The sequence below is a fragment of the Scardinius erythrophthalmus genome (assembly GCF_964197995.2).
Source record: "Scardinius erythrophthalmus genome assembly, chromosome: 23".
Classification (NCBI taxonomy): domain Eukaryota; kingdom Metazoa; phylum Chordata; class Actinopteri; order Cypriniformes; family Leuciscidae; genus Scardinius; species Scardinius erythrophthalmus.
In genome coordinates, this window is record NC_138243.1 from 27400244 (window position 1) to 27688601 (window position 288358).

General features: G+C 37.9%; 16 protein-coding genes across 25 annotated transcripts in view; 7 read left to right on the forward strand and 9 right to left on the reverse strand.

Moving 5' to 3' along the window:
- Window positions 1-8657: 8657 nt before the first annotated feature.
- On the reverse strand, window positions 8658-11551 carry purbb (purine-rich element binding protein Bb). The gene has a single exon (XM_081354925.1). It carries the CDS (start codon window positions 11032-11034, stop codon window positions 10141-10143), a length of 894 nt encoding a protein of 297 aa, XP_081211051.1. The 5' UTR covers window positions 11035-11551; the 3' UTR covers window positions 8658-10140.
- Window positions 11552-17008: 5457 nt separating this feature from the next.
- On the forward strand, window positions 17009-20534 carry h2az2b (H2A.Z variant histone 2b). The gene is made up of 5 exons (XM_081354935.1): window positions 17009-17479; window positions 18175-18252; window positions 18343-18456; window positions 18601-18730; window positions 18836-20534. The coding sequence occupies exons 1-5, from the start codon at window positions 17477-17479 to the stop codon at window positions 18895-18897; spliced, it is 387 nt and encodes a 128-aa protein (XP_081211061.1). The 5' UTR covers window positions 17009-17476; the 3' UTR covers window positions 18898-20534.
- Window positions 20535-20682: 148 nt separating this feature from the next.
- On the reverse strand, window positions 20683-24076 carry ved (ventrally expressed dharma/bozozok antagonist). Its single transcript, XM_081354926.1, has 3 exons — window positions 23398-24076; window positions 22430-22689; window positions 20683-21249 (listed from the first exon to the last, which is right to left on the reverse strand). Exons 1-3 carry the CDS (start codon window positions 23672-23674, stop codon window positions 20902-20904), a joined length of 885 nt encoding a protein of 294 aa, XP_081211052.1. The 5' UTR covers window positions 23675-24076; the 3' UTR covers window positions 20683-20901.
- A 9781-nt stretch (window positions 24077-33857) lies between these two features.
- polm (polymerase (DNA directed), mu) lies at window positions 33858-47275 on the reverse strand. The gene is made up of 11 exons (XM_081354916.1): window positions 46517-47275; window positions 45965-46142; window positions 45769-45867; window positions 45519-45689; window positions 45219-45290; window positions 44954-45074; window positions 36699-36831; window positions 36428-36530; window positions 36088-36318; window positions 35424-35507; window positions 33858-34236 (listed from the first exon to the last, which is right to left on the reverse strand). Exons 1-11 carry the CDS (start codon window positions 46687-46689, stop codon window positions 34150-34152), a joined length of 1452 nt encoding a protein of 483 aa, XP_081211042.1. The 5' UTR covers window positions 46690-47275; the 3' UTR covers window positions 33858-34149.
- A 505-nt stretch (window positions 47276-47780) lies between these two features.
- On the forward strand, window positions 47781-67416 carry gnsb (glucosamine (N-acetyl)-6-sulfatase (Sanfilippo disease IIID), b). Of its 2 annotated transcripts, XR_014029309.1 has the most exons (14): window positions 47781-48272; window positions 49560-49619; window positions 49696-49899; window positions 54095-54160; window positions 54440-54538; window positions 56939-57106; window positions 58191-58273; window positions 58360-58478; window positions 58559-58662; window positions 58754-58855; window positions 60840-60950; window positions 61046-61153; window positions 66458-66786; window positions 66890-67415. XR_014029309.1 is itself a non-coding variant. In XM_081354915.1 (13 exons), the coding sequence occupies exons 1-13, from the start codon at window positions 48117-48119 to the stop codon at window positions 66605-66607; spliced, it is 1530 nt and encodes a 509-aa protein (XP_081211041.1). In that variant the 5' UTR covers window positions 47781-48116; the 3' UTR covers window positions 66608-67416. The 2 variants fall into 2 exon arrangements, 1 of the variants encoding a protein (XP_081211041.1); XM_081354915.1 differs by having other exon boundaries at window positions 66458-67416.
- A 614-nt stretch (window positions 67417-68030) lies between these two features.
- mrps24 (mitochondrial ribosomal protein S24) lies at window positions 68031-70847 on the reverse strand. Its single transcript, XM_081354933.1, has 5 exons — window positions 70547-70847; window positions 70155-70273; window positions 69855-69923; window positions 68718-68829; window positions 68031-68562 (listed from the first exon to the last, which is right to left on the reverse strand). Exons 2-5 carry the CDS (start codon window positions 70203-70205, stop codon window positions 68279-68281), a joined length of 516 nt encoding a protein of 171 aa, XP_081211059.1. The 5' UTR covers window positions 70206-70273; window positions 70547-70847; the 3' UTR covers window positions 68031-68278.
- On the forward strand, window positions 70702-77562 carry nudcd3 (NudC domain containing 3; the record flags this gene model as incomplete). Its single annotated transcript, XM_081354921.1, has 6 exons — window positions 70702-70899; window positions 71565-71818; window positions 74027-74159; window positions 74316-74459; window positions 75083-75271; window positions 76950-77562. The coding sequence occupies 6 exons, from the start codon at window positions 70702-70704 to the stop codon at window positions 77058-77060; spliced, it is 1029 nt and encodes a 342-aa protein (XP_081211047.1). The 3' UTR covers window positions 77061-77562.
- Window positions 77563-79086: 1524 nt separating this feature from the next.
- Window positions 79087-151602, forward strand: camk2b2 (calcium/calmodulin-dependent protein kinase (CaM kinase) II beta 2). Of its 6 annotated transcripts, XM_081354911.1 has the most exons (25): window positions 79087-79368; window positions 84744-84838; window positions 95040-95099; window positions 95872-95926; window positions 97028-97093; window positions 109313-109385; window positions 112365-112467; window positions 113537-113620; window positions 114735-114829; window positions 114908-115030; window positions 115237-115320; window positions 116260-116302; window positions 121291-121371; window positions 126604-126638; window positions 131663-131695; window positions 132714-132782; window positions 135257-135301; window positions 137141-137189; window positions 138615-138695; window positions 141689-141808; window positions 142825-142965; window positions 145930-146005; window positions 146321-146415; window positions 146510-146744; window positions 148788-150871. In XM_081354911.1, exons 1-24 carry the CDS (start codon window positions 79307-79309, stop codon window positions 146740-146742), a joined length of 2001 nt encoding a protein of 666 aa, XP_081211037.1. In that variant the 5' UTR covers window positions 79087-79306; the 3' UTR covers window positions 146743-146744; window positions 148788-150871. The 6 variants fall into 6 exon arrangements, with proteins under 6 accessions (XP_081211037.1, XP_081211038.1, XP_081211033.1 ...); XM_081354907.1 differs by lacking the exons at window positions 109313-109385; window positions 131663-131695 and adding an exon at window positions 99776-99848 and having other exon boundaries at window positions 79127-79368; window positions 126601-126638; XM_081354908.1 differs by lacking the exons at window positions 109313-109385; window positions 131663-131695 and adding an exon at window positions 99776-99848 and having other exon boundaries at window positions 79127-79368.
- Window positions 151603-155132: 3530 nt separating this feature from the next.
- On the forward strand, window positions 155133-181116 carry ogdhb (oxoglutarate dehydrogenase b). The gene is made up of 23 exons (XM_081354881.1): window positions 155133-155299; window positions 156192-156581; window positions 159846-160034; window positions 162249-162351; window positions 169796-169911; window positions 170060-170214; window positions 170537-170683; window positions 170777-170867; window positions 173435-173614; window positions 173976-174104; window positions 174881-175060; window positions 175152-175304; window positions 175972-176074; window positions 177285-177413; window positions 177726-177876; window positions 177958-178085; window positions 178205-178383; window positions 178471-178542; window positions 178635-178760; window positions 179137-179209; window positions 179294-179457; window positions 179548-179702; window positions 180223-181116. Exons 2-23 carry the CDS (start codon window positions 156357-156359, stop codon window positions 180341-180343), a joined length of 3069 nt encoding a protein of 1022 aa, XP_081211007.1. The 5' UTR covers window positions 155133-155299; window positions 156192-156356; the 3' UTR covers window positions 180344-181116.
- Window positions 181117-182106: 990 nt separating this feature from the next.
- pargl (poly (ADP-ribose) glycohydrolase, like) lies at window positions 182107-192622 on the reverse strand. The gene is made up of 16 exons (XM_081354901.1): window positions 192314-192622; window positions 190720-191235; window positions 190530-190616; window positions 190279-190383; window positions 190131-190202; window positions 189956-190042; window positions 189324-189484; window positions 189130-189239; window positions 188516-188588; window positions 188372-188447; window positions 188149-188296; window positions 186841-186919; window positions 186647-186755; window positions 186464-186554; window positions 186223-186351; window positions 182107-182552 (listed from the first exon to the last, which is right to left on the reverse strand). Exons 1-16 carry the CDS (start codon window positions 192479-192481, stop codon window positions 182434-182436), a joined length of 2130 nt encoding a protein of 709 aa, XP_081211027.1. The 5' UTR covers window positions 192482-192622; the 3' UTR covers window positions 182107-182433.
- A 9249-nt stretch (window positions 192623-201871) lies between these two features.
- Window positions 201872-254339, forward strand: LOC308683959 (peptidyl-prolyl cis-trans isomerase-like). 3 transcript variants are annotated; one of them, XM_081354882.1, is made up of 21 exons: window positions 201872-202557; window positions 230193-230298; window positions 233911-234025; window positions 236225-236418; window positions 237003-237186; window positions 237783-238004; window positions 238229-238420; window positions 239048-239146; window positions 239378-239543; window positions 240402-240543; window positions 240832-241042; window positions 241155-241260; window positions 241742-241899; window positions 241979-242046; window positions 242609-242677; window positions 243151-243395; window positions 243555-243724; window positions 253022-253052; window positions 253596-253684; window positions 253759-253931; window positions 254021-254339. In XM_081354882.1, the coding sequence occupies exons 2-21, from the start codon at window positions 230249-230251 to the stop codon at window positions 254151-254153; spliced, it is 2817 nt and encodes a 938-aa protein (XP_081211008.1). In that variant the 5' UTR covers window positions 201872-202557; window positions 230193-230248; the 3' UTR covers window positions 254154-254339. The 3 variants fall into 3 exon arrangements, with proteins under 3 accessions (XP_081211008.1, XP_081211009.1, XP_081211010.1); XM_081354883.1 differs by lacking the exons at window positions 253022-253052; window positions 253596-253684; window positions 253759-253931; window positions 254021-254339 and adding exons at window positions 246993-247217; window positions 248822-249525 and having other exon boundaries at window positions 201889-202557; XM_081354884.1 differs by lacking the exons at window positions 201872-202557; window positions 230193-230298; window positions 233911-234025; ... (12 more) ...; window positions 243151-243395; window positions 243555-243724 and adding an exon at window positions 251114-251783.
- A 59-nt stretch (window positions 254340-254398) lies between these two features.
- LOC308683984 (RING finger protein 122) lies at window positions 254399-261715 on the reverse strand. Its single transcript, XM_081354934.1, has 6 exons — window positions 261413-261715; window positions 260012-260162; window positions 257464-257509; window positions 255716-255757; window positions 255546-255628; window positions 254399-255454 (listed from the first exon to the last, which is right to left on the reverse strand). Exons 2-6 carry the CDS (start codon window positions 260119-260121, stop codon window positions 255337-255339), a joined length of 399 nt encoding a protein of 132 aa, XP_081211060.1. The 5' UTR covers window positions 260122-260162; window positions 261413-261715; the 3' UTR covers window positions 254399-255336.
- Window positions 257328-288358, forward strand: part of clip1b (CAP-GLY domain containing linker protein 1b) — a 76720-nt gene continuing 45689 nt past the window's right edge. The window contains exon 1 of the mRNA XM_081354886.1: window positions 257328-257419. The gene's annotated coding sequence lies outside the window, so the exon portion shown is untranslated. The remainder of the gene's footprint in view (window positions 257420-288358) is intronic.
- dusp26 (dual specificity phosphatase 26) lies at window positions 267385-269294 on the reverse strand (the record flags this gene model as incomplete). Its single annotated transcript, XM_081354932.1, has 3 exons — window positions 267385-267587; window positions 268804-269015; window positions 269116-269294. 3 exons carry the CDS (start codon window positions 269292-269294, stop codon window positions 267385-267387), a joined length of 594 nt encoding a protein of 197 aa, XP_081211058.1.
- On the reverse strand, window positions 279277-285445 carry LOC308683969 (piggyBac transposable element-derived protein 4-like). 2 transcript variants are annotated; one of them, XM_081354913.1, is made up of 3 exons: window positions 285206-285445; window positions 280209-281685; window positions 279277-279925 (listed from the first exon to the last, which is right to left on the reverse strand). In XM_081354913.1, exons 2-3 carry the CDS (start codon window positions 281637-281639, stop codon window positions 279473-279475), a joined length of 1884 nt encoding a protein of 627 aa, XP_081211039.1. In that variant the 5' UTR covers window positions 281640-281685; window positions 285206-285445; the 3' UTR covers window positions 279277-279472. The 2 variants fall into 2 exon arrangements, with proteins under 2 accessions (XP_081211039.1, XP_081211040.1); XM_081354914.1 differs by lacking the exon at window positions 285206-285445 and having other exon boundaries at window positions 280209-281912.
- Window positions 286278-288358, reverse strand: part of LOC308683962 (uncharacterized protein) — a 7678-nt gene continuing 5597 nt past the window's right edge. The window contains exons 2-3 of the mRNA XM_081354890.1: window positions 287739-288358; window positions 286278-286981 (exon numbers count right to left, since the gene is read on the reverse strand). The exon at window positions 287739-288358 is cut by the window's right edge and continues 1373 nt beyond it. Coding sequence (XP_081211016.1) covers window positions 286463-286981; window positions 287739-288358 — 1139 coding nt within the window. The 3' untranslated portion in view covers window positions 286278-286462. The remainder of the gene's footprint in view (window positions 286982-287738) is intronic.

Here is a 288358-nt window from a genome sequence, read left to right on the forward strand (position 1 = left end):
ATCAAATTTAAACAAGCAATGCTTCAACAATATTTTGATTTGACACGTGTAAAATCCCATAAAACTTAGATGTTATTATTGTTGCTGCTACTACTGCCACTATTATTATTATGATTGTTTCAAATGGTCTTGATATCTATTTATCACTCTCTTTTTTCTTCCTCTCCACATCACCAGAAAAATGTAATCAATATTAATGTTCACTATTATACCACTCTAGATTAGCCTATTTCTTAAACTTATTACTGTACTACAATACTATATCTATACATCTTGCTGTTTTTTCTCTTTTTTTCTCTCCCTTTTTTGGTACTTTTGTATGTCATTGGTCATATTCTCAAGTCTTAATACAACTAAAACAATACATACATACAGTCATTAGCACTTTGTTATAAATTTACGTTGGACGAAAAATCCTGAATAGACCGTTTGTTTATTATTAGTAGTAATACTAGTAGCATAAATTTCCATAGATGCCACTCAAGCAAAAATAAATTGGCCTAAATTAAAAAAAATTACACAGAAAAGGCGTACATTAATACATTATTGTTATGGCACAGAAAAGATAAGACGAACCTCAACTAGAGAAACCGGTTGTGAATAGGCGTTTTGTTTCAGCATCATTAACTCACTGAATTTTTTAACATTTTTAAAATGCTCAATTTTATCCAAAGTACCCACATATGTTTACAACTAAAGGCACCAATTTAAACCTCTGCAAGAATATCTCAGCCCGCATGAGTTGATGTCAAATACATGGTGTGCCTTTGTTACAATCTACACAATGCCGGGGTTAAAACAATATGCTTAAAAAACTGGTTTATTGGAACAAACCAAATGTCTCTCTTTCTGTAACTGACCACAGCTCAAATCCACTTTCAGGGAGTGTCTGTGTGCGTGTAAATTAGTCTATTAACAAACGGTATTTATACTTATATATAATGAACACTCGACTCCAGTGTACCTGTGTAACAACAAAACAACTGTCAGTGTGTGTGTGAGCTTATGTCAGTGTGTGAATATTCTCAATCAGAGCCACAACGGTGACAGATTATTGTTGAGTGGGGGACCCAGAGACGGCATAGGGCACATTTTACCCACAATTCCTTTGAGTTACCAAATGGCTCCATTCAGACAACACAAAAGTTTCTCCGAATCCTCACCGCTGGCTTTCAACATTTTCTTCACAACTGACCTGCCTTTCTTTTAAATCTCCTTTTTTTTTAAGCATACAAAGGTGGAATTGGTGGTGTTGTAAACATACATGGTCTCTCCTCGACATTATTTGCATGACAAAAATACATTTTACAATTAATCTAAAAAGTAACCAAGTATAATTCACACGATAAAGATATCCAACACACTAATTTCTTTGTGGAGATGTGCTAAACACTAATATTCTATCCAAGAGACTAACAATAAAATCATGTTGTTGGACCAAAATCATGGACCATCATTAAAGTATCTTGGAATACCATGTAAAGTTGAACACGATGTTACATGACTATGATATTGCCATCGCTGTATACCATGGTACAGGCACTGCTGTTTGTAAAGGAAGCCCTGCCACTAGATGGCATCTTGCTGGGTTCTTTACAGCAGAGGTTTGTCCCAGTTGGTTGCACTCGTCCCTGAAACAAATACATGATTGTTGAGAAAATTAAAGTCATGTTTGACAGATTCCATTCCAGATTTCATGCGTATTTCCAGGAAATACATTAAATGGATAGTTCACCCCAAAATGAAAATTCTTTCATCATTTACTCACCCTTTAGTTGTTCCAAACCTGTATGAATTTCTTTTTGTAACCGAGCAGATCCCAGTGACTAGGGGGGAAATATATGGAAGTCAATGGGGGACGATATCTGCTTGGTTACAAACATTCTTCCAAATATCTTCCTTTGTGTTCAGCAGAACAAAGAAATGTATACAGGTTTGGAACAATATGAGGGTGAGTAAATGATGACCGAATTATCGTTTTTGGGGGAACTATCCCTTTAAATAAGAAGTTAATCTGCAAAAAATGTCAAATGTTCAGATGGATTTTAAAATAAATAAATAAATAAAACACCTAAATAATTCCAGAGTACCAAAAAAACATCCCTGGATGATTCAATTATTCTAAAGATCTATTCAAATTCTGTACACTCTCAGCAAATAAAGTACATAATTGTACCTTTTGGCTTGTCACTGGGGCTGTACCCTCAAGGGTACAACATTGTACCTTAACCTTTAAAAGAAACGGTGCATATATGTAGGCCTACCTTTTAATGCTTTTTGACCCTCAAAAAGGTACATATATGTACCTTGAGGTCCAATAATAAGCCCTATGGGGTACGTTAGTGTAGATTGTACCTTGGGGGACAGAAATGGACTCCTACTGTACCCCTATTTCTGACAGTGTAGAGTGATTAGTCAGTTGGTGTTTACGGCTCAGGTGATTGGATCAAAAGGTCCTGCGGTTCCATGAGAAAAGATTTAAATCAGGTGTTTATCCCAAATCTAGAGAATCCCTCTCACACACACCGCTCTCCAGTAAACCTGTGAGCATTACTGCATCTCTCCATTACAGTCCCACTGCAGCAACCCGATTCCCTGTTCACACACAGGCTGCATTGAATTGCACAAGCCGAACCCATGTGTAAAGGACAGTGTCATAAAAGATGTTGCAGATCATTCTGATCGCATCAACACTGCACATAATCTGGCAAATTCATGTTAGCTAACGCATCAACTAATGTCGTAGCCTAAATTGTTATGCAATATAAAATATATTATTTGGTAAAACTTTATGATTGTGTAAAAAAAAAATCTATATTAAAATGCTAAGAATGTAAATGCTTTAAGTTTTTGATTCAAATTGAATGGCGTGTACAATTATTCACTTCACACACTTTAATCCAAGGGAATGTGATGATATATTTTTGTTGCCGATTGCATAAAAACACATAAAAAATACAAAAAATTAAGAACAGGAGAAAATAAATGCTATTCATTATTCAACTGATTTCCAAGGGATTGAAAACATAATCTGTCTCCCCGGCCGTTTGCTCGCTCACATGCGCGTGCAGCAGAATGTATGTCTCACATTCCGGGCACATGGCAACACCAGCTAAATATAGCCTGCCAGTGCCAGCCCATGCAGAGCAGAGCACGCTGGGATCAGGGTTTGTTCCTGCGAACGCAGAATCCCCATCACGTAACGCCCCCTCCCTCCCCCTCCTCCTCTTTACGCGTTGTGTCCTCTCGTGCGCTTGCGTCTCACCGGGGAACTCGAGCTGGTTGCCAAAGGCTGCAGTTCGTTTACGGAGTCAAGCGGTGTGTGTGTGTGTGTGTGTGTGTGTGTGTGTGTGTGTGTGTGTTGCTCTCTGAGGACTTCACCTCAAACTGATGTCGAAAGCATTGTGCACACGCACACAAAAAAATCTGCCTACTATTTGTTGTTTCAGGGGAGACTGCAAACAACTGGACAAACCTCCCAGCGAACAAAAATGTGTTCTAAGAACGTTTTGCTAACGTTCCCATTAAGTTATTTAGACGCATGCTCTCTAAACGTTTAAAACATTTTTTTTTTTTTGGTTATGCGAACGTTAAAGGGACAGTTCACCCAAAAATGTATTTCTTTCTTCTGCTTAAAGAAGATATTTTGAAGAATATGGGTAACCAAACAGGTCATGGACCCAATTATGGAAGCTTGTTTCCGGCGCAGAATAAAAAAACCTGATTTTTGATTCTTTTTTTCTTAGAATTGTGAGATAGAAACTCGTAACTGTGAGTTCTAAAGTCAGAATTGCGTGATATAAAGTCGCAATTGTGAGAAAAAAGGTATTTTTTTCCCAGAATTGTACTTTATAACTCTTTTTTAATGCAATGAGTAGCAATTACCTTTTTTATTTTTTATGTGGCGGAAACAAGCCTCCATGCCCCATTGACTTCCATAGTATGGAAAAAAAGAATACTATGGAAGTCAATGGGGTCCATCAACTGTTGGGTTACCAACGTTGATGGTAACCCAAAATATCAAAATATCTTCTTCTGTGTTCAACAGAAGAAATTTTTACAGGTTTGGAACAACTTGAGGGTGAGTAAATGATGACAGAATTTTTATTTTTGGGTGAACTGTCCCTTTAAGGGAACATTCCATTTTGCAAACATTATGGGATTGTTATTTTTGAATGTTCTCTGAACATTCTGAAACACTTTAAAAATGTTAGCTGAACATCCAACATCCCATTAATGAAGTTTTTTTTTTTTTTTTTTTTTTTTGGTGCTGTTTTGAGAACATCATCAAAAACCAGATAATTTATAAAAAAAAAACGTTCTATTAACGTCACTGGAAGAATGTTTCTTCATAACTTTGAGAGAACCTTACCAGAACGTTAGCCAATGTACAGAGAACGTTCCCTGTTGTTGAGCACGTTCACAAATATTACACATTTTGTAACATAATTTTAATAACAACTCTGACATGGATGGATCCATGGTTGCAATCCCTTGAATTTTTTTTCTGCAAAATGTTTTTTGCAATCAGCTGCTCAAAAACATCTCATCATTCCCACTTGAATAAAAGTCTTCTAAATGAATACATGTCAATGCCATTACATTTGAATGAAAAACCTATAAAGCATTATTAATCTTGAAAAAGATTATAAACCACCATAAAGTTCAACCATGGTCTCATTATGCATTACTTGACATGAATTAACAATGAGCAATATATTTTTGTAAGTGAAACATAATTCTTCATTGTTTGTTCATGTTCATTCACAACGCATGAACTATTCCAACTTTTGATTTTAATCAAGTATAAATAATTGTATAAAAGAACATTAAGATTAATAAATGCTGTGGAAGTTCATAATGAAACCTTATTGTAAAGTGTTGCCCATATTTGCATAACATTCAATCAAACTGAATTTTCATGGTTTCAAGCTATGCAAATGTTTTGCCGTTTTGCTGTTATGACGTCACATGACTCCACCCACCATGACCTAAATCAGAATAAGGACAGACCGTGTCCCATCTAATGCTGAGAGACAGCGACGACTCTGTGACCAATGAATGTTCGTGTGATCACAGCGGGAGCTCACTGCATTCCCAATAATCCCGGCCTGATTCGGCAGAGACCTCAGCGTGGCATCGCTCTCTAATTCCTTACACTCTCAGAAATAAAGGTACAAATGCTATCACCCTTTCAAAAGGAAGAGGGCATATTAGTACCTCTACAGTAGAGCCTTTTAAAAGGGCCCGCCCCAGTGACAGATGCACCATTATTTTGGAGAGGTGCTGCGGGGTCACTTTCAAAGGGTGAGCCGGGACACGGAGGATGACTGTCATCAAACAGGCCGCAGGGCATCTGTGTGCTGTAATGCTACACTTTACAACACTGCCATTTTTACACTATGCAAGTCATGCATTAAAGTCAAAATTAAACAATTTATAACCTGTTTTACTTACACTACCCTTCAAAAGTCCTCTGAAAGTGCCAGTGATGACTTGAATTATCATTTACATTTCAAATAAATGCTGTTGTTTGAACTTTCTATTGATCAGAGAATCTTGAAATAATGTATCATGGATTCAACAACAAATATGAATATGAAATATGAATTTCAACATTGATAATAATCAGAAATGTTTCTTGAGCTGCAAATCATCATATTAGAATGATTTCTGAATGATCATGTGACACTGAAGACTGGAGTAATGATGCTGAAAATTCAGATTAGGTCACAGGAATAAATTACAGTTTAAAACATATTAAGATAAAAAAAATAATTTTACTGTATTTTTGGTCAAATAAATACTTGGTGAGCATCAGAGACTTCTTTCATGCAAAAACATTAAAACATCTTACGGACCCCAAACATTTGAACGGTAGTGTGTTGTGTGACATATTATGAATAAAAGAAGATATTCGACTAAATGGCTTTTTGGGCGCCATGTGGAAGATGAAGACCAAGTTTACCCTCAAAAACAAGAATGTATCCCACAAATAATGTTTTTTTTTTTAAAGAAAATCTATTATTTGCTTTTGTGCAGCAATTAATAACACAATAAATGGAATTAAATTGCAATAAATGACTGCATTAAACAATGACTAAACTGCTATTTACTATAAATATTAATCTCAAGTCTGTGCTGACATCAATCAAGTAAAGTCATTTTAGAATAAGATGCACTAATGAATTGTTTACAAGCACAAACTTATACTTAGAAAAGATAAATGCACAATTCTAACTTTAAAATAGTGTTTTCAACCTATTTTACTCCCATACTGCCATGTTATTTCAGAGTTAAACTGACTGACTGGATCATTAAAAAGAAGTGGGACTTACATTCCAGAATGGAGATAGTTAGAGGGAGCAGCTGAAAAATAATAGGGATTCGTGACATCATCCAATAAAAACAGTCATTTCAGAACTGTGGGACTCTGAAACAAAAGTCATTACATTTTGATTAAAGATATTAGACAAATGGTTTTATCATTTACTTTAAGGAGGTAAATAGGTACAGTTTATTTTTTATATTGAACTAAAACTATCAAAACATGTTTGTTAATTGAAATAAAATATAAATATTAACACTTTTAACAAAAATTAGAAACCTTGTTAGCTAGGCAATAAACTAAGGTAAGTTGAACTAAAACCAAACTAAATAAACCTAAATAGTAATATTTATAAAAACAACAACAAATGTACAAAAAATTAAACTAAAATGAACACAAACTGAAAATATTAAAATGAAAGCTAATTCAAAATATTAATAAAAACTATAATAGGCTACTGTATAAATGTACATCAACACAACGACACCAGGCCAGTATTATGCTTTCCATCATTTATAATTTCCTTTATTCTGTTACAAACATACATAGCATTTTCTAAATATAGACTTGTAAATCTCAAGAAAAAAAAAAAAAAAAAAGTTCAGCCATGGGAAAAACGTAAGGCTGCCGGTTCTTGAGAGGCAGTCTAGCGCGGGACGGGGCTTGATGGGATGGGTGGAGATACTTTGAGTATCTGAGACCTGAGCTCTTGACAGTGTCCTGCAGTAGCTGTGAACTCGCTCTGTAACTTCAGGATCAAGTAACAGACAGAAAATATATATACTGAGAACGCCAAGAACCTGAGTTTAAAGGGCATTCCGACGTTAAAATCTCTGCTGAAAACACGAGATATACTGGAAAAATAGCTACCTTTCAGTAAAGATTGTATGAATTGCTGCTCTTGTGCGTACGGTGTCCAAAAAAAACAAAAAACCAGTGGTTGACACATGGATGCTGTTAAGAGCTCGGGTGAGTCGCCTGAAATAACACATTCTTTCAGAAGTTTTCCAATCTTTTCGTACAGTGGAACAGAGGTATTGTTGTTCATTTGAAAAGTATGCGGACGCCCCACAGAACTTTGCACAAATCCCAACCTCAGGAAACAGGAAGACAAATCGGCCAATCGCGAGTCGGCTAAGAGCCTGACAGGAAATGAACTCATAATCTCATCCCTATGGATGAGTATTGCTTCCTGTCCCCATTCTTTTTTTTTATTTCTTTTTTTATTTTAAGTGACATTAAGGTGGAAACTAAACACAAATCTGTACAGTACGTATCCCAAGTACACATTTGAAATAAACGCAGCCAAGTTCAGTCGAAAGAAAGTCCATTTCTGGTGTTTTGCAAGAGATGTGTGCCCAATTCCAGATGTTAAACGGACAGGTCATTAAAGAAAAGAAAGTGCTGCGATACTCCACTTTGACATTTAGCAGCCTAGAGGGATTTAATGCATGTATGCATCTTAAAGTGAAGGAAAAAATGGCTTTTGGTTGGTCATTTTTTAAACAACATATTAGTCAGCCATCTTGGTTCTTCAACATGACACATTCACTTCGCTAATAGTACAGATGGGTCATACAATCAAAATGAATGCACACGTGATCCACAGATGGAGCTGATTTAGAAACGCCAGCAAGAACATGGCAAATCTCCTTTCCGACAGCGAGTTTGTAAAATGAGTCCCGAATGGTGCCTCAGCAGCTGAGGAGGGGCGAGGGGAGGGGGACGCAAGAATGTCCTGCCAACAGCTGCTGTGTCACGCTTTCTATTGCCGTTCGGGCTCGGCTGCCAAATTGGGGCCTGTTTCAGAAGGGTAGTCGCAGAAAACACTAGTATGCTGAACGGCACAACATCACTCCCTCTACTACCCGGCTGCGGCTCCCCATCACATGCGCAGTCTGCTGATGTAATAACGTTTGCAGCGGCTCAACAATCGGGCCCTTGTGCGTCGACGCACTACAGAGCAAACGGCACAGCTGAATCCACGGCCAGCGGAGCAGGAATGCTCACCCTCTCCACGCTTCCCGCATTAAAATAGCCGGCCTGCCCAGTCAGCTCACCGCTGAGGAGAAACAGCTGCTGCAGTCGTGAACGCGCATCCCATAACAATCACGCAGCCTATAGATTAAAGTGTGGGAGAATATTTCATATTTCATAACAAACTATCGATTGCAATTCGTCTTGAAAGGATCACAGCAGTACACATGACTTCAACAGCTGCCATTAACACAAAACAGTATGGAAGGGTAAAGGAGGCTTTACACACCAGCACAGAAACACTGTTGCACCCAAGAAGGGATTTCTTTTTTCTTTTCTTTTTTTTCCCACTGTGGATACAAGCATATCGCAGTTTATGTTTTTGCTAAAGTGCACGGATGAAATATTCTCAACATTAACTATCTTTCTCCATCATAACCCCACTGGTCTACTTGGTTACTCTTATAATATTTTTGGTGAAAGGCTAAAGAAAAAATATTGCATTAATATAGCTGCAGTTACTACGCAAGAGAAAGCAATAAATTAAATGAAAAGGCAAAATGCGGGACGGGCATGCACAGAAATGGACGCACGCTGCCACCGGAAGGACGTTTGATATTAATCATGCGTGCTGTAAACTCAAAAGGGGTGTGTGATGTTTCGCAAGGATAATCTCATATATGATGCTATACTCTTCTACAAAACAAATCCAATATTTCAATCCCAGCTTAAGTTTTCTTTTTTACAAAATTAGCTTCTTGAGCCTTAATTCGGTAGTTTATATATATATTTTGTTTTACTGTGTATTCAAAAATATGCTGGTTTGTTTACTTATTCTCATAAAGATCAATCTTACATAAAAAAAAAAAAAATGACAACGCAAAAGGGGACGGGGGTGAAATACACTCGTCCGTGTTGCTCTGTCCTTTAAGCAATCTATCCTTAAATATTCAGAGGGGACTTGGACCCAAGTTAGAAAAAGACAAAGCTCTGCTATGTTGACCCCAAAACCAAAATCTCCCACCGGTCCATATAATGTTATCTTATAACACCGGTTGGATGATGTGCATAAAGCATCAATTTTCATTACTAACGCCTGGTTTACAGATTACGACTTCTGATTTAAAAAGTCTCTGGCTGTGAACAGCTGAGACATGTCAACACAAAATCAGGGGTCAAAACGTTCCCCTCCAAATCTGAATTTAAAACTTTTCATCACTCAAATTGGCCAGACCATAAAAGTCACGTTGATGCAAGAACGAAAACCGTAAAACAATAACTTAGGGAACTTCTGTCTATAAAAGAAAGAAATAAAATAATCTGAGAACACAACTTCTGATGCAACGTTTTGATAACAGTTGTGAAAGTCCCATGCTGCCTGGAAACACACCATGAAATACCAGTGTCACTATATATATATATATATATATATATATATATATATATATATATATATATATATATATCCTACACTCAATTTCTCCCCTCTAAAAACATGTATGAACCCTTCCAGCCTGGTATTATCCTATTCAGGATGCTTTTGAAATTCAGCAGCCTTGGCGTTAATGTAACAAAAGTTTAATTGTTAGCTAAGACAATTAAACTTGCTGGTTTAACCGGACAGGGCAGCATCGGGAATAAGTCATACCCAACGAGACATCCTTCGCCCCATGGCTTCGATATACAGACAACCCCCCCTCCCCAAACCCTCACCACATAGAAACTTCACAGATCTAGTTTTCTGTCCCATGAATATTTTAGTAGGCTATTTGAGTTCAGTTCATGCACTTCTTGTTTCACACACGTGTGGTCATCTCCTGGCGAAGCTATGCAAGTCAGTCGTCGTCCACGTCCTCGCCCTCGGACTCCTCTCTCCTCTCGTACATCTTATCCCGGTGTCTCTCCTGGATCTCCTTCATCTCCTCGGCGTAGCGGCAGAAAGCTCCTCCGAACTTCCCCCAGGCCTTGAAGGGGATGGTGATGGAGTTCCTGTAACTGGGCTTGACCTCGCTGACCCGCAGGAACACGCCGTACTTGTTGGAACCCACGTCGAAAAAGAACCTCTTGGAGTCCACCATGATGGAGGTGCCCTCGGGAAGCTCGCCGTAGCCCCCCGCGGCCCCGTGCCCCCCGCTCAGCTCCTCGTCCTCCCCGCCGTAGTCGTCGATGAGCTTGGCCAGGGCGTCTCGGAACTCGATTAAGCCTTGCGCCGGGAGCGCGATGGTCTGGCCGGTCTGCACGCTTCCTCCGGGACCGCCTCCTCCACCGACGCCGAAGCCCGGACCTCGGTTAACGGTCTGGCGGATGCGCAGGAACCTCCCGCGCTGGTTCTCCTTCAAGTCGAGGTAGTATTTACGGTTCTCGCGCACCAAGAACTCGCTCTTGAGCGCACGCCGCGGGCCGCCGTCCTCACCACTGGACGATTGCGCGATCTGCTCCGGGCTGCTTGGCCCCAGCTGGGCGTAGTGCTCGATGAAATCCCCGAGGTAGTCGCGGAACTCGGCCGCCACGGACATGGAGAGAGTCAGGCGGCTCTTGGAGCCACCAGCGCCCACCTCCGCTATCTTGATGAAGCGTCCCTTCGCGTTCTGCTTGACGTCCAGGTAGAAGCGCTTGTTCTGGATGTCCAGGCGCTTGGACGCCAGCTCCTGCGTCTCCTGCTCCCGCTGGAAGTGCTGAGGGCCGCCGCTACTGCCACCGCGCTCGCTCCCACTGTCTCCATCCGCCATCTTCAGCACCTCCAGCCAACTTCTCTCTCAGAGAAACGCTCCTCTCTGCGCTACTCACGCACGCACGCTCCACAGCATTGGCCTCACATCTGCCAATAACAGGCGGCGCGCGCCCGCGGGGTCACTCATAGGTCCGCGCGCTTGTCATTCGCAGGACGAGGGAGGTGCGCGCGCGCTCCATTGGTCAGAGACATTTCCTCCTCGTGTGCAGGCATTTCCTGTCCTTCTGGAGCTCAGCTGAAGCTTTGAAAGAGAACTAAGAAATGCATCATTATGTTTTTTAAATCATTATATTGGGATCAAATTGTTCGATTGCTTTGTTTTGCCGATGCATATGCAATGCAGTGAAAGTATCAGAGAAGAAAATAAATGCAAATGTGACGTGCCGTTGACGTGCTTAAAAATATTAAATCAATATAAAAATTGAACAAAACATTCAACAAGATGCATTGGAGTTTTGTGCAGAAAACTGTTGTATTATTGACTATTGTACAGAAAAATATATAAATATGGACGTGACAGATGCATTACTCATATTTCATCTGTATTAATATTCATATATACAAAACGTATAATCTGTCTTGATAAACGTAGCAATTTTATAAAGTGCAGCACGCAGCCTATCCATATGCACTCATTTTTCTGCGTTTTCCCTTTTAAGATCTGACCCAGGATCAGCCGTTTTTCCACCCTTGGATTATGAGCTATTTACGAAATGACGTAAAGGCTGACTGTAGATCCGCTGCTGGACTTCCGCCATCACGTGCGCGATGACGTAAACCGTGACGTCGGGGTTTAATTCCCGAGGTCAGTGTGTTGCGCGCATGAAGCAGGGGATTATTATTATTATTTTTTTTATGTTTTATTTGTGTAGGGTCAGATACAATAGACATAGATAAAACTGTGACGCCAGCCATCCAATGCGTGTCTCAGTGTGCCTGTAGCTAAAGCTAATTTGCAACACTTTTCCCTAGAAGGGCTTTTAAAAATTACACTTACAACAGCAAACAAATCCAAAGAGAAAAATGGAAAGAAAAAAGAACAAAAGGGGGAAAAAAGAAAACTAAACATGAGTACAAGTTTGTTGCTGAAGACGTTTTTAAATATTAAAACTTGCAGCATCCACTTCAATTTATTTATTTATTTATTTTTATTTATTTATTTGCACAAATTAAAAGTAAATACAACACCAAGGACATACTGATGCATATACAGTGCCGGACAATGCAAAAAGCCAGTCTGGCTTATCTAAAGCCTCCACCAAAGAAAGATGAAAAATAACCAAAGAATGCAAACACAATACAACTCATACAAACATTAATAAAAAAAATTATAAAAAATGTCATGATAATGCTGGTGATAAAACAACAAGCACTTCTCAGTAAAATGAAAATACAATGAAAATAATATAGAATCAACCAAATGCACAAACTAGTTCATCAGCAGACCTCTTAAAACTCTTTTAAAACTCTCTATTGAGGTGCATTGTCTCGCCACATGAGAAAATCTATTCCATATCTGTGTACCTTTAAATCTTATTGAAAATTGCCCTTTACATGTGGTAAAGTTTGGAGGATGGAGATCCATTACCTGCCTGGTATTATGGGCATGAGCAGCTGAGTTAGCTTTAAAGTATAACATGAACTGACCAGGAATCTTTCCTTCCGATGAAAATAATTTGTACATGAAAACACATATTTGGAAGGTGTTAATGTCAAAAATTGAAAAAATCTGCAGTTTCTTAAATAACATAGCTGAAGATGTGTGGGAACCTGAACGAGCCGCTATCCTGACAAACCGTTTCTGGAGAATTAAAATTTTATGTAGCTTTGTAGGAAATGTGCTCCCCCACACCGTGTTAGAATAAGACAAAAACGGATAAATTAAACTGTAATATAGGGTACGGAGACATTTTGGAGTAACAAGATGGCTAATCCTCCTTATTATGCCAATTGACTTGTTAATTTTGCCACAAACATATAGTCTATGTGTCCTCTCCAACTCAAACCTTCATCAATAATAACTCCTAAAAATGTTGTTGTTGTTAACTGAAGCATCTCAGCAGGCCCAATTCTAATTTGCGCTAGTTCTTTGTTGTATGTTTTTTTTTGCCACTGAAAATAACAAAATTACATTTCTTAATATTTAAAGATAATTTATTTAACGTGAACCAAGCAGTGTAAGCAACTAAGCCAACATTTGCATTGCTCATTAACGTACTAAAATGTGAATGTGAAAGAACAAGGGTTGTATCATCCGCAAACATGATGGGGGAAAGCACATCCGAAACACTAAACATATCATTTATATAAATGAGGAACAACAGTGGTCCAAGAATAGACCCCCGTGGGACCCCACATTTTAGTTTAGCTTTATTGGAAAAATAACCATTAAAAGAAACAAACTGTGCTCTATTTAAAACATAACTTGACCATTTATAGGTGATATCTTGGAAACCATATATAATTTAGCAAGGAGGATATTGTGATTTATTGTAAATGCTTTTGAAAAATCCAAAAATATACTGCAGGTAAACTCATTATTTTCAAGTGCAGAAACCTTATCAATAATATGAAGTAGAGCCATATAAGTTGAATGATTTTTTCGAAAGCCATACTGGTGGTTATAAAGAACCATATAGGAATCTAAATGAGAAATTATCCTTTTATGTATGATTTTTCCTAATATTTTAGAGAAACATGGCAAAATAGAAATGGGTCTATAATTAGTAAAACAAGAAGGATCACCAGCTTTAAACAAGGGAAGGACTTTGGCAACTTTGAAGTCATCTGGCATGCACAACTCCTGTTTCTAGAGACAAAGACATAATATGAGAAAGTGGTTGTAGAATGGATTGCTTCACCTGTTTAACAAGGTATGCTGAAATATTGTCATGGCCCGCTGCGGTTGGTTTTAACTCATCAATGATGTCACTTCATTGCCATCAATAGGCTTGAATGAAGACATAACAGGAAATGTCCGATGGATAAAATCCAAAGGATTTCCATCACTATCTGGAATTAACTTGGCTAATTTCAGACCTATACTGACAAAAAAAATTATTAAAATGTTCAGCTATTTCCTTTGGATCACTTAAACAGTCGTCACCATTCTGAAAAACAGAGGGTAAATCATTGGTAACCTTTCCTTTTTGAAGCAATTGATTCACTACTTTCCATGTAGATTTAACATTATTTGAACACTTGCAAATGCATTACTAAAATACTTTTTTTTCGCATACCTAATTCAGCTTGTATATTTATTTCTTGCTGATTTATAAACAGCATAATTAAGTGGAGTACGATTTGAAACATACTTTTTGTACAATTTATTCTTTTTCTTTAACGGTTTCCTTAGTTCAACTGTAAACCAAAGTCTATTTAGAGCTGCGTTCTGTTTTTTGGACATCTTACCCATCAGGAAACATTCATTGAAATTAATGGATATAATACTCATAAACTTTTGATAATTTGCGTTTCTCTCCTCATATAGGTCATCCCATGAAGTATTGTCAAGCCTGTCCTTGAACTTACAAATGTTTACATAGCTCATATTTCTTATAAACAATACTTGGTTTGTATTCTTGTATCCATTTGCTTTAGTCACAGATAACTGAAATATAGGGAGATGGTCAGACAAATCAGAATACAGAATCCCAGATTTCATTTCTTTACCTAAAGAGTTACATAAAATGTTATCTATCAAAGTTGCAGATTTTTCTTTGACTCGGGTAGCTTTATGGATGAGTGGAAAAAAATAACTAGAATAAAGAACATTTAGAAAATGTATAAAAAATGCATTTTAAATAATAAATAATAAATCATTCTTAAATAATCCTCTAATTATTCCATTTATTACTCTGCCGCTCATCCATGCACACTCAGTGTTTTGAATCGCCTTTAGAGATTTTAATAACAACATCAAACTTCATGCCATATCTGAAGTAAAATAACTTTTATGTTTCACATGCAGAGTCTGTCCATTTGCCATATTTCACACACTCTGCAAGTTTAAAAAAATAAAAGAATACTAAGAACAGATACGAAGGAAGCATAACCCATACAATGTGAACAATTTTTTTTTTTTTACATTCTTTACTTATTTTTTACATATATTTGGGGAAACATCTAAATGAAAATTCATATTCACAATGTGTGTGTGTTGGGGGGGGGGGGGGGTATGTAAAAACACACTTTACATATAGTGGAGAAAGACAAAATAAGCAAAGCTTAAAATCTTGTATTTACAAAAGATCTGACAATGATGGTATCTTATTCTATCTAAAATATTTAAGGCTCTGTTGTAAAGACATGTAAATCCATAGGACATGTGTGATAATATCATCGAGTTTAAAAACAAAAGGGCATGATCATGTTAAACAGTTTCTTATTATTTTGAAGCTAAAGATTTGCCTTAATCGTTTTGATTTTAAAATTCAAATGAGAATCTAAAATCATGCCAAGGTATTTTTTCTCTAATACCTTCAATACCTCATCTTTAATTCTAATGTTTAAGGATTCGGTTATATAGCTAATTTTTTTATTGAAAAACATATAGATTTTGTTTTTTTATTTAAGATTAAACAAGAGGCATCAAGCCAAGCTGACACTTTTTCTAGGTTTCTTGTTCATTTCTCATCAGCATGGATTTAAGCACAGTTTTTCACAATTATTTCATATGGAATAACAAAGACATTATTTAAAAACAAATCCATATTCTAAACCTGATTCAATGAAAATGGATTATTTTAGTAAGACAATTGGTCAATTCCAATGGATATTTGTTATCATATACTGAATTTCTACAAAAAAATTCACTTAGTTAAACTATAGAGTTTGCTTTTGTTCTATCTTGACGTGATTCCTGAAAGTGTGATGTTACTCTTAAAGAACTCTAATTCAGTGGAAATCAACATGGCACATCTCTGGGTAACATTTTCATTGATAATGTTGGTGTTATAATAATAATAAAAATAGCAATAATGAGGAGAAATGCTCTTTGTTCTGTGTCTTTTCCTGCAGCGAGATTCTTTTGGTCTTCTTTATTCTGTAGGAATTTTGCGCACATTATTATGCGCACATTATTACTCTTGTATCGCTTTTAAAAGGCATTCAGGGCTAAACAATATGTAACTGGTTGAATAAGACGAATGTTTTGTTTGTACATGATTGCAAATTGTTTTCATTATTGCTCTTTCCAACATTGTTCTTATGTGCTTTAGTGATGCCAATAAGTCACAGTGAAACTGAGAATTAATCATATTAACATAATTATAGTATAAAACAAATACTGAATGTTATAGTAATCAAGCTGAGCAAAACATATTTCATTAGTCTCAAAAGTTATTTTGATTAATTCTTAGATAATCCATAAATTATTCCATTTATTACATGCTGCTCATCCATGCACACTCAGTGTTTTGAATCACCTAAAGGGCCTGCATAAAAAAAAAAAAAAAAAAAATATATATATATATATATATATATATATATATATATATATATATATATATATATATATATATATATATGTGTGTGTGTGTGTGTGTGTAAAAAAATTATATGTTGGATATAAACACTTAGAAACACGCTTCTATGGGCATTTAACAGCTGGCCAATATTAACATAGACAAAATTCCCACAACTGCACGTAAAAACACTAATCATCCTGTGAACGATGGAAAGAAGAACTGAAAGAGGAAGACTGGGATAAAGAGGAAGAGCCATTAAATAATAAGAAAATACAAAGGACTAACAAACTGTGTTCCTTACTTGCTCCGTTTTCTAGTATTGCAAAGAGGGAAAATTAAAAACCTGTTTGTTTTATTAAGTTGCCTTATAAGCTACACCTCCTGTAGTCTATTAGTAGCTAAAACATCGTCAAAGTCAACAAAATGAAAGAAACTCACGAGGGCACTTTTACCATTTTAGCCTTAGGGGTGTTGAGAAGGAGGAGCTGATATGAAAAGAGCTCCTCCTATTAGCTTTATGCTGTGCTAATTGCTGCAAGAGATATAGTAAGAGACAACACATTTTTAATAAAGTAAAATACAACACATCCTCAATATTTATTTGTTTTGCATTGTAGCTTTTGAAAACACCATAGGCTACACTAGATATCAGACATGTTATTAGTCTATATTTTATTGGGATCGAAACATTACCAACACTTCAAAATAATAGTTTAATCGATTTTAATGTAATGTAAGATGACGGCGGCACGCATGCGCACAACACGTGCTGGTGGTCGGTGAAAAAAAAAAGAGAACTAAAAAACACCCACATAGTGAAACGCTCTGTGATTGGACGAAATCACCATTTCAAACCAAGACGGAGCTCGCTGATTGGTTATAACGCTGGACCGTAGCGCGCTATCGCTGAAGTGGGCATCATTGTGTTTTCCCTCCGTTTCAAGCGAAAAGAGAAGAAGCTCGTCTGACGATATGGTAAGATAAGTTTTTAATGATCTAAATTCTCAAATAAATCTAAGCTCGGACCGATGTGTTCTGTATAAACCGTAATTGTGCAGTGCTTTAATTCTGTGCACGTGATGGCTTTTAATAAGCTCGTAGTGTTTGTGGGTTTCTGTGTTTTGGTAAGAGAGCGCCGACACGGGGAATAAAGTGAATTTGGTGTATTGTTCTTAAAAAGAAATAAAAAGCCGGAAAATGTGTGTGTAAGTGTAATATTTGGAATGCAGGACAAAGTTTCCTGGCTTTTAACTAAATTTAGCGCATAAACGCATTAAGACTCTGTCTGGTGGAATATATCTATATTTTTAAGATAGTAGAGTAGAGATAAACGTAGTGTTTATTAATAAAAGTCAAACCTTAAAGGCATTTTCTTATGTTGTTTGCTGTAGCTTGGTCAGATAAACTTAAAAAAGCTCAAGCTATTTTTAAGAACTCCGAGCAAAAACGATTAAGTTACTAATATTTTTTTGTTTAACGTATTTTATCACTTCACTCTTGAAAATGGTCTAACCATACACATTGCCAACGTAACTCACAAAATGATCCGATTCACCAGATGTTGCTTTGTTCTGAAGAAAACATGCCCCATTTACATTGAGCACAATGTAATTTCAATGAGCCTTGGTGGGACATGTGAGTAATAAGTCCCTCTTCTTGTGCTTCCGCAGGCAGGAGGAAAGGCTGGAAAGGACAGCGGGAAAGCCAAGGCGAAAGCAATCTCCAGATCACAGAGAGCTGGTCTGCAGGTATGGATTCCTTCACCGGAGAGAAAAATATGGATTGATGTTAAATTTAACCGTATGATGTTGACCGTTTCTTTGGTTTATGCGATTCAGTTCCCTGTAGGTCGTATCCACAGGCACCTGAAGACCCGAACTACCAGCCATGGTCGTGTTGGAGCCACAGCAGCCGTGTACAGCGCAGCCATCTTGGAGTACCTGACTGCTGAGGTAATGGATTTATTTTGGCACCGTTTGTTAAACAAGCCTGTTGGATGTCATAGTGGCAGGTCGTTGGCTGGCTTCTGCTATACATGAGTCGTCTCTAGTGCATCTGTAAAGCAAATGCAAACCCAGTGAATGTCATATTGGCAGGTGTTGGAGTTGGCTGGAAATGCCTCCAAGGATCTGAAGGTGAAGCGTATCACCCCAAGGCATTTACAGCTGGCCATTCGTGGTGATGAGGAGTTGGACTCGCTTATCAAAGCTACCATTGCTGGCGGAGGTGAGTTTTGTTAGCGTAGCGTGATTTTTCTCAGATGTGTCAAACAAAAATGAATACTGACGGTGATATCATTTTAATTCCATTTGTTTCCGTCTTTCCCTACAGGTGTGATTCCACACATCCACAAGTCTCTGATCGGAAAGAAGGGCCAGCAGAAAACTGTATAAGATGGATTGATGTTCGACTCTGTCTTTGTATAGCAACAGCAATCAGCGTTGAGAAAGCAGTTGTTTTTGTTGTTTCCTCATTTGTTTGGTTATGTTTGGTAAGTGTAGTTTAACATAACAGAGGTTAGAGTTTGACGTACTGTATCCATGATTATAATGGGGGGGTTGTTGTTACGTGTTCTGGGGAGAAAAGGAAAACTATTCCTGCCTTTTGTTTAGTTGGGTTAAGAGATGAGGTGTGGGTTTCATTTTTGGCTTTTTAAAGTCTGTTTTATACAATAAAATACTTTTTTTTTTTTTCTAAATGTTTTGCTTTTCTGTGATTTTCATTTAATGCATAATCCTTTTATTAGCTTGATGCTGTGATAATTGCTGCAAGAGATATAGTGATTGATTGAATCCGGATACCAAGGCTGCAAATAATCCTTTTATTTTAAAATATGCGCACATTCACTCTATATGTCTAAAACAGTGTTTCTTGTCTCCTTGCATTCAGTTATTAATTACATGATTCATGGAAAATGATAGTAGTTTCAACTTTCCATCACATATTGTTGGTTGTTTCATTTCGTTTCTACAGTAGAACAGTTGTCAAATGTTAAATATTTAGCTTCCCATGCACTCTTTCACCATTAAAACTAAAGTGTTGCGTTGACTCTACTTCTGTAAACGGTAAGCCCTGTCTTCTTTGCTTTGATTGGCCATCTCAATCATTGTGACATTGACGACTCCTGTTGGACCACTGAGGCAGACCAGCCTAAACATGTAGGCTGATAATAGTCATTCTTGGATCTGACATACGGGATGATGTGAATAAATGTGTAGAAACATTTTTCCAGCTATATTCCCATTGTATGTATCTTTTGAAACAAAAAGTACATGGAAATTACCTCACGGTGGGCTGTCAATTTTACTCTTAAAAACATTTAAATGGGATCAGGTAAAAGTATTAAAGTCCCCCCTATTTTTATAGTTTAACATTTGACTATAGTTGATAATCAACTAAATGTTTCTTTAACTAATTGTTATTTAACAAAAGATTGTAGCCATATATGTTCGACAGTAACATGTAACTTTAAAATGTGCAGTAGGATAGAGAAAAAACATTGTTTCATTAGAGGAACTATTTGTCATAATGACACGACAATATTCATTATTTGTATTTTGATGGTGTAATTATATAATAATTGTAAGGAGTAAGTAAGATTAAATGTTTAGGTTCAATTCAGTATAAATGATATCTACACTTGTGTTCAAAAGTTTGAGGAATGTTTAAAAGGAGTCCTCTCGTCCCACCAAGGCTGCATTTATTAGATATAAAAAACACAGTAAACTTTTGAAGTATCAGAATTCAAAACTATATTTTTCTCTTTGAAAACATTTAAAATGTAATTTATCCCTGTGATCAAAGCTGAATTTTCAGCATCATTACTCCAGTCTTCAGTGTCACATGATCCTTCAGAAATCATTCTAATATGATGATTTGCTTCTCAAGAAACATTTCTGATTATTATCAATGTTAAAAAAAGATCTGCTGCTTAATATTTTTGTGGAAATATTTTTCTTCACGATTCTTTGATGAACAAAGTTCAAAAGAACAGCATTTAGTTGCAATAAAAAAAATCTTTTGTCAGATTATAAATGTCTTTGATGTCACTTTTGAATCAATTTATTGCATCCACGCTAAATAAAAGTATTAATTTCTTTAAAATAAAAATAAAAAGTTAATATAGTGTGTAGTAATTAAGAACTTTAAGTTACACCCTTAGAAAGAAAACAAGCGGTGTAGTCAAATAGAAAAAGATTTATTTATACACTCCTCTTGTACACATAGACATTTTTCAAGATTTACAAACATATTTAAATAATTCTTCAAAACAAAAAAAACTTTAAAAAATCACATTTGTTATTGCACTTCACCCTGTATTCACAAATGCAAAGATGTAAACAAAGCCTTGACTAACAGTGACAGGCAGAAATGGCGGGTTAGCTGGCGGCCTCTCCTCACTGTGTGCTGTAGTAGTGAGAGTGGTACGGCGGGTAGGGGGTCATCATGGAGGGGTTGCTGGGATGGACGGGAAGGCTCTGAATTTGGCTGTACTGGTACAGGGCGTCCACAGGCAGGCTCGGCAGGCCCCCGGAGGTGGCAGGCCCGTAGTGGAACCCGGAGCCGTACGGTGTCGCGCTCTCCTGGACCCCCGCGTAGAAGCTGGGATACGGAGCGGCTCGGTAACCGTGCAGATCGGAGTAATGCATCATATGCGAGGCGACCTTAGCCTGACAGGCGTGCGCGAGGCTGTCCTGGACGGTCCGCTTCAGCTTCATGCGTCGGTTCTGGAACCAGTTTCTGATCTGATGGAGAGAAGCATAACGTAAGGTCATATTTTGCACATCAACAAGTTGAAGCACTTAAAGCACATTATTGAAATTCTATTTTTGTAGCACCTAATGAGGTCCAATTAGTTAATGTTTGCGAACAAAGATAGTTAATAAACATAAACATACAGCTGTTCATTGTTAGTTCAGATTAGCTCTGGTCCTAAAAGGGTTCTTTTTTTAATGTTAGTTAATACAAATACAATTCTATGTTGTTTGTTCGTGTTAGGGCACGTTTACACGACAACGATGTAGGCTAGGCTACTAAAAATGGAAATGTTTTTCCTTTGCTTTTTTTCAGATGACAACGTTTTCGAAACGATCCCGTTCACATGGATCCGCAAAAACGACTAGAGTCGCTGATTGGTCGCTGACTGAAAATTATGCATTATGTGCCTATAGACTGTAATACGCATGCGCATGACCTCACCATTTTCACAAATTCGCGTTTTTGTAGTTTACATAGAGACAATAACGGTATAATTTTTGAAAACTTGCACTTTGAATCCCATTTTCAAACGTTTGCGTTTTCAGGCCCTCAAAACGTTGTCATGTAAATGAACAGCCAAATCCCATAAAAAGTTTTCAGTTTTTAGTTGAAAATGGTTGACGTGTAAACGGCCCTTAAGTTCACAGTGTATGAACTAATGTTAACACATACAACTTTTGATTTTAATAATATATTAGTGAATGTTTAAATTAACATTAACAAAGGGGCTGTTTACACGACAGCGTTTTGAACTAAAAACTGAAACTTTTTATGCGTTTTGGCCGTTCATTTATACGATAACGATGTTTTGGGAGCCTGAAAACAAAAACGGGATTCAAAGAGATTCCAATATCGGTCCTGTGTAAACTACAAAAACATGAATTTGTGGCTTTTCTTTACAGTGACAGCGCCATCTACTGGCCTGGCATGCATAATACAGCGTTTTTAGTCGTTTTTGCAAATCTGTTTTTACAATGTTGTCATCTGTACGGAAAAATTTTCAAAAAGGCAAAAGTTTTTTACTACACCGTTGTTGTGTTAACATGCCCTGAGATTAATAAATGCTTAAGAAGTATTTTTCATTGTTAGTCACTAATGTAGTTAACTAATGTTAACAAATGTAACCTTATTGTAAAGTGTTCCCAAAAAAAGAAATCAACCTCATACCTGTTTATCAGACAGATTCAGTCTTTTGCAGAGCTCAGCTTTGTCCTGGGCTCCCAGATAAGCGTTTCTCTTGAAGGCTTTCTCCAGGCTGTTGATCTGCTCGGCGGTGAACGCTGTTCGGGGTCTGCGGCCAGTAGAGGGAGATGCAGACGGGGCCGGCTCTTTAAGAGAGGCCCCAGGTGAGAGAGAGCGGCCCCCCTCGCTCTCGTACCCGGACGTCTCCTCCTCCTCCGTGCTGCTGCTGAAACCGGCCTCTGACGCTATAGGGGAGAACAAACACAGATTCATATACACATCAAGTCTCAAAAAACAACTTTGCAAGAGGGAAAGAAAAATGATACATTTGCATTTAAATTGAAAATGCTCAAATGAAAAACAAATAGAAGAAAATAGGAAAAAAATCACAAAATTAGTATGTAAACTTTTGATTTGCTGTAAGCAAATATTTTTTTTTAAAATAAGATACTAACAAAATGACTTGAAAAAGTATTTTAATAGTACTTTTAACCATTGTTACCACGTTAAAGAATATTTCGACTGCTAATTCAATACAAAAAATATAACAATAGTGTTTTAGAATTTTACATTAAATGATTATTTAAAATGTAAAATAATTTTAATATAGTTTAAAATGTCTTTTATTCCTGTGTTGGCAAAGCTTACTTTTTACTTTTACTTTAAACTATTGTTTACATGATTCAGAAAACATGGAGAATCAGGAGAGATGTATGGAGAATCGTTACATCAAATAATTAAATCAAAAACAAGTTCATTAAATTAAATATAAAATAAAATGTTAGTATTTTAGATCTGAACTGTTTAGAACTGTTTTTCTATTTTTAAAAAAAAAAGCTTTATAATTTAAATTGTATATACGATTTTACTGTTAATTCTATGAAAGACAATATAAAATAACAATATTGAATCATGAAAAAGTATACTCTTGGATTATTAGAAAAGCTATTTACCGTGAGTGTGTTGCTGGATGATATTGTTGTCACTTGACTCGGTCTCTTGCGTAGATGTACACTGCAAACTGTTTCCCGGCTGTGCTGGCTCCATACGTTTCTCCTGAGCCTCCGTGTTTTCCGGTCTCCTTCTGCCGTAGAAGCCGGGAAGGCTCTCGGATGCCGTGCCGGAGGTGCTCGGGCCGTCCCAAGAGTTTGAGGGATGTGTGGATGATGCCGAGCCGCGTAAGGCCTGGCTGCTCTGAGAAAGCCACTCAATGGAAAAATGCCCCTTCATCTCCGAGAACGGCTCCAAATCCAGCAAAGAAAAGACAAATATCCGGTTTCAGACAAGGTAATGCAGTTGTTCTTCTTTAGGGTGAGTTTCCAGAAGTCCTGTGACTGAGCGAGTCAGATCTGTGTTTGTGTTCTGATAAGCGTGGCTTTGGGTTCACTGATCAACACCTCCAGCACGAGGCTCAAGTATTTATAGGGCTAATCCCAGCTCATTTACAATTCAGTTGGCCTGGATCAAAGGAAACATCCTCCCCTGTCCTGATCTCCACCCCTTCAGTTTTCACAAGTGTGGTAATGAAGACGTCTCAATCGGCCTTGAGTGAACCCATTAACTCCTGGCACCAGTAAGTCTGGAGATGTAATCCCCTCCCTAAAACCATCTCTGATCCCGTCTCCTCGCTGAGGTGTGTGTGTGTGTGTGTGGGGGATTTCATATATGTACACGCTAGAAGGAGTCTGATGGAGGAAGTTCAAGGTTAAAAACAGAGGCTGAGTCATGGAAGTCATAACCAACAGCGATATTTGGGAATCTTAAAAGTTCAATAGTTTTAGTTCTTCATGAGAAACCAATGAAAAGATCTTCAAACTGATTGAAAAATCATCAGCGTATAATGTCCACAAATTTACATCCACATAAAAAACATAAAACTAACTTTCTTTCTTTCTTTTTTTCTTTCTTTCTTTCTTTCTTTCTTTCTTTCTTTCTTTCTTTCTTTCTTTCTTTCTTTCTTTCTTTCTTTCTTTCTTTCTTTCTTTCTTTCTTTCTTTCTTTCTTTCTTTCAGAAATGATCAACAAATTGGAGAGAAAAAAACAACATCCAAAAAAACCATCCAGTTTGTTTGTTTGTTCATTTATGTATTTATTTAAGTTCTTATGTGTCATTTTTTTTTTTTACTTTGTTTAAGTTCTAAATCAGGTATTTCTTCGGTTATGTGTTATTTATTTATTTAATTTGTAAATCAGTTTTTTTTTTTTGGGGGGGGGGGTTATGTGTAATTTATGTATTTATTTATTTCAGTTCTAAATCGTTTACTTATTTATTTGAGTTAAATCAGGTATGTTTTAGGTTATGTGTCATTTATTTAATTTCTAAACCAGTTTTTTTTCTTCAGTTATGTGTTATGTATTTATTTATTTAATTTCTAAACCAGTTTTTTTTTCTTCAGTTATGTGTTATGTATTTATTTATTTAATTTCTAAATCAGTTTTTTTTTCTTCAGTTATGTGTTATGTATTTATTTATTTAATTTCTAAACCAGTTTTTTTTTCTTCAGTTATGTGTTATGTATTTATTTATTTAATTTCTAAATCAGTTTTTTTTTCTTCAGTTATGTGTTATGTATTTATTTATTTAATTTCTAAATCAGTTTTTTTTTCTTCAGTTATGTGTTATGTATTTATTTATTTTATTTCTAAATCTTTTTTTTTCTTCAGTTATGTGTTATGTATTTATTTAATTTCTAAATCAGTTTTTTTTCCGGTTTCAATTTATGTATGTATTTATTTATTTCAGTTCTAAATCGTTTACTTATTTATTTGAGTTAAATCAGGTATGTTTTAGGTTATGTGTCATTTATTTATTTAATTTCTAAACCAGTTTTTTTTTCTTCAGTTATGTGTTATGTATTTATTTATTTAATTTCTAAATCAGTTTTTTTTTCTTCAGTTATGTGTTATGTATTTATTTATTTAATTTCTAAATCATTTTTTTTCCCTTCAGTTATGTGTTATGTATTTATTTAATTTCTAAATCAGTTTTTTTTCCGGTTTCAATTTATGTATGTATTTATTTATTTCAGTTCTAAATCATTTACTTATTTATTTGAGTTAAATCAGGTATGTTTTAGGTTTTGTGTCATTCATTTGTGTCAAGTTCTAAATCATATTTTTAGTTTTGTCATGTATTTATTCTAAATGTATGTATGTATTTATTTATTTAAGTTCTAAATTAGGCTTTTTCGGGTTGTGTCATTTATGTATTTATTTATTTAAGTTCTTAATCGTGTATTTTTTAGGTTATGTGTCATTTATTTGTTTGTTTGTCTATCTATTTATATATTTAAGTTCTAAATCAGGCATTTTCTTTAGGTAATGTGTAATTTATTAGTTTGTTTACAGTTCCAGCACAACAAAGTGAAGCTGAAACATTTCATAGTAAGAACATTTTTTTTTTAATATATTTATTTATTTTTACTGCTTAAAAAATAAGCACAAATGTTAGTTTTTTTGTTGTTGTTTGTTTTTGTCTATAGAATAAAAATGATTGTGTCAAACCAGCTTGTTTGTTTATTTATTCATTGTTTGTTTGTCAGTTTCTCCGATAGAACAATAGGACAAAACTTTAGTGTAAATGTGTCTGTCTCTGTCACAAACACAAGCGTCTCTCTCACACACACTTAATGTCTGCAAACGTGTGTAATTCAGCTCTTGTTTACCCCTCTTCAGCAGGTATTGGTATCAAAGCATGCGGCTCTTTTGAAGTGGCAGGTAGAGGTTAATGGGCTGTTTTAGAAACACTACACGAGTTTGGAGACAGTAGTCTGCGGAGAACAACTACTGATGGAGATAACTGCCGGCTCTTGGATCTATTCACCCACCCAAACGGGATCATTACGCATAGTTGATCTGGTTTATCAGCTGCTTGCTTGAGATTAAGTTGATCAGTCCCACTATTGAAGAATACGTGATCTCAAATCCCGCCAGACACTTTTGATTATCAGACGAGCAAATAAAACACACACAGATTGGCCCATTATTGTTTCTAAAGGATCTGAAGGGTTTGATCCCTTTTGGGCTCAATGAAGGAAAGAAAACAGAAAGACGGCGCCGAGGGTGGAGATTTTATGCATACAAAGGTTCACTAGAAGATTTATTACCTGCTAGCTAGATGCTGGCAAACCTTTCTTTGTAATCTTTATTTATTTATTTGTTTATTTATTTATAAATTCTAAATCAGGTATTTTTTTTAAGTTATTTGACACACTGAAAAAAATGATTCGTTGAATTTAATCAATTTTTTTTTATCGTAAGTGGTTGCACACAATTGATTTTACCTACATTTAAACAAATGCATTACGTTTAACTTAATTTTAGTTCAACTTAATGCATTTGTTTAAATGTAGCTAAAATCAATTGTGTGCAACCACTTACGATAACATTTTTTTTGATTAAATTCAACAAATCATTTTTTTTTCAGTGCATGTACAGTGTTGCAGTCTTGGTATTTATTTATTTTTCTAAATCAGGTATTTTTTAAGTTATTTCTTATTTGTCATAGTGTGGCTGTCTTGGTATATTTATGAATTTAATCATTTTTCTAAACCAGGTTTTTTTCATATAGTGTGGCTTCTTGGTATTTATTATTTATTTATGTATCTTCTAAATCAGGTATTTTTTAAAGTTATTTGTCATATAGTGTGGCTGTCTTGGTATTTTATTTATTATTTGTTTTTCTATATGAGGTATTTTTAAGTTATTTACTTATTTGACATATAGGCTGTCTTGGTATTATTTAATAATTTTTTTAGATTTTTTTTTTAGGTTATTTGTCATATAGTGTGGCTGTCTTGATATTTATTTTTCTAAAAAAAAATTTTTTTTTTTTATTTGTCATAGAAAAATATCTGATTTAGAAAATAAATAGCAAATACCAAGACAGCCACAGTCTAAGTATTTGCTATTTTTATGACTTAGTGTGGTTGTCTTTGTATGCATGTATTTATTTGTTTTCTAAATCAGCTCGTTTTAGGTTATGTGTAATATAGTGTGGCTGTCGGTATTTGTTTGTTTGTTTGTTATTCATTTTTGTTAGGCCTACAGATTTATTTATTTTAAAACTGATGAAATTGTTTAATTTTTGTTTTGTTTCTGGGTTATTAAAATATCATAACGTCTCTAAATGATGCTCATTATCAAATATCACATAAAAAAAAACAGTCAATATTATGTATAGTTGTAAAACCATAAAGAGAGTTATATTTTGCATTAAATCTTTAAATATGTTTCTAGGTGTTCTGGAAAAGGCATTTTTCAGTTGTTTGGAAATATTTAAATTACGATTACAAATTATGAATGGAAGCAGCTCCTTTACAATGATGTCAAACAAAATCAGAGAAGTGACAATGTTCATTCATCATCTCAACTCATCAAATAATGAGAATAACATGATTCAGACTGCTGAATGTGTCAATATTGTTCCCTCTTCAGCCCATTTAAAGGTTCAAAGGGCAGATGATTTGTTTACACTCTCTCATCATATCTTCATTTCTATCTGCCTCTCTCTTTCAACAAACACCCGATCTCATTCCTCTCTTATCTGTCACTGATCTCTCTGTAATTGTATTGCAAGTTTCTATATTCCGCTAGGATCAGTGTTAGGGGACGGTCCCGTCTCGTTTCCGCCGTCCCCGGGCCCTGATACGTGATAAACCCGGGGCTGACTTTGATGTGTGTGAGCAGAGAGGAATCAGACTCAGACAGGAGCCTGTTTTTATGGATGACAGACGGGAGGGGTTGGAGACGGCAGGGCCACCTCTCATCTCACTAACACTATCATTAAAGCAGAGATTACAGTGTGTGTGTGTGAGAGAGAGGGACTCTTCTGTTATAATGTGTCTGAGCTGATATATCAATGTTTATAGTAAAATCATCAATATAGGGTGATTGGGACACTTATTGCCATTGATATGAAAGGGAAAACCTGAATTCACCTACTTGTGCTTTATAGAAAGCAGAATCCAAAACACTGATTTGAAGATCCTATAATTTAACAGCAGCTGAAGAACCATTTAGCCAAAGAAAAGTTCTTTATAACCTTCCAAGAAGATTTTCTTTTACGAGAATACAAGTTGCATGACTGAGTTCTAAACCAGGTCATTTTTTAGGTTATGTGTCATGCATTTATTTATATATTTAAGCTTTAAATCAGTCACACTGAAAAAAAAATGATTCGTTGAATTTAATCAATTTTTTTATCGTAAGTGGTTGCATTCAATTTTTTATTACCCTTAAACAAATGCATTAAGTTGAACTTAATAAATTTTAGTTCAACTTAATGCATTTGTTTAAATGTAGGTCAAATTAATTGAATGCAACCACTTATGATACATTTTTTTATTAAATTCAACAAATCATTTTTTTTTCAGTGTATTTTTTTTGTCATTTATTTATTAAAGTTCCAAAGTTTTTTTAAGTGCCATTTTTTATTTTATTATTCTATGTGGTATTCTTTAGGTTATGTGTCATTTAAGTTAAATCAGGTTGTTTTTTTTAGGTCATGTGTCATTTATTTATTTACTAAATCTGGTATTCTTTATGTTTTGTGTCAGCGTGGCTGTTTTTCACATTTATTAATATAGAAAGTTATCTGAATGATTTCAGCATTCTCTCCTCTCTTAATAAAATGTTTCTTTGACAAATAATTATTCAGTTTTATTGACTTTTATTTTAATTTCTTGAACTCACTGGTATCAGTCTAGGCTCATGTTGGATACTGACAGCATTTTTTATTGATGGATAACACCCATAACACTGTTCTGTCCTCATATTGATTTGTGCTGATGAGTCTTCAGTTAAGTGTGTGTCCACAGACGGCAGTCTCTCAGAGTAATGGCCCCCGGCAGTGAGGGCCTTTGATTGTCCTCATTGAGGCTCTTTCATCTCTAATAGGGCTGTTTGCTGCTCTGTTATTGCTCAGGTATTGTCCCTCTCCAGCGCTGCAGGGCCCGAGGGCCAAACAACCAGCTGTGCAAAATCAACACCGGCACCACGAGCGGCACACCACTACACAATCATCAGGACATGCTTTTACCCTTATGCTGAGCATCCATTGACAGATATGTGCACATTTAAATATCATTATAGAAACATTATTGCCTACAACATGCTGATATTGAAATCAAAACAATAACATTTATATTTAAAGCTTTCAATAAAATAAATACATTTATGTAAACATACAGTCCTTTCATTTTAATGTTATATACATATCAATATAAAATAAAATACATCAGTGTTATTTTAGTATCATTGAGATCGATATTGTTTTTATTTGTTTGAATTAATTTTTATTTTTATATTTTCTGTTTTCATTTTGATTTTAAAGTTTGATTAGTTTTGTCATTTTTATTAGCTTCTTAATGTCTAAATATATGTATTTTTAAATAACTTTTCATTTCAGTTTTAGTTATTTTAGTACATTAAGTTGTGAGAAATGAGAAAGAGGGCAAAATAAAATAAGTTTAAGTTTTTAATTTTCATTTCAGTTAACAATTTTTGTATGGTGGTAGTTTTAGCCATCAATGTATATATATATATATATATAAACGCTGACAGTATCCAACATTAGCCTAATTAGACTGATACCAATAAAATTATATAAATAAATACAGTTTAAATAAATCACAGACATTGTAAAAATAAATAAATAAATGCATGACACACACATAACCTAAAAATACCTGATATATACCCTATATATATATATTAGTGCTGTCAAATTGCTTAATTGCATCTAACAGAAAAGTTTGTGTATGTAATATTTATATATATATATATATATATATGTGTGTGTGTGTGAGTGTGTATATATATATATATTATTAATGTATATGTATATTAATTGTATCTAACATAAAAGTTTGTGTATATATATATACACACACACACACACACACACACATATATATATATATGTGTGTGTGTGTGTGTATAGCAAAAGCAAATATTAAAATGTGTTAATACCCAAATGGCCTGCCCATTATATATATTATATAAGGATATGATAGTTAGTAAATATCATGCTAAAAACTGAATTTTACTGGAATCTTAATACACAGCAAATTTGTTCTCTCTCCCTTATGTTGAGAATATTTGTTAATTGCTCTTCTTTTAGTGTGCCGATATCAGCTGGGTTTATTTAATTAAAAAATGTTACATTTCTGTGATATTGTATGTTACGTATCAATTATCACTTTAGAACTTCAAACTGTGATTGTACAACGTTTAACGACTTTAACGCGGCCTCATGATAGTGTGTTCTGGTCTCGTTTGTTATGCAGGGAATGTCCATGAAAGTCACTAATCCGGTTAATCCCATCCACCCTGATTGCAACACATCCAGTAATCCCTCATTGACTCCAATCAGAGGAATGGACCCGAGGAACCGGCCCGGTTGGAAAAGCAGGTCTGTGATCAGGAGAGAGAGACCAGAGGTGTCCCGGACGCTCCGGCGGCCCATTCAGAGCACTTTTGTTTCACACCTGGAACCGGGGAGGGGAAGTGTGAAGGAGGCATTAAGCCCTATTGAGCATAACTGCCGAAACCCACCCACCCCGTCTCTTACGACACACACCACTGAAGAGCCGGGGCCAGATCACCATGTTTGTGAATGCTTTCACATCATGGACACTTGACTGAAAGGAGCGTCCTCGCCGAGAAAGACAAGGGAGGAGGGAACGCTACATTTGGGCCTTTCCTTTTCCTGTTAAGAGTGTAATGTAAAGGCTGATGTGAGGTGTGAACCTAGACGTGCCCTTTGAAGTTAAAATGACATTTAGAGGTCAATTATGTTGTTAGCAGAAGGTGTCTGCCGGTTTCAAACCGCCATAAAATACAACTTAAAGGTAGATAAAATGAGACACACCGGTTTATGTCCTGTCAAACCTGAAGACACGCCACTTAAAGAGCAATGCAAACCAACAGCCATCAGAAATAAAACAATATAGTGTTTCACACTGTCCATTAGTGTATTATACACACTTTTGTGACATGATGGGACATCAAAACAAAATGTCATAAAAAAAGACTAGGCAAAGAATATGAGATGAAACTCAAAACATGAGTTTTCAAGGAACAAGGAGATTTCTCGCCCCTTACAAAAACACAGTGATGATATCAAATAGTAAAACAACTGACTTATTATAATTTTCATACATTATATTTATTTACACTGTGCTCTGGGGTTTTTAGAAACTGTACTGGAGCATTGCCATACTATCTTGTCTAAAAGGGACAGTTCACCAAAAAATTTAAATACTGTCATCATTTACTCATCCTCAAGTTGTTCCAAACCTGTATGAGTTTCTTTCCTCAGTTGAACACAAAAGAAGATATTTTGAAGAATGTCGATAACTAGTTGACGGTAGCCATTGACTTCCATTGTAAAAAGGGAAAATAGTCAATTAACTGTTTGGTTATTCGTCAAAATATCTTCTTTTGTGTTCAACAGAAGAAAGAAACTCATACAGGTTTGGAACAACTTGAGTGTGAGGAAATGATGACAGAATTTTCATTTTTACGTGAACCGTCCCTTTAAGAAAAAGTTAAATACTTTGAGTGAGAAATTGTATTGGGAAAGAGAAAAATACAGGTAAGAGACGTCAACATTAATAATTTATCTCAGAGAAAACAGTTTCCACACCAGTTGCATTACAATTATTATTATAAACATATTTGGTTTGACTTGTGGCTATTTTGTGTTTTCAAATAAGCAGATTATTAATTTGAATATACTGTAAGCACAGCAGCTTTTTTCTTATTTACACTGTAAAAAAACTGTTTTTTTTTCTAGTTTTACGGAATTTTACGGTTTTATTTTACAGATTTTTCATGTATTTTTGAAATGTGGTAAAAAAAAAAAACTCGGCAAATTACAGAAATAGACTGCAAATGTACATTTCTTGTGTAAAATTACATGAAAAACATGTAAATGTCATGGAAATTTCTGTTTTTTTTTTCTTTTTTTTTCTGGCACCCCAGCTGCCGGAATATTACCGTTTTTTTACGGGGATTTTACTGTGTCTCCATAATATTTATTTGCACTCTAGACAAATGTATCATGGATTAATTCTCTCAAGCACATTTGATTATTTTGTAAAGCCTAAATAAATGCTGCTGCATTAACACTGAAAGAAAGGTGAATTTATCCTTGAAAGATCCCCCGCAGAGACAGAGACGTCTGTTTATATACTGGAGGAGACGCCAGACTAAACACGTCTCATTTCACCTGACGCTAGCTGGTAAAACGGCAACATTTCCTCTTCCAAATAAATTGGATGATCAGTATTAAAATACTGTTGGGGACAGAAAGATTTTTTCATGTTTTCGAAAGAAGTCTCTTATCCTCACCAAGGCTTCATTTATTCGATCAAAAATACAGTAAAAAGAATAATATTGTGAAATATTATTACAATTTAAAATAACTGTTTTATATTAGAATATATTTTAAAATGTAATTTATTCCTGTGATTTAAAGCTGAATTTTCAGCATCATTACTCCAGTCTTCAGAGTCACATGATCCTTAAGAAATCTTTATTTTGATCAATATAATGCATCCTTGCTGAATTATTAAAAAATCTTACTGACCCCAAACCTTTTAAACAGTACTGTATATTAAATGAAAAACTGAAATATATTCACTATCTACTAAGCATTGACAGAAGGAAGAGGTTAATTGAAAAAATAGACTTTTTAAAAATAGGTTTAACAGCTGTTTTTACTGTTTGTCAACAGATAATTATGAAAACATTTAAAAACTACTGAACTCAGCCTTCATGAAGGTCAACAAGATTCACAAAAGATCTGGTGAGTTTTAAAGTTGACATCATTTCACGTAAATTTTGTCATAAAAAGAAATGTTAGCATGTTTCTTTTTAATAAATATCCTTATGTTAAGTAGGTTGCAATGCCAGAAAAACAAAATGGCTGCTGAATTTAATGTGTGTTTAATTTTTTAGTTATGTAGTCTGTTTTCCCCCAGTATTCGAGAAAATGTTTTAAAATATATAATGCGCATGTTAAGAAGTTTGGCGGTTGGGAAAAGCGGGTCAAAATGAACCAGGTGCATAAAAAGGAGGTTAGAATAATGTCAGGCATCATCTAACCACAAACACATCTGCATATATGATGTGTACATGCATCAAATATTCTCACTGACAAGCTGAGAGCCTCCCTTGCCCATGCATCTCCGTAAATGTCATTTATAGGTTTAGTATATGCAACTTTATCAAAATTAAAGTATATTTAAATTGTAGACAATCACACCAGCAGCTAAGACGATAAAATCAAGTCAAAACCAATGTGCCAGTGAAGATGTTACATTAAAGCCACCAATGGTCATTTATCCAAAGACAACGTCAAATTAATGCAGCGCTAACATGGAAATAATGTATACTGACACATTTTCATTAAAATATTTAATTAAAAAGTATAAAATAAGAACAACATCTTATAAACATTCAAGTGTCTGATAAAAGAGAATTATTATTTCTCATTACTGTACCTTATTTACGGAGAACCACGTTAAAACCTTAAACTATAGTGCAAAACTAGGATGATTGCAAAACATTTGCACATCTTATAAACGTTTACATGTGAAACGTGATCTGATCATAACTGGCAGGTAAAATCTAAAGTATATCCGGCTCTGTGATGAAGCACTGGCACATTAGTAGAGATAAGCGGAGATAGACTGGATTCAGGCGTTGCGCTCGGATGGAGGAATAAACTCCAGACCCAGAAAGGCAAAAATCTCCTCTTCCGTCTTTGCTCTGAGGTATTGATTCTGTACAATTTTACAGAGAGATGTAAATGTAGCTTTCTTTAAGCAAAGTGTTGAGCATTTTTACAGTTAAACATTTAATGTTGACTTATAAAACCTATATATTGTACAATATATTAGCCAAAAAGTATTTTAAGTCAAATTACACAGAATATGTTAAAGTGCCCTTATATGCTCTTTTAAAGACTCCTAATTTTGTTTTGGAGTCTCCCGCAGTAAGTTTACATGCATCCAAGGGAAAAAAAGAAACACTTGAATTTTCTCATAATATACATAGCAGTATCAGCACATTTCTCACACGGTTCAATAAAGGATTCAGTCTCTCTAAACCCCGCCTTTCTGAGAGCCTGCTCTGCTCTGATTGGTGTTGCTAGGTGGTTGCTATGTTGTTGCTAGGGTATTTAGGGTGGTTGCTAGGGTGTTCAGGGCGATTGCTAAAGTATTCTGGGTGGTTGCTATGGTGTTGCTAGGGTATTATGGGTGGTTGCTAAGGCGTTGCAAGGCGTTTGCAAGGGCGTTCCGGGTGATTGCTATGTTGTTGCTAGGCGGTTGCTATGGTATTCTGGGTGGTTGCTAGGGTGTTGCTAAGCGGTTGCTAGGATATTCTGGGTGGTTGCTATGGTGTTGCTAGGGTGTTCTGTGTGGTTGCTATGGCCCAGTCTGTTGTGATTGGTCTACTCTGCTCTGATTGGTCAGATGACTTAGTCTGTTGTGATTGGTCTACTCTGCTCTGATTGGTCAGATGGTTCAGTTTGTTTTGATTGGTCGAAAGCTTACAGTGCGTGTCGTAAGCAAGTCCATTACCATATCTGTATTCAGCTCCTGATTTCGCAGCGCAGAAAACAGCGTCTCCTCTACATGACGACAACACAAACCAAACTCTTCCAGTCTCAGCTACAACTACAGTGTTTGAGAGTCAAAGCAGGCGTTGTTCGCGAGCAGCCAGTTGAGACCATAGGCTGGCATTATGCAAATCTGTTACAAACCTACGTAGGGTCATGCAAGAAGTAAGACTGGAATCACTGACGACATGTTTCAGGCAGTTCAGAATTGGTTCTTTTAGGAGTCAATAACCCTATTTTACATTTACTACCAGCTATATCACACACTACATAAAAGGTAATATCTTGAAAAGCATAATAGGGGCACTTTAACATACTATAACTATTGATGTACTTTTAGTGGCTCACCTGTTTGCTGTCGTACAGTGCGTGACTGCTCAAAGACATGTGCTTCTCTTGCCCAGCCCAGCGTCTCAACTCCCTCTCAAACAGCTGCAGAACAAACAGCCCATCATGACCTCAAAACACTGCGAGTGTGACGACGCCGTCAAACATTCACATTAATCAGCCTGATGATACATTTTGTTACAAAGTAAAATGAACTTTAACTGAAATAAAGTAAAATAAAATGTACAAAACTTAAACTTATTTATTTATTTAAACTTACTTATGTATAAAATCTATACTATATAGACATATTTTATGACAAAAACCAATAAAAATGTTGAAATATATATATATATATATATATATATATATATATATATATATATATATATATATATATGTGTATGTATGTATATATATATATGTATTGTATGTATGTATGTATGTATGTATGTATATATATATATATATATATATACATACATATGAAAATTAAAAATATATGAAAATTACTAAATGTATTTAAAAATTAAAGTATTTAGTGTTTAAAAGTACTACTAAAAGTGTTTGTTTTCAAACTACTCAACCAATAAAACTAACTGTAGGCAAACAAAACATAATAGAAATAAATAATAGTGAAATTCTCAAAACGATTTAATCCTTTGGAAGTGAGGAAGCAACACACCTTAGACCCGGTCCATCCGAGAGTAGCGAAGGCAAACTGGCTGTAGGGACTGACCACCAGATCTACCCGTACAGCTCTCCAGCCGGACACACTGGCTCTTTCACTTCCTGTCTGAAGCTTAAATATGGAAAAGCATCTCTCAAAGCGATCCATGTTATTAGGAGCTCTAGCTGGGCCGTCCATCTTTTCCAGATAAGAGTTTCTGGTCGTCTTCTGATACAGCAGTAAACCCTGAGGAAAAATACATGTTACTCTGTAAAGATATTACATGATTTACAACACCAAACAGACACAAGGAATGGATTTGATCGTCCAATTATTCAAAGAACATCACAAGTACCTGCTCCTCCAGCCAGTTTGTGATTTTAGGCATCAGTCCTTCCTCTTTCCCTTCTTCTGGATGCGTTATGAGAAAGTCCACATCATGACCGACTTCTTTCCCCCTGAAATATATATAGTGAATCTCAACTGCTTGATTGTTTATATTGTCACAAAATGTCAAATATATTAAATCACACCGCTCTATTTATATAGTAAATCAAACTTTACCTGCATACATACAGTATACTCAGGTAAATGCTCAAAAATGCTTTGAAGATTCAGTATCTGACCTCCTGAACCCTCCCATGAGCCTGATCTGCGCTCCGGGCAGCACAGCGCGCACAGCTTTCTCTACGATATCACTGATGACATCAGCCTCCGCCTTAGTGACGGGTTTCTGGAGGTCGTCGTAATACTGGACACCTGAAAGTGATGAGGTCAGAGGTCATTTCAAATTCTAGATCGTCCATTTCAGGGTTTTTTTAAGAACCACATAATAACTCATTAACCAGTGCTAAATCTTCTTCTAATTTATTTGTAGACTTATAGATGCAAATTGTTTCAATATTTGTATATTTATTAATAAAAAAATATATATACTTAACATGGACACACACTTAAATATAAATATAGGTATATTTATTAGGTATATACACTCATAAATATATATACATACAGTACACTCACCGGCCACTTTATTAGGTACACCTGTTCAACTGCTTATTAAAGGGATAGTTCACTTTGAAATAAAATTTTGGTATGTTTTAGCTTACCTCAAGGGCATCCAAGATGTAGGCGTCTTTGTTTCCGCAGTAGTTTCATTTTTGATATTTTTAGGTCAAACCGTTCTTGTCTGTCAGTCTTATAATGCAGGTCTATGGTCACCACCTCAAAGAGCATGCACAGAGAAGTCCAAATTAAACAATTCCCCATCGTAAGTACACATTCTCTGTGCATGCTCTTTGAGACAGTGACCATAGACCTACATTATAAGACTGACAGACAAGAACGGTTTGACCTAAAAATATCAAAAATGAAACTACTGCGGAAACAAAGACACCTACATCTTGGATGCCCTTGAGGTAAGCTAAAACATACCAAAATTAATTTCAAAGTGAACTATCCCTTTAACACAAATATCTAATCAGCCAATCACATGGTCAAGACGTTCTGCTGAAGTTCAAGCTGAGCATCAGAATGGAGAAGAAAGGTGATTTAAGAGACTTTGAACGTGTCATTGTTGTTGGTGTCAGACGGACTGCTCTGGGCATTTCAGAAACTGCTGATCCACTGGGTTCTCTTACGAGAGTCCTCTCGTACTGCGTTTTATTAAAACGCTACGGGAAAAGTCTCTTTTCACGAAACACTGAAGCAAAAAATTATCCTTTAATTTTCATATATGTAAAACGCGTTGCGGCAGCAGCAGACAGCTATGGCGAGACGGCTTGCTCGCTCATTGGCTGCTCTGCGGCAACTGCTTAAGCCTATCGAGCGAGGCCTGGGATGACATCAGGCCAATGAGGGCGCTTCGCGCCCTCCTCGCCACTTCCCGCCGAAACGGGCGTGGCTTACCTCTATAAAAGGAGCTCGAGAAGGCTGACTCACTTGATTTTAATCTCTTCAGCGAAGCGCACGCATCGCTGGATCACGGAAGCAGCGTCGTTGAAGCAAGCACATCAGCGGGACGAGCCCTCGAAGCCGCTGGCCAACGCCGCCTTCTACAGCCGTACCTGCTGCGCTTTCCGACGCCTATATCCTTTTCATATTATTGCTTTTCTGTGTGTGTGTGTGTGTGTTCTTCGCAACACTCACCCCTAAGAGAGCTGCGTCTTTTTCAAGATGCCTTCCTGCGGCTCGTGCCGAGCCCCACTCACCGAGGGAGACAAGCACGTCATCTGTGTTTCCTGCCTGGGTGAGGACCATGCAGCGCTCGCGCTCGCTGACGGCGGATGCCCTCACTGCGAGCTTTTGCCGATGGTGACTCTGAGGACTCGCCTGGCATCCTTTTCCAAGCCTGCATTCACCGCCGCGATGCCGCGCCGTAAAAAGCGCCGCTCGCAGCGGGTCCCGGAACCCGCTCCAGCCCGACCAAGCTCGCCGGTTCGCCCGCCAGCTTCACCGGCCTCTCTCGAATCACTTCCTGATGCTCAGCGCCCGCAGTCTGCCGCCGCTTCATCAGAGGAAGTCGGTTCAGAGGCCGCGTCGGGGGAGAAGGATTCCTGCTCTCTGCTAGCTTCAGGCAGCGAGGATTGGGCGAGCTTTGAGGATCTCGCGCCTCCTGCCCGCAAGCCCTCAACGAGAGCCAACATTGAGACGGAGCTCATGCGGGTACTCGCACTGGCCGCGGCGAGCCTCGGCCTCGAGTGGTCTGCACCGGAGCCCCCCTCTCGAACCCGGCTGGATGGTAGTTTCCTCCCTGGTGAGCGCACTTCTCCAGAATCTAAGCCCGCTCCTTTTCTTCCTGAGTTACACGAAGAAGTTGCGAAGGCTTGGAACGCGCCCTACTCTGCGCGGACGCGCTCATCTGTGTCACCCGCATTTTCCTCTCTGGATAATGCCAGTGACCGAGGCTACCTCTCTCTTCCGCCGGTGGAACAGGCGATAGCGACCCACCTTTGCCCGCCCTCTGCTGGACGGCGGACTAAACCGGTGTTGCCTTCCAGAGCCTGCCGCATGACGTCGACGCTGCTCGCGCGAATCTTCTCCGCCGCTGGGCAGGCCGCGTCATCGCTACACACCATGGCTACGCTGCAGATTTACCAGGGTGATCTCCTCCGTAAGCTGGACGAGATGGGACCTGGGACGCTATCTGCATCGCGGATTTAAGGAGCGCTTCAGATCTCACGCTCCGAGCTACTAAAGCCGCCGCACAAGCCATGGGACGGTGTATGGCTTCCGCCACTGTCGCTGAGAGGCACTTATGGCTGACGCTCACGGAGATGGCCGATTCCGAGCGCACTGCGTTTCTCGATGCCCCGCTGTCTTCCACCGGCCTTTTTGGTTCTTCTCTCTCCGAGCTCGTGGAGAGATTTACCGAGGCCCAGAAAGCGTCTCAAGCCTTCAAGCACTTCCTACCGAAGCGCTCCGGTTCTGCAGCGGTTCGTGACAAACGGACCCCGCGGAGCTCTCAGCCTCAGCCCCCGCCTTCGGCCGCCTCTTCGCAGCAGCCACAACAGCGCAGCTCGAGGCCCCGCTCTCGGTCCAGCGCCCGGCGCCCCTCTTCGCGCGGGCCGCGATCGAGGGTTGTGGTAAAACCGGAAGTGCCGAAGAAGTCCTAGCAAGCCTGGGAAAGCGCAGGTGTGTGAGTCCCGTTGCGGCCGGCCTCCCACCCAAGCGCCCCGCTGTTTCAGTCCCAAGGTTTGCGACTGTTCCAGTGTTTTCTGCAGAGAGCAAGCCTGCACTGCCGCCCGCTTGCCTGCACACAAAAGCCGTTCTCACGGCTACCCAGATAAATCTCGAAAAGAGTGTATTTTCTGGTGTCCCGGCCACGGCCGATGGTGCTATAAATGTAGTCTCGATGCCCACTCCTCAGTGCCCATCACTACACATAAGCACAGCCCTACACGTAGGGCCCGCGCACATAAAATCGACTCAGGTCGGTTGCGCTTCCAGCATAGTGAGAGTGCCCACTTCCCAGTGCCCACGAACACTATGTCTAACACATCACAGGCTCTCTGTAAAAACGAGAACTGTGAGCGCGCGCTCTGCTCAGGCAGACGCCGCGCCCAAAGCAGTAAATGTGCCCGCTCCCAGCCCACATCTACTCGCTCACATGGGTCCTATGAGACTTTCTCAGTCCTCCCTCACTCAGCTAAGCACTGTAGTAAGGTCGAGGACGAGCGTCTCGCCCGCTGTATTAAGCGCGCGCCCCGCCTCAAATGCCACAGGCATAACGCCTATGTTTGTATCCCCCGAAGCACCTCTGTCGCACGGCGATCAGAGTGCGCTCCGTATCCAGCCCCTAGCCAGCCATGCAGAAGCATGGGCAGCGCTCCCAGGGGTTTCGGACTGGGTGCTAGGCATTATAAAGAGAGGCTTCTCGCTACAGTTTTGTCGACGCCCTCCCCGCTTCATAGCGCGCGTCGAAACTACGGTCTCGTTGGAAGTAGCTCACCTACTTCGAGCCGAAATATCAAAACTGATAAGCAAAGGGGCGATAGAGCGCGTTCCCCCAGCTCTAAGCGAAGGGGGGCTATACAGCAGATACTTTCTAGTCCCCAAAAAGGACGGCGGTATCAGACCCATACTGGATCTAAGACGGTTGAACAGAGTATTGGTGAAACGCAGTTTCAAAATGCTCACAACCAGCAAAATTCTCGCGCATGTTCGCCGAGAAGACTGGTTCATGTCAATAGATCTGAAGGACGCGTATTTTCAAATACAAATAGCGTCACACCACAGGCGATACTTGAGATTCGCCTTCGAGGGTCAGACATACCAGTATACAGTCCTGCCATTCGGCTTGTCCCTAGCACCCCGTACATTTACGAAATGCATGGACGCAGCGCTCGCTCCTCTCAGACTCAGAGGCATGCGAGTGCTGAACTATTTGGACGACTGGTTGATCCTAGCTCAATCACGATCACAGCTCGTGGAGCACAGAACCATTTTACTCGATCACCTCGAGAATCTTGGTATCACAGTCAACTGGACAAAGAGTTCATTGAACCCCAGTCAAACGATTTTGTTTCTGGGCGTCGTTCTGGACTCACAGTCTATGACAGCGCGGCTGTCACCACAGCGCGTGTTGATCATTCAGCGCGCGGCGAGGTCTTTCCGCCGCGGCGCTGTCACCCCGCTCAGGAAGTTTCAAAAGATGCTGGGTCTCATGGCTTCAGCATCGTCAGTTCTCCGGCTGGGCTTGCTCCGCATGCGCCCGCTGCAGTTCTGGTTGAAAACGCGGGTACCGCGCAGAGCGTGGGCGACCGGTCGATTACGCCTCAAGGTCGATCAGAGCTGTGTTTCAGCCCTGGCGCCTTGGACGGCGGACGACTGGTACCAATCAGGTGTAAGCCTGGGGACTTCCTCGAGAGTGAGGATGGTGTCGACAGACGCATCCACCTCGGGATGGGGAGCTCTGCTCGAGGGCAGACCGTTCTTCGGCCTGTGGTCGGAACGAGAAAAGCTCCTACACATAAACTGCCTAGAAATGCTGGCAGTGCACAACGCGATGACACGTTTTTGTCCCCGCATCAAGGACGAACACGTCATAGTCCGTTCGGACAACATGGCTGTGGTGTCCTACATAAATCGCCAGGGCGGTCTGAAATCCATATCCCTGTACAGGCTGGCGAAACGCCTCCTACTATGGGCTCAGCACAACTTACGCTCGCTGAGAGCAGTGCATGTACCTGGGCTTCAGAATGTGGGCCCAGACAGACTGTCCAGGAACAATGTTCCCCCGGGCGAATGGTCTCTACACCCACAAACAGTCCGGCTGTTGTGGGAGAGATTCGGCAGAGCGGAGGTGGACCTTTTCGCGTCCCGCGAAAACGCGCACTGCCCCGCGTTCTTTTCAAAGACCGACAGCGCGCTGTCCCGGAGGTGGCCGCGCTGCCCGTTATACGCTTTTCCCCCCGTCTCCCTCCTGCCACAGGTGCTGGAACGGGTCAGGGAAACGAAATGCCCAGTCCTGCTTGTAGCTCCGTTCTGGGAGAACCAAACATGGTTCCCAGTTCTGATGCAGTTGGCAGATATCGCTCCATGGCCGCTGCCGTTGAGGAGAGATCTCCTCTCGCAGGCCGGGGGCTCGATTTGGCACCCACACCCGGAACTGTGGTCCCTTCATGTGTGGGTGCTCAACGGATACCCGTTGGTCTCACAGAGGGAGTCGTGAATACCATCACTCAGGCTAGAGCACCGTCGACACGGCGGCTTTATGCTTCGAAGTGGTCGGTTTTCTCCGGCTGGTGTGCAGCTCGGAGCATTTCACCCCTCGAATGTGAGGTAACGGAGGTTCTCTCCTTCCTACAAGAGCTGTTGGATAAGGGCAGATCCCCTTCCACGCTCAAAGTGTATGTGGCGGCTATTTCAGCGTTCTTTGGTTCAACGCTGGGTCAGTCGCTGGGAAGGAATGATTTAGTCATCCGCTTCCTCAGGGGAGCTAGGAGACTGAATCCACCCAGACCTCCTTCAGTTCCTTTGTGGGACCTTTCTACGGTCCTAGCGGCCATGAAAGGTGCCCCTTTCGAGCCTATCCAGTCTATTAGCCTCAAACATTTGTCTTTCAAAACAGTGTTTTTGATGGCTCTCGCTTCAGTGAAGCGCATAGGCGACCTGCACGCGCTCTCTGTGAGCCCGGCGTGCTTGGAGTTTGGTCCTAATGACTCTAAAGTCATACTCAAACCTAAGCATGGCTATGTGCCGAAATCCCTCAACACGCCTTTTCGGGCTCAGGTTATATCCCTGGCTGCCCTGCCGGCATCGAGTGAGGAAGGGGACTCGAGTTTTCTTTGCCCTGTTAGGGCTTTAAGAGCTTATATGTCCCGCTCTGCTGTCTTCAGACAGACAGAGCAGCTCTTTGTCTCGTTCAGCGGACGTTCCAAAGGAATGGCTGTTTCGAAACAAAGTCTATCCAGATGGATAGTTGACGCCATAGCGCTGGCTTATACTGCCAAGGGCATTCCATGCCCTTTGGGAGTCAGAGCGCACTCTACGAGAAGCGTTGCTTCTTCGTGGGCTTGGTCCAGCGGGATTTCCCTACAGGATATATGTACGGCGGCAGGTTGGGCCTCGCCGTCTACATTTATCAGGTTTTATAACCTAGAGGTTCCCGCCTTGCAGGCTAAGCTTTTGTCGGTGTAATCCGTTCAGCCGTCTAGTCAGACCGCTGAAACTCATGCGCTATGCGCTACCGACTATCTTGGGCAGAACTGTGTAAGACCTACATTTTCCACATTAGTTCAGGTTCCCTACCCTGTCTATGTGATGATTATACTTGCGTCTGTGGACATGTTTTTCTACGACGCTAAAATTTAGGGATTTAAGGCTCTCACCCTTATTCCCTGACTCTGTGTGAGTCAATCTGGTGATTATGCACTGTATGCCTGAAAAAGCTTCCGGTGATCAGTGTTTTTATCCCAGCACGCACGGCGTTTTGCAAGGGGTTCCCGTAGCGTTTTGATAAAACGCAGTACGAGAGGACTCTCGTAAGAGAACGTACTCGGTTACTAACGTAACCTCGGTTCTCTCTAGAAGAGGGAACGAGTACTGCGAAGCGCCCTCATTGGCCTGATGTCATCCCAGGCCTCGCTCGATAGGCTTAAGCAGTTGCCGCAGAGCAGCCAATGAGCGAGCAAGCCGTCTCGCCATAGCTGTCTGCTGCTGCCGCAACGCGTTTTACATATATGAAAATTAAAGGATAATTTTTTGCTTCAGTGTTTCGTGAAAAGAGACTTTTCCCGTAGCGTTTTGATAAAACGCAGTACTCGTTCCCTCTTCTAGAGAGAACCGAGGTTACGTTAGTAACCGAGTACGATTTTCACACACAACCATCTCTAGAGTTTATAGAGTATGGACCGAAAAACAGAAAATATCCAGTGAATGGCAGTTCTGTTGATGATCAGAAAATGCCTTGTTGATGCCAGAGGTCAGAGGAGAACGGCCAGACTGGTTCAGCTGATAGAAAGACACCAGTGACTCAAATAAGCTCTCGTTACAACCGAGGTGCAGAAGAGCATCTCTGAACACACAACACGTCAAACCTTGAAGCAGAAGAGCTCCAGCAGCAGAAGACACACACCGGTGTCGCTCCTGTCAGATAAGAACTGAAGACTGAAGCTACAATTCACACAGACTCACCAAAACTGGACAATAGAAGATTAGAAAACGTTGCCTGGTCTGATGAGTCTGGATTTCTGGTGGGATGTTCAGATGTTCGGGTCAGAGTTTAAACAACATGAAAGCATGGATCATCCTGTCTTGTATCAGTGGTTCAGGCTGCTGCTGCTGTAATGGATATTTTCTTGGCAAACTTTGGACCTCTTAGTACCAATTGAGCATCATTAAACTCCACAGCCGACCTGAGTGTTGTTGCTGACCATGTCCATCCCTTTATGCCCACAGTGTATCAACTTCCAGCAGGATAACACTCCATGTCACAAAGCTCAAATCATCTCAAACTGGTTTCTTGAACATGACAATGAGTTCATAGTCCAGTCACCAGATCTCAATCCAATAGAGCACCTTTGGGATGTGCTGGAACGGGAGATTCGCATCATGGATCTGCAGCAACTGTGTGATGCTCTCATGTCAATATGGACCAAAATTAGGAAAGTTTCCAGCACCTTGTTGAATTTTTTGCAGTGAAAAATTAAGGAAACTCTGATGGCACTAGGAAGGTGTACCTAATAAAGTGGCCAGTGAGTGTATATAAGATCAATCAAATGTTTTTCAAAACAAACACACACACACACACACACACACACACACACACACACACACATATATATATATATATATATATACACTATATAGGTTGTTTGATAAAAATATTTCTATATTTATGAATATAATTACAAAAATGTAGCACATTGAAATGCAGTACCCGCTTGCTGTGCACGGTTCAACTGTTGTCCTGTGCGAACCAAATCATCAGGAGATCGCAATCCCTCTCTAAACCAGCGATCTGCCGTCCGCACACCCACCCCAAAAATACCAGTTAGTGCCTGCAGAAAAGGTTGCGACTTCATAATTCACAAACTAAAGGTACGAAAAAATCAGGCATTTCATTTATAATGGCAGATGCCAATATTCAGAACAGTTTGAGTAGTATTAAAGTATGCTATTTTTTAACATAAACCCATCATTACCTTCATGGCCTGAAATTGATCTGATTGTCTTGTTGACTCCACTTCTCTTGATGATCCATCTTCTAAAATCTCCTAAATGGTGAAATAAGTTTCTTAACAGATATATCTAGACAATATGGATTTTTGAGAGGAGTTCTTTAGCAGACACTTTTATCCAAAGCGACAAAGGCAATGGTTCTTCTTCAGCAGAACAAAGAATTTTATACGCTTTTGGAACAACTTGAGGGCGAGTAAATAATGACAGAATTTTCATTTTTGGGTGAACTTTCCCTTCAGGCTACAAGAAAGCATAATTGTCACCTTAATAACCCTCTGTGAATGGTCACCCAGGCAGGGCAAAGACCTCAGATCCTCCATGTTCTTCACTCGATAGGGAAGTGCCTTTAGGACTGAAGCTGCCCGTCTAAAAGCGACGCTCCGTCCTTCATTGTCATTATATTCGGCATTTTGAGACAAGATTTCAAGAGCATCCTACAGGACAGAGTGTCAAATAACTACTCATCTTTGGCAGTGAATAAACAGAAAGCAGTTGAGACATCAAATAACTCACTGTTAGAAATGAATTGTGGTGTTTCAAAGGTGTCCGTCTTTGACAGGCATAACTTTTCATCATCACTGCAGTCGGGTCTATGTTGGGTTGTGGGTTAACCTGCAAAACATTTACATTTACATACTTAGTTAATTTGCTCTTTTTAAAGTAATGTGTCCATAAAAGCAGATCCAGCAAGTGATATCTGCCCTTGTACCTGTAATGTGTGTCTGTCCTGAACAGTAACGGGATGTCCTGCCTCCATGCTCTCCGTAAACCACTTGATATCTAACAAATGGACAGAACTGGAAGTGTCTGGTCCAGTTTGGTTGTCCAGCCAGGCCTGCAGTTCATCTCCACTGTTGTTTTCTGACACAATATGTGTGATGGAGGAACTGTAGAAGAAAACAAACTGGGCTAGTCCAAAAGTTATCTATCATGGCAGGGGTTTCAATCTTTAAGATGCCACGGACCCCCAAATATGATCATCCTCGTGTGAAGGACCCATCCTAAAATTTAAAAGCCATCTATCATTTATAAACACCCAATTTATACACTGAAAAATGTATATTCCATACCTAAAATTAGTTAAATTAAGTTACATTACTTATATATTTCTACTCACTATAGTAATGCACAACAGTGTGTATTATTTAATCCAATTTTATCTGTATAACAGATTAATAACCTGTGTTTTATGGAACAAAAAAAAAAAAAGAACTGTGGCAATACCATGATAAATTGACGACGGTTCGTAGTGTAAACATACCTGTAAGTTTCTTTAATAAGAAATCCTTTGCTCCGTCCTAGTCGTGTAAGAAATGCTCTTCTAGATGTTCCCATCTTTCTCTCCAAGATGAATATAGAAACATGGGGAAATTTACAGATGTCATTCTGTTGGCTAACAGTTAGAGATACTTTCCTGCGTTTTAATGGGATCATAGTCTAGACTAGAGTAAACACTTTGGATCCCCTTCTGCCAATTTTAACCACCTCATCTACCACCACAGATCAGGTTTAATCCAACCCTCTGCATTTTCACAAGATTGAGGGAAAAGATGTCACGTGTGAGTCACAGAAGGATTTTCTTTTAATTTTCATGATTAAGTGCGCGCATTAGTGACCCGAAATTTGTCTTTAATTGGTCTCGGTGGACAAAAATAATAAGTATTGTGTTTTGACCCTTCACACTTACTACGTTTAAATGAAACTGCTATAAAGAAAGTACGTTTCTCTTTATACATTTTCAGGTGAATAGTGTCATAACCGCAGCGAAAGGATGTGGTGTTATCACGTGGTTTCTGTTACTTTTTTCAGCGTCGGTGAGGATGGACCAATCACAGCCATTTGTGATTACTAGAAACGGATCGCTGCACCGGATTTCTAATTATGTAGCAACGTATCACGCATTTTAAATAACAAATGTAAACGACAATGGGGTTGTTCAGAAACGTCTAAAAAAAATAAAGTCCAGAATTCAGTTCAGGTTTTCGGGACATAGGCGACACCTCTCGGAATCTCGTATCTCATGTAAGTTACACAGGGGGTATATTTTGAGTGATGCACATGTTGGTGCACTCATAAACAGTTCCGACTGGGTGCAGGCATAATTACCACATTAACTTAACTACGAATTAAAATAAAACATAAATAAAACAATGAATCTGAAATGCCTAGAAAGTTTTCCTTGATCCTCAAATGCTTGTACAATACCAAGTCATTCTCGATTCTAAAACAATAACAAACAATCACGTGAAAGGGAGGGGGTGTGACCTTGAAATAAAACTTGCATGGTCATGTTTGTTAAAATTTTATTTAGTTGATTTGAGAGGAATATGTATTTATGGTTTAGTCCTATTTCTCTTTATCGACGATGATGATCATATTAGATTCTTATAACATACGTGAATTGAAATAATATAAATATTTAATATTTTTTCATATAAAATGTCAAATAAATCATTAATAAACTTACGTGTCATATTTAAATAAATAAAAAAAATCTAATAGAAGATTGTGTCAGAGCATTATTAACATAAAAAAAACGATGCAAACTAAGTTACTCAGAACATCATTTAACAGGCACAAACTTTGCGTCAGTGGAAGAAAAACTCCAAAACAGCGAATCATTTTCTGTTTATATTACTTAATTGAACTGTGACTGTATCAGCTGTTATATCAGGCTGAAGTCATATGACACATGAGCCTCTCTCACTTCCTCAAACTTTCTCAGCTCATCCCACCACCGAGGTCCGCGAGTGCTGCAGTTCGCCACGCGAAACCCTCTTGTGCTCGTCAAACTCCGTGTCTCCGGGCAGACACACACACAGATCGGGGGTTTGGGCTGATTTTGACCTCATTTCGGCCTCATGGCGAGCTCGCGCACGTCCAGCGCGCGCGTCGTGTCCACCTGTGTCCTCCTCGTCACTCTTCTCACCTGCACGCTCAGGTGTTCAGAATGCGTCAAACTGAACAACATCGTTCTCATTCTCACCGACGACCAGGATGTGGAAATGGGGGGAATGGTAAGTGTACAAAAGTACACTACAAATGTTTTTTTTATTGGTCGTGCACCTTTGAACAGAAGTACTGTTCTGATAACTTAATAAAATAGTAATACCATGGTACTTTGATATTTAACATGGCACTGAAATTCATACACTATGTTAACATAGTATTTCAGTGAACTTCCAAAAATACAGTCCATATGACTTTTTTTAAAATGTTTTTTTTAAGTATCTTCTGCTCATCAAGCCTGCATTTATTTGATCAAAAATACAGAAAAAAAAAACAGAATTATTGTGAAATATTATTACAATTGAAAATAATGGTTTTCTATTTGAATGTACTTTTAAAATATAATTTATTTCTGTGATGCAAAGCTGAATTTTCAGCATCATTACTCATCATTACAGTCTTCAGTCACATGATCCTTCAGAAATCATTATAATGTGATGATTTATTATCAATGTTGGAAACCGTTATGCTGTGTAATATTTTTTTTTATAACCTGTGATACTTTTTTCAGGATATGTTGATGAATAAAACGTAACAAAAAGATTTAAAATGGTAATACAGTATACATACTATTGTTCAAAAGTTTAGGGTCAGAAATTGTTCTATTTCTTTTTTCTTTTCTTTTTTTTTTAAAGAAATTAATACTTTTATTCAGCAAGGATGTGTTCAATTGATCAAAAGTGATGGTAAAGATTTATATTGTTATAAAATATTTTTATTTTGAATAAATGCTGTTCTTTAAAACTTTTTATTCATCAATGAATCCTAAAAAAAGTATCACAGGTTCCAAAAAAATATTAAGCGGCAAAACTGTTTCCAACATTGATAATAAATCATCATATTAGAATGATTTCTGATGGATCATGTGACACTGAAGACTGGAGTAATGATGCTGAAAATTCAGATTTTGTCACAAGAATACATTTTAAATCCTAAAATACATCATTTTAAATATTTATTTTAAAACGTATTCAAATAGAAAGTAGTTATTTTAAATTTTGAAATAATATCCAAACTTTTGACCACCAGTGTGATATACAACACAACAGATTTCTGTTATGTTTTTGATATATATCTACATATGAGCTACTAGACTAAACCAGTCTCATGCTGGGTAGACAGGGAGAGCATGTTAAAGTCATATTGAACCTGCAGTTGTTTCCTATCAAGTTCAGAAGCGAGTCCTTAGGCGAAAATAAGTGTGTGAAATAATACATCCTGTTGACATCTTAGGTGTTAGATGATTCATTGTATTAATGCTATAATAGTCACATTGAGTCTTTCTGTTTCCACAGACGCCCATGAAGAAGACCAAAGTACTGATCGGTGATGCTGGTGTGACTTTCTCCAATGCAGTGAGTGCTCATCCATAAAGACCTTTTCATAGAGCTGACCAAATATCACAAGTTTCCCCTTTCCTGTTGTGTTTAGTTCACTGCCACCCCTCTGTGCTGTCCCAGCCGTAGCAGCATCCTCAGCGGCAAATATCCACACAATCATTTGGTCCGAAATAACTCCATCTCTGGCAACTGCAGCAGCGTTACGTGGCAGAAAGAGGTTGAGCCCTTAGCCTTTCCGGTTTACCTCAATAAGATGCACTACCAGACCTTCTACGGGGGGAAATACCTGAATCAGGTCAGCCTTTAACCCGTCTGGTACTCTGTGAAATCTCACTGGCCTATTTGCAGAGTGTTCGTTCTTTAAAATTGTCAACAATGTTATCATAAGATCTTCACAAATCCTTCAAATATTTGAAATGTTCTTAACCAACATCACTCTTAAAGGGATAGTTCACCCAAAAATCACAATTCTGTCATCATTTCCTCACCCTCATGTTGGTTCAAACACTGTATGAGTTTCTTTCTTCTGCTGAACACAGAACAAGATATTTTGAAGAATGTCGGGTAACCAAATGGTTGACGGTTGCTATTGACTTTCATAGTAGGAAAAACAACAACTATGTCCATCAACCGTTTGGTTACCAACATTCTTCAAAATATCTTGTTCTGTGTTCAGCAGAAGAAAGAAACTCATACGGGTTTGAAATAACTTGAGGGCGAGTAAATGATGACAGAATTTTCATTTTTGGGTGAACAATCCCTTTAAGAGTTTCATAAGTCATTTTTCTCTTCAGCTACTTTCCAGTCCTGGGGCCTCATTTATAACCGTTGCGTACGCACAAAACAGGCCCTGAAAGAGGCGTACGCCACTTCCGACGCATAAGTTGTGATTTATAAAAACAAACTTGACGGGAAAATTTGCGCACCTGCATGCAAACTCTGACCCATGCGTACGAACGTTTTGGAGATGGAGCAGTTTGGCGACACCGATGGTGAGCTGTAGTTAAGTGTCTTTTTGGTCACTTTTAGACAGAAAATCTAAAGAAAATTAAACATATACAGAAAGATAATACAAATATACTTTTACTCACTAAGCCTATCACTTGAAGCAAATATCCATCCCATCTTAAATGTCCGCGCCAGTGAGCGCGTTGGCCGTTTAGTGAAACTGACGCAAATACCAGTTTAAATAAATACAATAATGATTTAAACTATGTTTTACTTCTGATATAAACATTTAGATTAAATATGCCTTTTAAATTAATGGAGTTAAACACTTAAACATGAAATCATTACTGAGAAGTTACAACATTTTTTATATTCAAATTCAATCAATAGAAATATTTGTTGTGGATGCAATGTTTTTGAACACTTTTCCTGTGGCGTGCTGTGTTTAAATGTTTTAACCACAGAGATAACTGCTTATCATGATAATACCAGATTGTCTGAGAAAATAGTTTCGTGTAAATAATGCCCAAGGTCTATCTGTTTCCATTAAAAATACAATTCAGCCAGTGGGAAAGAGTGAGAAAAACTTTCTCTGAAATGTATTTTATACACTATTTGATTTATGTATTCAAAAACAAGGCAACGATAGGCAACTACATGATTTTTATTAATGTAATGTGTCTTGTAGGCTACCGTTAAACGTTATCACGTGGATGAATAATCACATGCAAATGATATGCAGATGAGGATCTGCATAGTAAAACTAGGCGTTGTAAGCTCCATATTAGTGTTGTCACGATACCAAAATTATTGTTTCGATACCGATACCAAGTCAAGTATTGCGATTTCGATACTTTTTCGATACTTTTCCTGAAAAGGGAGAAACACTCTCAAATAAAGCTGTGCTTTATTTTACAACCGGGACAAGATTCTAATTATATAACACACTAATAAATTAACATATGAACAGCTGATATATTAAACATTTGAACAAAATATGAAATATCAAAATATAAAAAATAAATTAGAGCAATGACATTCAAGGTAAAAAAATATATAAATTTAGCAGCATTATCTCATTTATCATAAGAAACATAAGAGCTTTATCTTGATTCTGAACTTTGAATAAAAATATGAACAGCGATTATATTAAACAATGTTTAATATTGGTAACATACGATAAGCCTCCTTGGTGATATATTTGACGTGGGGAGAGAGCTGTGGAAGGCCTATACTTCATGTTAAACACAAATATATAGCAGCAAAGACAACGTCGGCAGTGTTGACGGCAAAATAGGCTACAGAATAATTTGTTCTGTATTGAGAGGTGCAAATTACATTTTATATTGTATTTGTCAAAACTTTCAAACATCAAAATGTCATTGATTAATATGTATTCATGTCAAAATGACAGAAACATCTTTTCCTATTCTATTTTGCCTGGAAACGCTTCCAACACGCGTGCGTGTCGCGTGAAAAATAGGCGTCGGTTCTATTTCTAGCATGCACGCGAGCTGCGCCTGAGACGCGTGTGTCACGCAGGCAGTTAACATGGGAGCCGAAATAAAAACGGACACGACACGCAGCCAGTGTGTCGCCGGCCTTACAAATCTGGTACGCGGTCATTCTTGGAAGTATCGATACTAATAAATTAAGGAATCGTGACGTTTTTAATTTCCGGTTTACTTTTGAAGTATCAGTGCACCGTGCAACAGAGCAAGGTAGGCAACGTACTTCCATATGTCACTCCTCGCGTCATCTTTTTATACGAGTCGTGGACCACTTGTGCTCGCACATGCAGCCATGTCGCTGTAGTTTGTCACATGACACTGACAGTGGCAGCTTCTTTGCTGCGTGCGTCAGGAAAAAAAACAGATGTCCATAGGGAGGCTTTTTTTTTTATTTTTTTTTTATCGATACTGATAAATTTAGGTATCGTGACGTTTTTAATTTCCGAGTATCGCGATACTTTTGAAGTATCGGTACATCGTGCAACACTACTCCATATATGGTTATTTCAGGGAGGAGACGCACAATCTTCCGCTGACTGGGATTTACAAAGTGAATTCTGCGCAGGTTCTGGCGTACGAACGGTTTTATAAGTCTCAATATTTTTTTCCGTACGCCTTTTTTGGCTTTCGGGCGCACGTACACTTTTAGTAAGGTTCCTACGCACAGTTTTATAAATGAGACCCCTGGTCATATTTCACCTGAAAAAAAAAAAAAAAGGTCTAAAAAAATGATGTGCTTAAAGGATTAGTTCACTTTCAAAAAATGTTTTGCTGATGATTGACTCACCCCGATGTCATCCAAGATATCCGTGTCTTTCTTTCTTCAGTCGAAAAGAAATTAAGGTTTTTGAGGAAAACATTCCAGGATTTTTCTCCATATAATGGACTTCAATGACAACCAACGGTTTGAAGGTTCAAGTGTCCGTCTCAATGCAGCTTCAAAGTCTCAACACGATCCCAGTCGAGAAATAAGGGTCTTATCTCGCGAAACGATCGGTCATTTTCAAAAATAAATAAATAATATATATACTTTTTAACCACAAATGCTTGTCGTGTACCATCTCTGAGATGTGCCACGCATTGCGTCATCACGTTGGAAAGGTCAGGCGTCACGTCATCTATCTGTGTACTCCGGTTCAATAGGTAGGGAAGGGCGAAAAATTTCAGCTCAGTTTCTCATCCAACTTCAAAATCGTCCGACATCTTTGTTTTAATTTATTATTATTATTAATATTAATTTATTTTTCGTGACCTTTCCAACGTGATGACGTAATACGTGGTGCTTCTCAGAGATGGTACAAGATGGACATTTGTGGTTAAAAAGTATATATACTAATATATTATTATTATTATTATTATTATTATTATTATTATTTTAGAAAATGGCTTGATAAGACCCTTACTTCTCGACTGGGATCATCTAGAGACTTTGAAGCTGCATTGAGACGGACACTTGACCCTTCTTTGAACATTGCTATAGTTGGTTGCCATTGAAGTCCATTCTGTGTAGAAAAATCCTAGAATGCTTTCCTCAACCTTAATTTCTTTTCGACTGAAGAAAGAAAGACATGGATATCTTGGGTGACATCGGGGTGAGTCAATTATCAGCAAACATTTTTTTGAAAGTGAACTAATCCTTTAATCATTATATAAATAAAGGCACGTTTTACTCCCAAATTCTGATTACTATAATCAAAACATGCTATAATACAATAATACTAGTTTTTACAATCAGCACTAGTACAACAAATGCTACCATGTAAAATATTATTTAATATACCTTTTTTGCGTTGTAATGAGAATTGGGAGAGATTAAACGGTATCTCTTACCGGTAACTGTCACGGAAATAATGGAAAAATGGGGGGAAAAAATCTTAAAATGGCTTTCATTTCATCAACAAAATATAGTTTCTTATTTTTTCCTGTTTGAATTTGAAGGGGGCAGTGTGACCCTGGCATGTTTTGACCAGTATTGTGAGATTCTTCTACTGTTTTCACTCAACCTGTATAAATCCCTCTCCGTGTCTTCAGTATGGAAGTAAGGACGCGGGCGGTGTGGCTCATGTGCCTCCCGGCTGGGACCAATGGCACGCGCTGGTAAGTCACGAACTGAAGCATCAGTCCCACATTACTTCCTTTTTCACTCTATCTGCATTCAGATCAGCAGGGAACTGTATGTGTCGCCTATAGACACGCATTCATGCAGAGCGCATGGTTTAGTTCAGTCATGTGAGGTGGTTTCATCACACCCTGCACCGCAAAAAGCAGATCCACTTTTTAACCATTTAATCTCGCTTTTACTGATTGTTTAATGGCAGATATTTCATTGTGCGTATGTTAAATTCAGTGTGATCTTTTGGTTTTGTGTATCCACAGGTGGGAAACTCTCAGTATTACAATTACACACTTTCTGTGAATGGAAAAGAGGAAAAACACGGGGACAACTATGAGAAGGACTATCTCACAGACCTGGTTGTGAGTCTTTAAAGCTTTAATGTGTAGAGTCAGTATTAAGGCTTCAATTGTACTTCAATACTGTGATGTTCTTCCGGGTGAAACTGGATGTTCAATGAGGAATAGACCCCTTTTGCGCCGACGTCACAGTTACGTCACGGCGCTAGCTGGAGGCAAAACAAATGGAAAACTGGAGGCGGCCAATACAAACCAGCACAGATTCGGCTACATAATAAGGAGCTTAAATTATTATTTTTATTATTAAATGTCATTTTGTTGTGTTGTTGGGTGCAAGAATTGATGAAAAATGAGTATGCTGTATCTGGAATTTTTATTTCTAGAAAATATCCACATCTTTAAAATTGCACCGTAATATGTCACTCTTTACATTGTCGTCTTCTTGGCGCTGGCTAGGCAGAACTGCGGATCGTACACACAAATCTTTACATGACCATTCAGCACATAGTTATAGGCATCTAAAGATTTATATGTCCTCGGTTTCTCTTTACCCTCAGTTTCTCTATCGGACAGGTGTAGAAGTCAGGCCACTCAACCGTTGGTAGCGATAACGTTAATCCTGTCAGATCGTCCATCCATTGACTGAGCGTGTACGGGTCGGCCAATCTGGTTTCGTCCGTTAAAATTAACTTTTGCAAATAACAATCGCGGTCCTGGACAGTGAGTGACCTTGCACATTAAGATAAAATTGGATTTTCTCCAGTCATTGTTAAAAAAAACAAGCTAACAAACTGGCAAACTAACGTTATGAAGCGGCCAGAGGGATCTTTCTGCCTCCAGCTAAGCCCCGCCCACAAAGATACGTCACCATGTTTACCAACTGTAAAAGGGTCTATAAAATGCATGATACTTTAGAAAGGGTTTTAAAATCTGTCAAAGACAAGTTAGGACTTATTTTGAATAAGTTGCACTGATAAATAATTGCACAAGACTCAAGACTAAGTTGAAACTTGTCATGTCAACAGTCACTTTAATATCACTATGTAAAATGAAGTGTGACTATTTACTTCCTTGTAAATGTGAAAGCCAATGAATTTGCCTCATCACCTGCTAAACATGTTTTACGTGTGAAATGGATCAGTTAACACAATCTGGTTACCAAATAATGTTGCCATTGGCTGTTTTAGAATAAGATTCGAGCTGTTTGCCTCATAGTGACTAATAAGCCACACAGTTGCATTGCATGTTAGATCGAGCCTCCTCACGTCAAACTGTCCACACAACAGTGTGTCATGTGACTTCTGCAAGATTCATGACTGGACCCCTTTAATACTTGCTGTAACAGCCCTTAATCTGACACTAAAACCTGCTCTGTTATTGTTTAACTAAGGTCAGGTCTCCTGGGAAAAGATTAAACTCCACTCACAATAGTGATTCTCCACCTGTGTTGGGTGTAGTGCATTACTAGATAATTATTTATTGTAATTTAATTACTTTGTTCATGTAAAAAGTTGTTTTTCTGTAATTGAATTAGTTACTTTTGATGTAATCACAGAATGATTGTATATAAAACAATAGTGGATTTGCCACTATTATAAACCAAGTGGCATCCCCAAAAAAAAAAATTCAAAACTTTTTTAATGCATGTTTTTAGTTCGTAGCTTGGAAATCCAGACCTAAATCTGAATAAAATTCAACTTGTGCTCTCTCGAGAACTCTGGATTTCCAGGGTATTTAGTTCGTACAATCAGGGGCTGGTTTCACAAAGTTAGACTTTGACTATGGCTTAGATATAGTAGATAGTCAGACTTCAGATAGACATCTAAATCAGACCGTTGCACAAAGCGCTTAAGACTCTGACTATCTTAAGTAGGACTACACTGCAATGCATTCTGGGTAAAATAAGACACTTTTCAAAACAAAAAACATGGCGGATCGAGTAAGCGCATTCAACCACTCAGTGCAGTTTACCCCAGCGGAAAATATGTGTTTGTTGGAGGAGTATAACAGTTACAAGGACATTTTACTTGGGAAATTTAGCGGAGAATGTAGTAACAAGAAGAAATGTTTAAATTATGAGCCATTTTCCCTTTTCTTTTGGCTGTTTGTAATGTAACTGATTGTTACTGCTGGTTGCCAAGGTAACATAGAGACTTAGACCTTAGTTAGCCTGGGGGTGAGGTGTCTAATTTATTTGGTCTAAATTAAGTCAGTCTTTATTTTTGTGAAACAGTCTAACTTGCATTAGACTAGTCTATGAGCACATTTTAGACTTGTCTAACACTATAGGCCGGTCTAAAAGAGCTTTGTGAAACCGGCCCCTGGTCTTAAAATGTAATCCACTATCAAACCACATGAAATGCCAGAAAATCTGTTTGCATCATTTTCTTTGTTTGCATAAAGTTATATATTACATTTAAAACAAATGGTTTATATCTGAAATAAAGTCTTTGTTGATTCTAGTTGAACCGGTCGCTGCATTTTCTGGAGGAGCGAAGCCCCAATCATCCGTTCTTCATGATGTTGTGTCCGCCGTCTCCTCATTCGCCGTGGACGGCCGCCCCTCAGTATCAGAAGACCTTCAGCGACGTGAGAGCGCCACGCGACGGCAGCTTCAACAAGCCTGGAAAGGTTCAGCTCACTGTTTCATCCTTCATGACATCTGATAGTTAAGAGCAAGCACTGCAGGCGTAAATGATGAGACAGGGTTTGATATATCTTCAATATTTTAGGCTTAGAGAAAACTAATCTAAAACAAGTAATAGAAATATTAGTCAAATATTATTTTATATCAAAAAGATTTGTAATGTATATAAATAATATTTCTCTATGTAAATATTCACATCTTTCAGCAGCCATTTTTCTCACGATATTTTATAGAAGATTTTATCTAAATTAAGTATTTTACTTCTTAAATAATATTGGTGGTGATGGTTTTAGTTTTGTAAATGGCGCAAGAAGCATGTTTTTTAAAGCATGTATTTTTTACATGCTTTCTTAAATATTTTGTTAAATACATTTAAATAATTCCAGCCATTGAGTTAATCAATGTTAATAAATTAGTGCTCTTAAATCGATTAATCACATCTAACATAAAACGTTGTAAATGTATAAAATGTGTATGTATATAATACACACACACACACACACACACACACACACACACGTATGTGTGTGGGTTATTTTTAATTTGTGATTAATCGTGATTGGACGGCACTATAATAAATTTAATATAAGTATAAAAAATTAATATACTGTATATTTTATTAATGATTTATATTACTTGGTAAATAAGCATGTTTTTGTAAATTTCATATTGTGCATCAATTGTATATTTATTATTATATGAATATATGTATATATTTTATTGTTTGTATATTTTGTATGTTGCCAGTTTAATTCTTTTTGTCTATTTTCAAAGTGGCTAACTTATATTTTGATGCAATCATTATTTTAGTATAATTGTGATACTGTTATAGCTTTTTATACTTAAAATAATTTTCTTGTTTTCATTTTAATTTTACTTGAAGTTTTAGTAATTTTTGTTTGGTGTTTTTGTCATTTTTAGTAGTTTTAAAAATACGCTTAGTTTTTATAAATGTATATTTCAGTTTTAGTTGTTATTTTAGTGTGTCAAATGAAGCTAAATGAACAAGGTCAGATGTGTATGACCTCAGCATGAGCGTAAGATTAAATGCTCTTTCTCGGATCTCAGGACAAACATTGGTTATTACGACAGCCTGTGAATCCCATGCCAAACAGCTCCATCGAGTACCTTGATGACGCTTTCCGCAGGAGGTACAACAATACAGATTTCATAACAAGTTCTATCACATCACATAATGTAGTGTGATCTGATATGTGTACTTAATATCTCTTGATAGGTGGCAGACGCTTCTGTCGGTGGACGACATGGTGGAACAGCTGATTAAGAAACTGGATTCATTAAAGGAACTGGACAACACGTACATCTTCTACACGTCTGATCACGGCTATCACACTGGTGTGTCCTCTGTCGCCACGCTCCTATCGATGTGTTGTTGTGTTGTCTTCATAACACCATATTTTAAAAATCAATTTCAGGGCAGTTCTCATTGCCCATTGACAAGAGACAACTGTACGAGTTCGATATTCGCATCCCCCTCTTGGTTCGGGGTCCAGGAATCAAAGCTAACCAAACACTTCAGGTTAGAGGAATGAATTACTGATTTATTGAGCAATATGTCTAAATGTATTATTTTACGTAAATGCTGTAACGTCTGTTTAACTGTCCACTAGTCTCCAGTGATGAATATAGATCTCCCCATGACTATCCTGGACATCGCTAGAGTAAATCTCTCCACCGTCAACATGGACGGACAGTCTTTCCTGCCGCAGATGGTGAGTGCGTCATGTTTTTCACTTCCTGTTTCTGCACATGTGTATTTATATTCTTATTGTGTGTGTGTATACACTCTTGGGCACAAAAAAAAAAATGGGCCAAGCCAAAAATGCCAACATATTTAGGGGCCTTTAATGGTCTTAAACATTTTAGATTCAAAATTTTAGCTAGGATTGCACAAATACTGTAGATAAAGTATGGAATGAAAACAACTTGGTATGAAATAGCCTTCTTGATTGACGAGTCAGCGTTGTTTCACTCAATGTTAATGGCTCAAACAGTTCATAAATAGTTGAAAATGTCTCCCAGTTCGTTTGAGTTTAATTGTGAGACCAAATATTTGCCATAGGCTTCAAATCTGGACATGAGCGTGAGCCTGATGGACTTGTTCTTGAGCCACTTCTTGGTTGTCTTTGCGGTTTGGGCAGGAACATTGTCTTTGTTGAACAATAAAATCAGCTCATTCCTCTTTAGATGACTTTTCATTTGTGGGAAGCGAGCCATTCTGTAATATTCTCCTGTACACCAAAGCATTAAATGACTTTTAACAGTGAAGCGGCTCTACACATGGAAGTGAAACACCTCTGTAATGACACTCTTCCTCCATGCTTCTCTGTGGTAGAGATGCCAATCCAAGAAACGTGTTTCATTGTTATTTACAACTTCCCATATTCTGCCAACAACTTAATTCTGTTTTTGATGTTTTTCTGAGACGGCAGTGTCTTTTTAGGTAGTACATTTGCTTAAATTCAGCTAATTTCCCAAGCAAACATTTGTAGTTTAGACAATTAAAAGCTTAGTGTTCAGCCATTTTTTGCTTGGCCCATTTATTTATTTATTTATTTATTTATTTATTTTTTGCCCAGTAGTGTGTGTGTTTCTCTCCATTGCGAACTATACTATAGATTATTTATACTATACTATACTATACTGTGCTATACTATACTATACTATACTATACAATAGATTATTCATTACAGTGTGAATTAAGTATTTTGATGCTGTTTCAACTGCTTTTGTGCTACTCATTTGCATGCTTTAATGCCTTTTTCACTACAATATCTATCTCAGTGCAACATTATTTCATTATATCACACTACTGTTCAAAAGTAAGATTTGTTTTTGAAAGAAATTAATACTTGTATTCAGCAAGGATGCATTAAATTGATCAAAAGTGACAGTAAAGACATTTCTAATGTTCCAAAAGATTTCAGTTTCGAACAAATGCGGTCCTTCTGAATTTTCTATTCATCAAAGAATCCTGAATTTTTTTTTTTTTTTACCAGTTTCCACAAAAATATGAGAAGAAGAGTTTAAATATTTCTTGAGCTGAAAATCAGCATATTAGAATGATTTCTGAAGATCATGGGACACTGAAGACTTGAGAAATGATGCTGAAAATTCAGCTTTGATCACAGGAATATGAATATTATATTATAGGAATATTATATTTTACAATATATTCAAATAGAAAACGGTTATTTCAAATTGTAATAATATTTCTCAATATTCCTGTTTTTACGCTCAAATAAATGCAGCCTTGGTGAGCAACATTTGACCCCAACATTTTGAACGGTCTTAATTGACTATTGTAAAGACCTTGTTGGGAATCTCTTAAAATCATATTGCATGGTAAAATAAGAAGAAAGAAATTATATTTTGCATAAAGAAAACAAATGAAGCATGTTTTAAGATCGCAACAATTAAGCACGTTTTCTCAGATCTCATTACAAGAAAGCAACAAAATATTGTAATGAGGAAATAATACTTTCTGCCATTTAGTCTTTATGCTCATTTTGAAATGTATATCCTAGCAAGATCATGCTCATGACTTTTTTTGCATTACAATACAGAGAATGAGAATTATATTTAATGTGAATTCTCACAGTTAATGAGGAGTACAGCAATGAAAACTGTCTAATGATGTCACAATGAGAAAAAAAATGCTAAAATGAGTCTTCTCTTCTAATGTTCTCCATGAAGGCACCATCATTGCGTAATGGCACCGAACGGCCCTTCTTCCTGGTGGAGTACACTGGTGAGGGATATACTTCTGAAGATCCCAGCTGCCCTAAACTCGGCCCAGGACTAGCTGTAAGTGTTTTGGGAATCATATCCTATCAAGCATTTTCCCATCAACCTCTCCTGTTTTCTTAGAATACAAAGCAAAGATTTCCTCTTTCTTCCAGCATTGTTTCCCAGACTGTGTTTGCGAGGACGCCTTCAACAACACGTACGCCTGCGTTAGAACTCTGAAGGATGGAAACCTGCAGTACTGTGAGTTTGCAGACAATGAGGTGAGCTTTACACTAACACTCAGGCTACAATAATCCCGTATTACATTAACATTTATGCATTAGGCAGTCGCCATTATCCAAATCGACTTGCATTGCATTCAAAGTATGGATTTTATTACTTCATGTATTCTCTGGAAACACTCAAAAATTATTTGAATTGCATATAAAACCTCCAGGAATTTGTCTTGCACAATTTTAATAAACTTGATGCGATGCATATTTGTCAGTCTTGCATAAATGAAACGGGTAAGATTTATGCACAATACGAGGTGAATCACAACACTACAAACTTTAATTTGAAGCAGAAAAGTATTTGAAAATCAGACAACAATACAAAGGTACAAGACTGTGTACTTTGCTTTACTGATAGAAAGAACTACAATCCCATGAAGCATCGCAAACATAATCAAATTAAAAACGATGGAGAAATATAAAACTACGAATTTAAAAATGTTGATTTTATATATGTGTATATATATATATATATATATTTAGATTATTGCAAAATATGCATATATATATTGAATATATTGAGGGCTTAGAGAGATCGACTCGATTACATCATTTGCAGTGCTTCATGGGAGTGGGCGGAGCTAACAAGATCTTCTGGCGTTTTGCTTGTCTCGAATCACTCATTGGTGTAATTTTCTGTATAGCATTATGGGTAATGTAGTTTTTCCACCATGAATTCTGCCGATAAACAATTTTTTTGAAATAACGCAGGCTGAAGCAAATACAGCGATTAACAACCTCACAGCTCACAGTAAGGTTGTCTTTAGTGGTTTATAATCATCAGACTTAAGACTTGGCACCAACCAAATGACTTCATAAACTTAAATATGAGTACTCCACCGGGATATACATATATCCAGAGGCACCTTTACTAAGTGGTAAATGTGGCGATCTTGCTGTTATCTACAGAGATGATATATCTATTGCGGAAATTACCATTTCCTGCGCATCATCATTTGATTGTGTTGCCTTCAAAATGAACGGTACTTCTCCTGTTCTTATTGTGCTCATCTATCGACCTCCATAACCTAATTCTTTGTTTTTCAGTGAACTCACAGAACTACCTGCATCTGTTAGCTCTGTCTATCCATTAATATCCAAGTGGATAACTTTAATAGTAATCTAACTGTTGAATTCATGGAGGTATTAGACTGTTTTAACATAACTCAGCATGTTAAATTAACCGATTAAGCCATCAATTTGTTCTTCTGTGCAGGAGTGTAACAAAATTCTTAGTTTTTTTTTTTTTATGGATACAATTTTAACATCTGTTCTTAAGGGGTGTCTCTCTTCATTTGTAGCAATGTGAACACCTCTCTTACAACTGGTATTGTTCCAAAAGCCCTAAAGGTTGCAACTATTACACCAGTCCTTAAAAAGCCTGGACGTGGCCTATCTCAAATCTGCCCTTTCTTGCTAAGGTTTTGGAAGGTGTTGTTGTGGCACAACTCCACTCACACTTGTCATCCAACAAGCTTTTTGAACCTTTTCAGTCTGGGTTTAGAAAGGGACACAGTACAGAGACAGCCTTGGTTCGTGTTATGAATGACCTGCTTGTCTTGTCTACCATCTTGATCTTGTTAGATCTCAGTGCAGCTTTTGACACAGTGTGCCATTCTATCCTGCTAAATATAGGCTGGAGAGCTGGCTTGGTATCACTGGTACTGTGCTTAACTGGTTCAAATCTTACCTCACTGATCGTTTCAGGTTTGTTGTCTTGGGAAACAAAAAATCTGAAATTGGACAAGTCCGCCATGGTGTTCCTCAGGGATCTGTCCTGGGTCCCATGTTGTTTAGTGTTTATATGCTTCCTTTGGGGCAAATAATTAGGAAATATGTTTTGGGGTATCACTTTTATGCTGATGATGCTCAAATTTACCTCAGCTCCAAATCTGATCCTACTGTCACCTCTAAAATTTTCTCGGAGTGTGTGCAGGAAATAAAAACGTGGATTGGCACACCTGCGGCTACTCACAAAGGGATACATTTTAATCTGATTATGGATGTTGAAAGTGTTTTATTTCCATCTCCTTATGCTTGTAACCTTGGTGTGATCTTTGACGCTCACCTAACACTAGACTCACATATTAAGAGTATTACAAAATCTGCATTCCATCATCTTAGAAACATTGCATGAATTAGGCCCTATCTTACTCTACCTGATGCTGAAAGGCTTATTCATGCATTTGTTACTTCCAGGATTGATTATTGCAATGCACTATACAGTGAGGAAAATAAGTATTTGAACACCCTGCTATTTTGCAAGTTCTCCCACTTAGAAATCATGGAGGGGTCTGAAATTGTCATCGTAGGTGCATGTCCACTGTGAGAGACATAATCTAAAAAAAAAATCCAGAAATCACAATGTATGATTTTTTAACTATTTATTTGTATGTTATATCTGCAAATAAGTATTTGAACACCTGAGAAAATCAATGTTAATATTTGGTACAGTAGCCTTTGTTTGCAATTACAGAGGTCAAACGTTTCCTGTAGTTTTTCACCAGGTTTGCACACACTGCAGGAGGGGTTTTGGCCCACTCCTCCACACAGATCTTCAGGTTTCTGGGCTGTCGCTGAGTTTGAGCTCCCTCCAAAGATTCTCTATTGGGTTTAGGTCTGGAGACTGGCTAGGCCACGCCAGAACCTTGATATGCTTCTTACAGAGCCACTCCTTGGTTATCCTGGCTGTGTGCTTCGGGTCATTGTCATGTTGGAAGACCCAGCCTCGACCCATCTTCAATGCTCTAACTGAGGGAAGGAGGTTGTTCCCCAAAATCTCGCAATACATGGCCCCGGTCATCCTCTCCTTAATATAGTGCAGTCGCCCTGTCCCATGTGCAGAAAAACACCCCCAAAGCATGATGCTACCACCCCCATGCTTCACAGTAGGGATGGTGTTCTTGGGATGGTACTCCTCATTCTTCTTCCTCCAAACACGTTTAGTGGAATTATGACCAAAAAGTTCTATTTTGGTCTCATCTGACCACATGACTTTCTCCCATGACTCCTCTGGATCATCCAAATGGTCATTGGCAAACTTAAGACGGGCCTTGACATGTGCTGGTTTAAGCAGGGGAACCTTCCGTGCCATGCATGATTTCAAACCATGATGTCTTAGTGTATTACCAACAGTAACCTTGGGAACGGTGGTCCCAGCTCTTTTCAGGTCATTGACCAGCTCCTCCCGTGTAGTTCTGGGCTGATTTCTCACCTTTCTTAGGATCATTGAGACCCCACAAGGTGAGATCTTGCATGGAGCCCCAGTCCGAGGGAGATTGACAGTCATGTTTAGCTTCTTCCATTTTCTAATGATTGCTCCAACAGTGGACCTTTTTTCACCAAGCTGCTTGGCAATTTCCCCGTAGCCCTTTCCAGCCTTGTGGAGGTGTACAATTTTGTCTCTAGTGTCTTTGGACAGCTCTTTGGTCTTGGCCATGTTAGTAGTTGGATTCTTACTGATTGTATGGGGTGGACAGGTGTCTTTATGCAGCTAACGACCTCAAACAGGTGCATCTAATTTAGGATAATAAATGGAGTGGAGGTGGACATTTTAAAGGCAGACTAACAGGTCTTTGAGGGTCAGAATTCTAGCTGATATACAGGTGTTCAAATACTTATTTGCAGCTGTATTATACAAATAAATAGTTAAAAAATCATATATTGTGATTTCTGGATTTTTTTTTTTAGATTATGTCTCTTACAGTGGACATGCACCTACGATGACAATTTCAGACCCCTCCATGATTTCCAAGTGGGAGAACTTGCAAAATAGCAGGGTGTTCAAATACTTATTTTCCTCACTGTATGTTTAGCCTAGAAATCTAGACGCACCCTAGCGGCAGCAAAATGTATTAAATCAAAAGTTTAACTCTCCGTTGACTTTCGGAGCTGTAAAAACCTAAATTGGGTCAGGCCAATCACATTGTGTATAGAGTAGGCGGGCCGGGCTTAACATAATGACGACAGAGTTGCGACGGTTCCCTGCTACTTGAAAACAAAGAATGGCTGCTGCTGGAGAACAGTCTTTCGAATCGGACTTGGAGTTAAGTTTTTCTTTGAGAAAACCGTAAAGAACTTAAGTCATTCTTAAAAAAGGAAGATGTATTCGTAGTTTTGCCGGCCAGATTCAAAAGTTGAATCTATCAACTAACGCAGAACTAACGTAAGCTCCGCTGTTGGGAAAACGCTCTGGTTGGTTGAAGCGCTGTCCTATTGCGTGCAGAGGGAATTTGAAAGACAGCCGTTTATCCCGCCCCTCGGATTGAGCCGTGTCTATTGTGAGTTGCCAGACCTAACATCTTGATGTAGGTCTGGCTTGCCAGGCTACTATTTGTTGGTTTACCTGCTAAATCTATAAAAGGCTGCAGTACATCCAGAATTCAGCAGCATATGTGCTAACACACACTTCACATGTCAGCACATTACAGGCGTGCTTTATAGCTTGCATTGGCTTCCTGTTCAGTCGCGTATTGCTTTTAAAACTCTCACACTAACATACAAAGCTATGCACGAGATATCCCCTTTTTATATCTGTGACTAAGTCAGCCTTCCCGTTCCCTTCGGTCTACTGATTCACTTACTCTTCAGCCTTCTCTGTCGCTGCACCCAGGTTATGGAATACACTTCCTCTTATTGTTAGAGATGCTCCCCCACATCAACCAGTTTCAAGAAGTCATCTTTTTAAAATTGCTTATATAGACTGTCATGATTAGTATTTTACAGTGTTGTACTGTAATGATTATTTTTGCATAACTCTTGTACTTCTGTATTTTATTTGCTTTTACGGTCTGTAGCGCTTTGGGTTTTAGAAAAGAGCATTATAAATAAAATGTATTATTATTACAAGTTATCTTTCAAAATCAATTTCCCTATGGAGAAAATTAATGGAGATTTTACTTGGGGAACCCGACTGTTGCACTTTGTAGGGCCCTATTAAATGTGTTTATGCTGTGTTGTGTTAGACTTTTTTCTGGATTTGATTCAATACCAAATTATTAAAAACAGAGATAATCAAACGAAGGTTAACAATTTATTTGCACCCAAAAATGATTGAGGTTTACTGTTAATATTTAAACAGAAGACAAATTGTGAGATTATTCCTTAAAGTTTTATTATTGTTGTTGTTTTTGTCATTGTGGAAATCATAGGCCCTACAATGGCATTTTAGACCATCCATGGAATGGAAATTGAGTGCGACCTGACCATTTTGACAGGAGAATGCCATTTTCGAATGCATCTGGATGAATGTAGACGTAAGCTTCATTGAATTTCCCTTGTGTTCTCCTTCAGTCATTTGTAGAGGTGTACAACCTGACGGCAGATCCCCATCAGCTGGAGAACATCGTGAAGAAGGTCGATCCTTCCCTTCTGCAGATCATGAACCAAAGGCTGATCAAGCTTGAGTCCTGCATGGGCAACAGCTGTCGGAACCTCAAATAACCCTGCTCTCAAAGCCCAGCTCGAGCGGAGAACACCAAGTTCGGTCATGTGAAGATGTGTCAGGGTTTTCACTTGCACAAATCTCTCCTGAAATTCTAAAAGGGATAGTTCACCTAACAAATGTGGATTTGCATTCGGTGCAAATGAAAGTCAAACAGGTTTGGAACGAACTAATTAGGGTGAGTAAATATATTTACATGTATTTGGAGTGAACTGTCCCTTTATTTCTGATGTGGTGAAGTCACGCACACGCCCCTCCTATAAATGTGAATGTATCTACAGTGTGATTCTTCTTCAAATGCTGAAATACAGCTACAAGAAAAGCACTTCTAAGGACTTGAACCAGTTCAACTGGAAGTTTACTCGTCCTCAGGCTTTCCTTACTTCCTGCTGTCGTCATGCAATGTTTTTGGAGCACTTTTATGGTAAATGAATGTTTAAACTAAATTTTGACGACTTAAATATACTATCATCAAAACATTTACCCTTTGCATTTTAAGAGCTTTTTTTTTTTTTGGAACGTTATCTTTGGTAATGCATGGTTGTTTTATGTGTTTTTTTTTTCATACTGTGAATTGAACCATATGTATGTATGTATGTGCCTCGTGTGCCACAGTGGAAATCCTGCTTTGATGTTATTTTAAAAGGAGCTTTTCTTCATAAAGGGGAATGTCTGATATTTAAGGGAATTTTGCCAACTTTGATTTTAATCTATAATATAATTGTGCCTTTTTGCACTAAATCAGTGTTTGTGCCTTTTGTATGATACAAATGTCTAATTTTGAACAATCAATAAATTTACACACACAAAAAAAGAACTTTGCAGTGTCCATTTGATGCAAGAGCACATTACTGCCTTTGAACCTGTGACGTATATGAAATATAATTTAATGTATGTAATATAAGTGATGTACTCTACAAATGAAGAGTTCAGATGCAAAAGCCTCTAAGTGCCATCTGAAATTTTCTTCTAGAATGATCATTTTTATCAAGCTTGTATATTTATGTTCAGTAATTTCACTTAAATGACAATTCATAGGTAATTTTCATTGCCATTTAAGTGAAATTATTGAACTTGAATATACGAGCTTGATAAAAATGATCATTCTAGAAGAAAATTTCAGATGGCACTTAGAGGCTTTTGCATCTGAACTCTTCAAATATATAAGTGTGTATGTAGTACTATATATAATAAACGTATGCAAATAGTTTCCTTCTGACAGATTTTAACAACTACATTTAGTGTAATGCTCTGAATGGAAGTCATCTAGACTGATTAAACAAGAAATTGAGCATGTTGAACATTATGGAGTACGCATAACATTCATATGTATGAATTGCTCAATGGCTCAAAGTTATTTTAATCTCCTTTGGTCAATTTATAAAATGCACAATGCCAAATAAAAATGCAAAACACATAATTCACTGCTTTTTGTGTGGAAAAAAAACTTTATTAACAACAGAAACTCAATGTATGAAGAAACAGATATAATTTGATTTTATAAATACACAGTGCAAAGTTGTTGTTTTTTACATTGCAATGTGAATATTTTTACTTATGATTTAATTAATGTAAGGCCTTAATTTACACTTATTGAACATTGTAAAACACCTAAAAGTAGACATTTCACCTGTTCAATAACAAACTTTCTAAAGCCGCAACAAGTGGCCTTAGAGATATTTGTAAACTACTTTTTCTTCTACCGTTTGCAACTCGATTTTAACTGGACATTTGTAGAAGTGTGAGAGCAGATTCTCTGTGTAGCCAATGAGAAAGTAGAATTTACTCGGTAAGAGTTTCTGTATCATCACAGCACAGATGACCAGGATGTTGCCTCTGCGTTTGATTACCACCTCATCCGCTAAACAGCCATGAAACGTGCCGTATATGAAGCGCCTGATGAAGACGTCCTCCACCACGCGCTCCGCCGCTCCAGCTTCACCCTGAAGATTACCTACGGCATGAGGAAGTGAAAGATTGTTATTCAGGCACTTGTTGAAACTGAACCATAAAGGTCTGGAGTACCAGCTTACGTAGTGTTGGGAATCCAGCAGGTTAAAGAAACCGTACTGTTTGAGTGGGATGTGTAATGTAAAGATTGTTACTCACTTGTGTGTTGTGAGAGCCAGCCCTTCCTGTGGCCGATGTGATGAGGGTGATGCACCTGCTCATACGTCAGCGGCCTGTCTCCTTTACCCACTCGAATACGAGCTGCGCGGTTCTGTTAGACACAAGATAGATCGTCTGGGTTAAAGACGCTTCTTAAAGGGATAGTTCACTCAAAAAATGTTATTCTGTCATTTACTTACATTCAAGTTGTTTCAAACCTGTATGAGTTTCTTTCTTCAGTTAGAACACAAAAGAAGATGTTTTGAAGAATGTCTGTAGCCATTGACTTCCATAGTGAGGTCCATCAACTGTTTGGTTAAATATATTCTTCAAAATATCTTCTTTTGTGTTCAGCAAAAAACTAAATTCATACAGGTTTGGAGCAACTTAAAGGAGAGTAAACTTAAACTACTCATTTAAAAACACCTTTTGGACTCTGGCAATACTGCAGTCGGTTAAATCTGTTTCTCCACTTCCATCATGTAGTATTTGATGTGTTCTAGCTTTCGTTTCAAATGGATATTGTCACCAGACCTGCTATTTTGAAATGGTTGTGTTGATGGACTTATGCAAAATAATGTGGTAACTACCCTGATAAATATTTACCCCCGCTATTGTTGCCATTGTTTTGTTCAAGATGCACATCAGTAATGTTTTTTTCTAAGGCACGTTTATAAAAGCAACTTATTGAGCTAAGGTCTAATCCTGGCTTAATCTAAGCCTTGTCTGTGAAACCGGTCTTTAATGTCAGATAAAGTTGACAAAATTTCTCACTTTGCATTTACTATTTGGTAAGCATTGTAATATTGATATATTTTATACATTTTGTGACTTTCAAATGTGTTTTGAAAATGTTTTATTCATCTTTTCCAATTTAGTATACATAAATGTAAATATGAGGGAAATTAGCCTTTGTTTTTCATTTTAAAGGCAGTTCAATACCTAAAAGTTACCTAAAAATTTTAAATATCCTTTGTTATAAATTTTTCCCCTAAAGTTCTAATGTCTGTATTTGTAAATCAAAACCAACAAAATTGAAGATAAATTAAAAGAAATGTTTCTGGATGAATAAGGATAACACAAAAGCCTCAGTCATTATTAATCAGACAAACCGCATCACTAGATCTGATCACATACCTTCAAACAAGCTGCAGTGCAGTGAATGTTCCTGAAACATGCCGCCGAATTTAACTGGCTGCTCACCATCTACGAAAACACAGATTATTGGATAAATGACATGCGTTTATTAATTTTATAATCCCAAAATCAAGCTTCACATCCCACAGTACGTTCAGTGCCAGTATCTCTAACGTTATATATTTTCATCAGACCGCCTTTCATTTTCTACGTCAGTTACACGATATATGGAAGATCGTCACCTGTAAATACGGGTCTTTAGTTACAAAAGCAAAAAAAAAAGTCAGAATGAAATCTTACCGACAACAATTTTGTCTGTCTGACCAAGGACGTCGCCATGTTTTTGTCCATAAATTGCACAAGCGCGTCAGTCGTCAAGAGCGCATTACTGCCACCTGCCGCACTGGAACAACATTATCCTGTGTAATGTATATATATAATATAATTTAAATGTATGTAGTTCAACGTCAAATACATATTAGTACATTTTAATATTAATATATTAATATAATATGATATTGAAAACTAATTAGAATAATTGTATATATAATATAAATTACATATTGTATTATATTGTATTTCACATTGTTAAATTATATCAATATAATAGATGTAATATTGTAATTATATATGTAAAGTGTTTTTCAAATGTTTTGTTTTTGGACAAGACTTTTATTTTGTACCGGAAGCACCTAAGCAGCTGCGTCCTCTCTCGAAAGATCTGTTGTTGCAGTGCTGTTTCTCAAGTTTTCTGCGGGTCTTCTGTTGCTTTACGTTTGTTTTTCATCAACAAGCATCTAAATTAAACAGCGTCGAGTCAAAATTGATCCCGCTGAGCTACTCAGCCATGTCTTCTCCGGTGGAAATGACGGAGTTGTATGATAACGCGCTGTTAGGGATCCTGCAGCATGTTGGAAACATTCAGAATTTCCTGCAGGTTTATTTTGGGTTCCTGTACAGAAAGACGGACTTCTACCGTCTCCTCAGCGGCCCGCAGGACCGCATGGGCTTCCCACCCGGAGTAGCTGAAAACATGGTGTTCAAGGTACTCGGGGACTTTTGTTTTGATCCATTAAACTGACTGGATTCTTTATAAATAAGCATAAATGTGGCAGTACAGAGATGGCACCAGCTGGAAGTGCCATGTAACGTTACTGAATTTATTAACTATGATGTTTACTGTCGTGATACTAGTTAAAAATCCTGGTATGGTCTTGTTTTGCTGGTAATGAATGACAGTGACAGCTAGCCTTGTGTCAGTGTTGTAATTTTGTTTTGGTGGGACTAAAAAACAAACAACATTTTTTATTTATTAAATAAAAATAAAGTAATTACAATTTTTTAATTTATTTATACATTTTAAAGGTGATTATGTATGTGATGCCACTTTATAATTGCTCTAAGTGTCTTTAAAAATATTACATTAATAAAAAAATTAATGTGATTTATTAAATTAAAAACAATTCAATTAATAATATATTTATATTATGCCACCTTATAAATGTCTTTTAAAAATAATTAAATATGCTGTTAGTGTCTTTAAAAATAATTAAATTAATTTAAATAAATACATTATTAATTATTTGTATTTACATTATGCCTCTTTATAATCACTGTAACAGTCTACAAAAATAATTAAATTAAAAAGAATAAATTTATTAAATAAATAAATTGAAAAGTCAAGTGTATTTACTGTCATTCTTCCACCAGACGTTTAAGCTATACGAGAAGCTTGCTGAGCAGGACCGAGAGAGGGCCATGAAGCCGGCCGAGGAGCCGAAAGCTGCTCCTCCTGCAATACAGGAGCTGGAGGTTCAGTCCGAGCGCGAGGCCGAAGCTCCTGTGGAGGAGAAGAGAAGCTCAGACGAGTCCACACCTGTCACAGCATCACCAGCGCTGAGCGAAGAGACGCCAGCAGGAGCCGCTGCGGCATCATCACACGCTGAGTCTGACACCACTAAGGCGTACGTTTGACTTTACACTCGCTCACAAAATACTAATACTGAGACATACAACCGTTCAAAAGTGCAGTGAGAATTAAAGGTAGGGTAGGTCAGAATTGTCTAAAAAAAACTTTTATTCAAATTTGTTTAAACTGTCTTTATATACCAATACATAATTAAAAACAAGTACTCTGAAATAGAGAGTATAAAAAATTGAGTGACTCTAGTGTATTTAATCTTCAATAAACACATCTCATTAATTCCATTCACTCCCACCTAAAAACGGGTGCGCGACTGCGCGCACGTGGGCAGAGCCAGTAGTAGCGGCGGTAGTCATGGCGACGGAGAGTGACAGTCGCGCAAGCCAATCACTTGTTTCGTCCCAGTAGGAATTAATGAGCAGTGTTTTTTGAAGATTAAATACACTATGGTCACCCAATTTTTATACTCTCTTTTTCAAAGTACTTACATTTTAATTATGTATTGGTATATAAAGACAGTTTAAGCCAATTTGAAAAAAAGTTCTTTTGACAATTCTTACCTACCCAACCTTTAATACTTTCATTCATCTAGGATGCATTAAATTGATCAAAAGAGACAGTAAAGCCATTTATAATGTTACAAAATATTCAATTTCAAATAAATATAATCTTTCAAATAAATAATATATCTATTGTTTCAAACAAATGCTTTTCTATTCATCAAATAACCCTAAAAAAATATTTTAGCAGCACAACTGTTTATTACTCAACATTGATAATAATAGGAAATGTTTCTTGTGCAGCAAATCATCATATTAGAATGATTTCTGAAGGATCATGTGACACTGAAGACTGGAGTAATGATGCTGAAAATTCAGTTTAATGAAACGATGAAGAGAAATAAATGCAGTCTTGGTGAACATGAGGCCCTGTAATACACCTGGTATTGAGATGTTTTGGTCGATCGGATCACCGAAGTAGACGAGGGAGACACATTCCAGTTTACACCTGGTGTTTTAATCCGTCTCTTCTGTCCACTTTCAACCACTTCTGTCCTGATTTCTTCGAGGGGAGGGTAAATGTATGGGCTTTTTCAGATCTTTCGATCTAATGGACAAAATAAGCTTGCGCAATTTACATATGAATGCGCCCGGAGACAACGGAAAAACACATGGAGAGAATCAACTTTAGTTTCTTCTCTGATCAGCCAAATGCTGTGAGTGTGTGTTAGAAATCAGGAATGGAGAGAGAACATCATCTTCAAACCAAACTTGGGTCTTCAGTGGAGAAAGGTTCGCGTGCTTCCCATAATGTTCACTCATTCGGTCAGTAGACGGTCTTTAGTGGCTGTTTGAACACAGTCAACCACACGTTTTCACTATGAAAGCAATTCCGGTCTAATTTGTTTTCAACTGGCTCTGGAAGTGGTCGAAAGTGGACAAGCTCAAAGCGTTTTAGACCCCGTTTACTCCTGTATTTAGAGTCGTCCACTTGTGATCTGATGGACCAATACGCATCTTAAAGGGGTGGTTGATTATGATTTCACTTTTCTAACTTTAGTTAGTGTGTAATGTTGCTGTTTGAGCATAAACAACATCTGCAAAGTTACAACTCTCAACGTTCAAAGCAAAGGGAGATATTTGCTTTTAAAGAAATCGGCTGGTAGAGACTTCACCACATTCCTCCTGGGTTAGTGACATCACCAACCCTAACATTTACATAAACCCCGCCCCCTGAACACGATTTATAGATTATCAAGGCAGAATATGCTAATCAATGACTAGAAGATAACTACACATAAGCTACATAAATTCATCAACTAACCATATAGAAATGTTGTCTACATGTTGTCACTTCTTCTTGAGTCTCTCCATCACTGTCTGACTCCGGTTTGAACATAAAAGGCTAAAGGTTTTTGAAATTTTCAGTGTGAGGTAAAAGGACACAAGCTGTTGTAGCTTCGCCCTCTGCGCCGGGAGCAGCAGCTCATTTGCATTTAAAGGAACAGACACAAAAACAGTGCGTTTTTGCTCACCCTCAAAAAGTGACAACTTTAACATGCTATATAAAAATATCTGTGGGGTATTTTGAGCTAAAACTTCACATACACACTCTGGGGACATCAGAGACTTATTTTACATCTTGTGAAAAGTGCATTATAGCCTACCACCCCTTTAATACCAGGTGTAAACAGGACCCAAGAGACTTCTTTTAAAAAATCTTACCTATTTGTGTTCTGCATCTCCAGTGGACAGGAAAGCTATCAGTCCAATGCAGACAGTTACAACGGTGCTGTTAGAGACGATTACACCTGGTCGCAGGATTACACGGATGTGGAAATTCGAGTGCATGTGCCGCCTACCGTCGTTAAAGGCCGACAGGTGTGTGTGTGAAACCTGCTGCCGTCTGATTTTATCATGCTTACTGTCTTACAGATTGGCAGCATCCCCATTTAGATTGACTTTTATCTTGCTGTCTACTATTACAACAAACTAAATTCGTTAACAGTCTGCTTTCCATCCCGTCTATCCGTGCAGGTGTCAGTGGACCTGCAGCCGGGACGGGTACGTGTGGCCGTGAACGAGGGAGGATCTCAGAGAGTCCTGATAGAGGGAGAATTCACACATAAAATTAACACAGAGAATTCCCTGTGGAGTCTGGAGCCCGGCCGCTGCGTTCTGGTACACATTATTTTTGGATGGTGTTTTTAAAAGTTCGATAGACTGATGTATTAGCCATTTTGAGACAGTCTCTGCTTTTCAGGGGTTTCACCTCATCATTGTAAGGTCTTGTGACTTGTCAGTGGATAATAAACACTTGGTTTTTGTTTTGTTTTTTAAGTGAAATTTGAGCAATTTTGTGTACATTTGCTGTCAGTGCTGTTTTAAAAGAAGTCTCTTAGGCTCACTCAACTGTTTTCAACATCGATAATAATCAGAAATGTTTCTTGAGCTGCAAATCAGCATATTAGAATGATTTCTGAACGATCATGTGACACTGAAGACTGGAGTAATGAGTAGCTTTGCATTACAGGAATAAATTACATTCAAAAATATATTCACATAGACAAAAATAATTTTGAATTGTAATAATAATTTGCAATATTACTGTTTTTCTGTATTTGTAATCAAATAAATGCAGCCTTGGTGAGCATAAGTGTACATAGAATTATATCTCTAGATATTGTATGGAATTATTATTATTATTATTTGAATTTTTATGTCAATGTGATATGGATACAGATCTGATGTATTTTGTTAGTAGTTGTAGACGGTCATGATGATTATTTGGACTTTTCCTCCAGCTGTCCCTCAGTAAAACCGGGGAAGTTTGGTGGAGCGCCGTGTTGAAGGGCGAGACTGAGATCGATGTGAACCAGATCAACCGGGAACGCACCATGGCAACCGTAGATGAAGAGGAGCATGCCGTACTGGACCGCCTGACGTTTGATTACCACCAAAAGCTCCAGGGGAAGCCACAGAGCCATGAGATGGTGAGCACTAGAGCTACATGATTCTGGAGACATCTATAATCTCAATCTGTTGTTTAAAATGGAGATCACGATTCTGATTGGACCACAAAACAAAATAACGTAATTTACTGGAGGTGCTGACAAAATTTTAATTGCTGCAGACTGATTTAAAAGTATTTATGTATTCATGTTATCTTGAGTTTGGATGTCTTGTGTTTGGGAGCACAATCATGTGAGACACTTATAGGAGGTCACTATACCAAAATCATTCTGATGACAGACTTTGCAATGAAATTGGTCCACTAGTTAGTACAGTTATCCAATCACGTCCTGTGTTGTGGCAAATTCACGTGAGAGAAAATTTATACTCCTCAATTGAGTGCACAAGTTTTTTTATGCACATTTTCGTGTTTTTTTATGCCATATAATTGGTGGATGGAAAAATAGCTAATGACAGATACTTTTTTAACTCTCACTTGTCGCCACCTACTGGTGTAACAATGTAATTGATATACTTTATTTGAAGTTACTTTCAAAAGGTGATTTACTCTATTTTGATCACTACCATAGACATCAGTGTTTATATCTGAACGATAAACTTTTATAGTACTTCTGTGATCAAATAATAAAACTGTGTGGTTCAAAAGAGTTTGTGAAGCTGTTTTAGACCTATACATTACAAGTTCTCTCTTTATATCAGCTGGAGCGCCAATGCAGATCTGAATGTTCACTGTGATCGTACTTGTCAGATGTTTTAAAGGGGTGGTATAATGCACTTTTCACAAGATGTAAAATAAGTCTTTAATGTCCCCAGGGTGTGTATGTGAAGTGTTAGCTCAAAATACCCCACAGATATTTTTATATAGCATGTTAAAATTGTCACTTTTTGAGGGTGAGCAAAACCGCACCGTTTGTGTCTGTTCCTTTAAATGTAAATGAGCTGCTGCTCCCGGCACAGGGGGCGGAGCTTTAACAGCTTGCACTCACACAGACATGCACTGAAAATTTCAAAAACTTTTAGCCTTTTATGTTCAAACCGGAGTCAGAGAATTATGGAGAGACTCAATAAGATGTGACAACATGTAGAAGCAACAGGACGTTTCTGAATGGTTAGTTGATGAATCTATGTTGCTGATATGTAGTTATCTTCTAGTCATTGATTAGCATATTCTGTCATGATAATCTATCAATCGTGTTTAGGGGGCGGGGTTTATGTAAATTCTAGGGTTAGTGATGTCACTAACCCATGAGGAATGTGGTGTAGTCTCTACCAGCCATTTGTTGTAGTCCTTAAAAAGTGATTTCTTTAAAAGCAAATATCTCCCTTTGCTTTGAGCTTCATAACTTTGCAGATGTTGTTTATGCTCAAACAGCAATATTACACACGAGCTTAAGTTAGAAAAGTCAAATCATAATCAACCACCCCTTTAATAGAAACAGGCGAATCTTTGTCATTTTGGAATAAGTTTGCGTGTGTGTTTGAATCGAGATCACTGTCAATTTACAATAATAAAGCAGCTCTAGTGAGCACGCAATCCAAGTTATTTTCTATATTGCTTTCTTACTTCTGTGGGACATAAAAGAACTTCAGTCCAATCTTCAGCCCAAGGACACTTTAACATGCTTTTATGTATTTTTAAGAGCTCTGGGACTTACTATGTGGATATTGCAGTGAAAGATGTTTTATTTTGCATTTCAGAAAGTCCATGAGATGCTGAAGAAGGGCTGGGATGCTGAAGGATCTCCGTTTAAAGGACAAGACTTTGACCCCTCCATGTTCAACATCCCACCCAATGCTGTCCAGTTTTGAGGTTACACGACAATGTCAGATTTGAAGTCAGCACTTACTGAAACGCCCTGAAGGACAGTGATGTGGCGCTTTCTTGCGGTGCGACAAAATGAACATCATCAGTGTCTACACTGCACAAATCAAGCCAATATAACTGATTTGCTGACACCGATCACTGTCTCGTATTTTGCTAGTGTTTGGCATGCAAATTGGGCCATTGATCATTTATAATTTTTAGTGTTTTATGGAATCAGTTGACTGAGGTTTTCTTTGGCTGCGTGTGTCTGTGATCATTACGTTTGCCCAGTTACTGACTATTCAGGGCTTATTACGTGTTAGTTTTCTTGCTATTTCAGTGACCTACAAGAAAGATTCATCAGACATATAAAACGTCTGTAAGCAGATTGCTCAAACTCTCACATGGGATGAAATTCTGTCATTTTCAGATTGTGTTGGCTGATGGATGTTATTGCATCAGAATTTTTTTTTCGTTTGTGCCTAATTAAAACCTTTTGCAAACATTAAATTTGTGTTATTCTTTGATTATTGTGATGCTGTCATACTGACAATGTGTGAGTATCATTGCATTAGAACACACTTCTAACTGCATTACATGCACTAATGTATATTTATACAGTGTATATATATATATAGATATATAAATAATACATGTTAAAATGTTATCCTCATTTATTTTAAGTGAGGTATGTAGACAATGCACCACACTTATACAATATTAAGATGTTTAATACATGTTAAACTAACAAAAATGTTTAATATTTTCAGAGAAATGTGTATATTGGGATAAAATAAAAATATGAAATAATACATAACACATTAAAATGTTTCACGTAATGACCCTCATACATTTTTAAGTGTGGTATGTATATATCCCACAAATCTGGTCAGTTAAATTTTACAAAATTAATTTCTAAATGTTTTAGCTGTTTCATAATGATGTCACCTCTTAACACACCTACTAAAAAAGGTGCTGCAGGTGTTTAATTCTCAACAGATCTCAGATTTCGCTACCTGCTTCTGGAAGGTTTTGAAATAAGAAGTTTAGTGATATAGAATGGGAAGATTTCTGGCTTCATTGATTTATTTATTTTTATTCTAATAAAGTTGTTGAAGCCTCTATTAAAATAGTATGTAACTGCTACCCTGTAAATTATAAACTTGTCAAATTTAATAATAGCATTTCCCCCATGTGCTCCTTCTGTCATCCGTTTGAAGAAACTATTATTCATTTGTTTTGGGACTGTACTTAGTATTTTGGTCTGACTTTTCAAATTTTGATAAAAAAGGATTTATTTTTTCAAACTTCTGTATAAACCAATTTTGTTTTTTTGGTGACCCTCTGAAATTAGACCCTTCTCATTTTAATTAAAAATTGGTTTAAAAAAATAAATAGAAAAATGTTATTTTTCAAGAAAGATATTGTAAAATCTTTAAAGGGATAATTCACCCCAAAATTAAAAATTTTGAATGCTTGAGCTTTCAACTGATGTGTGAGTTGATGAATGTTTATATGTGAATAAAAGCCTAAATTTAAAAATTAAATTTGTTCATCATATAAAGCGATCGTGTCTCTTCGGAAAATTTGGGGGGGAAATAAGAAAGTTTATGATCTCTTTATAAACTTTTTTATGCATCAAAGTTTTAGTTGCGTAGCTGTCAATGGAGGAACAGAAATCTCTCAGATTTAATCAAAAATATCTTCATTTGTGTTCCGAAGATGAACGAAAGTCTTACGAGTTTGTAAAGACATGAAGATGAGTAATTATGACAGAATTTTCATTTTTGGGTGAACTATCCCTTTATGTAAGACTTATTTATGGTGTAGTGCTAATGCATGAGCCGGTATAATAAGCATTGCGATAATGTAATGTAACATTGTTCTTTGTTTTGTCTCGGTATGTGTTACTTGTGTTTATCTTACACAAAAAGGTATTGCACTTGCAGGTGTAACGCCACAAGCAGAAGCTCAACTGCGCCCTCCAGCGGTGACAGCGCGTCTCTCTCTCTCTCACACACACACACACACACACACACAGCGGAAAACAAGTGCACTGCAGTTAAACGGCGCATTCGGTGAGAGGTCGGTAAAGCAGTCGAGCCTGCTCGTCGGCGAACCTCTCCCTCCCTCGAATATCCATATCCACGTTTAAGTTTTGCCCTGAAAATCCCGCAAGTCGAAGGCGCAGAAGCGTACAGTAGTGCTGGAAGTCAGCTCGGATATTGCCGCGAACGCTGAGGGCTGAGAAATGGCAACGACAACTTGCACGCGCTTCACCGACGAGTACCAGCTGTACGAAGAACTTGGAAAGTAAGATTTGCATTCTCTGCTAGTGTTTGTGCATAATCCGAGTGTCTTATATTGATGCCACGCATTTATTGAATGTCCTAAAGCCCAGAAGAGATGTCAGGAAACATCAGAGAGAGTTGCGTTCAAATGCTCCCACTACTCTTAAACTATTTATCACTGATAATAAACAAGAGAAATCTGGTGATCATTATGAGGATGTTGGATGCTTTTCGGTAATGCAATGAGTATCGATCACTCTGGAAAGATATAGCACTGCTGCATTTAATACTCTGTTATTGTGTATGTTTTCATATTTACTATATATGCACATCGACCAGGGCTTCGTTTTTCATGTTTTTTTTTTTTTTTGGCACATTTGAACTCGGTGCATCTTGTGCATAATGCACAGAAGATCTGTCAAGGAACATTAGAGGGAGTTGCATTCAAATACTCCCACTACTGTGTTTATCTGAAATCTGCTGGTAAATATAAGCCGTCAGAGGTTTGATTTGGAGAATATTGCATGTGTTGTGGTTCCTCTGGTGCATTTCATGCAGAATGCTCAGAGGAGCTGTCAGGAAACATTAGAGGGGAGTTGCATTTAAATACACCCACCACTGTGCATGTAACAGTGAATATTCCTATTCACACAGTCTCTGATCATAGAAATGAGCAAGCAGATGTTAATTCTGAGGAGGATTTTGCTGCATTTAATATGTAGAACTCAAAGAGAATCAAAAGAGTGCATTACTATTGAATCAAAGATCATAAATATAACAGCCAGAGCTAAATTTAGATGATATTGCATGTTTGCAGCCCATTTGAATGCACAGGGGAGCTTTTAAGACACGTAAAATGGGAGTATTTAACTATACAGATAAAAAACGTGAGGATATTGCATGTTGTGTGGCTCCTTGTGCAAGCATTTCATGCAGAATTCTCAGAGAAGCTGTCAGGAAATATTACAGTGATTCTTATCTCTGATCATAAATATCAGCTATTGAGGGGTAATTTGGAGGTTATGTTCAGGGTGATTTATAATTGAGAGTTTAATCAGGTCAACAGGTCGCAACATTGTATCTCCACATGAACGGTTGATATAATGTATTAAGAGTTGTCTGTTACAATGTATCATAAACTCTGGGAAGCAGTGAAGGGCCTCTACAATGTAACGTGTGACATTTGGAGCTGTGAGAGCTGCCCGGACGGCTGTTTGCTGTCTATAATCTGTGTGTGTGTGTGAGAGAGAGACATGCCTGCGGCCTGACGTTAGGAAATTATTTTACTCTCTCAGCGCCCCCCTCCTCCAGTCAGTCAGTAAGTATTGCGTTTCTTTCGCACAGTTTTCTCCTGAATTATTAACCGACCCGTGTGTATCACCCACAGTCATAATAACACACAAATAGTAGTAGACAGATTTCTCTTAGAAACTTTTTCAACTTCTCTTTTTTTTATTTTTATAAATGCTCTGTAGCTTTCATTTTCAATTCATTTGAACCCAGTCCTCTCTCACTGAGGAGAAACAGACATTTACAACTTTTGAGATGTGTTATATGTGTGATATTTCAATAGATCTTCACCATGCTTAGCTGAATATTTTACCACATCCTCAATTTGTGGTGGAGACTTGCATTTTAGCCGTTACTTAACTTTCTTTAGTAGATATTTGTACATATCATGTTTGTTATGTACAGTAGTGGCCAAAAGTTATGTCTGGTCAAGGAAAATTGACATCTTCTCCCTTTATTCAAATATTATAATTTTTTTTTTAAAGATTTTGTAAGCATATTGCGTAGTTAAATAAATTGTTTTATTTGTGATAATGCAATGAAATTGTGCTGACATAATTTTTGGTCAGGCTGTCATACAAAGAAATTAACACATGCACACAAAAAAAACAAGAGAGAACCAACAGAATATTAATAGCTGATTATGTTGTAGTCAGTGAACGCTTTTTCTTTTGCATAGTAAAATAAAACCTGTAGCTGAAGTTTTCCTTTTTTTGCCAAATAATATTGTCAGATAAATACCTTAACCAAGTTTAGTGTTTTGTTCTTCCCTCATATTTAAAATATTTAAAATATATTAAATATTTTGACGATTTAATCAAACTTGTAGGGTCATTAAAAACAAATATCTCACTTTTGGCCACTGCTATATCGAAATTTTTAAGAAATATTTCTTGTCTTGAGCAGCAAATCATCATATTAGAATGATTTCTGAAGGATCATGTGACACTGAAGACTGGAGTAATGATGCTAAAAATTCAGCTTTCAACACAGGGAATAATTTACATTTGAAAACATGTTAAAATAGAAAAGATTACCGTAATTTTAAATTGTAATTTTACTAATATTACTATATTTTCGATATAAATAATAATTTATTATTATATTATGAGTTGAATAACTTCCAACTCATCTTGACTTGACTTGTCAGTCCAAAGTTGCGGTGTGTTTTGCGTAGTTGTTGTTTGTGAGTGTGTTTTCTGCTGTTGAACCTGAGTAGATCAGTGGTTTGGTCTTCCTGACAGGCCGACAGCAGTAAATCAGCTCAGTGTCTCTGCTGAGACGCCAGCGCTAGTGAAACACGTTTGCTAACAGAGCGGAAGACAGACGCGGCTCCAGTCCTTCATGAGGTCAAAGGTGAACGGACGGCTCACGCTTGTGACACGCTTTGACCTTCTGCTTTATTAGTTGAGAAGTTTCCATTCTTCTTATCAGAGTGAAGAACATCATGTGTTGTTTCCCTCACATTGACAAGCAGTGTTTTATGAAATAATTACAAAACATGATATTAGTTGTTGACGAGTATATCGGATTATATGTGGGGTTTTCTAATTATCGTATTGGCTGATACGTTTTTAATTTTAGTCGATAAGTGTCATAAGCAAGACTTCTATTTTAACAGAGCTGATATCCTTTAAAAGTAAATACTAACATAATTGAGTAAATAGTATGCAAATTAATATAATTTTAGCAATTGATATGCTCGTGTTATTTACACTATTTAAATCAAATAGTTTGGTGTGATATATCTTATAACAGTCAACCACTACATTACATTATCTATGTTAATATGCTCATGTTAATATGCTGACCTTACTGCAAATCAGATGGTAATACCATTGTATTTAGATTCGGGATTCAAAATATATATATATATCAGCTAATTTTTTAGATCTTTAAATTTATATGTGTTGTTTGAGATTGTATATTTGCCAAAATTTAATTGCACTAACATAAAGTTACTATTTTAAAAAACACGAATAACTGTTAAATTTAATATTGAGCAAATATTAAAATAAATATCCTTTTTTTCATACTGTAAATTATCATGTTTTGATGGATACATTAACTTTTAGCTGATTTTTACTTTTTAGTGTTTTATTTTTCATTTATTCGCACAAAATATTCTACATTTTTATCCAAAAATTGTAATCAGTCAAAACATTAAAAGATGTATAAGCTTTTTGTTTTCAGGCAGAATTTTAAAATTCATCACTAATTTACATGGTACTCCATGGTTTTACCATCTTGAAAATGTCCAAAAACAAAGTATTACCATGCTACCATATCCAAACGTCACGGTAAAATAATTTAAAAAAAATGTATGATCGACATTTGGATGTTTTGAATGACGATCTACGTCGAATGATGACCAAAATCATCCAGTCTTCGTTTCTTCTAGTGCGCTAGCCAAGCGAATCGTGCGCAGGTGATTTGCCTGAGGTCACAGAGGGGCATATGGTCTGTTTTTATCACATGTTAACATCACATGGATGTTTCCAAGGGCATTTGAGCCTGTCGGTGAGGGGCGGGAAGTCACGGATCCGACTTCATCTGTTCAGAGCGTCTGCTTGAGACATTCTAAGTGTGTTGTGTAACTGTAACAAGGTGTGCTAAAATTAGCTGGTAAGGAATGACATCAGACCATTATCACAACTGTCTCAAGTGATTTTTTTTTTAATGCAGGTCTTTCTGAAAATAGACCCAAGAAGGCTGTTGATAGACAGCGTGTGCTCTACATTTTGTTCCCATGCGAATATTATGAATATTTGTGCATCAGACACCTGCATGTTGTGTTTTCATTTATAGTCTGACTCTGTTGATGCTTTTGGTAAAGAAGATGTGTGCATAACAGTTGTTCTTAAAGAGGCTGTATTATGCCTCATAAAGTCTGCTAGAATAGGTTTTCAAAAACACCTTATTTTCCCCATGTTTGAAATTTTGCAGCACCTCTCATTCTAGTCTGTCAGTAACGCTCTGTTTAGTTCCTGTCTATAAAGCCCCTCCTCCCAAAAAGTACAGTTGATTCTGATTGGTTGGCTGGGTCAGTGTTTTGTGATTGGTCAACCATTTCAAGCATGTTTAGGGAAATGTCACACCCCTTACCATAACCGCGAGTTTCATCACACTATTAAACTCAACCAGGCCCCGCCCCTTTTTATTTTTGCATATGTCTTGACCAGGAATTATTTAAATGAGGAATATTGTGACGTGTTTGTTCCCGGAAGAAAAGTCAAGACTACAATGGAGGCATTTCAGGGAGTTCAGAAACAGTAGATGCGTTTCCATTACAGATTTGCGCAAAACTTTTGCGATTTATTTCTAAATGTCGACAAAAAACGATTGCGAAATGACGGCGTTTCCATTAACCAATGTTATGCGAATAAAACTTTGCAAAAGTAAAATCATTCCACAAACAGACGTTGGTAGTTTTATGTACTATATCCCAGCCACTACACTAGCCATTATTATTAATCGAAGGAGATGTATGTGTGTTTTCCAAACATTAATGGTAAGGAACGACCCTTATTATACTTGTGAGTGGCACATATGAGCTGTTTCTGGGTGTTTCTCCCTCAGATCTGCTTCTTGATTGTGGCATATATTTGAGGTTTAGAATCCATTATTCCTGTAATTCTTTTGTCTCATATGAATTTAATAAAGAACTCTGTCTTGTATTCTATCCAAACATACCGCGTCATCTACGTCAGGTGACCTGTAAATGCGCAAAAACGGTTTCCATTGCAGTTTTGCGAAATATTTATTTTTCGAATTGCCTGAAAAACCTACTCATGCGAGCGTTAAAACTTTTTTTGCGATAAATGGGAGTTTCCATTGGGCGTATTTTCAATTCACAATTTCAATTTGCGCAATTTGAAGGGTAATGGAAACGTGGCTAGTGACACTGATATAGAGAATAACTCCCGCTCGAGGGACTTTGTGCTTTGCAGACCCTTTTCATGCTCAAACAGCAACATTACACACTAAAGACAGATGAACATGTGAAGGGTTTTGAGCAGATTTGGGGTTTTGGGGGGTTCTTCAAGTTCAGCAGTGTGTCTGCAGATCTTCTGAGCTGTTGTGTTTTTCTCTCGTCTGTTTCTTCAGGGGGGCCTTTTCAGTCGTGCGACGCTGTGTCAAGCTGTGCACGGGCCAAGAGCATGCTGCCAAAATCATCAACACCAAAAAGCTTTCGGCAAGAGGTAAATCATGACTGCTTGAAAATGTTTTTGGGCAGGGAAAAGGGGGTTGGTTTGCAGTTTTGGCTATGGCTAAAAAACCTGTAGATATTTTTCAGTTGTACCTTAATATTTATGTATTGTGCACTGACATGGCTAAAAATTCCAGTTTTGTTTCAAGCAAAAAGCTTGAAATTATTTAAAATATTTAATGTAAGAAATTAAATAATTCTCTTACATAAAAAATGCAATTTATTAGCATTAAAATCATCACAATATTTGATATTCATTTGGGCTGTCAGAATTAATACAATAATGCATACGATACATTTTTTTCAGTTTAACGCGTAATAAATATTTGACGCAATTAACACAAGATCCGTTTTTTCATCATCCTTTGGCTGCACTACAATATATGATCACACTTTCATTCATTCAACTGCTTTTAAACCATTTAAGCGCAATAAGACGCAATAAAAAATAAGTTAAATCTGTACTGGTGCGCTGTCTGTGAAGCGGCTCTGTGTGAACAAACATTTGAAACGCGCACAGAAATCCACTTCAGACAGCGCGCCAGCGCCACATTGAGTTCTCTTTCATGCTTGAATGGACAAAAACGGAGCCAAAATGCTCCTTTTGTCGAGTATCCTCATACGCACAGTCTTAAATTAGTTAAATAAAGTGTTAAATGACTGTAAAGAGTTGTGAGGCCATGGTATATGTGTCAGATCCTAAAGTGACAGCAGCCTAATAATCCTGCTGCTGTCTGTCATTAATGTTAATCAAAGAACAAAAGACAAAGAGATAATCACACACTGCTCTTGACTGAATAACTTTTGTAGCTTTAATAAGGATTAATCTATATTTAATTTATAATTTATGCAGTAAAGACTGTGAAGTCTTTGATAACTTTATTCAATTTCTGTATATTTCCTACCTGTTAAATCAAATATTTAAAATATTCTGTCTTTATGTTGCTTTTTTATGTTGTTTCTACATTAATTTGGAGATTAACTGTGAAATTATTACAATATAAAAATATATTAAATGTTAGGTGTGGTTAATCTTGATTATTACAATAAAAAATTGTGATTAATAAGTAAAAATGTTTTAGTTGATTGACAGCCCTAATCATATATTCAGAGTACACTACTGTTCTGAAGTTTGGGGTCAGTAAGATTTTTTTATTGTTTTTAAAATAAGTTTCTTGTGCTCAACTCTGCTTCACTTATTTGATCAAACAGTTATATGTAAAAACATGTAAGATGTAAAAACAGTAATATTTTGAAAATATTTTGAAATTTTCTTTTTGAATATATTATAAATATAACTTATACCTGTGATCAAAGTTGAATTTTCAGCATCATTACAAGTCTTCATTGTCACATGATCCTTCAGAAATCATTATAATATGCTGATTTGATGCTCAAGAAACTTACAATTATTATCATTATCAGTTTTTTTTTCAAGATTTTTTTTCAAGAACATTTATTTGAAATAGAAATCTTTTCTAACATTATAAATGTCTCACATTTGATAATGCATCCTTGCTGAATAAAAGTATAATTTCTTAACTTTCTCTCCCCAAACATTTGGATGATGTGTATTCTGAATAAGTCAAAATAGAAAAAAATTCCATGTTATGGTACAAATATAGTACATTTTTGCCATTTTTTTGGAGACAATTCAATTCAATTCAAATTTATTTGTATAGCGCTTTTCACAATACACATTGTTTCAAAGCAGCTTTACAGAAAGTGCATTTCAGAATTGTACATAGAAAAATAAAGTTAGTTAATCATGTATTAATTTAGGGCATAACATCGCTGGCGTCGAGTCGTCTCTTCACGGGTGTTGGGGCATCTGAAGTTTCCATGAGAGGCTGGGTACAAACTGGAGCTGACGAACTCTATTTACCACGGGACTAGCGTCCCGAGATGACAACAGAAAAGCAGATGGGAAATAATTAGCATAGCTGCTGTTCATAATATTAATGCATTTGTTCCAATTTAACTGTAGTATAAAAGGTAATCATTATGAGAATGCTTGGCTAAAGAGATGCGTCTTTAATCTAGTTTTAAACTGGGACAGCGAGTCTGAGCCTCGAACAATATCAGGAAGGCCATTCCAGAGTTTAGGAGCTAAATGTGAAAACAGACAGTGGTGGCTAGTATCAAGTGACCACAGTTTTACAATGCTAAACTAATTATGGGTGCATGGATGAGTTTAAATGACTAGGCGAATATAAAGATGTCAGCGCTTGTAGTTGACGTGTTTGTTGTGGTGCTGTGTGATATTTTGGGAGAACAGGCCTGTGTGTGTGTTTTGGGAAATGTTGGCGCACAAGGGCAATCATACGGTCTGCAGGTCATCACAGGCAGCCTGACCGTTTGGCACACCCCAGACGGAGTGTGTCTGTGCGGCCAACATGCCAAGAGCACAGGATTCATCTCCCCACAGAGCGCAGACATACGTGTACATGCTCGAACACACACCCACGCTGGTGCGGAGGGGCTTCACTTCTCAACTACTCAAACACAAGAGGCTTTTGTTTGACTGTTTGAGAGCTGCGCTTCTGCTGCCATCCTCAAACAAAGCAATACCACACTTCAAGTGGAAAGATTTCAGATTGCCGCCTTGTCATCGCTGCTGTTGTTTTGACTCAGCTTTTGACCACATCTGACACCTCACTGACGCCCATGCAATGATTCGTTTTCAGTGTATTTGTATTATTGTGGTTTGCAATGGAAACAGGGTTTAAATGTCATGCGAAGGCAATGCCAGTGCTGAAAGAGTTAATGCAAAATGTGGCAAGTTGAAACTGGAGCAAATGTGGGGGGCGGGGCCAGGGTGGGGTGATTGACACAGACTGCAGCCAATGACTACACAGCTCCCTTCCTCAAGAAGGATTCTCTTATTACGCAATTGAACCTTTTCAGACTGTTAAGACATGTTTCCACTGTTATTAACCTCGAAAATTGAGCAAAGTTGTTTTAAATTTTCATTTTAAGTTGGCGACGGCGTGATACAGAAGTTGCAATACTCTTTTCTTCCCTATTGTGATGCATATCCGAGTGAAATGGCTTTTCGAACAAGGAAAAAATGTAGAGTGGGACTGCGCATTGGGAATTGAATGGATGGATGTGGTTTTCTATTGGTGGATCTCATGTGAGTGACAGGTTGCCCCGCCCTCGCGCCAGTAAACACGTCATCAGCGAGAGAAGAGAAAAGATGTCTCTGCAAGAGGGAGGCGAAGCTATTTTGATTAAAGATTACGAGGCACATGAATTAAAAAAAATGATGACGTGCATGGATAAATCATTTATGATAAATTCTGCAATATTCCATAAAAAACAAGAATGGTCCATTTATATTTCATGGTGACTTTAAAGGGTTAGTTCACCCAAAAATGAAAATTCTGTCAGTAATTACTCACCCTCATGTTGTTCCAACCCCGTAAGACTTTCGTTCATCTTCAGAACACAAATTAAGATATTTTTGATTAAATCTGAGAGCTGTCTCACTCCTCCATAGGCTTCTATGTAATCGATATCTGCCATCCCATAAAAGTTAGTAAAGACATCATTAAAATAGTCCAAGTGACCACAGTGGCTCAAACTTAAGTTAACTCACTCTGAGTGAGTTCACGTAGTGTAAATGCACAGCGTTTCAGTGTTGTATGTCAGAGCGTAGGCTCACTATTGGCCAGCATCACACACATGACCAGCGTCGGCCAATAGTGAGCCTGCGTTCTGACGTACAACCCAGAAACACTGCGCTGTTACACTACGTGAACTCACTCAGGCCCACACAGAGGAAAATGAAGAGTTGAATAAAGTCGTTATTTTAGTTTTTTTTGCACACAAAAAGTATTCTCGTTACTTGATAAACTTAAGGTTGAGCCACTGTAGTCACTTGGACTATTGTAAACATTGTCTTTACTACGAAAGTCTTACAGGGTTGGAACAACATGAGGGTGAGTAATTACTGACAGAATTTTAATTTTTAGGTGAACTAACCCTTTAATATACATTTATAATACTATACATTGTGTTTTATTATCGTTTGCTCTGATATTGTTGGATGAAAGCAAACTTGAACTGACTTGTGTTTCATAATGACATGTGCAGATCTACTAGCTGAATCGACTCTTTTATAATTGATGAATTTTGCTACATCGACAGTTATTGAATTGAATTGATGCTGGATAATGACACTTGCCTTCTGTAGAGCTGCTTCATATCTGAATCAAACTCGTTTCATAATTGGTGAACTTTACAGTTATTGAACTGAACTGAATCAACACTGAACTGAATTGAGCTGAATAATATTGTTTTGTAAGAGCAGATTGAATTTTGTCTCATATTTGATGAAGTTTGCATCACTGATTCTGTAAAGCTGCATTGAAACAATCTGTATTGTATAAAGCCCTATATAAATAAAGGTGATTTGACTTTGTGTGAGTGTTTCTAATACAACGGCTGAGGGATTTGACATCTATCTTCTGACCACTCTTGATAAAAAAAATGGTTCCTCTTTTGGAAAAATCATAGAGATGCTATCGCTATTCTTTTGCTTTTGGATCAAATGGGAACGCATGATTGATTTTTGTTGGAGTTTCCGTTCACCACTGTAGAAGTTTACTCTACTATGACGACTTCCACTTTTAAGGACCTGTAAATGTGAAAAGAATCCATAAGAGCTGCTTTGGGAAGTTGTGATTTGCTGTGAATACTTTGTGCATGATCGCAGCAGCACCTGCAATGCAGCATGGAGTTGACCTGGATTTACCCGAGTGTCACACACACACACACACACACACACATGCGGCTCTGGAGTGTTTAGCATGACAGAACCCGCTAGGTTGATCAGGGATATCGAGTCGACTCAGTGATTATTTCCAATTATAACAACCTACCACTGGGATAAATACTGGGGAAAATAACAATTGTTTGAGCTTTTATAGTTTCTGACAGGCCTATTATCCTGCCATGCTTCTGTGGATGCAACCGTGAGCACAGTTGCATGTGATTGCACACAGTTGGTGTGTGTACAATGCACATTATCTTTCATTTACCTCTTGGTGGATTTTATTTGCATCAAAATTGCTTGTATTTAGTTTGCATTTTGTTGTAATATGTTCTTTACGTATGGTAAATGATTGTGATGTTTCTCATTTGTAAGTCGCTTTGGATTAAAGCATCTGCTAAATGTACTATGAATCAATTCCCGATGGATATAATCAAGTCCTGGCCTATATATATTTTCTTGTTGAATTTCCAGTTTTAAGGCAGAATGATTAATCAAAGTCAATTCTGCTCCACTCCCAAGTTTGCATCGCTTATAAACTTGCACTTGGGAAGTTTGGGAATCTGTCTTCCTAAACTTGTAAGGAGAAGCACTTTTAAACTTTTAAACAACAGAAGAGAAGCATTGGCTGGTCCAGCCTGAAAAATGCTTTTTTTTTATGATTTGAGCATTTGGAAACAATTTATGAGGCAGTTGTCAGATTTCATTGGTGACTTCAAATATGAAATTTAATCATGAGCTTGGTGAACAACTTTGGAGAATTTGATTGATGTTTCGCCATTCAAAGACATGATTGCAATAGCTGCCTTAGAGGCGTTTCAAAGATGGCTGCTGAGTGAAATGACTTGCCTGAAAGGGACTTTGGTAAAACCTGGATTTAATTTTTTTAAATTTTTTCAAAGAATTATAGGGTAACTCTCGCCAAATTGCAACCTAGGCTATTTTTGTTAATCTACCCGAGTCAAACGTTCGTGTAAAAGCATAATTAGAATGGAAACGCCACTTTTAAGTTTGACCATATTTTTGTTTTCGGTCAAAATGTCTTTTGAAGTGCTAGGGGCGCTACAGTGATAGCATCAAAATCGCTATTTTTAAAACACTAAAAAGGCTCGACACAACATAAAACTGTGCTCGAAGTATCACCAGGGGCTCTACATATGAACTCGAGCATTGAGAACATTGTTTGTGTACACAGAGTTTACTAAAAATAAAGGTTCTGTACGACTCACTTTATCAGTTAGTGTTTCCGGTGGCTGGAATTTTGTCAGTCAAAAGTAGTCGATCTCCGAATGCAACGTAATGAAACTGACTCCATATGAGGAAATGTCATGAACTTGTAATTCCAATGAAAAGCATGATAACTTAGACACTTAGCTCATGGCAATATCTATTCAATAATAATAATAATTTATATGGAAACAAGCTTTAGGAGCTATCCATCTTTACGCTCCTCATGTTATGTTGCATTCGGAGATCGACTACTTTTGACTGACAAAATTCCTGCCACCGGAAACACTAACTGATAAAGTGAGTCGTACAAAACCTTTCTTTTTAGTAAACTTTGTGTACACAATGTAGTCAGTGCTCGAGTTCATGTGTAGAGCCCCTGGTGATATTTCGAGCAAAGTTTCATGTTGTGTCGAGCCTTCTTAGTGTTTTAAAAATAGCGATTTTGATGCTATCACTGTAGTGCCCCTAGCACTTCAAAAGGCATTTTGACCTAAAACAAAAATACGGTCAATCTTAAAAGTGGCGTTTCCATTCTAATTATGCTTTTACACGAATGTTTGACTCGGGTAGATTAACAAAAATAGCCTAGGTTGCAATATGGTGAGAGTTACCCTTTAAAGGCTCCCTGTGGTTTTCTGCCAAAATAAAAGCTTGATAGTTTAACGTTTAAAAATTAAGAAATTAAGACATTTATAAATGCCATAAATGTTATTGCTGTAATTTTATAGTTTTACTCTAAAGTATTTTTTTTTTCTTACTTGTTTTTTTTTTTATTTCACAGTAAAATATTGATATATAATCACAAAATCACAAATGATTGTGCAACTCTACAAACCTGCAGCCTTTTTCTTTCCATTCACATTTTATATCGCAACTGCAATTTCTATCAGAACAAAACCCAATTAGATGTTTTCTCCCCCTAATTGTGCAGCCCTGTCCCGTTTCGCTCAGAAATATGTCACATTATGGGAAAACGGCTTGGGAATGCCATTTCATGAGTTGATTTACATATTTATGGGATTTAGGGGGTACATTTAAAATGACAGAAGAGTTACAGCAACAAAAACCTCTTCAATTCTAAATGTTAGATGAGACATTTGTGAGTGTTTTTTTTTTTACTAACATAACTTGAGAGAATGCATCTTTAATCCCCATAACTGATGTGAGTGATGTGAACAGGCCAGTGTACTGTAGCTGTGGCGCGTGGTTCATTACTGTAGTCTGATCGGATGGAGTATTTCTATCGGCAGGGTCTGGTGCTCTTTGCTGCAGAGGCGTTTTGTGGTGTTTGGGTGTCAGCATTCTCACAGCTTCACACCAGTCACTCCGCTCAATGTGACAACTTCTCGAGCTGTTGTATGTGTGTGTGTGGGTTTTTTTTTTGGTGTGTTTGGGAGGGTTGCAAAGAGGCCTCAATTAGGTTCTGTAAACCGACTATAGCTTCAATAGCACTTTAAATGGCTCATATAATGCATTTTTTTATGTAATTGCGTTTCGTCTCTGAGGTCTATTAATCGGCACTACTGTTCAAAAGTAAAAACTGTTCTTTAAAACTTTAATCAAAGAGAGAATTTTTTTAAATCATGGTTTCCTTAAAAATATTAAGCAGCACAATTGTTTTTACCATTGATAATAATACTATAAAAATCAGCATATTAGAATGATTTCTGAAGGATCATGTGGCACTGAAGACTGGAGTAATGATGCTGAAAATTCAGCTTTGATCACAGGAATAAAACACATTTTAAAATACAATAAAAGTTATATTATACAAGTCAAATAAATGCATAAGAGACTTCTTTCAAAAACATTACAAAAATCTTTCTGACCTCAAACTTTTAAACGTTACTGTATTGAATCGTGACTGGGGTAAAGACATGTTATTAAATATTCTCTTGTTGTACAACAGGTTTGTAAATGCTTCTCAATACAAGATTGGAAAGATGTTGGTGCGTGTTGCTGTTCACACTTGGCATGTTTGGTTGGATTTTGTCACTTACTGTTTTTCGCCTACTATATAGTACAAGTATGTGATTTCGGATGCAGCCCTAATGATGGTGGGATGATAGACAGCCGGCCGTGTCTGTTTATCAGGACTGAATCCTGAAGTGCTGGAGATAATCTGTGCCCTGTTACCCAGCTGTCCTCCTTCCCGTATGACTCATGCATGGCAGACAGCAGGAGTGTGCCGGAGCGGTCCAGGTCTCTCGGCTGTGTGCGTCTGTCTCTCCGTATCATGCAGATTCCTTCGAGTCGAGCATGTCCTCCACAGTCAGACTAGAAGAGTTTGCGCTGGTTGGCTGTTGCCGTGTGGTTTACAGTAGATCCTGTGGTCTGCATGATGCTGAGCGTGCCCTTTGCTACCGTGTTTGAAGTGATGTTCAGACCGCTTTAAATGTGCACTTTAAAAGGGTTTAACCCATGTGAATGGAGCAGGAAAACAACCGTCACTGCCCTTCAGAACTATAAAAAAAAGCTTTGCTCAAAAGATTTGAAATTAATTATGAATGTGATTTTTCTATTTTCACATCAAACATCATGCATTCATCCTGTCATGACAACTTAAATGAGTTATTTTCAGGATATTGGTGCCATTTTGTGTTTGATTGTTCCATCTACGAAATGCACAAAAAGTTTGGAGTCAGTAAGAATTGTTTTTTTCTATTAAAGAATTGAATACTTTTTATTAAGCAAGGACACATTAAATTGATCAAAAGTGACATTTAAAGTGATATTTCACCGCTGGAAAGATGAATATGTATTTAAATTGGGTCATTTATATAGTAGAAATGTGAAATTATTTTAGAAGTTGGTGCCTTCTAGACTGAGAAAAGTCAGAAAATTTATTTTTGGCTCATGTGGATGAAAGACAACAACTCCCAGAATGCACTTGCTTCACTGCCCTACGAGGACACGCCCAAGCCACGCCAACCGGTTACAGAGGGCAGTATCGGAAGAAATTATACAGCTATGCTACTAGTCGACTCGAAACTGAAAAGACGGCGTTTTATCGTGAGATCCCCCTATGGGCGGGTTGAAGACATGCGGGACGAGCTCCTCCTACTGGCTGGAGTCTCTCGCCTCTGGACAAAAAAGCCTCCGATGACAATAAATGACGATTTTTGCGTCATCTGAGTTTTTTTTTCCGAATTGCTTTCGTAGTTTAAACGCTCATCCGAGTGAGGGGGGACGCTGTGGCGCTGGCCCTTGATAAGTATAAGTAGTCTTATTATTTATAAATATTCATGGTCTTATTGTGCAGGTTTCATTCATTTTCATAATCTTTCAGCATAATGCAATGATTTTCTCCGCCTCTGACAAGACTTTTCCGCTGATGTAAAAAGCATGTGTGGGCGAGAAGAAATAATGATGATAACCACTCGTCACGATCAGTAGATAAAATAGTGCCAACTTACTGTTTCAGCATGTTAATGAGACATTTCAGCACTTGCATCAGCGTGATTTTATCACAGTCTGCAGAATCTGCAGAGTTATTTTTTTTTATGTTTTATTTTATATTAGTTATTGTTTATATGGTTCAAGTTTTAGTTTTCGTTAATCACCCTGATCTGCTGTAATGGGATGATTGTCACGATTTTTGGGGGGGTCAGTTGAGAATGTAGAGTAGGAATTGGTCATATAATACTCTGTAATCTGGCATATGTTGGTTAGTTAACAGTTGATGTTGAGGTTAAAGGGATAGTTAACCCAAAAAATGAAAATTCTGTCATCATTTACTCACCCTCAAGTTGTTTCAAACCTGTATGAATTTCTTTCTTTTGCTGAAGAAGATATGTCGGTAGCCAAACAGTTGATGGACCCCATTGACTTTCATAGTATTTTTTTCTCTATACCATGGAAGTCAATGGCTACCGTCAACTGTTTGGCTACCGACATTCTTCAAAATATCTTCTTGTGTTCAACAGAAGAAAGAAACTCATACATGTTTTAAACAACTTTCAATTAGATTTTTGGGTGAACTATCCCTTTAACTAAAATTCATGTGAAATTAGCATAGTTTCACAGTGGCTAAACATCCACAAATTTGTTAAATTCCACAAAAGATTTGTGGAATCTATTCATTGGTTAAATTAAGCTTTGTTTACATAAAAAAATAATGCACTGCACATTTAATCAATCCATCTGCAATTTCTCCATTACATTACGATTCCAATTGTTTTCCCAGATCACCAGAAGCTGGAACGGGAAGCCCGTATCTGCCGTCTGCTCAAGCATCCCAATATCGGTGAGTCTGAAACATCGGCCGTTAAAGTTAGCTTCACAGATGCACCTGAACTTCTCCATGATGACTAAATGAGCTCCAGGGACAGTGATTTGGAAAGCTTTCCTGTTAACTCTTTCCTCGCCAGAGTTTTTGATCAAGTTTCATGGCCCCCAGAATATTTGTTGTATGAATATCTGAAAGATGAAAAGAAAGAACCGAGACTGCTTTAAAATAAATAAAAAAATCTGTTTTATTCTTGCATCATTCCTCTTTATCAACACTTGTAAGTTGTGGTAAGTTTCATAAAAAAGCAACATTTTGAGCAAAAATCTGAGAAAATCAAGTTTTTGTCAAAGACCATCCAGATCAGATTCAGAACGATGATCAAAACACAGATGGAGTAGATCGAGTCCCTCAACACCCTGGAAAATTCACAGTCCTACAGCTCGTCCTGAGTCGACATTTCATTCAGTAACATTAGGCAGTTTTGATTTATATGCTGTTTAATGTTGATGATCTCGTTATTTTACTTATGCATATGCTTGCATATGATATCGCTTGTTTTTGCTGCTTCTTCCCCTGTGGTTTGATCAGGAGATTCAGTAATCTTTCAGAAGATGTGAAATAGCGCCCCCTACCTTAAATCAGTGTAAACACGTAAATCCGGAAAGTTCTGTCAATGGCGGGGAAAGAGTTAATTTCATTTCATAATCTGCTCTTTAAGTTGTGCTGTGAGTGAATGGCAAATTGAAAGTATTTGATGATATTATGACTCTCTTTATCTTTAATGCAGTGCGGCTCCATGACAGTATATCAGAGGAAGGCTTCCATTACCTCTTATTTGACCTGTAAGTGTTTCCATATAATGTGGTGCATAATATCTCTTTCCCTCTGCTTTGTTTTTGCTCAGTGCGCTTCAACAGACGCCCACCCACTCTACCTTCCCCATAGCATCCTCTCTCTCTCTCTCTCTCTCTCTCTCTCTCTCTCTCTCTCTCTCTCTCTCTCTCTCTCTCTCTCTCTCTCTCTCTCTCTCTCTCACTCGAGAGCCAGTTTCCATAGCAACAGAGCCGGGCTGCCCAGTCGAAGAGAAATCCTGCATCAGGGGTTTCCCCCCCGAAGCCCCAGTGATCTCTCTTCTAGAGGATTCCCCCATCCATACTCTCTCGCTCTGCCTCGCTTTCTTTTCCTGTCATACGCAAGCATGCATGCATGTCTGTAAATTAATATCACTGCTGTCTTTAGTTTGTCCTATTTAACTGTGCTTGTGTAATAAATGCTGATGTCTTCATTTATTCTTTTTTTACGTAATTTACTGTTGCAAAGGTGAAGTATGTCGATTCTGCAGAACAATTAAAAATCACGCCATTGGTTGAGCTAGTGTTGCTCTGTCAGGCTATTTACGCTTCAGAGAAATCAACCTAACCCAACCTAACCTAGCATAGGAGTATTTTTCTTATGCTAGTAGGAGTAAAAAAATATTCTTTTCATTTATTCGTTTTTGCACATTTGCTACTACATTATTTCATTTTTATTTTATTTTCAAAAATATTTTAAACATTTGTATTATTATTATTATTATTATTAGTTTATTCAATTTAAAATATTTTATTTAACATTTTTACATTATTGTATTTTATTTTATTAATAATTTATTAAATATTTTATTTTATTAATATTTTATTAAATATTTTATTTTATTAAAATTGTATTTAATAATATATATTCAATTGTTTCATTTTGTTTGCATTCCTATTTTTCTATTTTTTATTTGATTTAATTTCATTGAACCCATTACACCCAGCAAGAGTGCAAATGCTTCTGCAATATGAATGCACAGTTTTTGCGATGCCAGTGTAAATCACACAAACTGAAGTTGAAGAATTACAGAATAAATTTGCATTTGATTATGGTGACCGTGGTGCCGATATCTTCTCTCTGTCCTGCAGTGTGACGGGTGGAGAGCTGTTTGAAGACATCGTAGCCAGAGAATATTACAGTGAAGCTGACGCCAGGTAAACCAGCTTCTCCATTTTCTGTTATCCAGTCCAGACCCTCCCACGACCATTTCCTCTCCATCCACATTTCTGCTTTCCTCTTTCGCTCGTTTTAACTGGACAAACGTATGTACCTTGTACACATTCGAGTATAATATGGGAGTGATACTTTGGTCCACATCATGTGAGTGATAAATGAGTTTTTTAAATGTTTGAGGCAGTGTCTCGCTCTCTCCGTGCAGATCCCTTTTCCTCCAGTTTTCCCATCGGCTTCATTTTTCCCCCCGTTCCATCTATTCCTGTTTTCAGATCTTCTCACAGACACACACAACGACACACACACACACCCACCCACACGCTGCAGTCGCCCTCAGGAGAAAAGCTTTAATCAATTTGACTGTGTGGGAAAGCATGTGGGAGTGAAAGATGCGGCGAGAAACAGAAAGAGAACGAGAGATATTTACCGAGGGAGGAAACACAAGAGCTGGCGAGTGATGAGACTACACGGCTCAATGAGCTCATCTGCCATATTCGTGGGTAGAAACGTGTCACGATGCCGCCCATCCACCGTCAAGACGATGAAATGTATCCCCTCCGCCCTCCTCCACTAGAGTGTCTGAAAAGTAGGCCTCTAATTCACACACTTAATGAGTGTCGGCTCATATTCAGCCCTCTCCAGCACAGCGCCACACGTGAACCCGCACACTGGCTTCATCTGAGCTTCATCCGTTTTAATAGCTCTAGAAATCCCTGACAGAGACTTAATGTCATTTATAATATGTAGTTTGGGTGCTATGGGTAGTATGTAGTCTCTGTGATGTTCTGGTTTGTAGACATGGCTTGGGTTCCTTCTTTTTTGCCGTTTTATTGTTTACTAGTTTGATCAATTAAAATAATAGCCTAAGGACACGATTCATGAGAATTTCTTGGGTTTTTTTGGCCACAAATTATCAATTTTTATTTATAGCTGTATGTTTTAAAATTGGTTAGATATTTATTTATTTATTTATTTAAATTTCAAAAAGTACATACATTACCGTTTAAAAGTTTGGGGTGATTAGGACTGAAATAAGTCTTTTATACTCTTTAAAAGTCTTTAATACTTTTATATTTATAATATATAAAAAATATAATTACAATTTAAAATAACTGTTTATTAACTATTGTAATATATTTTCAAATGTAATTTATTCCTGTGATCAAATCTGAATCTTCAGCATCATTACTCCAGTCTTCAGTGTCTCATGATCCTTCAGAAATCATTCTAATATGATGATTTGCTGCTCAACGTTTCTGATTATTTGTAATGTTGAAAACAGTTGTGCTGATTAATATTTCTATGAAAACCATGATGTATTTTTTTCAGGATTTTTTGCTGAATAGAAAGTTCAAAAGAACAACATTTAGTTGAAATATAATATTTTGTAACATTATAAATTTCTTTACTGTCACTTTTGATCAATTTAATACATCCTTGCTGAATAAAAGTATTAATTTCTTATTTCTTATTGTTATTTATTTATATTTTAGCTCACTGACCCCACACTTTTGAACCATATTGTATGTTTTCATATTGGCTATTCTTTTATTTAAAATATATTTATTTATTTATATTCGTTAAGTATTTTTAAAACAATTTTCTTTACAAAAATGTGTATTACAAAAAGAAAGACTTAAAACATCTAAACTTTTAAACTCTTTTTTTTTTTTCTTTTTTTTTCGTGTTGACAACTTCAGAATCTTTTATTCGGTTACATTATTTGAGTGATAAAACATCAGTACATCACAGAAAACTGTGACCTACACAAAAGGGTTAGTTCACCCAAAAATGAAAATTTTGTCAGTAATTATTCGCCCTCATGTCGTTCCAAACCCGTAAGACTTTCGTTCATCTTCAGAACACAAATTAAGATATTTTTGATGAAATCTAAGAGGTTTCTGAACCACCCAGTAACGTCATTGCAAATTTCAAGGCCCAGAAAGGTAGTAAAGACATCGTTAAAATAGTCCATGTGACTACAGTGGTTCAACCTTAATGTTCTGAAGCGACGAGAATACTTTTTCTGTGCGAAAAAACAAAAATAACGACTTTATTCAACAATTTCTTCTCTTCCGTGTCAGTCTCTGTTTTTTGCACACAAAAAGTATTCATGTGGGATCAACGAATGTAAGATTTTGAGTGGCAGTGGCCTAAAAGGACGAGTGACTTTTCTCCCAGCGGTCCCGAAACGCTCTCACACTGCAGACCATCCTTATTAATGAGGCCTGTGTGTGAGGAAAACACCGCAAGCATTTCAGAAAACAGTTGATACACTCTTAAACACCCAGACACACACACACACGGATCATTTCCATATTTTCAGCTCTACTCTGTTTGATTCATCCACCCTTCCCTGCATTTCTCCATCCCACATGTGAGCGTCAGCGGCACAGCGCCCTCACAGGATATGATGCGTCCCTGCCCGACTGCTTCTATTGTTCTGCGTCGTCTAACATCAGGTCTTTCACCGTTATCACTCGTCTCATTTCATCACCCTCTCCATACAATCATATCAAACAGTCTCTCTTATCTGTGTTGTTCCTGTCCCGCGCTCGTCTCCCTGTGACTAATTCACCACCTCCTTCACGGCTCTCTGCCCTCATCGATTCTTTTTCTTCTTGTTTCCTGTCTGTCCTCTCCTCTCTCGCTTGTCTTTACAGTCATTGTATCCATCAGATTCTAGAGAGTGTCAGTCACATTCACCATCATGACATAGTGCACAGGGACCTGAAGGTCAGTATGGGAAGTGCACTGGCCCCCTGCATGTGTCATGTGATTCTTGCCTGTTTCGTGCCGCCCATTTGTGTGTCTGACTGTCTTGAACCGTACGTCTGGGACTTGAGGTGTGTTTCTGCACTCGATGGCTGTTTTCACACTTGGTTTGATCATTTAGTCTGAACTGGAGTTTAATTTCTTGCTATGATCTTGTGTCACATTGCGTTATTTGGCTACAATTCGCTACACTTAATGCAAATACTATTGTGAGCCCTAGCAGCATTTTGCCATTTTAGCTTGAAAACAGGGTCTAAGATCAAAAACATTGTTTGACTCATATTTTTAGTTGCTCTAGTTTTAACTACCAAAGCTTAAAATGCACAGGGAATTGCAAGAAATAAAGAAAAATAAAGAAATAAAGCACTGATTGTTGGAGCATGTTTCACCAGAAAATACTATTTCAGACTTTCTTCAAAATTTGAAGTGTTACTTTCCATCTCTTTGTAATTATTTGTGAAATTTCTGAGTGAAAAATGTTTTAAATGAAATCCTACAGGAAGTGTTTTGTTTGTGTGCGAGTACTTTGGTCTGAATTCCTCTACAGGCCACTTTTCACTTTGGATTATTTGGTCATGCCATTGTAAACACGTCTGTTGCAGATGCAAGTTGCCAATTTTGAACGAGCATCAAAAAGAAAGTTTTATTATAATGCTTCAAATTATGCTTTATTGCTTTCACTTTAAAGGTATAGCGGAGGATCTTTCCGAATTTTAGATAAGAACCGCCCTCTCCACTTTTTGAAAAAATGCACATGCGCAACACACTACATGCTCCCGAGAGGGAACGCCTATTAAACGTGTGCGAGGTTCTCCTCGTGCACGCTCTGTTTACAAGTTGCTGTCGGCATCACTCATACAAGATTACTTTCCAAAAGAAGATTTGCACTTTTTCACCAAATAGCATGCCAAACTTTACCTGTCGAGTAGAAACTTCGCGACTGAGGCATCAGTGGGAAGCCCAACCTGTGTTTTCAGCGCACGCCATCGTGTGAAACAATCTCCCAAAAACACTCCGATCTTGTTTCTCTCTTCTGAGGCCTTTCTCTTCTTCTCATACAGTTCGTACAAACTTTTTCTCTTGCGACCCTCAGACATTTTCAAAGGACCCGGTGAAACGGCGAGCTTCAATGAATGGCTTAAACCGTAACTCTAGCTCACCACCACACATAAACACCTGAAAGTGCGCATGCGCAGAAAGCGAAAACTAAGGGACGAGCACGTACGACGGCCTTACGTTACATATCACCAGAATGATTGACACTTAGGTGGACCAATAGTTTACACTACCCACCCGGAAAAAGAAAATCCTCCGCTATACCTTTAAGGTACCAATTTGCAAAAAATCTGGTCACAAAAATGAGGGTTCTGTCTTCATTGCTTCATGCCGTTCCAAACCTGCATGACTGACTGTCTTGTGTGAAACACGATCGAAACATTTAAGATTGAAAAATGTACAATTGCATGCACCCACTTTTTCAGTGGCGTTGGTTCCGGAAGTATTTTTTCCATTAATTTCTCCCATGGGAATTAAAGTCTTGATTAAAGCATTATAAGCCATGAACCAAGTCAGCCAGCTACAAGGTAAATCATAACATTACAAACTTTGATGTGAAGCAAAAAAAAGTATTTGAAAATCAGACAAAAATACAAAAGTACAAGACCATGTACTTAACAGCTTTAGTGATTGAAAGAACTAAAATCCCATGAAGCATTATTTAAAAATGACGGGAAAAATATGAAACTACTACTATATTTAAAAATATTGATTATTATAAATGTATGTATGTATATGTATGTATCTATATATATATATATATATATATATATATATATATTATAGCCTATGTATATACGTGTGTGTGTGTTAATATATATATATATATATATATATATATATATATACATATACATATACACACACACACAGCCTATATATATTTAAGTTTATTGCAAAATATGCATATATAATATTAGGGAGATCTACTTATTAATTGATTACATCATTTGCGGTGCTTCATGGGAGTGGGCGGAGCTAACGAGATCTTTTGCTGCTTTTTGCTTGTTTCGACTCTGATTGAAATACAGCATTATGGGTAATGTAGTTTTTCAACCATGATTTCCGCTGTTAAACACTATTATTTTAAAACTACGTTGAAATAATGCAGGCTGACATCTTTAACAGAAGCAAATACCATTGATTAACAACCTCACAGCTCACAGTAAGGTTCTTTTAAAGGTTTATAAGTTATTTTTCAAAATCAATTTCCCTATGGAGAAAATTTTGTGCACTAGTGCACTCTAATAGTTTTAGTTCACAATGACAATACCGGCCCAAACATTCTTCAAAATATCTTGTTTTGTGTTCCAGAGAAAAAAAGTCATACAGGTTTGCAACGACATGAGGGTGAATAATGACAGAACTCTCACTTTTGCATGAACTATTAATTTAAGGTACTACTATGCATCCTTTAGGGGTTTATAAGGTATATTTGAGCGTTCTGCCCCATTGATCAAACCAACCAAATTGTGACGTCAAATGAACTCGGGTCGGCAGCAGACGCTCGAGTGTGAGAACAGCCGAACTGCTCTTGATGCACTGAGAGTTTCTCCTCACCCGTTCTGTCTTCTGCTCTCTTTTTGTTTCTTGTATCGCTGTCTGTCTTCCTCTCTGTTGTTTCAAAACAGTGTCATTTATCTTTGCAATTGGGTAATTCTCGGGCGCGTGTAATGTTTTGTTTCAGTCAAGCCTGGCATTCAGGATGACAGAGTGCCGCTGTTTTGTTTAATAGTCACTTGAGTGAAGGGCTTTTACAGAGTCTCGCAGTTTGTTGTGGTCTTGATTCAGAAGCTCAAATAAAGCTGCTGACTGTATCTGCTCAGTTCAACCTCATTTCAACCAGTCCTCCAGCCCCTTAGAGAGGGGAAAACGGGAGATTGCATGCGCCATATGACCTGCTGTTGATGCACTTGATAGGTCTGACCTCTTGACTTGCTGACAGAGGAAAAATAGTCAGGAATTGCACTTTTATTGCTCAGGAGACTTAATTGAGTTGAGTCATTTACCCATCAACTTTGTTTCAGGTTGTTCTCCTAAAATTCCTGTAAGAGTATAGAGCCATACAAATTCAAATGGATCACATAGATGAGATCATTTGGTCATCATTTGGTCAAGTTTTGGGGTCATATGCTCTAAAAACAATGATAATGTAATGATTTGCTCTAAAAACAATGATAACTTAATGTTGTATGTTTTACATTGAGTTTTTTGACAGAGAAGTTAGTTGAACGGATGTGGCTCATTTTATCATCAGGTCAAGTTATAATGAAATGAAATTATCTGCTGAAATATCTGAGAATTTCACTTGAGCTAGTGTTTGCAGGACAAAGATAGAGGTCGATACGGGTTTCTCTCTTTTTTAGTTATTTGTATTTTTAGTGATGGATGGATGGAAAGATGGATATATGGATAAGATGGATAGATGGATAAGATTGAACGATTAGATAGATAGATAGATAGATAGATAGATAGATTAGATAGATAGATAGATAGATAGATAGATAGATAGATAGATAGATAGATAGATAGATAGATAGATAGATAGATAGATAGATAGATAGATAGATAGATAGATAGATAGATAGATAGATAGATAGATAGATAGATAGATAGATAGATAGATAAGTTGGAACAATAGATAGTTAAAGAGATGAGATGATTTAGCTAGAAAACAGGGTAGTAAAATGCCCAAGATTGAAAACATTGTTTTACTAAAATTTTTAGTTGCTCTAGTTTTACTACCAAAGCTTTAAATGCACAGGGAACTACAAGAAATGTAATTAAAACAAAGATTATTGGAGCATGTTTCACAAGAAAATGAAGAGTTTGGTTCCAAAACGCGATAAATCCTTTTGGATTAATTTGAGTAAAAATGTGTTTTCTTTACAAAGAAAGTGGCAAGATGAAAACCACCATTTTCTGTATCAAACTTTCACATAGCATCTTTAGGTTATAATAACATAAAAAAAAAAAATCCATATTTTGATTTTCAAAAATGTATTAAAAAAACATTTTTTTCCCCAAAATGCAACACATTCATGACACTTTTTTTTTTTTTTCAAAATGCAATTAATCCATTGAATCAATATAAAAGTTATTTTTCATATTTTAACTGTTGAAAATATATGACACAGCCACATATGACAGCCTCTGAACTTGGTCAATACTAATCTTATATACAGGCACTGGACTAAAAATACATTCAATCAGCCATCTCTAGGACGGCGATCAGCTGTAAAATGGCTTGGTCCTGCTCGGTTTTCATTGACTGAGTACAACAATTGAAAGTTTTTCATAAGATCCCCTGGGGTCAATGTGTCAGCGTGACAGAAGTTTGATGCTGTCGTGTGAGAACAAGCAACAGTCGGCATTTTTCCTCCTCCCGAGTGCCTCATCTTCTTAATCTCCTCACTTACATGATTAGATTTCTTCCCCACAGGTTCATCAATGCTGTCAAAATTATGCATTTTTTTGTTTGTTTGTTGATCACAAAGTTCAAAGTAGATAAGGAAAACTAGGATGCCGGGTGTATTCAAAGCGCCGCCGTTACTGTTTACAATGCGTGGAATGGTGCGCTGTGATTGGTTGAGCGGATTTATCACATTCTGCAGAGAAGGGAGACTGGCGTTTGTCTCGGTTTGGAAAGAAAAGGAGAAAACATGACAGAATAACACGGTGGATATCGCATTTTACGTAAAATTAAAAATTGACTTTTCAATACCGAACCTATACAATACTGATTTTTGCGGGAACTCTATACTATTTTTTTAATGGCGTTTATCGCGTTTTGGAACCAAACTCTTCAAATACTATTTTAGACTTTCTTTAAAATTTGATTGCAGCTGGGCTTCAATAAATGTTGCTTTCAGACTGGAGAAGTTTTGAGCTCTCGAAGTTACACTGTTGAACTCTTCTACCTCAAAAGTTTAAGAAAAATTGAATTTCTTGTGTTATAACTCCTTTAAAGAGATCCCATTTGTGATTTTTCTTTCTTGCGGAATCTTTTTATGTTAAATTAGTGAAGCAAACAGCGTTACCCTTGGGGCTCTTCAGCTGCCGGCCTGTGAGCCAGATCCAGCCATCAGTCATTTTTATTGCCTTCCGATTGATATTGATGAAATTGCTGTGCGACCAGAGACGGGTTCAGCACTCAGTGCTCGCATTTGGAGCAGAATTAGAGGTTAAGTCTATAGTTCAGTCATGTGCACCATTTTCGATTGTGTCTATTCTGATAAATGGGTCTTCTTCAGTAAAGAGACACTGATGGTGAAAAACAAACCTTCAAAGGAAAAGTGACAGAGAAGTTAGTTGAACGGATGTGGCTCATTTCATCATCAGATCAAGTTATAATGAAATTAAATGAAATTTTCTGCTGAAATATCTGAGAATTTATCTAGTATTTGCAGGACCAATATAGAGGAAGTCTATTCTATTTACTCTTTTTTGGTTTTAGTTATTTGACTAAAATTATTTGACTAGTTATGGATGGATGGAATTACATATATATGGATAGATATACGATTGATAGATGGAACGAAAAATAGATGAATGAATGGATAGGAATGACAGATGGATGTAACGATAAATGTATGAAACGATAGATAGATAGATAGATAGATAGATAGATAGATAGATAGATAGATAGATAGAACGACAGCTGCATGGATGAATGGATGGATAGGATGGATGGTATGATGGATGGATGGATGGATGGATGGATGGATGGATGGATGGATGGATGGATTGATGGATGGATGGATGGATGGATGGATAGATGGATTGATAAACGGAACGATGGATGGAACAATGGATAGATAGATAGATAGATAGATAGATAGATAGATAGATAGATAGATAGATAGATAGATAGATAGATAGATAGATAGATAGATAGATAGAACGACAGCTGCATGGATGGATGGATGGATAGATGGAATGATAGAGAGATGAATGGATTGATAGGATGGATAGATGGATTGTTAAATAGAACGATAGATAGATAGATAGATAGATAGATAGATAGATAGATAGATAGATAGATAGATAGATAGAACGACAGCTGCATGGATGGATGGATGGATAAATGGAACGATGGATGGAACAATGGATGGATAGATAGATGAAATGATGGATGGATAGATGGAACAATAGATGAATGGATGGATAGATAAACGGAATGATGGATGGATGGATTGATGGATGGATGGATAGATGTTCCATGGATGGATGGATGGATGGAACAATGGATGGATGGATGGATGGAACAATGGATGGATGGATGGATGGATGGATGGATGGATGGATGGATAGATGTTCCATGGATGGATGGATGGATGGAACAATGGATGGATGGATGGATGGATGGATGGATTGATGGATGGATGGATAGATGTTCCATGGATGGATGGATGGATGGATGGAACAATGGATGGATGGATGGATGGATGGATGGATGGATGGATAAATAGATGAAATGATGGATGGATGGATGGATGGATAAATAGATGAAATGATGGATGGATGGATACATTGAACGATGGATGGGTGGATGGATGGAATTACATATATATGGATAGATATACGATTGATAGATGGAACGAAAAATAGATGAATGAATGGATAGGAATGACAGATGGATGTAACGATAAATGTATGAAACGATAGATAGATAGATAGATAGATAGATAGATAGATAGATAGATAGATAGATAGATAGATAGATAGATAGATAGAACGACAGCTGCATGGATGAATGGATGGATAGGATGGATGGTATGATGGATGGATGGATGGATGGATGGATGGATGGATGGATGGATGGATGGATGGATGGATTGATAAACGGAACGATGGATGGAACAATGGATAGATAGATAGATAGATAGATAGATAGATAGATAGATAGATAGATAGATAGATAGATAGATAGATAGATAGAACGACAGCTGCATGGATGGATAGATGGAATGATAGAGAGATGAATGGATTGATAGGATGGATAGATGGATTGTTAAATAGAACGATGGATAGATAGATAGATATATAGATAGATAGATAGATAGATAGATAGATAGATAGATAGATAGATAGATAGATAGATAGATAGATAGATAGATAGAACGACAGCTGCATGGATGGATGGATGGATAAATGGAACGATGGATGGAACAATGGATGGATAGATAGATGAAATGATGGATGGATAGATGGAACAATAGATGAATGGATGGATAGATAAACGGAATGATGGATGGATGGATTGATGGATGGATGGATAGATGTTCCATGGATGGATGGATGGATGGATGGAACAATGGATGGATGGATGGATGGATGGAACAATGGATGGATGGATGGATGGATGGATGGATTGATGGATGGATGGATAGATGTTCCATGGATGGATGGATGGATGGAACAATGGATGGATGGATGGATGGATGGATGGATGGATGGATGGATGGATGGATAAATAGATGAAATGATGGATGGATGGATGGATGGATGGATGGATGGATAAATAGATGAAATGATGGATGGATGGATGGATGGATAAATAGATGAAATGATGGATGGATGGATGGATGGATGGATGGATGGATGGATAAATAGATGAAATGATGGATGGATGGATACATTGAACGATGGATGGGTGGATGGATGGAATTATGGATGGATGGATGAATGGATGATGGAACGATAGATGTATGGAAATATAGATGGATGGATAAAATAAAAATAGGTGTTTTGTTTTTCATGTCAGGACATTATGTGCAATAAAAATGCTCAGATCTAATGATTACCACTCTCAGATTAATCTTCATCTGGATATTTTGTCCCCCAAAAGAAGGAAGTTGAAGAGTCCTAGTGTAGAAGAACTAGAAAACAGCTTTACATGTACACACACATGTACACACACACTGGCTCTCAGTAAATCAGCAGCACACGCCTACACAGGCTGACTCACACCGTCCACCTTCCTCTCCTCACACACCGGTACATTTCACCACACAACTGCCAAAAAACACTCCAGGGCCGCCTGCCAGTCTTACCTCTCTTTCTCCTCCTCTCTATCTCTCCTGATGCTCTGTCGTCGTGGGTGGTGAGAGCAGTTTAAGTGTGTAGTGTTAGCTAGAGCTTCCTGTGTCAGTAAAACAGGAAAAGCATCATGTCTGCTCTTGCAGAAGACGTAGATGCACGTTACCACTTCTGCGGACTGAACAGAGTTTATGATAAAGAGCCTTTAATTCATCCAGAAGTGTCAGGAAACTCTTAGGTCTCTGTGTTTTGGGTGACGGTGGTCGTCTTCCTCAAGTCCCAAGTTGCTTTTAGTTATGTGATTTTTTTTTTTTAATGTGTTTGAAAGCTAACCCTTCAGTTTTCTTTGCAGATAAGATAAATCCAAGGGTGAATCTCTGTCTGTCTGGGTCACGTTTTACTCTGAAAAAAAAGAAAGAAAAAGAATAACCAGTTAACTTTGATAACTGGAGCCCTTGATTAATTTGGGATAGAATGTGCTTAACTGGCATGAAAATGTCACAAATGTTTTAAGAATTTTATTTTAAATGTTATTTATTTGTTTTTATTTTATTTTATTTCAAATATAACGAAAAGTAAATAATAATAATAATAATAATAAAATCATATTTATTTATAATAAATATAATACAAATAAATTAAATAAACATTAAAGGGTTAGTTCACCCAAAAATGAACATTTAATTATTATTATTTTTCAAATAATGAAAAATAAAATAAATAATAATAATAATAATAATAAAATAATTTATAAATTAGACTAATTGTTTATTTAAAATATAATGAAATATAAATAATAATAATAAATAGTTTATGAAATAGACTATTTATTTATAATAAATATAATACAAATAAATTAATTAAATAAACAACAATAACATTTATTTATAATAGATAAATAAACAAATAATTAACTATTTTAAGAATTTTATTTTGAAATTTTATTTGTTTTAGTTTTTTATTTAAAATATGCTGAAAAATTAAATCAATAATAACAACAATAAACATAATTTAAATAACAATAAAGTGTATTTCTAAATAAATACAATTTTCTTTTGATTTGTGGGGGAAATGTGACCTGGACAATGTTGTATGGAGATTCATCCTGTAGATAAGTCTTTGCCACACTTGTGAAAATTTGCAAGATTTACAAGACAGTTTTTTGGAAGAGGGAGTCACTTAAAGTGTTTTATTATGTTTGGCGAAGATGATGTATTGTTACATTTATTAGTAGCTCCTTGTAATGGGCCTGCATTACCTGCCTGTGCCTGTGCACGAGAGAATGGCATTGCTCAAACTAACATGCGCCCCCTGGTGTTTGCATGCAGTCACTGCATCCAGCAGATCCTGGAGGCGGTGCTTCATTGCCATCAAATGGGCGTGGTGCACCGAGATCTCAAGGTGAGTGACAGGTCATGTGTTTTTCTGTGCTTGTGTTGTGCATGCTTTGATGTCCAAATGTGCCTCGTATGCATTATAATGAGAGTCGAATGGTGAGATGATTAATAATCTGTAGGAGGTGTGGCTTAATACTCAGGATCCGATTTGGCATGGGTGACTGTGCATGGATATCTATTTCTTGCTTAACTTCAGTTTGGGCATTTTTTGTTGTTGTTTTTATGTCAATTTAAATGCGCTGAACTAGAATGGGATATCGTTCACCAGTAAATCATTTACAGTGTGATCAAGAATGTCTATTAATAAAGTAAATAGGGGCAGTTTTGATTTCATGTTGCTTCTCTTCCTAATCCTGCTTTAGTTTAGAAGTTGTTGTTTTTATATTTCGAAGAATCAGGTTATGCAAATCTCAGTCTGGATGCGTTTCCAGTGCCGTTTCTCCGGATGCGGCTCAAGGTCATTGAGTATTTCGCACCATCCTACGGATCCTCAACCAGAACGCATTTTAGATCATGAGCCCGAAACTTCAAGATGCCATCTGAGCTCCACGAATAGCTCCAGCAGATGGCAACGGTGGTTGAGCGTCAGAACACCGAGAGCGCACGTCTCTTTTTCACTACGGCATCTGTAGCGTGAGCATGAGAAAGAAAGAGATCAAAGATTGAGCCTGAATAAGTTTCCCATGATGCTTTGCTCCTCTGGACCCAATTTCCCACCTGGCTCGACTTCCACCAGAGCAGAGGGAACGTAACCTACTTAATAACAGCACACACACTCTCACTCTCCGGCTGAACATTGTGTGGAGGTGTGAATGTGTGTGATAAGTGGGATGATGTATTATTAACCGATACGTCTTAATGAGTGACAGTTGGTTACGTGACAACCTGCATGTGCGTTTTACGTTCGACATGAAATTAAAATGAACCCTATTGGATTTCTTGATACCGTTTGTTAAATGTTCCGTGTAAATATTTATGGAGGTACATTACCGTTCAAAAGTTTGATAAAGATAAGATAAAGATATCTTATTTATTAAAAATAATAAATAAGATAAAGATCTTTTAGTTTCAGTCAGTTTAATGCATCCTTGCTGAATAAAAAAAGTATTAATTTCTTTAAAAAAAAAAAAAAAAAATCAATACAGACTCAACTTTTGAATGGTAGTATGTGCATATTTAGACTCTGTACAGTTTTTAAGATCAACATGAAATCAAATCAACCCTAGAAGGTTAAAGGTTCTCAATGGTCTGTGTAAATATCTATGGAGGTAAATTGTTTTGTGCTAAAGTAAGCAAATTTTACTGAATCTGTCTAAAACCTATATATATATAAACACTCACTGGCCACTTTATTTAGGTACAACTTGCTAGTACCAGGTTGGACCCCTTTTTTTCTTAATTCTTCATGGCAAAGATTCAACAAGGTGCTGGAAACTTTCCTCAGAGATTTTGGTCCATATTGACATGAGAGCATCACACAGTTTCTGCAGATCCATGATGCGAATCTCCCGTTCCAGCACATCCCAAAGGTGCTCTATTGGATTGAGATCTGGTGACTGGACTATGAACTCATTGTCATGTTCAAGAAACCAGTTTGAGATGATTTGAGCTTTGTGACATGGAGTGTTATCCTGCTGGAAGTTGATACACTGTGGGCATAAAGGGATGGACATGGTCAGCAACAATACTCAGGTCGGCTGTGGCGTTTAATGATGCTCAATTGGTACTAAGAGGTCCAAAGTTTGCCAAGAAAATATCCATTACAGCAGCAGCAGCCTGAACCACTGATACAAGACAGGATGATCCATGCTTTCATGTTGTTTAAACTCTGACCCGAACATCTGAACATCCCACCAGAAATCCAGACTCATCAGACCAGGCAACGTTTTCTAATCTTCTATTGTCCAGTTTTAGTGAGTCTGTGTGAATTGTAGCTTCAGTCTTCAGTTCTTATCTGACAGGAGCGACACCGGTGTGTGTCTTCTGCTGCTGGAGCTCTTCTGCTTCAAGGTTTGACGTGTTGTGTGTTCAGAGATGCTCTTCTGCACCTCGGTTGTAACGAGAGCTTATTTGAGTCACTGGTGTCTTTCTATCAACTGGTCTAATCGTTCTCCTCTGACCTCTGGCATCAACAAGGCATTTTCTGACATCAACAGAACTGCCATTCACTGGATATTTTCTGTTTTTGGTCCATTCTCTGTAAACTCTAGAGATGTTTGTGTGTGAAAATCCCAGTAGATCAGCAGTTTCTGAAATACTCAGACCAGCCCGTCTGACACCAACAACCATGTCACGTTCAAAGTCTCTTAAATCACCTTTCTTCCCCATTCTGATCCGAACTTCAGCAGAACGTCTTGACCGTGTGATTGGCTGATTAGATATTTGTGTTAATAAGCAGTTGAACAGGTGTACCTAATAAAGTGGCAAGTACTTATATACACAAGTAATTAAAAAAAAAAATTATATCCTAATTTTAGAAGTTTCAAGAACTGAATGTTTTTCATACTCTTTATGGGCAATGAATTTACATGACTTTTCCAGTCATCCGTGATCAAAGAGAAAAAAAGTTTTCTATACTCAAATAGCAGCTTCTGTGTGCTTAAATAATTTAGAGCTTGACATAACTAGAAATATTTAGGCTATATTTGCTATAGAAATTTCCATGATTTAAGAATAATAAGCTCAAAGGTCATAGATGTCAAGTAGGAAGATCTCACATATGATTTTAAATGGAAAGCAGGGGTAATTAATCATGCTAATCAAACATGATTTAAAAATAAAATGTAAGCAGAGTTGAAATCAATATGAAAATGCTTGTAGCGAACTTTACTGTTGACAGAACATGCCTCTGCCCAGCACAGCTTATATTTTGTATATCTCGCGCACAGCTGTGGTTGTATGTTATACGTTAAGTGTTAAAAGGTGACATGTATCAGATTTGGGTTCAGCAGTAATATGAGTGCGCACCTGATCTCCCCCCCAGCCGGAAAACCTGCTCTTGGCCAGTAAATGCAAGAACGCCGCCGTCAAGTTGGCCGACTTTGGCCTGGCCATTGAAGTACAAGGGGACCAGCAAGCCTGGTTTGGTACGTGGTCACTTTAAACTGAGTGTTCATCATTTGTTTAAGGCGAGACACTACAGGTGAATAGGGTAAAATTTTAAAATAATAGATATCACCATAAAACTTCCTCATTTGATTACTTACACAAGTATATAAAAAAAAAATTATTACAAATTTTTGAAATTTGTATGTTTAATTTTGCAAACTAGGCATTATCTCATTAAATATGCGCGATTTTGCATATATTTTCAGTAGATAGATCTGAACATATGATAAAGCCAGGTGTTTTTTTTCATTTAGTTTACACACAAGATGAAAAAAAGATTTCAGAGGGATTTCAGGATTTATGCAAATCAAAATATATTGTCCATAGCCTTAAAAAATCGATTTTCGCCATTTTTTGTTTTATTAAAATGTCACATAAATCAGGCCAGGAAGGATTTATTAACTAATCCCTCTGAAAATATCTTCAGAATACTGCTAAGTGTATAACTGGAAAGTTTGGTGTACATAGGAGGTACATAGACTGAGATGTTTGACAAAAAACTAATTTTGAGAAAACGGCATTTAAAGATTTAATAGCTCTAAATGAGATTTCGTCATTAGCTTTAAATCCCCCTTTGGACATTCACGATTGGTTACTGATAGAAAGGAAATGCCCATATTTGGGTTACATAGCGCTGTGCAGGAGACTCAGAGCTTTACAGCGATCCCGGTCATGACAGACTTCAGTGAACAGACGGATCTCGGCGTGTCGTGTTGGAATGATAACTTCTTGGTAAATTCGGGAGAAACTTACCGCCGCAAGTAAACAAAATGTAATAAATAAACATCTTAATGTATATTTTCAGCGTTTTCTTTATAGCAGCTTGAAAGAACTCATATTAAAGGAGTAAACTAGCCCAAAATCTCAAAACTGACCACTGCATGAAAAATCAATGTTTTTGCCTGCCGTGTCTCGCCTTAATATTTAGTTATTTCCCTGTACACTGTGATACCCAGATGGTTTTCTCAAACATCCAGACAGCGTTGAGATGGAAAGAGTCTGTATGTTGCATTTTCAGATGTGTATTTTCTTTACTTTCGCACGCAGGGTTTGCTGGAACGCCAGGTTACCTTTCCCCAGAAGTGCTAAGAAAGGAGGCTTATGGGAAACCTGTGGACATTTGGGCATGTGGTGAGTCACACACTCCCTCCCGATAGAGTTCTTTGCATCTATTTCTATCTTCTTTCTCGCTCGACACCCCACACGTATTCAGACGCATCAGCTCTCAGATGTGGAGAGCTCTTTCCGGCAGGTGTTGTCAAGAGGCTGTTGCCAAGCGCCGCTTTCACCACCGTCCCGTTTCACGTCCACTTTCTCTAGAGTATCTCTAGTTGAGCGGTTTAATTACTTTGCAGATCAGTGGGTGGGATGGTGTTGTTTTGTCTATGGTTGGGAGTGATTCATTAAGTGGTTTAATAGGACAGTTCGTATGTCAATGAAGCAATTCACAGATTCACAGTCATTCTCAAAATGTAACACTCATTATTAGTGTTCCACTATGTAGCATCTTATGTTAGTTTGTTTGTTGTCACAAAGTAAATGTTGTTAATTAAAACTTTATCAATCTTGAACTGAATTTTAGTTTACATTTTATATAATATGCCTCTATATAAGTAAACAATATAATTTTTTTTTTTTTAAATATTAACTTAATTTTTTTTATTTTATTTAATGTAATATATTTGCATTATTTAGAATTTTTTTAATTATGTATATTATATTATTTAAAAAAATATTTATATATATTATTAAAAAATAAAATTAGACATTAAAAACGTAACTGTTTTGACAACATTTGTCATTTTAGTTTATATTTATATTTTATTTTTTATAATTTATATAATATTATTTACATTTGATAAAATATTTGTTATATATAAATTTTCCTTGCAAAATAAATAAATAAATATTTATTTATTTATTTTGGAAGGAAAATTTATATATAACAAATATTTTATCAAATGTAAATAATATTATATAAATTATAAATATAATTTAGACATCGTGAAAAATGGCATTGTTTTGATAACATTTGCCACATTAATCTAGATTTATATTGTATTTTATATAATGTATATTAAATATTTGTTAAAATATATTTGGAAATATATATATATAAAAAAGTGTCTTTTTATTTTATTTCTCTCTCTCTCTCTCTCTCTCTATTAAATATATAATTGTATAATATAATTTAGAGAATTGCATAGAATCTGGTATTAGTGAAATGTCTATAATGTCATTGCAGGAGTCATCCTGTATATTCTGCTGGTGGGATATCCTCCATTTTGGGATGAAGACCAGCACAAGCTTTACCAACAGATCAAAGCCGGGGCTTATGATGTGAGGTCCCTTTTGGTCTCTAACATACAGTACAACTTGTGGAGTCAAAATATAACTGTGTTCCTTTGTTTCCTGTAGTTTCCCTCCCCAGAATGGGACACGGTTACCCCTGAAGCCAAAAACCTCATCAATCAGATGTTGACCATCAATCCAGCCAAGAGAATCACGGCACAAGAGGCCCTTAAACACCCGTGGGTCTGTGTGAGTATTACCGGCCACCGACCAGAACAAAATACCAACACACACCAGAATACTTATGCTTAAAGTCAACATGACGCCCATATTACGTCTGAGATGTGGTATATTTCAAAGAATGTGAATAGGATCCATTTTAGTTTTTATATTAACTTTAAGACACAAAATAAAACATTATTAAATCAATAAAATGATTCCTCTGTTTCTCACAGCAACGCTCCACTGTGGCGTCCATGATGCACAGACAGGAAACAGTCGAGTGCCTGAAGAAGTTCAACGCAAGAAGGAAACTCAAGGTCTGCTGATGTCTCTTCTTCAAAGTCACTATACCTGAAACTAGGGGCCCTATCTTGCACCCAGCGCAATTGACTTTGTACACTGACGCATGTATCATTCCTATTTTGCACCCAACGCACAGTGGGTTTTTCCCTCAACAGGCACACGTTGGTAAATTAGGGAATGAACTTGCGGTCCCGGGGGCGGTTCAGCGAAAAGAGGAGGAGTGTTCCGGCGCAAACGTCAAAAACCCTAGTCCAAAGTCATTGGCGTGTTATTCAGATGATATTTTAAGACCGCATGCTTGGTCATAATGTAACGTGTGCACAACGCACATACACTTTGCTTCTCTCATCTACACGCAGCAGTACACATTTTTGACATGAGTACACATTTTACACATTTTTGACATGACAATGATTATTACACATAATCATACATAATTACAAGGAAAAATATTACCACATGAGGGAAATCATTGTGGTGTCTATGAAGATGTGAAAAAAATAGGCATTTATAATCTAGCTTACACATTTACCCAAATTATTATACGCCTGTTTATCCGAAGCTTATTTGGGTGGGTTTCTCCATCCCCATACAATGTCACTTCTCTGTGTTTTACGGCCCTGGCGAGAACGTCGGTCTCCTCGGCTGTGAACCGCTCCTGGCAAATCCGTCGTTACAATAGCAAACCGCCATGGAACAAGCGCGCCTGCTCTTTATTTCACGTTACGCCCAAACCACACCTATGAATAATGAAGCTACTTCAGAACAACCCATTTTAGATTTGCGTCTGGCGCAAGAGTAATTTATCCCGCTGGTATAATAGCAACAGCGCCCGAGATCCGCCCACAGTTTCAGATCGTTAAAATAGTGCCCATGATGTATTTCATCTGTATGTGTCTGAAAACCACCGCTTGATTCTTCTGTTTACATTACTGTCTCTTTCTCGCATCTAGGGTGCAATTCTGACCACCATGCTGGTGTCGCGCAACTTCTCAGGTAAGTTCACATCTAGACATTATGTACTTAATCACTAGACCAACTGTTGCATAGACATAGTGCCCAAAAAAGACAAAACCAAAGGCCTGCAAAATCACTCGACCAACCCGGACTGCGCTAGCTGAACTATTTGACTTCTTAAAGTAGAGGAATAAAAAATTACAAATCAATAAATGAATATGACTTCTATTCTAAAAGCCTCAACAAAAACTCTTATTAACAGTGTTGTTTTAGAATTATTTATATAATATTATAGTATATGATAATATTTTTAATTAGCATTTCCTTTAATATTTTCACATTTAAATTTTAGTAATTTATTTGCTTTTTTTTTTTTTTTTTAGCTTTAATTTGTTTTTATTTTAGTGTTAGTAATTCTAGTACTTAAGTAATTTAGTTATTTTTAGTAGTTGCTAAGGCAGCATTTCTAAGTTTTGTGTTCAGATTTTAAGTAAAAATTTTGCTTCTAATATTTATACTTTATTTTATTTCAGCTTTATTCCCGCCCCAATTTTGTTAATAGTTTTAGTTAACAAAAATAAAACTGACTCTTAAAGGAATTGTTCACCCCAAAATGAAAATTGTGATCACACCAAACTCGTATTACTCTTTATTTTTAGTTTAATGCATATAATTATGCAATTTTCATATGATGCAAGACAAGTGAATGGTGACTAGCAGATCTAATGATTACAAAACATAAAATTAATCCATGCCATTTGTTTGCTATATTTTATGTCTTCTGAAGCCAACTGATAGCTTTGTGTAAGAGTAAAAGCTTTTTTCCATATCTTCAGAAGTAATATAGTGTATAGTGTGTATATACAATATAATGGACAAGTAAAAGGGTGCTTTAGTGATGGTCATCACCATTCACTTTTATCATGTAAAAATCAACATTCTGTTTGACAATTTTTTTCTGCGACGGAGGAAAGGAAATCATTCCTCGTTTTGGAAAGACATAAGGGTGAGCAAATGATGACTGAGTAGTTGTTATTTTTGGGTGTACTATCCCTTTAAATGATCTACTTAAGTATTTATGCTATTAATAAATCCCGCCTTGTGGTTTGAGGCATCAGACACTTCAGTACAAAAGGAAATCTCGCAGCTAAGGGAACGATACACAGTTTCTTATCCGACTGTTGGATTTGGAGAGCAGCTGGACGTTCAGAGTCGGGCCGTGTCCTGACAGATTGATTCAGAGACGTGTGGTTCTGTAGGAAGTGCGTGGCGATTGGGAGCAGCGGGCCTCGTATTTTAGATGTTTGTATCTGTGCCAAATGCCGCTTGTGATAACTGGCGTTTATAATAACATGTGATTTATATCTGCTGTAATGAAGCATCTGCTCTCTCACTTCCCGACACACACACACACACACACACACTCTCCCTCGCTCACACTTCAACAGCAGGCTGGTGGGCGGAAGCGACAGTGTTCCTGTTTGAGGAGTGTTTTAGATGGCCTCTCTCTCTCTCTCTCTCTCTCTCTCTCTCTCTCTCTCTCTCTCTCTCTCTCTCTCTCTCTCTCTCTCTCTCTCTCTCTCTCTCTCTCACTCTTTCTCTTTCTTTCTTGCTCTCTCCATCAGAGGCTCATCACCCGTCCTCTCTCTCCTCTCATTACTGTAATTACCTCATCCCGCGGGGTGACTCAGTGGTAGAGGAGGCGTGGGAGTGTCCGAGCGTCACTCCACACACTTGCCCTCATATGTCATTCTCTTATCCTTTATTCGGCCTTTGATAGGGACATAACATTTTTATATATGTATGTGCCCCTTATTCTGTCTTTTTTTGGGGGGAGAAATTGAAAAAATGTAATCATCACAAAAGTCATAAATAAATCTGCCTTGGCTATTTCATAGTCGAAAAAAATAGTAGAGAAATTGTCTTTGATTAAAGAAACAATTTGGACATTTTCATTTATGTGTGTATATATATATATATATATATATATATATATATATATATACATACATACATACATACATTATTTATATATATATATATATATATATATATATATATATATATAATTTTTTTTATATATATATATATATATTTGCTGTCAGTTGATAAAAAAATTAAATAATTAATCGTGATTAATCGTATCTAACATTTTAAAGTTGTAAAATATTTTTATATTGTAGTATTTTCACATTTAATCTCCAAATTAATGTAGAAACAACATACTGTAAAGACAGTAGCCTATATTTTAAATATTTGTTTAATGGCATCTTTTAATGAAAGAAAGCCAGAATCACTGATAACAATAGTGCTACTAATTAATGAAATAATTATTTTCTCAATTTTTGCCATTAATTAAAGGCATTCAGTTATCAAACACTTAACAGTCATCACTGCATGAATGATTAATCCTTATTAAAGCTACAAAAGTTATTATTATAGCTAAAAAAGAGCAGTGAGTGATTTTCTGTTTCTTTTGTTCTTTGATAACATTAATGACAGGTTTATTAGGCTGCTGTCACAAATTTGAACTCGTTTATCTGTGCTTGTGAGGATACTCGACAGACGGGCATTTTGTCACAGACGCGCACCAGTAATGCACTGCGTTCTCTTCGTGTCTTATTGCACTTGAATGGTTTAAAAGCACTTGTGTGAATCTGAATAAGAGATCATATAATGTAACGCTTGCCAAAGGTTGACAGGAAAAAACTGATGCTGTGTTAATTGTGTTAATTTTGACAGCACTAATTATATTATATTATATTATATTATATTATATTATATTATATTATATTATATTATATTATATTATATTATATTATATTATATTATTATTTACTTCATAATTATATAATCAAATTCATTAATAATAATATTATTATATGTCGGTATTATATCTACTGTATAGATTTTTTGTTTTCTACCATGAAATTGCCAAGTCTAGTTAAGCCAATTATTGACAACAAATGTTACTTTGTAACTATTTTTTGGTACTTTCTTTTCATGTTTTATTTTTTCATTTAAAATATTTAGCGCTGATTATTGTTTTATTTTTTTTCGTGTATCTTTAACTACACGTCAAACATCCATTCAGTAAGCAAGTCTGTTTTAATTCAGCAACTTCTCTGAAGCACACAACCCATTAGTTTTGACTAGTTTAGTTTAATGATTCGTCTTGACTGAATCAGTAAAAGAACCAGCTCATAAAAAGTCGTTCGTTCATGAATCCGACTGTACTGTTTACGGGATAAGATTATGGATTAATCTTCATCTCTTGTTTACCTCCTCTCTGTCACTTATTTCCCTCTGTATTTCTACTTTCTTCTCACAACACCAAAACTCCAACCCCCAAATAAATGCTTTGCCGTAGATTGGCGCTGGCATAAGTGCCGTTTATTCCCTGCTGATCGGAGAGAGTGGCTCCCCGAAGAGAGCTTGACAAGAAAATGAGCCTTTTCTTTATTCCAGAATGACAGGGGAAAACTCATTATATGATTACTACTGTAATGGACTCTCAAAATCCCTCTCTGGTTGCAGACAGCAGCTTGTGTTTCCAGCTAACTCTCTCCACGCTAACACACTGTTCTATCCTTCAGTTTCTCTCTCAATGTCTACAGCAGTGGTTCTCAACTGGTGTGCCGTGACCTAAAAATGTATCTACATGCTAACGTCAAAGGCCTCATGTCTGTGGTATTTTGGTGTTAATTTGTCTGTCACTTGGCAGAAGATCATTTTCAGCGCATTTGGTATTAATGTTTTACGTCAACTCGGGGTTTGATCTTATGATTAACTCTTCAGTGCGTGTGCCTGAAAGTGTGACATCTGCAGCGACCGGCCAATCAGCAATCTCACAAAACATGGAGAGCATCAGTTTGATTCAATTGCATAGAAATATCTGTCTGTATTAATGCAAGTGAATCAACTACATTTATTTAATTAAATTATATAGGTTCACAAAGAGTGGAAGTTAAAGTAGTTTAAAAGCTTGTATTTATATGTATGCATATATGTTAATATTAATATTTAAAAAAAAGTTTAATATTAATTGTCAAAATATATTTGCTATATTGCATCAGATAAATGTCACTTTGCCCACAGCTGATTGGCCCAGGTTTGGTTTGCAATCTCTCACCCATAGTGGGGTGAGTAGTTGGGTAGACAGTGAATCGTTTCAATCATGGGTCGATTCAGGACTTTTTTGGTGCAAATGTCGATTAATGCTTTCATTTTGTTTCTTTTTACGTACATCATAGTGAGGGTGTTCAATATGACCAAAAACTTCATTTTATTTCACAATATATATAGATGCCAATTCTTGATACCAATTTCAAAACCGCAGCAAAAGTTAATACTTGCCTAATGTTAGTAAAAAGCTTTCAATTAAAAGCAATTATTGAAGTAAACCAGTAATCAGTCAGTATCAATATAGGAACAATTAAACAAATCACAAGCAGAAAAATTTAATAAGTAGTACTAGTAGTGAGAAAAGCTACAGAAATTTAATAAATTAATAAATGTAAAATAAAAGACTGCATAGACTTCACTGTATTCATATCTTATTAAAATTAAAACATTTATTCAGTCAGTTAATAGTGAAGTAGAATAATACTTCACAGAATCGTAATTAACTCAATGTTTAGCATTTTGAATCAATTATTGATTGAAACGAGCAATTCATGATTCAAAAATCCATGTTTCAAGATCTATGCATATGCATCAGCAGGATTTGTAATCGATGCATCGAGAAAACAAGTGAATCGTTTTGCTTAGCCAGAATAAAACCTTTTCCAGAAGTTTGTATGTGTAGCCTAAGAAAAAAAAACTAAAAAAATGCAGCTTTTTGAACCTGAAAAAACGAATGGAAAACTTACCTGGGTAGCCACTAAATCTGGCCATCTGAGAGAAGCTTTTTTGGGGGGGTTACTTTTGAGCATTACACAATATTGATTCAGTGTTGGCAAAACCAGTTGAGAAGCAGTGGTCTATGGCACGATGGGCATATGTGTGTGTCTGTGTGTGTGTGGCAGTGGGCAGGCAGACCACGGCTCCCTCCTCAGTGTCTGCGGCCGCCGCTGCGGCAGGGACCACCGCCGGTCTGGTGGAACAAGGTAGCCCTCGTCACATCCATCCATCCATCCATCCATCCATCCATCCATCCATCCATCCATCCATCCATCCATCCATCCATCCATCCATCCATCCATCCATCCATCCATCCATCCATCCATCCATCCATCCATCCATCCATCCATCCATCCATCCATCCATCCATCCATCCATCCATCCATCCATCCCATGACTCATATTCAGCATGGAGCTTGGAGCATGTCACGGTTACAGCGGTCTCGTGTTCAGCACTGCGGACGCCACTGGCTGACTTTGGGAATGGCCATTAGATCTCTCCTTCTTTATTCCTTCATTTCTCTCTCCTTGTCCTCTCCATCTCTCTGTTTTGCAGGCTTCATGAAGCCCCGTTCACACTGACTGCGGGTCACAGTTCGTGTAGCTGTATCGATGATTGTAGTGGGCGTTTGTTCTGCCCTGGGCTGCGCAAACAGCCATTGTTTGTAAAAAATCTCATCGCAAATGAAGCAGCTGAAAGATTAGAGTTCAGGAGAACGTTTTTTTTAATCGCAGCAGTGAATAATGCATCACAAGATGCATGATTATAAATGCATGAAACAGAATCGGTTAGAATGCACACAGTTTCTGACACAGTTTGTATTAGATCAACTGGTAGAGAAAGAATAAGAAATGTTTCTTGAGAAGCAAATCAGCTTATTAGAATGACAATGAAGACTGGAGAAATGATGCTGAAAATTCAGCTTTCCATCAGGAATAAATTATATTTTAAAATATATTCATATAGCTAACGGTTATTTTAAATTGTAAAAAAAAAAAAAATCACAATACAACTGTTTTTACTGTATTTTTTTTATCAAATAAATGCAGCCTTGGTGAGTATAAGAGACTCAAAATCATTAAAAGATTTATCAACCTCAAACTTTTGAACATTAGTGTACCTGAAGTTGTTTTGGATAAAATGCTAATCTACTGTAAATGCATTTGGATCGTGTAAAACAGTGAAATTACTCATTTCTATTAGTGGTTGCTGCTCTATTTGCGTGAAGGAAATATATCTGTAACACTTTAATTACTTAAAGCCTTTATGTATAATGCATTATAAAAGTATTTTGAATGCATTAAAATGCCTTGTTGCATCGACAATAGTTTCTGCTCAAACCAGCTGCTATTAATAAAAATGAAAAATTCCTCATTTTGTTGATGAATCACTATCATCACTATCAGTGTGAACGGCTCACAAAATCATCTATCTTTTCTCTCCTCTGCTGGAAAAGCCAGGTCATATTAGTTTTAAGCAGTCAAGTTTTTGTTTTTTGACTGCGGGTTTTCACCGATCTAAAATGGTTTAACTGTTTGGCCAAGATGTTCTACCAGATCAAAACCACGACCCACTAACCATCTAGACCAGCATATGTTAAACTTAGAACAACATATTTCCCCACGGCCAGACTATTTATTATATGCATTATCGTCTTGTTGAAGCTGAACTTTCATTGTTTCTGGTCTCACATGTCCACATCCCTTACGAAAATTAAACAGTTTACTACAAACAAAACCAAAAAATGATGGTTACTATAGTTAAACCATGGTAACCACAAATTAAACATGGTTTTGCTACATTAACCATAGTTTAACCATGGAATTGGAGTAAAACTGTTACACAAATGGTAATCAATCTGCCAAAAAACAATGGTTACTACACTCTTACCACAATAAAACCATGGTTAATTTTCATATGCGTATGAATAGAAGTGAGTGGATAGAGAAAGACCATCTGACCGACATGTAAAGTGACAAGTGTAATGTGCAGGTAAATCTGAAAAGAAGTATTGCAGCAGAATTAGATTTAAAGTGGCATTTCAGGAGCTGGTTTTAGCTGGATTTTCCAGCAGGGTCCATCTATCTCTCCTTATTTCTTTTTTTTTTTTTTGCACTCTCTCGCTCTCTCTCTCTCTCCATCCATCCATGTGCAATCTGTCATCCTTCAGTCGTGTCCTTCCTCTTCTTCCCTTGGGTTTCTTTTGTGTGTCAGATCTCTTGATTATAGGTTTCTCTCTCTTTCTCTTGCCTGATGACTGAACGTTGCACGAGAGCGCACGCATGTCTTGTGATGCAGGAGAAGCCTGATGTCATCCAATCCGAGTGCATGCGTCTCAAACCTGTGTGTTCGGGAAAGGGGGTTCAATGTCCTTTCAGCGTTCAATTATAGGACACTTTTACTCCAGCATCTATGCAGCAAGTTTTCAGTGATGGTTAAAGGAATATTATTAGCTAATTTTGAGTTTAATGTCTGTGGACTGCTGTTGATTGCCACAGATGACTTATTGCCAGTTATTTGTAAATTTGTATTTTCACTGAGCTCCTGAAGCAGGGTTTTCCCAATCCGGTCCTTGAGTTGACCTCTAACCCTGATCAAACACACCTGAACAAGCTAGTCAAGGTCTACAGACTTCAGGTGAGTTTGAACAGGATTTGAGGGAATCTCTGCAGGCGCGTTTGTCCTCCAGGACCGGATTTGGGGAACCCTTCCCTAAAGGGATATGGTGATGGAACAAAATATGAGATGTCAGTGACTTTGCATTCTCTTGCAAATGTTTTGTGCTCCTCTGAGAAACTTGCCTTCGAGAAAGTTTTGTGAGAGACAAAGATTCTTGGGGGAACACAATTTTTGTGAGGGAATACAATGCAATGCAATGCCAAATTTACTCGGCAGAAACAAAGGTTTTGCAAGGGAACACAACGTGGCACGCAAAAGTTTTGTGAGGGAACGCAAAGTTTCTCGGGGGAATGCAAAAGTTTTGCACGGGAACATAACATAATAGCATTGACATATTTTTTCTTCCCATCTCATATTTTTTCCATCACCATAAGGGCAGTTTAACAGCTCCATACATTTTAATTGAATATTTAACCTGAAAAATGAAAAAAAAAAATTATGGATTTTTTTTTTCAAAGTCAACAGCGGCAGATACAACCTATATACATTATATTGAAATTAACCTGGAATACATGGTGCGTTTTCAAATATAATAATACCTTGTGGTCCATTTATACTTTATATTTAGTTTGGTTGAACAGCATGTGTAACACAACGGTTTACCCATAGTGCATTTCTTCACAATTTTAAAATAATTCCCAGCAGTCGGAATTATTAATTTTGATAATTTTTATCTTTTTTGTAGAATCTTTTTTCCCCACAGATTCCATCTCTCCGTCTCTGCTCTACGTCTTCACTGTTTTTGTGTGTGTGTGTGTGTGTGTGTGTGTGTGTCTCAGAGGTGAATGGGGTTTATTGCCGCCTCTAGGTGTCACTGCAATTGTGTCATGGAGGAAAAGCCTTGATAATGGCACAACATGGCAAAGATAAAGATTTGAAACTCAAACCAAAGATGGAAAGTTAACCTTTGTTATATGGCACTTAAGAAACACACATTTGAACCCCCTGCCCTCGTCCAGACGAACACACACCAGATCATGAACCAGTACTGATCTCTCTCTCTCTTAATCTATTCTTTCTTAATCTCTCCTTCTCTCCATTCCTCTCTGCCTCTAACATTTGTGTCAAGGTAAGATTCTCGCTCTTTTTCTCTCTCTCTCTCTCAACCCTCCCCTCCACACAACACCTTCCTCTTATCTGCACGGATTAATAACTACTTTAGCTCCATAGAAACCCTAAGAATATTTATTTCATCTTGTCAAGGCGGCAAAGATTTAAAGTTCACACTGGATTTGCTGGCTCCATTTCATTTGATTTCATTTTAGTGATGTAAAGTTGTCAATTACAGTTTTTATTCACTTTGACAAACTTTAACATCCTCACTTGTGGCAGGAATAGCATTTTATGGTAACAGGTGTTCGCCACCTCATGAAGCAAATGTTTGAACGTGTCATGCTTAAACTGCACTGTGTGTGTGAGTGTGTGTTTGTGGGTTTATTTAGCTGTACTTTGGAGATAAGAGTGTCCCAGAAGTGAACTAAATTTGACTAAACCTACCTTTGAGGTTATTAAAAGGATTTATAAATAAAGTGAAAAATATACATCAAATGTTTTGGATCTGTAAGTTTCTTGTACTTTTATTCAGCAAGGATGCATTAAATTGATAAAGTCACAATAAAATTGATTAATATTTCTATTACGAAGAAATACTGTTCTTTTGAACTTTGTTCACCAAATAATCCTGACAATTGACTCAGTTTCCACAAACATATTAAGTAGCACAACTGTTTTCAACATCGATAGTAATAAGAAAGATTTATTTAGAAGCTGAAGGATCATGTGACACTGAAGACTGGAGTAATGATGCTGAAAATTCAGCTTTGATCACAGGAATAAATTACATTTTATATATTTGCATAGAAAAAAGGTTATTTTCAATTATAATAATATTTTTTTTTAAATGGTAAAAATTTTGATCAAATAAAATGCAGCCTTGGTGAGCAGAAGAGACTTAAAAACATAAAAAAAATCTTACTGACCCCAAACTTTTGAACGGTAATGGAAAAAAATTCTAAAAATGGAAAAACCTTCTATTTTAGGAGTTGAATTAGAGTTTAGGTTTGGTTTACACTGCAAAAAATATATATATATTTTTTTGTCTTGATTTAATGTAAAATATTCTTAAAACAACTATTACCTGAATACTTATTTTCATGTTTCATGTTTATTTTTATTTATACTTGTATCTTGTTTTAAACCTAAACCTCAGGTAATTTACTCAAAGCGGCAACAAAAATCTCAAGTAATTTGGCTTTTCAAGTAAGTTTGTTTAATGGATGTTTAGCTGGATTAAATAAAGTAGTATATAAACAGAAGTCTATACTATGCATTTAGCTGGGTACCTGTGTGTGCGTGCGTGTGTGTGTGTGTGTGTGTGTGTGTGTGTGTGTGTTTGCTTGCACTCTTCTGCACGTGCACCAGCGCATCCCCTTGCGTATGCATGGCAGTCACCGACCCCTCTCTCCTCGACGGGATGTTTCGATCACATCGAGTGATTTATTTGACCAGTTTTCGCTCTGGGCCGCACAGTGCATTCGCTAACACACAGCACACTTCTGCCCGTGATGTGTGTGTGTGTGTGTGTACTCATGTAGTGTTTCTTTAATCCTCTGGATGTGGGACGGGGGGATTTCCCCAGCTGGCTTGGACAGTTATGTGACATGTCAGGCCGAGCTCCATTAGCGCTCCTGTAATGTTGACTGTTGCTCCTCTCCCAGCGAGCTGATGTTTGCCTTTCCTCTCTCCCCGTCTACAGCAGCCAAGAGCCTGCTCAACAAGAAGGCCGATGTCAAGGTATGACCCCGTTTATTTCCCTTCTCCTCTTCCTTTTTCACACCTTTTTCTCTTTCTCTTCGCATTTGCCCAGTTTCCCGTAGAGGAGGGATCCTGAACGTCTCATGTCTGTTAAGTGCTGGAAGTTTTGATTTGGCGTCCTCTGTGTGTCTGAAGCTGATCTGTGTGTTTGCGTTCGCAGTGTCCGTCTCCATGTTCTGTGTGTTTCTGACTCTCTGCAAGATTAGATTCAAGTGATCAAGTAAGATGAGGTAGTGGTGGGTGGTATAATAATCTTGTTTCATAATATGTATAATATTACATTAGTGTCAGGATATATCACAATATAGCTATTTTTTCCAGGATTTCCAATCCAAAAATGTTTTATGAATTACAGAATCATATACTAATGCCTGTTTGGATAATTCAGTGAATAAAATGGTTTACAAATAATCTGAATAAAATTCAGTTTTATTATTTGCAACTCTATGGATGGATAGCGAAAGATTTTGCATAATGAATGATAAATCTGGCAAAACAGCTTTACTTTATGTGACAGTTCAACAATTAAAATTCATTCATTAATTCAAAAGCATAATAATAAGGTTGGATGAGTAAAATAGCCTTTATACGAACAACTGAATATTTGTGATGTTGCAACTAGTGCTATTTTAGTATTTATTAATATTTTGAATTTGCTTTTTTTTTTGTCATTCTTATTTGTTTTTATTTGTAAAAAAAATTCTATATTATTAATATTTCTTATTTCTGTTTTAGTTTTAATTTTAGCACAACTTAAAATTGCTTTGTTTCAGTAAATAGCTAATGCAACACACACACACACACACACACACACACACACACATATATATATATATATATATACACACACAAATATGATGTAAACAAAAACATTTATGTTAGATATTTATATATATTATATATAAGATACGAATATATATTTAAAAAAATGACTTCTACATCACTTGTATGTAAATGTGCGTATGTATATATGTATGTATATATATACACATAATTATTATTATTATTTAATTCAGCTTTATTTTTAGCTAAAAAAATATATTTTTAAATGGATTTAGGTATAGTTAATAGCAACTCTGGTTGCAATCTTAAACAACTTAAACTACATGTCAGATCTTTCTAAATTGCACCATGAACTTCTGCAAAAGAAACAATGTAGCAGAATCTTTACCAGTTTACCCGTTTTTTGTCGTCGCACAGTAAACACTTTTTCAATAACTTCTGAATCTTATTCCATTATCCCTATATAATTCACCCATTGAGCCTCAGTCATTGTTCGAGTCGTTCCTGTTCACCATCGGTTCCACGGCCCGGCGTGCGTCACACGGCATCAGGTGAACGCGCACAGATGTTGACCTCTGACCTGTAATGAGCTGTTAGAGAGAGTGCACTTGCAGGTTCATTTGTTCTGATAACAATTAATCCTCTCAGACAGAGGAAAAAGGTCGGCTTTCACCTCTATTGCGCCGCAGAATTAGAAATGGAACTGTGACTGCTCTCTATTAGGGATTGGATGTGGAGTCTAATCTAGAGAATAATCCCCTCCACTCGCAGCATTAATCATGCGTTACGTAATCTTTTAGCCTGCAAGTTTTTATGAGGCCTAATGCTAAAAAGCTCCCCAAGGAAAATCCTGCGACACTCTCCTGCGCTGATGCTGCGTTTCTGTAACATTAGTCCTGAATAAATGAGGATATTTGGGCTGAACCGTCTCAGACATTATGCTTTAAATTTGTTCAGTGTGTTACAGGTCAGTGATCTTGCTTGAACTTTAGCTTCCTACCTTAAGTTTCCTTAAGTATCTTCATTTCTACAGTTGTTAATCTACAACTGTAGAAGTTTTATACTGACATAGAAAGATATCAAAGATGTTTGGGGTCAGTTACATTTTTTAAAATGTTTTTGAATAAGTCTTATGTTCACAAAGGCTGCCTTTATTTGATTAAAAATACAATAAAAAACAGTAATATTGAGAAATGTTACTATAGTTAAAAAAATAGCTGTTTTCTATTGGAATCAGGGCTTGACATGAACACCTGTGTAACACAGTCACTCTTTATAGCCGTAGGCGGGTTATATTTTATATATTATAAATACATTTTTCAATTGTAGTCTTTTAAAAAGGCATTTGAAATAATAAACTAAGTGCAGTGTTGTAAAAAATATTGCTACTGAAATATCTAAAACTCTTCCGATACTCATTTTCCACAGAATAGATACATGATACCAGTGCGCTTTCTCTCTCTCTCATCTCTCTGACGGCGAGAGACACACAAACCCGCCTCTCCTCACTCAATCGATTTATTTGCTCTGGATGAATATTGTTGGTGTTACAGGGCTTGAATTTCAGCATGGGATTGCGCGTATTGTGCATAATTTTACTCATGTGACACATAAAAACAGTCAGTTATGTATTAAGTGAATGTAAACAGTTGAGAAAGAAAACGCATGTGTAACAGTATAATGGATCCATGCATCAGGTCTTAAAGTGACAGCAGCCTAATATTCCTGCTGCCAAATTATGAGATAATATTAAAAATATCTATATTGCAGTTTTTTTCCCCAATGGTATCGATGTCAAAATTGTGGCCAGTGAAAATGATGAGTGGCTAGTAACTTTGGGAAACCACTAGACCTGATTGTATATATTTGAAAATATAATTTATTCCTGTGATCAAAGCATCATTACTCCAGTCTTCAGTGTCACATGATCCTTTAGAAATCATTCTGATATGCTGATTTGCTGCTCAAGAAACATTTCTTATTATTATCAATGTTGAAAACATTTTTGTGGAAACAGTGATACATTCTTTGATGAATAGACAGTTCAAAATATCTTTCTTATTTGAAATAGAAATTAATTATGATTAATTTAATGCAACCTTGCTGAATAAAAGTATACATTTTTGCTGACCCCAAACTTTTGAACGGTATTGTAGTGACTAATATGTCTTGCATTCATATTTTCCTCTGACTCGCTCTCATCCGACTGCGGTCGAGTCTGAATCAGCTCATCACCATCAGCATTTCCGTCAGACTGTGTTCTCATCCTCAGCTGAGCTCACTTCCTGTTAGCCGCGGAGTGGATCTCATCCACAAGTTCACTCAAACTGCACCTGCGGCGGGAATCTTTTTTTGAGTGCTCTCATTATCCGCTCGGGCAGGTGTTGATCTTTCATCACCCCTGAAATCCTCAACTGTGCTAATGAGCCACTTTCAGTCTCTCTGCCAATCATTCCATGAGTCCTCCTCCCACGCCTCACTTTAGATCCACAATATCATCCCAATCCAGAGTGTGAGAACGCCGGAGGGTGGACCTCCTGGATGGGAATGTAGCTCTCGCTCCAGGAATAGCTGGCGGTTTGAACCCAGGGAAGCGGGAGACAGAAATAGACCCTTCCACTGCTCCTCACTCATTGCTTAGCAACTGGCTTAACACACTCCTCCATTCTGACATTTCCCTCCTTTTTTCTGTGCTCTCGCTTTCTTGCTGTCTTGCCGTTCGTTCTGCAGTACGATGAAGAGCATCACTACGGGATGAACTGCGTGGATGATCATGGTTTAACTCTTAGAGACCCCCACAAACACAAGTTCAGTTCGAAAGAAAGAACAGATTAATGAAATGGACAGGAAGTAAAAGACGACAATAAATATTAGATGGATATGAATTTAGACCCTTTCAGGTCATAACAATGAATTTGAATCTACAGTATCTCATCTATCTTATTTATCTATTTTTCTGTTTATCTATCTATCATTCACTCGTTTGTTTGTTCTGTCTATCATTCGTTCATTCTATCGTTTTGTTTGTTCATTCATTTGTGTTCATTCTATCTATCTGTCTATCTGTCGTTTTATTTTTGTTCATTATATCTATCAATCGTTTGTTTGTTCATTAATTTGTTTGTTCATTAAATCATCAATCGTTTGTTTGTTTGTTCATTCATTTGTTCATTCTATCTATCTATCTATCTATCTATCTATCTATTTATCTATCTATATCGTTTTATTTTTGTTCAATAAATATATCAATCATTTGTTTGTTCGTTCATTCATTTGTTCATTCTATCTATCTATCTATCTATCGTTTTATTTTTGTTCATTAAATCTATCAATCGTTTGTTTTTGTTCATTCATTTGTTTGTTCATTAAATCATCAATCGTTTGTTTGTTTGTTCATTCATTTGTTAATTTGTTCATTCTATCTATCTATCTATTGTTTTATTTTTGTTCAATAAATATATCAATCGTTTGTTCGTTCATTCATTTCATTTGTTCATTCTTTCTATCTATCTATCTATCTATCTATCGTTTTATTTTTGTTCATTAAATCTATCAATCGTTTGTTTGTTTGTTCATTCATTTGTTCATTAAATCATCAATCGTTTGTTTGTTTGTTCATTCATTTGTTCATTCTATCTATCTATCTATCTATCTATCTATCTATCTATCTATCTATCTGTCTATCTATCGTTTTATTTTTGTTCATTAAATCTATCAATCGTTTGTTTGTTCGTTAATTCATTTGTTCATTCTATCTGTCTATCTATTTCGTTCATTCGTTCTATCTTCTATCTATCTATTGCACTATTGTTTTTTCTATCTATCGTTCTTTCTATCTATCTATCATTGTATTGTTCTGTCTATCAAACCGTGAACTTTTTTTTTTTTTTTTTTTAAATAAGCTCATGAGTGTAGAGATACAGGAACGGTTCTGTCAACTCCCTCACTGACTCCCATCCGCAGGTTATTAAGAATGAGAAGAGAATGAGAAGAGAATGCCTTAAGGGCTCGTCTATACATTAAACCACATCAAAACCTCTTTTATCCACCAGACAAGTTTACTTTCTTGCCAAAAACCCACACCTTGCTTCACTTTATCTCAACCTTCCTCCCTCTCATATGTCTGTCCGTTTCTGTGTGATTAATGTTCATCTCAGCGTTCATCATAACATGTATTTAACTCTCTCATTCCATCCCTCCATCACCTCCTTTCCACCCAGAAACGGAAATCCAGCTCCACCGTTCAGTACATGGTGAGAATGATATTTAATCCTAATCTCTTTATCCCTCCATCCCTTTCTCATCTCACTCTTGTTTATCCATTCATTCATTTGCTCATCCTTTTGGGCTTTTGTGTCATTTAATGCATAATGTGGAATAAATCTGCTCTTCCTCTGTAATGATCTATATTGATTCTTCTCTTGCTCAAATGCCAAGCGATTGATTTAAAGGGTCAGATGGCATTAAATGACTCCTCAAACACAGGTGAGGGTCTTCAGACCTGCCGTAGTGTTTTTGTGTCGGCGTTAGTTATAATGTGGAGGGTTGTAGCGAGTCAATGTTGACCTTTGTAGTGTATGTTTTAGATTGTGTCTTTTGTGTTATCGCTTCCTTGCGTCTGTGTCTGTCTGATGTTGTCTGTGATTGTACTTCCCGTAGCTTCATAAGGACTCTCCTCCAGTTGTGCTTTCCTACTGCATCTTTCTCTAAGAAAACAATGGACCAAGCACAGATTTTCAGAACTTTTTGCTTACTTTATTTTGATTTTCAATACTTTCATTCAGCTTGCTGGAAACAGGTCATAGCATCTTAAGCTGAAGAAGCTGTGGTCCAGCTCTAACCAGCTTTACTGGTTGGTAGCCCAGTTGGTTAACCATCTGGACCAGCAAATGACCAGCCTGGACCACATAAAAACCATGTAAAACCAGCTATCAGAATCTGGTTTTAACTGGATTTTCCATCAGTGCAATGTAATCAATTGTAATTATTTTGTTAATTTTGTTGGGAAATGTGATGTGGACATGGAAGTGTACTTTGGTTTTATGAGATTAATCTAAATCAATGATTTAGAAATGATGAACAAAGGGCACCCAATGTATCTCCAAGACCTCTGATCAATTTATGAATTATGATTTAAAACACAATCTACTCCCTCACCACTGAACACATTATCACCCCTGCTCTCTCTCTCTTTGTATTTCTCTCTCTTTCTGTCCTCTCGCCCTTAAACACCCACTGACACCCTTTAACACTCTTTTGTGTTCTGCACAGCCACAGTCAAACAGTGCGAAAAACAGCATAGTCACCAGTCCCAAAGGAAACGTCCCTTCTCCTGCTCTGGTATTTACCTCCTTATTCCTCTCTGTTCTCTCTCGCTCCGACTCGTCTGTCACTTTGGCTTCCTTCTCCTGTCTCACACATGTCTGTCAGTGTCAGCGTCTGGCCTGTCTCAGGCCACCTGTCGTAGACCCTGTGTGTCTGTGCATCTTCATCTTTGTCATCGAAACCATGTTAATGTTATGATCAACGATTTTATAGTCCAAATTTGATTCATTTTGATGCTTAAAGTGTCAATTAGCTTCATGTTTTCATAAAGATGTGTGTTGAGTCTGCATGGACGTTGTTTGGACAACATTTGTGTGTTTCTCATTGTTTGGATCAATGGCAAGCCAACCAAACTTTGACGTTGGCTCTTTGTGTTTACACTATTTTTTACACTCATTATGGCCGTTATGATGTTCCTTTTAAATATGAGTGTTTGTGTGTGAATGTCTCTGTGCATTTTTGCTTCTTTTTTATGTGACCTAATGCTGTAAAGTCTGACGTATAGAAATTATTTCTATTAATCAAGTGTGATATAGACCAGTACAATATTGTCTAATTTCATGCTGTTTGTAAAACAATTTTTAGCAATATCTGTTTAGAGTCTCTCAATTGCATTGATTTTTGAGAGATGCAGTGACTCCAAACATGTATTTGGCCACTTGAGTCGCATTTCAAAAATGTCCAAATGTTATTGCATTAGATAACAAAATATAAAAATGAAATGGCATTTGAAAACATAACATAATTTCAGACCTAACAATCCTTTTTTTTTTTTTTTTTTTTTTTTTTTTATTGCTTAAAGTGTGCTTGTGATAAACTGCTATCATTATTATTTATTTATTTATTTATTTATTCTTTATAATTTCCAAACTTTTTTGTCAGCTGATCTAAGAAATTTACTTGAAGTCCCCCTGATATTTAAAGTTAATATTTCGATAATTTAACATAACAAGTTCACAGCTTTCTGATGACTGATGTCCATGCAATTAAACAAATAAAATATTTCCTTTTTTTCTTTTTTTAGTAAGTGTTTTATTTTGATTTGTTTCTATTTATACATTTATGTAGTGCAATAATATTCACACATAGTCTGAAGTGTGACTTAAGTGTCCGGTTGCAGTTATAGATCATTTTAGTTGCAGGTTTTCAACATTTTATTAAGTTTAAAGAGCAAAACTCTTAGCAAAAGTTATCGCACTAGTCTAGCCTGTTTAACTGGATCTATATCTTTGTGATTATATATATATTTAGTTTTAAAATGAAAGCACTTGGCATTAAAGTGCCCTAATTATGCCATATTTAAAGTTCCTAATTTTGTTTTGGAGTCTCCTACAGTAAGTTTACATGCATCCAAGGTCAAAAAACACTTTAATTTTCTCAATATACACTGCAGCATCAGCTCTTTTCTAACAGTGTCTGAAACAGTTTGATAAAGGATTCGGTCTCTCTAAACCCCACCTTTCTGAGAGCCTGCTCTGCTCTGATTGGTCAGATGACCCAGTCTGTTGTGATTGGTCAACCGCTTGCAGGAAATGAAACGCCTATTACCATAATCTGAACTTCAGCTCCAGATCCACCTCAGCTACAACTACAGTGTTTGAGGGTCAAAGTAGACGATGTTTGCGGGCAGCCAATGAAGATCACAGCCGGGCATTATGCAAATTTGGGTAACACTTTAGTTTAGGGTCCAATTCTCACTATTAACTAGTTGCTTATTAGCATGCATATTAGGATATTGGCTGGTTATTAATACTTATAAAGCACATATTAATACATTATTCTGCTTGAACATATTCTACATCCCTTAATCCACCCAATACCTAAACTTAACAACTACCTTAACTATTAATAAGCAGTAATTAGGAGTTTGAAGCAAAAGTCGTAGTTAATAGTTAATAGTGAGAATTGGACCCTAAACTAAAGTGTGGCCCAAATTTGTTACAAACCTGGAATTACTGACGACTCATTTCAGGCACTTTAGAGTCAGTTCTTTTTTGGGGTGAGACAATAACTCCATTTATCATGCACTTTGAAATTTTGCAGACCTTTTACATTCACAAATAGCTATATCACACACTACATTACAGTTAATATCCTAAAAAGCGTAATAGGGGCACTTTAAAATGTTATTCAAGAAGTTGTCGATTTGCTGAGCTCCTCATTAGCTCTACAGTGTTTGCACTGGGATTAAATGCGTTCACATCTCTGGACTGGCTTCAGATGTTGGGCTTTGACCTTCGCTGTCCTCTGCCTTTAACCAGAGCGCCACCTCTGACTAATGACCTCCATCATCTTCCTCCTCCTCCTCCTCTCTCTCGCTTTTAACTGAGACTCTCTACATTTCTCCTCTTTTTTTTTTGCTAACACTTGTTTTATTCTTGCCATCTCTCACCTCCATCTCATTTTGCTCATCTTTTTCCCTCTCGTTCTCTCTCTCGCTGTCTCCTCCTCTTCCTCTTTTCTCTCTCTCTCTCTCTCTCTCTCTTTAGGAGCCTCAGACCACTGTTATCCATAACCCAGCGGATGGGATCAAGGTACATCCTTCCCCAGCTCCCTCCCCATCCTCTTCTCTTTCATCCTCCACTCTCTCTCTCTCTTCCTCTCTCTGCTTCTGTCGTCTGTTGCCAGTCTTTATTCTGTGGTGCGAGCGAGGTTGTTGTTTTGGGTTTGTGATTGAGCATGTACTCGCATTAAGATGGGAAAGTGTTTGAGAAAGAGTGTGGTGTTTAGTACGGTGTTCAATGTTAATTGTTTCAGTTAAAACAGTGAAACCAATGGTTCAGTCTAATCATTTGACAAATGCTAGTCCTGTTTTTAAGCAGAAATTAATCAAAAAGTCAACTCGAAACTGCATTCAGAATGCATTTTTCTTCCATAATATGACACATTTGCAAGAAAAGGAAAATTACACTACTGCTGAAAAGTTTGGGATCGGTAAGCAATGTTTTTTTTTTTTTTTGGAAAGAAGACTCTTATGCTCAACAAGGCTGCTTTTATTGGATCAAAAAAACCAGTAAAAGCACTTATTTTATGAAATATTAGAATTTAAACAAACTTTTTGTTTCTTTGAATATAACTGAAAATTTAATTTATTCCAGTGATCAAAGCTGAATTTTCAGCATCATTACTCCAGTCTTCTGTGTCACATGATCCTTCAGAAATCATTCTAATATGATGATTTGCTGCTCAAGAAACATTTCTGATTATTATAAATGTTGAAAACGATTCGTAATTTTGTGGAATGCTTGAAAATCTGCATTATTTGAAATTGAAATATTTTGTAACATTATAAGAGTCTGTCCATTTTGATTAATTTAATGCGTCCTTGCTGAATAAAAGTATTAATTTCTTTCAAAAACGAAATCTTAGTGACCCCAAACTTTTGAATAAGATTACTGTTTCCAACTCAGATTGTTAGCAAATATAGTATTTTTAAATACTATATAGCATTTAATTTCCTTAAAAAGGTTTGATTTAATTTCATGTTGACTTTTTAGGGTGTGATTTAACAGTCTTTGTTTATTTACAATATTTAATACGCTATTTTTTTATGCTAATAAAAGTTATTTTAGATGTAGAATAGAATGTAGGCATGACGCAAGCCAGATCTGAACCTGCATCTCCCACATGAGAACCACTAAATGTGTGTTTTTAACATATATATCATACTGTTATCAGTTTCTTTCTTATTAAAGATTACTAACTTCATTCATCCAATCAGACTTTCCGATTCCAACCCAAAAAAAAGTTTCCTATCTTGCCGTTATAATGGTGGACGCCCGTCCTCATATGCATGGCCACAGCTGGGTGAAGTGTGACCGTCCGTTTGTCTGTGGCTCAAACCCTCACGGTGCTGCAGTGGGCTGATAACACACACACTGGAACCTGAAGAGAGAAATACGAGCAGACGGGGGCTCAAACATTTGCATTTGTTATATATCAGAAGCTAAATGCGCGTGTGTGTGTGTGGGTGGTTACATGCATATGCAGAGGGGAGGAGGGTGCAGCTGCGTTCTCAATGCTGCCATCTGGGATAGAGATGTGGAGATGCACAACAGAGCGTAGAGGATCTGAGTTTCATTGAATGGCTGTGTTACAGCCTCACCAGGTGGCTGAGCCTGAGATTAAACCCACTTCAGATACAGAGCTCAGATCAGCCCGCGACTGTCTACTTTACTGTTGCCAATGTCATTCATCTGAAGTGTAATATGTACAACTTCATTTGTGGTGATGATGCATTTGTCTCAGTGGTGGTATTGGTCGTGCTTTATTGGAGTTAGTTGCTGTTTGTTGAGTAAGTATTTCGTTGTTGGTATATGTGTGTTAATGAAGATGTGAGGTCAGACGCTGATTTGCTTTTGTCTGTCGTACAGGAATCTTCAGACAGCAGCAACACCACCATTGAGGATGAAGACGTCAAAGGTGAGTGCTGTTTGTTTCGGTTACATTTTATTAAAGCAATACGCCGCAAGAGTCCATGCATTCACAGTGATTTTACTAAGGACTGTGTTTCTGATGACGACATCAAGCCCTTTTCACAATCTAGTAAATTCCTGGTGGATAAAAACAAGCCACGTGCATTTTTTGTCTTCAAATACAGCTAGGATGCATCAAACTGATCTAAAGTTTAAAAAAAAATGTATAATGTTACAAAATATCTTAAATGCTGTTCTTTTGAACTATATTTTTCAAAGAATGCTGAAAAAATGTATCACTGTTTCCACAAAAACTGTTTTCAATATTGATAACAATCAGAAATGTTTCTTGAGCAGCAAATCATCATATTAGAATGATTTCTGAAGGATCATGTGACACTGAAGACTGAAGTAATGACGATGAAAATTCAGCTTTGATCACAGGAATAAATTACATTTTAAAACATATTACAATAGAAAACAGCCATTTTAAATTCTAATAATATTTTACAATATAACTGTTTTTGATCAAATAAATGCAGCCTTGTTGAGCAGAAGAGACTTAAATATTTATAAAAATCTTACCAACACCAAACTTTTTTGAGTGTTAGTGTATGTAATCACGTTATGAAAGTATAATGAGTTGTGAACACTTCTTCATGACTATGAACATGTATAAAACCTGTTTAATCATGGTAAAATCACTGTATAGCATGGCCTCAATTGCTTTTTGTTTTTTTAAATGACAAAAGCAATATGAAAAAATGTAATTTGTTTTAATTATTTTTAATTTATAAAGGCTAAATTATATAATTAAAATAGAATTTATATATATCTATATATATATATATCTTTTAAAGTAGGCTATAGTATATATGCTGCAGTCACAGGCATGCCTTGTCTTTGAACTTTGATCTGTCTGGTTTCCTATCAGGTCAAGCCTGAACAGTCTATATACAAAAAATCCAAAGCATTTATTTATACCGAAATGGAATTCGTGTCTACTATTGTTGTGACATAATAACCCTGAGGTTCAGCTGACAGGCCTCATGACTTCCTCTGACTTTGTAAATTGCATAAGAAGTGTTGGCGTATTTCTGCTCTCTGCCATCCTGCTCTTCTGGGCGACACGTTCCAGGGCACCTTGAAGGTATTTTTATCTCAAGGAACACTAGAAATGTGAGAGATGTGGGCTAAGGCTATGTGTGTTTTATTCACACGAGTCAATGTTGGTTCACCTTGCGCACTTTTGTGTGGAAATGTCGTGTTCAAAAGTGACAGAAGTGAGCGGGTCCTTACTGTAAAAGTCTCAGCCTCAATGATAGGTTGCAGTCATGTTGTTAAATAGTGTGCAATGATCCATCTTTGCACGCCTTCCTTTCTTAGTCTGATCTTTCCAATCTCTTCCCACCTTTTCCTTCCCACTCAATAGGGAAAAGCCTAGATATCAGTTCAATTAAAGCCCCCTCTGAAGTCAGCCAATCACCAGCAGGCTCCGCCCCCGCCATCTTCTGTAAGTCTCAGAATGACTGGTCTGCACTCGTTTGGTTTGGCCTGGCTGGTTTGCACGGCATCTATCAGCGCTCTGCTCACTAACTTCAGCAAATCCCTGAAAAATAAACCGCTTCCAGTTGAGTTTTGCTCCTCTTGAGGTGACTTATAGATGTGAAAATATGGGTTGATGATCAATTTGGGTAATAACAGACAGTTTAAGGTCTAGTGTAATTTGCACAATGCTGTCTGTGGTCTTTTCTGCTTTATTAATCAATAGGGATGTGTGGCGTAGAAGATGTTGCTACAGTATAGTTCATCCAAAAATGAAAGTTCTGTCATCCTCACCCTCATGTCATTTCAAACCCATAAAACTTTCATTCATCTTTATAACACAAATAAAGATATTTTTAATGAAACCTGAGAGCTTTCTCTCCCTCCATTGAAAGTCCCTCCGGTTTAATCCAAATTCTGTGAAGAGATGCTCACTTTATATGATGAACTGGTTTAATTTAGGCTTTAATTTACATATAAACACACATACATTTGGTAAACACTGAAGCTCAGAAAAACCTCATTGGTTCCCGTGCATCATGTCGATCATTGTTTAGGTGTAAAAAAAGCCTAATTAAATCTGTTCATCGTATAAAGCGATCGTATCTCTTCAAAATAATTGGATTAAACCGCTCAATTCATATGCATTAATTTTACATGCCTTTTATGACCTGTTTGATCTTTTAATTTTTAAAGTTTGTGTTTCGAAGATTAACTGATGTTTTATGATTTTGGAATGACATGAAGTTGAGTAAAGATGACAGAATTTTCATTTGGGGGTTTAACCCCTAATAAGTGTAGATAAAAGACTTTGAACTTTTCGTTCCTGAAGCCCTACAGGAAGGGGTTTTGATCACCGTGGCATCCAAAGAGCAAAGACTGTTCAAAATGTAAATATCCCCTTAATGAAAGCAACCCACTTTGTCCCAAATGGCACCATAAGCACTCACGGTCTTCCTATGAGTCCGGCAAAAGTGCGCATCGAGGGTGCATATCGACCGCAAAGCATGCGAGCACCCTTCTGAAACCTAAAATGACAAATGGGACACCCTACGGTCTCATGGACTTAACGGACACATGCACACGGCAGTCATTGTAAGTCCACAAGACAGAACTTGCATACTTAGTGTGCCATTTGGGACAGGGCCTATCTCTTGCTGATCAACTCCCTGCTGTTTCCCGTGCACTGTGCTGTAATGTAATGGCATGCACTCATCCACTTTACCTGTACACACACCCCTTTAAAGGCACAATACGTAAGTTTCACTGCTAGAGGTACAGTAGCTCATTTAAAACAGTAACACAGGTGTAGCTTGATGATGCAGTGTGAAATCATGGGAGGTGTCGTCTTCGCCTCCAAAGCCGATGGAAAGCAATCCGACGGGACTCGTGTTCATGCATGAGCTGATGTATTAAAGTTTTATTAACGTTACTGTGGCGTGAAGCAGGGCGCGACATTTCCAGAGAGCCTGAGATATTTTACCGTGCTGTTTTTATTATGCTTATATGCCGCAATTAAAATTGCGTTTAGCGTTCGCCTCGTCCTTCCCTGAACTTGAGCTTAGTTACGGTTACGTTTGATCACTTAAATTCACATTATTTTATTTAATTCGACTGAAACAGTCACAAGTGCTTATTTATTATTCATACAGGTCACTTTATCTGACGAATTAAAATTGTGGGGTACTGCGGCACTGTTAACTTGGTCAAAACAATCATATTAAAAGTATAGTGTGTTGAAAGTTATGTTATAATGTTACTCTGTGCGTTCGCTATGAGACGCTTGTTGCACACTACAGTAAGCTAGATTGATATCATATTAATAAAACCTGCATGACTTGTGTTGCTAAATGGCATGCAATTCATTTTAAAACATTGTATGGTGGAGAAAATGCTGTATTACTCTTTTTGGTTTTGCTATGTTAGCCACTTGACAAAAGTGTGTGTTTATAGTGATTTACTTTTTGGGTACTAACCTGTTACTCACAGTAAATCAAGAAAACAAGCTATTCAAACAATAAGACCAACCGTGTTGAGCTATATAACAATGATTCGTTTTCTGTCAATAAAGGCATCCAAACCTGTCTAATAAAACACGTAATATATAAAAGTGTTTGTGGTGTTTCCACGGATTTTATGGAAGTAAAACCGGTAACGCGGATATGACTTCATTAAAGGGATACTTCACCGATTAGCATTAAGCTTTGTATCTTTAGAAACCTGGTAGTATTTTCAAATGACTTCCCTCCCTCATGTCTCCCTGAGACGAAAGATTTCTGTATTGTGTGTCTGGAAAAAAACCTCAGATGACGCAAAAATCGTCATTTATCGTCATCAGAGGCTTTTTTGTCCAGAGGCGAGAGACTCCAGCCAGTAGGAGGAGCTCGTCCCGCATGTCTTCAACCCGCCCATAGGGGGATCTCACGATAAAACGCCGTCTTTTCAGTTTCGAGTCGACTAGTAGCCTAGCTGTATCATTCCTTCCGATACTGTCCTCTGTAACCGGTAGGCGTGGCTTGGGAGTGTCCTCGTGGGGCAGCGAAGCAAGTGCATTCTGGGAGTTGTTGTCTTTCATCCCCTGAGCCAAAAATACATTTTCTGGCTTTTCTCAGTCTAGAAGGCACCGACTTCTAAAATAATTTCACATTTCTACTACATAAATGACCCAATTTAAATACACATAAATCTTTCCAGCAGTGAAATTTCCATTTAACAGGCAACGCAATGACACTGGTTAAAATGGCTGATTTCTCTGGATTTAAACATTGTTGAAAACATTTGGGTTAATGTAAAGTACACAAGTCAACAAAATATATTCTAGTGGTTTTTGGATATTTTAATCCAGAAATCTTACATATTGTGCCTTTAAGATGCATGAGTTTGGATGAATCTGTATCATTAGTATCATCTTGTTCCCACCTGTCATCGGTCATCATTATCACCCCCCCGATGTGTGAACAGCCACCAAGCTGACCGACATCCTGGGCTGCGCCCGCAGGGGCTCAGGACCCTCGACCGGGCCTGATACTGAAGCCGCTGCTCTCTCCACCCAGTCCCCTCCACAGACCCCCATCCTGCAGAGTGAGTACAGCGCCCCCTGCCGACCCCAGCCATCATGCTCAGGCACAGGCCCCAGAATCAACTTTCTGGCTGTTGCATTATTTAGTTGAAATGTCATTTAAGTAATTAAATATTGTAATTATAATATGAATAATCAATATTAACATTATTCATTTTAATAATAATTATTATTATTAACAAAAATTATGAATGTAATCATTTAAGAATGAAAGTATTTTAATTTAATAATTTGTCATATTTTTTTAAAGTAATTTGTGTGTAATAATTGTTCATTTTAATGATTTTGAATGAATATTAATATTGATCTGTTTTTGTATTTTATATAATAATAATTTTCATTTTAATATTTAAATATTGAATAAACTAACTTAATTTAATAATAATAATTGGTTTTAATTTACTTAATTTATTAATTTAATATTAAATTATTAAATTAAAAGCTTAATTTATTAATAATTTAATAATGTGTTGAAAAATGTTTAATATTATTTAATATATATAATTTAATATTAATTAGATTTTTTAGCTGTCAGCTACATGTGTATGGTTCTTATTATGCGATTTGGACAGTGTATTATGCTTTATAACTTCTAAGTTTCTAGTAACAGGGGAGTTATTGGGATAAAGTGAGTAGTGTTCAGATATTGTATGTTCTTAATATGTCAGGCCCCATGAGCCAAAATGCTCCATGCCTATTAAAGCTTTTTTCTAGGCTACTGATCTAACTTATTATAATGTGAATGTGCATGATGTTTAATTTATTCCCTTAGGTAATTAACAAGAAAAACGTGAACTTTTAGCGTTGGACCCTGTTCATACTGTGATTCGCCCCAAGCGTTGACCGTTTACCCTTGTTATTGACGCATACCCCCTTCAGTCGGACCCAACTGCCCCGTGCATCTTGTTATTTGTCTGATGCTGCTGTCATTCATTTCCTTTTCATCTCTTGACATGTTCTCCATCTCTCTGTCTTTCACGATGGGTTAATGCTTTCCTCCCTTTCCCGACTCACTCAGCCCGGTTCACAGATCTGGTGAGCAGTGTGGGCCGTGCACCTGTCCCGCAAGCTCCGGCCGAGTCGACCTCCTCCCGAACCTCTGCCCCCCCTCCCCAGCCCTCCTCCCCCCCGCCCCCGCCCCCCTCTGCGTCTGTGCAGAGTGAGTATATAGTGGAGTGAGTGAGTGAGCGAGTGTGATTTTAGCATAAAGTCTAGTCCACATTGCACTTGATATACTTCAAGTGAAATCGAAGGTTTCAAAGCTAAATCAGGCCAAAAGAAAGTTTGTTAGGAGTTTGTTTCAGGAGCTTGCTAAAACCAACTTCATGAACACCTTCGGACTTTACCGTTGACCGTTGGCTCCTCCCTCTTTGCTGTGGAATTCTCCTTTCTTCATAGTTCATTTCTTCTGTTCAGTTCGTCGAGGCCTAGTGTGGTTTAAAACATGAACTCACTGGAGAGCCGCTTAATAGTAGAAATTGAAGCTGTAATTGTAATCGAAACAGAAAGTAATGTTTTTTTCATGTTTAATACTGTAAAGCTGCTTGCTTTTAAAGTCACCATTTAAAAATGTTTATGGAATATTGCAGTATTACAAATGATTTATCCGTGCACATCATGTTTTGTTTTTTAATTCTCGTTATCTTTAATCAAAATAACTTCCCGTCCCACTTGCAATGACTTCTCTTCTCTGATGATGAGTTTTTCGGCATGAGGGCGGGACAACCTGTCACTCACATGAGATCATAATAGCAACTTTTGTTTCATGCTGACTTTAAGCATTCTATCATATAAAGTAAGTGCTATATAAATCAATGTGCCACGACTTGACTGGAGTGTTAAATTCATAGTTTTCACGCGACATCACACCTTTAAAGGAACGCCCGCGTGGAGGGCAAAACAAGACTTTCCTCCACTACCTGCCAGTCCTTTTTACCAAGTTTGTTCCAAGTACTAATGTAGTAAGACAGTGATATTAAAAGACCAAATTCAGTATACACCTTACTGATGATGCATACTATACACAGCCGATGAACCCTGAATATAAAGTCAACGTGCAGTTAAGCACTAAGCATTATAACCTATTATAAACATATTCGTGTCTCATTTGCTCACCTGAATGCATCAGTAAGGTGTATACTGAATTTGAACTTTTAAGACTTTTGATTTTTGATTTGATTTTTTAACTTTTGAACACATAAAGTGCCTTCATTTACTAAAACAGTGATATTCACTGTTTTAGTAAATGAAGGCACTTTATGTGTTTTTCGCATTAATCGTTTTAGAACGCCCTGCGCTGTATATGGATCACAAGATCTCAGACTGAAAACTGAGTTGTAGAGCTGATGCAAAAATATCCATGTTACAATGATCAGATGCTTTCTTAACTGTAGTTTTCTCATCGCTGTCACCTTTGTTGTGTTTTTATTTTGATATTGAGAGGAAAGCATGGTATTTCAAACTTCTTTTCACCCCTAAGTGAAGAACAAAAAAGATGCTGTGAGTGTATCAGGGACTTAACAGTCTGTAGCTGACACCACCACTCAGAATTCCCATCAACCCTGTGACCAACACATGACATTCGAGAGTAGCAGGAGGCATTTCCCTGATAAAAGCGCAGGATTTAAACATCTGAAGTGACATTTTCCTGAGTTTAGTTTGTGAAAGTGTGACAGAACTGCTTCAGCTCTGATGTACTTCAGTTTTCTCTTTAAGGAAGTGGGACTTCTATCAAAGCTGAGACGCCAGTCAGAGACTTTAGATCAGGCCTGTCGCGTCAGATTGACAAGGAGAAACTGAAGGACGTGTCGAGGCCACTAAGCTCCCTGAAGGGAGGGAGAGAGCGAGAGGAAACATGGAGTAAGCCTTATCTAAGGGTCCAGGAATAGCTCAACTAGCTCCATGCGGTTAACAGGGAAATGACGGGAGATGACCAAGAGGAGGGAAAGTGGTTGAAATGTGAATTGGATAAAGTGTCAGTGGTCAGGTTAAGGTACAAACTTTATCAGGAGGGAGTGTTTAGTCGTAGAATTGAGGAAGAATGGATGACGGTCTAGACTGAAGACCATGACTGAGAAACTGGGTAAGTCCACAGCAGAGCTGGAGAACTAAACCTTTCTCATCCTCTCAGACGGATCTGACCTCTGTGTGTGTGTGTGTGTGTGTGTGTGTGTGTGTGTGTGTGTGTGTGTGTGTGTGTGTGTGTGTGTGTGTGTGTGTGTGTGTTTGTGTGTTTTAGAGCGTTCACTCTTGCTTAAGCGTGACATTTTTCTGTTCCTGTCATGTACAACAGAGAGGAACAGTTAGCTTTGGCTCTGTTAGTCTATAGTTTAAAAAAATCCATGAATGCACAATTTTTTTTTCCTGTGCCTAAAAATTCCTTAAGGTATTTCCTATTGAAACAAGAAGTTGTGCAGGACCGTTCAAAAGTTTGGGGTCAGTAATAAATTCATATTTGTATTCAACAAGGACACATGAAATTGATCAAAAGTGACAGTGTTTATAATGTTACAAAAGATTTCCATTTTAAATAATATCAAACCTTAAAAGGAATAGTATCATGGTTTCCACAAAAATATTAAGCAGCACATATGTTTTTTTAACATTGATAATAATGTTTCTTGAGCTGCAAATCATCATATTAGAATGATTTCTGAAGGATCATGTGACTCTGAAGACTGGAGTAATTTAACTTTGCCATTAAAGGAATAAATTACATACTGAAATATATTCAGCTTTTAACTGAACTGTTTTGACTGTATTTTTGATCACATTAATGCAGCCTTGGTGAGCATAAGAGACTTTTTTCAAAAACCTACTGACACCAAAACCAAGATTAATAAAGACTATTATATTTTCCAGAAAGAGCTACTCAGTTTTAAGCTTATATCTGTTTAAAGTATATTTAATCAGGGGTACATTAACATATATATCTCAAAGCTAATAGACATGGACTAATAGTTTTATATAGGGGTTTTTAATTTACATACTTTTAATGTAAAGAGTAAAATATTCCTATACCTGGAGTAAAATGTTTATTTTTTTCATAAATCATAATTTTGAGTGAAAAAATTGTGAGACCAATGTGGGATTAATTAGCCTGATTGTCTGTTTTCTCTTACAGCACGCAAGCAGGAAATCATCAAGATCACGGAGCAGCTGATAGAAGCCATCAATAATGGGGACTTTGAGGCCTATGCGTACGTTACCTCATGCTTTCTCGCAAACACAACCCACAGCGCCCAAAGCATACTCTGTACAAATACAAGAATGCAAATGCTTCCATAGCTACTCAAGCCAGATGTCTTGCATTTTTATAAATGTTGTGTTGCATTCTCAGTGTTGCCACAAGGGACACATTAGCAGGTCTTCTTCTACAGTCAGTTGTACTCTCATAGTGGAGCAAATGTTTAATTAGAGAGCCTCACTGAGCAAGTTAGTTTAACTGTCCGCATGTTTATAGCAGCTACATGAATAATAATAATAATACACAATGGGATCATTCATTGTCACAGGAAAATCTGTGACCCTGGACTGACCTCCTTTGAACCCGAGGCTTTGGGGAACCTAGTTGAGGGGATGGACTTCCATAGATTCTACTTTGAGAACTGTAAGTGTGAGAAGGACTAACATAAATGAAATCAGTTATGTGTAATTCACAGGAAATGTGAGTAGCACCATGCACATGATCTTTCTCCATGCAGTGCTTTCCAAGAACAGTAAGCCCATCCACACCACCATCCTAAACCCTCACGTGCACCTGATCGGAGAAGACGCCGCCTGCATCGCCTACATCCGCCTCACCCAGTTTGTGGATGGCCAGGGCCGACCGCGCAGCAGCCAATCGGAGGAGACGCGCGTCTGGCACCGTCGGGACTCCAAATGGCAGAATGTTCATTTCCACTGCTCCGGTGCGCCCGCTGCTCCTCTCCAGTGAAGGTGACGCTTTGCATTTCTGCAGTTTCTGAATCTAGTTCACGATAGAGGTTGAGTCTTTTGGTTTGGTTTCTGGACTTATTTCAGAAAGTGTAAAAAATCATTAAATCTATATTAAAGTTGCAAATGAAGATAATAAATAAAAAAAATTAAAGGGTAACTCTCGCCAAAATTGAAAATAGGCTCTTTTTGAGTCAAACTTTCATGTAAAAGCATAATTAGAATGGAAACGCCACTTTTAAGATTGCCGGCGTCCCGAAACACTAACTGATAAAGTGAGTCGTCCAAAACCTTTATTTTTAGTAAACTCTGTGTACACAAACAATGTTCTCAATGCTGGAGTTCATATGTAGAGCCCCTGGTCATACTTCGAGCACAGTTTCATGTTGTGTCGAGCCTTTTTAGTGTTTTAAAAATAGCACTTTTGATGCTATCATAGAAGTGCCCCTAGATGGATACTCCCATTCAAAAGGCATTTTGACCTAAAACGAAAATACGGTCTATCTTAAAAGTGGCGTTTCCATTCTAATAATGCTTTTACACAAAAGTTTGACTAGGGTAGATTAACAAAAAGAGCCTAGGTTCAATTTTGGCAAGAGTTACCCTTTAACATAAAATGTACACTATATTCATTAAGATTAATTAAAGAAATTACGATTTTTTTATTCAACAAGGATGCATTTAAGGGGACCTATTATGCCCCTTTTTACAAGATGTAATAGAAGTCTCGGGTGTCCCCAGAATGTGTCTGTGAAGTTTCAGCTCAAAATACCCCACAGATCATTTATTATACCATGTTGTAAATGCCCCTTTTTTGAATGGAAGCAAAAACATGCTGTTTTCGTGCATGTATCTTTAAATGCGAATGAGCTGCTGTTCTCCACCCCTATCCAGAATAGGGCTGTGTCTTTACAGCTCTTGCTTCGGATACTCTGCCAAAAACTAAAATGCGTTTTAAAGCCATATCAGTTTAAACTTCTGATACATGATTTTCTGAGTGAACACATCCGAAGCACGCGCACAGAAAGCTGACTGTCAGACGGTGTGTTGCGTGAGTATTAACTAAGTTCTCTTATTTTCTTATTACACTTAAACGGTCAAAAACACACAAGGTTATGTTAAAAAACACACAAAGTTCAAATCTGCCTTTTGCCGAACTCGTTCTTCCTTTTTCCATCGCATATCAGATTGGAAAAGCTTTTATTTTCAATAAATATTAAGGAAATATGTGAAAAGTGGAATAAAAGTGCCCAAAGTGTTTATCGGGTAGGGTGTAGGGAGGGTTTTATTGTCCCAATAAGGCGGCATTTATTTAATAAATTTTACCCTCAATATGTTATTATTGCATACTGTTTTATATTGTACTAAAATACTGAGGTGCAAATGCTATCTAACTGTTTACATTTATTACAAAGAAAAAACTGCTATTTTTACATAGTGTAAATAATCTATCGCTAAGAAAATATGCTATTTTCACTTAGTGCAAATTGCCTCTGCCAAATAACAAGAGTGGATGGATTTTTACCACAATGGGGTGTTTGTGTACACACTGTGGACAGATAAATGTTTAAATAGAATATAAAAGGGAATTTTGATCAAAAGTGACATTTATATTGTTACTGAAGATTCTATTTCAAATAAATGCTGTTCTTTTGAACTTTCTATTCAAACACAATACATTCAAATAGAAAACAGTTTTAAATTGTAATGATATTTCACAATAATACTGTTTTACTGTATTGTTGATCAAGTTAATGCTGCCGTGGTGAGCAAAAGAGTCAATAATCAATAAACAACAATAAATATCACAACAACCTCATACTTATGAACGGTAGTATAAATAAATGTAATTTAATTATAATATAATGTTTATTAATGTAATAAATTAATATTGAATATATGATAATAATTAACATATAAATTAAAAACAAGATGAATTGAAGTTTTTTGTATACATACTGTATGTAGAGCATTCTTTAAAGAACACTGTATTCCAAGTTGAATTGATCTGTTTTAACGGTAGCTCTCTGTCTCTCTGTGTTTCAGACCGGCCCTGCAGCGAATGCATTAGAAGCGGAGGTGAAGGACAGGGAGGACTGATCGGACGGCAGCAGGGGTCCAGCGTCGAAACGCTCCGAAACCTCCAGCTTTCCAACGCTGGACACAGCCGTCCTCCCCCTGCATGCAAACCAACAGTTATCTCTCTGCCTGCTGGGCTGCTCTCGAAACACAGTGTCCCGACCACCCCTCGCCTCCCACAACACCCAGCACGTCTTTATGCCAAGACTCACCGCCGACGCAAGAGCAGCACTGCATATATTAATCATCGAGAGCCATCATAGACTCCAGGTCCCCGTCTAGAGTTATAATAACCCGCACGATTGCCTTCTTGTCCACAGTCCTTTGCGCTCCACTTTCGTCTTCACTGGCCTTATGCCCCCTGTGCCCAGGTACTCCCGAATACAGTAGATCATGTTTTAACAATTATTATTATTATTGTATTCTTGTTATTGTTACTACTATTATAATGATTATTACTTCCGTCAGGATGCTAACTATTGCTGTTGTTCTTGAGATTGTATATTTGATGGTCAAATTACTGTTTTGTTTTAAAACACTTTTGAGTTCAATCTCTTTTTTAAGCATGGATTTTAAGTATTAGCGATTGTTTTGGGTTTTTTGGTGTTCACGTAATCTGAAGTGTACTTCAGTGTTCAAGTTCACAGCTCGCTGTTTAAATTAAAATAAAACAGCGGCAGCACACACAAGGTTTTAAGATTCAAAACTCATAGTCAATGTCTCTAAGACACACATGTGGTGGCGACCAGATTTCCCGTAACCGTGATCAGTGTCTGTATTATCAGGTTTTTACAATCAAATCTCTTGGAGGCAGCTGACATTATCACATCATTGAGATTTGCCTCATATATCTGCAGGTTGAGCTGAGCTGTTTGTCTCTAAATCGGAGCATAATCTCATTTATTGGCCAGCAGCTGATTGACAGTCCGGTCTTATTTGAGATGCTATTTACTAAGTTTTGTTAAAGTTGTCTGTGAGGTTGTAAGAATGTGAATCTTTTTTTTGTTTTCCAGTACAAACACCTAAACACTCTTAAATCAAGATACATTTACTTGAGATGAAAAATGTCCTGAGATATTAAAGGGGTCATGATATGGATTTTTTATTTTAATATTTTCCTTGAGGTTCGCTTATAATGTTAAAGGGATAGTTCACCCAAAATGAAAACTCTGTCATAATTTACTCACCCTCAAGTTGTTTAAAACCTGTATGAATTTATGTTCAACACAAAAGAACATATTTTGAACATTATGGGTAACCAAAAAGCAGTTCATACAGGTTTGGAACAACTTGAGGGTGAGTCTGAATCTGAAATGACCCGTTTTTTAAAGGGCGGCTCCTTTAAGGCTTGTCAGGAAACGGCCACTGTTATGATTGGCTAACGTCATTGCATAGGAAACCGTATCATCGCTATTACACATAAGTGTTTTAAAAACATAATTATCCACATAAAGCTATCAAAGCATTGTGAAATCATTCACTTACAGTTTGCTGTGCTGCTTCTGTCAGATTCAATATAGTCGGCTGCTTCCTCTCTCAACAAAAGTTTCTTTGTTTGAAAAAGTTTGTTCTCCGAACAAACATATAATCCTCCGACACGATCTGGGACACCATTAAAGTAAACCATTTGCTGTCCTGTTGTCGACAGACTCAATCGAATGGAGTAGGTCAGAAACTGAACAGTGTAGACAGACTCACTGATTATAATGGCTTCTCTTTGCTTTTGACGCTCATATCCGACGCAGGCAAATATCAGCCATAAAGCGACTGATGGCAGTGGGCGGGGCCTATGGTGTGATGATGTATAACTATTGGTCGATGTCTTGCTCTGGAGGTAGTCATATGCAAATGCATTTGCCAGTGTGACGTCACAGTTCCTACAATATCAGAACGAGCAGTTTTTGGAGCTTGATTAAACAAATGCTTTGTTTATAATGAGGAGGACGTTTTAAGCAGTGAAACTTGTTGGATGTTTTAATGGTACAAAGACCTCTAATATGACAAAAGAATTTGATTTCTCATGTCATGACCCCTTTAAGTTTTGTTTTCTGAAAGAAAAGAAAAATCTAAATTAGGTGGATTTTTGCTGAAAACAAGAAAATATATCTACCAGTGGGGTCAGAAATATTATCTTGATTAAAAATTCTTTTCTTGTTTTAAAACAAGACTTAAGATATTAAGTCATTTTGCTTCTTCGCTGAGGAATGTTTAGATATTTCAACTGGAAAACAAGACAAAACTACTGAGTAAGAAAGTCATTTTTTGCAGTGTTTACACAATCATTTCACTGTAAAGACAGAGCAAGTGTCGGTACGGGTTATAATTGTATCTCTGAACGCAACATTGGAATAAGTTTTCTCTGGGGATCTTGTAGGACCGATGAGACTCGTTTTGAGAGCGTACAGTATGTTGTTTTTAAGGGCCTTTATCGTAAAGCAGCAGGAGATGCTGTTCGCCGGCTACATGTGTTCGAGATTTAAATTGCCATTCTGGTTACCATGGTGATCTGCAACCAAGAAACGAATTTTAACATGTTTCTACCTTCGTCACAGGAACTTTGCGTTTCACCTCGACTCAGGCACCTACAGCTATAGTTCTTGGCTTTTCTTTTTGTTCTGTACACACAGGAACTTTTTATATCTAATTTATGTGGAGTTATTAAGGCAGTATTGTTATTTTTTTGTATCCTTTTTAAGAGTGTGAGCGTGTGGTTTTACAATACAATGGCACTGATATCTTGAATGTGAAAGCATATAGTCACTATATTAAAATGTTGAAAGCCATAACGCACAGTCGACTGGGATGTTTCTGTTAGTGTTGTCTTTCTATCTAGCAGAATTGGGAAAACAGTCTCATATTCACGCATATGGTTTGATTAGGGGGCTTCCTGACAACTGGTACTGTTTTTGGCATCCTGTCAAAAGATTTATCTCCTACTGAATGTGGGCCGCCAACTGAAGTCACATGACCTTTGTTGAGGCTATAGTTTGTGTTTTCTGTTGCTTTTAATTTTATTCTGAAATTTGACAGTTGGCTCTAATGAACCCAGAGTTGTAAATGGTGAAAAATGCGACATCCACCGCAAACGGCGATCTGCATGTCGACAAACTGGCGTTATTTCTCTCTTATATGTGTTTATTGAAGATAATTGAAAAATACAACAGCTCAATAAATAGACATCTTGTAAAACTACCGCTGCATAGTGTTAACTTATATTGTAGATGGAAACTATTTGCATGAACTTCAACTTCACAATAATACTTTTTTTTTTTTTTTTTTTTTTTTTTTTTTCATTGTTTATTTTATACTGAATGCTGGTGATTCTATCAATTTTCTGAGCTTTGTAAGTGCATATAACTATTTTGTCTAAAAATGATGACTTACTGATAATAACTATCATGGTAAAACATAATTATTCTGATTGTACGGCATGCTTTTGTATAAGAGTTTGTTGTTGTTTGAGCAGTGTTGGCTGAGCCCAAATGTGAAAATGTGAAATAATGAATTTATTAGCGTGGGTCAATCGCAGCGTTTGCCGCTGTCACGCTTGGTCGCATTATGCATGTGTTTTTATTACGGAATGGATCATGCTTTGGCTGCCAAGTCTACAAAAGGGACCTCGAATTATGTCTGTCGATGTAAGCATCTGATTTGCATTTAATCAGCAACTCTCATTGTGCTTTGCTTAAATGCTGCCTAAACCTTTAGTGGGCGCTCTTTACCACACTGTTCTTGTTAGGAAAAAATGCATAATGTTACAAGATATCCAAGAATTCACTCACTTTTATTCTTAAACAGAAACACAATTTTCTTGCACTAATAAACTTAACACCTAAATCATTGCAAAAAATGGTTTTCATCTTCAGTATGTTTTGCAGTACAAATATCTAAACATTCTCAAATCAAGATACATTTACTTGAGAAGTGAAATTCATTCATTTGTTTAATGAAAAGTTTAACAAAGTTAAGTAACAATTACGCTTGATATCTGCCAATGAGGTCTGAAAAACCAACTTAATTCAAATGGAGGATGAGACCTCATTGGCAGATATCGGTTCTTGTTTTAAGCAAAACCGACATCTGGAGATATTTCAGAAAGCAAAGCCTAACATCTTGTCATTTCGCTTCTCGGGTAAATGCGTCTTGATTTAAGAATGTTTAGATATTTGTACTGAAAAACAAGACAAAAATACTGAGGAAGACATTTTTTGCAGTTTATACACTGAGTTTATACAAAGAGTTTAATCTCTGTTATCAACTGGATACTTCTCCAATCAGGGGCCTGTTGGATGAAACGGTTTAGTGATGTAATCTAATCAGGCCACTAATGAGAAGCTTGTGTGTGTGTGTCTGTGTGTTTGAGTGTTACTCATATGTGAAAGAGTGAATCAGTGTTGTGTTTCTCTAGTGGTGACGCATTGCTGCTCTTACAACATCAAGCCAATAGCGATCAATTTGTAGTATTCACATTTTCTCCCAATGTCTTTTTTAATCTTTAATCTGATGGCTTCACATTTCTCTAAAGATGAGCCTTCCAACTTTGCAGATACTTTTTTTTGTATGTAACCTCAAATCCTGCAATGTGGATTTTATTCAGTTACGAAAAAGTTAGATTATTAAATCTTTGTTTCTCCTGATTCTTCTCATTAATATTCATACCTGTTCTTCCAATGTGCTCTCCCTCTTTTTCTCTCTATGTGTGCTATAAGAAATGTATTAAGATGTTATCAGTATTATCAATAAAAAGACTGTCAAAACCCATGCAGTGGTTCATATATCTACAATATACAAAGCCAAATGAAATCTTTATGAAAGAACTCTACTGTTCTGCTGACGTTGTGGTCTCGTAAACGCGTATGGGCGTTATCTGAACGAGCAGGGAGGTCTAGCCGACGGCTGATAAGATATGAGAAAACAGCTTGGAATTTATTACACAACTGTGCCAGTCATGCATACTTTAGAGTGTTGAGTCACTAAAAACGATCAGTTTGAATTCAATTAATCAACTGTGGTGTAAACGCACAGTACAAACTGTTTTTTGCGCAGATTGTCTAGTTACTGTAAAACATTCTATGATCAAAAAGTTCTGACAAGATAATGTTTTACGTTGCTTTAACTCATCAAAATAAGTTGAGTAATTTGCAACTTTTGTTTATAAGTTATACAAGACTCCACTACTTTTTTAAGTTGAAATGACTTAAAAATCCAAGTTGATTGTACTTAAATTTAAGGCAGCAACTTTTTACTCTGCCCAAATGAATCAACAGTTACTGTTTGCATGCTGATCATTTCAGATTAAGGTAAAGTTCTGGTTATCAATGTTATAGCATGCTGTCTTGTGCATACAAATGCAGTATAATTCAACTTCTCATCCAGTCTTAATGTTTTTTCTCACTATTGTAGTACTTTATATGCTTTGTAAAGTTATGTATATGCTTTTTATGAATCAGTTAAAACAATGTCTCAAAACAAAGGACAAAATGGATCTTTTAAAGAGTTGAAAGGTCAAAACCCTGTCCTGATCCATGAAGCTTAGTGTACTATGCTCTTTCTTTATAGATTTTATGTTACTTCTATCTACAATAAACAACTTTCGCAGAAGTCTGCATTTTACTTTCTTCATATCTGCCTGCTTATTTGAATCACTTGTGTACTTTTCCTGAAGTCTTCCAGAAAATGACATTAATCTGTAATTTGCCTTTATTTGTGTATGTGTGTTTCTGATACAGGAACAAATTTGCTGAAGAACTTCCACAAGTAGGCTACTGTAGTATAGTAGACCTAATTATCTAAAATGGTAATACGCCATAATGAATAGACTGCACTGGTTATGAAATCTCCATATTTAAAAATCATGGTATTGGTAGAATATTCCAGTGTTCTAAGAATATTATAGTAGCTACTGCATGGTAGGCTACTTGTTCAAAAAACATTGTATAGCCAACTACGGTACTATGTTTTTTTTTTTTTTTCATAAAGTTTTTAAATCAGAAGAAAATAAAGTTTTTATTGTTATTTTTATTATTAACAACATCAACTGCAAGGGGAAAAAATGCTACATTTTAGTGCTTTTAAAGCATTACGTTGCATTACGTTTTTTCTTCTTTTGTTTAGATATACCAAAAGGTTTGTGTATACTTACTATTTAACGTTTTTTATGAAGGCTTTTGTTATTTGTCTTGCTAAAACCCCGCTTCTTGTTGTGTATGTGGTACATAGGCTAATAAAATAAATAATTGCATCATGTATAATAAGGAAGTCCAGGGAAAAAAGTACCCGCAACTCTTTGCGCGTCGACGGCTGACGTCATGCGCGCTCGTGACGCAGAGCAGTGCTCGCGCTGCCTAGAAACGAGCGACTCATTTATCTGAACAAGAGCCGCCACGAGACATCCTGCTCTCCTGATATCTCACTCGTTCTCTTGTTATTTTTGTGTTTTATGAAATTAAACTACACTTTAAAAAGATTCTTCTCTGAGAGTAAGTATTTGAATCGCTTTTATCTATGTTTTCGAATCGCCTTTTCACGTTTTAATGTTCCTGTCAGTAAGGCGTTAGCGAGTCACTTCTGCATCAGTCAGCAACCTCACCGGTACTGAAGAGAAAACTCTTTTAATAGACACATTTAGTGGTGTGTTTCGTTATTAGAGCTGTATAACGTGCTGTCTTATTATCTTCCACTGATTCATGGGGCAGTTTAAAAGGACGTGTGAAGGTTTTATGGAGAGTTTTGTTATTAGCTCGAGTTAGCTGAAGCTAGCCGGTGTGCTCTGTTACTCTGAGACATTTTCTGCTGCCAACAGATTAAACTCTTATTTTATAACTTAATAGTGACTCTTGCGCTCTGTGTATCTAAATTTCATGCCCTGTTTGTTTGGCTTATAGGGTAAGAACAGCCCTCAGTCATCAAAAGTTAACATCTACAGTTCAGTATTATAAGAACCATTTTTGTAATGATTTCTCTAAGTTAGCTAATTTTACTTCCCACTGTTAACGTTACTTGACAAGGAATGTTTTGACACCTTAAACTCAAAGCGGTAATTACAGTTTCTGTTTGCTTTAAGTGATTTACTGTAAAGCCTCCCTCATGCAACCAAGTGTCTTGTTTATGCAGGGTTTGAACTTCCCCATAATTGTCCATTGCAGAAATGCCAACTGTTTCGAGATGTGGATGTCTTTTAGACTGTTTCAGGGTTTAAAAATGCATATGCATGCATATAATCAGTCTTTTTCATAAATTAAAGGGCAGCTCGCATATGGATGGTGAGCAAAAGGGCACAAAACCATGCTGTTAATTTCTTAACATTTACTGTTGACAAAATGTCATCTTTTAAATTTTTTACTGACTTGCTTTATTTGGTGTTTTCTTCAGCTTCCTGGGACGGGCAGGATTTCAAACAGGCCTTGAGTGGACAAGTAAGAGGACAACCACCTTTATTAAAGGAGCACATCCAGGATCTGTTGGATTCAGTGCTGTGGGGAGCTTTCGTTCTCCTGGTCGGTTTGGAGAGGCGGTGGAGCTGTTTTAAAGACTGCGATGCATCGCTTAAGGACTTGCGCTGCGCGGCTACGGCCGCTCACAGCCTCTCAAAGTTTCTCACAGCACAGGACAGCAGTGGCACCCGGGGCCCTAAGGACGTTTCAGCCCTTTAGGTGCTACACGGCCCCTGTCGCCACTGAGCCTTTTCTTAACGGGACAAGCTCCAACTATGTGGAGGAGATGTACTACGCGTGGCTGGAGAACCCCAAGAGTGTGCACAAGGTAAGACATCGGCTTTCAGCGTAGAGGATTTTGTGAAGAAATTCTGGCTGCTTTTGGTCCAGTCATTTGTGGATGGATCAAAGCACAATACCACAGTTATGATGCATAAAGTCGACATGAAACCAAGTTGCGGTAGTTCTTTCTACCCTTATTCTGATGAATATCCAAGTGAAACAGCTTCTCAAACAGAAAAAAATTTAAGGGAGGACTTAATTTTGTCCAATGGGAGTTCACTGGATCGTTGTCGTTTCCTATTGGAGGATCTCTTGTGAGTGACAGGTTGTCCCGCCCTCACGCCATTAAACGCGTCATCAAAGAAGAGAAGATGTCGCTGCAAGATGGAGGGGAAGTTATTTTGATTAAAGATTACGAGGGCACATTAATAAAAAAAAAAAAGTGCACATATAAATCATTCATTATAAATACTGCAATATTCCTTAAAAAATAATTGTCTATTTTTATTTCATGGTGACTTTAAAATCCACATGAAATCAAAATTCACCCTGTTTACTTTCATAATACGCATTCGTGTTTATATTGTGAATGATTAATTCATTACTTTCCTTTCCTTTAAGTCAGTTTAAAGGTGAAGTGGGTAGTTGTTTCAGTGTTGGAGCAGTTTTTATGTTATTGTAATACAAACCTATATATATTTCATTTGAGGTGCAAATTGAGGACTAAATGCTAAAAGCATCATAAAAGTAGTAGCCCATATGACTTTTGCACAAGTTTAAATTTTCTGAAAAATCTTGACATCCGGCTTGATTCTCCTTGACAGGTTAATGTAGCGATGTTTTAATTTGTGAATGAAATGTTAATATTTGAGTCTGATCTTTAGAAATGATTCAGTCGATTCAGTTCACAAGCCAGCCTGAAAGATTTATTTATGAATTGGACAGATTTATTTCTCTAGTTTGAAGGTAAACCGAAGAGGAACTTCTTTGATCTCCAAGGTTACGCTTGAGGACATCCACGTTTCATAATGTGACTTTGGTCAGACAGTAAGCTTAGCTTTGCAGGGCTGTTACGTAAGACTTTTCTTTTCCATGTCACATGCCCTTATCTGGTTTCCAGGATGTTTTCAAAGTGGAACTAAATGTTATATGAATGTATCATACTGAAACATGCTAAGTCTGTGCAGTGGTTAAACCTGCTGCGCTGCGTTACCCTTTCATTTAGTTCTGTACCTTTTCAGTCTTTGAACGACACACTTCAGCATACCTTTAGATGCATAGACAGTGGTTGTTGTTCATGATATTTATATAAATTAGCTTTTTTGAAACTGAGTGACAGTAAAAGTAAAGTACACAAGTGATTCAAACAGGCTGGCAGATATGAAGAAAGCAAAATGCAGACTTCTGTGAAAGTTGTTTATTGTTTATAGAAGTAACATAAAATCTATAAAGAAAGTGCATAGTAGTGTTACACTACAGTACAGACTTCCCTCATGTGCCCTACTGCGGGACGATACACCACCGCTTCTCTCAATTTAACACACTGAGCTCTTTAGCTCCTCAAAGCAGGAAAGCCTATGAGACAATTATCAGGTTAGTATGATGTCCTTTGTGATGTCATTGAATCACAGTGACCTGATGTGTCAGTAAGTAAGCCCTCATGTGTAGAACCAGGTCAGATTTGGTCTAGGGTTCAAACAGCTCTTCTTTTCTGTCCCTACATGAACCTAAAGCTTTTCAAATGATTTCATCTAAAGTCTTTGGTTATGCAATTAAACATCCAGCTTATCCAGTGAGGTTTTGCTCCTCTGAAAAGGAGTTTACTGAAATTTGATCCCTTCCCACAGTTTACTCAGATGTGTGACTGCAGTTCCCTTCCGTACTCCGTACTGGAGACTTTGGAGGATGAACCAGATTGATGAGTCAGATTATGTTCCTGTGTGATTATGCAAGACACCAATACTGCTAGTCAGCAGCTTTTACTTGTTTAAAATTGTATTTTTTTGGAGGAATCCGGTCAGCGGGTGAAGGTTTTCTGCGCGTTACTGTCTTTCCTCGTGGCAAAGTAATTTGATTAAATGAAATACATTTTTCGTATGTATTTTCTTATTTCATCTGATTCCATTAAATGAAAAGGTTTTAATGATATCTGTGCATCATTAAATGTGAGCAAATGTTTGACTATTCTTTTTAACTCTTTACTGAAAATAATGTCAGAATCCGTTAGAATAAAATCAGATGTTTACAATTTATTATGTCAGTTAAATGTATTATGCCAATTTCATAATCAGTTCAAAGAGAATCAATACAATAATATGTATACAATCAATATGCTCAGAGATAAAGAATAAAAGATGTAGGCTAAACCCGACATTTAGAAAAATACATGATGCTGAAGTCCTTGAGGTCCTTCAACATTATGGGCTGATCTGAGTCTCTTGTTGCATTTCATTATATAGACAGAAACTTCTTTTCACATGGAAACATTTGCTAACAATGACAATTTGCATTCGGAGTTTACACCTTTCAAGAGCAGGAGGCCATTTGCCTGAAAGACCCACCCTCCTTTGTGTGCCATTTTTCTCTAAACTCTTAAAAACCTTATTACCTTTTGTTTTACTTCTTTGGTAATGAGACCTTTGCACCAGTCGCACTGAGACATTCCAGAAATGATACCAAATAATAATAATAATAATTCAAATTAAACCATATAGATTTTTGGGTGAATTTCAGATGATCTCAGCATGATAGAAAGAGGGAAGGAGGGGTCAAGGGAAAAAGATGTGGATTAGGATTGCTTAGGTGAGACTTACGTCTCGAATGATGGTGCTAGTTTCACAAGAGATAGTTCAAATGTTCATTTTCAGAAAGGTCTGGCAATTTCTTATTTCTCAAGTCTTACAATTTTAATAAACCAGTATTACTGATGTGCGTCAGTGGATTTACAGCAGTGGCTAAAAGTGATGTCTGAAGAGGATATTTGTTTTTGTTTTTTTAATGACCCTACACGTTCAATTAAACCATCAAAATATATGAAAAATATTTAATGTGGGAAGAATAAAGCACTGAAGTTGGTTAATGTATTTATCTGACAGAATTATTTGGCAAATAAAGGCAAACTTCAACTACAGGTTTTATTTTACTAAACAAAACAAAAATGCATAGAAAAGCAAAAAGCTCACAGGACAAAGCGTACATTGACTACAACATAATCAGTTATTAACGTTTCATTGGTTCTCTCTTGTTGACATATTGTTATTGTTCTTTTTCTTAATCTCTTCCTGTGCACACTGTGCTCATTTCTCAACAGTCATGGGACATCTTCTTCCGTAACGCTAACGCAGGCGCTCCCCCTGGCACTGCATACCAAAGTCCACCTCCAGTGGGGTTGAGTCTCTCAGGACTCTCTCAGGCCCAGGCGCTGGTTGGCGCTCAGCCCAATGTGGAAAAACTGGTGGAAGACCACCTTGCCGTGCAGTCCCTCATCCGTGCCTACCAGGTATAAAGTTTGGAGTAAAGGACCCTTTAACTGCTACATGTTTTCCCCTCAACATAGTATATGTTATACTTATTTATGTATTCACACTGCCGTTCAAAAGTTTGGGTTCAGTAAGTTCAGTTAAGCAAGGACGCATTAAATTGATCAAAAGTGACAGTAAAGACATTTTATAATGTTACAAAAGATTTCAATCAAATAAAGGCAAATACATGTTCTTTTAAACTGTATGGGGATTTACATTCAAAGACCCAGTACCAGAAATTATGAATTAAGACGAGTCATAATTATAATAAATTAAAGAAAAGTTTTACTTGAGATAGTCTGCAGTTTCATCAGGCAGAAGTCAGCTTCAAGACTCACACAGGAGTTTGTAGCCCGCTCCGCTTACAGTAACAAAGATCACAGAAGTTATACCCTACACCAAGGTCTAAGGTACGTCCTTGCTTCAGGTTACAGTTTCTGATTGGCTTAGAAATAGATAAACATAGTAATTTTCCACACATATACAGATAGACTGAAGCATATCTCCATCGATTATGCAGCTGACACTCGGACCCTGAAGTTAGGCACATTTAGAACAACAAGTCAGTCAATCTTTAATAATGCCATTGGTTCCTTAACCTAACACACACACTGACACATAGCTTCCTCAAGGTTGGATTTGGCCAGGCTCTAACTATTAACAGGAGAGTATTCTCAAAATATCAAGATAATACGTTCTTTCTCTCAAGGAGATGACAGTTTAATATAACACAGTTCTCAAGGAAAGGACACTTTAGTATAATGCAGTAATGTAAAGCTTTGGCTAAGAAATGGTCACTCAAACTATTGGTTACAATGACCCTTGTGACCTATAGTTGTCATGATGAGCTGGAAGAACAGATGTATGTTTTAACACAATTTGAAGACCTTTCTCAAACAAAACATCTTTTCATATTTCATTTCTGGAAGCTGGCCTGATGAGCAAGCACTGTTACTGCATTCAGATATCAAATACAGACATTAGAGAATACATGAAATGAACATTTTAGTAATCACACTGGTAACTTCTATAACAGAGTAAAATCTCACAAGCCTAGAGAAGTCATTCAACTCATTTGATATTTAGAAGGAAAAATATTGATTAATACCTTGATTATAATCACTCATTAGATATACATTGAAGCAGCAGTGGATTCCAGAATCCACACCCTTCAAAACGTTATATTCTTCAAAGATGGATCACGGTTTCCACAAAAATATTAAGCAGCACAATTGTTTCCAACATATGATGATAAAATGTTTCTTGACCACCGAATCAACATATTAGGATGATTTATGAAGGATCGTGTGACATTGAAGACTAGTTTGCCATCACAGGAATAAATTACATTTTAAAATATATTATACTAATAATATTTCAGAAGAATATTACAGTTTTTACTGTATTTTTGATCAAGGCAGTCTTTGTGAGCATAAAAGGCTTCTTTCAAAAATATAAAAAAAATCTTACCATGCCCAAACTCTTGAATGATAGTCTACATTTGTGTTATTTCACTGTTTGATGACTCAACTGTTATTCTAAACTTTGTAAAGGGTTAAAGAACAAGTCAGTGTTCCCTTTGGCTGGTAGTGAATGTCAACACTGCCTAAATACAATACCCTTCCTTCCAAACTTTCCACGTTTCAATAATATATTTCTGGTCTAAAACGTTGGATAAAGTAGATGATCCTCAAACACAATCTGTAAAGCTCCACAGAACTGAATGAAATATATCCTCGTCCCTCACATATTTTTTTTAAGTGAAATATCTTGGCTAATTGTATTCATTAAAAAGCTAGGTCCCTTTTAATTTTAATATATAAATGCCTTAAGAAGGACAATTAATATTTGATTGCTCTCCTCTGTTAGCTTGTAAGTGCTGTTGCCTTGTTCACAGGTCAGAGGTCATCATATAGCCAAACTTGACCCATTGGGCATCAGTTGTATAAATTTTGACAATGCCCCGGTATCTGTCGGGTTCCATCAATCTGGTGAGAACTGCCTGTGGTGTTCAGTGTGATTGCAAGAGTGCTCATTCAGTGTGTTAACATTGCTCTGTGTCCCTCTGTCCCTGTTCTTCTGTTGTCTCTCACTCTCTATCTGTCTCAATCTCACCTCCTCATCTGTCCATACAAATCTTTGGGCTACTGTCCTTCCTTCTCCACTTTTCCTTTTCCTGGAAATCCCTGCAGATTCGGGGGCACCACGTTGCACAGCTGGATCCTCTCGGAATAATGGATGCAGATCTCGATTCGTGTGTCCCTGCAGATATAATCACATCCTCTGATAAACTTGGTGAGGTTTTGATTGGGCGTTGGAGAGAGATTGAATCTTTTATGTGGCATTGCTTGTTTATGTGCTGTCCAACACTCTTGTGGATATCCTCCACCCTTACCTGAAGCATGCATGTGGTCCAGACCTGTTTGAATATTTGCAATGGGTAAAATTTAAACACTCAGCAGTGGGTGTTGTTTGTGTGCATGTTCAGCATAATATAAACATTACCTGGGAATTGTGTGATATTGGACACGATGGCCTTGTTCCAAAACCTAGCTGCCAATGCTCAGTTGATTACAATAGAGCAATACTCTAATAAGTCCAAATATGCATATAGCACACACATATATTAAGCGAAATTACGCATTTATTAAATGGACCTTTATATTTATATACACTACTGTTCTAAAGTTTTGTTGTTAAATTTTTTACATTTTTTTGAAAGAAGTCTTTTATGCTCACCAATGCTGCTTTTATTTTAGCAAAAATGCAGTAAAACAGTAATATGGATTTATTATTACAATTCAAAGTAACTGTTTTCTATTTTAATACATTTTAAACTGCAATTTATTCCTGAATTTTCAACATCATTACTCTTCAGTGTCACATGATGCTTCATAAATCATTCTAATATGGTGATTTGCTGCTCAAGAAACATTTCTCATTTTCAATGTTGAAAACAGTTGTGCTGTTTAATATTTCTGTGGAAACTGTGATACATTTTTCAGGATTCTTTGATGAATAGAAAGTTCAAAAGAACAGTTTTTATTTCAAATCTAATCTTTTGTAACTTTATAAAAGTCTTAACTGTCACTTTTGATGCATCCTTGCCGAAAATAAATAGACATACATATATATATATATATATATATATATATATATATATATATATATATATATATATATATATATATATATATATATATATATATATATATATATATATATATATATATATATATATATATATATATATATATATATATATATATTAAAAAACAAATCTTCTCCCAAAACTCTTGAATAGTAGTGTATATATGTGCATAGATGACATTTGACTAGACTATTGTGCTGCATGCTATTTGGAATATATATATATATATATATATATATAATATGAATGATGCCTAAAAATACTGCCAAATTTTGTTTTGCATCAGTTTGTACCTTATCACTGCATATCCAGGCCTCTGGCTTTGCCCTTTGTGAATAATGTTTGCTCATGTCTCACTCTTGACACACAGAGGTGTGTTGGTCAGTGTAGCACTCGTCTCATCTAGTGTCAAGTTGTAGTTCCTCTTTCTCACTTTGCCTTTTTCATATCCACTCACAGAGGCTCTTTTGTTGCACTGGTAATGCCTTGGCTGTCGATTGCTTTTCTGGATGCTGTGAATAGCAGTTGCTCTATTTTGGTTTTTCCATCAAAACAGTCAAAACAAAACAATTTGAGAAATGTGAACCATCAGAATGCCTCAAACAAGCTCATAAATAGCTCATCATATGTCGTTATTCCTGGTCTTCAGGTTCCTTGTGTCATGAAAATTTATGTCAGGGCGGCGTGAGAGATTTTGTTTTTGACATTCTTTGAAATTATTGCACTTCTATCAACAATTGTTTCACACCATTAGTTAGCCTATTCTAACTTTAAAAACGTGCGAGATGTCGATGGGCATGAATTGTTTGGAGAGCTTACCATTTTGTATAGATTGCCTCAGCACATTACCGTATGCATAGTGTGAGTTTGATCCAACACGATCACATTAACGATAATTACCTGAGCCAGGAGAAACTGTGCATCTCTTTAGTTTCATACAGATTACATTGCAGGACAATATTTGTTTTAAATTTGAATTATTTTATTTAAAAGTAGACATTTCAAGGTTTCTTTAGACGTAGGCTATGCTTCATGATTGTGTGATAACTGTTCGTCGGCCAGAGGGTTAAAGAAAGCGCAGCCTATTTTTATTTGTCTAAATATTAGCCTATAATGATCTTTTTTTGTTGATTATGAAAAGTGAACAGCGTAAGTAAGATAGGCTACATCATAAGATGTGCAATATGCTGGCAGACATGATTTAGTTCTGTTTTGCACAAAGCCTTCCTTTTTAAAGTGAACTTAGTTTTGTAAAAAAAAAATATCTTAATTTTAATCAATGTGTTATCACCCAATAGCCTGGATTTAATAAATAAGAAGCAAACTGAACGTCGACTGTGGAATGGATTGAAGTCAAAATTAACACTGGTTTGATGATCATTTAAAGGAGTCCCGATTTTAGCCCAATGATTGGACACCAATATATTGTCGACAGAGTGGAGATTAATCTTTATAAATATGCGCTATAGAAAAAACAATAGGCTAAGATAAATAAAAATATTAATAAATTATTCCTCCGGCTGTATTGAGCAGCGTGCAGATCCTTCTTTATCTCATGACTCGTTCACATAGACCTAATGTTTTTGTTGTGTGTAGCCTATGTGTTTGTGTAAGCTAAGTCGTGTGTATTTAGTTTATATTCTGTAGGACCTACATTATCTATTTAAATACAGAATTTGTAGTCTATTTGCAGCTGTAGCTTGTATGCTTTTTCCAGTTTGCAGAATGTAAAAAACAAAATCTTCATTCGTTCGCATCTTAAAGGAACACGCTGACTTTTTGGGACTTAAGCTTATTCACCGTATTCCCCAGAGTTAGATAAGTCCATACGTACCCTTTTCATCTCCGTGCGTGCCGTAACTCTTTCTGACGCACACACCGCTAGCCTAGCTTAGCACAAAGACTGGAGGTAAACAGCTCCAGCTAGCATACTGCTCCCAATAAGTGACAAAATAACGCCAACATTTTCCTATTTACATGTTGTTATTTGTATAGTCACAGCATGTATACAAAAAACAAGGTCACATGAGACACAGCCATCTTCTAACCGTATACATACTGGGAACTATATTCTCAGAAGGCAAAGCACTGCTACTTGGGCGGAGCACTAGCTTACTTTATAAGCTAAAGTCCCAAAAAGTCGGCATGTTCCTTTAAAGATTGTACCTAATGGTGAGTGTGGGGTGGGGGCACCACGATCTTGTTTTGCCTAGAGCGGCAGTTGAACTTGCGCCGGCCCTGACTATGTGGGGTGAGTGAGTTTTCTCCCTGACAGTGTCAGGGCCCTTAGTTTTCCAGCGCTGCATTGTTCTGCGTTTCATTCAGTGGAAATGCTGCGCTCAGTGCTTTTTCTCAGAACACCTCACAGGTTCGGTTCATTTCAGGTCATTGCGTGGTACAACCGTAAAAAAAAAAAAGCACATCGTAACATTGGTCACGTCCACACTGGGGGCATTAATTTTCTCACCTTACTGCTGGAGGTATGAGGACTAGCCAGTGCACTTGAGTTAATAGCATTTTTTAGAAGCTCCCACCAGTTCCCTGTTCAAAAGCCAGTGATTAAATACATTTAGAGTTGCATAGCCTTGCTTTCTTTTTTAGCATTTAGTGGATTTTGCATATCCTTAGGCCTAGTCCAATAAAGCTGTCAGTAACTGAACACTTGACAAAAAAACATGCTTTTTTGGTTTGCATGGACAGCTTTCCCTTTTAATACCTTTATTTGGTATGTAGATTTAAACTTTAATCAACTCTTAGCAGGAATACATTTATGTGGCACTGCACTGTTCTGATCCTCGCAAGAGCCCCAGCTGGCATATGTGGCGATTCCCCTCATTAACCTCGCCTAGGGTCTGTTTCTTACATAATGTCCTCATCCTCTTGGAATGTCATATTTAAGCCTCAGTGCTCAAGGCTTGACATGCTATTAAAATCTCCCAAATTCATCTTTAGTTGATTCCTGTTGGTAATGGTAATAGTGGTGCCTGCGTTAATATAAACATTGCTATTACCAAGGTAATAGTTCTATATAGTTTGTTCTACGGAAATAAATGATGTTTGAATGTTGTATGGGGATTTACAGTCAAAGACTCAGAACCAGAAATTATGAATTAAGACAAGAGTCATAATTATAATAAATTAAAGAAAAGTTTTACTGAAGATAGTTTTCAGTTTCATCAGGCAGAAGTCAGCTTCAAGACTCACACAGGAGTTTGTAGGCCGCCCCGCTTACAGTTACAAAGATCAAAGCAGTTATACCATTTCCAAGATCTAAGCTACGTCCTTGCTTCAGGTTGAATGATTCTCATTGGCTAAGAAATAGATAGACATGGTAATTTTCCACACATATACAGATAGTCTGAAGCATATCTCCATCGATTAGGCAGCTGACACTCGGACCCTGAAGTTAGGCACGCTGTGACCTTCCAGTTTGCAGATCTGGGTTGCTGGGCGCCAGTCTGTCTCGAACAACAACTCAGTCAATCTCCCATAATGCCAGTAGTTTCTTAACCTATAACCAAAATTACTAACACACACACCGACATACAGCTTTTCCAAGATTGGATTTGGCCAGGCTCTAGGCTAACTATAAACAGGAGAGTATTCCCAAAACATCAAGATAATACGTTCTTTCTCTCAAGGAGAGGACACTTCAGTCTAAATGGAAAGTAAGGCTTTAACTGAGAAATGGTCGCTTAAAATATAGACTTCAATGACCATAGTTGTCAGGGTACCCGAGAAAAGCAGATGGATGTATTGACATGTTAAAGAAGTCCATAATTCATGTCTGGAAGCCGGGCTAAATGAGCAAGCACTGGTACTGTTTTCAGATATCAAATACAGACATTAGAGAATACATGAAATTAACATTTCAGTAATCACACTGGTAACTTCTATAACAAAGTAAAATCTCATAAGCCTAGAGAAGTCATTCAACTCATTTGATATTTAGAAGGAAAAATATTGATAAATACCTTGATTTATAATCACTCATTAGATATACATTGAAGCAGCAGTGGATTCCAGAATCCACACCCTTCAATGTGATCTTACTTAGGCCTATATTTTTTAGCCAAAAAAATCCAGGGCCATATGCTCAAATCTAGAGACCAGAATATCACTTTATTCTTGGTTTTATCTTTGTTCGTTCACTTGTCGTCATGCTTGGTTTTCCGTAATCTAGTTTTACTGGTGTTGCAAGAACATGTTTTCATATTTACATGCCTGCAGCCCTTAAGGTACATTTCATAAATAAATAGGAATAGCTCATGTAGCACGTTGTGAATGAACAGTGTTTTGGCACCTTGAGATTACAGGTCACAGCAATCTGCTATGCAAGACTCATTGTAATGACTCTAGTTTACATACCTTCATCAGGGTTCGTACGTTTTGAAAAAACCTGGAAAAGTTATGGAATTTGAAAAATGCAAATTCCAGGCCTGGAAAGGTTTTGGAAAAATAAAAAGACCCAGAAAGTTTTGGAAAAGTCATGGATTTTTTTTATTTATTTTTTTTACACAGCATAATATGGGATTAATACAAAAACTGTTTAATAAAAAAATATTTCGCGTTGTCTTAACGTCCTTATTTCGGGCGGCATAACGTTCACTTCACTTCCGATTCACATGTTGCTGAGGCGAAGTCGGTGCTGACAGAAATTTAATTGAAATGGCAGGAAAGTGGCACGAGCATGCTAAAGTTTTGCAAGCACCGGTGGGTCGAGAATGTAGCGGAAAGAGGATTGCTGCTCTGGCCGCATGTGAAACGATACGCAGAATATTAGCCTACGTCTGTCTCCTGCACGCGAGAGGAGAGAAGAAAACGAGTAAATGTCAGTTCAATTGTGAGTTCATTCTATGTGTTCTTAGGAGTGTGTGCGATATTGTCTATGAACTATGATGATATTGTAATCATTGTTTTAACTATGCACGAGGCACTGCGAGTGCGAGCTGACATCGCGTTTGTCTCTCATGCTTGCTTTCACTGCGTGATGTGTCAGTGCAGTTATAGATGTCATGTCCCCAAATGAGTTTTTGTCTTATATTTATATCATATTATGTTGTTATATTAGAATATCACATGAGCAAGAGTGCCGTTTTCCTTTGCACAATTGCAAATGTGCTATTTATTTTATACAACAGTTAAATTAACAATAAAGTTAACATTGCGAGTTACTTTTTGGACACAATATTGTAAATTTTAAATTTATATCGCGGACGAGAATTTCATAATAAAGTCGTAGTCCAACAGACATCGATGATTTATTTATTTATTTAATGAAATCCGCGTTTTGAACGAATCATTTTAACGATTCAATGAACAATCACTTGTTTTTCGGAATGAATCAGCTGTTTGAACGAATCGGTTGAATAAATGACTCCAATAACTCGCTTATTAAGACAGTGACTTGCCGCCACCTACTGGTGGTTTTAGTTTCATGTTTAAAGTATCCTTTAATTAAAAAGTTAAAATTATAAATCATTTAAATATTGAATAGCTTTATTTATGCAATTGTAAATGAAGTATAAATATAGGCTAATGCCAGTTTTGATGCCGCTTCTGTGTCACCTCTACACTGCAAGGATGGATTTTAATTTAATGATTTAATTTGACATTAGTACTGTGTTATTCTAATATAATTTAATTTGAATGTTAGAATTTGACATAAAAGGTGATGCATACCTCTAAATACGTTTAGAAAAAATGTCCATATATAGGTGAAAATGCCCCTGGAAATCAGTTTACGGTGGCAAATTTTGCCCCTTAATAAAAATGTTAATTTCGGTCACTGCTGTGAACTGACCACTGCATAGAATATAAAAAATATGAATATCTTCGTGAGTCTGCTGTCAACAACAGGCCTAAACCGGCCAGGATACCAGTACAAAAACACAATCAGTAAAATATCATCTAGGCTAATTATTATCAACAAAATTTTGAAAATATCGAGACATATTTTTGTCAATATTGCGCACCCCTAATGTACGGTATTAATTTTGAGGGTAAATTTTAACACAAATTTTTATTCTTATAATGTCGACTGACATTTTCAGGAATACATAGTCATGGAAATGTGCCGAAAAGTCATGGAAAAGTCATGGAAAAGTATTGGTTAAAATGTGTATGAACCCTGCTTCATGGATTGCCAATAAAAACACGCTGACATTGCTTATTAATCAATGAGAAAAGAAGTTAAATTGCACACTGAAACTCATTTCTAGGTAAAATGTGTTTATTCAAAATGCATATTGCCATTTGTAGCATCTCATGCATGCGTTACGTCTGCTACTAGTGGACTGGGCTGGAATAGATTTGTTTTTCACCATCGTTCCTTTTTCCCTCTGCTAACACTGTTGGCTTAGCCTTTTTTTCCACATGTTCTGTGTCTTATGTGCATGAATGTGCTGTTATTTATACTGTTTGTTTTTAATACAAATTTTAAGTCATTGTTCCACATACCTGCTTCCTCTAATGCAGTACCATTTTGTCTCCTGTGTTTACGTGTGTCGGTTGGATCCGCTGTGGTGTTTTGTTTCGCTTGCCTGTCCACCCACTGCCCCATCCATTTGTTTGCATGTCTGCTGTCAGGCTTCTACGGACTGGAAGAATCGGATCTGGATAAAGTTTTCCGGCTTCCCACCACTACCTTTATCGGGGGCAGTGAAAGTGCCCTTCCACTCAGGGAAATCATCCGCCGTTTAGAGGTGCGTAACCAAGCATTTCCCCACTTGAGACACATATAATGCAATGATATTTTAATATATGATTGATTGTATGAGTATCATTGCATTACATAAAAAGGTATTCAAATATTTAACATGCAAAAACATGACTTCTTGCTACATTATGCAGATGGCCTACTGTCAACACATCGGGGTGGAGTTCATGTTTATCAACAACCTGGAGCAGTGCCAGTGGATCAGACAGAAATTTGAGAAGCCAGGAGTAATGCAGTTTACTCTGGAAGAGAAGAGGACGCTACTGGCCCGTATGGTCCGCTCAACCAGGTCTGCCCCTTGCCATAGTTTTCTGGAGACCGAATGAATGGTTTGCCATTCAAATAATTTAAGCACAGGTATACTTTAAGCAAAACCTTTCATAAAAGGACAACTGACTTCATACATCCATTACAATTGACACCAGTTGGTTAAAAGTCATTGAAAAAATGCAAGAAAACGGAAGTTCAGTCTGAGAAAACTCTTGCATCATTTGTTTGCAGATGACACTTGCTTTGAGATTGTGTTATATGCAATAACTTATTTTCTTAGTATTTCAGAGGATGTTTGTGAACATTCTGTGAATGTTTTTGTAATGCTGTGATTTCGTCAGATTTGAGGAGTTCCTGCAGAGGAAATGGTCGTCAGAGAAACGCTTTGGCCTGGAGGGATCCGAGTCTCTCATTCCTGCACTCAAAACTATCATCGACAAATCCAGTGAAAATGGAGTAGAGAATGTTATTATGGGCATGCCACACAGGTAGAGGACCAAAATACTGAATAACGTATTTTAAATGGGGAAGTACATATGTAGGGCCATTGAAACATGTCTGAATTGTCTGCTCTCCATCAGAGGTCGTCTGAATGTGCTTGCTAATGTGATCCGTAAGGAGCTGGAGCAGATCTTCTGCCAGTTTGATTCAAAGCTGGAAGCTGCGGATGAGGTGATCATCTCTCAAGCCACCATCATTTCCTTCAGCAGACGTTTCACTTTCACAGTTCAACTCCGTAAACAGCATAGAAAAAAAGTAGATCAGTCTGCAGACTTTGAAATATTTGTTTTGTAAGGCCTAAGGTCCCATCTCAGCAATTTGACCACAAAAATTACAGTTACTTAACTTGGTTTTGAAGTCATGGTTCAAAATACTGGCAGGGCTTTCCAACATTTGCTGATAAGGTTATAAACCATAAGATAATGAAAGTGAACCAGGTCTCAAATGTATTAAACAGCACACTCATCTGACAGGAGGGCAAGCCGCTTTATAGAGCCCGACCGATAAATCGGCTGGCCGATATTAGGCATTTTCCAAACAAATTTGTTTAAACTGCCTTTATATACCAATACATAATTAAAATGTAAGTGCTCTGAAAAAGAGAGTATAAAAATCGAGTGACTGTAGACCTTTTAATCTGCAATAAACAGCTCATTATTTCCATTCGGGACGAAACAATTGATTGGTTTGGCCGACTGTCACTCACTCTCGCAACCATGGCTACCACCCCTGTTGCTAGATCTGCCCATATGTGCGCGCACCCGTTTGATTTGAGGAGGCGTGGAACCCTTGAAGAGTAAAATTATGTTAGAGAAAGAGCATTCAAAATTCAAAGCACCTGCATATGCAGTCAGCACAGACAAACAAGGCAAAAACTACTTCCTCGGACCCTGCCCACACTCTTGAACGACCTCCTCTGCTTCGCCCTCGACCCTGGAGCTGTCCTCGAACCAATGAAGCGCTACTTGTCTCTGGAGTGTAGTCCTCATGAGAGTCAACAATGTTTTCATCATGGAAACTCTTACATGCAAAACACCTTATATGTTATGAATCTTACACGAAATTCACCTTCATCAATGTGTAACTTATGGTAATGGAAAAACGTGTATCAATGCAACCTGTTTTTAGCTTTGCCTTATAAATATAGCTCGTTACCGAATCAAAAAGAATATTTTATACTTTACCAGTATCGATATGCTAGCTTGATAGTGAGTACTAAAAGAAATCTTATGTTTATATTTATAGTGATAAAGTTAGGTATTTTATTACATGTGATTCTGACATGATGTCACTGCATGCACTGCGCTCCTTCCTCTCCACTCGTCTCAGGTAAATAAATGCGTCTTCCAGCTGAGCCTGAGCGTTTGGCGTTTGGCGTTCATGTGTTTTGGGGGCGTGGCTTTGGAAGGAGCTCAGAAGGGAGGGGGTGGAGTGAATGGAAATAATTAGCTGTGTTTACAAGTCGTGAGAGGTCTACATTTATACTCTCTTTTTCAGAGTACTTACATTTTTAATTATGTATTGGTATATAAAGACAGTTTAAACAAATTTGGAATTGTTTTTTTTTTTTTTAAATCCTACCCTGCCTTTAAATAACGACAAATAACTAATGTTAGGGAAATCTGTTCATGTTTTGTTACGCATTTCTGGATTTATATATATATATATATATATATATATATATATATATATATATATATATATATATATATATATATATCGGCCGATATATCGGAATATCGAATTTTTAAATCACCAAATATTTGTATCGACCTTAAAAATCCTTTATTGGTCGGGCTCTACCGCTTTAAACCATATGCTTATAAGTTTGTTTTAAGCTCTCAATATCCAGCATGTCTCAAGTTTTGAACAACTTTGGTTATGTACTTTTCCCACTGCAGCTCAGTTTGTGTCCTTTATTTTTCCAGATGCGTTCGCAATATCAAAGTATATTGATATCAGCACACGGAAGTTTCAGACGTGCAGTGGTTAAAACAATGCTACATTTGTGCAGTACTCATGCGTACCGAATTGAAAGACCCGAACCGAAAATATTCGGTATGAATATGTGTACCGTTACACTGCTACTTTTTACCATGTCTAGTCCAGTGGAGGAGAATCGATGTCTTTCTATTTATTATTATGCTATGAAACCTTATACCTAAATGTTTCACTTCTTTTTCAAAGGCGTGATAAAAGATAACAAGCAACAGATTTTTTTCTTCCTTATTGAGGCGTGCGTCTAAGTGAAACAGATTATCAAAAGAAAAACATGTAGGGAAATCATCGGTTGTTGATTGAGGCAGATCAGCTAAATGCGAGCTTGCAGTCGATTGTAAGAAAGGGCAGATTAAATGATTGAAGAACTCGACATGCATAAGCAGAGAGAAGTCTAACGTTTCACCAAATGATTGATTTATGACATTCTGATTAAGAATTATGAGGACAAAAAAGTAAAAAAAAAAAAATTACATTCACACTTTAAAGTGGTAATGTTTGACAAATGAGGAAAATCTGGAATAACTAGTGCAGTAATATTTTACAGAATCATTACCATAATTGTAGTTAAGTAGCTCTGCAACTTAGCTTCTGCGAAAACATCCTCTCTCTCATTTCTGAAGAAATTTAAAGAATATAAACTCTGAAATGTATTCAATGTTCCTCTCATACAAAGAATTCTGGCTTTTGACATTTCAGTCTTGTTCATGTTTCGGTTTTTGTCTGTGACTTTCCTTCAGGGCTCAGGTGATGTGAAGTATCATTTGGGTATGTACCACAGACGGATCAACCGAGTCACTGAACGCCACATCACACTATCCCTGATGGCCAACCCTTCACACCTGGAGGCAGTGGACCCTGTAGTGCAGGGCAAGACCAAGGCAGAGCAGTTCTACTGCGGGGACTCTGACGGCAATAGGGTGTGTGAACTTCCCTTGTGGTTCTAAGAATTTTTACTTACTGTATGTTGTTGGTCACAAGTGTCAAAACAATTCTATAATGTCAATTTTAAATGCTGACATTATCTTAAAATTTTATTTGTCAAGGAGTATGCTAGTATATAGATGACCTCAAAGTTAAAGACATGGACTAATTTAAAGGACAGATAAAGGGGCCTGTATACAAAGATTAAACAGTTCCCTCAAAGACAAACACATTGTGGTGTGATAGGTTGTATTATGTCAGCAGTTTTTAGAACTCTCTTAAATCATCTTTTGTGATTAGAAAACAAGACATGATTGACATGTTGTCAGTAAGAAGAATGTGTCCTTGTCTCTGAAGGTGATGTCCATCTTGTTGCATGGAGACGCAGCCTTTGCAGGCCAGGGCATCGTCTACGAGACATTTCACCTTAGTGACCTGCCGTCCTACACCACCCATGGTACTATTCATGTGGTCGTAAACAACCAGGTCTGTTTCTCTCACGCTCTCATCAGCAGAGAATTACCTTCTCAAGCAGAAATTGGTCATATACAACCGTTTAAAAGTTGAGGGGCAGTAAAAAAAAATTGTATTTGTGATAGAAGTCTTTTATGCTCACCAAGACTGCATTTATTTGATTAAAAATACAGTAAAAACGGCAATATTTTGATATAGTAATACGGTTTAAATATCACCGTTTTCGATTGTAATTTATTTGCATATGTAATTTATTTCTGTGATGCAAAGCTGAATTTTCAGCATCATTACTACATCATTCCTTCAAAAATCATCTAATATACTGATTTGCTGATCAAATAAACATTTCTTATGAAATGTTTCCCAAAAACAGCATTTATTTGAAATGGATATCTTTTGTGACATTATAAATGTCTTTACTGTCACTTTTGTTCAATTTCATGTGTCCTTGCTGAATAAAAGTATTCATTTATTTTCTAAATAAATATTACTGGCCTTAAACTATTGAACGGTGGTGTATATATTCTATAATTTATACAAAATATGGCTTTATAGGTGCTACAAGTGATTTTTTTTTTTAGGAATGACATGTATACATTTTCCCATTTCCTTATAGGTTGCATGTTCAGGATGATTGACATGCCTTATTGTTTTTATGAGAAGTGTGGTTAAAGTTTACAAAATGGTGTAATTTTTAAAAATGGCTGAAATCACTGAGAGAGTTTGACTTTTTTTTTTTAGGTAAATGTTTGCATTTATTTAAATAGCTTTTGTTTTCCTCTCTATAGATTGGCTTCACCACTGACCCTCGGATGGCACGCTCCTCGCCGTACCCCACTGATGTGGCCAGAGTGGTCAATGCTCCCATCTTCCATGTGAACGCAGACGACCCTGAGGCCGTGATGTATGTGTGTAACGTGGCTGCAGAATGGAGAGCCACCTTTCATAAAGATGTGGTTGTTGATCTGGTAGGAAATCACTCAATTTTTTTCCCAATGTTGCCAACTTTGTGTCAAATATGCTTTAGGTTTTGATACTATCATTCACTTTGCTCTTTAGGTGAGCTACAGACGAAACGGCCACAATGAGATGGATGAGCCGATGTTCACTCAACCGTTAATGTACAAACAGATAAAGAAACAGAAACCTGTTCTGCAAAAATATGCTGAAAAGCTCATTGCTGAAGGAGCCGTAAGCAGACAGGAATATGAGGTCAGATTAAACAAATATTACAGCTTATATGAATATATACACTACTATTCAAAATAAATTAATACTTTAATTTAAGGACATATTAAATTGATCAAAAGTTACAGGAAAGATGTGTATAATGTTACTAAATGTTTATTAATTAATTAATTTATTTATTTACTGATAAAGAATCAGTGTAATGTATAATCATTTATTCAAAAACATGAAGCAACACAACTGTTTTTAACATTAATAATAATCAGAAATGTTTCTTGAGCAGAAAATCAACATGATGAATGATTTATGAATGTGACACTGAAGACTCATACTATCTTATACTCATACTTACTCATATAAGTACTGCGTATATTGACACTGAGTATTGATGCTGAAAATTCAGCTTTGAATCAGGAGTAAGTTACATTTAAAATATGTTATAATAAATTTTCATTTGTTATTTTAAATTGTAATAATATTTCACAATATTAAAGTTTTTACTGTATTTTGATCAAATAAATTCAGGCTTTTTATTATCAAACATTAAAAAAAATCTTACCTACCCCAAACGTTTCACTAGTAGCAATGACATTAATAGGAATTATTGACTATATTTGTCAGATGCTTTCTTACTGAAATGACTTAAAGTGAATATTTACATTAACTTAATGTTGCCTTTCTGTCCTTGTAGGAGGAAATTGCCAAGTATGACAAAATCTGTGAAGAGGCATATAATCGCTCTAAAGATGAGAAGATCATGCACATCAAGCACTGGCTTGACTCACCTTGGCCTGGTGTGTGTTTGTGTTAATGTACACCGTCCCTAAACAGTATCAAGAAACTTGTGTATGTGTGTATACCAGGGGTGGAAATTAACTTTTGTGGCTGGTGGATTTCAAAATCTACCAGCCACTCAATGTTTTTACCAGCCACTTTCTTGTTTTTAACCGACAGTGTGTAACTGCATGTGAAAATTAATACTACAAGATCTAGAATACTTAAAGGGATACTCCACTTTAAAATGAAAATTCTGTCATCATATACTCAACCTCATGTTGTTTCAAACCTGTATGAATCTCTTTCTTCAGCTGAACAGAAAGGAAGATATTTAGAAGAATGTCAGTAACCAGAAAGTTTCTGGTCTCATTGACTTCCATAGTAGGAAAAAATATATAGTATGGAAGTCAATGAGACCAGAAACGGTCTGGTTACTGATATTTTTCTCAATATCTTCCTTTCTGTTCAGCAGAAGAAAGAAATTCATAAAGGATTGAAACAACATGAGGGAAGACAGAATTTTCATTTTAAAGTGGAGTATGCAGTTTATTTAATCTCAAGTCTCAATGAAATACTGACATGTTCTCTTTCTCTCTTATACACTCTTTCTCTCTTATATATATATATTTCTCTTTTTTACCTGGATGTGGCATTTGGATGATTCGTGGTATTTTATGGCTTCCAGTTTTACGTTTTTAGTCCCAACAATGAAACTATTAGGCCCTGTTTACACGAGAACTCTCGCGGGTGAAAACGTAAAAATATTTGATCAGATGTGCCTTTCGTTTAGACGGCGACGGCGTTTTTGGGGCTTAAAAACGCAAAAAAGTGAAACCATCCTCCAGAGTGGAAATCTTAAAAACGCTCCACCGTCGCATTGGTGCGTTCACACCGGACGCGAATAGCGCGTGAGGCGCGAGTGATTTCAATGTTAAGTCAATGCAAAGATGTTTTCTCTGCAGACCTCTTAACCAGCTCTTAACGCCTGCGATGTAACGCCACATTTTATTTGAAGGTGTGCCTCCTCTAAAAGTGTCCGCCGTCCGTGTGAAACAGTATGCTATTTTTATTTACCCGCCACGGTGGTCGGTAGGTGAAGCGAGTTTACCCGCCACAGCACAAAATCACCCGCATTTGGCTGGTGGCGGGTGCTAATTTCCATCCCTGGTGTATACTTGTATTTGCTCTGAAATCTGCTTGACTTGACATTTGTACTCAACTCTACAGGTTTCTTCACTCTGGATGGTCAACCTAAGAGCATGAGCTGTCCGTCCACTGGTCTCACTGAGGAAATGCTCAGTCACATCGGTCAAGTGGCTTCTTCTGTGCCTGTGGACGATTTCACTATCCACGGAGGTACCTTTCCACTCCTCTTTCTGTGTACACATTCACACAGTTACAAAAAGGCAGATCGCCTGTACCCAAAGTCCTTTTTAAAGCACGTAAGGAACTGGCTGTTTCTGGTAATACAACTACAGCTCCTATATACTTTAATGGGGAAAGACTTAAATCTTTACGGTTTCCAAAAATGTGAGAAATCACCACTAAAATCTGCCAAAAAATTTATTATAAAGTTGCTTCTTTAGCTCAAATCAGGCTTCAAACGTATTTTTTAAGTTAAGCTTGCATCATTACCCTGAGGTCATTTTGTCTCTGTCTTCCTGTAAGGTCTGTCCCGTATCCTGAAGGGCAGAGCTGCGATGGTGCAGAACCGCTTAGTGGACTGGGCTCTGGGAGAATACATGGCCTTGGGCTCTCTGCTAAAGGAAGGCATTCATGTGCGTCTCAGTGGTCAGGATGTGGAGAGAGGGACCTTCAGGTGAGAACAGCTGCATCTCCTGCTTCTGACTGAACTTGAATTGAAAGCAACTTCACACTCTCCCTTTTTATCGACACACAGTCATCGGCACCATGTGCTACATGATCAGAACGTTGACAAACGGACCTGCATTCCCATGAACTACATGGACCAGAACCAGGCTCCTTATACTGTGTGCAACAGCTCCCTGTCAGAATACGGGGTTCTTGGTGGGTATAAATTAAATGAACTGTGGTTGGTTGCACAACAAACCCAGAATAAGCTGCGGTGTGTACCGTTTTATGCCCACTGAACAAGCATGTCCTCAGGTCTGTCTCACTGTGTGCAGGCTTTGAGCTTGGCTTTGCCATGGCGAGCCCGAACGCTCTAGTGCTCTGGGAGGCTCAGTTCGGAGACTTTCATAACACAGCGCAGTGCATCATCGACCAGTTCATCTGCCCTGGCCAGGCCAAGTGGGTCCGACAGAACGGCATTGTGCTGCTACTGCCTCATGGCATGGAGGGCATGGTGAGGTCTTTTCATTCTAAATTCACCTCAGGGCTTTCATCTCTCCATCATTTCCCTTTTTCATTGCTTTCTTGCTGTTGTTTCCAGGGACCAGAGCACTCCTCCGCCCGCCCAGAGAGATTCCTGCAGATGTGCAATGATGACCCTGACGTTTTCCCGGTACAATACATAGAAATTTCCACCAAGCCCTGTTATTTATTTATTTTAAATCATTGTAGCAAAATGCTTGATACTTTTTTTTTTTGCCACAGAAAATCTCAGAGGACTTTGCCGTCCGACAGCTTTTTGACTGTAACTGGATCGTGGTGAACTGCTCAACTCCTGCAAACTACTTCCATGTTCTCCGGAGGCAGATCCTTCTACCCTTCAGAAAGCCTGTAAGAGACATTTCACTCTGTTTATCAACTCTACAAGTTTTCCACATAATAGGAAAACATGGAAATATCTGGGAATTTTAAAATTGCTTAACAGGTCTGGAATTAGCCATGGATTATGGTAAATCATATTTGCAATAGAAATATTTTTCCTCTAAATGGACAGCTATTGTATGTCAAGCCCACTTTCTGAGCAAATCATTCAAGTTAGCTTTTTTTTTTGTGATTCAGTCAAAATGGCTTGCATCATTTTAAAATATGAATTAATTTTTTTTTTTTTTTTTAATACATCTAAATCCAGGCCATGGAAAAGTGTGGCAGAGTCAAAAAGTGTAGCTAACTTGTTTTTAATTTTTGTTTTTGTTTCTGTTTGCTCTAGCTCATTATCTTCACACCTAAATCGCTGCTACGGCACCCAGAGGCCAAGTCAAGTTTTGACGACATGTTACCAGGTGTGTGCTTGAAATCTTGGGAATGTTTTAAATGTCATAAAAATGACGTTGTAGTAATGGTCTGTTGTGTTTGGTTTTGATCAGGCACACACTTCAGACGTCTGATTCCAGAAGAGGGAAGTGCGTCACAGAATTCAGCGGGAGTGAAGCATCTCATCTTCTGCACAGGGAAAGTTTATTATGACCTCACCAAAGAGCGAAAGACCAGAGGCCTGGAGGACTTAGTAGCCATCAGCCGCATTGAGCAGGTACCGGCACACACTTTCATTATCATGTTTATTAATTGGGTCGTATTCTCTATTTATTTCCCCATTGAATGTTGAATGTTTTGTTTCCAGCTCTCTCCATTCCCGTTTGACCTGGTGAAAGCAGAGGCGGAGAAGTATTCACAGGCTCAGCTGCTGTGGTGCCAGGAAGAGCATAAGAATCAAGGCTACTATGACTATGTCAAGCCACGCATCAGCAGAACCTTCAACAACACCCGTCCTGTTTGGTAACTAGTGTTTTTTGATGCATTTGAAAGGGCAAATCTCTCAAGAACTTGTTCATATTTTACTCCAGAATCAAAAGAATTTAAATTTGGTATAAAGAAAATGAAGCCATGCGTCAAGTAATATTGAGACACTTTTCATAAATATTTTCTTCGGGTTCTCATTGTAATGGGAAAAATATATCATATTATTTACATTGTAAATTGTTTCTCTTCTTTAAATGCATGCAATTTCTTTTGAAAAAAAATAGTTTTAGTATAAAAGTTCATTTTATTTATAAGTTTTGCTATATTTATTGTATTATATTGTACTGTATTGTATTGCAATACAAATTTTAATGGTCATACAAATAGGCTTCAGTTTCTTAAGGCAAAAATAAAGAATTAATGAAATTAATTCTAAAATATCTCAAATTTAATTGAAATTGTCTTTTGTTTGGGGTGACCTGGATAAGTTTTCGTGCTATCCACTCTTGCAATATTTTTCTGTAGTTGGTTCCCACTTACGTTGCTTGCTTCTCAGGTATGCCGGCCGAGAACCTGCAGCTGCCCCTGCCACAGGGAACAAGATGGCGCATCTCGTGGAGCTGGAGCGGTTCTTGGACACCGCCTTCAACCTCGATGCCTTCCAGGGCCGGTCTTAACCACCTCACCCCATCCATACACTTCATTTCCATCCCTCCGTCCCTTGTTTTTCAGGAAGCTCACATCCTGCTGATAGCGTTAAGAGGGCAAACTGGCAGCTAGGTATCTCCTGACCAAAGCACAGGTTTGCTTTACTCTGTAGGTATGACAGGTCTATCAGTGCAGATTTTTTTTTTAATGCAAGCTTTTAGCAACTACATGGTAACAATTTGCATGCATGTATTTTCTGAGGCATGTTGATGATGGTTTTAATAGAGCCTTAAAATGACACCGCTTAAACTGCTTGAGGTTTCCCCTCAATAATATGAATAATATTTACTTTTAAATGCACACAAAATTCACAGAGAGAACTGTAAGAAATATCTATTAGAAATGGGACATATTGATAGCATGAGGACATTAAAGGACATGCATGGAACCCTATGCATTTTTAAATTATTGCGAAAGGAAATAGTAAGCTTACCTGCATTTAGGAGTTTTAAAATATAGAAGGAAATGTAAAGACAACATATTCTTCATCCTCATCTTCATCCCTCCCATTCCATAAGCACTCCGTGCCAAATTACCATGAACTTCAATAGGTGACTTCAAGGACTGAAAGCTGAAACAATCATTTTGTCCTTGTATTTAAAAAAAAACAATAAACTGAGATTATGGAGCAAGCAGAAAGACTGCAAGACATAAAATAAAAGGATTTATTTATTTTCTTAGGTTTATGTTTATTCCAGACTATTATTATTAGGCTTCGTTCAATAAAAGCTTCTCAGTTTCCATTTGTCTGCTTGTTTGTATTAAAGGGATACTTCACCTCTGGGAAGATGAATGTGTATTTAAAATAGGTCATTTAAGTAGAAGAAATGTGGAGAATTTTTTTAATTTGGAGCTTTCTAGACTGAGAAAAGCCAGAAAATGTATTTTTGGCTTATGTGGATGAAAGACAACAACTCCCAGAATGCACTTGCTTCGCTGCCTTAGGAGGCCACGCCTACCGGTAAGAGTGCGCAGATGAAAACAACAAAGCTAGCCTACGTGATGAGTTTACGAGGGATTTAGAGATCGTCCAAGATGTCCGGGATTCGGCTTTTGCGTTCTACAGTCGCCATTCATCATGTTAACTGTGGCGAGCAGGACGAGGCGGACGGCCGCGGGAGAACAGCGCGAGGCCGGTGGCGTCATTACTGAGACGCGCCGGGTCTCGCATCTCTCACGGAGGAGCGGGAATTTTCTTAGCAAGGGTAAAGCGTACATCAACCGATCACTTGTTTAGCGTTCATGTAAACACTACAGTCAGATTCACCAATCGGAATTAATTCAGTTAGATTGAAACGAGAGGTGTGCATGTAAACAAAGTCTCGCCCGCCGGACAAGTCCGGGAAAAGGAAGATGGTAACCCCTACTTACTCAGCTTTCTCCACAGAACAAGAGCATGCTAGCTTAGCTTCCAAAGAAATACGGCTGATACTGTGTACATTCTGTGAGTGAGATCCCACCCTCTATGGGCGGGTTGTAAACATGCGGAACAACGCCTTCTACTGGCTGTAGTCTTTAGCCTCTGGACAGAAAATCCTCCGATGACGCAAAATGACGATTTTTGCGTCATCGGAGGATTTTTTCCAGACAAAAAATACATAAATCTCTCGTCTCAGGGGGATATGAGGGTGGAAAGCATGGTAATTCGAAAATACTACAGGTTTTCTACTAATACAAAGCTTAATGCTAAATCCTGAAGTAACCCTTTAAGAACTATTGCAAGAAAACTATTAGAAAAAAAAATTTGATGTGAAAAGTGTTTATTTTGCTTTAATGAAGATGTGATATGTGCACTTTATCAGATGAAACTACAATTAATATAAATCCTGAATAACTATAAAGAATTTTAATTAAGCTAAACAATTTGACTGACACCTGTGTATCAAAAAGAAATACATTACAGGTTTTTTTTTGTTTTTTTTGGATTGTTACTTCATTTTTCTGATCCTTCAGATATCTGATTCATTCAAAGCAGCTTTACATGTTTAATACTGCTGAACCGTTTTGACAACTTTTCTCTGAAACGAGCTTGTATGAATCCAACAGTAGTCAGACAGATTTACAATAAGCTTTCCTTATGCCCAATCTTCTCTCTGATGAATCTGTACAGGTCTTTAGACGAGTGATGTTCACGAGCGTAGTGTCCAGAGTACTCATTCAGCCACTTGTACAGTTTATCTGTTGAAAGAAGAAATGATCAGGGTACTCTAAACTCAAACTCAAAAATACACTAGTTACTTTAGTAATTTTACTTTTACTTTGCATTTGTACAGCAGCACTGAGTGCCCTTGGTTGTTAAATTTGGTTATTAACTCTTTCCCCTCCAGTGTGTTTTTTTGTTTTTTAAGTTTCCCACCACTGAAATATTTTGTTTAATGAATATCTGAACATGAAATATATCAAAAGAAAGAACAGAGACTCTGCTTTTAAACAAAAAAAAACTGTTTTATTCTAGCTTCATGCATTCTTCACGGAAATCCAGAATATTCCGTCAATGGTGGGGAAAGAGTTAAATTAAGCTATTAAGAATTGTAAAATTTAAAAAGCTCAAATAACACAAAGTATCTACATAAGCATACAGTACTGTTCAAAAGTTTGAGGTCTGTAAGGTTTTTTTTTAATGCTAGCCAAGGCTTTATTTATTTGATCAAATACATTTTTTTTAAATGTAATTTATTCATTAAAGGGGGGGTGAAATGCTATTTCATGCATACTGAGTTTTTTACACTGGTAAAGAGTTGGATTCCCATGCTACACATGGACAAAGTTTAAAAAATTAAATTGTACGTTTGAAGGAGTATTTCTGTTCCACAAATGCTCCTTCCGGTTTGTCAGAAGTTTCGGAAAGTTTTTTTCGAGTATGGGCATGTGTGACGTCAGATGTAGCGGAATTTCCTTATACGGGTCCTAAGGGCACTTCTCCGGAAGGACGCGGGCGCACGCGCGTGCAACCATAGACCAGAGCAAGAGAGAGAAAGCAGTACCTCATCAAAGCGCTCTGCTCGGCTTTAGTGAAGTCAATGTCACCAAAGAAGTGTGTTTTTGGTTGCCAGGGCAAGACAACCCTGCACAGATTCCCAAAGAACCCAGCGTTAAGGGACCCGTGGATGGAGTTTGTTTTTCCAGAGCATCAACGGAGGTTGTGCCAGACTCAGGGCTTAAAGTATTCCGGCACTGTGCCAGATCTCCGGCGTGCGGCCGTGAGGAAGAAAAATAAATAAATTTGAATCTTGCATGCGGTTTAATATTTTCGAGTCAATTGATTTCACCTACCAATCATATGAAAGAAACGCAGCTCTACTAACGTTACAAGCCTATCAGAAGCAGAGCAGGGCGGGGCCTGGCAACACAGTGTGATTGAGACGTATACGTCACGTTAACGTTGTGGGGGAAAGGAGCGCTAGTTCATGATGCTTGGGGATGATGTCCTGCACGGGCGTAATTTCCTATGGGGACACTTTCCAAAATCCCGTTGTCCTCCCCACCCCCACTCAAATTCGTTTGTTATCATGTTTAACCGCACGCCGTCATTGACACGGAGGACTCGGAGCAGGACCGAGCCTGTGTAAAATAGCTCACTGAATGTTCTAATGAGCGAGTAACTTAGCGGTTGCAGCACAGACAGCGATGAAACGCCAGAAACAACAGGTAACGGTACGTGACTTTAATGTCATCATGGATGAAAAGAAAGAAAGGAGAGGTGTGAGTTGGTTCAGTAAATTAGCTCAGGTCAGGATAATCATCTTTTCTGTCTACACCTGTTGATAACTGAGCTAACGTTAACATATGCTGCTCCTTGGTAACTTCAGACTTGGCTAAATTTTTCATTTGAATATTTAATTAAATATTCTGTGTAGCTTACAAAAAAAAAAAACACATTCTGTGTAGACCTACCATGAAAACGAGTCCACTTTAAACCGCAGCATTTTCTGTCAGCAATGTACAACAAGTAGCCTAACGTTAGTGCTGTCAAAGTAAACGCATGCGATTAATTTGTCCAGCTTTAACGTATTAAAATATTTATCGCAGCGTCTGTTCTTTCTGTCATCCTTTGGGTTATATGATCATGCTCTCCTTCACGCAAATGTTTTAAACTATCAATGCGCGAGAAGACAAAAGAGCGCTGTCAGTGAATGAATGTCCTCCTGACACACACACACAGAAAGACGCGCGCCAGTATCGCATTCGCAGTCGACAGCGCGCCATCGAGTTCCCTTTCGCGCTTGTACGAACCATAACACACACATTTAGGCTATGTCAAATTGTCAGTTTTGTCGAGTATCTTCACAAGAACAGTAAAATGAGTTAAATACAATCTTAAATAGTTCGTAAAGAGTAGAGAATGCGTGAGATCCTGTCAGCAGCGGCTGGTAAGTGACAGCAATTCTCTCTGTTAGTAAAGTTAACCAAAGAACAATGGGAACAGAGAAAATTACTAACTGCCAGACGCTTAAGGATTAATCTATTTTTCATTTATAATTTATGCAGTGCGGACTGTTTTATAAACGTATTCAATTTCTATATTCACATTGGTTAGACAGGTAAGGTACAGGTAAATATTACATTTATTATGGGTTTAAGTGATGATTGTTTTAAGTTTACTTAAATTAAAAGTTGTTATATTTTTTTAAGCCTAATAAATGTTTCAAATTTTGGACAAAGAGACATAAGTAGCTATATCAGTGATACTGGTCTTTATTCATAAAAATATGCCATTAACATGCTTGAAAATAAATGGTGCCAATGAAGCCCAAGGCACCGCACCGCACCCCCCCCCCCCCCCCCCACCCGCGCCTCCCAAAAAATTTTCAGGCTCAGGATTTTTTTTCACTTTAACCCCTGCAGACTGTTTGTGCCCTGCATTTCGACGATGATTGTTTTATAAACAAAGCCCAGATCGACGGATCGTCTAATGCTTAAGGATCGAGCAGTCACAATGATAAAGGTTCGTGGTCGTGCGTTGGAACCGGGCGGTGAGTAAAACTGCTTCAAATGTCTCTGTGTGTTGTTAGCTCGGTTAGCACAGCTTTAGCTTCGCCCACACGGCCCGCCTCCAGCCGCTCGTTTTTTTTCGGAAAGACTCGGTACAGCCTATCTTTCTTTTATAAATGTAATAAAACTAAAGACTTTTTGGAGATATGAAGGATGCAATACTACTCTATAGGTACTCAAGATTAACAGGAGATTGAGTGAAAATGAGCATTTCACCCCCCCCTTAAAATTATTTTTATGGACACCACAATACATTTTTTCAGGATTCTTTGGTGAATAGAAAGAATAAAAAGAATATTAGAAATGTCTTTAGTCACTTTTAATCAATTGCTGTCAAGTCCTTGCTGATAAAAGCATCAATTACTTTTTAATGGTTGTGTAAATCATCAACCTCAGAGCTCATGGAGTCAGACTTGTGACCCGAAGGTTGCGGCTTTGATTCTCAAAACCTGAGAATCGATTTTCAAAAGAAAATGAAGGTGGGAGGGTGAATGAACAGTGCTTTTTTTATTTATTTTTTCAACCTCAATACCCACGACTGCGAACCCCCAATCGCTCCCAGGGAGCCGCAGCAAATGGCCTCCCACTGCTCCAGGTGTGTGTGTGTGTGTGTGTGTGTGTGTGTGTGTGTGTGTGTGTGTGTGTCAGTTTGCTGTTTGTTTGTGTTGACTACTCAGTCAAGCTCCTAATGTGTGTGCATTAACTTGGATGGGTTAAATGCAGAGGACAAAATCCAAGTATGGGTTACCATATTTGGCCTTCATGTCTCTTAAAAATATATATTTCTTTAGGAGAAATGAACTGGATTTTTTATTAACCAGCTTCTGTTTGTTTCAAACGCAGTTTATGCACTTACCCACAGTCACTCTGTTTTGGTCCAGTATTTCATGGATTTTTTGTATTTCGTATGCCAGATGTTCATTGCCAAATGTGAAGTAAGCCACGTCTCGATCCGCCACTGCAGCAGCCATCAACTGGATGAGAGCTTTTGAAGACAAACACATTCTGTTCTGTGCATTTATCATAGCCATCAATAGTGTTTGCAATTTCTTCAGATCAAATGTGTGTGTGTGTGTGTGTGTTTTGTCTTCATTTACCTTTGAGCTTAGGATCCCCTTTAAAGGCTCCACAGCCCCAGTTGCCCGTTGCGATGGCTGTTTTCGGATGTCCGTGGAATCCCACGAATGCCTTTGAGAGTCACACAGCATTCATCTGAATAACCTTATAACAAATTCTCATGATAACAAACGGCGATATTTTAATGTGTGAAAAACTAGTACCTTGTTGAGTTCTCGTTTTATGTTCTCTTTAGTGTACTGCTCCTTCGGGTTCTTGAAGTCCAGAGCATCAATGGCAACAATCTGCCGATAACGTCTCTTCCACATGTCCCTATGAATAAATGTCCCACAATTTACACTCATATCTGTAAAACAAATGTTTTTGAAAAATTCGACACTTTTGAAGTGGCACCTACCGCTTTACTTGATCGTTGTATGGACCAGCCCACTCAAAGCCTTTGCTATAGCCAGAAGTCATGTTGTACATCTGAGGCCCTGATGAGACATTAGAGATGAGACTATGATGAAGAACATATCACATAACCATCAGTCAAAAAAATAAGTACTCTGATTCTTTTATCCAAAGCGACTTGCATTGCACTCAAGAGCCGCTTTTCCACCGAAATTACCCGGAACAATTTGTCCCAGGAACTTTTTTCCCAGGAACCTTTTTTGCCCCAGACCGGTTGCTTTCTGCGTTTACACCGCGGTCTAAAGTACCGGGAAGGTAAACTGCGCGCAACTGCTCCTCCCAGTCTGCGACGGACAGTAATCAGTTTTGAGCGCCACATTTATAAGTTTGGAGGAGATTCAAACTGTGTTGCAGTTATTGGTTTACTAACGAGTTAATTAACATAACAAAATAGACGAGCACTGATACTAAAGCGTGTTCAGAAAGCTTGTATGCGTATAAAATTAAGACAAGGTACGTTGTGAGATGACTGGGAATAACGCGCAAAAATTTCCTTTTGCGTAAATACTCTTTAAAAAAAGCCTGAACCCCGTCTATCAATCATAAATAGTGACAGTCTTGTAAATAGTTGTTTGTTACACCTCAATGCGCTATTTCAATCCTGTTATAGTAAATTTGTAACATGGTTTGCCTTGAAATAGATGACAAATGTGTAAACATAATGACTTAATATTAAAAGCTGTGGCATAAAAGAGACGAGCACTGATAAAGCGTGTTCAGAGCTCGTAATGCTAACGTTAAATATAAAATTGTATGTTAAGTTTCCTCTTCCACAAATACCCAAATAATAAAGCCTGAAACTCGTCGCCAGTCCCCCAGTTTTTTTTATTAAATTCCATATTTGCAGACAGACAACTTTACTGCATGAAGCCACTTTTTAAAAGGGAGGTTAAAAATAAAGAAAATGCTGCGTGGAGTCATCCAACCAAAATGCGGCGTGAACACAACCAATCAGCTTGTGCAGCGCACAAGTCCCACCCCTGAAAGTTCCTGAACTTTGAAAAAGTACTACCTCGTGAGCAGGGACTATCGGAGGGGGAAATATTTACCCGGAACTTCATTTAGACCCTGGTTCCTGCGGTGTAAACACATCGAGTACCAGCCCAAAGTTCCTAGTTCCTGGGGAAAGTTCCTGCGGTGGAAACGCGGCTAAGGTGTACATTTTTGGATGAACTATCCCTCTATACTTGACGGAAAGCGGTTATGTTTTTTTTAAGATAACGTTGTCTTTGTCTGATTCCCCCAGCAGTACCTGTGATCTTAAGACACTCGTTATCAGCCAGTTTCTCAGTGAAGAGTCTGGCCACGATGAGCTCTGGACTCATGAGGAAGAGGATCTCCTCCTGAACCAGTCCTGACTTCAGCACTCCACCACCAATATATTTGCTCGCAAAGTCCACCTGTTCAGAACAACATGATGGAGGTGAAGCTAATCTGAAGAACGGGTAGAGAACTGATGTTGAGATGAAACTGACCTGTAGCATGCCTGTACCCTCTACCTCAATGGATCCTTTTGAAGAGATGTGAAGGTTCTTCAGGGTTTCCTTCCGACTAAGTCAAACACAATCAGTAATCACAATCACTTTAGTCTATTAATCGTGTGAACCAGTGCAACTTACTTATTCCAGTTGGGGAGAAGTGACGGTGGAATGCAAATCCTTTCAAAAGTAACCAGTCCATCCGGTTTTGATGCTGGAAGAAATTGGTTACACTGAATCCAAAATAAAATCCTTTCTCATCATATGTGCATGCGTTCAAACGTTTGGGTTCTGTTTTAATTTTTTAAATATTTATTTAGCGAGGACACATTAAATTGGTCAAAAGTGACAGTAAAGGCATTTCTTATGTTACAAAAGATTGTATTTGAAATAAATACTGTTCTTTTGAACTTTCTATTCATCAAAGAATCCTAAAAATCACAAATATATTAAGCTGTGCAACTATTTTCAGCAATGATAATCGGAAATGTTTCTTGGACAGCAAATCAGCATATTAGAATGATTTCTAACAGGGATCATGTGACTGAAGACTGGAGTAATGATGCGGAAAATTCCTGCATTATATTATTATATTTTAAATTGTAATAATATTTCAAAATATTACTGTTTTTGATTGAATAAAGCATTCTTGGTGGGCAGAAGAGACTTCTTTCAAAAACATTTATGAATCTGACTGACCCCAATCTTTTGACCGGTAGTGTACAGTAGTCGTGTGTTAAGTGTGTTCTCAGTACCTGAATCTTGATGAGTTTCATTTGTCACGGTGTTGAAGTAATGGAAAATGGCTCTCAGTTTCTCTGCCTGTAGACCTGCTTTTACTGGGTCACTCCGGCTATCAAATAGGCTACGGCAAAAAATAAATGAATAAATAATTGATCTAGCACCAGTATAATAGATTGGTGTCAGTCTAATGTGATCAGTGTAACACCTGCTGAAGTTAATGGTCGGATAGTTGGCGTATTCTGAACCAGGGCCAGTGTCGTTCCTGTGAGGGAAGGTGCAGAAGAAGGCGTTTGCTAACAGACAGGAGATCTGCTGCTGAGTCATTGTTATGGCCTGGGTCTGATGCTGTCGCAGTAGAGGAATGGGCTAGAGACACAGAGTACAGATTTAAAAATTCTTACAACAAAAAAATCTTGTATAAGCAATGCAATTAGTCTGAATATGATTATTTTCTTCGGCCCTAGCTTAACAAATGGTGCACTGTGAATTATTTGTCTTGTCTGGTAGTTGCTCGTCAGATTGTTCAATATGAGTCCGGTGAGACCTTTCATAAAAGCTAAGACAGACTTTAAGTCAGATTCTATAATCTATGTATAATGTAATGTAATCTATAATCTAATGTAATGTAATATTGTCATGATTTACAGCATTAAATGGACCTTTACATTCATTCTTGCATCTTTATTCGCACTTCACATTTAAATGAAACCGAGAAAAAAAAAAAAATTAGTCCTTGCTGTGAAAAAAAAGAAGGAATTTGGGCTCATCAATCAGATTTAACTTTAAAGTTATACTAGTACTAAGGGATTATGCAAGTGTCTGGATCCTGTAACATACCCGTTTAATGAGAGAAGGTAATTCAAGTGCCAGTTTGACCATCTTGGGGATCACCATATGGAGATTATTGTCCGTTGGGTGTAAGCGCTGTAGAGCAATTGCACAAATCTGTCATCAATTTGTATTTTTACACTTGCATTTAGCTTTCCTCTGATATGCAGAATGTTTCACTAACCTGACCGTAACGATAAAATGCGTCAAATCTCCATTTGTCTTTGTTGCTGGAATTGTAAGACATTATTGCGGTCTACAAATAGACAAAAGATAGAAAACAGGTCACATTATAGTGTAAAAGTAATTGTCATTGATTAGTGTTGCAGTACCTGAATATCCCCAATAGAGAAACTGCCTTCGGTGAGTTTGAGCAACGCATGACGAGTGTTTTCCCATCGAGAGGGTGATGGACGGGACTTCTGGTGGGGCGATGGCTATGGGGAATAACGATTACTCAGTTATGAATATGAATAAATAATGAATAACCTATACCATTTCTGTTTTGATAAGCTACTTGTTCAGAAAAAGCTCTTGATATATAAATGATGATCTTTAGAAAACGTTCTATGGTCATACTTACATACAGATGTGGTAACTTCACATGGTAGGCATCCCAAACGTGTTTCCCTTCATGGGGGGCAATTACACCACTTCGGAAATATGATGTCTGCTCAAACAAGCCAGTAAACAAGACTGAATCAATATTCTAGCACACTTTATAAGGAAAGATTAGCATACAAGAACTGAGGATGAAATTGCATGATTCTTACATCTATCAGTATCGTATGATCTTTCATGGGAATTTGCTGGTTGAGCTCTGAGCTGAAGTTTTCCATTGTGTTGAGGTTCTTGATGGGATATGTGGGTCCCAGCACTATCACAGGCTTTGGTCTTGTTGTTGAGCTGGAGGAATCTGAAGTGTCCATTGGTTCACTTTGAGAGGGCTGGTTTGAGGCCCTTCTGTTTTCAGATGCACTATTTGAGTGTGAGTTTTGGCCCTTTTTGTCTCTATGCTCATCAGATGTGGGGCTTTTGGCCCCTTTCTCTGCATTCTCGACAGATGTGCCCGTTTTTTCTCCTCCCCCTTCACCTTTTTTCTCACTAGATGCTGGCATTGTTTGATCATTTTTGCCTCTAGTCTCACATGCAGTCTGGCTTGTGGCCTTTTTTCCTGCAGAATCAAGTGAGTCCTGGTTTCTGGATCCTCTTGATGGATGATCAACAGTGTCACTGTTACTTGTTTGACTGAGGCATCCCTTCACTCCATCGCTTTTGTTGTGCAACATCTAAGCCCAAAACAAAACAAAAACATTAAAATAAAAAAAAAATGTGTAAAAGAAATAATAAATAAAAAAGCTTTAAAAGTACATTATCGTTCATGGTTCTAACAGTTTTCAAACGTTACAATAACTTTGAAAATTCGAATCACCTGCGAACATTCGTGACTAGGTCACACAAGTGACTTTTACCTTCTGAGCAAAATTATATTTCATTACTTTAATAAAATAATGCGCTCTAATTCGATTCAGATTTTCTTAAACTGTCGTCTTTAATATTTTGGTTATTGCCAATATTAATAATACATATATATATATATATATATATATATATATATATATATATATATATATATATATATATATATATATATATATATATATACAGTACCAGTCAAAAGTTTGGAAGCATTACTATTTTTAATACTTTTGAAAGAAGTCTCTTATGCTCATCAAGCCTGCAGTTAAAAACAAAAAAACAAAACAAAAAAAAACAGTAATATTATGAAATATTATTACAATTTAAAATAATGGTTCTCTTTTATAATATACTTTAAAATGTAATTTATTTTTGTGATGCAAAGCTGAATTTTCATCAGCAAGTACTCCAGTCTGTGGTGTCTTATGATCCTTCAGAAATCATTCTAATATGATAATTTGATACTCAGTTATTATCAATGATGGAAACAGTTGTGCCTTTTGACTGGTACTGTATATATATATATTCTGAGAACGTAAAATACAGGAATCACATATTTATAAAGGCAGTAGCCTGCCTACGTAGTAATAACAGTAGCCTAACGTAGTGTTATTCGAACTCAATCAACACGATAGGGAATAATATGCTAAAATAGCCTAGCAGACATCTAGTCTGTTTCCTTTAAATACGTTAAATGCTTAGTTATTATACCCACTATGTAGTGATTTAATGTTTTTATGCTGTAGTGTTTTGAGCTCTTTCACTTTCGATTATGTCAACTGCGTGTCCAGTCAAATGCACTGTTGTTATAGAGACCACAACGTAACTTTCGCGAAGTTTTACAATTGAGACAGAACGTGCAGAACATGCTAAGTTACATCTACTCACTTGTTCGGCGGTGACAGTCCGTGTTGTGGAAGTGTAGTGTCTGTGTTTGCTGTGATCACCTGTGACAACAGAGTGAAAGTGAGCGTGCAGAAATGAAACCTTGAGCTGGCGGCACTTCCTGAGAACTGCAGGGCGCGAGCTGCAAAAACACCACAAACATTTATTCATGATATTAATATTTATTAAATTCTGTCATAGTGTTTCCTGCTCTAAACCGCTTCAATAAATTGCACTTTTTTTAGTAATCTCTCTTTAGTAACCTTTCTTCCTCATTAACCATCAGATGACGCCACACTAATTATTATGTGTGGGCGGTGTTTGCTAAGGCACTATTGCTCATGCTCGCATATAAGGTTAGTGATTTGAACAATCCCCTAATGCTAATCAACTTTTTATGATACGCACATGAATGATGCTTTTTGAATGCTTAAATTTCTGTAAACATGCCATCCTGATATACTTTCTGATACACTTACGAAATATAAGAATACTTCATGTTCATTTTATTAAGTATACTCAAGTAAAGTTCAGTTATATTTTAAAGTATACTTTATATAGTATACTAATATTAATGTACTAGTAGTAAACTTGTAAGTGTACTATTTCAGTAGGCCTGCTACTATTTGGGACTAAATTGGCCCACTTTTTAGTGTATGAAGTATACTTTTAAGTATGTGTAACAGTAGCAAACTTTGAGTACAAAATTAGTTTACTAGTCTACAAGTGAACTTATACTGAGTTTACCAGATAAATACTTGTAGCACATTTTTTAGTTTATGAAAGTACACTTTGAAGTATACTCTCAGTAAACTACTAGTTTAGTGGTTTTATCCAGTAGCACCTCACTGCAGTACACGAGATCCAGGGGGCGGAGTTGGATCCAGATCTAAAGGGTGGAGATTGGTAGGTTTAGGGATCAGGGGGTGGAGATGGGTAGGTTTATATGTAAGGTGGGAGGAGTTGGATCTGGATCCAACTCCTCCCCCTGGATTTTGTGTTCTGCAGTGAGGACCATCTCGTTTTATACTGCAAGTATTCTTTAAGTGAACTTAACATCATATTTAATGTACTATTTATATATTATTTTTGCATTTTAAGTATACTATTGTGTTCCTATTTAGGTATTCATTTTTATACTTGAAATATACCTTTAACTGTACTTTAACCCTTTCCCGCCAGTGTTTTTTTTTTTTTTTTTTTTTTTTTAGTTGCCAGCCAGCGTCAGATTTTTTTTGATCATTTTCACAAAACTTTCATGGTCCCCAGAATATTTTGTTCTCCAACACACATTATATCAAAAGAAAGAACAGAGCCTTTGCCTTTACACACACCCACATTATTCTATCTTCATGCATTCTTTTTATATCAACACTTGAACATGGGTAAATTATGTTTTTATTGTTGTTGTTTTTTGTTGCACAAACAACACTCGTGTCACTTAATTGAAGCTGAAATTGAAGATAACCACTGGATTTACATGGATGGATTACTTTATTAATCCATAGAATCATCCAGCTACTAACACCTAAATCATCAAGGCATTTTAAATGAAGATGAAACTGAACAGTAGCCTACTAAAAGTGGAAGAGAAGTCCATAAAGGGAATTCTAACATAAGCATTTGTTTTATCTAAATGATTTTGAACTTTATTTAAGAGAGTGAGCGAGGCGTCCATTATCCTGGTAGGCAAATTGCAGGAGATATGTTAAGATTATTTGCAAAACTGTAAGAATCCTCAAACTGGTTTCTTTTCCTATCATTATTCAATCCACACCTCGCATCTCTTGCGAGGCAAGTAATTACCAAAGTAAATACTTGATTATTCTAAGTTCTATATATAAAGTAATTCCATATACTCACTTGCTCGTCGTTGACGTTCAGTGTTTACAGCTTATTTCTTGCGATCAGTCCGAAAAATACAGTTGGCATTCCTCACGTTAACCACAAGATGTCACCACACTCCAATTATTGTAACCTCGTTCATTTACTTTTAAAAAACCCAGCTGTTAAATTTGGTTATTCACATTGACATCCAGCTCACTCAATATGAATATAAATGTGAATTTTTAAAATATTCAAACCCTGCTGTTTCTTGGTTGCTTTAGGGCTGTTCTCAAAGTGATTGAGGGATTTTCACGAAACTGCAGCTTCTAACCACTGCCCATTGTGTCTCAGTCAGGTCTGCATAATGACTGTGGGACAAACCTGTGCTCACTGGTGCCTGAACCCCTCAGCGGGACGCCATGGACAGAGATTCACCTCAGGCAAGAGGAACAACAGCTCTCTTTACATGTGAAAAGCTCTCCCTGTTTGAGTCAGATGGTTGGTCCTTTCCTGAGGGTTTTTTTCTCCTGCACCCTCTGCTGTCTGACCCATCACATGATTGGCCTTCTGTCCTGAGCTGCAATCTCATTATCCCTGCCTTCACCATCACTGGCCCTAGAACCTCCAGATAAACACATCCACTCTGACAATAACTAAATCTATTCATAATAGATTTATAGTCGTTATGTATCCTAGACAATAATCAATTTGCAAGAACAAATCACAGATATCTCTTTTTGAGAGCTCATATATCTCGGATGACACACTTTCTTCAAGCTTTCCCTAATTAGGAGGGTTGTGGCATGATTGAGACGGACAGAATGTCCTCTTCAATCGCTGGCTCTGCTGCTGATGTGGCTGTTAATGTCTGTCTGAGTTATGGAACTGCATATGATCCAGCAGCTTTACACAACACACGGCGCCTTAGGTGACTTCACGTTTCTAATATGACAACTGTAGTTTGATCGCTGGCCTCGTAACAACAAAGAGTGTGTGAGGAGGTTCGACAACAGGTGTAGACTGAGTCTTTCAAAGAATGTCCGTTTTCGTGATTTATTCTGTATTTTTAGTAAATATTTTACTAAATATATTAAAATTATTTATATAAAATGTGATTAAACATTTATGCACAATGGTTCAAAAGTTTGGGGTCTTTAAGATCTTTTCTTCAGGAAGGATGCATTAAATTGATCAAAAGTGACAGTTAATATGTTTCTAATGTTACAAAAGATTCTATTTAAAATAAATGCTGTTCTTACTGACCCCAACTTTTGAATGGTTGTGTGTGTGTGTGTGTGGCCCAGGTAAACCCAGACAAAATGTCCCCAAACAGATGGCAATATCCGAAATCCTTGTCCTTGTAGAGACATGTTTTGGTCCCCATGAGGAAAACAGCTTATAAATCAGACTAAGTGATGTTTTTTTTTTTTAATGTAAAAATGTATAAAGTTTTCTGTGATGGGTAGGTTTAGGTGTAGGGTTAGTGTAAGGGGAGAGAATATACAGTTTGCACAGTATTAAAATCATTATGTCTTAAGGTGTTGATCCAGGAACATATTGTATTTGGTGAAATCACATTAACCATAAATATATATATGGTCAAATGTTATTTTACTGTAAGCCATATTTCCGAGTGACACAATAAATGCTAAAATAGTTTGGGCACACAACCTCTGACATCAACAACAGTATCTATTTAAATGTCGGTAATCAAACAGTTGTTTGGCACTTCCATAATAGGCTGGGGGATACAATGAAAGTCAATGGGTTCATCAACTGTTTAGATACCAACATTCTTCAAAATATCTTTTTTTTTTGTGTTTAAAATAACAAAGATATTTATACAGGTTTGGAACAACTTGAGGGTGAGTAAATGATGACAGAATTTACATTTTGGGGTGAACTATCCCTTTAACAAAAAATGTATTTCAACTAAAAGTTGATAAGCCTAATTATTTTAACTACGCACGATTATACGAGTAGTTGCATTTGATTTTATTATTTGCATTTCGCATTGTTTTTTTGTGAGCTATTGAGACTTGCTGTTCCAGATGATGCAGATGAGGTAAAAGCTTCTAGTTTTTTGGTGTTTCAGAGAACAAGGGTGGAAAGAACAGCTTTTCCAAACCCGCTCCTGCCCCCTTTTTGCTGCCGACTGTTATTGTCGGTCAGCCACTTCCCAGGAATGTTCCTCTTCAGGCCAGGGAGAAGTCACTGCAATGGAATGCAGCGCGCGCCCCGCTAAACAACAATGTTGACTTAAAAAGGCCAGAAAATGGAATCGATCTGGACGCGCGCGCGCGCGTCACGCTTTAAATCTGATGCTTTCTATTCTTTGGAGCGCAAATAGAACCTAGACAAATAAGTGTTTAATTATCTCGCATTTAAAACACAGCTGCATCCAAAGCGCATATTAGAACATTGCGTAAGATGGTACCAGGTTGTGAATTTGCCAACCACGCTGCGTGCGTGCGTGCGTGCGTGCAAGAGGGAGGGGGCGTCTTTTTCAGCAGTCAGATTACTCTTTGTCTGTCCTTGTTGCTCATCCAATAGGAGCACAAAGACAGGACTGGCAGAGTAGCATTCTAGCGCGCAATCCGCTTGTGCGGCCGTGGCGTGCAGTGAGATTAGCCGGGGTCAGATTGATGCCGCGAGATTTGACAGCGCTCATAAGGATCAATAACCGAGTGCTGTTTGACCCTCATACAGTGGGCGATGTGGTTCTCGAGCGTGTGCGGAACGAGGGGGGTTGGTTGTTCTAGCCTGTGACATTGTTAAATGACTGCAGTAGATGTGGAGGGAGGGAGGGAGAGGGGGATGCAGCAGGTCGTGGGGGAGGGGAGCCTGTGGGAGGTGGCATTGACATCGATAGCGAGGAGAAAGATGAAAAAAAGGCAAAAGAATCTCAGCACCTGTTTCCAGGGCAACAGGGAGCTGCTGAGCATAAGTCTGACTTATCCCCCCCCCCCCCCCTCCTCACTGGCCGCATGCAGTGATGCAGCCTCTTCAAACTGACACACAAACTAATAAAGACTCGGATTCTTTTCACTAGGTTTTTGAGCTTTGACCAATAGAAATGTCACAGAAACCTCTCTAAATGGAGTAGTTCAGCTAAAAATGAATTTACACTGCCTGTTGTAATTTCAAACAGAGAACTTTCTTCCATACAGCAACAGTTCACAGTGACCAATTTGACAAAGCACCAAAATTCCTACATTTAATCTGCGATGATGTACGGATTCAACAAAAGTTTTGATTTCACTCTTAAAAATAAAGGTTCTTTATTGTTTCCATGAAGAATTGAGCTTTTCCGTTGCTCTAAAGGTTCTTTACACAGAAAGTGTAAACCCTCCCAAATGGGGGGTTTCACAGTGTAAACCGGGCCTAAAGAATGTTTTTCCACTATAAAGAACCTTTTGTTCAATGCAAAGGTTCCATGGATGTTAAAGGTTAATTCCTAATGGAACAACAGATTGCATGATAGAAAAAGGATCTTTAGATTGTTAAATGTTAAAATGATTTAAAAAAAAGACGCGCTCACATTACCAAATATCATTGGCAAAAAAAAAGGACCATTCTATATTGTGAAAAGTGTTGCGACTACATTTCGCTAGCATAAAGTGCTCTCTTCATCACACAGAAGTCGTTTGGACTCTCTCTACAGTGCTTTTCGAGCATGATCGCAATGAACATTGGGAAAACGGTTGCTTGACAATGCTAAAAAATGACAGAATTGTCATATCTGGGTGAAGCTTTCAAACTTTTAAAGTTCCCCTAATATGCTATTTAAAAGGTTCTTCGTTTTATTTTGGAGTCTCCTGTACAGTAGATTTAAATGCATCAAAGGAAACTTTAATTTTCTCATAATATACATTGAACATCACTTCATTTCTCAAATAGTCTGAAAATGGTTCGTTCGCAGATTCAGTCTCTCTAAACTCCTCCTTTCCGAGAGCTGCTCTGCTCTGATTGGTCAGATGGCCCAGTCAGTAGTGATTGGGTATCGCTCGTGTCGGAAACAAAACACCCATTACCACAGCTGAACTTCACCTCCAGATCTTCCTCAGCCCTTGATACACAGGGACACGAACAGTAACGATGGCGTCCGTTTTACTGTATCAATTCCAGCATGAGTCGTCATCCTTTGGAAGTGCAGCAAAGTGGATTTGCTTTTGCAGCGTCTCAGCTACAAGTAGTGTTTGAGGGCGGGGCAAAGTAGACGTCGTGTGTGGGCAGCCAATGAAGAGCATAGGCTGGCATTATGCAAATGTGTTACATTGTTCTTTAGGTATGTAACAGAAAGTGAGACTGGAATTGCTGACGACTCGTTTCGGCGGTTCACAATCGATTCTCTCTCTTACGATATTTCTCGTGCACTTTAATTGCAGACCTTTTACATTCACGAACCGCTATATCACACACTGCACGAAAGGTACTATTCGAAAAAGCATAATAAAAAAGTGACCCACTTTAAAGAAGGTGCAATCTACCAAACCAACACTGTGTTTTTCACAGTGTCGCCTCATTACCTGCTCATCTGACTGTCTTTGTCCTTTCTACCTCTGACAAAGAATATTCTGTACTGTTTCCCTACAGCTCTTCGTCTGGCCCCAAACCTCCAGACTAACGTTCAGTCATGCTCATCAAGACTGCAGATCTATTGTTCTTTCCTCAGTCTAGCCCCGGCGCTCTCACTCTCCCCCGCCTTCCCTTCCCTTCTCTGCTGGATAATTCCCATGATATGTTCTTGCCATTGGCGTGGGGCGTACCATTCTCAGCGAGGGGTGAGTGCAAACCAAACAGGAGCTCTTTACGCCCCCACACTGATTTATACAAACATTTGCATCTTAAAATCACGCAAAACTCCTATTCGCAGAGATGTCGGTGAAGCGTGACACTGATATTAAGACAGTTTGACATCTGTAGCGCGCAAAACGCAACTCCCACCCCTCTGTTGCACACACATAGCACGACCCCATCCCCTCACGGCGTAGTAAAGTGCCTGTTTTATTGACTCAATGTCTTAAGGGCAGTTCTCTTCCCGTTTTTCTCGAGATCTTAACAGGACAGGAATGAGAGAGGAATAACAATTATGTCACTGCATGAACGCAAGCGGTTGATAAACTAACAAAATGGACGACGTGAGCGCTGCCTCTTTCTGTGATAACATCACAGAGGCAAAAGAGCATCAGAGCGAATCACAAACGTACAAATGTAGAGGCGAGAGAAAGCCTGGAAAGCAGATGAAAGATCAGGTTGATGAGCACCGTCTGTCACTGTCACCTCATGCCCAGAAGCTGAAATCAAACCTTAACATGACACCATCTCTGCCAAACACAGCGCTGCTGTCTGCTGCCAGATTGCACTACATCTGTTTCACAGTTAAACCACTGCTGTTCCTTTCTGCTGGACTTTCTAGTCCTGTAATTCACATTCCTGCTCTTATTGTGAATGATTCATCATGTATGTTATTCTAATGAAAATGAGATCATTAATGAAATAAAGCGTTGAGTGTGCGAGTTACGTCTCTCACCATGCAGGGAGAGTGCAGTTCACATCTAAGCATATCCGAGGGGTTGGGAATTTGAGTTTGCCCTTCTCTGACCTCTCTATTGTGAGTTGTGCAGCAGTCTGAACCAATCCTTTCACTGCCCGCTGCTTTTTAGAGGACAGCGGACACCACTGCTCTTCTAATTCATGATTTAAAGACACTTTGGCTACCTGCCCATGTGAAAAACATGTCCCTGGACACATTGGGCCTCATTCATGAAACGGAGGGGGAAGGAATTTCTGTGTAGATTGTTTATACATCTAATCCAACAATTTAACCAGTTAAAATGCTCATTTTCTTGCACAGACATTTGTTCTGTTTGTGTTTCATGAATGAGGCTAATAAATGAATCAATCTGTATTTTGGTAATGTTTTGGTAACATAATTAATTGCATTTTGATTTATAAACCTCTGTTCAAAAGTTTGGGGTCGAAAGTTACAATTTTATGTTTTTGAATGAAGTCTCTTCTGCTCACCAAGGCTGAATTTATTTAATTAAAACATACAGTAAAAATATTGTGAAATATTATTACAATTTAAAATAGCTGTTTTCTATTTGAATATATTTTCAAATGCAATTTATTCCTGTGATGCATAGCTGAATTTTCAGCAACTTTACTCCAGTCTTCAGTGTCACATGATCCTTCAGAAATCATTCTAGAAACATTTTTTTTTATTATTATCAATGTTCAGAACAGTTGTGCTCCATGATCGATTTTTTCAGGATTTTTTGATGAATAGAAAGTTCAAAAGAACGGCATTGATTTGAAACTGAAATCTTTTGAAGCATTATACATTTCTTTACTGTCACTTTTGATCAATTTAATGCATCCTTGCTGAATAAAAGTATTCATTTTTTTTGATAAAAAAAACTACTGACCCCAAACTTTTAAACAGTAGTGAAAATTACAGAATGATCTAATTACTAATTATATCAACTGAGTAATTTCTTAATTAAAAACAAAAAAAAACATGAGGAGAAAAATCACCAGGTGTGAAACTGCAGTGCTTGTCAGTAAAATAATAGCATTAACATGGGCTGCCTGCCAAATGTTCCCTGACTAAACATGTGTAACGCAGCAACAGTGCGCCATTTTGGCTCAAGCATCCTCCCTAAAAAGTCCTTTGATTAACATAACATGTAAAGCCACAATGGTGGACATTCACGTGTCATATTCGCAGAGTTCATCCATCATAACTGGAATCTGGTCTGGTCTCTACCCTACAAATGTTTTATAATAAAATCAAATAAGTTACTTTTTACACACATTTTTTATTCTCTTAATAGTATGCTTTTAAAATACATTGAAATGCTGAAAAAAATGTACCTATTGTGACATGGAAAAATGTAACACCTTTCTTTTTGTTTCTGTGTAAGATCTTCTTGACATTAAAAATAAATAATCCATGGGGACTTTTCTGGAAAAAAAAGTACAAAAAGTAGGCTATAACAAAAAGATAAACTATTAGAAGTCATTTTCATTCATTGAAATTAAAGCTGAAATAAAATAAGATATAAATAGCCGATTAGATGAAAAACATAAACTTAAAAACTTAAAAGAAAATTTAATTTGGAGGCCTAAAATTACTAATACTAAAATAAAAATTAAAACTAGATTAAAAAAACCTAATTAAAATAAAGTAAAATAATAAAAGTGACAAAAGTGCATAACAAAATAACTTCAAATGAACTTATAAAATATAGAATTAAAAGGTATTTTAGGCCCCGTTTCACAGACAAGGCTTAGATTAAGTCAGGATTAGACCTTAGTTCAATTATTTAAGTAGCTTTTTTAAACATGCCTTATAGGAAAAGCAAGTTGCTTTCAGCTAAAACAGCTCAAACATGCATTTTAGTCTGGGACTAGGTTTAAGCCTCGTCTGTGAAACCAAGGGTTAAAATATAAATAAATACGAAATAGGCAATAGAAATTAAATAACACTTACATTTTATACAAAAGACATAGGCCTACTTATAAAATTGTATATTATAATAGCTTTAAACCTTTCAAATAGCCTCTTTAATGCATGTGATATATTTTTCTAACATAGACTAATGTAAGCCGACAGGTGAGTCTACAATGAAGGGCACTTTATATTCTCCATCGAGCGCAGCACAATCGTCACCCTCCCCAACCCAGCCTCGTTGGTTCGATTCCTCGACGCTCCATTAATCGAGTCTCGCAACCGAAGGGAAGTCAGTCAGCTGGGGAGGGCGATGAGGGGGTGAGTGACAAAAAAAGAGAGAGAGAGAGAAAGAAAGAAAGAACGAACGAACGAACGAACGAACGAACGAAAGAAAGCAAGCAAGAAAAAGAAAAACTGCCTCTCTTTCTTCCGACAGAGCACCTCCATCCCCATGATCTCATGAATAAATTATAGCGACTCATTGTGCAATAGAGGGAGGAATGCAGTCGAGCAGACTCGCGCGCACACATACACACGCACGCGCGCGCAGGAGCAGCAGCAGAAGCAACACGAGAGCCGTCGCGACTCTTTGGATTTACACAAAAACATTTCATTAAAACAAACACATGCTGGGAGTCAGATAGCGTAGGGTGTTTTATTTCGCAACCTATGGATCATATAAATAGAAATCCGCAGAGAACGGATACATTCACAAATAATATGATCCAGTTTTAACGGTTTTAACGTACTCGCACGGCTTCCGATTTCTGAGGAAACCTTAACGTTAGCTATCCAAGAAAAGACAGAAACGGCTACGTTTTTATCCATTTTAACCCAGCGAGGATCGAACTAGATCCTGATCTCTGTTTTGTGAACATTAAGAGAGGATTTTCTCACAAGGAAAGCCGAACACGGAATCAAATCCAGCCAACAGATCAACCTCGGGCAGCCGGAGTGGAAGGTGAGGACGGATCATTGGAGCTTTCAGTATGATCTCTTTCATCTTAGTATCTTTTTGCTTTGTGATTTTGATTTTGATTATTTTTATATGTGCTGATTTATGTAGTGATATTTAGTGTGATCCAAGGCTCAAAGGTGTTAGGTTTCAATCATGCTTGGTGATTTGAATGGCCCTGTTCAGTCGTTTCCTGCTTTTCTTTACTTCTTTATTCCAGCTGTCAATTCGATAATCATATGCCATAAATATGTGTTGCACCTCAAATGATTAAATAGAGTAACAAGGATGGACCCATGCACATGAGCTTACAGTAGAAATGCCTTCTGCTGGGACTAGAGTATGAATTAGGTAATCAGCCAGGGTTAGATGCTTAGAATTTTTATTTAAAGGGCATTAAATGTGTATTAAAAGAAAGAAATGACACTATAAAATGCACTCACTCAGGGTTGTAGTATCATTACTTTGCTCTGCTGCATGATTTTACTCTCATGCAATGTGGTTATTGTCTAAAAATGTGTGAAATAAGCAGCTAGACAGTGAATCTCAGTTTGAGCTGGTGCATTCTCAGTTTTTCTCAATGCAAACATGAGCAACATGCTTTTAAATGTGGCCAGCTCTGATCTGATGAGTGAAATGTGTGGCATGATATAGCACAGCTTTTATTAGATCAATCAGGGTGCTGTTAAGTGAATTTCACAGCTAAATGCATTTGAGACACTAGTGTTGCCTGTCACAGTGATCACTTCATTGTGGCTCTTTGGTTGAACGTGGTTTAAGTTGTTTGTTATGACTATCAACCTCTGAATTTAGTCATTAGAGACCACAGGATCTGCTCCAGGAGATGTTTTTACACGTTAGTATCAGGGTGTGTGTGTGTGTGTGAAAGATGCTTGCTTTCCTTGTTTGAGTCGTCTTCTTTGGGATCTAAGCCGAGAAACCGAGTTGCTCCAGCATGAGAGGGGGGTTTTGCCTGTCGCATCACAATACCTTTTGCATTAGCATCATGATAGAGCGCTCCACCCAGATGCTTTACATACTGGCAGCACACCTACAGGCAGGTCGGTGTAGCGGGAGGCGCTTTAGGCCGGTAAAGACACAGCAGGTGAGATGGACAGATGGTGAAGGTGGTGCACAGAACCTCAGCGCCGCTACAAACTCTGTGTTTGCAGGTCACAGACCAGGTAGGCGACAAATGCTGCGTTGCCCATCCCCAGGGGTCAAATGATGGCCACAGACATCCCTCGGCTGATTTTTCTAATTTTTAAGCCCTAATTTGCATGCGTTGTCTCATTCTGAAACACCATCGGTGATAGATCACTCAATTATGATAAGGACCCAAGCCATCTGCTATTCTGGACAAACAGCATAAGGACTCTGACGTTCTTTGGGTTTTTAAAAGAAATAATGACGACATTACTTCTCGTCATGAATATTTAACTCAGAAGGTTGCATTGTCTTTATATGTGCCCTATGTGTTGAGGAAATGTTTACTAAAAGCACTTCTGGTCGTGAGGAGTTGGTCAATAATTGATGGCCGGCCGGCCTCGGCAGTGTCAAGTAAAGCTTCGGTCCTGACGATGAGTGTTATGGCTTTGTGTCGCCTCTCTCTGGGGATACAGGCCTAAGTCTAATATTATTAAATGTGCTCTGAGTTTGTTTGCGCTTCTGTGGTATTGTCAGGTAATATTTGCGTACAAGAGTGTATAGAGTTTGCTGCATAAAAGCTCAAAGGTTTAATGTTTGAGAATTAAGAAAGTAAGAAATTGTTATTGCTTAAAATATGAAACAAAATAAAAGGGATTACTATTTTGTAGTCATATTGATATATAATCAGAAAATGTTTAGGACAGTTAAAATGCACACAAGCATTTTAAATCACAATTTTCGATCCCAAAATAAATCACAGCCACCCCATCTATCCCCCGTCCCCCAAATTTGAATTTAAGCACCTGGATCATTTCATCTTACTCCTTTGTTTTTATAAATTGGGCTGTTGTTCGAAATAATGTACTAGCATACTGTTGTATCTGGTGTAGGCTATAATAGTTATGTATACCAGTGGTGAGCGGTGACTTCTTTGACCGCGTATACTGGTTGGTGCGTCATGTCAAAAAAAGCCATGATATGTTGGTTTGGGGTTATGTAGTGATTGAGACCCTCACGTTCGCTCTCATCTGTGTTAGCTACTCAGTTGTTTACTCTGACACACAGCAGCACAGTTAAAAGGATTCTTAATATGTTGGACCTTTTATTAAAAGTAGCCTAAGCTTACATTTACCTGTTGTGTGCTGCACAAGTCCTGAAAAGTAAAGCCAAAAAGTTTCGATCGCCCCCAGGTGACTGGTCCCAGTATAGGTCATAAAACCCGCCCTCTCCATGAAATTTAATGGGGCATGAGACTAACTAACCAATCAAATTACACTTCAAATATTTTTTTTTTTCAAAGATGATTTTTGTCATTTTAGGTAGTTTTTATCATGCTGATGTAAGTTCAGGTGTACCTTTTTTAAATAAGTTTGATTTTAGTTATTTGGTACTATAAAAACCAGGGTCCATATTTTTTTACAGTCTATGGTTGAGACATGCTGTCACAAAGCACCCGTTAAGAGCTGTGAATGTGATGGTTGAGTTAAAGGAACACGCCAACTTTTTGGGACTTTAGCTTATTCACCGTATCCTCCAGAGTTAGATAAGTCCATACATACCCTTCTCATCTCCGTGTGTGCCGTAACTCTGTCTGACGCACCCACCGCTAGCCTAGCTTAGCACAAAGACTGGAGGTAAATGGCTCCAGCTAGCATACTGACAAAATAACGCCAACATTTTCCTATTTACATGTTGTGATTTGTACAGTCACAGCGTGAACAAATAACATGGTCACATGATACACAGCCATCTTCTAACCGCATACATACTGGGACCTATATTCTCAGAAGGCGAAGCACTGCTACTTGGGCGGAATGATTTGCTCGCAGCAGAAGTGCTTCGCCTTCTGAGAATATAGTTCCCAGTATGTATACGGTTAGAAGATGGCTGTGTCTCATGTGACCTTGTTATTTGTTCATGCTGTGACTATACAAATCACAACATGTAAATAGGAAAATGTTGGCGTTATTTTGTCACTTATTGGGAGCAGTATGCTAGCTGGAGCCATTTACCTCCAGTCTTTGTGCTAAGCTGGGCTAGCGGTGGGTGCGTCAGACAGAGTCACGGCACACACGGAGATGAGAAGGGTATGGACTTATCTAACTCTGGAGGATACGGTGGATATGGGGAACTTACCCCAGGAACTATGAACTTTGGGGTGGTACTGTGTATTTCAACCGCAGGAACCAGGTTCTAAATGAAGTAACTAAATGTTTGAGTTCAGACTCTACTTTTATTAAAATTAACCATTGGTCATCCATAGTATCATACATTTAGATCATGATAACCGCAGACACCTCACACTACCATGGTAAAATGTAACTATATGGTTTCTATGGTATTTGTATGAAAAAGGGTAGTATAAATACGAATGCACAAATGCTATAGCTTAATAACGACATTTTTTTTGTAATTATATAGCCTACCATTACTCCTTTAATACATTTAATACTTGCCCAAATTAATAATATAATAAAATTCAGTATCCGATATTCAGTATCCCACAATACTATGGCACAGTTAGTGTTACTACAGTAAATGCATGGTAAGTAATGGTGATTTGTTGATTGATTTGTAGATTCATGGCACAATGTTTCTCAATGCTGTTTGTCAGCGGTGTTTTTAATCTGGCTTAAACTACAGTAGTCAACATTTGAAGTGGATCAAAATATTTTAATCACAATTATACCTGAATTTTGAACAATACCCGTTCTTCTTTTAGGGCAACTTTGGTGAACTTTTTTTTTTTTAAATCCAATTCAAATGTTGACTACTGTAGTTTTAATCACAGAGACATTCGTGTTCTTCGCTAAATTCAAGCAATATATTGCTAAATTCGCGGGTCAATATATTGTGTTTTCTATATTTGGTTATTATGTGCTCTTGCGCAGCAGAGTGAAATGACACTTGGGTCTACTGTATGTGTGTTGCATGAATGCGGATTTCTGCTATACTTGCAAACGGACTCTCGAGGAGACAGCGGATTCCGATCCATTCATTTGCTGCTCTGATTGCCTGATATGCGCGATTACACTGCACGCTCACTCTCGCTTGCCCGTATCCAATGTAAAACATCACCATTGTCATCCCTTACATGTGTTTTGTTGAATTAATGACTTCGAAACGTGTGTGCTGGTGCTTCCTGAACCAGTGCGCTCCGAGTCGCTTTCACATTCACGCGAATCGCCCCCACAGTTCCAGTTCCGCGCTCACCGGGTCCGCATGACCGCTTTCACATTAGCAATTTTTCATGCGTACCGTGCCCCGTTTCGAACTAAGCTACCAGTGTGAAAGCACCCTTAGACTCCACACGCTTCTTTCATATTATTGAACTCTGTTTGAGTTGACAGTCATGACTCATATCAAGTCTTCTCATCTGACTTTAATTGACTTGTTAATGATTAGTAGCTTTCATGCACGTGTCTCAGCTATAACAGTAGACCACATCCATTAGCATGCCATGTCTTTGAGGACAGGAGCCGCGTTTTAAAATAGAGTCATTGCACCCGGAAACCTATCGCTTTATTTTTTAACCTTGGTTTGTGCAAACACTGTGCTTGACCTTGGCTCAGATTGGGAGTGTGAAGACAGCAGTTTTGTAAGGGATGTGTCAACAGAGGCCCTTCTGTACGAACAAAAGGATGAGCAGGTAATTTAATCCAGGACCTCACACAATGACGAATAAAAGGCCGCCCAGGAAGAGCGATTCCTTCAAACATAAATCTGTTCCTGTTAATTTAGCCCATTTATTTTGAGTCCTTAAGTTGAGCTATGTTCATAATGGCTTAATCACATGCCGTATGCATTCTGTACAATTTCTATATGTGCCATATTACATGAATGGCTTATTGCATGTGCTAAAATACACCCAGAGCACACAGCTTGAGAGACTGTATCCCTCAATGCAATGCCCTCAACCTGACTTTGAATGAATCATCGGAGGGATGCACGATTATTCTAAATAAAACTATAATCGTGATATGGCTTAGTGTGATTATCAAATCGCAAGTGCTGCAAATTAGTTAAAATATATGCACCTCGTGTTGCATTTGGGAATGCAAGATGTGCCAATCATCTCGTTATGAGAAGCGCTCAAAAAGAAAAAGACGCTTTGAGTGCCACAATAAAAGACTGATGGTTTAACATTTGAAATGAAAGAGAATAAGCCATAAATACTTGATTTATTAGACAGTGAAATACTGCAATAGTAATATTCCTTATTTTGTGTAGTAATAATAATAATTATTCTACTAAATAAAAATATGAAATAAAGAGATGTAATACTATTTTATAGGCATATTGATGTATAATCAAAAAAAAAAATTGAACCCCCCCCGTATTTTAAGTGGCGATGCTATCAGAAAAATGTAACAGAAATCTAAAGCCCTAATCAGATGCAACATCAGTCACAGTTTTTACTCAAAAGTAGGTTAAAAATTCATTGTTTTCCTTATTGTTAACTCAATGTCACTTGCGGAGTTATACGTGCCACGTAGTGAGAGTAAGTGATGAGTGATGACTGTTTGAAATCTTTATGATTGCATACTATGTTTAAAACACATGTAAACCATATGCTTTGCGCAGTGTGCAAGTAGTATTAAATGTTTCTATTATAGCTTTAAAAATTGGGAGAAATCTTTAAACTAGACATGGAGCATGTTAACATTTATCCTGCAGGTGGTTGGTAAGGTTGAACGCTGTTTTGGTGCTTGCGAAGACCGAGCAATGCTCTAGATTGCAGCAATAAAAGCGCACACAGACACATTCACAGCCGTGCCCTCTCTTTTCTGTCTGCCTCACTGTTTCAGGACTCTGGGGGAGTTTCTTTTTATATCCACAGAGTGAGCAAAGCATGCAGTGTTGAAGTCAATGTCCCTGCCGCATGTAAGGATCTAGCCAGGCTATATTTGGTGTGCTGAAACACAGCTTCAAAAAAAAAAAAAAAACCTTCCGTTACGTCAATTTCCTCTCTTGAGTTCTGTGTTCTGCGGTCATCAATTGCGGCGGATTAAATGTCTGAGCGGTCCGAGAGACCGCATGAAGCGCGGACCCCCGCGGTCCGCCTGGGGAGAGATGTGGTTAAAGGGTTTAATGGGATCACATGACAGCGGAGTAAAGGGGGCTGCTTTGTGATTAAACATTAAGATGTTGAGGTACAGATCAATGCAATCGATGTTCGAGCTTCTCCGTGTCCGTTTTCCCTCCCTGGTGATGGCTAACCGCTATAAGACGCAGATTAATATGGCCTCTATGTTGTTGGGCATGTTATGTCATGGAGGAAAACACATGTGCACTAATCTAAAATGAGTTTTTATGTAGCTAATGCAGTGGAGATGTGCGTCAGGGAGGAGATCTTGCATTAACACCATTCAGGCGTTGCTCGAGCGGCATGCTAACAGGCGGGTGACGGCATTACAGAACAGCCTGAAGATCATCGGATAGGCCTGGCAGTAATCCGCCTGCGGTTTTGCCCCAGCAGACAGTGCATTAGAAGACAGAGATGCCTAACCTCTTATTGACTAGCTGTGTGCATGCATGCACGCCGTAACCACGCGCTGCTTTATTAACCACACACCTCTGCCAGATCATAACGAGAGGGCAGAGGTCATATATCTGCCTTGGGTTTTTTTTTTTTTTTTTTTGCTTCTCCCTGTCTGGCGCTCACATTCTCAAGACTGACAAATTAGATGTTTCGCCTCTTTGAGGAACGCTCTGGAAATTGCTGAAGTCAGATTGCAGTCTGCAGGATGGGGTTTGCCAAAGTGTTGAGACTCTCTCATGGTTGTCCTCGGATGATTAGCATTCCCAAACGGCCGTCTGATATTGTCTGCACTGAGATCTAGACTCATACCTAGCGAAAGCAAAGGCTGCGTCAGAAAAAAACAGTGTGAAGCTAATAATATTAATAAAGCACCTACATTGATTATTCTGTGTATTTTTTTAAAGCTACACTGTGTAATTTAAGTTGATTCTTAGCAAAAAACACTTTCTTTCAAAATGATATGTGCTCATTAATGTGTAATTACTTCTACCAACTAATCAAATATTTTCGTAAGCGTAGAATCTGCCATTTAGAATACATACGAGCGAGTCGCTCGAATGGCGGCAGCCATGTTGCGCCTCCATCTTGAAAATACATTAGCCAAAGAGGGACAAACCTGGAAATTCAAGCTTCGCCTTTCGTGTTTTTACACTCAGTGGCACCGTGACGAATGCGAGGGGGAGATTACTCGCGACTGCCGGCAGATATGAATCAATACGGCCACCGTAGGAGTTAAGGCGCCCTGGGAATGGGAGGGGCTAGAAAGTAATATTCAGTTGGTAGTCATAAACAATTTCACAGCTAGATGGGAGAAAATTCTACACAGTGTAGCTTTAAACTGTACAGCTGTTTAAATCATCAATTTTACATTTTAGGCTTTATGGCGTTTAGTGTTATTTTATTATTATTTATATACCATTTAGTAGCGTTGTCACGATACTGGAATTTCCAACTTCGATACGATACCTTGAAAAATATTTATATTCGATACCACTAGTGTTGTCACGATACCAAAATTATTGTTTCGATACCGATACCAAGTCAAGTATTGCGATTTCGATACTTTTTCGATACTTTTCCTGAAAAGGGAGAAACACTCTCAAATATCATCGCTGTGCTTTATTTTAAAACCGGGACAACAATCTAATCATATAACAACACACTAATAAATGAACATATGAACAGCAGATATATTAAACATTTGAACAAAATATGAAATATTTTATCAATTTAGCTGCATTATCTTATTTATCATAAGAAACATAAGAGCTTTATCTTGATTCTGAACTTTGAATAAAAATATGAACAGCGATTATATTAAACAATGTTTAATATTGGTAACATATGATAAGCCTCATTGGTGATATATTTGACATGTGGGGAGAGTTGTGGAAGGCCTATACTTCATGTTAAACATAAATATATAGCAGCAAAGACAACGTCGGCAGTGTTGACGGCAAAATAGGTTACAGAATAATTCGTTCTGTATTGAGAGGTGCAATATTTGAAAATCGATCATATTTTTTTAATTACATTTATTGTAGGCTATTTATGTCAAAACTTTCAAACATCAAAATGTCATTCATTAATATGTATTAGTGTCAAAATTACATAGAAACATGAACATCTTTTCCTATTCTGTTTTGCCAGGAAACGCTTCCAACACGCGTGCGTGTCGCGTGAAAAATAGGCGTCGTTTCTGTTTCTAGCATGCTCGAGCTGCGCCCAGACGCGTGTGTCACGCAGGCAGTTAACATGGGAGCAGAAACAAAAACGGACACGACACGCAGCCAGTGTGTCGCCGGCCTTACAAATCTGGAACGCGGTCATTCTATCGATACTTATAAATTAAGGAATCGTGACGTTTTTAATTTCCGGTTTACTTTTGAGGTATCGGTGCACCGTGCAACAGAGCAAGGTAGGCAACGTACTTCCATATGTCACTCCTCGCGTCATATTTGTCTACGAGTCGTGGACCACTTGTGCTCGCACATGCAGTCATCTCGCTGTAGTGTTTTGTCACATGGCAGGCACTGACAGCGGCAGGTTCTTTGCTGCGTGCGTCAGGAAAAAAACACAGACGTCCATAGGGAGTTTTTTTTTTTTTTTTTAAGTATCGATACTGAAAAATGTAGGTATCGTGATGTTTTTAATTTCCGAGTATCGCGATACTTTTGAAGTATCGATACACCGTGCAACACTAGATACCACAGGGAAAACTGCCATATACACCGCCATAATTTTGTTGAAATAGCTTACACACAGTAAGTACATTTAAAAAATTGTTACCAAAAAATAAACAAATTGCAAACGGTAGCACAAATAAATACAAAAGATTAAAGAGATAAATGAAATAAACATGGCTTTAAGTTTTTCTGGTTGGTCTCGGCTAAGAATTACTGCAGAAATTAAAGTAATCAAATGTAAAGTAAAGATAAACTAAATACAGATTAATTCTTGCAATTAAAGTCACAAAAGTCAAGAGCATCAAATTATTTACTCTTTTGTGATTTAATTAACATGACAGACCGCAGCAGATTTATTAGGCTGCTGTCACTTTAAGAGCTAACGCACGGATCCAATTTACTGTTCTCTACTATTTCAAAACTGACTATTTACCTGAATACTCGACAAGACAGGCGTTTTGATATCATTTTGTATGTATTTGACCGTTTAAGCCACGAAAAAGAAGTAAATTTGGTACTCGCGAGCTGTTTGAGAGGCGGCTTTATTAGAGCGCTTAACCTGTGGGAATGATACAAATTATGCACAATACAAGCACTATTCAACCAGAGTGTATGAGACGAGTGTGTGACAGGAGGCCGGCGGGTGTCCGTTTGCCATCGTGAGTACGTGAAGCTGGTATCAGTGTATCTAGACTGCAGAAAAGTTATATTGGAACCGTTTCAGATACATATACATATCGAAATATCAATATTTTTGACAACACTAGTACTAGTTATTTTTATAATTTCAGTTTTTCTTTCAAGTTTTAATCATTTTGTTACTTTAAAAATACGTTTTTTAATATTTCAATGTAGCTTTAATGTATTTTAGTTTTAGTGCTTCAACATAACTTTATTATCTGATAACGCTGAGATCCGGAGGCTTCATACCCTGACTAATGGCGGGATCCTCGTCCACGAGCAAAGCTTCTCCTTCAAAGGCCACGTCGGTAGTGGAAGCACATCTAACGGGATTAAAGGAGGAGAGATGATTCCACAGCCCATCATTTCAAAGAGTCGGTGTGAGTAGTAAATTCCACTTCCAGAGGTGTATAGAGGGTGGTAATGGACGCTGGAGATGGACGAGCGCACCGGCGGGGTGGGGGGTGGACGCTCTTTCCCTTTCAGTGCAGCTGCCGTTTGCTCTGCAAATTGATGTTCTTCACTCCCCCCTGTATGTTGGGATATGCAGGAATAGCTTTGATCTCTTTTGGGCTGCAGGGTTTTTTTTTTTTTGACCACTCACGCAAATTGCTCCTGTAGGGACTGTGGCCCGAGGACTGTTTATTCGTCTGTAACTGCAAAGAAAGGTAAAGACACTTTGTCTCGGATATCAATGTGCAAGGGTCGCAGGGGTCACCCCAGAGTACCTTTCCACCAGCTGTTAGGAATCCTGGGAATGTGTGTTAAAGGGGTGCTCATCTAGACAACAAGCAGCTAATGGTTTCACTCATGTTTTTTTTGGCCAATCTCGTGATTCAGACACACAATTAGCTGCGGTCATCCACACGTCCATATGCTACACACCCTGCCAGATTGTGCGAAGACTCCTGTGAAAAGTGACAATGTGTGGTATTACTGCATCATGAGAGTTGCGTTCCTTCATTTGCGTGAATTTTTTATGAATCATTTTGGAAAATTGTTAAAGGAATAGTTTCAATGCAAGTTAAGCTGAATCGACTGATTTTTTTTAATAATGTTGACCCCCCCCCCCCCCCAAAAAAAAGAATAATAATTGGGTCCTTTTCCTCATTTTCTTAAAACAACAACAACTTACAATGGAAGTAAATAGGGCAGCAAAAAAAATTCTGAAGGAAATGAATATTTAAATGTGAAACTTAATTTTTTACATTATTTACAATAATTCAGATTTAAAACTATTAAATCTGTACAGCTGTTTAAATCATAATTTTTTGCGTTTAAAGATTTATGGCGTTCAGTTTTATTTTAGTATTATGTATTTATATACTATTGTAATATTTATTTATTGCATTTTATTTTACTTTTTAGTTTTCATTTTAATTTTAAGTTTTAGTAGTTTTATTTCATGGTTTTTGTCATTTCTATGAGTTTTTTCAAGTACTGGAATTCAGCTTTAAGTTATTTAATGTCAGTTTTAGTAATTTTAGCACTTCAACTTGTTCTATTTCAGTTAGTTGCCAAGGCAACATGTCCAATTATTATTTAGGTTTTACATCTAATATTCATATTTTTAAAATCAGCTTTATTTCAGTTAACAAAAAAGATTTTAATAGTTAACAATAACAAAAAAAGTTATAGCATTGCATTGTCATTGCAAAAAAAGTTGTAAAATTGTGTATAGCTTTACAGAGAAAAAGTTAGTAAAATAATAATAATAATAATAATTTACATGTTGAAAGTATTTTAACATTTTACAGATTGGCCTTATCCACTTCCATTAAGTGCCTCATTGTAACCCAGTTTTTTGTTTTGTTTTTAGGAGAAAATCATTATGCTACAAATGCTGTAGATTGAGCTTAACTTGCATTGCACACTTTTATTTGCTCTAGTCCGCTAGTTTGTGGGAGAAGGGGTAAGGCGACGATTTCCGCCTCTTATTTTTAGTTGACTGTGGTGACAGCTGGTAGAGATAAGGAGGATTAGATGCTGTGTTCAATGTCTTGTAATACACACTCCCAAATACACTACTGTATTGGTGTTTGGCCACCTGAGAAAAGGCTTAGACACACTATGGCAGTTCAAACACCAAGCAGCAAAGTGTCTCTCTCTCTGTAACTTCTTTCATCCTTCCTTCAGGCACAGACAACTAAAAAGAAACATATTTGTATTGACAGCTCTGAATGTTTCTAATCTTGTGTGTGTCTGCCGGAGGGACGCTGACTGAGCATCCTCCTTTTGATAAGTCTCTCTGTCAAGGGAGTTTTCTGACCTCTCTGCGCAATCTAAATGGCTTTCTCAGATTGTTTTAATGTTCACCCTTAATGATGAACATGCTAGCAAACCAGTAAAGAGAGAGAACCATAGTAGTTTAAAGAGTTTAACTAAAAGTGAAAATTTGTTACTCCAAACTGGTATGGCTTTCTTTCTTCTGCGTAACACAAAAGAAGATATATAAAAAAAAAAAAAAACATTCATACAATGAAAGTCATGGGGTCCAATTTTGTTTTTTGAACAATCACTTTTATTATATGGACAAAAACATTCTTTAAAATATCTAACAAGTTCAGGTTTGGAGCGACATGAGGCTGAGTATTAATTTTTGTGTGAACTGTCCCTTTAAATTTGTCAACATCAGCGGCTTAGCGGTTAGCACATGTATTCAGACACTGTAGCGCTCATACTAGTGATATTACAGCTACATTCAGGTACGGATCATTTACTATCCTCTTTGTGTACTAGACTGGAAATAATAGTAAAATTAAAATCTATGTGTATCAGATAAATAACATGGCGCACAAAACATGAGCTGTCGTTCTTTAAACGGGCCTGTATCTGATAACACCAGAATCAGATCAGAATGATGACAGGGTTGTACGTTGCAGGAAAACCGGACGTGTTGTCAAAATGAATGTTTCCTGCGGTCTCATCTGCAATGTCAGCCGCTGTGTAATCTTCCCATCAGGTTCGCGCCGGGCTCTGACGCAGGTCCTCCACCGCTCTGCCCTGCCACAAGGCAACTCCCAGAACAGGCTTGTTTCCGTCTAATCTGGCCACCAGAGAGTAGCACTCTGTGTCATTCACACCCTCCATATGGCGCACCTCCCCGTGTGAGGACGGCAAGGCACAATTCCTCATTATAAAGACAAAAAGAGGGCAAGGGGGGGTTGGTAAAGACCCATGCGTGCAAAACGCACATGATATTGTTGGCCATACAACATAATTTGACAAGATTATTCAGTGGGACTGTGTTGTTGGAAAATAATAAAATTGAATTGAAACAGAATAAAACTATACATATAGTTTTATTAGAGAGAGAGAGAGAAATTTTTTAATTCCGATTTTTTTTACGTATTTATTTATATATACCGAATATATATATAACATTATTATTTTATATATATATATATAACATTCTAAATAAATAATTAAATAATAATAAAAAAATATATATATATATATATATATATATTTAAATATGATTGTATTCATTTTTCTTCAACTGTTTAAATATTTATTTATTTACTGTTAATTATTACTTTTAATGTTAGCAGTTAAAATTTTGCACTTTCTTGTCAAGTAAAGTGTTATACATTTGATCAACATTTACGACTTGGTGAGTGAACCTAAAAACAATAAATTATTAACAAATTACCTAATTTACCAATTTAATATAATTTAAAAACATAATTAACAAATAATATTGTGACAATTTTTGACACCCTGGCTTCTTTTGTCATTCAGTTGATCATTTGCATTAGTAGTGCGCCGCAGCTTTTGGGTCTGATTTGAATTACAGGCAAATCGATCTGCGACAACCCGAAATTCTCCTTTCGAGTGCACGTATCGCTCCACACAAGCCTTCCTCGCCGAGGCCGTCTTTCTGCTGTAATGAGCTCCTCCTCAGGCTGTGCTGGTGTTGTCTGGTTACTGTGGAGTGGACACAACCCAGCAAGGTCGCTCGGGTTAATGGATTCTCTGTTCTCAGTGACAGGGACACCGTGGGCCCTGATAGATGCCTCATTAGCCCTGCATCTCTATCCTGCCTTCTGTGAGCGAACAAAGCGGATGGTGAAGTCAAAGAGTCTTATTGTTGAGACGAGAAAGTTGTTGTGCAACAGACTGCCGACTCGTTTACAGCAACAGACTCCGTGTCTTCATGCTTTCGCTTAATAATTTACTGATTGGCATCGGCTGAAATGGCATGTTTGTTCTTGCCTCTTGTTAGTGAAGGTTATCGTTGCACCTTTGCCAAGACTTTATGTCCATAATTGATATGCAAAAGCCAAGTCATTGGGTTCTTCAGAGTTATCTTGAGTCATTTTTTTCTTGGAGAGCACCTCCGAAAGAAGCCATGCAGAAATGTTCATTAGAAAACACTGTTCTAACTTTCTCACCTAGATGAAAGTGCAAGATGCAAGTTTCTTGACAGCAGCACCACCCAGGATAGGAACCTGCCTTAACTTGCTTTTACAAGTGCTTTCCTAAGTATCCCGAGATAGATTTGTCACACTAATGCTTTTAACACTCTGCAATTTCTGGGTGAGAACAAAGGTGACTGGCGTTCGGGCCCTGTGTTGCCCTTAGCCCCGGCTGGCACGACGACAAGGTGAGAGTCTGGACGGAGACTCGCGGAGGCTGTTGGACCAGAACGGCTAAGCCAGCATCACCTCTTCATCTGCTCGTGACAGACAAAACTAACAGGGTGTCGGGTTCGGCTGACCCTTACCCCCTTGCCTTCATCATAAGCTGACTACTGAATAATCCATCATACTGTAAACTTTTTTGACATCCCCTTAAACCTGCTAGTCTTGAACCAGGAACCAGTACAGTCAGAGATCAGGGGCCGCATTCACGAAACATTCTTAACAATAAAATTCTTCTTAACTTCCATTTAACTTCCATTCTTCTTTCATTCCATTTTCTTCTTATTTTCTATTCCCAAAAAAGATCTTTTTTTTTATTAAGATTGTTCTTTAGACAAAATGTAATAAAAATTTTAAATCTTGAAAAGAATGTTCTTAAAAATCATCTTAAATAACTTCTTAAAGTTAGGATAGCTGCCAACCAATCTTAAATACCCAAATGTAAGATGTTTAATGAATTTATTGGGTTGTTTAAAATGTTAAGCATTACAACATAACAGTAGCTAGCTAAATATAATATGTACTAGTACCATGAATGTGGACGAGTACTCTTAAGTGACACCGATCGATCATTTACACGTATGATGCGCTCACTCAAGCGAGGCGGCACAACACACACAGATGCCGGACGCACTGCTCAGTGTGTAAAGTTTGAACCCTTTAAATTTAGTCAATATTTTCTCATGATATTAATTAATTTTCCTCTGGTATGTTAGTGCATTCTTAATATCTTGCACTATTTTTCCTCTCGGTATCTTTTTTGTTTGATTGCTACTTTAATTTTCCTGTCCTGTTTATTACTTGACAGCCAAACATAATAGACCTTATTCAGAGCAGCGCCTCGAGAGGTATGAAAGCGAGCGGCTGTGAGGGACAGACTTACTGTGTTTTCAATGGCGTCCGCTGTAAAAAGCTATATAAAGCTCCTAGATCACTTATAATTTTCCACAGCTCATATTGTCTGGGGGTTTTTGTCTACTGAATTTCCTCTGAAAGATATTTTTGCAGTGTTTCGTCAGCAGAACAATCCAATAACAGTACAACCCACTGAAGAGATGCACACACACAGCCTCGCTTTCATTCCCGTTAAAAAATCAATGATAGCGCTGCTGTGAACAAGGTCTAAATCAAACCAGTTTGTGATGGCTTAAAAGTGAGCAGTTACATTACTTTGAATGTTAAGTTCTCAAAACTAGGAGACTCTAAGGACTCTAGCGCTCTAAAGTGCCTCTTTTACATCGAAATCGTGTCGTGCCTGTTTAGATGGAAGAGAGGTTTCAGTGCTTTTGAGCTGATGGGGAACAGGCATGGTAACTTGCCCATCACTCAGTTGATCTGGGATATGTTGGTTTGTATCTGTTGGCCCTGACAGCTTTACCCACACAGGTGCTCTCAGAGTCTGCTCCGTGTCTGTGTGAGTGATGGAGAAGCGGTATTCCTGGCTTTCCTCCACCTCGGATCTCTTATTTAGACAGCTTTCACACTCGCTGATCGTGAACGTCTTGCATGCGCACCCAGTAGATGTGTGAGGAGAGAGGTCACGGAGTGTGCGTCTGGTTAAGGGGGTGTGCACTTGTTTGTCAGACTGAAACCGTGAGTCAGGGCAGGGGTGGGACACACTGACACACTCTGACACTGTGTAAAGCCCCAGCAGAATTGCAACTGACCTGTTCCTCTGACGTTGTTTAGCCACGTACAGTCACTGGCTCCTCTCGCAGGCCTTGACCACAATACACCCACAACCTGAGAAAACAGAGGTGTAGCGCTTTTACTTCGAACGGACCACTCTGACTAACGCTTTGTCACATGTTTGTGTTAGTTCATGCTAGGCTACTTGGATGCTCATGCGCTGTAGCTTCCTGTAACCGCAGAATGTTCTTCCTGCCTTCTGAGCGGTGATTTCCTCTTCTTCCTCTCTTTAGCTGATGATTAGTGGGTCGGGACTTATGAACACGCACAGGGTTTATACACCTGCCACTGCAAAGGACCATCATTCCTTGCCAAATGTTGCCTGAAAAACTGATAGGCTGGATGCTTGCAAGTGTCTGGAAAGCCAGTGTTACTTGACATAGAATCGTTGTGTGGTCGAAGATGTATGTACATATTATTAATATATAATACATAATCATTTCATACTTAATAGCACTTTTACAATACACATACACACTTCAAAGCAGCTTTACAGAAACCACATTAGAATCTCACACTCTCGGTATGGTATATATAAAACATAATTTGTTTATTAGATATTGGCTAATTTGATAATGCTTTTAAAATTCAAATCCATTTTGCAAATTTTGTTCCTAGAAAAGTCCCTGGATTTCATCAGGGCTTGGTGGTGTGACCATGAAGGTTTTGCCCCTTTGGTAACAGGGCAGGTGTTGTTGTTTTTTTCACACTTCAAGCCGCACCTCACCATGAATGGACAAAATAAATGAGCGAAAAGGCAAATTGCTCAATTAGTTGCAAATGCTTTGGGGTGTGGACAAGCCTTTTCATCAAACTTTACTTTTTTGTGGTGTTGTGGACGCCCTCAGCCCAGGCTCTGTGAGCTGTCTTTGTGAAGAGCCTTGTCATGATGAGTCCCATGATTACAGCTAGTCATCAGCAGGGGAGCTTCTTTATGCAAGCGTGTTTGTTGCTTTGCATGAGTAGGGCTTGTCACGTTCCCTAGAATAAGATATGGATGAACCTTGCTCGTTTACAAGTCCCTCAAATTGATTTGAGAGGCCTCCCACTGATCTGTAGGAACGAAGCATTTGTATAGCGCTTTCATATGCACTGCTGTACACCCAATGCGCTTTAAAAACATGTCAGGGGTCTCTCCTCAACCACCAAGTATCGGTACTAAGGAAGCATCGCATTTATGTGAGGAAGCGAAAGCGACAGTCAAAACACTGCCATTAGAGTAACATCTCTGCTACAATCCCAGCCGAAGCTCTTTTACAGCTCCGCGTAAGCCGCACGGCTAGCGTCGTTCTCTGATAACGGAGCAGAGGGACCGCTGTTGGCCAGCAGAAAGCTGTCTTAATGCAAGTCTCCATCGAGTGGCTCTGTCACCGTTCATCAGCCAAACCATCAGTCAGTCAACCTGTTTTTCCCTCTACACCAGCGAGGGAGAGAAAGACACTGCTGTGTGCAGAGTGAGTCACGTTGCAGGAGAGAGAGAGAGACACACACACACACACACACACACACACGCACGGAGCAGCTGAGCATTGAAGTCAGACAAGTTTATCAAGCGTAGGCCCTTGAACGAACCAGCCAGCTCTGCTTTTGTAAAGGACAGTCAGAGGCGTAACAAAGTCATTAAAGGAGAATCAATACATTGTGATGCAATTTACATTCGGTGCTGCTCGATTCGAGCGAGCACAAACGGGGGAAATGGGTTTTAGAGCGGCGAGGCTTGGGCTCTTATAGACCGTTCACTGATGCCCGTGAAGAAATCTGATATCGGCCAAATGAATGTGCTCCATTGTGCACTTCCCCTCAACCTTTTCTCGTCTCCGAGAATGACGATGCAACTTGATTTCTTTGCTAATAACCTATGAACACTGGTGCGTTTCGGCTGCGTTCTCACATTTTCTGTGTCAGAATAAAAATACAAGTGTGGTGCACGTAGGAGGGACGTTATTAATATGCTCAATTGTCTTTCCTAGTCGTTGTCCTCTAGGAATGTCTTGTTGGGAGGTTGAAGAGCAATTCTTTCCACCAAGAATATCTTCACAAGAGTTGTGATTTGCACTGGAGAAGCCCGAGACGCTCCCGCCCTTGCAGGCGGAGGGAAGACGAGAAGCAGAAGTGTGTGTGTGTGTGTGATAGTTTTATGGTGATGAGGTAAGCCTCACGGCGACGGGCATCTCCCACCAACTTTGGCGCCATAGAGAGGAAGGTGTTTTGAGGAGGAGATCGCTGAGGAACGGTGCAGATCTTGACCTGGAGAGACCCACTAAATCTGCTGAGTGAAGATAGTCACGGCCTGTTCTGTTCTACCGTTACGTACTCGCTCTCGTCTGGCGCCTTGCCGCTCCTCCAGAGTCAGACACAAACAAACCGCTCGCAGATGTGTTATGAAACATGGATGCTCCTTACATGCCATGCTGGTGATGTCATTGTAGTATCGTTTGGAATTTAGTCTCGTTGTTGTTGCATTTAAAAGGATAGTTCACTCAAAGATGAAAATGCAGTCATCATTTACTCAACCTCGTGTCATTCCAATCCCAAACCTGTATTACTTCTTCTGACATCCTTCTGTTGATGATATTTTGACCAAATGCCAGTGTTTTGTATATGGGTCATTGACAAAGCTTTAAAAAGGGTGTTTAAAATTATTATTATTTTTAAACAACGGATGCAATGCATATTTTTGAGTCATGAACTGTTTTTATGTCAGGTGGTACAGTTGTATACTACAGTTGTACCACCTGACATGGAAAGTGTACCATCCTTCCCATACTTGAAATTAATACCACTATTTGAGTGAGATCTACAAACCTTTTTACTCTGCCACAAGGATCAGTTGGGCTCCTCTGGATGATGCATATCATGTTTACGGTTATTACCTTGTCAATTCATGATAAAAGAGCCATGTGTGCAGTTGTGCCACCCTGACATTTGAGAATATACAAATTGCTGGACAAAAGTTTTTCAATTATCTCAACTACTACTGATATTTATAATATGTGTTTAAATGAAAGGTTTAAAACCTAAAGTGATGCCCCATAGTATTTAGTTTTTAATGCTTTATTATTAAGACAAATAGTTTTTGCCTGTTCATTTGTTGCGACAGTTGCACCATCTGACATATTGGGGTTTAAGATGACAATACGTAAAATATGTATTATTTAAATGTAGGGGTGCACCGATCCGACTTTTTCAGTCCCGATACCGATACCGATGCCTGGGCTTTGTGTATCTGTCGATACCCGATACCGATCCGATACTATAGTTGAATTAATAATAAACTGTATACCTTCCACCTTATACCTTCCTTGAAGAGACTAAAGGCACCAGACTTTACTAACTAAACATAACTAAGACAAAATAACAGATGTATGTAATGTGTTGTATTCTTATTTATTTAAAAAACAATTGTGCATTCAAATCGAAAATAGAATATAATCAAACTTCTTTAAATAAATGTAAAAAAAATCAAAATAAAATGTAGCGGTGGAAACAAAAAAACTGTGTTTCCAAAAATTGTAAACATGTAAAAATATAAAGTGCAAAGTCCTGCAACAGGAATTTAAAATGCAACATAGCAGCTGAACCTGAGAATAAAAAAATAAAAAGTTGGTCGAACAACAACTTGATCACACATACAAATAATAATAACCAAACATTGTAATGTCCATCACAAACATGACCTGTGAATGCTCACTTAATCAATGGCAAATTTAAATGTCAGTTTTAATGATCATTATGTTTCATATTTTTAAAAATGAAAACAAAAAGAAGCAGGGTTGTGTTTTATATTTCGTGTTGTTAATATGCAGTAAAGATAATCAATGTACGCGTTTGCCTGAACCACATTTATGTGGCCATTAATATGTTTAAGTTTTTTTTTTTTTAAATGAAAAGAGGCAGAGTGGTGTTGTATAACATACTTCGTTTTATTTTCGGCTAAAATATACATAAAGAGATTACCGGAGTAGCCAGAGCGAGCTGAGTGACGCGATCAAGAACGCTGCTGTTCCATTTGCAGAATAACCGGACTCGCGTCCTCTCGTCCTCGGGAGTTCGTTCTCCTGAGTCGAACTTGGCAAGTCCGAACTACCAAGGAGGACGCAAGTCCGAAGTTTGCGTACTTGGTATTGAGAAACGGCCTCTGGCTCGCTCCATGTTGCTTCTAGCATGCGACACGCGTGAAGCTGACGAATGACGTAGGTTCTGCTGCGACGAAAAAAAAAAAAAAAAAAAAACCTGGATCGGCCCGTGGATCTGTTATTTTTTCCGATCCCCGATCCAGCTATTTTATCAGTATCGCGGCCGATATCCGATCCTAATATCGGATCGGTGCACCCCTATTTAAATGTACTAAAAATGAATTCAGACTAAATGGGTTTTATAGAATAAAGTGGTATGTGTCATGAATTTATCAAATTATTTTAAAAGGAAATGTACTTGGACACAAAAATATGCACATCATGTCATTGACCCATATATATATATATGAAGAGATGCAAAAGCCTCTAAGTGCCATCTGGAATTTTCTTCTAGAATGATAATTTTTATAAAGCTTGTGTATTTAAGTTAAGTAATTTCACTTAAATGACAATTAATTAATAGGTCATTTGCATTGCCATTTAAGTAAAATTATTGAACTTAAATATTCAAGCTTGATAAAAATGATAATTCTAGAAGAAAATTTAAGATGGCACTTGGAGGCTTTTGCATCTCTTCATATATATATATATATATATATATAAGTATGTGTGTGTACATTTATTTATACAATTTTTTGGGTGAAATATCCCTTAAAGCTAGTTCTTCGTATCATAATTGGGCTAAAATTCACCTGTCATCACCTGAGAATCACTTTTAAACAAACTCTTGAAGTTAAACTTTTGAACTGAAATGACTCAGAATAATTGGATGCTGACATGCTCTTGAGTGTTAAGAACCTACTGAACCTCTGGCATCTGGCTTTGCTCTCATAGGTGTACACCAGGATGAGGCCGCGTGCAAAAACCGGTTGTTCTTCACTTTCTGTTTGCAACTAATGAATTTATTCAAAGGGAGGTGGCAGACGGGCTTGTACACACTCTTTAAGTACTCTGTGTTTGAGAAATTCAAACAGCACCAAACACGGGCCTGGACACCGAACAAATACAGCTGACCTACTCGGTGGCATGCTCTACGCACACAGGCATCAGTGCTATACTGAGCTCCCCACTCCTGAACACAACTCCTCTATATCCATCGACCAACACTGGGATTCAAGTTACGTTTGCATATTTTTCCATGTCAGAGTCTTTGCTGTGCGCTGAAGTTGTGTCACATGCAATCTGCAACAAGGCCTAAAGGTGAAGCGATGCAGGTATGATTTCAGCGGGCAACATTCGCTTTTTTGTCTCTTTACAAAGAATCAAATTTTCATTTTCATCAGTTATCCTCATTACATTTCCATTTGTGGATCAGTGGTGGATGTTTGCTGCCCTGAGGGCGACACATTGAATGTCAATTTATCTGTACTTAAAACTGACCCAGCACTCTAACTTCAGCTGACGAGCCACAACACTTAGCAGCGGCGTGTTTTAACTCGTTTTTGTTGCATTAATGCAGAAATGTATGCATTGATGTTGTTCTTCACAGCTCATAGTCTGTAGGCGTATATTGCGGTCTTTTTTTTTTTTAATGCACATTCAATGATATTCATTATAATCTGTTCTTGCTCAAAGTTTCAACCGGGAATTCTTTGCTGGAGCTCCGTTGCTGGTGTTGAGACACTTTTAGCCAGCAAGCGTGTATTTGTGTGTGTTTGTGTGTGCACATGTGTGGAGGAATGCGTTATCAGGCCCAGCCTTCCTGTGGTTCCTAATCCTCTGTCCACCCCCCAACCTCTCTCTCTCTCTCTCTCTCTCTCTCTCTCTGTGTTTGGCAGCAGCTTCTCCGCTCCGGCTTCAGCGACGTGGGGGAGGGGAGGTCTAACCATGTGACCCAAGGCGCTCCCCCATTTGGCTGGCAGACGAATTGTGGATTTTTGGACAGGCGGGTCTTTAGCTAACCACTGTTCTTATTGATGCACTGCGATTGTCCTTCGCTTGAAATCACTGGCTTTCGGGTTTTGCAGATATGTTAACAAATGTCATTGAATTGAAAAATTTGGAAAGAGGGTGTTCTGTTGAAGTTGAAGCTGTGTTTTTCAATTTCTATTTTGTGTTTTGCATAGATTTCCGTCATAGCTCTTGTATGTGTTTGTATTAATTTAGCTGCAGTGAGTAATTTCCTTTTTCTCCAGAATTTTATACTTTTTACTTCTGTTTTAGTATTTTAGGGCTGTCAATAACTGGTATTTATTTATTTATTTTAAATAAATTGTATTATTATTATTATTATTATTATTATTATTACAGTTTATTTAAAACAAATTAATTTGTGGCCATTTTTGTGTTATTTTAGTTAGTTTCATGAAAATAAACTATCTATATTTATTTTATTTATTTGTTTTTGTTCAATTTTCGTGTCAGCGACTTGTTCGCTTTAAACCCGGCCGCTAGATGGCAGCGTTATCTCAGAACGTAAACTGTGGTGCAGAGAAACGCAAAGGTACATCGCTAGCATTAGCATTAGCAAACCCAGCTTACAAGACCATAGAATTACACCAGCTACCGCTGTGGTGTGGAATCATTTTGGCTTCCACTATAAAGAAAACACTAAGAATATCGATAAGAGTCATGCTAAAATCCAATACTCGAGAAACGCATTGAATCTGAGCGTTCACTTAACATCCCGACGCCATCCGCGCTCCTGAGAGCGGCCTTTCGATAGAATATGTACTGCACACTTAACGTTCGGTAAAATAAACACACAACTAAAATGAAAGTTCAAAAGAACAGCATTTATCTGAATTAGAAAGCTTTTGAAACATTATAAATGTCTTTGCTGTAACTTTGGATCAATTTACTGCATCGTTGAATAAAAATATTGAATTTCTTTCCAAAAAAAAAAAAATTCTGACCCCAAACTTTTGAATGGTAGTGTATAATGTTACACAATCTTTCCATTTCTATTGGAACTTTTTTCTATTGAAAGAACTTTCTATTTATCAAGAATTCTGAAAAAAAAAAAAATTGTACACAGCTATTTTCAAGATTTGTAATAATAATGATAATAAATGTTTCTTGAGCAGCAAATCATTATATTAGAATGATTCTGGAGGATCATGTGACACTGAAGAGTAATTATACTGAAAATTCAGTTTTGATCACCGAAATAAATTACATTTCTAAATATATTCACATGGAAAACAGTTATTTTAATGGTAATAATATTTCACTGTTTTGGCAGTATTTTGATCATATGGTGTTGTGTTATTTATGATTCTAAAATTAGATCCTTAAAAAAAAAAACAAGAAATATCGGAATATATTGCCTTTCTTGCAGTATATCGCAAGATATCGTATCGTAACCCCTGTATCGTGAGGCACGGCTAGTGACAGAAAATACACATTGTGGCGTCAAAAAATGTGAATTCAGGTGTGGTACAATAGTCCTTTTTTATCCCAGTCTTGATCGTTCCTGGAATCCTCTCCTAACCTGTGCTGTTTCAGGTTCTGTCCTCTGAAAGCGCAGTCCCTGTAGAGAGCTGAATCTGCACTTCATTTCAAGAGCGCTGACACACAGGCATTTCTACGGCCTATCAGAAATCAAAGACCTGCAAGCTTTTTGTGTGCTGCTTGGCAAAAAAGAAAAACTCAGAGACGTTTCGTACCCTTTAATGGTCACACCCCTGCGGTGCCGCCTTGTGTCCTCCTGTCCCAGACTGAACGATCCTGTAGGGAGAGACACAGACAGGCCTAAAAGTGTTTGGCGTGCCGCTAGAAAAGTAGGGTAGAGAAAGTTATAAGTGAGCGAAACGGTACGAGAAGTGAAGGATGGTCCACGTGTTGGAGAAAGGGAGGGAAGCCCAGCAGGAACAGGTCACTGTAGGCCAGGGGTGGAACTAGAGGGAAGGAGAGGAGGGGTTTAGATGGAGCCCGGCAGTAAAGAACAGGGTGTTCTGTTCATTCCAGGGCAAGAACTGTTTGTGCTGTTATCCGTCACACAGTGAAGGGAAAGCAATAAGCAAAGATGCTGAGCCGTGTTATTTCACGGCACAAAATAAGATCTGGTGCTTCAAAAGAGTGTGTGTGTGTGTGTGTGTGTGTCATTTGCTGAAGGTTTGAACAAACTTTGGCTTGTGGTTGCACTTGTCACGTGTGTGTGGTGTTGGGATGTTTACTTTGGTGCTCACGTGTTAAAAGACCTAATGTTTGAAATTGGATTTTTGTGGCTCGAGTCCAAAAACAAGTGTTTCTCTTCTAGGAAAATGAACTCTGATTTCTGATGACTCATCTTGCACTTAGGGTCGTGTGCCAATTTTTGTCCAATCAGATGCTCTCTAGAATGATGAGAATGTAACATTGTAACGGTTAGTAGCAAGTTATGAATTATGGCTGTGGCGTAAACTTGTTTCAATAGGTCAATAATTTCAACACAGGAAAGAAAGCCATATCATGAGGTCCTTAACTGTGTGTGTGTGTGTGTGTGTGTGTGTGTGTGTGTTCCTCACACGCACCATATTGTGTTTCCAGAGCGGATGGATTAGGTTGTCCACTGTTTGAATAGATGCTCCTTCATTGAAGGATTGTTCCAATATGAGAGATTAATGACTACAGGGGTGGGCTGAGCAGCACTGGGCTAATTAAGCGCCATTAATGATCATCACTCTGTAGTAATTAATCTGGAGAGCTATAAGGTAATGCATTTCATAGATACAACCTCCAAAACCAGTAGTAGTAAAAAGCATTTTGGCATGTTGAGTTTCAAATGTAATGCTAATCTGCGTGCTAATCTTGGTCATTATTTTCTAAATATAAATATTGTTTTTATAAATATATAGCTTTATTTTATTTTTGTACCAATTATTTATTAATTTTAGTTTAAATAAAAACATAATATTTAGTGTATTATTTTTAATATATTATTATTTTACATTTTTATTGCAATATAATAATTTATTTAATGTTTACATGTAGAATTGTATTAATTTTTATTATATATAAAAATGATATGACATTTTTCTTTCTGTAAAATGATGAAGGGTCTCCATTAATGATGATTCTCCATTAATCAACAAGGATATTTTTGTTTAATGTTTTAAATCAGCCTAATCAAACCAATAATAACCACCCAAAGTTGAAATATACAACCGGATTACATTTGCTCTGTACAGTTTAAGGTGAATTTTGTTTGTGATCACCTATATATTATGCATCCTTAGTTGTAAGAACATGCACCAACCATAAATAGGCAAATCCTGCAGTATAGCATCGCAAAAAAGGCTGAAATCAGAAGCAGGTTTAATAAACGTCTCTTTACACGGACGAGCTGGCGTAATTGCTAATGAAAACTGCCACACAAGCATGTAAATATTGCTAAGCCTGCTTCAGTCAAGTGGTTATCAAAACACAACAATGGAGGATCTCATTTTGTCGCTGCCGCCCACCTCCCTTTCTCATGCTCCGCTCGATCCTCTCATTATCCCTGTAGGTGAAGCTCGTTCTGATCAACTCTGGCACTCCTCTGAGTGTCTCTTCTTCCAGCCCCCCCTCGACTCAACAGCGTTCATCCACCTTTCTTTTCCAGCTGTGGGGTGTCTGACCTAAATCTGTGAGGAAGGAGAAGAAAATGGAAGCAGAGAGGGATGATGAGGGGAGAGTGTTAGAGGTGTGGAGCGGCTGACAGCCATTGATGTCAGCCGACAAATTACTGATTTAAATTGTTTATGTCTTTATATATATATATATATATATATATATATATATATATATATATATATATATATATATATATATATATAAAGACATGATTCTCTCCACTAATAATTAATGAAATTTGTCGTTAATGTTGGTGTCTGACCTAAAGAGGGATGTTGAGGGGACAGTGTTAGAGGTGTGGAACGGCTGACAGCCATTGATGTTGGCAACAAATAACTGATTTTAATTATTATTATTTATTTATTTTATTTACAATTATTATTTTTAATAATTCTCCTCTAATAATTAATGAAATTTGTCGTTAATGTTGGTGTCTGACTTAAAGAGGGATGTTGAGGGGACAGTGTTAGAGGTGTGGAGCGGCTGACAGCCATCGATGTAGGCGACAAATAATTGATTTTAATTATTATTATTTATTTATTTTATTTATAATTAGTATTATTTTTAATCATTCTCCACAAATAATTAATAAAATTTGTCGTTAATGTTGGTGTCTGACCTAAAGAGGGATGTTGAGGGGACAGTGTTAGAGGTGTGGGGCGGCTGACGGCCATTGATGTTGGCGACAAATTTCTGATTTTAATTGTTATTATTTATTTTATTTACAATTATTATTATTTTTAATTATACTGCTCTAATAATTAATGAAATTTGTCGTTAATGTTGGTGTCTGACTTAAAGAGGGATGATGAGGGGAGAGTGTTAGAGGTGTGGAACGGCTGACAGCCATTGATGTTGGCGACAAATTACTGATTTTAATTATTTTTTTTAGATTTTTATATATATATAAATAAAAAAAGACATGATTCTCCACTAATAATTAATAAAATTTGTCGTTAATGTTGGTGTCTGACCTAAAGAGGGATGTTGAGGGGACAGTGTTAGAGGTGTGGAGCGGCTGACGGCCATTGAAATTGGCGACAAATTACTGATTTTAATTGTTATTATTTATTTATTTTATTTACAATTATTATTATTTTTAATTATACTGCTCTAATAATTAATGAAATTTGTCGTTAATGTTGGTGTCTGACCTAAAGAGGGATGTTGAGGGGACAGTGTGTTAGGGGTGCGGGGCGGATGACAGCCATTGATGTTGGCGGCAAATTAGCATGTGTGCTAATCAAGCTTCACCCCCGAGAGTGGAGACAGACGGAGAGGCAGTGGGGTGGGGCGGAGGGGGTCTTGTTGTCATTATTAACGTTGTTCAATCTAAATGGACACGCACAAAGAAGCACCCTCTTCGGTCAGAACAAGCTCCCTGATCGCTTAAATAATTGAGCGGGGTTGAAGGTGTTATCTTTGCAGAGGGCTCGGATCTCAAAGTGGCGGCAGCCATGAGAACCTCCGCTTTTCCACATCTTTTCTTTTTTGAAATCAAAGTGCTATAAATAGCCCTCTCCGTCCTTCCCTGCCTCCCTCCCTCCCCGGATCCTTCCGTCGACGCAGAGCGTGAGGATCCTGCAGCAAGACGTAGCGTTCGGGTCGTCCACGTCGAAACGCACGGGTTACGACCCGTTGCTCTGTTTTAAAGCTCTCGCTTTGCACCGGCTTTTGTCTCAGGCGATGCAGTCTGGAGAATTCTCACACTCTGACTGCGGTGCAGCAGCCCGAGAGATGCCACATGCTGTCAAGTCTTGCTCCTTTGTGTGCGGCGCTGGCTGCTTTTTAAACTGTGATTGGTGGAAAGGCTCCAACTCGAGGAAACGATTGCAAAACCCACCCTATGAAAGCACGGAGAAAGATGTGCTGGCGCAGTCAGTTGTTGATTAACCCCTCGTGCCTCTGGGCAGAACCGCAGCCATCTGAGAGCCCTGCGAGTGAAATTGGTTAAAGCCACTACAGCGGCAGAAGCTTCTGTCTCAGTGAGTCGAAGCGGAAACAGAGCCTTTGTTTTAATTGAGTCCTGTCACTCTAACGTGTCTGTCTTTCTTTCTTTCTTTCTTTCTTTCTTTTGCAGACTGCCTGCTAGGTTGAGGAGATTCGGGGTGCCCCATAGACCCCTAGGTTCCTCCGATGAACCCCATCAACTCCATGAAACCTGCCCTGCCTCCAACGCCACACAGGTCAGTATCTCCTGCACGTCGACTGCGAGTCAAAGTGTGAAACGCCCACTGTTTCCTCTCTAACGACATTGAACTCTCAAACTGACACCTGCTTCCCTGAGCGCTGCATCTAACAGTCGAAACACTACCGCTGATGTTTTGATTGTTGATTTTGCATATTTTAACTACTGTTTGGTAATAGCTTCAGGGAAGCAATGCGTTTTAATTGTTTTGCAGTCTTATCTGGATGAGATTAGCCTTGGCGTGCAGTTCAATTGTGTTGATTTCCCTCTTATGAATTAGGTTGTTGTTTATGCACACTTTTAAAATTAAAGGTTCTTTGATGGTCCTCAGGATCACTCTTCATATCAAGAACCTCATTTGGCTGTACACGGGTCCTCAAGGTGCTATACGGTTATTTGGAGAGTTAAAAACAAGTTCTTGATTTTACTCTATGGGTTTTTCAAGCTAAGTATCAGTACATGGATGGCCAAAAGAACCTGAGATTTAAAAGTTTTTTGTGGAACTTTTTTTTATTTTTAAAGGGAAATTACACCCAAAATTGACTAATCTGGCATTTACTCACCCTCATGTTGTTTCAGACCCATATGACTGACTTTCTTCTGTGGAACACAAAAGGAAGTTAAGCAGAATGTCAAACATGATGTTAATCACGCAATGAAAGTTAATGCTGCACATAAATAGTTTAAATTTTGAAGTATTTTATGATGTGCCTAACATCTATTTCTTGTGTGTGTTCCACTGATGAAAAGAAGTCATACAGGTTTTGGATGACATGGGTGTGAGTAAATGATGACAGAATTTGCATTTTTTGTTTTTTGGCTGAACAACCCTTTTAAGAGTGCTTAATTCTCCAAACCAGCAAAGAGAATTATACAACCTAATTGCTTAATGTGCTTTGGGTATTTTTAAAGTAGATTTTAAGCTTTCATAGTAATTTGGTCTTTTAAATATTTAGTACATGGTGCACTGCAGGCTCCCGTAGGTAGGTGTGCTTGGCACATTTTCATAAGTTTTAGTGATATTTGAGCACATAAATGGAATTATGTTGCTTTAGAGGCGATAATGAAGCAAACAGTCTGAATATGTAAAGCTGTCTTTTCGCTCTCACCGCAGTAAACTGAAGATAAATTGCCCACGGCAGCACATGCATTGGGGCCCAAACTCAATCCGCACGCCCACATCTTCTCCTATTATTTGCAGAGCTCTCAATCAGCTTGAGTGTTGAGTTTTTATTTAATTTTGATTGGCTGCTTCGTCTCTCAGCGGCTGATTGGCTTCTATAGGGTTTGGCTTTGAAACCACAGTTTCCTGTTTCGCAGAGAAGGGGTATCTAGTGGTTTTCCTGCAGAGGAACTTTAAGAGAAACCTCTGCCTCCTATGGAATGTCTCTAAGCTGCCGATAGTTCGTTTTGTTTACTTGCTAAAGCAGTGCAATGACCAGCCTCAACGAGACGCACGCTTTGGGCCTTTGTCGGAACCTCAATATCCTGTGGGCCGCAGGCCAGTGGATACTTCGCCGCAGATCAAAGTGGAAATGTGTCAAGAAGGGGATCTTGTCTTTCTACGAGGGCTTTAAAAAGAGGAGTCTTTCATGTGGCAGTGGGGTTGAGGTGTCTTGGGTCAGTCCGGGTGAGAAGCTGTTCAGAGCCAGTTATCACTCAATAAACCCTCGCAGGTTTAATTTTCTTGATACTCTTGTTGCCGCTTGGATAGGTTTTACCTGGAATGCTCCCTTTTGGTGTCCAAGGTTTTTTGCCAATCCTTCCAATGAGTAGTGTCTAGAGATAATTTACTGGCCACTGTACTTAACTGTACTTAGATTTTTCACTTGAAATAAATAAATAAATAAATATATATATATCACATTTTTGAGCTTATTTAGTGGACTCACCTTTTTGTTAGACTATAAGAAATCTTATGAATGTGCAAGTATTGGTACTCAATTTTAATGCAATATGGAAAGAAAAAAAGTATACTAGCAAAGTGTGACTAGTAGTAAAAGCCTAATATTGTCATTGTTCTGTGTGTCATATACTAGTAAGTATATTGAGAGACTTTTTGTTATTTTTTTGTAAATATTTTTGCTCATGTACATCGGTTAACATGCAAGGCTTTTCTGTAAGATTTTTTTAAAATGTTTTTGTAAGAAGTCTCTTCTGCTCATCAAGGCTGCATTTATTTGAAAAATACAGTAAAAACAGTACTTTTATTTAAAATAACTCTTTTCTATTTTAATATCTGTTAAAATGTAATTTATTCCTGTGATCAAAGCTGGATTTTCAGCATCATTACTCCAGTCTTCAGTGTCACATGATCCTTCAGAAATCACTCTAATATGATGATTAGGTGATTTTTCAAGAAACATTTCTTATTATTATCAATGTTGAAAACAGTTGTGCTGCTTAATATTTTTGTGGAAACATGAGCTTTTTTTTCTGCATACTTTGATGCATAGAAAATCCAGAAGAATGTCATTCATCTGATATAGAAATCTTTTGTAACATTCTTTACTGTCACTTTTAGTCAATTTGATGCATCCTTGATAAATAAAAGTATTACAATATTTACTGATGTTTGCATGTTACAGTTCGATCAGGTCACCAGCACCAAGTTACCAGCCAACTCTGCTTTATCTCATATTGGTCATTTTGGCCTCAGTTCCTTTCCTTTTTGTCCTTAATGGGCACATTTCTATCAGTCAAGACCTTGTTTCTAATTTGTAAGCACCCCTAAAATGCATGTAGATGCGAGTTCTGTTAGAGCCATATGTGTGCTCATTTTTGCCCTTTAATGTATGGGTAGACTAGACACCATATTTAACTTGACACAAATGAAAAAGAGGCTTTGAAGGGTAGATTGCACAGTGTCGTAAATCATGTCTAATTTTGACATGCTTTTCAGAATGTTTTTTTTTTTTTTTTTGAAGATGTACGTAGTACAACTGATTGATCATTCATCCCTCACAGCCTCGTTGTAATTCAAGTCGAAGTAAATATGGCGTTGACTCTAACTAAGGTGCGTTTCCATGTTCTAATCAGCATGTGATGTAGTTTGGCTAATTATGGAAAGATGGAGAGCGATTATTGAGAGCGATCTGGTTTGATCCAGTTACACAGAAAACAGTAGATACACACACACACACTTACTCTCTCACCCCCCTCTCCCTTGGCATCGTTACTCTTTCCTGTCTCTAAGTGACTGTGGAGTCGCCATGGAAACATTGTGCCGAGTACCTCCAGATCATGTGGCTGTGGCACGTCTGAAGTCGCAGAAAGTCTCTCTCTCTCTCTCTCTCTCTCTCTCTCTCTCTCTCTCTCTCTCTCTCTCTCTCTCTCTCTCTCTCTCTCTCTCTCTCTCTCTCTCTCTCTCTCTCTCTCTCTCTCTCTCTCTCTCTCTCTCATATACACACACTTCACACCATATGCTGATATCATACCAAGACAAAAGATGTAGATGGAATATAATGTGGATCTGGCTGTGGATAATACGAGGCAGATCAGTGAAAAGTGAATTAAGAGCTTTTTGGAGAGGAAGCACTTGGACAGTGCATTGCATTAATACACAATGCATTAATAACCCCGGTGTCTGTGTGTTTCTCTCGCCCCGCAGTGACGCCTCTTACCCATATGATCCTGTCCCCTGGCAGCAAGGCCCCAATCAGCCTGCCGGCTCCCTCTCTGTGGTAACCACAGTGTGGGGGGTAACCAATCCTTCACCTAGCCAGGTAAGAAGGATTGATGACATCACTAGCTTGTTTACCTCAAAGCCGAGAAAGCACTGCATGTTCCTGGGATGTCCTAGTCATGTCTGGTTCTCAAACAAAACATTATTTTTCGTTTTAATTTTGTTGTTGCCAATGAATCAGCATTCAGAGTTGTTCTTGTTTAATTGAGAAATATAGTAATTAATAAATATTCAATTCTTATAAATCCTCCAATCTTTGAAAGAATGAATGAATAATTAAAAAAATGGGTTACACTTTATTTTAAAGTGTCTTTGTTACACTGTAATTATACATTTAAGTACTGAGTAATATTAAGTAACTACATGTACTTACTATAGGGTTAGGATTAGGGGTTGGTTTGGTTTAGGGTCAGTTGCATGTAATTATGCATAATTTATAGTTATTACTTTAGTAACTACATGTAACACATTTAATAATGACACTGTAAAATAAAGTGTTACCAAAAAATGTATTATTAATAAAAATCCCTGAATCAAAACATCATCTCTTTTAGTCATGTCCAACTCTTACTGTTACTTGGGAATATTTTGGGCATATTTTATTTTATCAATCAATAAATTCCACTAGAAACAAACCTTGTTGTATTATTTTAATTTAATACTGTGAAGCTGCTTTGATACAATCTGTATTGTGAAAAGTGCTATACAAATATACTTGACTTGACTTAACTTGATACTAGGGTTGGGTATCGTTTCATTTTTAGCGATTCCGATTCCGATTCTGCTTATCGAATCCGGTTCTTATCGATTCTTGTTTCCGATTCCAATATTTTTTGGAGGGAGAAAAAAAAGGGCAAATACTTGAAGAAAAAATATTTCTACCTTTTATTCTTGCCAATTTTAAGCAATAACCAATAAAATGGCTAAAGTGAAAGGAGTCTCTTCATATAAAGGTGTTGATTAGCCTACATTATTACTCCAGCAGTGTGGCAAAAAATCGACTGTTTTTTTTTTTTCATTTAATTATTTATTGAATTAGACTTGAGAGATTCGGTCAAAAACGGCGAATCATTCATTCACTAAACAAGTATTTATGAGACACTGAATTAATAGTGTTTGAATTAATTATTCAAACTATTTTTTTAAAAAATAGACTATTAGACTAATGATTTTAAGCCACATAGATTCCTGAATTAGGGACCGTTCACATATGGAAAAGCACGGCCGCGCCGCTTTCTCCTTCTTTCCACAAGCGCTTGCGCTCCCGTGGCGTCTGTCGTTGCTATGCAACCCAACCATACACTAGCTAATAGATATATTTATGGAGATGAGAAATAAAAACCCGCCCTGTTCAGATATGATCAGCTGTTCAGCCGAGCGTTTGATGTTACAGAAAGGTCGGTTGGTTTTTGTCACTTGACCTGCGCACCACTTGCGCCATTCTGAAAAATTGAGATTTTCATCTCGATGAGGCATAGGCGCGCGCGCCTGCAAAAACGAGTGCCACGCACCGTATGCTCGTCGCGCCCACGGCCCATGACGCTTCTATTATGAACGTGCTTGCCGCGCGCCTACATTTGAAATAACGGATAGTCAGGAATCGATAAGAGGAATCGAAATGCGTGCGTCTTATCGAATACCCGGTTTTTGGGAATTTGTTACCGGTTCTAAAATGGAACCGGTTCTCGATACCCAACCCTACTTGATACTAGTGAAATTTTACAATTTCAAAACCTCAGGAATAACTAAAATGTTAATAAACACACTACTTGTATTTAAAAAAAAAAAAAAAAAAAAATTAGATAATTGAACAGTGTGTTGTGAAAGTTAATATTGTGGCTTTATATACTGTATGGTCAGACACTCGCATGTGTCATTAGATTATTAACATTTTACCGAAATCAAGCTCAAATGGATTTCACTCACGAAACACAGTACAGGAGGTGTGGAGTTATGAGGTTTGAGGATCCAATGACGTCACAAGCTCTTTTTTAATGCTTTTTATTGGTTAAATATTTGCAAAACCCAAAGGCAGACGTAAAGGGAGACCAATAGCAATGATTTATGAAATAAAGGACAAAATATGGAGATATAAGGTTTCCACCCGAAAGGGATGATGTACGGTATTATTATTATTATAATAATATATTAAATGTAAGATATGTCAGCAAGTAATACCAAGTGTAAAATGTGTTTAATTACATTCATGACTGAGCTAAAAAAATTCTCTTTTCTCCAGGTTTTTGGTGCTCCCATGGGTCCAGGCGGAAACTCAGCCGGTGGTCACATGATGCCTGGCAACAGCCCGGGAATGAACTCCCCGCAGTTCATGAGCCAGCAGGGCTACCCCGAGCCCAACAAGGGCTACATGCAGCAGGGCATGTACGGCCGGCCCAGCGGGGGATACCCAGCCGGACCTGGATATGGGGGCAGGTGAGGGAAAGCAAATACTGTCCATGCGGTTTGCATTTATGAGTGTCTGTGTGATTGTGTGGCTGTATTTAGTCTCTGCTCCTCGTGGGAGTTGCGTGACGTGGGCAGTTAGTGGACGTCACCGCAGTGGGGGATGTGTGCGCTGTAATGTCCCACCCCTGCGCTGACTCAGAAACACACACTCACTCGGTTGCGTCCCTTAAGATCAATTTGCATCGCAATAAATCTTTTGAATCACTGACTCGGAGCAGTCGGCATCCTTGCTGCCACGACAACGTGAATAATCAGTTCCACTTACGCCACCTTCTACAAATATGCCGGGTCACATTTTCGAGCATTTTATAACATGAATGGGATGCTCTACATCTGTGGTTGTCAAACCTTTCCTGGGGACCCCCCTCCGTTTCACCTTTTGTTATGTCTCCCTCATCAGACACACCCAACTCAAGTCTTGCAGTCTGTACTAATGAGCTGATCAGTTGAATCAGGTGTGTTAGGTGAGGGAGACATGCTTAATGTGCATTGGGTCCCCAGGACAGGTTTGAGAACCACTGCTCTACATAACCTGTTTGTCTTCTCTTTAGTTACCCCAATAACGGAGGGGGTTCCCTCGGGATGCCGCCCCACGGAGTTCGTCCGCCCACCGACTTCACCCAAGCGGCCGCCGCTGCTGCCGTAGCCGCCGCCGCTGCCACGGCAACAGCCACCGCCACGGCAACAGTCGCTGCGATACAGGAGAAGCAAAACCAGGAGCTGAACTACGGTCCGGTAAGCGACCTGACTTATTTGTGTTCACGTTATATGCGGTTGACCTTTGTTGTTGTGAACTGCACTAAAGGGAAGGTCATTGGAATAGATCTCCACATGCTTGAATGTTTTGGAAATAAAGTGTCCCCTTGTTTAATATCTGTTGTTTTTTTTTTGTTTTTTTTTAAATGCTGTTAATCTGATCTTTTTCTTTTTTCTTTTTGTGGTTAATGCTTTGCACTCCACTTCAGCAGTCTTGTGTGACACACAGTAACCTCTGATTTCATTGCGCTCAAATCGCCCCCTGCTGGACGAATGCGGATAAACGAGCCCTGATTCCAAAAACATGGCTTTAATTATTGCAACAAAAAAAAAAGCAAAGTATTTTCCCCTCATTTTTCCAGCAGATTTCATATGCCGTCTGTCTGCCTTGGTTTAGATGGCAGACATCATGGCCACACAGGACTTTGATTGTTTACGGTGGTGACCTAGTTGCCGTTTCCCTTTCATGCCCAGGGCCCGACGGCCATAAGTCACGGCAGCAGGCACGTCTCCAGCCATTGTTACCCAACGCTGGTTCTGATGGGTGTGGATCTCTGTGTTGTTTTGCTCTACAGATGGGTGGTGCTTCCTCTTACAACACCCAGTTCCTGTCGCACTCTGGACCCCGTGGGCCGCCCGGCATGGCCCCCTCCGGGATGGTCGGCTCCAGACCTCCTTCTATGGGACCCATGTACACACAGCAGGGCCAGAGGTTGCCACAGCATCCCGTCTACCAAGGAGGCCAGCAGGGTCCTCCACGTCACCAGCAGGGCTTGAAACGCCCCTACAACTCCGATGTGAGTGGAGACTCACTCTTCACCAGCTTGACCTTTCAGATGTCACAGTACAAGCTAATATTTTTCAAATGGCTTTTTGTTAGGGTCAATATTACAAACTAGATGTTTAAGACAATCTGTCTGAGGACTCAACATGATAAAACCTAATTTAAAAGTCTAAAAATATGAGCATAGTGCTGAAAACTTGCTTCAATCCTGGAATGACTGTTGATGTTTTCTCACAGGGATTTCCGGGACAGCAGTACGGTCCCGGTATGGGAGCTGGGAGCCCGTACCCAGGCCAGCCCATGCAGTACCATCCTGGACCACAGCGGTCCGCTCCTTCCCCGTCTTACCCAACCCACCGAATGCCCCTCCAGCAACCCAATATGGGCCAGTATCCTGCAGGACCAGGAAACCCCAGCCAGTACTACAAGGTACAAAGATCAGTATTGCTCATACATACAGTTATTATTTGGAAAAAAAGCCCTGCTATAATTAAGACACTTCAAATCAATTTAGGTACTTTCTGAACGTTATAGTCATATTTTTCTGTTCGAAAGCTATCAGAAAGCTTTCACTTGCAAATCGCAACACATCGCCGGCTGCTTGCAGTATCATGTTTCCCAAAGAACAGGTTCCTTTTGTCCGTATTAGTGACAAACAAGCTGCCGTTTTTCGAGAAACACACTGGCATTTGATACTGACGAATACAGCAATGAACTTTAAACAGGCAACTAGTCGTGAAAAGATTTTTTGGTAGTACCAGTGAAACCCGAACCAACCCAGGTGGTTTAAATTCCATTCTGGGTTTGGAATTACAGCGGTAGATTATCACCATTGTCATACCGCTGAAGTGTGCACTTTAACATTTCCAAAACATAGTGTGCCTTACTATGCTGGGGAATGCAGATCCAAATTTTAAATATAAGATGTTAGATACCTCTTATGGCTACTTTCTAATGAATGCATTGCAATGAGCTCTCTAAACTTGTGCTTAACCGGGGGTTGGGTTGACTCACTCTGTTTTAAGTCTGATGTTGAAAGAGTTGTTTGCTTAACAGGCGGACCAGTTTAACGGACAGGGCAACAGCCACAACAGCCTGTCCTCAGGAGTGACGGGACCTGGGTACACCACCTTCAACCAGGCCACCGTCAACGGGGTTGGTGTCCTCTCTTGCATGCATGTGTGTTTGGTGAAACATGAGTCAGTAGGAACTGCCTGTTAATATTTCACCATTTCGTGAGCGCCACGATTGGACTTTGGCAGCTGGGGTCCAAACTCCACACAGCTGAATCTGTTTTTGCAGAGTATCGGTTATGAAAATCTGACTGTAAAGATAATTTGGCCTCAGCTTGTAAAGCCTTCGCACGTGTCTTGTTTTTTTCCACAGCCCGGACGTGCGATGCCAGGATATCCCAGCTCTCCTCTCCCAGGAAACCCCACTCCTCCCATGACCCCCGGCAGTTCGATTCCGTATATGTCCCCTGGTCAAGACGTCAAATCGCCCTTCCTCCATGACGTCAAACCCAATATCAACTCTCTGCAGCCCCCTACAGGTAACACAGAGCACTGCATGTAAGACAACACCCCTCCTATCTCTGGAATCCTTGTTTATAGTTCTCTGTGATGTGAATGGAAATAAAAAAAGTTTAATTGTCAAATTAAATGTTTATCACATGGGGAGAAGTTTTTTTTCCCCTCTTTCCTCTCATAAGAAGAAAACGCAGTCATATAATGCTGTTTTATTCCACATAAGGGCAGTGTTGTGTTAGTATTATTTATATGCCATATAATATTTATATTATTAAAAAAAAAAATTAAGTTTTAGTTTTTTTTTTAACTTTTTTTAATATTTATTTAGCTTTAATTTATTTTTATTTCAGTTTTTATTTTTATTAATTGTATTACTTCAACTTAATTTAATTCACTTAGCTGCCAAGGATTCATTTCAATATTTTATTTTAAAGTAACGATTTTTAATAGTTTTCGCTTAGTTACTAATAACAACACTGCAAAAAAGGATTTTCCCCATCATGTTGGCCTCCATGTTGAGATCACATGACCACTTGATCCACTAGTATCCTCATTTCTGAAACCCCCTATTATGAGATGCTATCTGTTGTGGAATAAATAATGCATGACAAATGCACCTGTGAAGTAAGGTATTATGACATTGTTCACTTTACAAGAAGCTAGAATTGTGTCAGCAAAATTTGTATCATCCAGAGAAACATAATGAAAAGAAAAAAAAGTCCTTTTGAACATTTAAGCCATTATAGTATTTACTAACTTTAGGCTCCATCTCGAATTTTCGGAAAATTTTTGTTGTCTCTTTCCCACTTTGCCTTTGTTTCTTGCCAGATTAAAAACCATGTGGCACCTCAGTAACTGAAACTCTGCTCTTCTGTCTGTAGGAAACCCCAGTGATGACCTGCGTCTGACCTTCCCTGTACGGGACGGGGTGGTGTTGGAGCCCTTCAGATTGGAGCACAACCTGGCCGTCAGCAACCACGTCTTCCAGCTGCGAGACTCCGTGTATAAGACTCTAATGATGAGGTCAGAGTGCAACATCTGTCCCTTGCAGTGTTTGTGAGTGTTTAAAGGGGAACTTGGCAACTATTTCAACTTAATAAAACCGTTTAGAAATCATTTGGATGGTTAAATAACCTGTTCTGGTGAAAATGGTGACTTTGGTGAAAGTTTTTTCTGGTGAAAATGGTGAAGTCTCGTGAGAAGCGAGAACGAGAAAATCAGCGAAGAAATAGCTAGAGTTGCCAAGTTCCCCTTTAATGTGTCAGTGTGTTCGCATTCAATATTTAACCTTGCTCATCGTGTGTTTAACAGGCCTGATCTGGAGCTGCAGTTTAAGTGTTATCACCACGAAGACCGGCAGATGAACACCAACTGGCCGGCGTCGGTGCAGGTGAGCGTCAACGCCACGCCTCTCACCATCGAGCGCGGGGACAACAAGACCTCCCACAAACCTCTATACCTGAAGCATGTGTGTCAGCCAGGACGCAACACCATCCAGATAACGGTCACAGCCTGCTGCTGTGTAAGTACAGAGATTCACGTCGCACATTCTCTTCTAGTTAATTACAAACAGCCCGACTAATACGTGTTTCATATGGGTCAGTGTTCATTTCCTGTTTCTTTTTTCCACGTAGTCTCATCTGTTCGTGCTGCAGCTGGTCCACAGGCCGTCTGTGCGCTCCGTGCTTCAGGGTCTGATGAAGAAACGGCTCCTGCCAGCGGAGCACTGTGTCACTAAGAGTGAGTAATGCCGTGATCTCTTGCACAGACACTAAAATCCAGAAGATTGAGGGCAGTAGGATATGATTTTAAGTATTTAAAATTCTTTAATTCAGCAAGGACACATTGACTTGATCAAAATGACTATGAAGTTACATAAGATTCTATTTCAACTAAATGCTATTTCTTTTTAACTCTTAATTAATCATCAAAAAAAGAATCCTGAAAAAATGTATCATGGTTTTCACAAAATATTGATATCAGTATTTTCAATATTGATAATAAAAATAAATGTTTATCAGCATATTAGAATGATTTCTGAAGGATCATGTGACACTGAAGACTGGAGATGTTTAAAATTCAGCTTTGATCACAGGAATAAATTCACAATATTACTGTTTTTCTGTATTTTTGATCAAATAAATGCAGCCTTGGTGAGCAGAAGAGACTTTTAAAAACATTTAAAACATTTACCGATCATCCTTCTTATCTTCTTCCACAGTTAAGAGGAACTTCAGTAGCGGTACCATCCCAGGAACTCCCGGCCTTAACGGCGAGGACGGCGTGGAACAGACGGCCATCAAGGTCTCGCTCAAGTGTCCGATCACCTTCCGGCGCATCCAGCTTCCTGCCAGGGGCCACGACTGCAGACACATACAGGTGATGAGGCCTGAAGTTTTAATCACATGACATCATAAAGTGAGTTTCTGTGGTAAATAACGTCTTTGTTTGTCCATAGTGCTTTGACCTGGAATCGTACCTGCAGCTCAACTGTGAGAGAGGAACTTGGCGTTGTCCTGTGTGCAAGTAAGAACCTTCTTCCCCTCTTGCTTTTTATCTTCATTATATTTTTGATATTTTAAAACTAAGAAAATGATTGCACGATTTATCCATACCGTAGTAGTTGTCTGACGATATTACAGATTTTGGGGATTTATTATGTATGCACAATTCTTTCTTTTTTTTCATATAACGCTCACTTACAGTTATTTCAAACTCTAAATTTATTAACAGTGCTAAATGTAATCTTTAACAAATCTCAGAATAAATATAACTAAACATTCTAACAGTTAAACTGATTAATTTGAGTTTTTATTAGTTTTTTTATTTATTTAGACAAATTTTTACATTTATTTTAACAAATATTTATTAATATAATTGTATTAATAATAATATTAAAATATTATTTAATTCATTATTTGAATATTATTTTTTTTTTTTTTTGCCCATTATTAGCCATAACATGAAAATAATTATTGGCTTATCCACCTGTATAATATCATATTGCATATATCCCTAAAAAATGTGTTTCACTTGGTATATAGCAGACATACTTGTACAGTTTTACAAACTCATTTGTTCCTTGCAGTAAAACAGCTCTTCTGGAGGGGCTAGAAGTGGACCAGTACATGTTGGGCATTCTGATCTATATCCAGAAGTAAGTTTCTGTGCAATAATGTCACCTCTGTAGCCTCTAAACTGTGATTTGGAAAATACATATATCCTAAATTATACTTTTATCAGTTGTAATCTGCCAGTCGTACTTCGTACAGACCGTACATGGACTGTTTGCTGACCATGTGAAGTGTACTGCACACAAAAATGGCAAGATCTGGGTGAAATAGGCCTATCCAGTATGATAGGCTGGCATCTACCCAATTTCCCAGAGTCAGAGTGCACAGATTGTTGTTTACAAATTCCCTGGCTGTTTTAACAAGCATTTCCAAGGAAGAACTGGCTGCGTCATTTTCCAAAATGGCATTAGTATCACAAGTATTGTCCAGTTTGCTGTCAGTTGATTTATGTAGTGGTCAGGCATCCCCTTCCTGTCTAAGTGAAGGCTTCTTGGCCAAAATAAACTGCAGTGTGTTCTGTATTTTCAGTTTTTAACTTCTTTCTCCTTGTGTTTAGTTCGGACTATGAGGAGATCACCATTGATCCGGTGTGCAGCTGGAAGCCAGTCCCGGTGAAACCAGACCTGCATATTAAAGAGGACCCAGACGGCCCTGCCCTGAAACGCTGTCGCACCCTGAGCCCTAGTCATATGATCTTGCCCAGCGTCATGGAGATGATTGCAGCTTTGGGCCCGGCCTCCTCGCCCTACCAGTCTCTGCCACAAGGTGGCAGCAGCAGCACGCCTGATTATCCCAGCCAAGGTGTGTGACGCATCTGATTGTAAAGGCCTCATAAGACCACAAAAGCATTTATGTGCTTATAAAAATGTTATTATTGAATACTCTGCTTTGGAGTCATACTAGATTTTGATGAAGTGCATTTTGACCTCCAGTTAATCAACATTGTCGCGTATCTTTCAGGTGGCTCAGGATACTCTAACCAACCAGGCTTTTCGGACTTTCCCAATGCCCCTGGCACACCGACCCTTGGGGAGTTTTCCTCCGGGCCGCCCCCACTGTCCTACCAGTCTGACCTGCCGAGTGGGCTCCTTACCCCAGAAAAACCTGTGGGACACCCGATGTCAGGACAGGTGGGCTTTCCTGTAAATACAATTTTACCATTAGGGATTGATAAAGTATGTCTGTCCTTCTGTCTGTCTGTCTGTCTATTCATTAGGGCTGCACAATATATCGAAATATCGTAAATGCACGTATTGCAATATGCATCTGAATGATTTTAATATGCTACTTCAAAAAGTTGTGTAAAGTTTTAGGTACCAGAGAACAGACTGGGTACGCGACTGTTACTTACGTATGACTTGCTTGACATTTAAAAAGAGTTAAGCGCAGAAAACACACACCTGTGTCTGACACACACCTGAAGCACGCACACAGAAAGCTGCCTCTCTGACAGTGTGCGATCCCGAATTCAGTTCTCTTTCGTGGCTTATTGCACTGGAACGGTCCAATACATACGCCGGTTGTGGAGAGTATTCATGTAAACACAGTCGATTATGTCTTAAGTGAACGTACAACAGTTGGGAAAGAATTCAGATGTGTCATTAGGATGCTTGCATTATGTCTTAAAATTTCAGCAGCCTAAAACACAATAGAAAAGTTTCAAATCACTAACTGCTGTTGACTGAATAACTTTTGTAGCTTTAATATGAATCAATGTATATTTAATTCGTGTGACTATGCAGTGTTTTAGTTTTACATTTGTTTATTCCTTTTCTGGATTGTTTCATACTTGAATGCTACTGTTAAATAGATTTAATGTAGGCCTATCTGAAAAACATAAATCACTGTTTATTTCATTTGTATCTTTGGTATTTAACTAAATTTTTTAGGTTTTTTTTGTTACATTGATGTTAAAATGGCATTCTCAGATTTGTGACATTTACTTTTTATATAATGCTAAAACACTGATGTTCACTTTTAGTTGTAGTGATGCTTTCTTTTCCCAGAAAGAATGTGAAACATATATTGGTTATATAATTTTCAGTTTTTAAATATAATTTAAATTGATTTTATACACTTTAAGCAATATCGTATCGCATGTCGAATATCGCATTATTTAACAAGTTATCGCATATCGCATTTTTCTTCAATATCGTGCAGCCCTACTATTCATCTGTCTATCCTTCTGTCTGTTTATCTGTCTGTCTGTCTGCTGTGCATCTGTCTATATGTCTATCCATCTGTCCAACTATTAGAGGTCGACCGATTGATCGGTTTTGCCGATTAATCGGCACCGATAACTGATTGCTAGAACAATCAGTTATCGGCAAAAATCAATACCGATATTTTTTCCGGGTTGCGTCCGTTGCTGAAGCGGCTGAGAAGGATCCGTTGTCATTATACAGTACGAAAACGGCCTCTAGAGGCGAAATAAAAACTATCACTGACGCCTCGTGGAGTAGTTTTGACACGCGAGACTGCGCGCTGCACGGAGCGGGACGTTTCAGATGCAGATTTAAAGCATAGACAACGAAACGGTATGTATACAGTACACTACACCACATGTTTTCATATCATTATATATTTGTTGACTAGATGCTGCATTAGTAGAGAAAGAACAGCAGTATATTTGCCGTCGAGGCTGAGAGGACGCTAACATTAGTTGTAACTCAAACGGTTAAAAACGTGTGACAAAAATACACGTAAATCTGACTCAATTGTTTAGTGTCACAATATATCAATATTCAAAGCTAGTGACGTTAGAAAGCAAATTGATATGTTCATGCAGCTGACAGAAACAAATAAGAAATGCATCCAATTTCTGTTATTTTTTTATCATCATACAAGCAAATATGTGAAAGTATACATATGCATATTTCAATGCTAAGGCCTTTGTGTAGACGTTTAAAAATGGCCATCTTTTAGCATGACTGTTTAGAATTATATGAAATTGTAACACTTTACAATAAGACTCCATCTGTAACATTCACTAAGGCTGATAAATGCTGTAGAAGTATTTTTCATTGTTAGATCATTAATTTCAACATTTACTAATACATTTTAAATGTTCAAATTGTATCTGTTAACACTATGAACTAACATGAATGATCAAGGTATAATTAACATTAATATTTAACATTCATATATATACATTTATATAGTATTTGTCATGTAATAAGTTCATAAAAATTTTGTTGTAAAGTTCAGCACTAGTTTACTTGGAGTATTTTGTTAGTTTTCATTCAGTATGTATCAGTAAAACGGCCAGGAGTGTGTTTCCCGAACGCATCGTTAGCCAACTATGGTCGCAAGTTCTGTCGTTATCAGCATAGTTCAACGAGTTGGTGTTTCCCGAAACCATAGTTCTAATGAACATTCGCAGATAGCATCGAAAGTTGTGTGGTTGGAACCTGTGGTTAGAAGCAGAGTTTCTTTGCATGACATGTGGACTCAATAAATCCTTATCTTGAGCAAAATAAGCAATCTGACATTCAGTACATTCTGTATCTTTTATTTAGAATACATACAAATGCCATTTACGTCTTTAGTTTGTCAAGAGATTTAAAGCATCGTTTTTGAAGAGTGCGCATGTGCGAACGTGCTCTGGTACGCAAGAACGAGCTTATGATTGAATCTGGAAATAAAGCAAAATAAAGTAAAATTTGAAATTGTTCTCAGATGCCATGTCTGTAATTTATAGCAAAACATCTAGCGTTAATTAGATCTCAAACAGATTCATTAAAAGTAGTTATTACTCTCAACACCTGCGTGACATCATTAACCAACGTGGTTGAACGACCAATTTGCGCCAATATGGTTTCGGGAAACAGTCGTGACTAGCTAGTTGATTTCTTCAACGATGCATCGTACTATGGTAGTGTAGCAGATAGTTAAGTCACTCTACGGGAAACACACCCATGTGCGTTCCAACCTAGTTCTCGTTATCGGCAAAATACACTATCGGGCGACTTCTACTATCTATCCGTCTGCCAGTCTGTCTATCCATCTGTTTGTCTGTCTATCCATCTATCTCTATCTGTCTGTCTATCCATCTGTTTATCTGTCTGTCTGTTGCCAGCTAACTTGCAGATGAAAGCCTAAAAGGAAATAATCATGTAGATCCATAAATTCATTTACCTATATGATATGAAGCTAGTTTGCTGCATGTATTGTGCTGAATGGATACCCAAATGTCTTTTACTGGCCTCTTGGTTTCTGTCATCCACGTATGTCATTGCATATAAGAGCTATTGAAGCACTATCACTCGCAGCTGCTGCTTTTCCCACCCCATCACACCCGCTCCTAACCAAGACAAGCCACTTCAAATTACTGTGCAGTGTGTTCCAGCTTCACTGACCGTCTCTTTTTCTCTTTACACTTTCCCTTCCTTAATAAAGATGTCCCACTCTAGCCGCATGGACCCTTCCCACAATCCCCTTCAACAGCAGCAACAACAGCAGCAGCAACAGCAGCATCAAGCTCTCCATGGTAACTCCGGCATGGGTGGCCCCGGGGGACCCATGCACTCCCGCAACTCCTCCCAGAATCCCCGGATGCACACAGACAGCTTTGGGCTGGGGGGCCCCGGGGGACCTGGCGACGTTCCAGAGCCGCCACTTGATGTAAGTCAGAATCAGTCATCTATTCCAGATCAAACAGTCATGATTTTTGGCCATTTGAGCTAAGAGGTCTGCTGAGAATCTCAATCGAACGCCCACGTTCAGTTTTACTCCGCGTACATCCACCACCAACTTATAATGATTTCCTTGCCAACCGTTCCTGCTTAATTTAGGTCCCATTTTTGCAATTCGTCACGTTTAAAACTTTTGGATAATGGTCATCCCCACATCTGCTTTGGGATGCATGTTTATTTATCAACTATTTTGGATAATGTCATTTTGGTTTCAACTATCAGTAATAGTTTTCTACTCTAAAGGTGCGGTCACATTGCTCAGTGAAATTCCATGGGAGAAATACCAAGTTCAGTCATGAAACTCTTTATGTGCGATTCAGTACCCAATCAATCACTTCTTAATATCTACAGTCGCCTTTATATTCCGGTCTGACCAGATGGTGCTCAGTTTGTGCACAATGCCTATAGTCCCTCTCCGCCCCAGCATCACTTCTCTAGATATGCTACTTCTAGATCTTTTATCCCTTTACTATAATACATGTTTTACTATAATACACACAAGTCTCAGCAGCTGCATGATTTGTTCTCTGCATTTCTTGTGGTTTGGCAGAGCGAGTGTGTGTACTCACTCTGCTGTCACAGTAGCAGATCTAATCTGCCAAAACCAAAGCTTTTTACATTTACAATTATATTTCTCATTAATAAAATGTCTTACAAACTACTACTTAAATCCAGTCATTCCATTAGGAATCAGTTTCGCCTGAGGGCGAAGATGATCACAAATTCTGCTCATGTTAATGTTGGTCACGCTAATTTGCTGCGCTGACTGACAGAAAGCTGCTTGGTTTGAACGTGACTTCTGTGTGAGCTGTGATTAGTGCATCTCTACGCCATTGACCCTAGTCAATGTTTTTGCTTGCAAAATTTTGCTGAACTTATGCTAATGTGACATCACCTTTAAAGGGGCGGTCACACTACGCTTATCATTCCATTCATACGCACGTGAATGCTGGAGAGCTTCGCATTTCGGCCCGTGATGAACTCTGACCTGTGAATTCATATCACGTGTCAGATGTGTGACCAATAGAAGTTCGATATTCGACTTGGCTGAATTAGAAGAATGCAAATTTTTTGCGATAAAGTGGAGTAGATTGTATATTTTTACTCTCTAGATTTATTATTATTTGTTATGTTGAATTTATGTTTACAAAAAAGACGTCGCAGAGTAGAAGTTTCACATGCTCAAAGTCTAACGTGACCATGACTTGCATGCAAAAACTGCAAATGGGCCTATGATTATTTGAAAGGTTCTCTGATTCAGATTTTTTATTAATTAATTGCTGCAAACAGTTCAATTAAGTATATGTTATTAATAACTGTATTTCTACCTTCAAATCAGAAAACTATAATCTAATTTAATCCTGCGATAATGCAGGCCTCTAATTTTGACAGTAGTTTATAGGTAAATATTTCAGAATGTTTATTAATGTCTTTTGAAAAGCCAACTAATGTTGAATTTATCATTACGATTATAAGCTGAGAGTTTTGCCACAGGCCGATCCTTAACCTCGCACTTCCCTTTTTGTTTTCCAGCTCCTCCCAGAGCTGACAAACCCAGATGAGCTGCTGTCCTACTTGGGTCCTCCCGACCTTCCCAACAACAGTAACGATGACCTGCTCTCTCTGTTCGAGAGCAACTGAGCCCCTTCTCCCTCTTATTCATCACCGTCCGTCCACCAGACAGCCTCCCCAATCCCGCACACTCCCGGCTCGTCGAGGGGAGGTCTGGGAAACGTAACAGATATCCGATTGCGTCTTTGCACTGTTTCCTTCTGAGACTGGAATGCAGTGACTCATGGGAAGGTGCAACGAAGATCTTTTTTTTTCTTTTCTTTTTTTTCTTCCTCCTGTGACAATGTTATTGTTCGTCTGCTTCTCTGAACTCTGTCGAGACTTTATTGTGAATTTCAGTTTGAAAGAATTCCTGCTCTCTCGAATCACTTGTAGAAAGACGCCTCATCTCACATCAGACTTGTGTGGTGTAAATGACATTCTGTGTGTGTGTGTGTGTGTGTGTGTGTGTGTGGAGGGGGGGCGGGGGTCAAGTCATTGTTTGTTTTTCATTGCAGCTCCTGTTTTAAATCTAAATTAGATGAGGGACTAACGTCAGTGCTGATGTAAAGTACTACACTTCAGAAATAACACGGGGAAAGCCAAAGTGTCTCACTTCTGTTGGAACTTGAAAAGCAAACATGGCTATACTTAATTCTCTTAATAAACAGGCAGGCTTAAGTTTTTCTTTCTTTTTTTTTTTTCCTTTTTTTTCTCCCAAAGATGACCACAAAGCTAGCTCCATGTGATGTAACATGGTTTTAAACCACAAATGACTTAATCTTAAATGTACTTGACTTGGAGACCTCAAGTGTAGCCTTTTTTCCTTTTAAACATGCTAATAGAGGCAATCACAATGTGTCAGACCTTAAACAGTAGCATTAAAGAAGTGCACTATGACATTTTGCACACCATGTGTTTGCCAACACACGAAGGAAATTGAAGGCGAAGAATCAGTCATCTTTTGTGACACCCACACAAATACGCACACCTCAAGCCACACGGTGTGTGTGTGTTTTGGCACAAACTCATGCCAACAGACTAATTTAATGCCACACCCTGCTCTCTGTTTTCGTCTGTCTCGTTAGTTTTTTTCCCCCCTATGTTCTTTTTAAAAACAGTCTTCCTCCCCTGTGGATTGAGGCCACGATGTCTGTGGATTTCTACCATTACAAGAAAGGACTAGTATCCCCGATCATCGTTGGCTCAGATCACACCCTCACTTGCAGACGCATTTCACTCGCCCTTAAATATGCAAGTTTGGGCTGTTATTTGGTAGAAAACAAGTTTTCTTCGTCAACAAATTGTGTGAAACCATACAGAGCACAAGCAGCCCAGTAGCACCTTGTTGACGGGTTACAAAACACACAAATGCACATGAGGAGTCAAAAACAGGGCGTTTTTTTTGGGACATATACCTTCCCGTAGTGAGATTTTGCTTGGACAAATCTGGGTTGGTGGGAGCGTCACAACAGGTAATGGACTAATGTTTATAGCCGCACTCATAATTGAGAAGGAAAACATTGGGATTCATGTGAAATATGTACAGATATAGTATTATTATTGTCGCAGATGTGAACTTTCTCTTAACCCCATGATATGGAAAAAAGAACATTTGAAACACTATGACAAGAGCTCATGTCAGACATGCGCTTCATTCCCCCGTTTTCCATTCAGCGCTCGCTTTCTCAGCAGAGAAACCGTGGAGGGGAGATGAGTCTGCTGTCGGTTCCTGTCTTGTCTGATTTTATTATTTATCATCGCTCTTTGGACACCGTTAGCGAAGTGCAGTTTGTATATTAACAATACAGGGAGCATCATGAGTCGACGGATGTGCTTTTGTTCTTTTTTTCGTTTGTTTGAAGTCATTTGTGTATCATACAATTTTATCTTTGATTATATAATAATTGTTATTATAATTATAAAGATAATTGATGGGCCTGTATGCATCTCTCTCTCTCTCTTCTGTGTTAACTAGCAGAGTTTATGAATTTGTTAGAAAGAGAAAAAAAAAAAGAATTCATCAAAATCTGTGACCATAATCATGAAAAACTGAGAAACCAGCATCACTTGTTGATCAAACTGTTGAAAAAGATGTTTGACTGTCATGTGTTGGTGGATCATTAAGTTCTATCAATTGAATTAAACATGTACAATTGAAATCGATTTGTTTTTCTAAAGATGTGAAATATTTCCATTATGTTTTATAAGTAAAGAGTTAAGCCCCATTGCGTTTCATTGGCTTTATTTGGAGAGAAGAAGCAGCACCGCATTGTGTCAAGAAGCGGTAACGCTGCTCAAGGGGCGTGTCCGGAAGACGGGCGTTCTGAAGGGAAAAGAAAGCTTTTGCGACTCATTTCGCTTTATATCTTACTGTGTCACGTTTAAAGGTTTCTTGGTTGATCATAAACCGTGTAATGTAGAAAATTCCTAAATGTAAACTTCAAAAGATTCGTTCTTCGTGAGACAATCTTGTGCAGTAATGGCGAACTCAGCCTTTGGCCACCGCCCTCGCGCCATAACAGATCGCTAGTACACGCCCACAGCATTCCCTCATTGCTCATTGGATGGAACGCAGTGACGTAATTTCTACCTACTCTAACGGGCCAATGAGGATGTCAATCGAACGCACTCCCTCTGATCTCTGCGTTCGAGCGCTGCGGTAATTTATTCATCCGCACCGCCTCTGATTGGATAACGCGCGCGTCATTCAGCGGTTCCACGGCTTCATAGGTTCCAATTGAAAAAAAAGCTCTGCTGGCTGCTTCTATATATCCCGTTTTCGCACGCATCCTACTTCCCGATGAGCTGCGGCATTTTGTAGGATTCATTCGGTGATCAGCTGCTAATACAAATTGAGTGTTTTTTTGTCATCATGGCCAACCCCAGAGTTTTTTTTGACATCACCATCGATGGAAAGAGTGCTGGGAGGATTGTAATTGAGGTAGGTCACCATATATAACTGTATTGCGGTGTTTATTATGCATTATCATCACACCTTGTCTTTAAATCTAGCGAATTTACCCATAGTAAAGCTGTAAAATATGTGCGTGTAACCTGAATAAAGCATCCTTATCCTGGAATGGGCGGGTGGGGAAGCAGTTCTTTCCCGCGCTGAACTGCAACAATGTTTCTTTTCGCCGTTGATCACGCGCTACATTGTTACCGGTGTTCTTATTAAAACATAACGCTGTTCTTCATTCAGATGCTTCTGAATGACATCTATAAATGTGTTGTGCTGCTGTCATTGACAGGAGACTGACAGCTACGCGCACATGGCGGAGTTTTCTCTGATTACAGACGCAGACTCCGCGTGTCTCGCGCTGCAGGCGTTTTTTTTTTTATTGCAGACGCCATTTTCACCATTTTTTTTTTTCAAAACCCCAAGGTGCCATTTTGAAAAGGGAGGGGGTGAATGCTGGAGTTTAGCCTTCTATCGAAACTTGTTCACCAGAACTCAATATTAAAATGTGCTTTGAATGCTCAGATTTAATTAATAAGCGATTGCCACAAAGATTTTAATCCCCTCTTGAAATGGTACTGCAGAAATGTACTCGTGCGGCAACAGCACCTCGCGCGCTCCCGCGAATGAAAATCGATGTGAACGCGGAAGTCATGAAATGTTATCATGTTCGGGTTCTTTCAACGTCATCGCAGCCGAAACATCTTTATGTTCCAAGTTATGGTCTAGAACTTAATGTTACTCAGTTAAAAATAGAAACGGGTCACTACCTCCATACTTTAACAGCAACAAGAAATCTATTCTTTGATATTTGCTTATCAAGATGCGGAAATACTCTATTTAGATATTATGTTTATCTCCGTATTTGATTTGGGATGACTTCAATACATTTGATTGTTTGTTTTTTTTAATTTATTTTTTATTTGGCATTAAATGAAAGGTTATGCTCTAAAAGTGTATCTTCGCTATGCAGTTCTATTGCAAAACATACTGGAAAGAAGTTTGTTTTATATGGGTGTAAGTGCAATTTTATGCATTACACTTACTTAAATATATCGATGTATAGAACACATAAGTGAGATGCCAAAAAATATTGAATCGTTGATACACACACACACACACACACACACACACACACACACACACATATATATGTATATGTTAGTTTCTACTTGGACTTCAGCTTAATTTCTATTTCTTGTTTTCTTCTATTTAAATAGCTGAGAGCTGATGTAGTACCCAAGACTGCTGGTAAGCATATTTCCACATTAAATGGGTTTATTATAAATATGTTGACTTTCTCTTCTCACTGAAATACTATTTAAACTTAATATTTTTCTTCTGAGACTAAATTTTCTTACTGCTACTCCTATAGATTTATTGCTACAACAAGCACCAAGCTTGCCACAAACATTGGGCCTGATCTGAAGTTTATTGCTATATCTTTTCAAAGTGATCAGACTTACAGTATTCATATAAATAATAATCAAAAATCTAAAGATTTCCATAGACTTCCAGAGCAAAAATGCCCGCTCTGGTGGAGCAGGTATTGTCCACTAGAGGGAGACCCTTACCATTTGATTGTGTATCTGATTCTGAACATCTACAAAAAAAGAAACCTGATTTATTTGTGCCATTGCTTGTGCTATTGTGAATTTTAACGTGTATGTATCATTTTGCTGTGATAATAGGCGAATTTATTACAATACAAGGGCTGCCCGTTCAGGCTTTCTCAAGAGTTTGTTTAGAAACTTTAACTTCTAGTTACACATTAACGTCTCAATATCCAAACAGAGAACTTCCGTGCTTTGTGCACTGGCGAGAAAGGTTTCGGCTACAAGGGCTCCGGCTTCCACCGCGTCATCCCAAAATTCATGTGCCAGGTAAGCTCTGAACCCTGTGATGTCATTGGAGCCTGTGGTTGACATCACACTGATGTCATGCTCTCGTCACGCAGGGTGGCGACTTCACCAACCATAACGGAACTGGTGGAAAGTCCATCTATGGCAACAAGTTTGAGGATGAGAACTTCACCCTGAAGCATGGAGGGAAGGGAACCCTGTCCATGGCCAACGCCGGACCGAACACCAACGGTTCCCAGTTCTTCATCTGCACCGCTGATACCGCTTGGTAAAGCCCTTCTTTGTGCCTTCTGCTGTCTAACTGATTCTGGTGATGTTCGTGCTAAAGGTCCCTAATTCTGGTTTCTCCATGAACAGGCTCGATGGCAAGCACGTTGTGTTCGGGAAAGTGGTAGAAGGCTTGGATGTGGTGGACACCATCGAGAAAAAAGGAAGCAGCAGCGGGAAGTGCTCTGCCAAGGTCGTGATCGCTGACTGTGGCCAACTTTAATCGTCGCTTACACCTCCTTCCCATCCCAACCATGCACATTCCTTACTATATAGATTTCTTTTTTTATTGCTATTCCTGAATGAGATGCTTAATTCCATGTGTCATGGTCCTGTTTTATGTATTTCAATGGTCCCCAGGGCTTAATTTGTTAAACATGGATTAAAGATGGATCAAGATTCCTTTCAACAGGTTTTTGTATTCTTTCTTTCTTTCTTTCATCAGAACAGACGGCTCAACTCATTTGTTGCTGAGCAAACCAGAGATCTTTTATTTCTCATTGTGCTGTTGTAATATAGAGGTCATTGATAAGGAGCCCATTAAAGTCTGTTTTGATTCCAAAATGGCAGCGTGCTGCTGCAGTTCTTTCTGTTGACCAACAGGTGGCGCTGTTTACTTCACTAGTGCGGTGATTCATTAAATAAAAAACATTCTTTGCTTGAAAGTTAACATTCACTGCAATAGCATAAGATTTTTATTTATTTTCTAGCTAGTATTTTCATTGTTTAATTTAATAAATACATTTAAAGAGTTAATAACTGTATAAACATAAAAATTATAAATTTACAAAAACAATAAAATTGTAAAACTTTCAGTATTGCAAGATACTAAAATAAGTTATTTTACTTGAAAATAAACATTAACACGTCAAATTAAACATTTTATTTTAGCTAGTATTTTCATTGTTTAATTCGATGCACTAAAGTCAGTGAATACAAATATGAAATTAATAAAAGCTGAAAATCACCAAATTAATAAAACTTAAAAATATTACCACAAAAAAATCAATATAGTAATTATTTCAGTATTGCAATGATACTAAAATTAAAACAACAGTGGTTTTGCTTCAAGTAAAAATGAATGTCCTTAAAATCCAATGATGTTAGTATAACCTATTAATATTAAATGAACTGCATAGGCCCAGCAATATGCAAATTATTTGAAATTATAGCATAGTTTTTCTGTCCCTCCCAAGTTTAAGCAAATCTATTATTTTCCATATTAACACCGCACACCAAATAAAGAAACTCACAATATTTATTGTGTGTGAACCTTTTTAACCATATATACAAAAACATTACAAATTATGTATTGCAACAGCAGTGTTTCTAAAGTCCATTCGCTTGAACTCTACAAGATTTCTATGTAAAACTGTGTCGGGGCCTCTTCGTTTGAGGTGTTCGGCTTAAAGCAACTCATCCAGCAAGTTTCCCGGGCTGTGCGTTTGTCCCAGAGCGGCGCTGATGGGGTTATCGTTGCACATGGGACATGAACATCTCACTTCCAGCCACTTCACCAGACACCTGGTAAGACAGAACATCACAACTGCTATCCTCAAACTAGTCTGTACGGAGTCTTTTCCTCAATGCCATTAACATGATAAAAGGGATTTACCTCTTGTGAAATGAGTGTTGGCATGGTAACACTCCAAGCTCATCTTTCGTCCTGAAGTCCTCCAAACAGACTGCACATGTTAACTGAGAAACACAGTGTGTTTAGTAGAGGGGAGAATCAGAACGCTTTCAAAACTTACTAAAGAGTTAAGAAGACAGAAAGCGTTTTACCCCATGTGCATGTATCCGTGTCGTTTCATCTTTAAATACGACCTGTAATTTAAAACATGCTTTAAATGATACTGGCACCAAAAAAGTATTTGCACACTTAAAAATGTCTGAATGTCATTGCATCAACAAGCAAGATTTCTTTGAAATGGCACAAGCACACTTTCTGAGAATACATTTGACAAAGAGAAGTTTGAAAATCAAGTATTGTGTTGATGATTTTCCAAAACCATGAGAATTCTATATAATCATCAATATAATTGTGTGTGTGTCAAAATATCCCCACAATGATGGCAATATCCAAAATCCTTCTCTTTGTGGGGACATTCTTTGGTTCCCATGAGGAAAACGTTTTCTGTGATGGGTAGTGTTAGTGTAAGGGCATATAATATACAGTTTGTAAAGTATAAAAATCATTATGTCTATGGAAAGTCCCCATAAAACATCAAAACACAATGTGAACTTCTTTTCAATTCAGCATGAGAGTGAGAATTTCCTGTTCTTAAAGCTACACTGTGTAGGATTTTCTCCCATCTAGCAACTAACTACCAACTGAATATTACTTTCTAGCCCCTTCCATTCCGAGGGCGCTTTAAAGGAGAACTCCGGTCAATTTTAACATTGAGCTCATTTTTTTGTAAATTTGGAGTACTGTCAGTACAGAGAACAACGACAAAAATCGGTGTTGCCTACACCGTGTTATCCTCTTTTTAAAATTTGCACCCTGTTGACTTCAATGGGGGAAGTTTTAAACCTGCTTTTAGCCTCTTAACATCCTTGATGTGTCATTGTCCTGTATTTTCTTCCTGTTTTCGGTCGAAGTCCATAGTAGTCGATTGTCGAGTTCACACGCGTGATCATAGGTAACTAAACCTATGCGTGTGAACTCGGCAATCGACTACTGTGGACTTCGACCGAAAACAGGATGTAAACACAGGTATTTGCGCTGGCTTAAATAACATCATTTTTATACACATCTTTCACATCTACTGCAGGCAGATTCACTCGTGTTCACTCAGAAGGAATCACTCACATTTTCTGTGCACTTGTAATGACACATCAAGGATGTTAAGAGGCTAAAAGCAGGTTTAAAACTTGCCCCATTGAAGTCAACAGGGTGCAAATTTTAAAAAGAGACTAACTCGGTGTAGGCAACACCGATTTTTGTCGTTGTTCTCTGTACTGACAGCACTCCAAATTTACAAAAAAATTAGCTCAATGTTAAAATTGACCGGAGTTCTCCTTTAACTCCTACGGTGGCCGTATTATTTCAAATCTGCCGGCAGTCGCGAGTAATCTCCCCCTCGCATTCATCACGGCGCCACTGAGTGTAAAAACGCGAAAGCGAAGCTTGAATTTCCAGGTTTGTCCCTCTTTGGCTAATGTATTTTCAAGATGGAGGCGCAACATGGCTGCCGCCATTCGAGCGACTCGCTCGTATGTATTCTAAATGGCAGATTCAACGCTTACGAAAATACTTGATTAGTTGGTAGAAGTAATTACACATTAATGAAAGAACAAAGTGTTTTTATGCTAAGAATCAGCTTAAAAAAATGACACAGTGTAGCTTTAATAAAACAATGATTAATGTGATTCTCTCCAGCTGTGTAAACCTGAGGAGAACTGACTTGATCCAGCTCATTCAAACACACCGAGACTTCAAACATCATGAAGAGTGGCACGCAGGTACAGACGCTTTTAAGTGACGTAAGTGTCAAATACTTTTTTGATGCCTCACATCACACACTCACCATTTTGTATCCCGCTCTCACATTCCGAGCCTGATGTCTCAATTTACTGCGAAGAGAAAAAGGCCACACGTTTCATTAACAGGGTTGAATTAAAAATAAATGATATTTATAACTTGATAAAGTGTATTATTATCATGGCCATATTCCAGGGTGACAATGTCAAGATTCATCAGGCTCAGATTGTGAAAGAATGGTTGTGAGGAGCATGAAGAATTAAATATTGTGATGTTATTTCAATCAAGATGTGCAGCATTTTTTTGGTCAAGATCTTGTATTGACAATGCAAGAGTCCAGCACTGTGTAAAGTCTCCTCTAGCACATCCCAAAGACTTTCAGTGAATTTAAGCTCTGGACTGCGTTCCAGTCCAAAATGGTCATGCCCTTCACTTGCTAACTTTTCAACTGGAGTTGAAATGTGAAATTCCCTTTAAGAATTTGTTTAATTCAGCATCCAAATGTATATAGGTGTGTTTGGGTTGCTTTAAATAAAAAAATATATATAATTAATATATCATAGAGTTGTTTGTTGTGGTGGTAATTAGACGAGATCTGTGGTGACGTCACAATCGTACTGCATTGTGGGACATATAGGTGCCTGAAGTGTACATATGAAGTAGACTCGCTCCCTCGGTCAAAATCGAGGGAACTGAGGGTCTGTCCATATAAACTTCCCTCGTCCACTTCATGAAGTGGAACGCACTTAAAAATGGCGGCGGGATTCCCTCGAGGGGAAGTGCTTAAAGGAACACTCCACCATTTTTTCATATTAAACTGTTATTCCCTTAACTAAGACGAGTTGATACATATCTCTCTCGTCTCAGTGCGTGCACTCAATCGCTTTTTACTGCGCCGAGTCGAAGTGCTCCCAAGTGCTATTCCGCCATACATTATAGTTATCCTTTTTGGGTAAAAAGGATAACTATAATGTATGGCGGAATAGCACTTGGGAGCACTTAGAAAAGCGCCACGTTCTATTTTGTGTCACCATACTTGGTCATGTAACTGTATTTATATAGGGAAAAGGGAGTGTTCCTTTAAGGAAGTTCACATGTGCGTGTCTAAAAGTGGGCTGGAACACAGCTCTGGACTCAGAGGAGACGATTCATGTGTGAAAATGATTCTTCATGATCCTCACAACCATTCTTTCACAATCTGAGCCGGATGAATCTTGACATTGTCATCCTGAAATATGGCCATGATGTGTCTCATACATGGTTGTTTAAGAAATGAAAAGCTACACACTCCATCAATTAGGGCTAGAAGAACTGTTGCCAAACATATAACACGAAAGAAGCATAATAATCACTGAAATAATGATCCAATCATAAACTGGGTTTCCATCCAAACGTGAAGCGAATCATTTCAAAGTTCGAAGAAAAAACTAAATAAAACACCATCAGCGGAAACAGCCGATTAGTCACGTGGGTTTAATGTTCTTTACGACCGAATTTATTCAGCAAAATACACTTCAAAATGCACATAAAAACAGGGTGATGGAAACATAGCAATAGACTCTTAAGCATTTGCATATTTAAATCCAAACAGCGTTATCCATCTATCTACCTATCTATCTATATATATATATACATATATATATGATTCATGTATATATATATATATATATATATATATATTCATAATTTAATTAAATTTATTTATTTGAATTAAATATTAGATTATAATATTTATTTATATTTTTTATAAATAATACACTGCAAAAAATGCTTTTCTTACTTAGTATTTTTGTTTTGTTTCCAGTCCAAATATCTAAAAAATCTTAAATCAAGAAGAATTTACTAGAGAAGTAAAATGACATAAGAAATTCTATTTTGTTTAAAGATAAAAAGAAAGTAATTTAAGTAATTAAAACAAGCAAAATTATCTGCCAATGGGGTAAGAAAAAAAATCTGAATTCAAATGGAAACCAAGATTATTTTTCTTACCCCATTGGTAGATCATTTTGCTTGTTTTAAGCAAAAATTACTTAAATTACTTTCTTTTTATCTTAAAACAAAATAGAATTTCTTATGTAATTTTACTTCTCTAGTAAACGCTTCTTAATGTAAGACTTTTTAGATATTTGGACTGGAAACAAAACAAAAATACTAATTAAGAAAGCATTTTTTGCAGTGTATGTATTAATACTTATATTGCAATATATTGTGTTTGTATGTGTGTGTGTGTGTGTGTGTGTGTGTGTGTATCTATCTAGTATATCTCTATCTAGACATCAGTTTGGCAGAACAAGCAATGGTTGTGTTGTGTAGTGTGTTTCTAAACCACACAAATTTGGCCTGGGAAGGTTTGCTTCTCTCTGTGTTTGACATAACATTACCCAAAAGCCTTTGGACAAAAATAGCACTGTGAACAAAAAGCGTGGAGATACAATCTAGTCCTGAATTGTTCATGTTCAGGAAGCGCGTGAGGCCAGAGGAAGTCCTTTCTGTCAGTCCGTCACAGCCGTTATTTACAGGAGAACCCTGATGAAGTCCAGCGACAAACTACAGCTTTATAAACCTGATCCCGGATCTCTCAGTCACTTACTTACCTTATAAAGAAGCAGCAGAATATCAGGCTTAAGACAAAGACAAATATCCCAGTGCCAAAGATGACCACATAGATGTTGAGCGGGAGTTCCTGAGAGGTCACTGGAGGCATTGTGCTTTAAATATCAATCATTTCCTGAAGATCAAGAAGCCCTGAAAGAGGGGAGGACAGAGGAAAGGGTTGTTATTAGTGAGTCCGTTATTCACTATTGAAGGGACTTCATTTGAGTTTGTAGACTTTATCTCAAAATACTAAATATTTTGTCTTTTTAATGTAATATATTATTAAATTCAAATAATTCAGTGTAGTTAAAAAGACTATTCCTGCTGGGATGGGTATGTTTATTAGAAATAATCTGCACTCTCACCCAGTTAGCTCAATTTGCTTTTCCATGTTAAAATCTAACAATTATAAAGTTAGATCTCTATTTTTATAAGAGAATATTTCTACTCCGCCTGTTATTTTCTATTGTGACTGTGTTTAATAATGTAAATTGGACTTGTAAGTTTGGTCGTTGCCCCAAAAATTCCTCCTTACACTTTAGGTTAAGGAAATCTCATATAAAATAATCCATGAGTTTATCCTACCAAGCTATTTTTACAAAAACTTTAAAAGTGATATTGAAATGAACTCCTCTTTCTGTGAAAGTTCTACTGAAACCATTTCTCATATGTTTTGGTCCTGCCAAGATACTCCGTGTTTCTGGAAAGATGTTGAGAGATTTATTGCTGATAATATTTTTTTTAAATGTTCTCTTATCCAATAAGTATGGGATATTAGCTTACTGTTTTAAAGACCATTGCGCAAAGGATGATGGTTTCATTATACATTTTATTTTTAGGTCAATTTCATATCCACAAATGTAAATTCACAAATAGCAAACCCAATTTTACAGTGATTGAGGATGAGATTAAAATGTGTGGTCAAAATCGAAAACTAGCAAAGTTAATTTAACATTTTCACAAAACGTATATATTTATTCAACAATATAGATATGTACCCTCTCCGATAGGTACTTTTTCATTTTTTTTATTTTTTTTTATCATTTCTATTGTATTGTGCCATGTGATATGGAAGTTGCCTATGTACATGCTATTTGTTGATAATAAAGCATTAAAAAAAGTTAATTTAGCCTAATTTACGGAAAAACTTAAAGTGAGTATTTTGTGCGATATAACAATACGAACCTGAACAAGCTGAAAGCATTATAGTACATGTTTAGGGTTAGAAAAATGCTTGGAAAGGCAGTTAACACTAATTTCAATCGATTTTTAAAACACGTTACTTTTTAGATTTATTTTATTTTTTTTAAATCGATTGATCTGAAAGATAGCCTAAAGAAACAAAATGAAACATTTACAATGTAATTCAATAAAAAAAATATAAAAACAAAAAATCTCACCATTATAAACAGGCTTCATAGGTGTTTTCCCTTCAGTGTTTCTTCATACTCGGTTTTCTATGTTCTCACGCGCCAACCTTCAAATGACTCAAAAGAATCACTGACTGTTTAGTTACATCTACAGTATCGAGAGTTTGTAAATGTGAATAAAACAATATTCCGTCTGGAACACGGAAATCAAACAATGTAACGGACCGCAGACAGACATAAATATCCACAACATGCACGAGAAAACAATAAACCCCGCCTGTAATTCAAGGGGCGGAGCGCAAATATCAGATGATTCACTAATGATTATTCAGTGATTCACTCCGTTAAAAACCTCCCATATTCATTCAATCAAATTGAAATCAATTAATTATAAGTATTTCTATTATATTAGCCTGTATATAAAATAAACGTTTGTGGTCTCGAAAGTATATAAAAGTTTTGCATGAATAGCTCTTAAAAAAAAAAGTCAAAGTCTCCTAATTTTGTTTTCCATTTAATTTAGCGAAAATTATTTGTGACTCACAATAGACAAACTCTGCTAAGTGGTTCTAAGAAAAGGTAGGAGATTTTAAAAGGCATGTTTAGACAGAAATATTAGCAGGTTAAAGGGGCCAAAGGCTTTTGAGTGTTTGGTCATGACTGACTGACTGACTCAGATGGTTGTTTGTTCACACCCTGCTAAAAAATCTGTCATTAGTCAGCATAATCATTTCACTGAAGATTAATTTCATATTTAAGAAACGCTGTAAGTGTATTCCTACTCTTATTGCACGAGGTTAAGACTTACAGACTAAATCAAACCATTGCCAGTTTTCAGTTTTGATCCCTTTCTCATTATCTAGAGCACAAACCGTGGTGTTGATATTTTAAAAAGAAGACTTCATGCACAAAAATCATAATATGTCTGATATCAAATGTGCCAGGATGATAGTCATTTTTGTTTTGCTTTAAAGCAATATTTTTATTGCTTTCTAACTACCCATTTAATTGATTCATTCATTATTGTTTGCCTGTTTATTAGTCCATTTGTAGCTTCTTTATTTAGTTGAACATTTTCAAATAACTGATTGCTTTAGTTCTCCATGCTGCCATATTCACAGCCCTAAACATTCAGTGGTTCTGCGTGAAAATCCAGCCCTGCTCTCTGACAAACAAGGCTTTAACAAAGGTTAAACGACGCCACAGTGCAACATTCAGACGACATGCCTTCGACATTCTCCAGTCAACCTTAGGGACAGTGAGGACAAAGTTCATATTTCATCAGTCATTTTCCTTGTGAACACTTCCTCATCATGAAATTCAAAACATTTGCAGTGTTTTAAATGCACTACATATTGTATGAATGAATTGGCCACATGGTGGCGCTAAGTGTTTTTTTGTTAATTCTTATATAGGTCCAGTGTGGACTAGAATCTTAAATCTGTTTTTACATCTTCTTGAGTTCATTCCCACAATCCAGCAATTTTCTCCATCAAGTATAGCCAACAAAACAAATGAATAAACTAGTGTAAACAAAGCTTTTTATTCTTTTCAATATGACATAAAAAAGTGGCATATAGACCTTTTTGTGGGCTACATTTTTGTTTTTAAGTGCCATAAAATAAACCGCCAATGTCATAAGTGAAACAGTCGGATCCAGAAGTAAAACCTCCATGAATTTTCTCCATAGGGAAATATATATATATTTTTAACGATTACTAATTAACCTTTAAAGACAGACTTACTGTGAGCTACAAAGTTGTTAATCGATGGTATTTGCTTTTGCTGAAGCCGTCAATACACATTATTTAAACTTAAATGTTTAAAATAATCATGTTTTTAACAGCTGAATTCGTGGTGGAAAAACTACATTACCCATGATTCTGTACAGATTTTTTTTTTTACCAATCAGATCCACAATCAAAACGCGCAAAAAATCATAAAAAATAGGTCTTAAGCTCCGCCCACCTCGATGAAGCACTTACGAATGACGTAAAATTTTGCAAAATACTTAAATATTTGTATATGTGTGCATATTTTGCAATAAACTTAAAATATATTGTATATAAAATATATAAAATCAATTTTTAAATGAGTAGTTCAAATCAATTTATATTGTTATGATTCACCTTGTAGCTGATTAGCTTGGTTCATCATGGCTTACAACGTTTTAATAAAGTTTTTTTTTTAATTATTATTATTCTTAAAGGAGAAATTAATGGAAAAAATACTTTCGGAACCAACAGCGCTTAAAATTTGGGCTAATTTAAACAGCAACGTGTAAACAGGTTTGAACATTTTTTTTTATTTCAGATCCAGCACAAAAGCAACTCTTTGCAAAAACGAAATGATGTTTATTAGATTTCATATACATTATAAATAAAATAACATTAGGATTTTTTACAAACTCCTCGTTTTGTCTCTGGCTGCACGCTCCCGCTCAACTCAGAAATTTGGTCCAAAACAAGTTGAATCTCTGAGCGATCGATGCTTGTTCTTAAGACACAAACTGGTGTGTGGATCAGCTGGAAGGGATTGGCAGTCCTGGCAGTATTTAGCAGTGGTTAGATGATACGACGACCAACACATACACAAATACAGTAAACAGCTGTCCTCAATAATACAAAGGTACAGAAATGACAATAATACTAGCACACTGTAATTTCATACAGCTACAGTTTGTACTGCACTTGAGGATTTGCTGGATTTGTAAGTACAAACTTGGATAACATGTAGAATACTTCACATGACATCTTTTTTGTAGTATTTATACAGACAACGATAAATCAAACAAGTTAATGTGTAACAAAACTGACTGCAAATTTGCATATAGTCACATGTACACTTGAGCTCAGGTCACCAGAGTTTAGTAACTGAGCATATCTTTCACATCACATGTGCTGGCTCACTGTGATTACCTTCATTAAAAGTCACTTGAGACCGGCATTTAAATGCAAAATCGATGGATCATGCTTAAAAACTTTTCAAAAAGCCCATCATAACTATAACACAGCACCTATAACAAGACATTTTTGAATTTCGGGGAAAAACTACATCTTCTGGACAAAACATGAGCTGTCCTTCCTGTGACAATCTGGCCGTCAAAATATTCAAAATAATATTATGAATGGTCACTATGGCAATATTATGTGGTATATTGTTTTGGGTTGTTGCTAGGGTGCTCTTGGCAGTTGCTAAGACATTGCTAGGATGTCTAAGTGGTTACTACTAGGTTGTTCTGAGGGGTTGCTTATGGAAGCTTGTTTCTGCCATGGAATAAAAAAAATATTTGTATCTCACAATTCAGATTTTTTTTTTCTTCTCACAATTGCAAGTTTATATTACAAAAAGTCAGAATTGCGGGATAAAAACTCGCAATTGCGAGAGAAAAAAAGTCCCAAATTGTGAGGGGGAAAAAGTCAGTTGCGAGTTTATATCGCAATTCTAACATTATAAACTTGCAATTATGTTTTTTCTTGCAATTCTGAATTTTTTCTCTCGCAAATATGAGTTATAAAGTCAAATCCTGAAAAGAAAAAAAATCGCAATTACCTTTTAATTTTTTATTCAGTGGCAGGAATAAGCTTCCAAAGTTGCTATGGAACCGCTAGGCAACTAGGGTGTTGCTAGGTGGTTGTTAGGGTGTTCTGGGTGGTTACTATGGCCATACTATGTGGTTAGTAGATTGTTGTGATTGATGTGTGGTCTGTGGCAGTTACCAATGCATTGTTCGCCAAAAAAGTGCATCCCACTACGCTGCTTTTCAATTGTTTTTCTATATAAACACGCTAGACTGACGTGTTTGTTCACGCATTTTGCACGCGACAAGATGTTCTAAAAAACATTTTTAAAACTACTTTAAAAAAGTAAAAGTTTGTTGGGATATCTAGGTGGTTACAAAGGTGTTCTGGATAGTTGCTATTTCTATGTGGCTCACTAGATTGTTATGGGTGGTCACAAGGTCACAAATGTTTTTTTATATTTGGTCATCCAACGAGTGCAAACATGTTGCACATTTTGCAGTATTGTTTATTTTAGTAGCTCAAATGTTGCCATATAAGGCCATAAGTTTAATATTTATGTTTTAATACAAATCATAGCAATAGTGGTGCTGGCTTAAGATCTGTTCAAGATGGCAGATGTTTTTATTTTCCATATTTGTTTCCAGCACATTAGTTAAAAATCGATCACATTCTAATCTGATCCTAGAACATTCTGGCAAGTTGAGATTCTGTCCAAGTGACCCTTTTTAACTGTAAACTTGAATTTGTGGCGAGCCACGAGCATAAAGTAGGTTTAGACCAGGCTTAGCGGCCATTCACACAGAATGTGTTTTAGCATTCCAATGCGCTGCTTTTCCATTGTTTTTCCTATGTAAACACACTAGACTGACATGTTTGACTGTTGCACTAACATTTGGCATCTTTTGCAGCGTTTTGTGCATGACACAGCGTTCTCGAGTTTGGCACTCAAGTTAAAAGAATTTCAACTTTTAAAAAACATCTCTAGACCTGATTTATTAATTAAATCTATTATTTTATATTCTTAATTTTCTTGGTTTTTAACCACAAAAAAATGTTGTGTGAAAGCCTAGGGGGCATTCACACTGATTTTTTGCATTTCGCTGTGCTGCTTTTCCATTGTTTTTTTATGTAAACATGCGCTAGATGGATGTGTTTGCCCGTTGCGCTCAGGTCTTTTGCAGCGGCTTGCGCCTGACAGCCCGTTCTAAAAACGCACGTCATGTGTGAATGGCTTCTTAAAGGACCACTCCACCTTTTTTTTAAATAGGGCTTATTCACCGTCTTTCCTACATTTAGATAGGTGGGCAAACACATTTTTGTCTCAGTGCATGCATTGTTTTAGTTTGGAAGCACCACCGCTAGCTTAGCTTAGCATAATGAATGGAATCCTTTGTTGCCAGCTAGCATATCATGAGTAAAAGTGATAAAAAAAACAAAACGAATTACTTCTTGTGGCCTGCGTATTCACAATGATTACAAATAGCAATGCAGATTAAGACTAGGCGATTTCCTAGGCAGATATTGACTTGGGACTATATTGGGGTGAAGCACAGGCAAAGTACTGCTACTTGGGCGCAGAGATATCACACTCACCACCAGTTCGTGTTGACTCTCATCCTCACGTCCTCAGGCTGTTGAGCGATCGCAACCTCCTCCTGTTGTTGTTCTATTTCCAAAGCACGCAGCTCCTCTTCTGAAAACTCTGGTTCATAGAGGTATGGGTCTGGCTCTTGACTGTCTGAGAAGTCACCCTCCTCGTCTCTCACAAAATCCGCCATGTTCATCGCCATTCACTATGTCTACTGTGGGAAAAATAGCCGGCTACTATTTACGCCGGTATGTTGACGGAAGTTGGGGGATTTCAGGTGTTGTGTGATATCTCTGCGCCCAAGTAGCAGTGCTTCGCCTGTGCTTCCCCCCAATATAGTCCCATGTCAATATCTGCCTAGGAAATCGCCTAGTCTTAATCTGCATTGCTATTTGTACTCATTGTGAATACGCAGGCCACAAGAAGTAATTCGTTTTTTAAATTTTTTATCACTTTTACTCATGACATGCTAGCTGGCAACAAAGGATTCCATTCATTATGCTAAGCTAAGCTATCGGCAGCGCTGCTAAACTAAAACAACGCATGCACTGAGACAAAAATGCGTTTGCCCACCTATCTAAATGTAGGAAAGACGGTGAACACGGAGTGTTCCTTTCAGCATTCCTTGCTTGCTTTGAGGAAAACACGTGGGTCAGTTCTCTAACATGGCAACATTTCAGTGGGTGGTCGTGTGAACAGATGTGAACGGTTAACAGTGTATAAGGCATTACGCACAGTTCCTGATGTAATAAGGCATTTCTATTGACCGCAGGAGAACAGCTGGAATAAACTCACTGACTGTTTGTAAAAACATTCTGCTCTTATTCACTGCAACGCATTAGATCAAGGCCTGGGCCAGAAAGGTTGAAGTTCAAAAGCTACCGGTGAGTTTATGTTGAATTGCGGCTGGCACGCAGAATGCTGTCTAGACCGCTGAGCTGACGTAGGAACCCGCGGTTCGGTGTTACGCCACGGTGGTCCTTCACGGTCTTGATGGCCTCCACTAAAGTCATGTTCTGCCGAATCATGAGGTAGGCCAGAACCAGCGTAGCAGATCGGCTCACCCCGACGGCACAATGCACAAGAACCGTTCCTACAAAATAAAAGACACTGCATCATAATTCTCACATGTATGATAAAAAAAGTGAGACTACACTGAATATCTGTAATTAAAATGACATATCAAATATTAAAAAATACAAATTGTTTTACTGAATGTAATGCATAATGACATAAATTACTAGCCTGGGAAAACCCAGACAAACTTCCGGCAAATTTAGATTTGCTCTGCAAGTAGTCTGGCAAAGAGCCCATTCAAGCCCATTTCTAATCCGTCCAAATCGAGGCACCAATCAGAAACGTTGAGGCGGGCTTTACACATGACGATCGCTCTGATTGGTTTTAGGTCGATCCAATTGCGCCCAGAGGCATTTGAGCGACGTCCGTTGGTGAAGCGCAGCAACTTTTAAATGCATCATTATATTCAAATTGCAAACACATGAGGACAGTCTCCTTGAAAGACCCACTGGCAGATGAACATGCTAATACATTTCTCTCCGAAACTGTAGGAAATTAAATTAGATTTAATAGAGGATTTTAACTGTGACAAGATGATTGACAGGGCAGTTTACGTGACAGGATGCACGCGACAGATCCGTCCGATAAAGATGTCCCAAAGCTTGCCTTTTTTTCTACACATTCAAAAGTAAATACCTTTTCTTCACAAAAAGAGTACATAGTCTTTTGGCGTAGTGTAACTTAGGTGAATTGGGACGGAGCATATGGCTTTACACGATGACGATCGCTCTGATTGGTTTTAGGTCTATCCAATTGCGCCCAGAGGCATTTGAGCGACGTCCATTGGTGACGCCCCTTTGGAAATGAGTTATTAATGAAGCTTTGCCAGACCATAACTCAGTTACTACTGAGAATGGTCTGGTTTTAACCAGGCTAATAAATGACAAGAGAATGAAAAAATCGAAGTTTTACTTGATCTCACATGTTTGGACGCCATAGGTATGCACACATATATTTAGAATTTCCAAATATAAATTCAAAAGTCACATATAAGCACAAATATGTTATACATAACACCAAATGGAAAATGAACTGGAAAAAAAGGGGGGAAAATTGCACACTCAAGTACAAGTATGCATTGCACACTCAACCAGTACATCATTTATTTAGTAAAGAAATGAAGAATAAAAAAAGATCTTCATGAAACTTAAAGGCTGTTTTTTTTAGCCTTTATTTTTATTATAATTAGACAGGGAATTGTTTAAAAAGAAAGAGGTCGCTTCTGAACTGACCTCCGGTACTAAGGGCTCTGTGAATGAACTCGGCCGCTGGGTAGAAGTTCACACTCATGTCGAAGGAAGGCGAATCGTGGGCTTCAATGCCGTGATACGTGATGTTCATGCCAGCGTAATGCTCTGCACCGCCTCTCCATTTGTTCTGAGCACAGTTGAGGATGTGTGTGATCCCAAGCTTGATGAGTTCTCTGCGGTTTGAGGCAATTTCTCTAAAATGAGTATTAAAAGTTTAGGTGATAAATAGAAATCTACTGTTCTAAATCCTGTATACGTAATGACCAAAACCACATGTATTGATGGGCCACTCACTGGTCACCTATGTAGAGTCTTGGCCACACTTCATCTGCATGATTACAGGCGGTTTTCCCCGTGTAGAGCAGACGCTCGAGTTCAGAAACCGTTAGTACAGGAGAGCCCTTCTCCGAGTCCTTTCTGCTGGGAGACCTGGAGTTACTCCGGGACCGAGACAGTCTGGACATGAAAGCCATCTGGTCTAGCCTCCAGTCAAGCTATAAAATAACATTAAAAATACATACAAAATAAAAGTAACAGTTAAATGTTAAAAGTATTTTTAAAAGCAAATTAAAGGGACAGTTCACCCCCAAATTACTCACCTGGTCTAAAGTTGACACATTTATTTACACTATCAAGAAAACAACATTATTTTGTATTTTTGCATTAAGAAAGTAATACATTTTCTTTTTTTATTAAAACAAAGTACATTTCTTATAAAGATTAAGCATGTTAAAACATTTTTACATTTATTCCAAAATAATAACTAACAAGTTTTCATATTTCATGTATTTTTGTTAACTGGTATTTAGCTTTTGTTATAGTCAACTTATTTTCAGATCATCAAGCTCGGTAAACACGGCAGATGTCATAGTGGTGACAGACACAAGAATGAATTTAACAAAACTGATTGTGCACAAAAAAACCCTCACAGATCACATTTTCAAGTAATTTCAAGTTTTAATGTAATGTGATAAAGCGGTGAGAATCTAAGTAAGTTGTTTACTTACTTTTTTATTAGTCTTCCCATTAAGACCATTTCTTATTCATTTTGATCACTTTGGCAGATACTAGTGGATGTGGCGCACACACAAAAATAAGAGGCGGGATTTAGTAATTGACCAATCATAGCACGATGATGGAGGCACTGCCTCCTCTCACATGACTATTCCCCATTCACTCTTAATTAATTCTCACCAAACCCATGGCACACTTTTGGGGGTCTATCAAAGTCGCCATGAAACGGAAGTTGTGATAATCTTTTCTTCCCTATTGTGACGTATATCCAAGTTTTTTCTTCTGGAACAAGAAAAAAATGTAGGGTGGGACTTGATTTTGTTCATAGGGAATTGATTGGATCGTTGTGGTTTGCTATTGGTCGATCTCATGTGAGTGACAGGTTGCCCCGCCCTCGTCATCAGAGAAGAGAAGAGGAAGAGATGACACTGCAAGAGGGAGGGAAAGTTATTCTGATTAAAGATTATGAGGGCACATCAATTATATATATATCTCATACAATAAATAGTGCAATATTCCATAAAAAATAATGGTTAATTTTGATTGCATTATGACTTTAAAACTTTATGGCCTCAGGGGAGGCATGAGAAAAGCTTAAAATTAACTGCTGGTGTCATTTTTTAACATATTTCGTAATATTTGAATTGTTTTATTTTCATACTGTGGATTATTCTCTCTCTCTCTCTCTCTCTCTCTCTCTCTCTCTCTCTCTCTCTCTCTCTCTCTCTCTCTCTCTCTCTCTCTATTTTATTTATGTATTTATTTTTTGAGGAGCCACTCTCTCCCTTGTTCTGAGGGCATACGATAGGGTTTTGTGAAAAACAAACCGAAGTATAATTGATCATTTAGCGAAAATCCTGACTTAGGCCGTTTGTGCGCTTTCATGGTGAGAATGTATTAGCTAGCAGTTCAAAACCACAAGCGCGCCATTTTGAGAAATTAAGATTAATCAAAACGCAACACCCGGCTCCTGGATAATTAATTATACACGTAATTTCTTCTCTGAGGTGAATATCTCTCTTGTGTTCTGGTTGTCGCAACAACAAAGCGAGTTCACACCATAGATTCACACCTGTCATCTGACAGCCGGAGCTCTGGTCTGGAGAAATTCACCTGAGAGAAGAAAGTAGGCCTACATGTATACTTTTAGGGATTTCCTTACAGTTGGAAAATACAGCACGAGTTACTTTGTGATGGGTTTGCATATTATTCTTTTTTTTTTTTTTTAAAGCTTGAAGTTAGTCACTGCTCACTGCCATTATGGAAGAGCGCTAGGACATACAAAATTCTTTCCTTTTGTGGTCTGAGAAAGATTGTACGACATTAGAACAATACCAAGGTGAGTAAATTAATTTATAAATATATTATAATTATATATATATATATATATATATATATATATATATATATATATATATATACATACACACACACACACTATACATAATTTTATTTTAAAGTAAGTCACTAAAATATTGCCATTTTTATGGTATTTAGACCTAACTTATCTCTAAATTATTAATATATATAATATTTTTATACGACTTTTACTACATTCATTAAGAAAAAAATGTTAAATGTCACAACAAAAATAAACAAATTTAACCAGTTAGTGATACACATATGTTGGTATCGATCTCTGTAACCCAATATTCTTACAAATTTTCATTTCTAGATACAAGTTATGAATTTTGATATATACTTGCGTATACTTGCTTAGAAACACTAATATTTGTCAAATCATTTTAAAACCACTTGTTTTTGCAGTGATGCCATAGCCTATTATGGTTACAAACAGTGTTACAAAGAAAAGTATGCATTATTATGTATCCTATCTTTATTTAAAACATCAACATTCAATACCTAATGATGAAGTAAACTAATAAAAATGTCAATAAAACAAGGAGTCAAAAACAGATTATACATTTTGCATTGGTAAACATGTCGCCTGGTCTCTGGATCCAAATGTTCTAAAAAACGTAATTTCTAGACACAAGTTATGAATTTGGATATATACTTGCTTAGAAACATTAGTATTTGTCGAACATTTTAAAATCTGCTTGTTTTGAAGTGTCAGTTTTTCCAGTGATCCCACATTATGGTTACAAATATTGTTACAAGGAAAAGACGTAGAGTAGACATTATTTTGTAGCGTATTGTTTATTTAAACATCAACATTCAGTAACTTTAAAGAAGCAAACTAGTAAAAATATCATGAAAACAGGAGCAATAATCAGAAGATTAGCAAACAAATTACTAAAGAGAATAAGCAAGAACAAAATTTGTCATAAAAACAGAGTAAAAAAACAACACATAAGCAGTGACAAATCCTGTTTAAACCTTCTTGCTCTTCTCACATGCGTAGCAGTAAGTAGTTATAACAGCGTGTGACTTGCAAATGTACATGTTACATTTACACTCGTCATGCTGGTTTTTGTGTCTTTATTTGACTCACAGACCTGACATCTTTTCCTCTTGGAGAGGGTTGAGACTGGCGAGGGGGAGGCTTTGTTTCCCGAAGAGCATACTTGGCATGCGTGGAATGCCTTGCCGTCTTTTCATGAAGGGAGTCACCAGAGCTTCACCTATCTCTTCCAGAAAGAGTCTCCTTTTGTATCTCTTAATTTCTTCCCATGTAGGATTTATTCCCACCCACAGCACAAATAAATTGTAAGCGTAGACATCCAACATGTTAAAGAAAATCACCATGGGCCAACAATTTGTCTTTCTTTGGCAGGTGTATGTGACAAAAAGCTGGAAATAAAATAAAACAAAAACAAGATTTAGCTCATCAGCTGACAATTAAATTAATTATATATGTGCCATTTGGCATTGATTGAAAACAAATAATGCAAAGTAGTAAAATACCTTGTCAAGGGTGTCAACTCCACCTTTGGTCTTGTTGTAGTCTAGGATTATTTACGGCTTCTTGTGGTCTTGGCTGCTTATTGCGGCATCTCTATGTAATGTGCTCATCAAAAGCACATTTTTGTTTTTTCTGGGACAGTAGGACACAAGAGCGTGTGTCTCGGTGAAGGCGAACATGGACGAGAATCGGGCTATGTGTTTGACTGACAGGAGTGCAGGAGGGAGCTCAGGCTTGTTTGATCTGACTGTTCCGATCATGGTCATTTTTCTTTGGAGCAGCTCCTCGCCGAGGGCATACGAGGTGAAAAAGTTGTCACATGTGATGGTGTGTCCCTGGAGACCGGATGTCATGTCCAAGACCACACGCATTCCCTGGTTCTTTTCTGGCTTCCTGTCGGCAGCTTTGCCTGTGTAGATCTGCATGTTCCAAGCGTAGCTCGAGCTGGCATCGCAAGCCGCCCAGATTTTAATTCCATACTTGCTCGGTTTACTCGGCATGTATTGTTTGAAAGGACAGCGACCTCTGAAAGGGACCAAGCACTCGTCCACAGTGACGCTCGGGCCTGGATTGTACAAGAGCGGCAGACGTTGGACCCATTTTTCCCAGATGTCCCTTATTGGTGCCAGCTTGTCATCTTTCTTTCGGCCAGACCCTGCATCCTTTCTATAAAAGCAGAAGACACACCACCCCATAAGCTACCCAAAGCCTCATGGTGGGATCGATACACGCCTGCCAGAATCAACAGAGCGAAATGAGCCTGTATGTCCGTCCAGTCCAGGCTTTTCCAGGCTTTACCAAAAACACGTTTCCCCTCTAAATTGGACATTTCAATCAAAATCTTTTTAAAGTCATCTGGGAAAAACAATTCAAATGTTGATAATTATGTCTTTGGCATTGGAACCTGGTTGGTCCAGGGGTCATTTTGATGACACAATGAGTTGGTATTCTCCCTCGTCTCTCTGAAGGAGTTGTTGAAGTCCACAATATGTTCCAGTTTTTGAACTGGTAAGCAGCATCCGCCTCAGGAGGGTCTTCTTCCTCTTCCTCTTCTCCATCAGTAGAGTGATAGTCGGGTCGAATTCTGTATTGTCCTCTGTTTCAGAAGCTTGATTGAAGAGCTCCTCCTCTGTCTCAGCTTCTCCTTCCAGGTATCTTTCCTCTTCCATTCATCCATCACTTGTATGTAGGGTTGCGTCTCTTTCCTCTTCCATCCATCACTTGAATGTAGGGTCGCATCCCTTTCCTCTTCCATCCATCCATCACTTGAATGTAGGGTTGCGTCTCTTTCCTCTTCCATCCATCACTTGAATGTAGGGTCGCATCCCTTTCCTCTTCCATCCATCCATCACTTGAATGTAGGGTCGCATCCCTTTCCTCTTCCATCCATCCATCACTTGAATGTAGGGTTGCATCCCTTTCCTCTTCCATCCATCACTTGAATGTAGGGTCGCATCCCTTTCCTCTTCCATCCATCACTTGAATGTAGGGTCGCATCCCTTTCCTCTTCAGTCCATCACTTGAATGTAGGGTTGCATCCCTTTCCTCTTCCATCCATCACTTGAATGTAGGGTCGCATCCCTTTCCTCTTCCATCCATCACTTGAATGTAGGGTCGCATCCCTTTCCTCTTCCATCCATCACTTGAATGTAGGGTCGCATCCCTTTCCTCTTCAGTCCATCACTTGAATGTAGGGTCGCGTCTCTTTCCTCTTCCATCCATCACTTGAATGTAGGGTCGCATCCCTTTCCTCTTCCATCCATCCATCACTTGAATGTAGGGTCGCATCCCTTTCCTCTTCCATCCATCAGTTGAATGTAGGGTCGCATCCCTTTCCTCTTCCATCCATCACTTGAATGTAGGGTCGCATCCCTTTCCTCTTCCATCCATCCATCACTTGAATGTAGGGTCGCATCCCTTTCCTCTTCCATCCATCACTTGAATGTAGGGTCGCATCCCTTTCCTCTTCCATCCATCACTTGAATGTAGGGTCGCATCCCTTTCCTCTTCCATCCATCACTTGAATGTAGGGTCGCATCACTTTCCTCTTCCATTCATCACTTGAATGTAGAGTCGCATCCCTTTCCTCTTCCATCCATCCATCAGTTGTCATATGTAGTATCGTATCTTTTTCCTCTTCACTAGAATCAAGTAATTCGACCAGGACCTCCGCAATATTAAACCGTCTCTCCATGCCGTCTCTTCCTCTTAACCCGTCTCTTGTGCAGCTTCAGAAAGAACTGCAAGCAAGGTCCAAGGAAGCCACATTTATAACCTTAGTTGTTATACTTGTTAGGGTAAAATGTCTTGTAATACTACAGAAAAACATGTCTTAAAACCACATTGGGAGTACATTTTATTGTGTGTCCTTATTCAAATTATAAGCTCTTAAATGGGACAGATAATGCTTATTTTTAAAGCTAGTGATGTGAATAGGTTTGTGTGATGGTTAAGGCTAGGATATATCATTATAGCCTCGCCCCATCTGGCCCAGTTCACTCTTAGGCTGCGTTTAAGTCCAGTTTTTTTTAATGCCCTTCCCTCGCTAACTTCCCTCCATCTCGTTCACTAAGATGTACGTTATTATTTACGTTGCATGAGTGCCCACTACTGGCGGAACCCTTGAAAACCCACCAAAATAACTCATCATACACTAGAGTTGTGTCGGGTGGGGGTAAATTAAGTGTGACTTTTGCGGTGCATTGCAGTCTTTGGATCTGCCTGAAGTGTATATATGGAGTAGACTTAAATGTTAAATTAGAGATAAAGAATTAGGTGTGTTTGACTTCATGCAGTGCTGTGCAGCCAAATCTGCATCGGATTTTAAGCAGTACATGCAATTTTAGTTTAATTTATGACAGCACCTTTGCCAAGTCACTGTGATTTAGGCTATGCCATCAAAGCACCGCGAGAGTACGGAGCCCCTAAAGGGACATGGTGAAGGCAAAAAATATGAGATGGATGAAAAATGATGTCAATGCTTTTGTGTTTTCTCGCAAATGTTCTGCATTCCCTCAAGAAACTTTGCATTCATTCACAAAGAGCTCAACAGAGAAGGAGCCCATAAAGGGACATGGTGGTGAAAGAAATATGAGATGGGAGGAAAAATAAGTTTTTGTGTTCCCCCGAGAAACTTTGTGTTTGCTCGTTTTTTTTGCGAGCGAATACAAAGTTTCTTGGGGGATTGCAAAGGTTTTGCGAGCGAGCACAAAATTTCTTGCGGATGTCAATGAATATGACAAATAGTGCATCTAATCCGCAAACACCACGTGAGCGTCACTACAGAACACGGAACACGGAAAATGTCCAACTTTACGTCTCCTTTCTCAATATCTTCCCAGACTGCAAGCCGCTAGTGATGTGTCAATCATGCACGATTTGTTAATTTTGAACAAAATCTTTAATATGACTCAGGAACAACGAGTTGTCTCAGAGAGTGATTTGCTCATTTTGTGTTGACCGCACATGCGCAACATCTTATAGGTTCTGTACAGGATTGTCTTGGGGGGGGTGAACTAATCATTTCTGTTTCCGTTACAGACTGCATAGCTTCAGCCTACGTCACAAAAGAACAAACGACTCGTATTGGGAGGTGAGGTGAACTAACAGACTGCATAGCCTGAAGACCCAGCTAAGCAATGAATTAATCGTTTCTGTTTCTCATAATTTGGCCTTGGCTGCATTATAGTTTTCTCTCTTTTGCACACTTTTGCGCAAGTAGATGTGTTGTGGAATTTGGCAATTAACATGTAACATTTTTTATTATATTCTGCTGAAATGAACAAAATGACTTGAAGAAAAGATTCTTTCATTTTGCGGAGCGAGATTCAAAGAGCCGAGTGAGTAAAATGATCCGGACTACCCATCACTGCAAGGGGCAAATCTCACCGATCCATTAAATCCAGCCAAAGTCAAACACACCTATTAACATTTCAGCCAGGAACAAAATGTCACAAATGTTCTCAGCCAATGAGCGATTCCCATCGTGCTTTTGGTTTGTGCTGCTGGTTCTAAAAACTGAGGCTGCCTTGCCGTACATTTACAGACATTTTAGCATGCGCCAGCATAGCATCACTGCAACTATATGGGCACATTAACTTTTTTGATCTCTAGCCTCTGTGGCTAATGGTTTTCCAAAGTTACTAGCTACTCAGTATTTTCACTGGCAACAATTTTGACATCAGCACCATGGAAAAAACCTGCCATACGCAATGCGCGTATTCCCATGCCCTATAATACCAACAACATTCATCCGGAGCAAATGAAGGTGAGGCGGGGTTATTCGTCACTCGCTGTCGGAGAGATGAGAGAGAGAAAAAGCGCACCGGTATCTATTCTGCGGAAAATGAGGATTGGAACCGTTTCAGATATTTTAGCATTGATGTCTCGAATTTCTTTTATTTTTTGACAACACTACATTGCACTTAGTTTATTATTTCAGATGCCTTTTTAAAAGAATACAATTGAAAAATGTGTATATACATTATATACAAAATTCAACCCGTCAAAGTGGCTAGTAGGGAGTGACTGTGTTACACGCAGTTGAAATCCACCCACATTTTGCATTGTGTGTGTGTGTGTATATATATATATATATATATATATATATATATATATATATATATATATATATATATATATTTCTTTGGCAACACTGTTCTACTCCTAATTTATGCCCACTAAATCGAGAGGCTGCTCACTGCAGAGCCATGGGTGGAGTGTGAAGTCCAGCTCCCCCTATCTGGATGTAATTTGGGTGTAATGGGTGGAGCTAGAAGGTCTAACCACACCCTAACCCCACCATACCCATATCCCTCAAATCATGACGTCCAGAGAGGTGGAGCTGGATGTCATATGGCTCTGCAGTGAACACCACTTGAATAAATAAGATTTTTATTGACAAATTAAAACAACAACAACAACAACAACAACAATAATCTCATGTGTTATAGCATCATTCATTTTTGTGTGTGTTCTGCATTGTGCCTGATTGATTAGTTAATTTTATTTGACAATGTATTTAATAATTGCTCTGTTTTGTAGTCCGATGTATTAACAATGGTAGGTCAAATTTTGCCTTTTTCTTTAACCACTTAGACTTATCGAGTCCATGTTTAGTGTGCTCAAATGGTTAAAGTTGAAATAACCGAACAGAACCGGGGGGTTAAAACAATAAACAAAATGGCAGCAGCTGGAATGTGAACAAATCCATCCACGAAATCTTTGCACTTTTGGGCAAAAAAACGATGAAACGCGCCATGACATTTGAAAAATAAAAATAACGCCAATGAAGATTACATCTGTGAGGCTTTTTTTGCTGCTGAAATTCAAATCAAGCTTTGTGTGCATCTTACCTTATCTACACGAGTCACGAGATGTTTTGGATTGCACACAAATCCTTTATGGAATCCTTCCTGTTATTCCCGTGTATTTCAGAAGCAGACTCTGCGTGAGGAACAGATGAGATTAGCACTAACACCAGCGCTGCATTCAGACGGAAACGTCCATGTGCTGCTGATTACTGTAATATCTGCAAGAATACTGTTTCCTTGAGTCCAGGGGTGCAGAAATTGTAGATATGACCATATTATTAACACTGTAATGGAGCAGAAGCATGCGCCCTCTGGTGATGCACATGCACAGTCATGCAGATGTTACACACAACGGAATAATATCTTAAGAATATTTTCGATGCATCCCGAATGTTCAATTAAAGAATTAGTGAAAATTCAGACGACAATGTTGTAATCTAGCTGGAACTTCGCAATAAACAGCATCATCTGTTTTTTCCCCCCGATATAAATTGTGGGGTTAATATTGGATTCACTTACACAATAATAATGAAAACACTTATGCATCTATGCATGCAAATAACTACTTGATAATCTTTTAATTATTGTTGAGGAATATATCTGCATGCGAAAGCCACAGGTTGCAGGTTCAGAATGCAGTAGTGGCCTAAAAACACAATCAAACCAGTGCAAATTTACCTGAAGTTTACTATCAAACAACTGGTTACTATCATCAGAAACATTGGTTGCAATACACGTATACAAATTCCAGCTAGTAAGTTAATAAAAATCAAACATCCCATCCTAGGTATTTTTAAGTAACATTTTTACTTGTTCATTTCTTTTGAAAGTTCTGTAGTATTTAGATTTAACTTACCGCTAAAATTACAACATTCATTTTAAAATAAAATGAAATAATTGTTTTGATCTGCAGTAAAAACATACACTCCATTAAACTGACAAATTAGAAAAAATATTGTGTACAGTATGTATTTGAAAACACCTGCTGAAATTTTTTTACAGTGACATGAAATAATAGTTATAACCAGTAGGTGGCTTGGCTTCAGTGATGCATGTTGCCTGTTCTCTGGGGCCAAATGTTCTCACAAACCATTTCTAGACACAAGTTTTGAATTTGGATATATACTTATGATATGCTAAACTACTACTCTTGAGTTTATGGCATGTTTATATTCATTAGTTTTGAAGTTTTTGCAGTGATGCCACAAATAGTTACAAAATAGTTATACAATGAATGAAAAGACGTAGCGTACACACTATTTTGTCATATTATTATTTATTTAAAACATCAAGCATCAACATTCAGTAACTCTAATGAAGTAAACCAATAAAAATCTCGAGAAAAAGGGGTTAATAATCAGAAGATTAGCAAAAACATTAGTAAAGAGAATAGCAAGAAAAGATTTTGTCATAAAAACTGAGTAAAAAAAAAAAACACATAAGCAGTGACAAATCCTGTTTAAACCTTCTTTCTCTTGTTGCATGGGTGGCAGTAAGTAGTTATAACAGCGTGTGACTTGCAAATGTACATGTTACACTTATTGCATGTCATGTTGGTTTTTTTTTTCAACTTTGATTCACAGACCTGACATCTTTTCCTCTTAGAGGGGGTTGAGACTGGCGAGGGGCCGGTTTCTTTGACTTTAACAGAGCATGCTTGTGCTTCCATTACGATATTCTGAGAGGCTGGCGTGCGGGGAATGCCTTGCCGTCTTATCATGAACGGAGTCACCAGAGCTTCACCTAGCTCTTCCAGAAAGAGTCGTCTTTTGAAGCACTTCTGTTTGTTCCACGTAGGATCTATTTCGGTCCAGAGCACAAATGAATTGTAGGCGGAGACATCCAACATGTTAAAGAAGATAACCATTGGCCAACGCATTGTCTTTCTTTGGCAGGTGTATGTGGCAACTAGCTGGAAGTTAAAAGACAAGCAAAAAACACAAAAGCTTTAGTCATCAGCTGACAATTCAGGTCACTTCATATATGCCATTTGCCCTAAAAGTCGTGATAAGATGGAAGTAGTAACAGATCTTTTCAACTCTATTGTGTACATCCAGGTGTAACAGAATTTTGACAGAGAAAACATAAGCGCAGATGAATTGTTCACAATAAAATCTATAATTTGCATTTAGAAAATAGATAGGGTTGATTTTCATTTCATGCCAATAACGTATAAATAATGTAACGTAAAATACCTTGTCAAGGGTGTCAACTCCACCTTTGGTCTTGTTGTAGTCTAGGATTATTTCCGGCTTCTTGTGGTCTTTGCTGCTTATTGCGGCATCTCTATGTAATGTGCTCATCAAAAGCACATTTTTGTTTTTTCTGGGACAGTAGGACACAAGAGCGTGTGTCTCGGTGAAGGCGAACATGGACGAGAATCGGGCTCTGTGTTTGACTGACAGGAGCGCAGGAGGGAGCTCAGGCTTGTTTGATCTGACTGTTCCGATCATGGTCATTTTTCTTTGGAGCAGCTCCTCGCCGAGTGCATACGAGGTGAAAAAGTTGTCACATGTGATGGTGTGTCCCTGGAGACCGGATGTCATGTCCAAGACCACACGCATTCCCTGGTTCTTTTCTGGCTTCCTGTCGGCAGCTTTGCCTGTGTAGATCTGCATGTTCCAAGCGTAGCTCGAGCTGGCATCGCAAGCCGCCCAGATTTTAATTCCATACTTGCTCGGTTTACTCGGCATGTATTGTTTGAAAGGACAGCGACCTCTGAAAGGGACCAAGCACTCGTCCACAGTGACGCTCTGGCCTGGATTGTACAAGAGCGGCAGACGTTGGACCCATTTTTCCCAGATTTCCCTTACTGGTGCCAGTTTGTCATCTTTCTTTCGGCCAGACCCTGCATCCTTTCTATAAAAGCAGAAGATCCTTGCCATAATGGAAAAAGTTTGCAAAGACATGGTAGCACGAAATATTGCCCTCCCCGAAACACCGCCCCATAAGCTACCCAAAGCCTCATGGTGGGATCGATACACGCCTGCCAGAATCAACAGACCGAAATAGGCCTGTATGTCCGTCCAGTCCAGGCTTTTCCAGGCTTTACCAAAAACACGTTTCCCTTCTAAATTGGACATTTCAATCAAAATTTTTTTAATGTTATTTGGGAAAAACAATTCAAATGTTGATATTATGTCGTTGGCACTGGAACATGCAAACCTGGTTGGTCCAGGGGTCATTTTGATGACACGATGAGTTGATAATCTCCCTCGTTTCTCAGAAGGAGTTGTTGAAGTCCACAATATGTTCCCGTTTTTGGACTGGTAAGCGGCATCCGTCTCAGGAGGGTCTTCTTCTTCTTCCTCTTCCTCTTCTCCATCAGTAGAGTGATAGTCTGGGTCGAATTCTGTATTGTCCTCTGTTTCAGAAGCTTGATCGAAGAGCTCCTCCTCTGGCTCAGCTTCTCCTTCCAGGTATCTTTCCTCTTCCATGGATCCATCACTTGAATGTAGGGTCGCGTCTCTTTCCTCTTCCATGGATCCATCACTTGAATGTAGGGTCGCGTCTCTTTCCTCTTCCATGCATCCATCACTTGTCATAGGTAGTTTTGCATCTTTTTCCTCTTCACTAGAATCAAGTAATTCGACCAGGACCTCCGCAATATTAAACCGTCTCTCCATGCCGTCTCTTCCTCTTAACCCGTCTCTTGTGCAGCTTCAGAAAGAACTGCAAGCAAGGTCCAAGGAAGCCACATTTATAACCTTAGTTGTTATACTTGTTAGGGTAAAATGTCTTGTAATACTACAGTAAAACATCTATTAAAACTACATTGGGAGTACATTTTATTGTGTGTCCTTATTCAAATTATAAGCTCTTAAATGGGACAGATAATGCTTATTTTTAAAGCTAGTGATGTGAATAGATTTGTGTGATGGTTAAGGCTAGGATGGTTAAGGCCCGGTTCACTCTTAGGCTGTGTTTAAGTCCAGTTTTTTTTTAATGCCCTTCCCTCGCTAACTTCCCTCCATCTCGTTCACTAAGATGTACGTTATTATTTACGTTGCATGAGTGCCCACTACTGGCGGAACCCTTGAAAACCTGTCAAAATAACTCCAAATTACACACTAGAGTTGTGTCGGGTGGGGGTAAATTAAGTGTGACTTTTGTGGTGGATTGCAGTCTTTGGATCTGCCTGAAGTGTATATATGGAGTAGACTTGCTCCATCAGTCAAAATCGCGGGGTCGAGGGTCTGTCCAAATAAACTTCATTCGTCCACTTGACGAAGTTGAATGCACTTCAAAATGGCAGAGGGGAATTTTGAAATGTTAAATTAGAGATAAAAAATTAAGTGTGTTTGACTTCATGCAGTGCTGTGCAGGCAGCCAGCCGGCATCTGATTTTAAGCAGTACATGCAATTTTTATTTGATTTATGACAGCACTTTTGCCAAGTCACTGTGATGTATGTCATCAAAGCACCGCAAGAGTACGGAGCCCCTAAAGCAGGGGTGAGGAACGTTGGTCCTGGAGAGCCACTGTCCTGCAGAGTTTAGATCCAACCCTGAAAAAAAACTCACCTGATTGTAGCCTTAGTGATCCTGTATCCTTTATTTGATTTACATTGATTAGCTGGTTCAGGTGTGTTTGATTAGGGTTGGAACTAAACTCTGCAGGACAGTGGCTCTCCAGGACTAACGTTCCCCATCCCTGCCCTAAAGGGACATGGTGAAGCGAAAAAATATGAGATGGATGAAAAATTATGTCAATGCTTTTGCATTCTTTCGCAAATGTTCTGCATTCCCTTAAGAAACTTTGCATTCGCTCACAAAGAGCTCAAAAGGGACGGAGCCCCTAAAGGGACATGGTGATGAAAAAAATATGAGATGGGAGGAAAAATAACTCATTGTTTTTGCATTCTCTCACAAATGTTTTGTGTTCCCCCGAGAAACTTTGTGTTCGCTCATTTTTTTGCGAAGGGGATTGCAAAGGTTTTGTTAGCAAAGCACAACATTTCTTGCAAATATCAATGAATATGACAAATAGTGTATCTAATCCGCAAACACCACGTGCGCAATAAGCAGCGAAAAAGAAGTCAATTTATAACTGAGAGGCGGCATTTTGTGCGCATACTTTGGTTGTGAGCACAAAATCTGCAGGAATGAGTAAAATTATACGCAATGCGCGCATTCCATAGACAGTATATAAACTGGACACAGCGACCCCATTGGATTCAAAGGAGAAAAGTGAAGTCAATTAGAAGCACTCACTTCCTGATGGCTGAGCGTACTGTGCAGACTCAAACTGAGCTTGACGACGTAGATGTGACGTGAGCAACCCGTCTGTCTTCTAGTAGCTGTGCCTAGAGAAATCTGAATCATTCCCTTCCGAAACTTGCAGAGACCGAGAGTGTGAGTAGGAGCTGTCCATGAGCTAGCAGCAGGAGAAACTTTTGCTAAGAATTCTGATGAATTATTTTGTCATTTTGCCTCCACGTCCCCCCGATTGCCCGTGAGCTTCTCCTCCTGTCCATACGGTAATTTCTCAACTGTGCGATGGAGAGTCGTGTGGTTATGATGCAATCGTTAGCCTATTTTTACAAAAACGGATTCTATGGGGCCAAAATGTAAGACACAAGGTAATGGAGCCTTTAATACATTTTCATGTTTCTTTAGAAATAAATAATGGACAAATTGAGTCTTTAAACGCCTCAGATGTAAAGTTATTCGCTGTCAAAGTGACGCCAAAATGAATGGGAGTCAATGGATGCTAACAGCAGGTGGGGGTCCGCTAATCAATGGCGGCGCCCGGGGAAGCTTCAATGTTTTACGAAACATTGGGGGCTTGGCGCATTCCCATGCCCTGTAATACCACCAATATTCATCTGGAGCAAATGAAGGGGAGGCGGGGATGAGAGAGAGAAAGCGCACTGGTATCGTGTCTCTATCCTGTGGAAAATGAGTATTGGAACCATTTCAGATATTTTAGTATTGATGTCTCAAATTTTTTTTATTTTTGACAACACTACCTTGCACTTAGTTTATTATTTCAGATGCTTTTTTAAAAGAATTCAATTGAAAAATGTGTATATACATATACAAAATTCAGCCCGTCAAAGTGGCTAGTAGAGAGTGACTGTGTTACACGCAGCTGAAATCCACCCACATTTGGCATTGTGTGTATATACATTGCTTTGGCAACACTGTTCTACTCCTAATTTATGCCCAATAAATTGAGAGGCTGCTCACTGCAGAGCCATGGGTGGAGTGTGAAGTCCAGCTCCCCCTATCTGGATGTAATTTGGGTGTAATGGGTGGAGCTAGAAGGTCTAACCACACCCTAACCCAGTGGTTCCCAAACCTGTCCTGCCGGCACCCCAACACCGCACATTTTCTTTGTCTCCCTAATCAAACACACCTGATTCAACTCATCAGATCATTAACCCATGTGATAATGAGCTGGTGAGTTCAATCAGGTGTGTTTGATTAGGGAGACAAAGAAAACGTGTAGTGTTGGGGTGCGGCAGGACAGGTTTGGGAACCACCCCCACCCTAACTATAGGCTTATTTGACTTGAACCGGCGCTGCACCGACCGATCGGTGAATGACATCAAAATACCGCGAGAGAGAATATTGAGCAGACGGCTCCTTATGCTTTTGAATAGCTCTCGCGGTACTTTGTAACATAAATCGATCGGTCTGTGCAGCGCATCCCTCAAACCATGACGTCCAGAGAGGTGGAGCTGGATGTCATTTGGCTCTGCAGTGAGCACCACTTGAATAAATAAGTTTTTTTTTTTGACAAATTAAAACAACGATAACAATAATGTCATGTGTTATAGCATCTTTCTTTTTGTGTGTGTGTTCTGCATTGTGCCTGATTGATTAGTTGATTTTATTTGACAATGTATTTAATAATTGCTATGTTTTGTAGTCCGATGTATCAACAATGGTCGGTCAAATTTTGCCTGTTTATTTAACCACTTCGACTTAACGAATCTAGTCCATGTTTAGTGTGCTCAAATGGTTAAAGTTGAAATGTGCTTAAAATGACCGAACAGAACCAAGGGGTTAAAACTATTAGCAAAATGGCAGCAGCTGGAATGTGAACAAATCCTGCACGAGGTTAAAAAAAAAAAACGATGAAACGCGCCATGACTTTTGAAAAATAAAAATAACGCCAATGAAGATTACATATCTGTGAGGCTTTTTTGTTGCTGGAATTCAAAGCAAACTTTGTGTGCATCTTACCTTATCTACACGAGATGTTTTGGATTGCACACTTATGGAATCCTTCCTGTTATTCCCGTGTATTTCAGAAGCAGACTCTGCGTGAGGAACAGATGAGATTAGCACTAACACCAGCGCTGCATTCAGACGGAAACGTCCATGTGCTGCTGATTACTGTAATATCTGCAAGAATACTGTTTCCTTGAGTTCAGGGGTGCAGCAATTGTAGATATGACCATTTTATTGACACTGTAATGAAGCAGAAGCATGCGCCCTCTGGTGATGCACATGCACAGTCATGCAGATGTTACACACAACGGAATCATATCTTAAGAATATTTTCGATGCATCCCGAATGTTCAATTAAAGAATTAGTGAAAATTCAGACTACAATGTTGTAATCTAGCTGGAACTTCGCAATAAAGAGCATCATGGACTGTTTTTTTCCCCTGATATAAATTGGGGGGTTAAAAATGGATTCCCTTACACAATAGTAATAAAAACATTATGCGTGCAAATAACTACTTGATCATCTTTTAATTATTGTTGAGGAATATATCTGCATGCGAAAGCCACAAGCCACAGGTTCAGAATACAGTAGTGGCCTAAAAACACAAACCAGTGCAAATGTACCTGAAGTTTACTATCAAACAACTGGTTACTATCATCAGCATTGGTTGCAATACACATGTATACAAATTCCAGCAAGTTAATAAAAAACAAACATCCCATCCTAGGTTTTTTTTAATTTTCCTAAGTAAAATTTTAAGTAATATCACTTAAATAGTTCATTTCTTTTGAAAGTTCTATGGTATTTAGACTTAACTTACCTCTTAAATTACTCACTCAAAATGAAATAATTGTTTTGATCTGCAGTTGATGCATGTTGCCTGTTCTCTGGGGCCAAATGTTTTCACAAACTCCATTTCTAGACACAAGTTTTGAATTTGGAAATATACTTATACTTAGAAACTACTACTCTTGAGTTTATCATGTTTATATTCACTTGTTTTGAAGTGTCAGTTTTTGCAGTGATGCCACAAATAGTTACAAAATAGTGCTACAATGACTGATAAGACGTACACACTATTTTGTCGTATCATTTATTTAAAACATCAACATCCAGTAACTCTAATGAAGTAAACTAATACAAATCTCGAGAAAAAGGGGTTAATAATACGAAGATTAGCAAAAACATTACTAAAGAGAATAGCAAGAAAAGAATTTGTCATAAAAACTGAGTAAAAACAACAACACATAAGCAGTGACAAATCCTGTTTAAACCTTCTTTCTCTTGTTGCATGGGTGGCAGTAAGTAGTTATAACAGCGTGTGACTTGCAAATGTACATGTTACACCTATTGCACGTCATGTTGGTTTTTTTGCTCAACTTTGATTCACAGACCTGACATCTTTTCCTCTTAGAGGGGGTTGAGACTGGCGAGGGGCCGGTTTCTTTGACTTTAACAGAGCAGGCGCGTGCTTCCATCACATTGTGGTACAGAGCCTTTTTGGGGGAGGCTTCATTTACTTGAAAGAATGCTTGTGCTTCCTTTATCATATTCTGAGAGGCTGGCGTGCGGGGAATGCCTTGCCGTCTTATCATGAACGGAGTCACCAGAGCTTCACCTAGCTCTTCCAGAAAGAGTCGCCTTTTGAAGCACTTCTGTTTGTTCCACGTAGGATCCATTGCGGTCCAGAGCACAAATGAATTGTAGGCGGAGACATCCAACATGTTAAAGAAGATAACCATTGGCCAACGCATTGTCTTTCTTTGGCAGGTGTATGTGGCAACTAGCTGGAAGTTAAAAGACAAGCAAAAAACACAAAAGCTTTAGTCATCAGCTGACAATTCAGGTCACTTCATATATGCCATTTGCCCTAAAAGTCGTGATAAGATAGCCTGGTAATACCAAACTCTGCTACTTCACTTTGCTTCGTAGACAGAGTCTGGAATGGCATAATAGAGAAGTGTTTTCTCTCTTGCTAGGGGGCGCTTGTCTGAAATTTAAAATCATTGGTTACCCGTAAGCCATGTGTTATGCCATTATGGCATGTGTTATGCGCATGCTCAGCCGCATCTAACTTCCACTGTAAACACATGTAAGATGCGAAAACAAAACCATCGAGCGAAATACCGGAGTAAACATGGCTGTGAACGACTTTTGCAGATTATGTGAAGTAAATCAACGCATCCACGGTACAATCAGCGTCTACGTCACGGCTCTCAGCCCGCCCTCTGTTCGTTGATTGGCCCGGCCGTCCGAAGGCCGATGGAAACAGAAAGATAAGCTGCTATCTCAGACTGACTACAGAAGCGAAATGAAATTGAGCGGAAGTAGGAAGTCTGACGTAGTCAGGCTAGTGATAAGATGGAAGTAGTAACAGATCTTTTCAACTCTATTATGTACATCCAGGTGTAACAGAATTTTGACAGAGAAAACATATGTACAGATGAATTGTTTACAATAAGATCTATAATATACATTTAGAAAATAGATAGGGTTTATTTTCATTTCATGCCAATAACTTATAAATAATGCAAAGTAAAATACCTGGTCAAGGGTGTCAACTCCACCTTTGGTCTTGTTGTAGTCTAGGATTATTTCCGGCTTCTTGTGGTCTTGGCTGCTTATTGCGGCATCTCTATGTAATGTGCTCATCAAAAGCACATTTTTGTTTTTTCTGGGACAGTAGGACACAAGAGCGTGTGTCTCGGTGAAGGCGAACATGGACGAGAATCGGGCTCTGTGTTTGACTGACAGGAGCGCAGGAGGGAGCTCAGGCTTGTTTGATCTGACTGTTCCGATCATGGTCATTTTTCTTTGGAGCAGCTCCTCGCCGAGGGCATACGAGGTGAAAAAGTTGTCACATGTGACGGTGTGTCCCTGGAGACCGGATGTCATGTCCAAGACCACACGCATTCCCTGGTTCTTTTCTGGCTTCCTGTCGGCAGCTTTGCCTGTGTAGATCTGCATGTTCCAAGCGTAGCTCGAGCTGGCATCGCAAGCCGCCCAGATTTTAATTCCATACTTGCTCGGTTTACTCGGCATGTATTGTTTGAAAGGACAACGACCTCTGAAAGGGACCAAGCACTCGTCCACAGTGACGCTCTGGCCTGGATTGTACAAGAGCGGCAGACGTTGGACCCATTTTTCCCAGATGTCCCTTATTG

Excerpts from the sequence above, each read along its gene's own strand:
- h2az2b (XM_081354935.1), top strand. Across the intron at positions 18,253-18,342 it reads CACAGAGAGCTGGTCTGCAG|TTCCCTGTAGGTCGTATCCA; the intron begins GTATGGATTCCT and ends TATGCGATTCAG. Across the intron at positions 18,457-18,600 it reads TGGAGTACCTGACTGCTGAG|GTGTTGGAGTTGGCTGGAAA; the intron begins GTAATGGATTTA and ends TCATATTGGCAG.
- LOC308683959 (XM_081354882.1), top strand. The coding sequence starts at position 230,249 with ATGAACCCCATCAACTCCATGAAACCTGCCCTGCCTCCAACGCCACAC. Across the intron at positions 234,026-236,224 it reads CCAATCCTTCACCTAGCCAG|GTTTTTGGTGCTCCCATGGG; the intron begins GTAAGAAGGATT and ends TCTTTTCTCCAG. Across the intron at positions 241,261-241,741 it reads GGAGCACTGTGTCACTAAGA|TTAAGAGGAACTTCAGTAGC; the intron begins GTGAGTAATGCC and ends CTTCTTCCACAG.
- LOC308683969 (XM_081354913.1), bottom strand. The coding sequence starts at position 281,639 with ATGGAGAGACGGTTTAATATTGCGGAGGTCCTGGTCGAATTACTTGAT. Across the intron at positions 279,926-280,208 it reads GAGTTGACACCCTTGACAAG|CTAGTTGCCACATACACCTG; the intron begins GTATTTTACGTT and ends TTTAACTTCCAG.
- LOC308683984 (XM_081354934.1), bottom strand. The coding sequence starts at position 260,121 with ATGCCTCCAGTGACCTCTCAGGAACTCCCGCTCAACATCTATGTGGTC. Across the intron at positions 255,758-257,463 it reads TGAGAGCGGGATACAAAATG|GTCGTATTTAAAGATGAAAC; the intron begins GTGAGTGTGTGA and ends TTTAAATTACAG. Across the intron at positions 255,629-255,715 it reads CACGGATACATGCACATGGG|TTAACATGTGCAGTCTGTTT; the intron begins GTAAAACGCTTT and ends TGTGTTTCTCAG.
- polm (XM_081354916.1), bottom strand. The coding sequence starts at position 46,689 with ATGATCCCATTAAAACGCAGGAAAGTATCTCTAACTGTTAGCCAACAG. Across the intron at positions 36,531-36,698 it reads CTCATGGGAGGGTTCAGGAG|GGGGAAAGAAGTCGGTCATG; the intron begins GTCAGATACTGA and ends TATATATTTCAG. Across the intron at positions 34,237-35,423 it reads CACTGTACGACAGCAAACAG|AATCAATACCTCAGAGCAAA; the intron begins GTGAGCCACTAA and ends AAAATTGTACAG.
- pargl (XM_081354901.1), bottom strand. The coding sequence starts at position 192,481 with ATGAATAAATGTTTGTGGTGTTTTTGCAGCTCGCGCCCTGCAGTTCTC. Across the intron at positions 190,384-190,529 it reads TGAAGTTACCACATCTGTAT|CCATCGCCCCACCAGAAGTC; the intron begins GTAAGTATGACC and ends TATTCCCCATAG. Across the intron at positions 186,920-188,148 it reads CGAGTGTCTTAAGATCACAG|GGCCTCAGATGTACAACATG; the intron begins GTACTGCTGGGG and ends ATGTCTCATCAG.
- camk2b2 (XM_081354911.1), top strand. The coding sequence starts at position 79,307 with ATGGCAACGACAACTTGCACGCGCTTCACCGACGAGTACCAGCTGTAC. Across the intron at positions 121,372-126,603 it reads CGCCGGTCTGGTGGAACAAG|CCAAGAGCCTGCTCAACAAG; the intron begins GTAGCCCTCGTC and ends CGTCTACAGCAG. Across the intron at positions 138,696-141,688 it reads CTCCGCCCCCGCCATCTTCT|CCACCAAGCTGACCGACATC; the intron begins GTAAGTCTCAGA and ends ATGTGTGAACAG.
- mrps24 (XM_081354933.1), bottom strand. The coding sequence starts at position 70,205 with ATGGACAAAAACATGGCGACGTCCTTGGTCAGACAGACAAAATTGTTG. Across the intron at positions 69,924-70,154 it reads GACAGACAAAATTGTTGTCG|ATGGTGAGCAGCCAGTTAAA; the intron begins GTAAGATTTCAT and ends GTGTTTTCGTAG. Across the intron at positions 68,830-69,854 it reads GCACTGCAGCTTGTTTGAAG|AACCGCGCAGCTCGTATTCG; the intron begins GTATGTGATCAG and ends TGTGTCTAACAG.
- ogdhb (XM_081354881.1), top strand. The coding sequence starts at position 156,357 with ATGCATCGCTTAAGGACTTGCGCTGCGCGGCTACGGCCGCTCACAGCC. Across the intron at positions 162,352-169,795 it reads CACATCCTCTGATAAACTTG|GCTTCTACGGACTGGAAGAA; the intron begins GTGAGGTTTTGA and ends GTCTGCTGTCAG. Across the intron at positions 178,543-178,634 it reads ATGACCCTGACGTTTTCCCG|AAAATCTCAGAGGACTTTGC; the intron begins GTACAATACATA and ends TTTTTGCCACAG.
- ved (XM_081354926.1), bottom strand. The coding sequence starts at position 23,674 with ATGAAGGGGCATTTTTCCATTGAGTGGCTTTCTCAGAGCAGCCAGGCC. Across the intron at positions 22,690-23,397 it reads CATCCAGCAACACACTCACG|CGTCAGAGGCCGGTTTCAGC; the intron begins GTAAATAGCTTT and ends TCTCCCCTATAG. Across the intron at positions 21,250-22,429 it reads TGAATCTGTCTGATAAACAG|ATCAGAAACTGGTTCCAGAA; the intron begins GTATGAGGTTGA and ends TCTCTCCATCAG.
- gnsb (XM_081354915.1), top strand. The coding sequence starts at position 48,117 with ATGGCGAGCTCGCGCACGTCCAGCGCGCGCGTCGTGTCCACCTGTGTC. Across the intron at positions 54,539-56,938 it reads ACTATCTCACAGACCTGGTT|TTGAACCGGTCGCTGCATTT; the intron begins GTGAGTCTTTAA and ends TGTTGATTCTAG. Across the intron at positions 57,107-58,190 it reads GCTTCAACAAGCCTGGAAAG|GACAAACATTGGTTATTACG; the intron begins GTTCAGCTCACT and ends CTCGGATCTCAG.
- purbb (XM_081354925.1), bottom strand. The coding sequence starts at position 11,034 with ATGGCGGATGGAGACAGTGGGAGCGAGCGCGGTGGCAGTAGCGGCGGC.